The sequence below is a fragment of the Odocoileus virginianus genome, chromosome 12 (genome assembly GCF_023699985.2).
Source record: "Odocoileus virginianus isolate 20LAN1187 ecotype Illinois chromosome 12, Ovbor_1.2, whole genome shotgun sequence".
NCBI lineage: Eukaryota > Metazoa > Chordata > Mammalia > Artiodactyla > Cervidae > Odocoileus > Odocoileus virginianus.
Genome location: NC_069685.1, coordinates 61,703,188 through 61,917,319, shown reverse-complemented (window position 1 = coordinate 61,917,319; position 214,132 = coordinate 61,703,188). Strand labels below are relative to the sequence as shown.

The following is a 214,132-nucleotide window of genomic DNA, read 5'->3' as shown; positions in this document are numbered from 1 at the left end:
GTGCAAAAGGAAGGAAGACCCAGCACAGCCAAAAATAAAAATAAAAAAAAATTTAACTGTGGAAAGTTAAAATGTCTCAGATTGCTGGCCATCTCAGCCTCCCTAGAGAAGAGCTGTCTGAAGAGTTGGGCAGTGTTTTCTGGGGAGAATTGTTTAATTCACCATGTCAGCTTTCCTCGTCTTTAGTGATTGGGAGACATGAACTGGGAGGATGCTGGCTGCGGTTCTGGATGCTCAGAGAACCTATTCAGTCTCCCCCAACATTTGCAGAAAATGCCCTGTACTCCCTTACCCATCTTCCCTAATGACCAGGGTCTCTTGGGGCCCCAAATATTCAGAGACTTCATGGACTCCATTTTGATGGTGGCAGGGGTGGGGGTGGGAGGGGAGGAGGCAGCATTAGAAGCAGCTACACAGTTCCCAAAGGCGGTCTATGATGGATAAGACATTCCCTTGGGGACCACGGGTGGTTGGTCAGGGCACTGGTAGGGAGGTCCCAGGAGCCACCATACCCCCAGAGCTCTCCAGACACTAGAGAAGCCAGAAATCAGAATGTTTGAAGGGTGACCACTCAGCTGTGTGATACTGGGCAAGTTACCCAGCCTCTCTGAGCCTCGGCTTCCTTATCTATACTGGTTTGCCACTTACAGGGTTGCTGCGAGGCTTGATCACAAATCCAGGCAGACTGTGAGTGCTTACAGCTGTGACAGCTTACTGCTTGTTAGCTATCGCTCTGCCCAAGGTCATCCAGACCTTAGGGCTCGGCCAGTCTTGAACCCAGGGAGGTCTGGCTCTCCTGCTGTCTTCTTAACACCTCGCCAGGATCCTTTCGAAGCCTAGTTCTCCTCTCCCTTCTCCCCTAACTCTTGTCACTACCTTAAACTCACAGCAAAATTGTGACAAAAGAAGATTTTGTGGCAAATGGCTCAGCAAGATTTAGAAGCAACTTCTGGGACCTGCGGCACGTGTTGACAGACTCCAGAGGACAAAACTGGAATCAACTCAGCTCACCACCGAGACTTACAGTGGTGGTGGGAGGAGGAGGGATGGGGGGCCTGGGTGTTGGGTAACACCCCCTGGGACCTCCAGGGCCCTCCCAGACCCTCCAGTAGCATGTCTTTCAAAATCCCGAAGCTTAGGATTGAGGTTTTTGTCCAGGCTCTTTTTGTTGGAATCTCAAAGGTCAACAAAAGATATTTTAATGGAGGTGGACACAGGAAAAATCCAGCGATGGATGTGTGAGGCAGGTTTCTAGGCAGCCGGAGAAATGCGCACTGCCTGACAATCGGTCCGTGGGAGAGGGAGCTGGTGCTGGGGTGATGTGGTGGATGGGGGCGGGGGCGGGATACAGGCAGACATCAAGAGAGAAATGGGGACAGAGGGAGAAAGAGAGAGAGACGGAGGGAAACAGAGACACAGAGAAACAGAGAAGAGACAGACACAATAAGAGAGAAACACAGAGAAGGGCAGAGAGAGAAGCAGAGACGGAGAGACAGAGAGAGACAGGATCAGGAGAGAGGACAGGAAGGAGAGGAAGATAGTAACTTCAAGAGAAAGAAGAGAGAGCAGAAAAAAAAGGGGCGGAAAAAAGGGAAGGGGGGAACTTGAGGCGAGAGAGAGACAAAGATTAGGGAGAAAAAGGACACAGAGGAGAGAAAAGCTGAGGGGAGGGGAGACAGGAGGTGGGAGGGATCCGATTTGCCAGAGAGGCCCTTCCCCATATCTGCCTCCCGTGTTTTCCCTCCAGCAGGAGGGCTAACTTAGCAGCGATACTCTCAGGCTTGTGGAAGCCCCGTACTCCAGTCTAGTATCCAGGCTGTGTTAGAGGTTCAGGGACCCGCGTCCATACAAGCTTTTTTGCCCACCACTTTCTGCCCCGAGGTAGATCCCTCTCCCAGGCGCTCAGTGGTCTATCACAGGGCATGACTTTGGGAAGACCCTGCGGAGCATCGATAGCTGGAACTGGGCATATGTTGAAAACACGGGCCCCTTGTTCAAAAATTAAGACTTTCACGACATTGGCAGCTGAGCAGTAAAGCAAGCAGGGGGTTCTTCCAAGCACAGGATGCCCACCACCCCCATTTATGTACTGCAAGTGAGCGGGACAGGAAGGAGCCCAGGGCCTCGGGGACGGCGAGAGGCATCGACTCCACCGCGGGCTTCTCTGTGGATTTCATTCGTTCAGGAAACAGGTATGTAAGACTGCTAGCCTGCAGCTACAGTCTTAACTATGGCAATAAACATCTTCATTTCTCAACTCTTTTCATGTGCTAAGCACTTTACTTGCATTATTTCATTTCATTCTCATTCATAGCCAGCCAGTGCGCGGCTGTCATTACTTCCAGCCCCACTTTATGAATGAGGAAACTGAGGCCACTGGTTGAAGTCCCAGGGAAAGTGGTAAAGTCACACTCTTTACTGTCAAGGCCAGTCTGTCTCCTCTTCCAAACATGGCAGGAGACGGAAAGTGAGGCTCAGGAAAAAGGAGCGTCAGCTTCAGGATTTCTGGTGAGCAGGGGCACTGAGTGAAGTTGCTCAGTCGTGTCTGACTCTTGGAGACCCCATGGACTGTAGCCCACCAGGCTCCTCAGTCCATGGGATTTTCCAGGCAAGAGTACTGGAGTGGGTTGCCATTTCCTTCTCCAGGGGGTCTTCCCAACCCAGGGATTGAACCTGGGTCTCCCGCACGGCAGGCAGACGCTTTACCATCTGAGCCACTAGGGAAGCCTAGGTGGAGGAAAATAGGAATATTTGAATTAGGAGGAAGGCTGTTTCACAAACATGGGCATTTTCACACCCCGGGGCGCGGGCAGGATTGACAGGAAGCAACAAATCATGCCCCCCGAAGCACAGCCCAAGGAGCACAGGAGTGAGCACGGTTCATAGATTCAGCATTTGATGCGCAGTGAAACCACCAGGTGCGAGGAGCTGCAGTTTCGTAGGTCTGGTTGTTTTTTGAAGTCGCTAACACACCATATCAGGTTGCCCTGCCGTGGGCACCATTTGATGGATATCCTCCAGAACGGGGTTCTAAGCCTGGGGGTAGGAAGGGCTCTGGTTCTCCTGTGTTTGGATGTAGCTTTCCTGGTGGGTACTCTCCCCAAGCAGATCCCAAGTCAAGACCTTTTTGTCCTTCCCTCCCCCTCCCCACCCCAGCCCCCAGCCACGTCCTCAGTCTGTCTTTTGTCTTTGGGAAAAACTTTAGCTAAAGAATAAGCTTAATCAGAGGAATGAGAAAATGCAAGAGCAAATTAAAAGCAGTCAGACAGGACAAAACAGTAACTGTTTAGTCATCAAGCACAATCAAGGACCCTCAGATCCCCCCCAAGGGCTGCGACAATATTGTGAGCCAGATCCTGTGAGCTGTATGTGATGCTGAAACCCACACCTGGTGGAAGAAGTTAACCACAAGATGACCAGGCTGTAGCCAGGACGCAAGCTGCCACAATTCCAAGACTTGGTCTCAAGGAAATAGGAGCAAACCAATCAATCCTAGACGTGAAGATTAACTGTACTTAAAACAGTCAAGATGATGCAGGCCAGACCACTATCTGACCAATTTCAAGAAGGCTGTCAGAGCTGACAGTGCTGTTTCTGCATGTAACCCCCTCCCTCAGCCTATAAAAGCCGGTGCCAGCTGACTGTCAGTGGAGGGCAGTCTGCCTTTGGATAGGCATCCACCCTCCCCATTGGATGCCAGCATGCAAAGTAAAGCAAACTTTCCTTTCCACCAACCTGGTCCCTTCAATGGCTTCTGAGCTGTGAGCAGCTGGACGCTGACTTTCAGTTACCAAAAATGACACTAAAAGGGGTTGTTTGGGAGGTGATTCCAGGAAGCAGCTGAAGGACAATAGGCAAGTAATCCTCAGAGGGGAAGGAAGACCATAAAGACTGTATTCTGAGCACTGGGCCACCTGATGCACTCATTGTAAAAGACCCTGGTGCTGGGAAAGAGTTCGGGCAAGAGGAGAAAAAGGCAGCAGAGGGTGAGATGGTTGGATAACATCACTGACTCAATGGACACGAGTTTGAGCAAACTCCAGGAGACAGTGAAGGACAGGGAAGCCTGGCCTGCTGCAGTCCATGGGGTCACAATGAGTCAGATGCAACTTAGTCATTGAACAACAACTGAGCACTGGGAACTCTGGGGACAGCATAGAACATACCTCAGTTATTTCTCCCAAGGGAAGTGAGAACTGTGATATTAATCCCTCAACTCCACCCCTCATTGGCTGAGAGCTGCTCCCAGCTGTATCTCTCTAGCACATCCAGATGCCCTGTAAGCCACATAGAGTGTGTGATTCTTATCTGTGGGTCTTGACATTGAGTATATGAGTTATTACTAAATATAAAATAGTACAAGTTTTCAGATATAGACAGACAGATAGATAGATGCTTTGTGACTATGACTGCCTGAGTGTGTTTGGGGGGAGATGCACAAACACAAGATATATTTTCTCAACTACTTGACATAAAAATAGTGTTCCATTTAGTACTATATCTTTTAGTTTCAAGGGACAGAAACCAACTCAAGTTGGCTTCATCCCAAAGAGAAGATTTGGTTCAAATGATTCCAAAGGCAAAAGGAAGTGGGTCTGACTTTCAGTCCAATTAGATCCCAGACCCTCAACCACCTCACCAGAAATCGCGTCTTTTTTCCACTTCTGGGCTTTGCCTTTCTTGTTCTTTTCATTGACAGCCAAGCTTGTCCCCTGTGGAAGCAAGATGGCTGCCAGCAGGTCTGGGCATCCCTCCGGCAGCCTGGCAACTCCCCAGGGAGATTGAGCCTGTTTCCCATTGGCCCACTTTGGGTCATGTGATCATCTCTGAGCTAATCCTGGAATCTCTGATTGGCCAGGCTGTGGTCTGCTCAGAGAGTCAGGCTGTAGGGTGGCTCCACCCAAGCACGTGCTCTGAGATCCTCTCTCTTCCAGTGGCTCCCCAAAGTAAGGAGGAGCTCTTAGGAAGAGAAGGGAGCCTGCGTTTCCATTACAACCAGCCTGTGGGGTGCTTGCAATGAGAAAGAGACTTTCCTTTTGGAAAATGCTGGGATATAGACCAAAAGGTACCAGCATCTTCCTAAGAGATAAACAGTTGGTCACCCATGATTGGGGGATAAAATTGTGGTTCTTGCCTCCTAATCTGATGAAATAATTTTGATTATATAAACCTCCCAGAGGATCCTCCAGTAGAAAATAGTTGAAAGTCAGGAAGCAGGGACTCTGGGGGAGGGAAACTGAGGCAGATTGAGTACATCTCCACTGTAGAGAAGAGGTTCAGATGGAAGAGTCTCCTTCCAGGAGTCTTCCAGGAGTCTCCTTCCAGTACCGCGGGTTAGAGTCCGACTGATAAGAAAAACAGACTCTGGAACTGCTGGCAGAGTCTTTCAGATAAATAAGCACAGCGGTTCCCTACTGATTGTCCTTCACATTCTTCTTAGCTTGTGACACGACATTCTGCTGCAATAAACAACCTTGTACAAAAAATCCTCCACCCCTGGTGCCTTGTATTTCTGTGGGATAAGTGGAATAAATTATGATGTTGCACACCATGAGCTATAACTCAGCTTTAGAAAGAGTGAGCTGGAGCTTTGTGTAATGACTTGGTGAGACGCTCAGGACAGCTATGTCCTCTTGCTATCAAGGGGGATTTTTAAAAAGCAAGGTGCAGAATTTTTTCTCTTTTTTGAGGAAAATGAAAGCTCTCCTTTGTGTTTTTAGGAGCAAAGGAAATGATGTGGAAGGATATCCATCACACAGTGAATATTACTGTTTTAAGGGTGTGGGACTAGACTTGAGAAGGTTTTTAGCTCACTTGCTAGTCTGGTGGGTTGTGTGAATTGTTTTAATCTGCTTGGGCTAGTGTTAAATATGTATATATTTCACATGCAAGCAAAAATGTAAAGAGGGAAATAAATACGTGGCATTTATGAATGACCTCAAAGTAACAAACTCTACCTTTTCTGCTGACCCCCACTTCTGAAACAGTTGAGGAAGGAGGTCCAGGTTGGGGGTTTGGGAAATGAAAAGGCATATCTTGCTTTTGCAGAAGAGGGTGGTAGGGTTGGTAGATAAAATATCCAGTTAAATGTGAATTTCACATAAAGGATGAATACATTTTAGTATAAGTATATCCCTAACTGCACTTTCCCACTGGCTCAACTTGGATCATGTGACCATCTCGGAACTAATCAAGGAAACTGTGATTGCTCAGAGGCTAGCCAGGTGCTCACAGACTCAGAACTTACTTACACTGCAGATTTACATATATTTAAAAATCTGATTTTCAAATTTAACTGGTGTCCTAGAGTTTTATTTTCTAAATTTGGCGACCCTATGTGGAAGGAAGTAAGATGTCTGTTAGGGGGTGGGGGTGGTGAGCAGTGGGCCCCAGTTCTATGAGTGGGAGAGCACGCTGAAGTTCAGGGAGGGAAAGAGATGAGGACAGGAGACCAGGAATGTGAGACTCTTGGGGACAGAACTGGAGACAGATGATTTTAAACACGTTTCCTTGGCAGATATGCCTTACCCTCAGTTCCCTTGAGGGACTGTTAATAGAGTTCGATTCTCACCAGGCTCCCCTGGTGGCTCAGATGGCAAAGAATCTGCAATGCAGGAGACCTGGGTTCAATCCCTGGGTTGGGAAGATCCCCTGGAGAAGGGAATGGCTACCCACTCCAGTATTCTTGCCTGGAGAATCCCATGGACAGAAGAGCCTGGCAGGCTAAGTCCCTGGGGTCGCAAAGAGTCGGACCCAACTGAGTGACTGACACTCTGTGAACTTAGAGCCATTTAGGGTGAAACTACATGAGCCCTGGGTCCAAGGTGAGCTCATTTTTTAACCATAACACCTTCGGCCCGGGTCTGTTTCGTGGGCAAGGAGGAAGAACCAGTGACGTTTGTTTCTCTTTCTCTGTCGAGTCAAGGGCAGTGCATTCATCCTTCAAATTGAAAACCGTTCTATCAGAAACAATGCATCTCATCGGATGACTTTGTCCAAAAGGAATGACCCACAGGCAGTGAAGCGTGCCTGTTTCTTTAGGATTAGGTAGACCTTCAACTAAAGCCAGGCGGAGGTTGCCACCTGGTGGTTGAAAGCTACTCAGACCCTTGCAACCAGTCATATTTTGGTTGATATTCTTTCTTCACAAATATTTAAGAATGCCTGCATGTGTCAGGCAACAATGTTGCCAACAGTAGTATTAATAGCATTGTTTTAAAATGGGAATTTCTGGGACTTTCTGGTGGTCCAGTGGTTAAGAATCTGTACTCCCAATGCAGGGGGCCACGGGTTCAATCCCTGGTTGGGGAACTAAGACTCCGCCTGCCATAGGGTGTGGCAAAAATAAAAATAGATAAAGGACTTTTATTGTGTGTGTTTTTTAAGTTGTATGTTAAAAAATAAATAAAATGGGTATTTCTTAGTTGAATGTAAATAAAAACTTAGAAATGTGAGGAAATAAAAAATAGGTCTTTAAAACTTTTAAGTCATAAAATTCACATTAAAACTATTTTTTCTGTCCTGTGCCATCTTTTAGGTCAGAAGGTTAGTAAATCTTGGACAGGCTCATAACATGGAGAGAAAAAGATGGGGAGAAGAGGGAAGACAAGGGAGGGAGGCGAGAGACTCGAACAGGAGGTTGGCGGGGGCACAGGAGCTGAAACATTGATAGAACTTTCCAGAAAGTGGCATTCATACCTTATCTTTGCTTTTAGGTTCTGCTTGGGTGAAATATTTTCTCTGTTTATACAGTTTCTGAACATACAGAACCATCACCTGTGTTCATGGAGCTGGTTTCATGCATTATTATTCCTGGGACAGGTAGGTGGATGTTGGCGCCATCAGAGGCCCAGAGTTTTCTGTCACTTAGTGTCTGTCCATTCTTAGTGTCCTGCCTCTGTCCTCCTGCTGGAGTCTTCCATTGCAAGATGGACACTCAAGTCCTGAAGCATCATGACTGGGTTCAGAAAGGAGGAAATGGGGTGGGGGGGTGTTGGAGCTGTATTACCTGAGTCTGTCCCCTCTTCCTGGAAAGGCAAAGACTTTCTTAGACAACCATCCCCCCCCCAGCGATACACACACACACACACACACACACACACACACACACACACACAGCCAACTTCAGCTAATGCTTGTTGACCAGAAGGAGTCAGAAGATCAACCCTAACACCAAGGGAGGCTGGGGAAATGGGTAACAGGATTGTCATAACTGAAACCAACCATGACCTGTTATTGGAAGATGGGCTCATGGCAGCTGTGAGAAAAACGGAAGTTCTGTTAGCAGAGAACAGAGAAACAGACATTGGATAGGGTAACTTTCAGTGTCTGCCCCAACATTCTATCACTTTTAAGACAGTAACGCTTCCTCCCACATACAGGGATGTAGAAGCCCCATACCAGGAAGCTTCACAATGATGTAGAAAGACATCTCCTCCCTGTTGGGGTCCCTCACCCCAATACGCTGCTTATCATTGATCGAGTCAAGATTCAGACTCAGAGCTCCAGCTCCTCACCACTGCTGAGTCCAGCCAAACACCTCCTGGGACAGAGCCAAGTGAGGCTGACACTGCATTCAGGGTGTCCAGGGGATAAAAGCCTGCTTGGAGGCTTAAAAGCCCTCCAGGAGGGAGCATTACTGCTCAGGCTGGCCTGCAGACATTCCTAGCCTGGGCGTGGACCAGGAGCCGACCTCCTGCGTCCCCTTCCCTCATGGACGAGCTGTGTGGACCTGGGCAAGTGACTTGACCTCTCTGAGCCTCAGACGCCACATCTGTAAGAGGAGAATGACAATAATTTTACTAAGAGTAGAGCCCAAATGAGAGATTAAAGGGAATCAAATAACTAGGAAACCCAAAAGAGACAGGGCTTTCCTGGTGGCTCAGTGGTAAAGAATCTGCCTGTCAATGCAGGAGATGTGGGTTCGATTCCTGGGTCGGGAAGATCCCCTGCAGAAGAAAATGGCAACCCACTACAGTATTCTTGCCTGGGAAATCCCATGGACAGAGGAGTCTGTGGGCTATGGCCCATGGGATCCCAAAAGAGTTGGACAGGACTGAGCGATGAAACAACAAGAAATTTAAAATGTAGAGAAAAAAAAAAAAAAAGAAACAGCACGCAGTCAACAAACGCTAGTGACTATAGTCACCACAGTCACTGCGTGCTATTTCCTTTTCGTTACTGTTTCTAGCTATCCTGGCAGGGGTCTCACTGGTCACTGCCTCAGGGTTGTCTTGCTCCTGGCCCAAGGCAGCCCATCCTGCTTAGCCTGTCTGGAGCGCATTTACTAGTGCGGGTGGGTTCCAGTATCGGGGAGTTCTTGTCTCGCCACTATTGTTCTACACCTGCAGGCAGTCGGGCCTGGGAAACAGACTCTCGGTTTCCGAAAGTATCCTAGGCACATTACCTTTATCTTGTCTGTCCTTCCTCCGCATCTCTGTTCCACGACTGCTTGACTGACAGGCCTATGAGAGGAGTCAGCCCCACCCTGGTCCAGCCAGCGGCCCCGCCCCCTAGGAGGAGCCTCTCCCCAGAGGATGTATCAGAAGCCCCGCCCCTTCGCTTCATCGCGGAAGATGATTGGACAGCTGTGAGGAAGGAGCACGCCCCCACCACCACAGGGGATGCTGCCACTCGCGCCTCCCCAGCCCTTTCTCCGTGTGTCGTGAGTTGTCCCTGAGATCTAGAGCGACCCTGGAGACCCTGTTCCCCTAATCCTTGAGAATTACTTAAACTTTGGATTCGATTCCCCACGTGGCCGCCAGAGAGAATATTAAACATAAGAGTCCAGTCCTGTCTCCCTGCTTGGGGGTCTGCCCCCTCCCACCTCTCCATCCCGCTCCCGCCAAGCAACCCTCTCGCTCCACCTTCCAGCCACACTGGCTTTGTCCTTCAAAGAGGATGAACTCTCATCGGCCTCCCTCTGCGCCGAGGATTCCCCAACAGCCCAGTATGGCTCTTCTCCTCTAAAACCACCGGCTTGATCGCTCACCTCCAACCCCACACCGCACCTGGCTTCTCCCGGCACTTGTCATTCTTGGCACGAATCGTGGCTTGCGGTCATCTATCAGGATTTCTCTACTTTCTTCTGGGTACCACCTGGAGCATCGCTTTGTCAAATGGAGACAGGCTAGTGATGGTAAATTGTATGTGTCAACTTGACTGGGTTAAGGGATGCTCAGATAGCTGGCCGGACTTCATTTTTAGGTGAGTCTGTAAGGGTGTCTCCCCTAGAGATTAGCATTTGAATTGGGAAACTGAGTTACGAAGATCACCCCCACCTAGGCAGGTGGGCATCTTCCAATCCAGAGAGAACAAAAGGTGGAGGATGGTGAATTTGCTGGGCTTGAGCTGGACCATCTCTGTTCTCCTGCTGTTAGACATGGATGCTATTGGTGCGTCCTGGATGGTGGTGTGTCTGATGATGGCAGTGGACACACTGTTCTGCACCTTCCCAGAACCGTTCCCGAGTTGGCAGTCCTGCCTTGGCATCAAAGTGTCAGTATGTGTCACCCCAATCAAATCCCCAGAAGCAGGAAACAGTTGCCTCGGTGCCATCCTGGAGTGTTTATAACAAAACCCCTGTAACTTTGACTCTTTTTCATTTGTTTTATTAGCATCAATATATACAAAGTGGAAAATGACTTCATTATTTTAGCTTAGAAAGTTTGTTTTGCGTTTAATTTGGGCAAAAAAAAAACGGAAATGAAAACTCCCCAGGAGAAAGCCCACCTACAATAAAACCTTACCTCAAATGACCCAGTGACCTCAAAAAGCATAGGAAAGTCAGACCCTTTGGGTCGACCCCAAAGAAAAGGTCATTTTTACCCAAGGCTCACGCTTAGCCTCAATCTACCCATGTGTTTGCCAAATCCCGTCCACCTATACAACCATTTGGGTCACGCAGCCACTTCGTTTCCTGCTGGGCTGTTTGGCAGTTTCCAAAGCTATCAGCCTGAGGTTCTGCAGGCTCTCCAAGGAGCTGGCTTCAAAAGATAATTTTTTAAAGCATGTCTGTGGAACTAAGTAAGGATGGCCATCAAGTAGCGACCGGAATACTTATGTTGGCTAAATAATTCTACCCTCTACCCCTGAAAAAAGCAGAAGGATGAGTTCCAAGCTGAAGAGAGTTGAGTGTGTGCCTTTTTAAAGCACAAGGTGGTAGCTGGCAGATACAGCTTATACGAATTAGCATGTAATACACACCATCACATGCATTCTTTGAAGCTCGAAATCTCTGTAAACGTATTTCCCCAATGTTTTACAAAGGGTAGCTTGTAGGAAGGTTCAGTCCATTCTCGAGTTTCTCAGGATTGTAGCCTATTCAAAAATATTTAATCCCAGCGGATTTTGACATTGATCTTAGAAAAACAGACATGACAGGAGCTGAAGTGAGATGCCTGGTAGATTTTTGGCATGGCTATCATGATTTGTTTCACCTTGACATATTACAAAGACACATTCAGATATTTGAAGAAGAAAAATAGACGCCAACCTGTCCTTCAATCACAGTATACCTTGTCAAGCTTGCATGATCCAACTTTTGGCTTAAACTTGTAAAACATGGTTACAGGAGCTGTACTACTAAGACAGAACTGATACATTGGAATCCTGAAAAAAAAACCAAAAACAAAAGAAAACAAAACTCCACCTCTCTACTCCTTCCAACAGCCAATAAGAACGCCTAGGCCATGGCTTGGCCAGTTTTAGGGAACGGGGTTAGAATAAAGATTTTATTTTTTGTCAGTCTTTATGAAAGGCAAATGTTTAGTGTTCACATAACCATAGTCTGTTCTAATATTTAATATCATTAATAGACTTCTTCATTCTGGATGACCCAAGGTTAGGAGGGCTAAATCAGCCACAAATAGATATCAAAGCAATGATTGGATCCTGCCTTTTTTAAAAATTTTTTTTAAGGGTTTGCATTATTTGCATTGCTGCTGTTTCTCCAGACATGACATTGCTCACCAATGGTCTGGAACATTTCTCCTCTGGTTCTTTCATAGAATGGGTGGACTCTGGGCCGCTGGAAGGCAGCCTTTTATGACCTCTTGCTGTGCACCACAAGTGCATGCTGGAAGGAACAAGTGTGCAGGATCCTTTTCTGGCAAAAGGAAAATATAGTGGGCCTCAGACCCCCCGAGACTGAGGTCAACGGTCCTGCTGGGAGGAGGGTGTATATGTCTGTGTGTCTGCAAAGCCAACTGCTGTATTCTGTTTCAGAGGCTTTCTAAGCAAGCTTCCAAGACACGGACTCCAGGCCATTGCCCCAAAGGCAGGGCAGCCTGAAAAGCCTTTTCATGTTTGAAAACTGGCTGATTTAAAACAATTCTAGAGAGCATGAGAAGGTGCCAAAGAGGGCCCCCAGGGCGACCAGGCCGGTGCGCCTCTCTGAGCCATCGGCCATCACTTGGGAGATGAACCAGACTCACGCGGGCTATTACTTCTGAGCATCCTTACCCCTCACCTTCTCTGTACACCTATATTTAGGAAAAAAAAATCTTCCCGATAACCACACACTCACCAGTCCTACTGAGGTGGGGCAAAGGACCCTGATAAAATGCCAGGATGCTCACAGGATTAGTGAACTGCTGAGAATCCCTTTCTGGCCTGAAACTTCTCCCCTTCTCACTGGAGTTTGAATCATGTGATGAGGATGCTGTGGGGGATTTTAAATCCATGTTCCTCTTCCTAAGCATCTCCATGGTCAAGCATTCACACCACCATTCAACATCTGGGCAGAGCTTCGGAGAAAAGAAAAGCAGTTTCTTTCTATGGGACCCTCCCTCCAAAATACTTAAATGTAAGGGTCTTCTGAAGGTGCCACCTTACTTGAATCTCCACTATTTTAAGGGCTCTGGCACTCCAGCATCCTGGGGGGGGGGAATCAGGGCTCACCCCTGGATTCTTCCCCTGCAGCCCCACGCCCTTGTGGCAACATTCCTCATGCCTCCAAAGCACGCGGATCAATCATCACAGCTTGAGGGTGGCCTCGCTGAACACGGTGATCGATTCTGGCCCTGGGGGCATAAATTACCTGCTGTTTCATCACTGGAAGAGTGTCACGGAAAAGAACATTTTATCCACTCCATTCCCTTACCCAGTGATCCCCCTCATCCAGTTCTTCACTGGAACTCAAATCGCTCATCTTCTCTGAAAACTTTCCTTTGTCATCTGTCACCTTTATAGAAAGAAAACATTTTCTTAGTTTGACAGCAGCCAGGGAGGCTGGGGTGGAGAATGTTCATGGAACAACCTTGCTGCCCTCAGAGGGGTCGTGGGAGGGAAGGGTTGGGGTGAGTCCTTTGAGAAGCCGGGAAATTGGAAGGAAAGACGCAGACTGATTTTGGAGCAAAGCTGTGTAAGTCTCTATGCCAAATTCCAACCCCAGTTAACCCAGCAAGAAATACCCCTTTTCAACCTAACCTTGGGACTTAGATTTGTACGAAAACACCATGGGCATGGATCCTGAAGATGCATGCAATTTGATGCAGCCATAGTTGCTTATGGGAGACAGCCTGTTGTGTTCTGTTTATTTCCCCCCCTCTTCCCTCAGTTGCTGCATTTGCCATTTTACAGGTCCTCTACCCGCCTTCACGACTGAGGCCGTGCCACGAATTTGGCTGCAGCTGCAATACATCCGACCACACACCTAAACTCGATTTTAAATATAATAAATACAGCGAAGAAAACAGTAAGTCTCCAGTAAAGAGTCTAAAGAAAAGCCAGCCGACACTCCGGGTTTTCCATCAAATGCCACATGGTCTCTGGATGAGTCTCTCGAGGAGGCTGTAGTTGAGTTCGTATTTCTAAGTTCCCGTCTCATGTGGAGCTCTCTCTAGATGGAAACTTCATACTCTCTGGTTTCCTGCGCGAGAGAGAAGCACAGATCTGGTGACCCCTTCTGTGGCAGAGTGATTCATGGTGTGGTTCTGGATCTTCACTCCTCTCTGTATCTGACACTGGGCAGAGGACTTCGCAGTGCTCTTGACTCTGAACTTGACCTGCTTTTGCCAGTGGGTTATGGTAAAGTGGGGCTTGAAGAGGGCATGTGTGTTTCTGCCTGTGTCTGCCCTTCTGCCATCAACATAAGCGGAGCATGCCTTGATGGCCTCTAGCACCATCAAGATGCTGATAAGATGAGAGTTCTGGACAGCAGAGTTGGGTCACTGGCCAACAAGCCAGTCCCAGATGTGTACCTGAGGGCTGCTGAACCAGAACTATTGCCCAGCTGAAACTAGCCAAAAACATTGTCCCATGGACTGATGAGCAAATTAACGGTTTTTCCTTTGAGCAATTGACTTTAGGGGGTGTTCGTTACTCAGCATTATCATAGTTCTAGACGACTGATACACATAAGTCTAATACATATAATGATACACATAAGTCTTAATAAGGTCTACTTTCTAAAGTACTATTTTTCATCAGCTTGACCTTCTTTGAGGATTCAGAAACAAGCTACATATGTGTAAAATAACATATGACTTTGTCTTACTAGCGCCAAATCTAAAATGACTACAACATCTAGGCAGCAATCAGTTCCTTTTTTCCAATATTCATTGAGTGTATGTGATATACTCCAGGCTCCCAGGGCAGAGAAGGGAGATACCGGAAGTCAGAGGCTTGGACCCGGAAGGGGTTTCTGTCATATGCTTTAATGGAGGTCTGTATTTCCCACTGGGTCAACACAGATAAGCAATTCTGTCTGTGTTTCATGGTAGATGAGACTGTGGTCAGCAGACTCCAGGGTGGTCCTTATGATCCCCACCCTCCTGGTTTTCACATTCTTGTAATGATCCCTTCCCCTTAACTGTGGACAGAACCTATGATTTGCTTCTAAGCAACAGAATACAGAAAAGGTGCTAGGATGTCACTTCTGTATTTTATATTATATAGGACTGTGCCTTCCTCTTACAAGGTGACTCTCTCTCTCCGATTTTGAAAAACCAAGCTTCTATGTTGTGAGTCGTTCTATGAGAGGGACACATGGAGAGGAAGTGAGGTTGACAGCCTACAAGAAACTGAGCCCCTCGGTCCAACAACCTGCAAGGAACTAGATGCTATTAGCAATCATGTGAGCTTGGATGTGATCCTTCCACAGTCGAGCCTCAGATGAGAACATAGCCTTGACTGACATCTTGACTGTAACCTGTGAATCCTGGTGGAGAGGACCTGAATAAGCTGTTTCTGGACTCCTTACCTATGCAATCTATGGGATAATAAATGGGTGCCTTTTCAGGTTCCTAAATTTGCAATAATATTGCCACACATCAATCAATAACCAGCGCAGGAGCTCAGAGTAAGTGGGAGTGCGAGAAGGTTAGCAGGGACAAGGAACAAGTCAAGTTCATGCCCCGCAAACACTAGGAGACAATTGTACACCATCACACAGTGAATTTGAAGGGCTGAGATTCTACAGAATCATGAGTATCTTCTGGTTCTTCATACATGCCTCTGGACCTTTGCATGTGCTCTCCCGTCTTCTTAGTGTCTTCTCCAACCATCGGCTAAGTCCTACCCTCCTTATATGTCTCAGCTTTACATCACTTTCTCAGACATGCCTTCTCCCACCTCCTCCAGGTGCCCCCCCAATCATATACTCAGAGCACCCCATCCAGTTTCTTTCATGGCCCTTAAAAATGATCGTTTGTTGCAGTTAATGTATTTACTGGGATATTTGACTGTTTGACATTCAAGGGGAGAAGGGGGAGTATAATGATGAATGGAATCAAACAGAGTTTGCATCCTGGCTGCAGGTTCTGTGTTCTGACTGCGGACAACCTCGACCAAATCATTTTTCCTCTCCCTGAACCACAGTGTCCTCACCAGTCGATGAGGAATAACAGGAGACTCTAACACACAGAGTTACAAGGATTCAAGGAGATTATACATCTAAGGTGCCTGGCCCATAACACTCCTATGGCTATTACTATTTTGATATCTGTCTCCTTTGTGAGATTATAAGCTCATTAATGGAAGGACTGTGTCTGTTTGGTTCAGCTGTGTCCTTAATTCCAACACAAGACCTGCCACTAAGATATGTAGGTACGTGCATACTGCCACTCAGTAAGGAATGGAGTTTAATAAGATGTCTGGGAATGCTGCCCACTGCCACCAGGCCACTGCTGGGTTCTGATCTGTCTCAGCCATCCCTCCGTGGACCTCTGGTACAGCCCCTTCTTTCTGTGACCCTTCTGCTGAGAATTAACAGACTTGTAGGCTTGTCATTAGCTCCCCAAAGGGCAGCAGTTACCTTAATAGGGGTCCTGGTGGGGGTGAGCCACTGGCCATGCCTTTCTGTCAGCGGCATGGTGAGCAAAAGGAAATTAGACGTCTTGTTTTGATGTCTGTGAGTTCAGAGCAAAGAGGGAGATCCCGGGGAGGGAAGGGAGACTGACTCACCCCCGTCTCGTAGATGGGGTTGTCGAACTCGGTCTCCACGGTGATCTGGCTGTAGGGGTGGGAATACATCAGAGGCAGGCGGAGGCTGGAGTAGTAGCGGCATCTGGAGAGAGGCAGTCAAGGGGAGAGAACTGACTCTTCCTGGACGGGGAGACCTCAGCTTGCCACTCGTGGAGGGGGCTGAGAGCCCCCACGCCCACCTGGAGCCCCGCCGTACCTGGTGATGTAAATGTAGGCTCCTCCCAGCAGTAAGGAGATGATGAGGACAGGGATGAAGATAGCCAGAGCCATGCTTCCTCCTTCCAGAGACGTCTCTGCCGCCGCTTCTGCTGCTGAACACACAGCCGGTGAGGGCACCTGGCGCCCAGCGCGGGCCCCCCTCCCAGCCCTGCACCCCCCCAGGAGCTGATGCTGCAGTGGGTGAAAGCCCTCCTCACTGGAGAGCTGGCTCCAGAAGGGAGAAGAGGCAGAGACCGGAGGAAACGGGGCTGGTCCTTTGCAACAGAGCCCAGACTCCACGCTGGATGGGGTGGTCAGAGACACCACCGAGGGCCACATGCTTTTCACTCAGCTCAGCTGGTAAAGAATCCGCCTGTAATACAGGAGGCCCTGGTTTGATTCCTGGGTCGGGAAGACCCCCTGGAGAAGGGATATACCACCCACTCCAGTATTCTTGGGTTTCCCTCGTGGCTCAGCTGGTAAAGAATCTGCCTGCAATGCGGGAGACCTGAGTTCAATCCCTGGGTTGGGAAGGTCCCCTGGAGAAGGGAAAGGCTACCCACTCCAGTATTCTGACCTGGAGAATCCATGGACTGTACAGTCTATGGGGTCGCAAAGAGTTGGACATCACCGAGCGTCTGTCACTCTTTCACCTCATTTTCTTCGGGGGGGGGGGGGGGCGAGGCGATTAAAAGTTAAAATGTGGTTAAAACCCAATCCAAGGGAAGACTTGGAGAAAACTCGCAACGTGCTAACTGGAAAGGCAGATTTGCTCGACTTCAGTGGAGAAGACAGGGTCGTGTCTAGAATGGCAGGTCCCTCCCAACCTGCTTAATCAGACCCACCAGCAGAGGGCGCTGGGCAGCCAGGCCAGCGCTCGGTACCCACACGCCCCACGCTTGACACCCCAACTGGGACAACTCACGGCTGCACACTCCCAGGTAACCCTCTCGGCCTCACCTGGAGCCTCCCGCTACCTCCCAGCAGTCTGCAGAAATCACAAGAACCGTCATAACTGACGGAGGATGAGCTGGTTGGATGGCACCATCCACTCAATGGACAGGAGTTTGAGCAAACTCGGGGAGAAAGTGAAGGAAGGGGGCCCTGGCGTGCGGCAGTCCATGGGGTCACAAACAGCTGGCCACGACTGAGCGACTGAACAACGACAAAGTCATAATTCAGGGTGGGGGCGAAGGGGGATGGGGATGTTTTCCCAGCAAAGCCCCACATCCCTTTTGGACACTTGACCTCCGTTTTCCTCTGCCATTCTCTGTGGCCAAGTCTGACAGAGCTCGGCTGCATGCCAATCTATAATCCATTAACTGCCACAGTTTGGGCCTGAAAAATCAATTTTAATACCTACGATAAATGCGTGAGCAGAGAACATCGCAATGGCATCATGCCCTCTGAGCAACCCAGGCCTTCGAGACGTTCTTCTGGCTCACTGGTTGGTGGAAGACACCAAAGGAAGGGCCTGAGTCGAGACTAACAGCATAAATGCCCTCTTTTTCCAGTGGACTGGCTAATACAGGCTCTGTTCCTATACACACCGGAGCCCCAGTTCCATCTGCTTGGATTAAAATGTCATCTGTTGCAAGAGAGTGCAACTCATGACATCTAATTCCCACCGCCCCAGATTCTACGTGGACTGTGTGTTGTCAGAAAGACAAGCGGCTCCAACAATAATTTAGAAAGCATCCAACTGGTTAAACTTAGAAAGACAGTTCACTTGTCTTGGCTGTGCTGGGTCTCTGTCGCTGCCAGGCTTTTCTCGAGTTGCAGCGCGTGGGTTTCTCATAGTGTGGCTTCTCCTGCTGTGGAGCACAGGCCCTAGGGAGCACCGTCTTCAGTAGTCGGGAGCACAGGCTGACTTGCTCCGGAGCACATGGGGTCTTCCTGCATCAGGAAGCGAACCCGTGTCTCCTGCACTGGCAGGCTGAGTCTTTACCACGGAGCCACCAGTGAAGCCCTGAAACTTTTTTCTTTCTTTTTTCTTTCTTTTAAACAAAACAGTGTTATTTTTTTCTGACTTGACAGCCCAGTGAGTGGTTTTGGACCAAACCAGATAAAGGTTATATAGAACAGAACATTTTACATATGAGAGGGGTTGAAAAGGGAAAAGAAGACAAAATCCTGCATCTCTTTTAGCATCTGTTCCCCATTAGTAAATCTCGCTTGGTAATTTCTAACAAAAGAATAGAAAACAGGGACTTCCCCAGCAGCCCCTTGGTTAAGAATCTGCCTGCCAACGCAGGGGCCAGGGCTTGCTCTTGGGTTTGGGAAGATCCCACATGCCGTGGGGCAGCTAAGCCCATGTGTCACGACTGTAAAACCAAGCCTGCACGCCCTAGAGCCTGTGCCCACAGCCAGAGAGCAGCCTCCACTCACGGGAACTAGAGAAAGCCCGCGGGCAGCAACAGACAGCACAGACCAAAAACCAGAAACACACACACACACAAAACAAGGGGTCGGGGCGGGGGGCGGGGGCCCAGGGATAGTTATGCTTGGGGGAAGAAAAAGATGGAGGGAAAAGCAGATCACAGAGCATCACCCAGGGAAGAGGTTTCCCTCCTGAAACCAGGAGCCTGCTCAGCGTGAAAGGTGAGGTGTCCCTGGATTTCGTTCCTCAAATAGCACCACATGGTTGAAAAGTCTGACAAGAGGAGCGTGTCGTTCTCAGGCATGTGGACCCCTGGATGTTTTCCGCTCGTCATCATGAACAGAACTGGCATCTAATCTTTTTCGGGTCATAGTTAGGACCGTAAGTTGCAAACACAATGATTTTTTTTTTCTTTACAATATCATTTGTTTTCAGATTACCTTCAGCAATGTGAAGGCAGAATTTTTGCTTTTTTTTTTTTTAAAGCACGTGGATAAGGATCTCCAAGGGCTTTCCCTTGGTTTCTGCTATTAACTTGGTTAATGGGGTGTTCTTCTTCGTGGGACTCACCTTCTAAGGCATGTTCAAAGCTGTCTTGATTAACTGAAAGAGAAAATTGGAGCACTGGTCGGTGTCAAGTGAATTCACTCTGCTTGTATGAAACGAAGGTGCACCACCCCCCTCCCCGTTCCCCGACCCCCCGATCAAGTGCATAAGTCCATGCCCTGCTTTGCTGAAGTTAGTGCTAGTTTGTTTGAAATCTTGGGCTACTGGAATTAGTGGGAATGCCTGGCCTCATTCCCTCCCTATGTTCCTTAGAGAAGATGAGACACATGAAAGAAACAGGGCAGAAATCACTGAATACTCACCACGTGTCAGATACTGGGCGTCAAGACCTTTATATATATTTGCACTTAACACGACAATCCCATTAGGTACTTACTATTATCACCTCCATTTAACAGATGAGCAAACAGAGGTTCAGAGAAGGGAAGTGATTTCTCTGACACCACACAGCTTCTAAGTGACGGAGGCAGGATTTCCTCCATTCTGTTTGGCTTCCTCGGGCCTCTGCCTCTAACTACATAGTTGTGATCTCTTCAGTGTTTTTGTGTTGGACAAAGGCTGATGGATGGTGAGGTGTGAGACAAAAGTCTCCAGTCCTCAGCCCAGCTGGAGGAGGAAATATGCATTTATGTGAACCTTTCTAATTTCACTATTATTTCATATTGATTTGGAATACAGGATTTATATTCCATATTTTCATTCATTCATTGCCTTACACTGGAATTCTCTGGACTTTGTTCAATCACTGTGCAACTTCTCTGGAGGCTGAGGATGCTGGAGGCTGGCATCTTCACGCTTTGGCATCTAAGTCATCATGATAACTGAGCACAGAAATATACCCACACAGGGACTTCCCTGGTGGTCCAGTGGTTAAAACTCCATCTTCCAATGTAGGGGTTGCAGGTTTGATCCCTGGCCGGGGGGCTAAGATCCCACGAGCCCCGTGGCCCAAAAGCGAAAACATAAAACAGAAACAAGATTGTAATAAATTCAATAAAGATTTTAAAAATGGTCCACATCAAAAAACTCTTTTAAAAATATACCCACTTAGGTGGGGTTCAAGGATGCAAACCCCCAGAGTGAAGGGCTTTGATGAAAAGATTGTATGATAAGGTAATGAGAAGCGGTGACCCCCCAAAGGCTCAGCGATCCTCACGTCCTACCTGATACCAAGGCTTCCTAATTAGAGTTTTGGTCAAAGTGACTCTGATTTCCATCATTACCAAGTGATGATAACAAAACCAGCTGAAAAAATAGTGTACTAACTCACTCACTGACTCCATCCATCTCTGGAGCCAGGGCTTTAGGAAAATGGAACGATTAAGGCAGATGTTTTCCACCCAAGACATGAATGGGGCCTTGACTGCGTGTCTGGTGGGGGCGTGAGCTTCCATGAAACCTTAGAAATGGAAGGAGATGTGGAGCCAAGTGTGATCAGTGGCCTTGGCGGGGGTGGGGGCACATGCTAAAAGGCAGTTTCCTGGGCCCTTTTCTGGATTTGCCAGGGTGGCGTCTTTGGGGATGGATGTCTGAAACTCTCGCCAGTTCCCCAGGATTCTGATGCTGCTGACCCAGCCACTGACTCTCCCTTAGAAGCCCTGACCTCAGTTCAGTTCAGTTCAGTCGCTCAGTCGTGTCCAACTCTTCATGACCCCATGGACCACAGCATGCCAGGCCTCCCAGTCCATCACCAACTCCCAGAGTCTACTCAAACTCATCTCCATTGAGTTGGTGATGCCATCCAACCATCTCATCCTCTGTTGTCCCCTTCTCCTCCCGCCTTCAATCTTTTCCAGCATCAGGGTCTTTTCAGATGAGTCAGCTCTTTGCATCAGGTGGCAAAAGTATTGGAGCTTCAGCTTCAGCATCATTCCTTCCAATGAACACTCAGGACTGACCTCCGTTAGAAGCCCTGACCTGGGCTCACCCAGTTATCTCACACAAAGGGAAACCAAAGTCAGAGGTGGGGAGGGGGCGGGGCTCACCCAAGGTCATACAGATGGTCTAGGGCAGAACCAGGCTGGAGCCTGGGGTCCCTGAGTCCCAGGGGGTAGCTTTATATAGGTGCTCAGTCATTTCTCCAACTCCAGACCACAAGCAATGAACCTCACTTATTTGGGGAAGAGGAAGTGATTTATTATTCCCTTATTGAGTTGGTGGGGTAGGTCTCAAGAGTGGAAATGGAGCAGAGAGACAAAGGCAATAATCTCCCAAGGCAGTGTCTTTCCTGGTGAGCAGTCTGTCCTACCTGAGGGGCCAGGACCAACTCAAACCTGTGGGGTTTCAAAGGCAAGGAATTCACCATTAGCAGAAGTGGGTGCAAATCCTAGATTTATTTTGTTACCAGCTGTGTGGTTTAGGGAAAGTCACTTAACCTCTCTGAGCCTCTCGGTCCCCATCTGTGAAATGGCTCACCTATCTCAGAGTAGAGTCATGGGGCCTCCATGAGGTGATTCAGGGACAATCTTTTTTACGTGGGTAAAATCCACATAACATAAAAGTAACCGTTTGAATTCTGTGTCCAATTCAGGGACACTGAGCACACTCACAGTGTTGCACAACCATCACCTCTATTTAGTTCCAAAACCTTTTCATCATCTCAAACAGAAACTCAGCATCAATTACACAGTTACCGCTCCCTACCCCCAGTCCCTGGGACGTTCAGTTCAGTCCCAACTCTGTGGATTGACTTATTCTGGGTGTTTCCCCCGACTTGAATCATACAATACGTAAACTTCTGTGTCTGGCTTCTTTCACTGAGCATAACCTCTTGAGGGTTTCCGCACTGTAGCACAGATTTGTATTTCATTCCTTTTTATGACTGAACATGAATATGCCACATTCCGCTTATTCATTCACCAGCAGATGGACACTTGGGTTGTTTTCATCTTTTGTGAATAACACTGCTCTGGTCATTTGTACCAGTGTTGGTCTGAATACCTGTTTTCACTTATTCTGTGCCTATACCAAGAAGTGGAAATTCTGGCCAGGAAAGTATTTTTAAGCCCTAACGCTGAACTTCATGAACAGGCATTTGGGGATATGCCCAAGTTATGGGTTCCCAAGGAGAAATGTAGAACTGTAGGTTTCTCTTCCCCTGGGGACAGAATTCAGAGCTTTCTGCCTGATTCTCAAAAAGGGCATTAATATCTTAAAAGGTTAAATCCACTTGCCTACAGCACTGAATGTATTTAGGATACGATTGAGAATGTCACACCTCAAAGATGGAATAAGTGGATCCAAATCTCGCTAGGTACGTCATAACTTAAGGTACGTCATAACTTAATTTCAATGATTAGGAAGAGTTCACTGATTCTAAAATAATTTCCCCTCTTAACCATCTCGGAGATGGGGGTGTCTTACGATCACCGGGGTGTTACAATCGGTGCCACCAGGCGGCGCTCACGATGCCTGTGCCTGCGCAGCCATCAGTCCAGGACCAGCAGCCTTCGGAGATAGGGGTGAGCATCTCGGGAGAACACCCCAGAGATGACAGGGGAATGCCCATCACCCTCGGGAAACAGGTGGTTGTGAGAAGGGGCTGCAGGAGGCGGGAAATGTTTAAGCCACGCTGTCCACGCAGGACTCAAAAACAGGCTGCCTCTCCTTTATGATAAAAATCGAAGCTCATTTAGGAAGCAGAAACAAAAATGTAAGCACAGAGAAGCACAGTGTCATAGTCTAATTGGTAACCATTTCCTTTCTCAGCGGTGCAGAAAATAACAGTGGTGTCTTAGATGTAGCGAAACACAGTAGCTCGGCCTTTTAAAGCAAATTTAGTCACTGCAAGTCAGTCCCGGCATCTCTGGACCCCTCGGTCCCCAGGACTCTGGGAGGGGGCGGGTCTCTTTACCTTTGCAGACGGGCAGCGGCCCGTTCCAGTGGGATGGCTGTCCCAGGATGCAGCGAATGGTCACTTCGCCCATCAGCTCGAAGCCCTCGTAGCACATGAAGGTGAGGGACTCTCCAGGCAGGTAGAGTCGTTTGTAGAGGATCTGGTACCCGTTCTCCGGTAAGCCTGGGTTGTCACAGGCCAGGGACTCCTCCGCTGAAGGGCAAGCCGAAAGGAGCTCTGATGAGATGATGCGGACCTTCGGGGCTTCCCGTTCAGGGCATGGGTGATCTGAGGCCAGGCTCTGCAGCACCGTTTCTGTGCAACCCTGCCTCGCACTGAACTGTCTCAAATTCACCTCTCCCTCTCCCACCTCTGGGCCTGGGTTACACGTGGGCACAGTAGAATGTACTAAGCTGTGGATCTGGGTTAAAAATCTCGGTTATGCTACTCGCTAGCTGTGTGACCTCCAGCAAGGGCCACAACCTCTCTGAGCCTCAGTTCTCTCAATGGTAAAATAGTAGCAGTACTTATCTCATGGGGATTTGGGAGATTCAATAAGATAATGTGCATAAGTGCTTAGCATGCCCTTGAAATGTAGGTACTCAGTAAATGATGGACTCAGTAAATTATGAACTGTTCCTCCTGCTTCTTAACTTGCACCTCACCTGCTCAACCAGTCTGGGTAAGTCTTGTCTTTCAACATCAGTCCTCATGTCTCCTCCTCCAGGAAGCCTCCCCTGATGTCCCCTACCCCTAATTGAGTCACTAGTCTCTTGGGTGCTTCTTCTACCACAACACTGCCTACACTGTACTGTATTTAATAACAGTCTCTCTCACTTGAGAAGAGCCTGTCAAGGCATGCTTGAACGCTGTTAAGGCATACTTGAAGCTCAGGGCCTGGTATACAGTAGGAGCAGCATAAGTGACCTCAAGATGTACAGAAGGAGCATCGTAAATGACGCCTGCTAGCTTAAGAATTACAGGAGGGTTGAACTGCTGGTTTAACCCACTCCAGGGCCCGCGTGAGACACAGTTCCTTTACAGCACCTGGATGGAATGCACACCCAGTGAAAACTGCTTTGCACACAAGACTACAAATCCTGAAACACTAAAACGCATTTATTATTTGAAAAATTAAACTGTGGTCAAATCTATAATATAAAATGGACCATCTTAACGATTTTAAGTGTACAGTTGAGTAGTGTCAAATACGTTCCCACTGTTGTGCAACGTCCAGAACTCTTCATCTTCCCAAACGGAAACTGTCCCCATCAAACAATGACGCCCCATCGCCGTTCCCAACCAGCCCTTGGCAACCACCATTCTACTTCCTGTCTCCATGACTGTGACTATTCTAGGAACATTACGTAACTGGGATCACAGTATTTGCCTTTTTGTGACTAGTTTACTGCACTTAGCATGATGTCATCCATGCTGTAGCATGGGTCAGAATCTTCTTTCTTTCTAAGGCTGAGTCATATTCCATGGAATATGATGCTTAAATGATGCTTACTCCTTGGAAGGAAAGTTATGACCAACCTAGACAGCACATTAAAAAACAGAGACACTACTTTGCCAACAAAGGTCTGTCTAGTCAAGGCTATGGTTTTTCCAGTGGTCATGTATGGATGTGAGTTGGCCTATAAAGAAAGCTGAGCACAGAAGAATTGATGCTTTTGAACTGTGTTGGAGAAGGCTCTTGAGAGTCCCTTGGACGGCAAGCAGATCCAACCCGTCCATCCTAAAGGAAATCAGTCCTCAATATTCATTGGAAGAACTGATGCTGAAGCTGAAACTCCAATACTTTGGCCACCTGATGCGAAGAACTGACTCATTGGAAAAGACCCTGATGCTGGGAAAGATTGAAGGCAGGAGGAGAAGGAGATAACAGAGGATGAGATGGTTGGATGGCATCACCAACTCAACGGACATGAGTTTGAATAGACTGCGGGAGTTGGTGATGGACAGGGATGCCTTGCATGCTGCAGTCCATGGGGTCACAAAGAGTCGGACATGACTGAACAACTGAACTGAACTGAACTGAATATTCCATTGTATAGAGAGACCACATCTTTCCTATTCATTCACCCATCAATGGACACTTGAATGGCTTCCACTTTGGGCTACTGTGAGATAATGCTGTTATACAAACACGGGTGTACAAACCCTCTTTGAGACACTGCCTTCAATTCTGTGGGTATATGCCCAGAAGTGGGATTTCTAGACCGTATAGTAATTCCAGCTTTAACTTTCTGAGGAGCCTCCATCCCATTTTCGATAGGAGCAGTACTCCTTTGCATTTGCACAGAGAACAAAGGTTTCAGTTTCTCCACGCCAAATCCTAAAACATTTTTTTCCTTCTGGATCTTGCTTTGCTGTACAAAGACCCAGGTCTTTACACATCACAGCTGCACCTGCCATCCGTGTTTCAGAGAAACAGCTTCTGTCAACAGCTTTCGGGGCTCATTTGATTAGCGAAACTTCTTGGAAGAGATGACATGCTGTCTCTTTTACCTGAAGGATTCCTGTAATATCTGAGTGATTTCTACAACTTAGTGGTATTATTCTCCAGCTTGTCATCAACCTGACTCTTCAGGCCGTCAGCTTAGAACATGGAGTAGGCGGGTCTCTTATTTCATAGCTGGTGATTCTGCTCCACTGGGGGAAGAGCAGGTGCTCCTGGCTGGGCTGTTAGGGCTTTGTCCATCGGCTTCTTGCCCTCCTCTTGGCTGGTTCCTGGCTTTATGTCGAATTAGTCACATTGTGCCAGGTGGGTTACACTATTTCATCCATTTGTGCTTTGTCGATGCCGTTCTCTCTGCCCGAAATGCACTTCCCCTTCCTGTCTAAAGGAGAGTGCAGTGGAAAGGCTAGGACAGACCTTAATAATTTTCACCTGCTTCATTAATGCTCTTTGTAGCAGGACCTGTGACTCACTTCCAACCAATAAAATCACAACCAAGAAGAAACACTGTCACTTCTGTGAGGATGTTACCGAAGACTGTAGTTTTGTCTTGCTAGCAGACTCTAGTCTTCGGAGCAACAACCGGCCATGTTGCAAGGCATTGAGGGTGACGGCGGTAAGGAACTGAGTCCTTCCATCAACCATGCAAGCTGGGAAGTGGCTTCTTCCTGTGCTGAGCCTTCAGACGAGACCCTAGCCCCAGGGTCTCTCTTCAGAGACGAGATCCTGAACCGGGGAATGCAATGAAGCTGCTCCCCCGACTCCTGAGCGTCATCTGCAGTGCAGCAGAGTGGCCAGCAGGGGGCAGTGGCAACTCAGAAGACTCCCCGCCCACAAACTTCCCTTGGAACTTTCCATCATAAATGGACAGATTAATGACTGTAACAAAATAATTCACTGAGCACCTTCTGTGTGCCCGTCACTGTTCCTGGCCCTGGGGAGATAGAAAGTGACAAAGGACAAATTCTAAGACCTGGAGGCAAAGGACGATACGGCCAGCAGGAAGAGGGGTAGGTGTCCAGCTGTTCTCGCCTGGCTGCACACGAGAATCACCCTGGGTTATTCAGTGAGCTGGCTCTGCCCCCTAAGGTATTTTAATCAGTCCCCCAGAGTATTCTTCTTAAAGTTCCGCAGGTGATTCTAAAATCCAGCCAGCAGAGACTTACTGATGGCCAAGAGGTGCAGGAAAAGATGCTTCACATCGCTAATTATTAGAGAAACGCAAATCAAAACTATAAGGGACCACCTCACACCAGTCAGAATGACTATCGTCAACAAGGCTACCAACAATAAATGCTGGAGAGGGGGTGGAGAAAAGGAAGCCCTCCCACCCTGTTGGTGGGAATGTCAACTGGTGCAGCCGCCATGGAGAACAGTATGGGGGTTCCTTAAAACCTAAACACGGAGTTACCACAGGACGCAGCAATCCCACTCCCTGAGCATACGTCTGGAGAAACTCTAGTTCAAAAAGATACATGCAGCACTATTTACAATAGCTAAGACATGGAAGCAATCTGCGTGTCCATCAGCAGAAGAATGGATAGGGAAGATGTGATATCTTCAGGGCTTCCCAGGTGGCGCAGTGGTGAAGAATCGGCCTGCCAATGTAGGAGACACAGGTTCAATCCCTGGGTGGGGAAGATCCCCTGGAGAAGGAAATGGCAACCCACTCCAGTATTCTCACCTGGAAAATTCCATGGACAGAGGAGCCTGGAAGGCTTCAGTCCAGGGGGTTGCAAAGAGTCAGAAGTAACAGAGTGACTGACCACACATGTATACATACATGCCATGGGATTTTGTGCAGAGTCACTTCAGTCGCGTCCAACTCTGTGACCCCGTGGACTGTAGCCTTTCAGACTCCTCTGTCCATGGATTTTCCAGGCGAGAATACTGGAGTGGATTGCCATTTCCTCCTCCAACCGTGGAATATTACTCAGCCACAAAAAAATGAAATAATGCCATTTGTAGCAACATGGATGGACCTAGAGATTATTATACAAAGTGAAGTCAATCAGACAAAGATGAACATCATATGACATCACTTATATGTGGAATTTTTTTTTTTAATGAGGCAAATAAATGTTTTTACAAAATAGAAATAGACTCTTAACATCCAGCCAGAACTTTAGGGTTGAAGGGTTTGGACTCAGAGCTGCTGCTTTGGTGTCTTGGAGTGGTTAAGAAATTAACCATTTAATCCGTTAATTTCCAAAATAGTCAAACACCCATTCTGTACCAGATGATTTGCAAACATTACTTCTAATTTCCCCCAAATCCTTAAAGATGACAACAGTACTGATCAGAACAGCCAACATGTACTGAGAGCATCCTATGAGTCAGGCACTGTTTGGAGTTTTCCTGTCTACACGCTTAGATGCTCAGTCGTGTCCAACTCCTTGTGACCCCGTGGACTGGAGCCCGCCAAGCTCCTCTGTCCATGGGATTTCCCAGGCAAGAATACTGGAGCGGGTTGCCATTTCCTTCTCCAGGGGATTTTCTTGACTCAGGGATCAAATCTGAGTCTCTTACGTCTCCTGCATTGGCAGGCAGATTCTTTACCATTAGCACCACCTCTTTTAATTATTACAACAACCCCAAGACACATCGTTATGGCTGTCCCCATTTGATATCTGTGCAAATGAAGAACTGTTGGGGTATCCCACTGGGTAACCTGTCAAGCCAGTTAGTGGGAGAGATAGGATTCAAATCCAAGTGGTCCAATTCCTCTGTTAATCATTGCACCAGAGAGCCCCTTTTACAGATGAGGAACCTGAGGCTCGGGCGAAGGTCTCTTGTGAAAGGTACACAAGAAGGGAGTGGCTGAGTTTGTGGTTTGATTCTCTGCTTGCAGTCAGTCCGATTCAATTTTGACCCAATCATCAGTAAGAGTGAGAAGAATTCCACATGGAATTACATCCCTGGTAGAAACCAACCATCTTTGAAGGCATCTGTATTTATCTTCAGTTCCCAGAAGATGGCAGGAAAGTGACATGGGAAGTGACCTGAATTTGAAACTGGAGGCCAGGCTCTGCTGCTCGCTTCACGCCTCTGGACTTCATTTTTCTCCTGCCTGTTAAGTAAACGGACTGGACCAAGACCTCATCTGTAAGCTGAGATGTGGCTGGACTATGGCATTCCCACTGTGAGGATGTACTCACACTTTGAAATAAGATTGTTTAAGGCAGGTATTTTTCAACCTAGGTGCTACTGACATTTTGGGCTGGGGAATTCTTTGTGGGAGGGGGGTGGTCCTGAGCCTTGCAGGATGTTGGACAGCATCCCTGGCCTCTGCCCACTAGATGCAAGCATAACCTCTCCCAGTGACAACCAAAGATGCCTCTAGGAACTGTCACTGACAACTGTCCCCTGGGGAGCAAATTCAGCCTGGTTGAGAATCACTTGTCTAAGGTCTAAACAATTCTGATGGTAATCCGTGTGATGTCATCCTGACCTCTCCCAGGAATTCAAGTGAGTTGGACTCATGGCTTATAGACATAATCCACCAAGCTACCCTCATTCCCTCCCAGCCACTCTCCCTCTCTTTAGGTACAGGAAAAAATGTACATTTGTGGAGCACATGTGAGCAAAATGCTCAAAATCAGGTTGCTTGGTTATTGCTATGAATGGTTTATAACATACTCTACAGTAGTGGAGCATTGAAACTGAGTGGTAATTAGCAACCAGTGTTAACTGAGCATTTATTATATGCTAGACACATGGTTATGAGCCTCTATATCTATGGTTGTCATGGTCAATTTTTCCGATGAGGACACCAGCTTTGGCTTGTTTAAAGTTACCCAGCTGACAAATGGCAGGGAAAACTTGACCTGCTGGATTTGAAGTCCTGTGCACTTAATGGTTTTGCTATAATGAAGGTTTGTTCCGGTTGGAGCTAGTGGTAAAGAACCTACCTGCCAATGCAGGAGATGTCAGAGATGCAGATTCGATCCCTGGGTTGGGAAGATTCCCTGTAGCAAGGAATGGCAACGTGCCCCAGTATTCTTGCCTGGAAAATCCCATGGACAGAGCCTGGCAGGCTACAGTCCATTGGGTCACAAAGATTTGGACCTGACTGTAGTGACTCAGCACAGCACACATTGCTTTCTCAGGGACAGAATTTCTAAATGAAGACAGGCATGCTGCTCGAGCCTGGCACGCTGGCTGAGGTGAGGCAGCTGGGGATAGTTCATCAGTGGAAACTTTTACTAAGGCCACTGTCTGGCCATGTGGGTTCGGTCCAGGTCGGGGACTCTCCAGGTCTCCTATTTGTGGGTTCTGGGCTGTGAAGGGCCAGGGCCTCTTGGGCGAGCCCTACAAGCCTCCCTGGAGATTCCATCCAGAAAACCCTCACTGACTGTGTCAGATCCTTATGACTTTTCGTGGTGTGGTTTATGTCTTCTGGATGGGATTCCCAGGAGCCATCTACCACTCTGCCTCCAAAGAAGGGAGGTTGCAACGAAGCCACAAAGCGCAATAAAGACCACGGTAGTATTGCTAACAATGACCAACACAGTAACTGCAACAAATACTGTCATTTTTTGAGTCTGCTGAGACCGAGGGATACAACGACCAAATGGATACATTCCTAGTAAGTGTGTGACTCTCTGAACATAAAAACAGATCATTTCAATAAGCGGCAGCAAGTGCTGTGTAGCTATAGGAGCCATGGGAGCACTGATGAGAGAAACATGACCTAGCCTAGGCAGGCAGGGAGGCCTTCCTGGAGGAGGTGATGCTGAAGATTCACTGTTATTCCTTTTATCGACTTGTTTCTCCTCCCACGTCTTCAATAGATCCCAGGCTTCCTGACTATGCAGACTGTGTCTGTTTATATATCGCTGTGTTTTTGCTGTATTTTCAGGACTTACCACCACTGTTCCCAAACTATGTACCATGGTGCCCCGGGGTGCCACCATGAACTCATGAGGCTGCTGTGAGGTTTTTTAAAAATGTGGAGGAGACACAGTGACACCTTCCAGCCCCATGTGAACTCCTAGTTTGAGGAAGCTCACAATTTTAACATCAGAGTGAGCTATGTTCTTTTCGATGATGCTAGGTTTTCTCTGGTTGCTCTGCTAAAAAGCAAGGACTGTGACAAAGTCAAGGTGGAACAGGAGATGCAGGTGGCAAAGCCCAGCCTGATGCTAAAAGGCTGAGAAATTTGGGAGAACCCAAAAGGCACACACATCCCCACAGAAGTAACTGTGTTATTAATTATAGATAAGTATTATTTAAGAATGAAATAAAAATACAATCCTTTCTCTGAATTCATGGGCATTACTTTTTCAAGCAGCTACTGAGTTGTCAGGATATAGCTACTTATTAAGTGGTTTGGACCTAACTGGTTAATAAGTGTAACTGCTAAGTGTTCTAGCCTGAGGAATCTACGAAACAATCTTGGCATTCTAGAGATTCTGTGAGTTGAGAAAGTTTGGGGGCCTCTGTGTCAGCATCTGCTTGCATGTAAGAGGACTTGTTAAATGACTGAGCTACATGCAATAACCCTGCCTGGTAGGAAGTAGTAATCCCCTTTTCACAGACAAGGGACCTGGGCCTAGAGAGGGCAAGCTACTTGCCCAAGGTCGCCCAGCAGAGCCGAGGGTGGGTCTGATGGCAAACCCCAGACTCTTCCTTCTACCCACTCCTGATCTGTCTCTTCTTCAAGTGGCCTGGGGTAAAGGAACCAAGAGTGAGAAGACACGGCTTTGAGTCCCAGCCTGGCCAAATTACGGCCGTTGGCAAGTGACTGTGAACAGGGGCTGTGGACATCCTGAGCTTATACAATTTGCCGTCTGCTTCCTGATTCTCTTGGTGGAAGACCTTGGTCCACAGCAGAGCCCCAGAGCTCTGCCCAGGAGCTATGATTGCAGAGAGGTGAGGCGGGAAGATGATGCTTTGGGGGGTTAATCAGGCTTGGGCTGGAATCCCGAGTGCTTCCCTTGCCTGCTGTGTGACTTCAGGAAAGGTGCTCACCCTCTCTGGGCCTTCTTGGCCTGCTTTCAAATGGATGCATGCACACGGCTCATGCAGTTTTGTGAGGGTAAAACGTTTGAATGTTGGGGAAGGGCTGGGCACAGCCACAGTGCCTGTCAAACTGGGGCTGCTTCCTTGGCTCAGCAGAGGAAACATCTTAGAGCCACTTTAGGTCCAATGACGTCGTCCTCATCACGGCATCTGGATGCAACCTCCCCCTCACTCTGAGCACCTCGTTGCTAGACTCTGACTGTCCTCCTGTCTCATGTGTCATCTCCCGTCGGCCTCGCTGGGCCTGGAACGATGCTGGAACCCCACTCTGGGTTCTCCTGGCATCTAGGAGGAAGACGGCGTGTCTCCTGACACCCGGCTTGACTCGGGAACTCATTAGCACAGGGGTCCAGGACACCTTCTCACCAGAGCGCTGCGGATCCAGGAAAGGCAGTGGCTCCAAGGCTGCTTTCTGGGAAGCCCAGCAGCTGCTGCAGACTGGAGGGTCTTTGAAAACTGTGCTTGACGAGTGAGGTGCCTTTCCTTTCTTTTAAAAAATATCAGTATTTTTTAAAATCAGTATTTTTAAATACTGATTTCAGTATTTCACCCTTGAGTATTTTTAAATCAGCTTCTATTTTTTAGCTTTTCATCTCTGGGGCTCAGCAGCTTGAGTGACTCAAGGTGCGTCTGACCACCCCCTCCCACATGGGATGCAGTTCACCCTCGGGGCTTCCCTGGTGGCTTGGCGGTAAAGAATCCGCCTGCTAATGCCAGAGATCCGGGTTCGGTTTCTGAGGAATGGCAACACACTCCAGTATCCTTGCCTGGAGAGAATCCCACGGACAGAGGAAGGAGCCTGGTGGCTACAGTCCATGAGGTCGAAAAGAGTCAGACACGACTGAGCATCTCTCACTCACTCACAGTCACTGGGGGCAGGAGAGCTGCATTCGCTTCCTGGGCTGTAACGAAGGTCACTAACCAGGGGGCTTAGGACAGAAGTCACTCTTTGTCTCCTAGCTCTGGAGGTGAGAAGCCTGAAGTCAAGAAGGCAGCAGGGTCCTGCTTCCTCCAAAACCTCCAAAGGTGGGTGCTTCCCTGCCTCTCCCCAGATTCTGGGGGCTGTTGGCCATTCCCGGCACCCTCGACTTGCAGGTGCAAAACTCCCATCTCTGCCTCTGTCATCACAGGATGCTCTCCCAGTGTCTGTGTCTCCATCTCAGACCAAAATCTCTGCTTTACTACATTTGTTATCGTGGTTGTCTGGACCCGAACCCACAGTAATCTCCAAGGTCTGCCTGTATCTATTTATCCAACGGAAGAGGACAAGGATTTTCTGGCTTTCCAATTGTCCTCTGACAGCGACGGCTTTTACCCATCTGAATGGCAGGACTGCTTGTTTGTGTGGCCATGAAAAAGTCCGTGCAGCCTCTTCGGAAGACTCGTGAGAAGTGATAAGACATAGCCGCTGGAGCGGAAAGCCATGTCCTAAGCTCATTACATCAGATGGAGACAAAGTGAAGTGAAAGTCGCTCAGTTGTGTCCGACTGTTTGCGATCCCATGGACTATAAAGTCATGGAATTCTCCAGGCCAGAACACTGGGGTGAGTAGCCTTTCCCTCCTCCAGGGGATCTTCCCAACCCAGGTATTGAACTCAGGTCTCCCGCATTGCAGGCGGATTCTTTACTAACTGAGTCACAAGGGAAGCCCCCAGATGTAGATGAGTTTACAATAAACATAAACGATCAACATCTACCTTCTTGTTGTTTAAATTCTTGATTCTCCAATACTATCGGAGGCCTCAATGCGGCTCTGGGAGCTTGGGCTGGCTGTGGATCTGTTTGAAACACACTCATGGAAGACAGCACACAAAACAGCAGCGTCGCCAGCGCCTCTGAGCCCCGGACAGTGTGTGAGGCTTTGTGCCCTGTGCGGGGCCTCAGGCTTTCCTTAAGCAATGGGTCCCATCCCTCTCAGCACATCAGGATCCCTGGGGAGCTTCTGAAACCCAGGCTACACCCCAGACCTATGGCATCCAGATCTCCAGGGAGTTTTCAGACATTCTAGACGATTCCCGTGCGCTCCTGAGGCTGAGACCTCCAGACCCCTGCTTTCCACCTCTTTTGCCTGGTGAGAATATGGTCTTACCCTTCCATTCTCAGAGTGACCTCAGGAGCCTTTTTGGAGTTTTTATGGTAGAGAAATCCCCAAAGAGTTTTTTTTTTTAAAGTCAAACGTTTGTTTTGATGGCTCCATAGAGGAGGCCAAAGCGTTTAAATCTACTCTGTTTACTGCTCTGTGGACTGCCTGATTTTAAGCACGCAGGGTCAGGCAGGCCTGGGCTTGCCTCTGGCCTCCTTCATAACTAACTAGGCTGCATGAGCTGGGGCAACGATTTCACCTCTCTGAGCCTCAGCATCCTCTTCAGAAGATGGAGACAGTACTGCCGTGCTCAAGGCTACTAGAGGAGGAAGAGAGGGAATTCTGGTAAAGGACTCAACCAGTGTGTGTGTACGTGTGTATGCATGTGCGCACACACGTGTGTGCGCATGCATGTGTGCGTGCGTGCGTGTGTGCATGTGTGTGTGCGTCGCTCAGTCGTGTCTGACTCTTTGGGACTCCATGGACTGTAGCCCGCCAGGCTCCTCTGTCCATGGAATTCTCCAGGTAAGAATACTGGAGTGGGTTGCCATTCCTTTCTCAGGGGATCCTCCAGAACCAGGGTCTCCTGCATTGCAGGCAGACTCAGCACAGTGCCTGATAAACTCACTGTAAGTCTTAACCGTATGATAACGTTTACCATAAATGTTGGAGTAGCAGCAGCCTCAATCCCTGTGAGCTGTGGTCATAGGACGGTAATCACAGCAAATGCTCCCGACAGTGGGTGCTGCCTCCTGACAGCCCGGCCCTCCACCAGTAAGAAAAGGAAGCCCACCCTCCCGGCGCAGTCCCCCGGGGGGCTCAAGGCAGCACGGAGGACTCACAGACACAGTGGGGCAGGCGAGAGGTCCAGATGGGGGTGCCGGTCTCGCGGCTGTAGCAGGTCAGAAGCGAGCTCCCCTCCAGCACGAAGCCCGGGCTGCAGCTGTACTGGATGGTGGTGCCCACCAGCATCGCGGGGTCAGAGACCAGGCGGGTCGAGTGCTCCACCTCCCCGGGGTCGCCGCAGTACATGACTGTGCGGGGCAGACAGGACCAGGCGGGGTTAGGGCCGCGTGAGCGCGCTCGCTGAGAACTACGGGACGGTCCAGGACCCTCCCCCACTCAGTTCTTCCCTTCACTGAAAGACAGCGCTTGTGGCTGGAGAATAGGCCAGGACAAGAGACTTGAGTTCAATTTCGCTTTTAAGAATTGGCGCCCCCAATAAATGTTTGCGTCGGGGTCTGAGGACCCGTATACAAGGTTGTACACTGCACCTAACGGTATTTGTAATGGAGGGATTTATGGTCTGATGACTTAAAAGGAAAAAAGAAAGACGGCTCTTACTTTTCTCGCAGAATGGGGGGTCGCTGCTCCAGCTGAGGTCCCACTGGCAGGTGAGGGTGTCGCTCCCCACGATGTCATAGCCGGGGTCACACTGGTAGGTGATTCGGGCCCCCCTCACGAGCTCCGTATGAGAAGTGGTTTTCCAGCCGTTCTGGATCTCGGGCAAATCGGAGCAGGAGTCGTTCCTTGACACCTCTTTAAAACAAAAATGTCATCCTTAGATGGGAAGGTGGCCTCTCTGTTGGGGGTTTGTTTTATGAAAGTCAGAGGGAATAGCAAATAGAAGATGAGGATGCCTCTGGATATAAGCAACACAACTTCTGAAATCCGGCAGGAACTCTTAACCTGCAGGAACTCTTCTCCAGGGGGGATCTTACAATGATTTCTTCCCACTGTGGATGTGGGACCTCCGGCCCCAGTCAAGCCGTCGGATGCCAGCGACTCCAGTTGACATCCTGACCACAACCTCATGAGAGATCCCACCTCAAGGCCACTCAGTGTGAACTCCTGAACTTTTGACTCACAGGAACGGTGAGACAGTAAAGGTTTACTGCTAATTTGGGCATGGGGGTCATCTGTTACATAGCAGTAGGCTGCTACTGTCCTCAGCCTTGGGGGTGAGTGGTAAAGAATCCGTCTGCCAACACAGGAGACCCAGGCTCCATCCCTGGGTTGGGAAGATCCCCTGGAGAAGGAATTGGCAACCCACTCCAGTATTCTTGCCTGGAAAATCCCATGGACAGAGGAGCTTGGCGGGCTACAGTTCACAGGATCACAACAGTCAGATGTGGCTAAGCATGGATACATGCACATGGCCTCAACCTTGTCCTAAGAAATGTCCATAGATCTATGGGCTTGATGGATTAGTCATATACATGTTTTGTACTGCAGATTGAGACAAACACATAACTGTTAAGACAGAAATAACTATTGGTTGCATTCTTCAAACCCCATTGCCTGCCATCAGTGAACATTAACCACACTCCAGAAAATGCTACACACAGCTTATCATCACAGAGTCTTCCTCCAGAGAAACTGTTTTCCTCCTGCTAACCTTTGTTACTAAGGTAGCAATCCAAAGCCCACTACTACCACTCTCCCTTCAGAGTGCCCACTGCACAGATTTTGAGACAAGAGCTAATTACACCGGATAATTAATTTGCGGCTCTTCTGTGCTTCTGGGGGAAGCAAAGCACCTCCTCTGTCTGCGGGAAAGTCATTCTGAGAAACAAGCAATGGTTTTTCCCCGGGATTTCATCATGATTTTATTTGAGGGAAGGAGATCTCCTGGGTGTCTGCGAGAAGGAGGGGAGCGGGAAACGGCTTCTAGAATTGCCTGGTGGGGAGCAGAAGCCTCTATTTTTAGGCCTTTGAAAAATCAGCCAAGCCCTGGATTTGGGACACAGCTGCAAAAGCTCAGACTCTGGATGAAAGAGGAGAAATGGGGGCAAATACTCTGTGGTCTGCCTGGTGCCAAGAGTTTTGAGACAGAACGGTTTGCTTGCCTGACTTATTTTTTGCATCTTCTTTTTTTAAAATATTTATACTTTAATTAGAGTGCAATTGCTTGACAATGTCATGTTAGTTTCTGCTGTACAACAGTGTGAATCAGCTACACGTACACACATATCCCTTCCCTCGAGAGCCTCCCTCCCCGCTCCCCCACCCCTCTAGGCCATCAGTGAGCGTGGAGCAGAGCTCCCCACGCTAGGCAGCGGCTTCCCACAGCTATCTGCTTTACCCATGATGGTGCAGATCTCTCAGTGCCACTCTCTCCACGCGTCCCAGCCTCCCCTTCCCCAGCACGTCCACACGTCCGTTCTCTATGTCTGCATGTCTATTCCTGCCTTGTGAATAGTTTCATCAGTATCATCCTTCTAGATTCCATATATATGTGTGTGACTTTTCAATGAGCCGACACGACTACACATTTCCATAGGACCTCCCGTCTCCTCCGGGGCATTCATCACGCTTGTCATTACTCAGCGCTGCCACCATGCAGCAGAGCCTTGGTTCAAAGTGTGGCCCCGCAGTCTGCCAACTGGGTGGCTTTGGCCCGGTCGCTTAACCTTCTGTTCTTCAGTTTCTGATTCAGGAGATCCCCCTGGAGACCCTGATTCAGGAATCTACATGTTCACCAAACATCCCAGGTGAAGGTTCTGGAATGATCTGTTCCTATGAAACTTTGTTAACTTTGCTAAACTTGCTTAGGAGTCAGATAATGTCCCTTCTAATCCTATGTTGTTATTGTTGTTTTTTAAAAGCTGTGTGACGCCTGTCATGTCAATAAGTATCTCTGAGCCTCACTGTCCTCAATCATAGAGTACAGGCAAGAATCATGACCCTGAGTATCCCTTGAGGCAAGGTGGAAACTAATTAATGTGCAGGATATGAGAATAACACTAATATGAGTCATATGGATTCAATGATTTATTTTGACTAAGACATGAGTGCCTACCATGTGGAAGGTGCCAGGATTTAGGGATCTGAAGTCATGGTTCCATTTTCATGGTCAAGATCAGCATGGTGGTCCAATTTTTGGCAAAAGGAATACCCAAATATACTGAGTACATGCCACCACTTCCTGGTCTTATGCTTATAGCAGACATCACTAATCAATCACAGCAACTTCTTTCTTTGAGTCAAGCTGAAACCTCCCAATCTTTTTCCACACAACACTCCAGAGAGCCACTGTCATTGATTGGAGCTGACCCACAATATGGAGCTTATTTATTATCCTGGGATTAGAGGAATAAACACACAAGTGACCAATATCTCTTTGCAAAACACTGCTTACTCATCTCTGCTTTTTAATTCCCTTCCCTCCCATACGCTTGGCCACAGACAACAGCAAAACAAAAAAACTATGAGGAGAATGGGTCTTTGCTTCTGTCTGTGCAGAAAATAATTATGGAAAGTCAGAACCATGTAGGCTCAGGGTTCCCATAGACGGTTCTGACAACATCCAGTGCAGATAAGCCTTGGCCACCTCGCAGAGCTGGGGTCAGGCCTTGAGATCAGTCTAGGAGCTTCAGAATTCTCTAGATGACAAGAGAAACCCCCAACCCACCCATTGGACCCCTCTACTGGATGGGAGTTGCATCTACGTCTGGTTAAATCTGGACTCAGGGTAGCAAACAGCTCCCCCGTGCCCATGACAGACATCACTAATCAATCATGGCACCCTTTTCCACTGACTTCAGACCTGGCCTCCTCTGAAATCAACATGGTCTTCCGCCCAGGTAGGGATGAGCAATTGATTGACATCAAAATTAGATACAAGGCTTCCTCGGTGGTCCAGTGGTTGAGAATCCACCTTGTAATGCAGGGGGCCCCAGTTCGATCCCTGGTCTGGGAAGATCCCACATGTCATTGAGCAGCTGAGCCTGTATGCCACAACTCCTGACGTGGTACAGTTAGAGCCCGTGCTCTGCAATGAGAGGAGAGGCCCCAGCGAGAAGCCCGCACCCTGCAATCACAGAGTAGCCTCTCTGCTAGCTACACCCAGAGAAAAGCCCTCATGTAGCAACGAAGACCCAGCACAGCCGGAAAAAAAAAAAAAAACTGTTAAAAAAATTAAATACAGAAATTAGCTATGTGTTTCTTTAACAGAAATAAGAAAAAACAGAACTGTTTTCTATTTTTGTGTTACCTATATGAGCCAGGCTGTGCATCCGGGGAAGCACTTGCTGGAATCCTATGCTCATCAGGATATGGTCCTGCTATTGTCTGCTAATGGGACTCTCTCTCCCATTTTTACTAACTGGCTCAAGGGCAGGGAGAGAATTCTATTTGTTCCTGTAATTCTGATGCCTCGCACAGGGCCTGGCATGAAAGTTTGTGAACCAAGCTCTCTGGAAACAGAGACAATGCATTTGAAGATGAAATAAAATAATACACACAGTAGTGCTGGTCAATTTCAAATGGTCACATGAATCTGAGTTTTTCGGCATCAATTAACAAGAATATCTCCTCTTTAAGATACTGCCAAACTGAACACCATCCAGGCCTTCTGGTCAACCTTGGGCAGCCTTGGAGAGAGTCAGATTTCCGTCATCAAGCTGAATGCAATTTTGGAAGATTGACTTGGGTACCAGAGGAGACAAATGAGCAAAAACTATGACCTCATCTTCCAGGAGGGAGGGAGGTGGGGAAGAAAGGTCTAAGGAGATGGATTGAAGCTGAGTCACCAGAAACTCTCCCTCCAAAGGCAGCTGACTCCGGAGGGCACCTGGCCTGGAAAGCCTCTGCCCAGGGCATTGGCCGGTAAAGAATGCATGGAAAGTGGCAGCAATAACACTCTGAAATACTCAGCACTGCAATCAAGGGTAAAAAGGCCCCTGAGATGCATAAAAAAGAAGACAGACACTTGTGATTGCTTTTCTGAGAGATGCATGCAGAGCAGGGAAGGGATGGGGAGTGTCCACCAGCTGGAAATAAAAAGCAGGGGACCAAGAGGGCTATTTTGAGACATTATTCTGCCATCTACTCTGCTAGCTTCCCAAATAAAGTCATACTGCATGCCTCAACAACAACAACAAGCAAACAAAACAAAACAAATGCAAGGGACTTATTTTCAGATGCATGAAGCTCCTTAAGACAGACAATGGTTAGGAAAGTAGCTTGTATTCTGGAGGCCAGAGAAGGTACAAAGAGAACACTTTGCATCGCTGGAGATGGGCAAATCTTCAAGCCAATGGGAAGAACCACAGACAGGGAATCTTGTTCAGGCAAGATTACTGACTGGAGATGCATTATGGCCACAGGAGGAGTTAAGTTCCTGAAAAAATCTCCAGGTCAATAATGTGTTAAAGTCATAATCTACTAAGTCCTGGTGTCAACCTTGTGGAAGAGGTATCACTATTTCCATTTTACAGATGACAAAAAGGAGGCTCAGAGAGGTTAAGTGACTTGCCCAAGGTCACACAGCCATTGATGACAGTACTAGGATTTGAACCCTGGTCCTTCCGACTAGAGAGCCCACCTCTTAAAAATATGAAAAAACAATGTGTATTTCCTGTGCCAATATATTAAAAAAACTCACATAGTACAGCACTCTCCAAAAGACACACCTAGAGGAAATGGTCTTGGCTTGCATCTAAACACAAAGACAAACAGTAACTGGCTAGAACACTTACCGATGTAGTTCATGATGAATCCCTGGCCCTTCCCAAAGATGAGGCCGGCGGGGTCCGAGTGGAATTGGATGGTTAGGTCTGGTGTGGACGAGTACAGCTTCTGGGGGCCGCTGTTTCCCAGGTACTGTCCCAAGATGTGGGGCATTACCTCGTCACCGTCGTAGATGGTCAGGATGTCACTGTTGCTGAGGTTCAGGCTTGGGGGGCAGAGAGAAGAGGAGGGGTCTTGAGAAGCCAAGTTATGGGCATTCATAAACTATTATTTTTTTTCAGGCAGCACTCATTTTCTTGAGATATACTATGTGGTCAGGGCCCAAGATAAGAAGTGGGGGGTGAGGGAGCCACAGGCTGAACCTGTAAATGGCACGTGCTGGTCCTTCCTGCAAGCAGGACTGGATCTGTGGATGGACTGGGCTTCTGAAGACTCATTCATGAAATGACCGTTCCTGCAGAGAGGTCACGGCAGAGCCGAGTACTGCACTGCCGGGAGGATGGCCTTCAATACCCCCGTCATTAAGAGCCCTTTCTGGGGTGAAACAAGTGCTGGGCGCTGGCCACCTGCTGGGGGTGTGACATGGGTCTTCCATTTTCCTCTGATGCAGAGCAAGCTGACTGCTTGCTAATTATAACTTGCATCCTCATATAAAGTGAAATGATCTTTCCACTTATTATGCAGCAAATGCCTCAAAATCAGCCAGGTTACCTATTATGTTTAGAGGATGGGACCGCGGGTGGGCTGGAGAAAGATGAAAGATTCATGGAAGATGCTCCAATCTGCCATCACTATTCATAGCATCACGGGATGATACACCTCTAAGACCCAAACACGACAGTACACTGACGATGCACAGTTAGAAATCCAGGAAGCCTTCAATAAGGCACAGAAACCAGTGCTGTGGGAGGTGTGCTGGGTAAAATTGATTTCTGATTGTAGGGATGCCAGGTAACTCAGCTTTGGCTGCATCAATCAAGGCAGACTTGATCGTGTCCCCTCCTTTCCTTGGGTCCCCTCCCTAATATTTCCAAGCATTCACTATGTGCTAGGGCTTCCCAGGTGGCACTAGTGGTAAAGAACCTGCCTGCCAACGCAGGAGATGTAAAGACACAGGTTTGATCCCTGGAGGAGGGCATGGCAACCCACTCCAGTATTCTTGCCTGGAGGATTCCACGGACAGAGGAGCCTGGTGGGCTACAGTCCATGGGGGTCACACAGAGTCAGACACAACTGAAGCGACTTGGCCTGCATGCAGTATGTGCCAGGCACTGTGCTCTGCTCAGAAGACATGAGTCACAGAGCAGTGGTCTGTTTAGACTAGAAAGCCAGGGATTGTGTTAGGAATTATAATCATAAGTGCAGAGAAGGGAGGCTAACTCAGATGGGGGGCATCATGGAAGCCTCCCTGGAGGAGGTGATACTCGCTCAGGACCCTCAAGAAAGGGAAGGGGACCACAAGGCGGACAGACAGGAGTGGGAGAGAGGGCAGTGCCTGAGGCAGAGGGAGGGAGGGAGAGGGGTCACGACTTCTGAAGGAAGACACCGGGTGGGCCCTGGGCCCAGCTTTGGGGATAGACGTGGGAGTGGAGACTAGACCATGAAGGGTTTAGAGAGCCAAGTGTAGGTCACCTGGGGGTCACCTTGCAGGGGACGGGAGACACTAAAGGATATTAAACAGGAGCATCCTGACGGACCGATTCACTGCCAGAGGACAGGCAGCGTTTCCAGGAAACGTTCCAGGAAACGGGCTTCAGTGAAGTTCTGGGAACTGATGCGGATGATAACAGCATCAGCACCCCCGGCCCCAGCCTCATCCAATGCCCAAGGGCAGTGTTTGCCGCCACTCTGGGAGCAGGGAGGAGATGAGGAAACCGCCCATGTTGGTGCTTCAGGCAGGAAGAACAAAGCAACACAAACAGAAGGCCCCCTGCTGAAGGTCTGCTTCCAGCAAGCGGGGGATGCGCTTTACCCGCCACAATTCCTCACGTCTAGCTGTGCCAACAAGTGGCTCAGGGAGACTCTGATTACCCCACGCCCTCCATCAGCTTCCCCTGCTCCACTCCCCAGAACATCCTCTCCTGAGAAACAGTTGTGTGCTTGCGTTGCACCCAGGGCTTTAAGACCAAGCTCCCAGACTCTGCCTACCCCCTGCCAGTTTCCAACTAGACGACAACCTCTAAACCCCTATTACACTGACATTCTGGAGTCACTACCTTCATCTGCATACCATAGGTGCTCAGCAGATGCGATGCTATCAAAGAGCCTGCCAGACAGTCTATTTGGCAACAGAAATAGTAGGCTTACTGTCAGTTTTTGAACTATGGAAGAGCCTCTTAACTCTAAGTACCATGAAAACATCAATAGCTCATGAAAGCGCTGGATCAGGCCAGTATGAAGCACAGCAGAGTGGAGATGTTTATTCTATAAGCCGACTTCATAGCCAATCCACTGGTAACAGTGGTTTGCAGACAGTGCATGACTTCGCTTTATTCTATCATTCATTTCAATGATCTCAGGGCAGCAGAAGCATCTTCAAGGGTGCAAACACCTTTCATTTGAAAACCCAAGAACAACTGTCTGTTCCTTGTAAAATAGGAAGGAGCAGTGCTCTGGGGAGAGCACACAGCCTTGGGAATCAGAAAGGTCTGGTTTGATTCCTGGTTCGACACTTTGATGGAGGGCGTGTGGTTTTTTCTGAAATTCCTTGCCTGTGAATTGGGCTTACTATTTCCAGTCTATGTCATGGGCTTTCAGAGCGAGGTAAGGGATGCAGGAGATCTGGGATCAGATTCTAGGTTCACTGATAGCACCTGAGCAAAGTCTGTTCATTTGAATGTTATGTCATGTTGTAATGTTATTATGGGCATCATCACCATCCCCATGATCACCACCACCACCATCCAACACCACCACAACCATTATCATCACCATCATCAACACCACCACCATCAACACCACCACAACCACTATCATCACCATTAACATCAACACAACCATCATCATCACTGTCATCAACACCACCACAATCATCATCGTCCCCATCATCACCATCCCTATCATCAACACCACCACCATCACCACCACCACAACCATTATCACCATCACCATCAACACAACCATCATCATCACCATCAATATCAACACAATCATCACCACCACCACAACCATTATCACCATCACCATCAACACAACCATCATCATCACCATCAATATCAACACAATCATCACCATCCCCATCATCACCACCACCACCACCACCACCACAACCATTATCATCACCATCACCATCAACACAACCATCATCACCATCAATATCAACACAATCATCACCATCCCTATCATCACCACCACCACCACCACCATCAACACCATCACAACCATTATCATCACCATCAATATCAACACAACCATCATCATCACCACCATCAACACCACCACAACCACTATTATCACCATTAACATCAACACAACCATCATCATCCCCATCAACACCACTACAACCATCATCATCCCCATCATTATCACCATCATCAACACCACCACCATCCCCACCACCACACCATCATCATCATCATCATCCCCATCATCAACATCACCACCACCATCACCACCACCATCACCACCACCACCATCATCAACAGCACCACCATCACAATCCCCCCTTTGATGCTTACCAAGAAAAGAGTAATGACAAAAAACAGCCAGGAGCTGCCTGCCTCCCTGGGGGCAGAACAGAGGAAGAAAGGGGAGGTACTGGGAGTGAGCTGCCCATCACTGGCGAGAACAGAGATGTTTCCCAGGTCTGGATGTGAACCCTGATGAAGGCAGCCACCATGCATCTCCTTAAAAATGGTCCCACCCTGAAAGGGCAGTAGAATCCAGCAGAGGGTAAGGTCCAGACCATCCAGGCTCTGCCAATATCACATACACCCCATAGGAGTGAGGGAAAAAGATTAGCACTCTATCCCTTCCATAATGTAACAGGGTGGTGACATTGGGCTGTCCTGTGAGAAAGCAGCAGCCCCGAGCCCCTTCCTCATTGCAGAATTCCCAGCCCAAGGAGCCCAGCTGAGGGAGGGGTGAGCTTTTACAACAAATAATGTAAATGTTTAGAGCTGTATGATTATTAGACTCCACTACACTTGTTGTGACCAGAAGACCCATGAAAACAAAGCTTTCACCCAGAGAAGCAAAACAGTGGAGAAGGTGCATGAAGGACAGTGGGAGAAAGAGCAAAGGTGCTCTCTCCTGTATCCTTTCTGCTGTTGATCAGTCACTCAGTCCTGTCTGATGCTGTGACCCCGTGGGCTGCAGCATGCCAGGCTTCCCTGTCCTCCTGGATTCAGCTTTTTGAGAGGCTGGTTCCAATGATACACACAAATGCTGGTAATTGATTTTCCCTCCTGATCCAGAGACGAGCCTGTGTTTTTGCTTGCCTGTCCAGCTGTGTTTGATACATTGAGTTCATCCAGGGTCCCTGCCGCTGGGTCATCCCCCAGCAATCGAGAGGAAAACGCAGAGACTTAACGGCAGGCAGATTGGCCACAGGGCAGAGCAGGGCTTTCAGCAGAGGATAGAAGAGAGATGTCAGCCAGATACAATCTGAGGAGGCACCGAGAAATCAGGATGTCAGTTTGACTCCAGCGCTAACAGGAGATGGAGAGGTGCTGGCAGGCAGGTGGGTTTGATCTGACTGGAATTGGGTGTAGCAGGTCCCCCGCAGGGAGGATTCCACAGGAAGCCAGAGCTCCCCACGGCCAGCCCCCCTTAGCTGTCAGAGGGAAAGGCTTTCCTTGGGCACAGGGGTCGTGAACTCCTGCCAGAAGATCGCAGCCTCTGTGTCTCCTTCGACACGACAAGCCATCTCTTTCTCCTTGGTCTCTGCCACTGGCTTTTCTCCACCTTTCAGCAGGATTGTGGGGCGGTCTGAAGGCTTACTGACTCCCTCCTTCCCTGGCTCCCACCCCTCTCCCAGCAGCAGTCAGGTAGATCCTTCCAAACACAAACCTGGACGCCTTCCCTCGACAGTTCAATAGAGGAGCAGACGAGGTCTACTCACCCAATGGAATCTTAGTCAACCATGAAAAGGGTTTGGGGACAAGACCTCACTTAGCATTTAAGTAACACTAACGGCTCTGTATTATCCACTCAGACAGCAACCCCACAAGCTGAGATGCATTACCATTTCCTCACAGAGAAGCAAACTGAAGCTCAGCTAGGAGAAGCCATCTGCCCAAGGTCACATATGAATCAGACCCTGGATCAAACCTATGTCTGTCAGAGCGAAAGCCCAAGATAGGAACCACTATTTCATACAACATCCCATGAAAGTCCCACACAGTTGTGCCCCAAAAGTGTACACAGACAAGGACCTATTGCATGGCATGGGGAGCTATATTCAATATTTTGTGATAATCTATAAAGGAAAAGAATCTGAAAAAATACATCTAACTGAATCAACTTGCTGTATGCCTGAAACAAATACAACACTGTAAATCAACAACACGTCAATAAAAAAAAAGAAAAAAAAGTATGCTCAGGTTCAGTCTTATCTCAGAAAATGCAAATTAAAAATTACAAATAAAACCTGCAGGATGAGGAAGCCTTGTTTCACTGTTCCCTTATATCCCAACATGCCTTTGGTTCACATGATGTCATCGCTAGAGTTCATTTGAATATTTCTTCTTTCTACAGACTCCCCATGTAAAAAATATTTTGTCTCCTAAACATCTTACATTTCTTGTTAACAAATTTGTTTTATCTTGTTGCTGATCGTGTATAACAGAGTATATGATACAAGTCAGTGTTAAACTGATTACTTGGTCTGGGTGGCTTTATTTAGTAGAACGAGATTTGCTACAGTTTTGCAAATATTTTAAGAGTCTGGAAAAGATGCTTAAGAAGTGGATATAGCGTTTGCCTCGATGGAGGGGGCTGTTTTCTGGGGAAGGGTGGGAAACTTGACTTTCATAGTAGACCCTTCTGTACCTTTGGGTTTTGAATCATGTGGGTATTTTACCTCTTCACAAAGGATAAAAACAGCCCGAGGGACCCTCATCATAGCTTCCACAAGGGTCTAGAGAGCCAAAGAGGTGAGGATAGAATGTAAACTTGAATCGGACATATATTAGCAAGTGTACTTTCTCTTGACCAGCAGAGGGCACTGTGCACTTAAGCAAGACAGAGGCATCCATTTCCCCTGCAGGCTAACCCCATCTCCCCATCCTTACTCCAACAAACCGGTTCCCTGCAAGTGGGGAGAAGGTGGTAGGTGAGCTTTGTAACTGCTGAGCTGTAGTTAATATTCCATAGAAGGAGCAGAAAGAAATGATGAGCAAATGATGAGCACCTTGCTTTTCTTATTCCTTTCTTAACAAACATCTGACCTTTGCTTAGCAACCTCGCCTTTAAAAGTCTCTCCTGAGAAGTATTCACAAGACGATTTGCGGTAGATAAACATCTTTGGAAACGTCTAATGGTTATGTATTTATTTAAATGTGAATTAGAAAAATATATAAATATATGGTTTGCACATCAAACTTCTCATTTCACGGACATTATCTTGCTTAGGGGAAGCCAAGTGAAAACGGCAAGCCAATTTAAGGAGGAAAATAAAAATCAGCTGGTAATAGAATTGGACTGTGGAAATAGCAAAAATTAGCCCACAGAATTCCACTCAGTTTCTCAGCCTGCCAAGACTTCCGTGGGGGTCCACGGGGCGGGGGAGGGGCGGGCAGCCCACCACTGCTGTCTCAAATATCTTTGGATACCAGATCCTTTGCAACCTAGAGACCTGCCTTAGCCAGGCTGGTCCTCTAGTCTGGAATGTCTCTCCTCTCCTCTCTGCCTGACGTCATTTTATAGGTCCCTCTGCGCTTTCTACACCCTCCTGCCTCTATGGCCGTATGATAGCTGGCCAAGACTTTCAGAAGGCTTCCTCAGAGGCAGGAGCTGTTCTCAGCACTTCACACACACCCATCCGTTTCATCCTCAGACGAATCCTCCAAGAAGCACCACTCTCACCCATTTCACAGGTAAGCAAACTGAGGCACCCAGAAGTGAAAAGACACGCTGAAGCTCACACAGCTGGTCATACGGGAGAGCCATGTGGTTAGAAGCCATGATTCTAGCGCTGAACCGTGGGACTCTACCTGCCTATGTCAGCTCTCATACCGGGCTGCAGGCTCCCCGAAGGGACACGCCCAAGCCCAGGGCTTCGCAAAGGTGAAATAACTCTCATGTACACAGATGGATGGTGGTGAGTTTATTTCTGCTTTTTCCAGGTGAGCAAATGAGGCTCAGAGGGGTTCAATGACTGTCTTAAGAAAACACCATCTTGCAATCAAGATAGGACCTCCAGTGGACCGCAGAGATGGGTGATTAAATACACCGTTGAATTTAAATAAGGGAAAGAAGAGAAGCAGAGCCCAGAAGTGCCGTTGTAAGTGCAATAAAACTTTTATAAAACACTTATATATATTTTTTGAAGGCCTTAAGAAAAAGGCTTGTTTAGAATTCTTTTGTATCCATTCTCTCTTCATATCCCCTCAGCCACATGGTGAGGAGACCCGAGAAAATGAAATCCCATTTCACAGAGGAGTAAACTGAGCCCATAAGAGCCCAGATCCCAAGGCCTTGGCTCCTCCATGAAGCCACACAGCCAATGCCAGCTGCTCCCTGGCACCGTGGAATTGCTGAGGGACCCTTTGGCCCAGGGCTAATTTGGTTTCAATTTAATTTGATAAAATAGCAGGTGAGACAAGAAACCATGTCACCTCCGGGGAGGGCAGAGAAAACCAATCTCTCTGGCTCCCTAAAAAGACCCATTAAAGCATAAAAAATGAACAGTTTTCTCATTTCCTTCTCTGTCTTTCCCTATTTCTCTGCGTTCTTTCCTTCCTTTCTCCTCCAGATACTCACCAAGTGCGTGCCTGTGTAGGGCTCAGACCCAGCCTTCACCCAGTCCCGGCTACACAAGAGAATCTCTGGGGAGCTTTAAGAACTCCCAGTGCTGTCCAGGCCGCACCCCAGGTCGACGGGGCCCTCAGCATCTCGGGGCGCAGGTCGCAGACATCAGTGGCACTGAAGTTCCCCAGGAGGCTGTGCCGGCAGCCGGGACTGAAAGCCACTGCCCTGGAGGTTTCAATGTGGGTGAGACCCCATCTCTGTTCTGCCTTTCTCTTCTCCTTTTCCTCCACTTTTCTCCCTGTCTTGACCAATTCTCTCTTGGATCTCCAATGAGAAAGAGAAGAAAGATAGCCCCTACCCCCCACTGGATGTGCCTTTCCTCTGGCACCACCCCACGGGCTGACCAGCCACCTCCCTGGGCTGAGCCGATTCACAGCACGGCGGGCAAGGCTTCGGCAAGATCAACAACAAGGCACATCACTCCCAGCGCTGCGGACCAGCGGCAAACCCAGCACTTCTCAGCTGCTTTGCTGGGAAAGCAGAAAGAAACCAGTCCCTAGCCACCCTGGTGTTTTTCACTCCATCTTCAGAGGCCGTCCAAAGAGGATGGACTCTGGGTTCAAACCCTCAGTGTGCTGGTTTCTAGCTAGGTGACCTTGAGAAAGTGACTTAACTCACTGATCCTCAGTGTCCTCACCTGTAAAATGGGGATAATACTGTTGAAAGCGGTAAGCATCGTAATCAGTGCCAGGAATTCAATTAACAGAGCATTTTTTTTCTGTCTGTGAAAAAATATATTCATAATGAATTACACAGCCTGCTAAGGGGAGAGGGTTGTGGTGTTGGGAGATATCACTGAGAGCCCCCCCACCCCCCACCCCTGTTGCTTCTTTGCTTTGTGACTATGGACAAGTCACTTGTCCAGCCTGGGCCTCAGTTTCTCTAGATGAAAATCTCAGAAAGCACCAATTGTAAAAAAGAACAGAAAGAAAGAAAGTGTGGCTGCTGTGAAGTAGTCACAGTTTCCTTCTGCTTCATACTTTCCTTCTCCCCAGGAGGTCGGGCCCCCATCTTCCCTCCCCTCTCCATCACCAGCCGCTAAAGGATGGGGTTGACAATTCAGGGATTCAGATACAGGCTGGTGAAGCTTGGGTTTCCCACACCCAAGGGTGGCCAGAGGCGGTCTCGTGGCCTTTCCCAGACTTTCCTGTGTGTGGATGCCCACATCACTCCCTCTTTCTGGACAGGAATTTCTCCAAATTTATAGTTAGACGGTGGGACCAGAGGCCTTCTTCATTTTAGGGCCTCTGAGTCAGGGTAAAAGAGCTGAACTTGAGAGAGTATAATTAAAGCATAAATTAGAGTTTAATTAAGGGTGTGTTGGGACTTGGGGTGTGTGTGGGGTATGTGTGGTATGTGTGGTGCGCACGTTGTGATCTGTATGTGGTGTGTGATGTGTGGGCTGTGTATGATGTGTGTGGGGTGTGCATGCGTGTGTGTGGTATGTGAGCGCACATGTGCGTGCACGCACACACATGCCCGTGCAGAGGGGCGTGGCCCTGGCCCCGCTCGCTGCAGGAAGCAGTCCGGGCTGTCACCGCTGGAGCGGACAGCTGCCGGGTCTGTTCGCTGGCGCTCTGAGTCCCCATCATGACGCACCCTCTTGAAGACATCCCCTCCCACAGCCTGGTGTGGCTCATCTCAGCTGCCAAAACACATCCCGTGCGACCCAGCGCAGGCTCCGGGAGGGCAGGAACGGTCCTCCAGGAAAAAACCAACGGTTGGGAACCTCGAGGGCCCCCCGGGCTCCCCCGGAGGTGTGATTTAGCTGCACGGGGGCCCCCAGGCCATCACAGGACCACGCTTGGAGCCTCTGCCCCGCCTGGCTGCCAGACCCCACCATGTGAACTCACGGACGGTTTAGAGAACTAACTAAGCAGACAGAGGTGATGCGCTCTGAAGAGTTTGGCGTACAGTAAATTGGTGTTTTCTCCAAGCCTCTGATAACATAACGCAATGCCAGGCACATGGTGGGTCCTCACCAAGCACTGGATGGAGAGCAGCACCAGGGTCACTGCACATCAGACAAGCGGCGCGGCTCGCGGGATGTCAGATCTAATTGCATCTGAACGCCGTGGGCTCCTAGGCGTGCACCAGCTAGGCAGGGGCCGGGCTGGAGGTGGGGGGTGGAGGGGGGGCAGTCCCTCCCACGGCTGCAGACGCCAAGGCTGTGAAGAACTGGCACAGCCGGAAAAGGGCACGTGCTGGGGCGGACCTGTCCTGGGGCTGTGCTTCCCAGTTACCACTCACACCAACAATGGGGGGAACGGGAGTAATCAGTCAGGTAGGACGTCGGGGGAGTGCCTTAGGATGAAGCTTCTTCATCCCTCAGTGCCCGAAGTTGGGGGCAACATTTGTGTGTGTGCGTGTATAGTTGTGTAATAGGCCTCAGTCTGTACACATGTCATGGAAGGAGTTAATTGTCACCATCATCACAGCTGCCAAGGAAACTACTGAGTGCGCACTGTGTCAGGCCCTTGCCAAGAGGTCCATCTTCCCAGGAACCCTAATGTGGGTGGGGGACTCTCTTATTAACATCTTCCTTTTAAAGACAGGGAACTGAAGCTCAGAGAAGTAAAGTGATTTATCCAAGGCCACAGTCAATGACGTGGAGAGTTAGGATCTGAACTCAAAACTTCCTTTGTTGTTGTTGTTCGGTTGCTAAGTTGTGTCCCACCCTTTTCGATCCCATGGTCTGCAGCATACCAGGCTTCCCTGTCCTTCACTATCTCCTGGACTTTGCTCAAACTCATGTCCATTGAGTTGGTGATGCCATCCAACCAACTCATCCTCTGTTATCCCCTTCTCCTGCCTTCAATCTTTCCCAGCATCAGGATCTTTTCCAGTGAGTTGGCTCTCTGCATCAGATGGCCAAAGTATTGGAGCTTCAGCTTCAGCATCAGTCTTTCCAATGAATATTCAGGGTTGATTCCCTTTAGGATTGACTGGTTTGATCTCCTTGCAGTTCAAGGAACTCTCAAGAGTGTTCTCCAGCATCATAGTTCAAAAGCATCATCTCTTCAGTGCTCAGACTTTTTTATGGTCCCAGCTCTCACATCCGTACATGACTATTGGAAAAACCATAGCTTTGACTATATAGATCTTTGTCAGCAAAGTGATATCTCTGCTTTTTAATATGCTATCTAGATTTGTCATAGCTTTTCTTCCAAGCAGCAAGTGTATTTTTAAATTTCATGGCTTCAGTCACCATCCTCTATGACAGGCAAAAAGAAAGCCTTTTCCTGAAAAAATCTCAGGATCTTTTGAGAGTGCCTTCCACATGTTAAGAAGCATCAGGTGGAGAAAGAAACATTTTCTGATTCTTTATGCTAGGCACTGAGACCTGGGTAGAATTCATAGCTGTGGGATCATAGGCAAGTTACCTCACTTCTCTGGGCCTCAGTTTCTTCATCTGTAAAATGGGGACAATGATAGTCTCCCTAGGGACAGTTGTGCACAGGGATGTCATTTGGAGTTTCAGACTGGGACCAGGAGACCTGAGTTCTCACCCCTACTCTTCGTTGGGTGTGGTAGCTTGAGTGCAGAAATGATTTCAAAGCTCTGGGGCCCCCTCTATGTCCAGACCCTTTGTAGGGAGGCTCCCAAACACCTGCCAGCAAGAGATGGAGTACACTTCTCCATCCCTCGAATCTGGTCTGGCCCTTGCTTTGTGATTTGCCATAGGATACCAATGATGTCATGGCAATTCCTGGTCTAGGCTCACTCAAGAGGCCATGAATGCTCTTGAGTGGAATGCTCATGGCTGTGGAATGCTGGCCAGTCGCCATAGGAAGGAGCCCAAGCCAGCTGTTGGATGATGAGAGACCCATGGAGCAGAGGTGAACCATCCCAGGCTAGGGCTGCCTAGACTGACAGCCAGCCTGCCCCAAATACGTAAGAAAGGCCAGCCATGGACCCATGGGGCCTCCTACCTAGCCCATAGTTGCCCACAGACACAGGCCCACAGACACAGCTCAGACCAGGAGAACCCCCCTTAGCTGACCTGCAGACTCATGAGCCATGACACAAGCTTGCTGTTTTTCTATCACTGAATTTGGGGTGGTTTGTTATATGGTGATAGCCGACTGAGAGGGCAATCTTGGGACAGTCTTTCCCCATCTCTGGGCCACAGTTTCCTTGTGTGAAACAGGATGGAATTTGGCCTCTATGAACTGTGCTGCTCCAGATTCCCTAGAGTATTTGGCTCTGGAAAAAAATCCCTTCTCTCCCCACTAATGGACTGGAGGGCTTTCTTTCTATTGTGGCCATTTCTCTTCATGATTTATGCTGCCGTCTGGACATGCTTTCCCTGGTGGCTAGATGGTAAAGAATCTTCCTGCAATGCAGGAGACCCGAGTTCGGTCTCTGGGTTGGAAAGATGCCCTGGAGAAGGGAATGGCAACCCAGTCCAATCTTCCTGCCTGGAGAATTCCATGGACAGAGGAGCCTGGTGGGCTACAGTCCATGGGGTCGCAAGAGTCGGACACAAATGAGCAACTAACACACTGAGTGTCTGTGCTTCTGAGGGCTGCCGTCAACTCTTTAAAAATATAGATGTTTACTTGGCTGCACGGGTCTTAGTTGTGGCATGCAGGGTCTTCGTTTCACCACACAGGATATTTCACTGCAGCATAGGGACTCTGTGGTTGTGGCTCTGGGCTCTCCAGTTGTGGCTCTGGGCTCTCTAGTTTGGAGCATGGACTCACTAGCTGTGCTGAGCAGGCTCCAGAGTGCTTGGGCTCAGTAGTGGTGGCACATGGGATCTTAGTTCCCCGACCAGAGATCGAACCCTTGTCCCTCATCTCGCAGTGTGGATTCTTACTCACTGGACCACCAGGGAAGTGCCTGCCCTCAACTCTTGGCTCTCCCTTCTTGCCTGGTTCTTGGGCTGAGTTCTCCCCACCCAAAGAAGCTATATCTGTTTGATGGACAGGGTGCCTCTGGACAGGCACTTAATTTTTAGGGCTTGGAATTAACTTAGCGCAGAATGGGTTGGCAGCAGCTGAAGAGACATATTCCACAGCTATCAATCATACGGTTACCGGGGTTTGTTATTAGGTTCTTTTATTTCCTGGCTGATGGATTATGCTGGGGTCCATAAACAGGGAGAGATTTGGGGCTGTGCTCCACAGTGGACCCAAGAAAAGCAAACTGGAGCTTGGCTGAAATTTCATTTTTCCAGAAATACACACACACACACACACACACACACACACACACATATGTGTATATATATATATAGGAAGTAGGTGTCCAGGAAAAGGGAGGAGGCCCTCCCTTTTCTTTCAGCCTCAATTTTTCCTTCTGTAAAATGGGTCAAGAGATTTCTCCTTTGCTGAACACCTCATTACCATTTATTGTGCGGTTATAATATTGGATTTTGGCCCCAGAGACCTGGGTTCAAATTCCACTTGGTTTCTTTCTAGCTGTGTGACTTTGGGCAAGTGACTTCACCTCTCGAGTCTTCCCATCTGTAAAATGGGGGCAATCATAATGTGATCACACAGGTTTCTCAAGTGAGAGTTAAATGACTTGACACGGAAAAAACACTTAGTGACTGGCAAATAGGAAGCATTCAATGAATTCAGATATTTATTATGATGCCAATGATAACTGCCATCATCATCCATGAAATAATTCCTGCCATGTGTTTACCCTAAAGTCTGGCATATACTAGGGACAATTATTTGCCAATTTGGTGCCAGAATCCTTACTGAGAACTTTACATATTTTTAAATAAACATACACACTCAAGATCTCTCTCTCTTTTGTTCAACAGATATTTATTGAGCACTTACTGCTTGCCAGGCCCTGGGGATATAAACAAAATATCCCACTGCAAGGCAGTCACCTTCTGTCACCTGCCTGAAAATGCAGAGCCTGTAAGCAGCAGAGTCAGCCTTCAAAGGAACTCTCTCTGACCCTAAAAGAGGTGAAACCCACTTTAAAGGCGGAAAGTGAAGAGGAACTAAGAACTAAGAACCTCTTGATGAGAGTGAAAAATCTGGCTTCAAACTCAAAATTCAAAAAACGAAGATCCTGGTAACCAGTTCCATCACTTCATGGAAAACAGATGGGGAAAAGTAAGAGCAGTGACAGATTTTATTTTCTTGGGCTCCAAAATCACTTCAGATGCTGCCTACAGCCACAAAATTAAAAGATGTTTGCTCCTTGGAAGAAAAGCTGTGACAAACCTAGACAGAGTATTAAAAAGCAGAGACATCACTTTGCCGACAAAGATCCATATAGTATAAGCTATGGTTTTTCCAATAGTCATATATGGATGTGAGAGTTGGACCATAAAGAAGGCTGAGCACCAAAGAATTGATGCTTTCAAATTGTGGTGTTGGAGAAGACTCTTGAGAGTCTCTTGGACAGCAAGGTGATCAAACCAGTCAATCCTAAAGGAAATCAACCCTCAACATTCACTGGAAGGACTGATGCTGAAGCCCCAATACTTTGGCCACCCGACGCAAAGAGCCAACTAATTGGGAAAGACTCTGATGCTGGGAAAGATTGAAGGCAGGAGGAGAAGGGAAAGACAGAGGATGAAATGGTTGGATGGCATCACCAACTCAATGGACATGAGTTTGAGCAAACTCCAGGAGATAGCAAAGGACAGGGAAGCCTAGTGTGCTGCAGACCATGGGGTCATGAAGAGTCAGACATGACTTAGCAACTGAACAACTGTTTGACTCTAGAAACTTCGTGTCTGGCATGCAGCATCTCTGAGGTTGTGGCCCTGGGGCTCAGCTCTTGCAGCCACACCCAGGCTGTCTTTCAGGCCCTAACTCTGACTTGCTGTGCGATGCTGGGCAAGTCGCCTCCCCTCTCTGGGCCTCCGGCAAGGTACTCCATTCTTGAGCCTCTTCTCCAACCATTCCTTACATTTTTTTTATTCTCCTGTCTATGATTTACATTTTGAGAGAGCAAGAGTGAGAAAGAAGAGAGATTAAAGAAATTCAGAAGGATTCAGGGACTTCCATGGTGGTTCAGTCACTGAGACTGTCTGCTCCCAATGCAGGGGGCCCGGGTCCAATCCCCGATCAGAAAACTAAATCTTTTCACTGTGGTAAGACCCTATGTGTTGCAAAGATGATCAAAGATCCCGTGTACTGCAACTAAGACCCTGGCACAGCCAGATAAATAATACATTCTGAAGGACTTAAAAGATTCACATCCAGATGCACTTTAGGGTAAGCAGCAGACTCCTGATGGAACTGGGAAGTACAAGGTGGGTCAGGGACTAGGCATTTTGGGTGTGAAGGAGGTAAAATCTGGGGGCTCTGGACTCATCCTACTCACCTTCTTACCTATGATACTGACAGTGCAGTTTGAGGGTTCTAATTACTGCTTCTCCTTGGAAGAAAAACTATGACCAACCTAGATGCATATTAAAAAGCAGAGACACTACTCTACTGACAAAGGTCCAAACAGTCAAAGTTATGGTTTTTCCAGTGGTCATGTGTGGATGTGAGAGTTGGACCATAAAGAAAGCTGAGCACTGAAGAATTGATGCTTTTGAACTGTGGTGTTGGAGGAGACTCTTGAGAGTCCCTTGGACTGCAAGGAGATCCAACCAGTCCATCCTAAAGGAAATCAGTCCTGAATGTGCATTGGAAGGACTGATGCTGAAGCCGAAGCTCCAATACTTTGGCTACCTGATGTGAAGAGCTGACTCACTGGAAAAGACCCTGAGGCTGGGGAAGATTGAAGGCAGGAGGAGGAGGGGATGATAGAGGATGAGATGGTTGGACGGCATCACCGACTCAATGGACACGAGTTTGAGCAAGCTCTGGGAGTTGGTGATGGACGGGAAGCCTGGCGTGCTGCAGTCCATGGGGTCACAGAGTCGGACAGGGCTGAGCCACTGAACTGAACTGAACAGGATGGCTGCTGCAGTTCAGGGCATCCTCCTGGGTGCCTGCAACACTGCTGGAGTCCTTTGTTCACAGGGGCCCCTCCCATTACAGTTTGAGCAAAGGACACCCCTCAGAATCCTTCCTGGAGGCCACCCTCTCTGTGACATTTCCATATCCCCAGGGCCCCAACCCAACCCCTCCAGCCACAGCACTGTGCCTGCACCCCGCGGGGTTGCCTGTTTATGGTCCTACTTCCCTTCCTGACCTGTGAGTTGCTGGAGGCCTGGGAGCCTTCCTGCTTCATCACTGAGACATATAGCTAATGCCGCCAGAGGCTGTTCAAGTCAGTGCCAGTGGAGGCTACGGCGTGCACACAAACCCTCGCCCCGTCCTTCCCCGGCTGTGTGACGTGAGGCAGCCGCTTCACCTCTCTGTGCTGTCATTTCCAAATCCACAAAGCGGTGGGGATCAAGACGGACTCACGAGGATTCCTGGCACCTGTAGCCCTCATTTACGAAGCGCCAACTACATGTCGGGCCCCACGTGATGGGCTGTGCGTACGTTATCTCTAAATTTGGGTAATTACCCCTCTGCAATTATCTCTGCTCACATTAGTGCTAATTTATGTAATTATTATCTCCATGTAATAATGTTCACATTCATTATTGCTCTCGGGGATGAATGATGCAGCTCAGCCCGGCACGCAGTAGGTCCTTCATAAATGATGACTAATTACAGCCGTTATCCTAATGCCCACAGCATCAAGAGACGGGCCCAGAAGACAAGGGGGAGAAGAGTCCCCTCTCGCGGGCCACAGGTGGCTGAGGTCCTCATGACTCAGCAAAGATTCCAGCACCTACTACAGGCCACCTGCCCAGCTGGTCCAGCAGCACAAACTCCTTCCCCTTCCCCGATGTGATAAATAACAATTGCAAACACTTAGGCCACGTGAGGAGCCCCGAGGACGGAATTATTTTCACTATCAAAGCCAAATTGGTTTACTAAAACTGTCAGCGGAAACCAAGCAAGATAAATTAAAGCCAGCAGCTCCTGGGCTGCGTGGCTTCCTCGCTAGTGAGATGCTATTTTCTCTCCCTCTGTGGGAGGAAGCGGGCGTCAGGCCCAGATCCTGCTCTGCCAAGTGTGTGCTGGGGGTTGCCGTAGAGAGACCCAGGCTGGTGACCCCGAGGGCTCAGCTCCCTCCTGCAACGCTTTAATCCTGTTAGCCGCCGGAGCCCCTTCCCCTGCTGCCCGGTTTGGGCACGTCCAGACTCCCTGATGTGGCCTTCAAGGCCCTGCCTGATCCCACAGCTTCCTCACTGGCACCGCGCCTCCTGTATCTCTGAGCTCCAGACACACAGAGGTTCCTCCAGGTCCTCTCACGGGCTGGCGACGACCCCAGACCCTGGAGACATTCAAGCAGAGTTTGAATCGCAGCCACGCGATCACAGTCACCGCTCCACTTCTATGCACATGTGTGGGCACAGTTGCTCAGTCGTGTCTGACTCTTTGTGACCCCCCTGGACTGTAGTCTGCCAGGCTCCTCTGTCCATGGGATTTGCCAGGCAAGAATACTAGAGTGGGTTGCCACTGCCTTCTCTAGGAGATCTTCCCAATCCAGGGACTGAACCCATGTCTCCTGCATCGGCAGGAGGATTCTTTACCACTAAGCCACCTGGGAAGCCCTCTACTTCTATGAGTTTATTCATCTGTAAAGTGGAGATAACAACCAGACTCGCTGCCCGTGCTTGTTCACAAGGGATGTGAATGCCTGGGATGCAGTAAATGCTCAGCATATATTCCATGTTATGGACGAATAATAAGAGTCATGCTTCCTGCTTCTGGACCTTAGCGCATGCTGTTCCTTCTGGCTGGAACACTGTTCCCTCCATCTTTGCCCATCTTCTGTCTGTTCCAGTTCATAGGCAGTGTGCTGGAACCAGTGGCTCCTTCTGGGTCATATGAGCTGATTGTTAAGGGTCCAGGCATTTGGTGAGCCTGCTGATGTTGTATTGATTGCTTGAGATTGGTTTCACAGTGTAAGTATTTACACTGAGGAAATTGGCAAATGCTGCAAATCAGGGAGTTGCTCCCCAGTCCACCAGCCAAGAAAAGCCATTGTGGAACCTTGACCAGCATTCTCCTGCTCTAGAATAACCCCATGTCTTTCGGGTCTGAGCAGCTGGCAGGATGGACAACTCCTTTCTGAGATGGGAAGATGAGTTGAAACAGGTTTGGAAAAAGAATCAAGGGGTTTAAGTCCAGGGACTTCACTAGAGATGCCTCTTAGACATCAAAGTGAAGAGGTGAGAAAGCAGGTGGAAATAAGGTGGGCATAATAGCTGTATATTCCTCCTAGGATTACTTGGAGGAGCAAATCAATTAACACTTGGGAAGAACTTTGCAGACAGTAAGTACTCAATGATGAAAATGGCTTTCCTCACCACTTCCATGAGAAATGACCTTAACCACTGCTTAGACTTGTAGATCCTCCAGTTCAAATCTGGTTGGGAGATACTTCTTGTAAAGAGGGGGAATTATTTCTAAAAACTAAATTTATATTAGAGAAATGCAAATCAGAACTACCATGAGGTATTATGTCACACTGGTCAGAAGGGCTTCATTAAAATGTCTACAAATAACAAATGCTGGAGAGGATGTGGAGAAAAGGGGATGCTCCTACACTGTTGGTGGCAATCTAAATTGGTGTAGCACCTATGGAGAACAGTATGGAGGTTTCTCACGGAACTAAAAATAGAGGTGCCATATGATCCAGCAATCTTACTTCTGGGCATGTATCTTAACAAAACCATCAATATAATTTGAAAAGATAAGTGCACCCCAATGTTCACTGCGGCCTATTCACAATAGCCAAGACATGGAAGCAACGTAAATGTCTATCAACAGATGAATGGATAAAGATGTACATATACACACTGGAATACTACTCAGCCATAAAAAAGAATGACATAATGCCACTTGCAGTGACACAAATAGACCTAGAGATGATCACATTAAGTGAAGTAAGTCAAAGACAAATATCATATGCTGTCACTTATATGTGGGATCTAAAATATGACACAAATGAACTTATCAATGATACAAAAACATGCACAGAGAACAGACTCCTGGTTCCTGAGGGGGGATGGCGGGGGGAAGGATTGGGAGTTTGGGATTATCAGATGCAAACTGTTATATATAGGATGGATAAACAACAAGGTCTCATTGCAGAGCACAGGGAACTATATTCAATACCCTGTAATAAACCACAATGGAAAAGCATATGAAAAATACATGTAACCCCTACCCAACTTCCACACTCCAGCCACATCAAACTCCCGTTAAGCCACTAAGTGGGCCACTTTCTCTCTCATTTCCAGACTTTGCACATGCTGTGCTCACTGCCTGGACCCTCTTCATTCCTCTTCATCACTTGTGTACCCTCTTTCACCCCATCCCAGAAGTCACTACCTCCTGGAGGCCCTCCATGATTTCACACAGACTCCCTCAGCAGCCTGCTCTCCCCATCACTGCTCTTATCACACTGCACATAGTTTCGTGTCCTCATTCACTAGACAGCGAGGGCGGAGACTGTCCCACCTTTCTCACAACTGTCTCCAGTGGCTAGCCGAGTGCTCCCACACAGTAGGTGCACAGCATATTTTTCAGAGTTTATAGAGACCAGTCAACCCGCTCTTTTCCAATAAAAGCTTTACTGCCGAGTTGGCAACTATCAGAGCCTTTTCAGTGCTTGGCTCATAGCAGATACTCAGAACACATGTCTTGAATGAATGAGCACTTTATTCCAGGCTCTAGAAGTCAGAGAGCTAAGAATGGGAGAAAGGGGGTGACTTCTCACTGAGGAGGGAGGGAGGGAGGCAGTGGGCAAGGGAGGCTTAACACTTGCCTCCAGTAGCCACGAAACACCCATGTTCCAGGAGTCTCATTACAGACGAGAAAAGCCAAAGCCCAGGGAGAAGTCCAAAGTCACTCAGCTGTAGGTGGAGGAGACGAGAAATTCTGACTCAGGTTGGCCTGAACCCAAGGCCACAAGAGGCAGCTGTGTACTGACGGTAAATCTATGACTCAGGGCAGCCTCTGAGGACTCTCAGAACCTCTGCCTCCAAGGGACTGCTCCAAAGACAGTCACTCATAGTCTTGCAAATCATCTTCCTGGTGCCAGGCTCCCCTGCAAAGCCAGGCAGCCCCAGGGTCCTGCTTCCCAGTCAAACGAGTTCTACTTCAGGCTTGTGGGGAGAGCTGACCCCGAGAGGTCCTGTCTGCATCCAGAAAGGCCCTCCCGAACTTGGCACCCAGCCACGTGTCTGAGTCTGCTGGCAAGCCCTTTCTTCTGCTTTTCTAGACACACTGTCTGTCTCTGTACCCTTCTCCTGATCCCTGCGGACTCAGGGAAAGTTCGGATGGAGCATAGGTACCCTCACTGAGTACTGGAAAACAGACACACAGCCAGGGAAAGGCCACGCATTATAACACGTCTCTGGTTCGGCAGTCACTGCCTGAGCATCTGCTGTGTGTCAGACTCTGTGTAAGACGCTGGAAGAGAGAGAAATCGGATCAGGTCCTGACTGCAAGGACCTTCTGGGCTAGTTGAGTGAGACAGATGGGAAACAAACTACTGTGTGTGTTAGACTTTCTTCCTCCTTCCGACCATACTGGCCATTCGGTCCTCTGAAAATGCTGCCCTTGCTCTTGGCACAGGACCTTAAGGGGATTCTGTTCCTTTTGAATATGTTCACTCCAATTCACCTTTACGTTCTGAGCCTTCTCAGATCCTCCAGGAAAGGCTTCTCTGACCTTCGTCTTGACATCAGATCCCCATTATAGAATCGCATGGCATCAGGCACCTTTCCTTACATGGCTTAACAAAGTTAGATTGATGCATCTCCTCATTTAGTGCACGCTTCCTGAGCAGACTGGGTTTCCTGAGGACAGGGGCTCTTTCTGGGTGTGTACGATGTTGCTTCCCCACCATCGGGACCCCGGTTCTTTGCACAGCCCCTGACAGACAGGAGGTGCTTAATTAATAGTGGTCGAAACAATTAAGCAGGAGCAATTTCTTCCCCTACTGGCTAGACCTGGGGGTCCACCCATCAGAAACACTCACAACTGGATGTCTAAGAAGATCCGCTTCTCCTCGCCTACGTGGATCTTCCAGACACAGTCTTCACCTTCCACGTAGGGCTCTGGCCAGTTTGGCGACAGCACCACCCCGGCCACGGCAGAGAGCTCCCCACCACACATGGCTGTAAAAGACACAGACAGACAGACATGATGCATAAGGAAACAGATCCGGCAGAACAGTTAGGAGTGTGGGCTATGAAACCAGACAGTCCATACGTGTGTGGAAGGATTAAATTCAGACCGGCCACCTGTCTCCTCCAGCTGAAGGCTGGCAAAGGCGGGATAAGGATGTACTGGGGGTTCTGCAACCCTGGGATTCAACCGACTGAGAAGCAAAAGTCTTTGAAAAAATTCCAGAAAGTTTCAGAAACCAAACCTTGAATTTGCCACTCACCAACAACTGTTCACATAGCATTTACATTGCATTTAGGACATTCCTATATCATTTACATTGTGTTTGCAATTGTTTATGTAGTATTTACTTTGTATTATAAGTAATCTAGAAGTGATTTAAAGTATATGAGAGGATGTGCCCTTTTATATAAGGGACTTGAGTATCCATAAATTTTTGTATGGAGGGAGTGTGTAGTGATGGTTCTGGAACCAATCCCTTGCGGATACCAAGGGATGGCTGTTGCTCTTTCAGTACCAAGGACAGAGCCCAACGTTTCAAGGACCTCTTCAACAGGCTTCCCCTTGAGCAGGGGGCGTAGTGACCGAGAGATGGTGCATTTGACTCAGGTGGACCTGAGTCTGAATCTTGTCTCGGCCACCAAAGGCTCTGTTGACAAGGCATGTAAGTTCTTGGAGCCTCAGCTGTTCCCTCTGTACAGCAGGGGAAACATCAGTGTGGACCTCACTGGGTAATTCTGAGGCCTAAGTGAGCTCATGGATGTCAGACACGACACAGTGCCAGGCACACGGTAAGTATTCAGTAATTCTTAGTTAATGTTACTGTGGAGGGCCCTGGCTCTGAACTGGAAGTGGAGATGCGTGGCTGCACCTGGCCCTTTAAATTTCACTCTGTGTTTGGCGCTTTGGAAAGTTCTCAGTGTGGCAGAGGCCAAAGCACCAATAAATTCCGCTCTGTTAAACCAGCACATTTAATACAGGGATCAATCCCTCACCACGGCAAGGCTATGACTTCATGCCAACCGCCATCTGGGCGGTGGCTGCCAGAAGCCAGGACTCTGTTCATTACTTCACATTCCCCACGTGAGTCCAGGCTCGGAGCGGCTCAGTGGTCTTAAACATGGAGAAGCGGGGAGGGCAGGGTGCTGGGCACCCACGTAGATGAGGGTTCCACAGAGCCGACACTGTCCAAAGGGGCAAAGAGCACAGCTCTCGGAGGACAGAGAGACCAGAGCTCCATGCCCGCTTCTGCCAATCACCCTCAGTGTGTTATGCGGCATGTCACACCCCAGCTGCTATTTCTCTGTCTCTACATGGGGTCAATAACAAGATGCACCTCAGGTGGTGAACTTCTTTGGTGGCTCAGCGGTAAAGGATCCTCCTGCCAATGCAGGAGATTTGAGTTCAATCCTTGGGTTGGGAAGATCCTCTGGAAGAGGAAAGGGCAAACCACTCCAGTATTCTTGCCTGGGAAATCCCATGGATGGAGGAGCCTGGTGGGTAACAAACAGGCCATGGGGTCACAAAGAATCAGACACGACTTAGCAACTGAACAAGACAGGCTTGTGGCGAGGATTAAATCATATAATGCACAGAGTGCCTGCAACACAGTTTCTCTGCACTCCCATTAACAAGTTATTATCATCATTATCATTAATTAGACTCAGGGTTGCCATGTGCTGTTGGGTGGGTTGTGCACTGCGCAAGTCTGCATAGCATATATAGGAGCTGAAGTCCATGCAGAGATCTTCTCACCAAGCTACACAAGATGGGGCCTTGTATCTGGAGGAAGGGGCCCCTTTTCAATTTTATCCATTTTGTAGTTTTCTCAAGGATCAGCAGCAAACCTGACCCAAAGGAAGGTGAGCCCTGGAAAGCGTTCTAATCCTAAAATCAGTACATAAGCTGGATCTCTTCATCTGAAGCAGTGGAGGGCCCTGGGACATCCTGGAGGGAGGATTGTGACCCACTCACCTCTGCACAGGGGCTCTGTGTCATTCCAGTATGGGTCTCGCACGTTGATGCACTCAATGATGGCCGGGCCCTGCTCCAGAGAGTGGCCGGGGTCGCAGGTAAACTCCACTATGGTCCCGATGTTATAGGTTGGGTCGGACGTGGTGAAGTTCCCGTTCTGAATGTAGGGCTCGTAGCAGTGGCCTTTCTCAAAGGCTGGGGCCAGAATACAAAAGAGGGCAGCCGCTCACATGAGTCAGGGGAGGCTCACAGGGCTGTGTCACAAAAGCAGGCTCCCCGCTTGCTGCTCAGGGAAGCCCCATGGAAAACGTGTACCAGACCCCCCACTCCAGCTCCTGCTGACCTGCTGAGGGCCCTTGGCCATTCGCCTGGCCTCTCTACCTCTTTATTTTCATGTCTGAAATGGGAACAAGGACCGTTGCCTCTCCAACCTCAAAGAGGCAGTTGGAAGTCCAAGGGTCGGTCTAGCCATGACCTCTTCTCCAGTCTTAGCAGGTCACATTTCTACCTCCCAAGACCCAGCCCTGCCACGCTTCCCTCCATCCCACAGTGACAACCCAGCAGAGGGGGCGGCCCCCTGGGACCCTCACCCTCGAACCGGATGTTGAAGGCTGAGGCCGCCGCCGGCTGGTTGGACGTGAACTCGATGCGGATGGTATGGCCATCGCTCAGCAGGCCCTCGAAGGGGACATTCTCAGTTTGGAAGGAGTCGTAGAGAAGAGTGGACTTGTTGGTCAGCCCACTGTAGACCATCATCCTGGCAGTGCAGAAGGAGATGGGGTCAATGAGAGGTCTTCAGGGGTCACTGACATGCCGCAGTGGGAGGCGTGTGCTGTGAGCACCCCTTCTGGGACCTCATTCTCAGACTCACACCCCGACTTCACCCCATACTCACCACGATGCTCTGCGTCATCTCACCAAATTTGTCTCCCTTTCTGTACAGTGCTTATCCTAGACTCATGGATGGATTCTGAGCTTGTAAGGAAAGTGCTGTGTATATGTAACGACCAACAGAATTAATTGATACCAATTATTTATTACTAATATGGGCTTCCCTGGTGGCTCAGCAGTAAAGAATCTACCTGCAATACAGGAGTTGAGGGAGATGTGAGTTCAATCCCTGGGTTGGGAAGACCCTCTGGAGGAGGACGTGGCAACCTACCCCACTCTTCTTGCCCGGAGAATACCATGGACAGAGAAGCTTGGCGGGCTATAGTCCATGGGGGTCACAAAGAGTTGGACATGGCTCAAGCAACTTAGCAGCTGCAGTATTTATTACTAATTAAGAAGTTGGGGTGATGAGGTTAACAACATTCTTGAAACACTGTATACACATATACACACACGCGCGTGTAATGAGACAGAGTCCCGACTTCAAATTCTGAGCTGTGGGACTTTGGACAAAAACATTTTACCCCACTGAGGCTCAGGTTCTTCATCTGTAAAATGGGTACAAGAGTGTGGGGATTAGAGGCCAAGGGTATGGTGTGCAGGACAGAGCAGGTATGCAGGTCAGACGGCCAATCATTGGCCGCCACCAGGCTCTGTCACTGACCCTTGCCTCCCGAGGACACTGTGCGTGCAGTTGGAGGAGTCCCAGTTTCCAGTCCCCAGTTCCCCATTCACTGAAGCTACACAAGTCGCAACACATCTCGGGCCTCACTTTCCACAATCCTGCAAGGAGGGATCACAAAGTCTTTCCGACCTATCTTAGAGGGGGCTTTGAAAAGATGAAGCACCCTGAAAACTGAAAGGTGTCAGACAAAATGTTGGTATTCATTCTTAGTGTTATTAAAAACCTCTGGCGCTTGACTCTTTGCTAGCCTTGGCAGTTTTAAAGAAGTTATGCAAAAATGTGGAAGGAACCAGTATACAAATCGGATCACTTACTTTGATGGATGGGATCATAAATAGGCATTTTTAATTTTTCAAGTTTTTTTTTTAACCATGACCCATAAAAAGGGTTTATCATATAGATTTCTAATGTCATCAAACTGGAGAAATGCTGGAGTCTCAGTCTGTTTATTCTGCCTTGTGTCCACTGTGATTTAGACAAGGAGGGGGCTGGGGTAGAGGCCAAGGGCCATTCCGAGAGTGCAGGGCCTCTTCACAATCTTTGAACCCCTGCTGACTTTGTTGTCTCTTTGGGGCCATGCCCAGGACTCTTCTTTCAGAGAACTGAAGCCTTTGGCAACAAGGGTTGCTCCAGGGCACACCCCCAGGACCTCAAAATCTCTACAGTCAATGGCTCTACCCCAAAATAGCAGCTTTCTAGCTATGTTCTCTAGAATGTCTGAAATAGTAAAGAGTTTTATCTCAAATCTATGTATAGTCTATGGTCAAATGGGCTTGGAAAATTTAAATGAAAATTAAACATTTTTTTCCCTTGCAGGACTTGTCAGTGCCTTTGCCAGTGAATATGCCTTGAAGCCAAGATAGAGACTGGGTATAGTGTCTCCCAAACATATTTGACCAGAGAACCCACTTTCTATGCTGCATATTATGGGACTGCAGTTTAGAAAGCTGTCATTTGGGGGGGGGGTGGAAATCATCTTTAACATTTCATTTCACTCCTCTACTCAAAATCCTTCCATGGCTCTCTAGAGCTTATAGAAGCATCTGGCAGCCAAAGCCCTTCAGAAGGTGGCCCACGTTTACCTCCTCATCTTTGTCCATCTCCACTCCTGTTCTCCCTGCTTGGGCCAGCTACTCCATCCACTCACCGTATTTTGGGTTCCCTGACTGAATCTCTGAGGTTTAGATCCAGGTCCCATATCTTACATGGAGCCTTCTCTAGCTCTAAGCTCTTGCAACTGTGGTATTTAAGTTGTTTTTCCTCAATAAAGTCCATGGACAGACAAAGCTCCCCTTTCTTCTTAGCACAGTGGGTATCTTCATTCTGTGTGTGTGTGTGCATGCAGACGCGCACACCCTGACCTTCGATCTTAATGAACAACTCCAAACTTCTTTCCCTACAGATACTTGAGCACTGGTTTTCCCTGGTGGTTGTAAACATGTCCCTTTCATAAACCTTTGCAGGGCTCCACAGAAACTCCTAGTGAAACTACAGTGTCCACGTGTCTGTCGGCTCATTTATCAGGATTTCATAAACTTTCAGAAAATACTCATTTTGGTTAATTTTTCTTTCTCTCTGCTTCTCACTGTCTGGTCTAAATGTACACTTGGTTTATTCCCAGCACTGTTCAGAAGAGGCAAACCAGAGGTCTGAACGGTAAAAAGCATTCATCACTGAGGGCTCCCAGGTCCTGCTTCTCCAGGGGGAAGAGACTGGGCACCCGTTTTTCTGAAAGGTTCCTGAGGTCATCCTGATGCTACAGAGAATACAGGCTCTGAAGCCCTTATTCGACACCTTGTACTTTAAGGCAGTGATTTATTGATACGAAGTTGTTCAGGATAAAGCTGGATGGTTTGGAGGGAAGTGGACTCCAGAGTTAGGTAAATTATTCAGTTGTCTTGTATTTTCTCAGCATCTTTTCCCAGAGGTTAATGGTTTAGGTCTGAAGCTTCAAAGAGGCCAGGACACTGTAATTCTAAGTTGAAAGCTGGACAGAATCCAGGACCCCAAGGTGCTGGCGTTCTATCGGTGCCCTGCCCGTACCCCTGCACACTCACTGCCCCCCCAGTTTGGGCTGGTTTCCGGAGGCTCTGAGAATCAGCCAGTTCAGCCAGCTCAAGGGGTGAGAGCAATGCTGAGCAGTCAGTGAGTTTCCTCCAACAGGGGATGAGCGAGCAGATAAATACCCTAGCTCCCTTGCCCTCTGACAGGAACTCTCTGAGCCGTGCTAAATACAGCTTCCTGGGGGACCCCTGTAGATAAGACACCTGACTATTAACACACACTGTATCTACTCCCTTTCCTTCTCTGCTCATTTTCTTGGTGCTTTCTAGGATCAGCTTCTAAATAAACCACTTTGTTTCATACCATTGTCATCCCGTCTGTTTCCAAGGGAACCCACTGTAACACAGCAATTCTAAGTAGCCAAGATCCTAATTTTCTAGAATATTCCAGAATATTCTGGAATAAGGTCTCAGCTTATCAAAGTTTTCAGATTCTGGCTTCTGTGCCTATTACTTAGCATTGACAGATGTGCTCTTGGCCAAATGCTGTCTTGTTATCCAAAGTTCCCTCGTGTGTATACATCTGGTTTTTGAATCTCAATTTCCTGTCACACCAGGAATGAATGTTCTTCTCTCCCATTCTCCATCGAGGCTAATACCTGATGTGGGCAGAGAGCAGGAGTTCAGTGAATTCTCTCTCCTTGCTCCACTGCAAAAAGGGATGTGCAGGAGAAGGGGTGAGGCCGTGCAAGGCAGGGGGGACGCCCTTCCTGCCTCTCCCCCTACCCTGCTGCGTGACTGGGCCAAGCCTCTTCCCCGCTGCATGCCCTGGTTCCCTTATCTGTAAAAGGAGATCAAAACTGACGGTTTCTAACATCCTCGCCTCCCTCCTCAACTCTTCCTTCCTTGACCTCCATGAGCCAACAGTTTAGCCTTTTCAAGACTCCAAACCCCAAGCACACCCTAACGTCCCGGGAAGGCATGAGGCCGGCTGGGCACCGTCAGGGGTTTACCTGTCCTCCTCACGCAGCGCCAGCCTCTCAAAGTGCAGATGCAGCCTCTGGCCCTCCGGAGCTTCGATCGTCCACACGCAGGACTGGCTCCCCTTGGCGTCTGCAGAGTGACTTGGGGACAGGACGCGGCCGATGGTGGCGTTGCGCACAGCCCCTCCACAAGGGGCTGGAGCCAGACGGTGGAGGTGCGTGGGCAGCGAAGGGATTGCAGAGAGAGAGAGGTCGGGGGCGGGGGGGAAGGATGAGTGAGTGTTTTATCCTCCTCCGACCCCAGCCCCTCAGTGAGAGGAAATATGCTGGGAAGAGGAACACCATGGGAAAGTTGCTTCCTCCCGAGACGGGTCCATCCTGTGTGACAGGAGATCTAGTCCCACTGGATCTGGAACTGCCGTGTGCGCGCCACGGTAGGGAAGGGACGACTGATTTAACGCACTGGCTGTGCCCTGGTTCTCGGTTACAAAATGGTAATCAAGAAGGACATAAATAGGCAGTTCTCCAAAGAAGAAGTCTACTTTCAGTACTTAGTTAAGCACTCAAAAAAAAATTCAGCCTCACTAACAGTAAAAGAAATGCAAATCTAAACTATATTCTATCCCCTCCACCTAATTGGTCCAGATAAAGAGCAGCAATAAACGGGAAGCGCCATCTCCGGTGATGAGAAATGGTTGCTCTCATTCAGGTCTGGTTGGAATGCAAATTGCTATGACCTTTCAGGAGGGAAATTTGATAAAAAAATCTGGAAAATGTGTTTAAGCACTTTGACCTGGTAATTAAGGTTCTGGGAACTTAGGTCAAAAAAAGTTTTAGAGAGTTTCACAAAAATGCATGCATGATGATGTTCACTGTTTGATTGCTTCTAAGAACAAAACACTGCGAAACAACATGAGTGTCCGCTTACAGATGCTCGCTGAGATGCATGCCATTCATTCAGCTTTTAAAAACCCTGTTATCAAAGAGTACTTCAAAATATAGGAAAATACTCACTATATTTTAAGCGGCGGGAAAAAAAGTTAGGAAATGTTCTGCCATACCTATTTCAATGAGCTATATGCAAAGAGCAATTGAGACCAGGAGTACAAAAGTGATGTTAGACCCTTCGCCACTTTTGTTATCTCTTGGAAATATTTTTTTTTCCAGAGTCATATATTACTTTTATCATAAAAATCTAACATACGTGAAAAAATGACCTGTGAACTGAGAAGAGTTCTGCAAATGTTGGGAGGTAGTGTTATTCTTAGAAGATATCTGGCTCTCATTAAATGTTTGTTGAATGACTTCATGACTAACAAAGAATTGCAGAGATGAGAAACGCAGAGAGCTCCCTTGCCTGCTCTGGACTCTGCTATACCTACAGCAAAGATGCTCCTGGGGAGGCTTGCAGTTATTTTCAGGACCACAGACAGACTACCGGGTCACCCACATCTCCACTCTGCCTCCTGTCCCAAAGTGGAGGTTCAAATCTGCCCGGTGTCACTTATCCACTGTTTATCTAGGACAAGTCACTGAAGCTCTCTGAGCCTCTAGTTAAGCGGTAATAATAACTCCACCCTCGTTATGGACGGTGGTGAGAAACGAAACACTGCGTGGACAGGGCTTGGCGCCATCCCTGGCACAGAGTAGGTGCTCACGACGCAGCCAGCCTTACTGCCCTACAGCTTAGGGGCCGAGGAGATGGACGAGCTGTCCCTGGCGGGGGGCGCCAGCCATCTGTCCTCTCTGAGCGGCTGCTCATTTGCTGCCTCTCTGCTCCCCTTCCTTGCCTTATTAAGCCGACTGATGACTCTGTTTGGCTTCAATTTGCCAGCCGTGGCTCCCCATCCATCTTTCTTAGCACAAATTGAGGCTTAATTCCTCTCTGATTTTATACATAGATAAAAATTAACTTGAGGGAGGCATGGAGACCAACTGCCCTATGGTTTGGATTTTTCTTTTCTTTGTTTTAAAAACACACACACACACACAAAGTTCTGAACAGTCTTGAGAGAACAATAGTGCAATAATTAAATCTCAGAATTTATCATCAGCTCTCATTTGCATCTTGAATTCTAGTGACTACAAATGCCTGGAGGGCAGGAATGACGTTTTTCTTATTCCCGGTATTCTGTTGGTACATGGCTCATGGCCTGGCACATAGTAGATGCTCAGTTAATGTGAGCAGCCTATACTCTCCTGGCCATGGTCAGGATCTTTGAGAATTTAATAGGGTTTTACTCTCTCGATAACTGAGGATGGTCAAGGTTATAGCCGCAGGTGCAGAGAGAGTGTCGTATAGATTACTTCTCAATCTGTGACACGTAGCACATTAACTCCAGAAAGAGCAGGCTAAATGCAGATTTTTGATTAGCTTGGTTTTGTATGGGGCCCAGGATTATGTATTTCTAATAGTCTCACTGGTCTGCAGATTGCACTTTAAATAGTGAATGTGTAAGGGAAACAGCTCAAGAGAGAAGGGCTCTAGATCCAGTTCAATTTCTATCTGGTGACTCTGAGGAAGAAACTTCACCTCCACGAGCTTCAGTTTCCTCATCTGTGAAATGGGGAGAATGGTTCACACCATGTAGGATTACTGTGAGGATTTATCATAGCCCTGGCATATGGACTGGTCTCAAAATATGGCAGCTGTCACATCAAAAGCTCAAGCAACAACAACCAAAAAAAAAAAAAAAACACCCCATAAATTAAGGACACTAAGGGGGCGATAGAGGATGAGATGGTTGGATGGCATCACCGACTCAAGGGACAAGAGTTTGAGCAAACTCTGGGAGATAGCAAAGGACAGGGAAGCCTGGTATACTGCAGTCCGTGGGGTCACAAGGAGCTGGACATGACTTAGTGACTGAACAACAAAAAGCACACTATTGAGAAGTGAAAAGACAACCCAGAGGGTGGGAGAAAATATTTGCAAATCATACATCTAGTAAGAGTCTAGTACCCAGAATCCATAAAGAATTCTTACAACTCAAGAAAAAGACAACTACATTTAAAAAATGGGCAAAGGACTTGAACAGACTTTTCTCCCGGAAGATACACAAATGGCCAACAAGCATATGAAAAGATGCTCACTGTCATCAGCCACTGGGAAAATGCAAATCAGAATCATACTAGGATACCTTCACATCCACTAGGATGGCTGTCATGATAAAAAGAAGACATGGAAAGTAAGCGCTGGTGAGGATGTGGAGAAACTGGTACTCTCATACATGGCGGGGGGGTGGGGTGGGGTGGGGTGGAAAGGAACATGGGGCAGCCAGTGGAGAACAGTTTGATGGCTCCTCCAAAACTGAAACATGGAATGACCACATGACCCAGCAACTCCACTTATAGGTATCTACTCAAGAGAAGTGGCCACATGCGTCCACATCAAAACCTGCACACAAATGTTCGTAGCAGCACTATTCGTAACACCTCCAAAGTCCAAAACAACCTGAATGTCCCCCAATAAGTGAACAGGTAAAGTGTGGTCTAAATAATGGAATATTGTTCAGCCATCAAAAGGAACGAAGTTCTGATACAAGCTACCATATGGATGAACCTTGAGAACACCATGCTGAGTGAATGAAGCTGGATTCGAAATATCACATAATGTATGATCCCATGCATATGAAGTGTCCAGAACTGGCTAATCTGTAGAGACAGGAAGCAGGGGCTGGGGACAGGGGAAAATGGTGAGTGACTGTGAATGGGTCTAGAGTGTTCTTTAGGGGTTGATGAAAGAAGTGGTGATGGCTGCACAGTACTGTGAGTCTACTAAATGTCACTAACGGTCACTTTTATGTCACGTGTATTTCTATCATGTAACAAACTGGCAGTCACCACGTTTTTGGATCAGCCTCTTTCCTAAGGTCAGTCTTAACACCATGGGCTTCCCTTGTGTCTCAGACAGTAAAGCCTCTGCCTGCAATGCATGAGATCCAGGTTGGGAAGATCCCCTGGAGGAGGGCATGGCAACCCACTCCAGTATGCTTGCCTGGAGAATTCCAAGGACAGAAAAGCCTGGCAGACTACAGCCTGTGGGGTCGCAGAGAGTCGGACACGACTGAGCGACTAACACTTCCCCTTTAACCCCCTGGGGGCTGGTCCCTCCTCTCTTGGGAGACCGTCCCTGGTGGGTCCGGCTGAGGCTGGCGTGTACCTGAGCAGATGGGCTCCCGGCTGCTCCAGTGGGGCTTGGAGGCATTGATGCACGTCAGCGTCTTGGCGCCCTGGAGCTCGTAGCCCAGGTGGCAGTGGAAGTGGGCCACCCCGCCCGAGTGCAGGTCCAGCACCGTGACGTCCCCGAAGTCAGGCCGGCGGGGGAAGTTGCAACTCAGCATGAAAGCTGGGGAGAGATGCCGGGGCAGCAGTCATCTCTCAGACCGGGAGGCGGAGAGCGTGACCCACACCCCGGGAGCTGGCTTGTGCCGAGGAGGAAAGATGAGGCCCCCGGGGACTCCGGAGTGCTGGAGGAATGTATTTTTGTGACTCGAGTTGATCACGTGTGCTGCTGAGCCTGCTGGATGAGCACTTTCTCTAGGCTCAAAGCTCACCACCACCCCCTCCCCTGCCTAACCGGAGACAGCAGGTTTGGGGTGAAGGGTGCATCCCCACCCTTCCCTGGAGCCTCTCTCCATGTGGAGACAGAACTACCTTCTCCTTGAGCACAGAAGGGGCGGGATCACCCAGGTAGGTTAGTCCCACCCGTGTGAGCAGCTTAAGTGTTTGTTAAAAATGCAGGCTCTTGGACCAGGGTTAGGAGAATCAGTTCTTTAGGAAATGCCAAGGATGTGAGAGCTGGAACCAAGTCCTGGGAGGTCAGGGCTTGGGCTGTGGAAGAGACAGACGTGAATTTACATTCTCTTACTCCATCACTTAGAAACCGGGTGACCTTGGGGACGTGACACAGTGCCCTGAACTTCACTCTCCTCCCCTAGGACTGTCCCTATCGCATGGTGGCGGTAAGGATTAAATGGGAAATGCCAAAGGAGAGTCTCCTTAGGCCAGCGTGCAGTGGACAGAGCTTGCTGGATGGAGTGGCAGAAGGGTGCACGTGGCCACGCTGAGCTCCTCAAGTTTTATTCTCATAAAAGAATGTGGAGTCCCTCCCTGGACTGTGGTCTGATCTCTCCTGCAGTTGAGGATTTCCGCATTCCCAGTACTCACAAGGAGGACTGAATTCAAGTTCATGGCTCAATGAGCTATTTTTTTCCCCCATTTTTTAATTAACAAAGACAACAGACGCTCGTCTGCATACTGAGAAGGTGCAAGGGAACGGATACTCCTGAATACAGTCATCCATCTGTTTCAGAAACATCCAAGGGGAAATTTTTAAATGAAGTGTTTTTCCAGACATTTGGTCAATGTGACGTACACGTGGATGGCTGTGGATTTCCCGAGATGTGGGGAAGGGTGCCCCCTCCCTGGCAGATACTTGGCAGGTATCCAGGGAGAGCTCCCAGGAAGGGAAGGGCCCAGGAGATGGGGGGAAATGGGGTGACACTGAAGGAGAGAGACTGAGAAAGAAGGGGGCGGTGGGAATGAAGAAAAGGGAGAGGAGCAAAGAAAGAAATGAAGGAAGCTGGGACTTCCTGCGTAGTCCAGTGGTTAAGACTCCACATTTCCAATGCGGGAGGCTGTGGGTTCAAGCCCTGGGTGGGGAACTAAGAACCCATATGCTGTGCGGTGCAACCAAAAGAAATGAAAAGAAAGAAAACAGGGAGGAGAAGAGAGGGAAAAGGTAAATAGAAAACAAAAGGAGGCCAGAAGCAGACAAATACAGAAGAAAGTGGAGAAGAAGGGGAAAAAAGCAACGGACCCTGGCGGCAGAGGCTCCCTCCCGGAAGCCCGTGGGTCTTCATGGGATTGGGGTCAGATTCAGGGGCCGTGAATCTGAATGGGAAAGGGGGCTTGCTCATTCTTCACCAAACAGGTTCAAAGTTAATTGCAAAGGTGGACAACAAACTGTTACACAGTCACAGTACCTGTGGCTTTGTCACCAAGGGAATCACAGATATGTTCACATCAAAATGAGTATCTTGACATATTTCAAGTATTTCTCCTTTGAAATTACAATAATTATCAGAGCCACTGGGAAATATGATTTAATGTGTTAATAAAGAAGCACATAGATTATGATATCATAGATTAGAACAATGTTTTGACAACTGCTATTCAATATGAACGGCTTCCTTTTGAATTGCATATATTTTACTTTATGCTCTTAAAAACACGAATCTAAGGGACTTCCCTGCTGGTCCAGTGGTTAAGAATCCACCCTGCAATGCAGGGGAGCTGAGTCTGATCTCAGGTCAGGGAACTAAGACCCCATATGTCTCAGGACAACCAGACCCGCGCGCAGCAACTAGAGAGTCTATGTGCCACAATGAATGAGCCAGCACGTCACAATGAAGATCCCGCGTGCTGCAGCTAAGACGAAATGCAGCCACATGAATCAATTACAAAAGGAACTGTGAATCTAAGAAGGGGTCCACGGTGTTACCAAACTGGTGCAAAGAGGGTGACAGTCCTTAGCGCTGGAGGGGAACGGAGGCCAAAGGAGCATCTCAACAGCCCTGGCCCAACCTTACCCTGGTAGTGCAGTTGGAAGTTCCCGAGGCCGTCGTCCTGGAAGGTGCGGAAGTACACGGAGATGGCGTTGGTGGGGCTGCGGATCACCTGGCCTTCAACCAGGAGCGTGTGGTTGGCCAGGACGGTCAGGGAGGAGCCATCCACCCCTCGGATGGAGAGCAGTTCCCCCTCGGACAGGTTCACGCTCTTCACCTGGGGACGGCAGGGCAGACCGGGTCTGAGACAGGGGGTCCTCCCAGGCAGCAACCCCTCGGAGCCCTGGGAACCTCTGGGCCCTCTGCCATCTCCCAAAGGCCGAGGGGACAGAGTGAAGTTGGAAGGGGAGGCTCTGTGAGGATCATCAGCCCCTTCGCTGGGTCCCACAGGAGAGGCTTTCTGGAGGCTGGCAGCTGAGATAGATTTTTCTGGAGCTGGCAGGTAGGGGTAGGGCTTTGATCAGCTTGAGCCTGAGGTCCCATCTCCAGGGAGTCAGGAGAGGCATTTCACCTGAAGGTCAGCTCCAGGGAAGACGGAAAATTTTTGTGCTGCTCAGGGACCCCGGGGCCTAAAATAGTGCCTGGCACATAGTAGGTGCTTGACTATGTGCTCGACTTTGCAGACTGACTGCATACATTCTTGCCCTTCTGCACAAACTGGTGAGGGAGTGCAAGGGGCAGGGAGGGGGGTCATCTAGGGCTTTTTCTCAGGCCCACTTTCTTTTCCTCCCCAATGCTGGCTTCAGTGGCAGAACTGCCTCAAAGGACTGTGTGCCTGGCTTGCCGAGTCCACTTTCCAGGCTTGGGAGAGGAAGAAGGGAGATACTTTACTTACAAGGATGGCGAACAAATGGAGGAGGGGGTGGGGTGGGGTGGGTGCCCAGTTTGAATATTTCCACCCGCCCTAGTGGGGCCAGGGACTCCAGATCCTCTGCCTCTTGTGTAAACAAGGCAAGAGTTACTCACGAGCCCTTCCCCTGTCAGCCCATGCTCATCAAAGAGAGCTCCTACTCATCTGCCAAAGCCCCACTAATATTGCCCTCCTCTCTGACACCTTCCCTGACTGCCAGGGAGGATGCCTGTCCCTCCACTGTGATTCCACATCCACTGTGAACATCTATTAGAGGTCATTTCAAATGGCAGCCCAATGTCTTCTATGCTTCGATCATAAAACAGTGAACTCCCTTAGGGCAAGCCCTCATCAGCTTTGCACACCACCATGTTCCCCGTTGCTATGACTGGTACATCATAGATGCTCGATGAAGGAATTCTGCCGCCCCTGACAAAAAGCGCCATTCAGTATTAGACAGAGTGGGTCTATTCAAGTGGAGGGAAGTGTTTGTTAAGTGTCAGCATCAGATGAACTGCAACTTTTCTCCAGTTTAATTTCGGGAACATTTATAAAGTACCGACCACATGCCACATGCTGTGCCAAGCTCTGGGCACACGTTCTGCTGAGAGGCTTATCTTTTATTCTCCCCATAAATCAGAAAATCTTCCTAAAGTGGAGTTCTGCTTAGGTCACGCAGCTGACTCTGCTTAAAATCTTTTGGGGAATCTTTCTTGCCCATGAGAACAAAGCACATGTCCAGCCTTCTACACTTGGCCTGGAAGGGTCTGTGCCCACGTGGTGCTGGCCTCCGTTTCTGGCTTCAGGGTCATCCTTTCCTCTTTCGGACCGTGAGCGGGACAGCTCACCACTGTCGGCATGCTACCTCAGTGCACATCAGAAAGCACTTCTAAAGACGGGCCGATGGGCTGGCAATGGCCTGGAACTAGGGTGGGGATAATGGATAAGAGGCATTGAGCGCCCTCTCTGTCTCCCCTAGACTCTGGCTGAATGCTCTTTGCGCACTGTCATATTTATTCCTCCCTGGAACCTGGTAAAGTAGCAACATTTTCATCACTGTTTCACTGATGGGGAAACAGAGAGGTGGAGTCCCTTGCCCAAAGTCATGCAGCCTTAGCCGGTAGAGCTGGGACTTAAAACCCAGGTGTTTGAGCATGATGCTACCCTGCTTTTCCCTTCTTAGTTTGCAGCCAAAAGTTTATGAATCAAATGAACCATGTGGGGCTTCCATGAGTATGTATGTGTTTGACAAGCAGGATATCACAGGACTTTCCCTCTGGGTATAACGGCTTTCAATTTATCAGTACACCCCCTCCCTCCATGTGGGCCAAGCTAGTTCCTCTGAGTTGGGAACTCCTATTCAACTGCCAAAGCCCAGCTCAATTTGCCCCAGTTAGGGCAAAGAGAGAACTAAACGGGTTAAGATGATGAAAGTAAGTCTGACTCAGACAACCCTTCAGAGGAGACTTTCTGCTGGAAGAGGCAGCCAAGGCAGGGCAACTTTGTGGGGTTACCTGGAGCTCCACCCCATAGCCAGTGTAGACCGTCACGTTGTACGTGCACTCCAGGAAGTTGTTGAGGGGTAGCGGCGGGTAATCACTGGAGTCGATGTACCCTTCTGGATCAGAGAAGCTCACGCTGCAGAGAGCTGGAGGAAAGGCACTGTCATCAGGACTCAGAGAAGAGCTTAGACGTCATCTTCCAGGTGGGCTGTGGGCTAGAACAGGGCCTCTGGGGACACTGGTGCTCCCATCCCCACTCCTTCCCCTGCTGTTCCTTCTCCTTCAGCTCCACACTCAACACGATAATCAAATAGCAAGAGCTGACATGTGACTGATGTGTCACTCTTATCTTAGAGACAAGGAAAGCAAATCTCAGAGAGGGAGCACATTTGGGCCAAGGTCACACAACGAGCAGGGGTCCAAAACCCAGAGCTCCCAGTCCTTCTGGAGCAGCCACACTGCATCTGTCCCAGATCAATGTGTAATTGACAGCCGATGCCCCTGTGATGTGCTTGAAGATGGGATAAAAGACAGAAGAAAAGACTGGAATGCAGAAGTGTATTCTATCAAGTTCACGCAGGGGTGAAAACAAAAGCACCTTGGTAAGGCTAGGGCCTTCTAGGCAGGTGAAAGGACTCTGTCCCAGGAGGAGAGGTTTTGAATCCTGCTCTTCAGCTGTAAGACCTTGGGCAGGTTGTCTGATGTCTCAGGGTCTCAGGGGTCTCATCTCTGAAATGGGGATGCTAGTTTTGAACCCGAGGGTCAAGTCCATAGCTAGGGCTGCATAGATGGTAACCAATGGCAGGGCACGAACCTTCCCAGGGCCCCCTCCTACCAAGCCCTCCGATCACGGAGGGTGCCTCCTCACAGCTGCTGCAGGGCCGGAGGGGCTGGGGGCTGCCTACCTGGGGCCTGCTCCGTGGTGATGACCGTGGTGGTGATGATGGTGGACGTGGTGGTCTCCTGGCTCTCCTCTGAGGCTGACCCGGTCAGCTCGGTCTCCCCTTTGTCCATCAGTGTCACGGGGCTTGCATCCTCGGGGGGAGCCTCGGGGGCCTCCTCGGGCATGGCGGGCGCCCCAGGGTCGGGGCTCTGGGGGAGCGTGTGGGCCACCAGCGGCTGCGAGGTGAAGGGGGCGATCTGCAGGGGCGCGGGGGTCGTGGGGACCGTGCCTTCCTTCCGCTCCAGCCAGAGGGGCTCCTCGGAGGACAGAGGCAGTGGGCGGGTCTCCTCCCCTGCGGAGGCCACGGGGTCCTGGTCACCGGGTGGGCGGGGCTTCCCCGGGGCGGAGGACCGGAGACCTGGGCCCGGGGATGCCGGCTGGGACGCGGCCCTCTGCGTGGCCGCTGTGGGGGTGGCCTTCGGCCTCAGCTGCTTCCTGGCCGAGTTCACCTGCTTGAGCGAAGGCGGCTTCTTCCTGGCGGGGAAGGCGTGCGCAGTGCCCGGCTCCGCTGGAAGCGGAAGCAGTGTTGACACGGCTGCGGGGTCTTGTGGCGCGAAGGGGACGGTCCCTTCCAACTCCGGCTCGCGAAGCTCATCCCCAGACTGTACTGGATTCAGAGGGGCCGTGGTCACGCTCTCTTCGGGGTTCTCCTTGCTCAGACTGCTGCTCCCCAGGATTTCGGAGGGCAGAAGGTAAGTATCTGATTGGCCGGCATCTCCCTCCGGGGTCTCATCTTAGAAAGAGAACAGAGGCCAGTTAGCTTGGGGCCGGGGACTTTAAGTCCTCTACCTGGCCCACGCTGAGGGTGGCCCCTTTAAGGTGGGAGCCAAGGCTTGCCAGGACGCTGGCACATTTTGATCCATAGATGTGGGGCTGCCACCTTTCTTTCCTTCCTTTTGCTGACTGTGGAGACTTGGAGTGATCTGGGCCAGCCCCAGTTAAGCATTAGAGCTACAGAAATCTAGGGCACAAGAATCTCATGGTCCTAATAAGAAAGCAGAAACAATCATATTCAATGTGATAAATGCTTAGGAAGAGAGAAGCTCTGTGTGCCAAGAGGACAGAGAGGACAGGCCTCTAACCCAGTCTCTGGGCAGGACCACCTTGTACAGTTGGGCAGGTTGCTCACTGCACAAGGTCATCCCACTAAGAGGATGAAAGGGGCTGTAACCAACCCACAGTCTCTTCCCCAAGCTGTGTGCCCTGACTCAGGACTATGTTGTCCTGGGACTGGGGAAGTTTGGATGTTTTTTGTTTGTGTTTTGCTTATTTTTAACTAAATACTGTACAAGTGACCTTGTAGGAGATGCAGGAAGATTTGAGGATCCAGAGTTATGAGGCAGAACAGAGGGGTGTGGGAAGACCTTGAGGCTTGGCTGAGGTGGGTTGAAAAGAGGAATAAAGGAGAACAGGGGACAGAGGTGGGGGCTGTTTAGAGAGAAGGCTGGGGAGCAAGGAGGTCAGGGTCAGGCTCTGGTGGGCCTTGTACGTCCTGCTGGTTCCTTGAGATTTATTTCTGTCTTGAAAGTAAAACCACCTATAACTTTAAATAAGGGCTGGCCCAGGCCACTGTTTGGCAGAATCATGTCTGAAAGCAGCTTCATCATCTACTTCTTTGACACTCAGTTCTGCCAAATGGAAGCTGGCCAATGGCTTTACTTCTCTGAGCCTCAGTTTCCTGAGCTGCAAAATGGGGCTGTTGTCCCCTGTCTCCTAGGGTGGTCATCGTTCAAGAGGGTGATGTAGGGGAAGGAAACATACACATACGCACAAGTGGGTCCCTCACGCACAGTGAGTGCCTGGGGTCTGCTTCTGTCATTGTAATCACCCCTCAGCAGGGGACCTGAGCAGTCAGAACTTTCCAGATGAGGATCTCGAGATAGAGGAGTTATGTCCTGGGGGACAAAGGACTGATCTCTGTCCTTGTCAGTTCCCCTGCAGAAAGACTCGCTCAGCCACACAGTCTTGGGCCCTTCAGCACTGTCATTCAAATTGATCTCCCTCAGAAGGGCTCATTTGCTTTCATGGAGTCCGCACTGGCAGTGGCTCAGTCTATCTAGACTGCAACAGTGTGCAACTGACCTCAACAGATATTCCTGTGGTATAACACTGATCACCAGCTGGTGGGCATTCCAGGCCTCTGGGGACACTGGGGCGGAAGCAGACATGGGCTGGGGGGAGAGGGTGTGTGGATGACCCGAGCACAGATCCAGGTCACTTATGCCAAGCAACTTGTCTTGGTCCAAGGTGGGATGCGTTGAGGCTTTGGGGTTAGACCTAGGTTCAGATCCCGCCTTTGACAGTTGCTAGCTGCGTGGACCTGGGAAAGTCCATTAAGCCTGTTCTGTGTAACAGATCATGGGATCAGATCAGACATGGGGCTGCTGGAAAGCTGTGGCTTTTACACTCACAGTTGCTTTTATTAGATGATTGGTACTGACCATCTCTGTAGACTGTCGAGTGAGAAGGCGATGGGACAGAAAGAAGAGAGGATGAGCGTTCGAGACATCTGGCTCCCAAGACCCAGCTGTGGTTCAATGCACAGAGCTTGGATGCAACCACGGGCTTGGGGGACCCGCATGGTGGTCCTCTCCTGGCCACCACCCCCATCATAACTGGCTGGGTTTCTTCTTCTCTTGGTGTGTCAAATGGACAGCTAGACTGGATGAAGTCTAAGGGTCCCTCCAGCTCTGACAGCGTTGATTTTTCACACAGTCAGGTGACTGACAAGTATGCTTAGGGCCTGTTGGTAATCTTGCTGAAAAGGGCAAAGTGACAACTTCAGTCCTGACATGGGCTTGTGAGTTTTGTGGGGCCCTGTGGCTACATTAGTTTCAGCCAGTCTTTCCACAAAAATGTCCCCTTGATTACAAGGGGCTGGAGGAGAGACAGGAAGAGGAGGAGAGAGAGAGAGAGATGTTAGGAAAACAAGCTGTGTCAAAGGTGATAAAAGATTACAGATGGCATAAAGCACGTTGATGTGCCTTGGCCATAATTACAGTAATATTTATAACATTGCTTTCTCATTGCTTTATTGAGTGCCAAATATGTGCCAATATTTAGGTGAATATGTGTTAAATGCTTTCTATCTGTTACTTCATTTAAGTCTTTCTCGGCCTTATTAATTAGAAACCATTATTCCTGTTTTATGGATGGGCAGATGGAGGTTTGGGATATTAAATAACTTTCCAAGATCATAGAACAAAGCTGGGTTTCAAGCCTTGGTTTTCCTGATGGCACAGACCATGCTGCTGCCTTTTAAGAAAGATGGGGTCCTGTCACCTGCAGCCTCCTTGTCTGCCTGAATCGGCGTCTCCCCACTTCAACACCCTTCTCTCTAAACCCTTGTGCTATGTTCTGCTAAGTGGGCTGCAGCGTATTCCAACACCCCTTAGATGATACCCCCATCCCTCAGGGCATTCCTTGTTACAGTACAGATTGCTGGTCTCCCCTGCCAGACCCATCACATCTGGATCTTCTCTGAGCCCAGAGAGACCCAACACCGCCAGGAAAAGCAGAAGGAAACAGGAGAGAAATGATCCTATAATCAATTTTGACCCCCAATCACTGCTCCCACCTCCGAGTCCCCAGGAAAAAACTGGTGCCAATCTCAGCAGTGATAAAGCATCTTAGGAAGCAAACCCATGGGAATGAGTCAGTCTTTCCCCACTGACCACCTGCCTCCCAGGAAGAGTTGCACATTTGCTGTGTAAATTCACCTCCCTGCCCCCAGTGCCCCATACCCCTCCGAGCTCACACATGCTGGGGTCTGGCTGGCCGGCTGGCTCCAAACTGAAGGCCACGTTCAAGAGGGATGAGTACAAATCTGGGATCTGAGTGTATGCAGCCCTGGAGATGCAGCGTTTGTTCTCGACTGGGACACTGGCCAGATGAGTGCCACGTGAAACCACCTCCCAGTGGGAATTAGTCAAATTGGATTCCACGGCCTCAGAGATCCAGAGACTTCACTTGCTCAAATAGGCTGGCTTTTCCTGGGGCCCCAGTGACCACCGAGTTACATTAACTCCTCTTCCCCAAAGCACTTAACTTTTTCAATCATTGTAGTCACGTTTGACTGCTTTCTCCCTTTAATGCGGGCGTTCAGCGCCCCACTGGGCTGCTGTCAATCAACTAATGCGTGAAGGTGCTGGGTGCTGACTCCCCCTGAAGGTTGACCTTCAGCATGAGAGAGTCAGCACTCTAGGACACGGTCCCTGCATTTAAGAACTTGTGGAGGCATAGCAACAGGTCCTACTGTATAGCACAGGGAGCTATATTCAATAACCTGGGATAAACCATCAAGGGAAAGAATATGAGAAAGAATACGGATAACTGAATTGCTTTTCTGTACAGCAGAAATTAACACAATGTTGTGAATCAACTCTACTTTGATTAAAAAAAAAAAGTGAGGAAGGCAGACAAACAATGAAAACTCAACATGGGTACCAAACAGAAGAGATGGAGTTTTAATTACATCCTTATGCTGTTTTCCTCTCTCGAGATAGCATGGAGCAACATTGAAGGCAACTGAGCGTTTGTTCTGCCTTCCAAGTTGGGAGAAACACCTCTCTCTCTTTACTAACGTTGATGGGGAGATGGAAGATTAGACTTGGAAGCATGCCATTAAAGTCGAAAAAGCACATGTTCGGAAGCTCTGAAGCTGACAATTTTTTGTCTTAAGTGCCCAGCAGCAGTGGAATGGCCAAGAACGGCCTGGAATCTGAGCAACAGCGCATCATCACACAGGCACGAAAGGACAGACCGAGAAGTAGAGGAAACAGAAGCCTGATGATGCTTCTGCTATAATGTTCCATGAAAACAGCAAGATGTAAAGTTCTATGGTGTGGATGCAAACGACTAGACACAACCAACTCAAGCAAATGGCGATGCAGAGTCTTTTTTTGACTTGGAAGAATGGCCTCCAAGCGTGATCCTGACTGCCTCTGGGTGGTGGGACTTCTGGAGATGTGTTTGCTTCCTTCTACTTGTGGACATTTTCCAAAATGTGCATAAGAAATATTCAAAACTTTCTTAAGAGAAAAAGAATTATGAAAAGAGGGTTTAAATGCTGCCTTTAGTGCCTTGTGATGGAGAGGAGGAGGGAAATCGACACACATTTGTAATCAGGGATGCGCTTTGTTCACTGAATCATTGAACCCCTTGGGATGCGGTCCCCTGGTGGGGATGTCATTGAACTATTCACAGTGAGTACTTTTAGGAGGAGGGGATGGCAGGTGAATCGATGGAATCTGTTTGCTAAGTGGCGGTACAAAAATGCTAGTCACTGTTCTCTTCGACATTACTCATATCTGATTCAGTGGTGCGGTCTTGTATATTCACTCTCCACAATGAGGATTTGTTTAGCTCACGCTGGTGGGTTTGCCTGGCCTCATCAAGGGACAAAACCCCAAACTAAATGTCACCTCTTATAGATGGAAAGTTTCCCAGAGATTCTGGTCACAAGGTATCCAGAGGAAGGACTGGAAGTCTAGAGAGGGACAATGGACCGCCCAGGGTCACACAGCCTGTTTGTATCCATAACAAGACAATAAGCCCGCACCTGTAACTAGAGAGTAGCCCCTGCTTGCCACAGCTAGAGAAAGCATGGGTGTGACACCGAAGACCCAGCACAGCCGAAAAGAAAGAAAGACTATTTGAGACTTGGAAAAAGCCACACCCCAGCACATCAGGCAAAATCAGAAACAAGCCCAGGAACATCTGACTGCCCTGAAGAATGTCGGTTGATTCCATGCTTCCTACATCTGGGCTGGATACATCTTTTCTGGGCAGCAAGGGGCCATCCCGTGCATTGCAGGATGTTGAGCATTATCCCTGGCCTCCACTCGCTACAGGACAGTAGCACCCTTCCCCCACCCCCTTGTGAAAATCAGAAATGACCCCAGACATTGCCAAATGTCACCTGGGTGGGTGAGAGCCAAAGATCCTCTAGTTGGTGACCACCGCTACTGCCCCCAGAAGTGAAAAGACCTTCCCTCCCATTCCTGGAGTTGATCTGTTTTGTTTCGCTTACGTCATTGAATTTTAGGGCAGAGAAGGTCTGAGGCTGATCCCTACTTTACAGATAAGGACACTGACATGAGTGAGGGCGGTGTTTCTTCCTCTCACTCACATTTGATCATTCATTCAGTGGGCGTCTGCTGTGGTCCAGACAGAGGCAGCAGGGGCTGGCATGCAGAGGTCCACCCCGGAGAGCAAAGAGCCGGAGCTGATGGATACAACCCGTTCCTTTCAGCCGGAGAGGACCTGGCCTTTCAGCTGGAGAGGACCCGGCTCACCCAGCCCACTCAGGCCTGCGAGAACGAGGCCCCTGGGGTGGATTCATGGTGCCAATCACACCTGGACTTGGAGAGGACTTTCTGGGACAGAACACACCTGGACTTGGAGAGGACTTTCTGGGACAGAAGGGGCAGAGATAGAGGGGGTGGGCTTGGGGTTTCATCTAGTGCTTTACTGGCCGCCCTCTACCTACACCCGGGCTGACAGTACTGATGTTCAGATGGTGATTAACACTCTGCAAAGTACCTTCCCAGCTGTGATCTCATTCCAGCCTCCAGACAACTCTGTGAGTTTGGTGTTTTGTTTTTTCCATTTTATAGATGAAAAAAAAAAGTCAAGGCTCAGAAAGAGGAAGTGACCTGTCCAAGATCATTAGAGCAAATTGAGGATAGGATTAGATACCTTCTGATCTTGTTTCTGGTGTCCTTTCCTCTATCCCACACCTGCAAATATTTTTTTTTCCCCTATAAAATAGTTTAAAAATGCAGGAATACTTGAAAGGTATGAAGTCAGAAATGTCAGCCTTGTACCACCCTGACTTGTCCACCAGTCCTGCCTTTCAGTGGGAACCTCTGTTAATGGGATCTTGTTTAACCTCCAAATAAAATGTACTGGTGTAAAAATAAAAAGTATGTGGGACACCCCACCTTAAAATGTGGGGCGGCACACAGGAGTGTGGGCTTGGGGTCAGAATCACTGAGGTTCCAGACTTAGCCTGTGGCTGGCTAACTGCCCACGAGACCCTGGACAGCCCCTCCCTTCTCTGGGCCTCCCCTTTCTCATCTGTAAGATGGGCTCACACAGCCTCATCTCTTAGGGTCGTGAGAGTGCGATGAAGCCACGAGTGTACAGGACAGCGCACACGGCAGCCATCAGCTCTCATGAGCTCTTCTGTTGCTTCCTGTTGATCCGAATATTCACAGGAATATGACATTGTGTATACTGCTCTGTCACTAAGAAATGCATTTTGAAATATTTCAGTCATTCAGAAAGAGTTCAAGACTAAGCCAGCAAATACCCATGTGTGTGTACGTTTAGCTTAAGAAACAGAATGCCAGCCAGTGCAGTCAGGGCTTCTGTTTGCTCCTCCCTACCATCTTCTTCTTCTCTCCACCTCCTGGGAGTAACTACTGTCCTGAATTCGGCCTTCAGCGTTCTCATTTATTATGTGCATTACCTATGTTTAATATTAGTAGTTATTGGGTGCATTTATTATACATGTCAATACCTCTGAACACTACCTGGCATTGTGCAGACTTTCTACATGACCCCGCCTGAAGCTTGCTCCTTTCTTCTCCTTTCTTTCCTTGCCCTTTCTCCTTTTCAACACTTTGAGATTCATCTCCATTGATAAGTGTGGCTTGGACTGATTCATTTTCACTGCTGTATACTACTCCATTACATTACTGTTCCACCATTTTTTTCGCTTAACGTCCATCATGTCTGTATTTTTGTCAGCACCTGTGCAGCCACTTCGTTCCTTTTTTAATGGATACATTAAAATATGGGCTTCCCTGGTAGTATAAACATATACATGGTTGAACCAGGCTCTTGATTAACAGGTTGTTGCCATTCTCTACCCTGTTATCCAAATAACACTGCAATAGAGATGTATCTTTGGTGAACGCGTCCAGGTAATTTGTCAGGAGAGTGTCCCTGAGGTTGCACTGCTCGGTCAAAAGATTTACGTATGTAAAATGTTGATTGATGCTGGAAAGGTACCTTCCAAAAAAACATGAATCTGTATGTTTACCCTGCCGCCAACTCTGCACAAGACGGCTACTGCCCTCCAGGCTCTGTCTATGCGTAACTTCCAATGACTTTTAAAAAAAATTAAATTTATTTATTTATAGTTGGCTGTGCCGGGTCTTTCTTCATTGCTGTGCACAGACTTTACCTAGTTGTGGTGAACAGGGGCTACTCTTTAGTTGCGGTGTGTGGACTTCAAATTGTGGTGGCTTCTCCTGTTGTGGAGCACAGGCTGTAGGCATGGGGGCTTCTGTATTGTGGTACTCAGGCTTAGTACCCTGAGTACTAAGTTGCCCCTTGGCACGTGGAATCTCCCCAGACCAGAGATCAAACCAGTGTCCCCTGCATTGGCAGATGGATCCTTAACCACTGGACCCCCAGGGAAGTCCTTGCAGTTGACTTTTGACTCAACCATCTGAGTTGGAATCTGGGGCAGATGGATCCAGGCACAGTGGGCTTCTAGAATGCCACCTTCCAAGGTGATTCTGAGCTGCTGTCTCACTTTCTCTAGTTGGTGCTGAAGCTGTGTCCAGGATTGGTCCTGACATGTTGCCTGCATCATCAGACTTTTACTCCAGAACATCCAGGAAGCCCACCTTCTGAGGGTGCTTTGGAAGCCTGCCCTACCACAGCCCGACTCCATGTCACAGATCAGGCTGGGGATCAGTGGCTCAGGAAGGCTAGGGATACTGTGGATGCCGGGGCATGAGAGCAACAGATGTCCCATCTGAATAGCAGTAGATTTCCAGGTAGATGAGGTGCTTAGTCAGGTCCCAAAATAGAAGGACAGTTATGGTCATGACACCCACGGGGATGGTACAAAGTCTTCACAGTACAAAGTATTATTTCTACTAGCAAAAATGTGGAAACAATTGACCTGTCTGTCTCTAGGGGGTGAGTTAAATGATTATAGAAACACACAGTGGAATACAGGCAAGGTTCAAAGAGATGAGATGATGTCATTGGTGAATTATATGGCGAGTAACCTGGCAAGAACATTCAGAATTACATCTCCCCTTTGACTCAGCGAGCCCACTTCTGGGAATTTATCCTGCAGACACAGGTCTGCCCACATGCAAAATGACGCACACACAAGGTTAAGCAACGCAGCACTGTCTGTAGTAGCAAGAGACTTGGAGACACACCAAGCATCCGTCCATAAGGTTAAATCAATGACAGAATATCCAGACAGAATGCTGCACAGCTGCGAGAAAAGGCTGGTGAAACTGTCTATGGACCACAGAGGAGGCAAGGCCAAAGTTTGTGCTAGGTTAAAAAACATAAAGTGCAGAACGGTGTGCAGAGTCTGTTGCTTTTTGTGTAAAAAAAAAAAGTGGGGAGAGAAAATAAAGCTAGATATGTTGACATTGGTTAACATGTGCATAAAGAAGCTTGAGGGGGTGGGAAGGACGCTCACGAAGGAGGAGATATTTGTGTATTTATAGCTGGTTCACGTTGTACAGCAGAAACAATACAATATTGTAAAGCGATTATCCTCCAGTTTAAAAAATGAAATAATAGTAAAAAGAAACTTTGAAAGTGGTTATGGGGAGGTGGGGCATTGGAAATTGGGAGGATGGCCAGTAAGAGTGGGACAGAGACTTTTCACTGTATACCTTTACATTGATACATATATATGTATCTGTGCATATGTATATATACATTTATAGCTGTATGTCCTACTCAACAACTATGTAACTAATTCAAAAATAGCATGAAGAATGGCAGAGCTATGTGCCAAGGCAATTCAGTGTGAGGTGAAAAAAATCAAGGTATAGTAGTGGGTATACTGTGGGAGTAGTGGGAATGCATTTGAGCAAAGAAATGGGAACTGCCTTAGCAGAGCAGGAGTGAGGCTTGCAGTGAAAAGGGAAACACTTTTTACTGCACCTTTTAGGTAGTTTGATTAATTTGTAATGTGCGTGCTATTTTTACAGCAATAATAATTAATAATAGTAGTGAACTCCCTGAGGCTTGCCAGCCCAGTTTCAAAGGAGAGCAGAGAACAAACCCCAGGCTTTCTTCAGGTTTCAGACAGTTCTCACCTTCCCACAGGCAGTGGGGAAATGCGCATCACTCCAGCAGGGAGTGATCCACTTCTCCACCCCCAACCCCCTTAGAGTGGAGGGACCATCTGAATGGAGGTGTAAGGGAGGGAGGTACTCGGGATGTCTGATATCCACAGCATCCCGTATCCAGGGCAACGTCACTGGACCAAAAAGCCAGCAGTGTGGCTCCCCCTCTTTCCCTCTCTCTTTCCAGACTTCTCTCCTTGGGTCTGGGTACCTGAATCTAAGGGCAGGGGGTAGGCACCCACCTGTGGTCTGCAGCCCAGCTTCACTGGTCATCAGACTGGTCCCATCTGGCTCCTGGTGCCTGCTCTCCCCCACTTGGTTAAAACCAGAGGAGAGGACCACTGAAGGGAGTGCAACCATCCCTGCCCTCTGCACCGACTAATCATAGAGTCCGAGTCTCAGGAGAAACTTCTCCTGGTCTCATGACTTGCTTATTATATCTTCACCTAGCACTTCACACTCTTCAAGGGAGTATGGAATTTGCAGTTTTATCACGTGGATTGTGGAGGGCTTATACTTTTGTCAAGACAGATGGGAATCTTCATATAGATAGAGCTTTGTGAGGCATTTAGCAGGTGCTTAGGAGATAATGTTTAGCATTCCCTGGTAGCTCAGATGATAAAGCGTCTGCTTACAATGCGGGAGACCCGGGTTCAATCCCTGGGTCGGGAAGATCCCCTGGAGAAGGAAATGGCAACCCACTCCAGTATTCTTGCCTGGAAAATCCCATGGACTGAGGATCCTGGTAGGCTACAGTCCATGGAGTCGCAAAGAGTTGGACATGACTGAGCGACTTCACTTCATATCACTTCACTTAGGAGATAATGAAGTCCCCTTCCAATCCAGAAATTCTAGAATTCTGAATGTGGTCATGCCTGGGTGGTGGGGAGCAGGGTGTGGACATCACTAACACAGGATCAAGTGCCCAGACCTCATTGTGGTACAAGCTACTCTGGTCCAGTTCTCAGCTCTCACAGATCCATTGGTCTGACTTCCTTTTAAAACATCTCTATTTGTTTCTTCTCTGATCTTTATTATTTCCTTCCTTCTGCTGGGTTTGGGTTTTGTTCATTCTTCTTTTTGTAGTCTGTTTAGGTGGCAGGTTAGGGTGTTCACTTGAGATTTTTCTTTTCTTTCTTTTTTTGGAGGAAGGTCTGTGTCACTATGAATTTCCCTCCAACAACTGCTTTTCTGCATCCGGTAGGTCTTGTATGGTTGCATTTCCAATGTCATTTGTCTCAAGGCATTTTAAAATTTCCTTTTCAATTTTCTCATTGACTCGTTGGTATTTTTAGTAACTTCCTTCCCTTTCAACCAATTTTCTCTTCAAGATTGAAATGGACAGACTTCTATTCCACGTCCTCTTTCCACCTGTAGATGAGCTAACTGACAGGGAAATGAATGCCAGGAAAAAGCAAGCAGGCTGGGATCATGGATTGACCATTCGTGATTCAACACTTCTATTATACGGGCACAGGAAAGGCCCAGGACCCCCAGAAGAGCAGAGGCAGGAAAACCCCTCAGCATGGGGTTGGCTGGCGCAACCCAGATCATCTGCCCATCCTCTCCACCAGGCTCAGGCATTCATCACTCTGAAAAAAAATCATCTAAGGAGATTATTTCTGGGAGCACCACGTCGTCGCGGACAGAGTATGGGAGACATCCAGGGCAGACCAGACCCCGTGGGCAGTCAAGGCACCCGGGTTCCTTTCTACACAGTCCAGTGGGGGAGCTGGATAAACTCAGCTTTCCACTTCTACAAAGCCCCGAAGAACCCGAGTGCCACCGTGACAGAAGAAGAGACAGTAAGTTGTATCTTACAGAGGTATTTTTAGCTATCCTGTTATTCCTACAACATGGTTATAAAAATCCCGTTTCTCTCCTGGACTTGACCTCATAAGTCCAGCCCATTCCACCCACGGCAGGTCAGGGAGATCTTTCCAAACCATCCCCTCGCAGTGGCAGGTGTCTGTCCTGGATTTTTCTGTCATTCCGTTAACTCCTAACAGCACCAAAGAGATGCTCTTCGATTTTCTCACCTTATCTTGATTCCTTCCTAAAAGATAAGCCACCACATAAATCAGGCTCTCCTATTTGGCTGGCATCGTCCCCGTTCTTCCTCTCTAGGAGCAAGTTTCCCGAGGACAGCAATCAGGTCTGCCCCATTCATCACTGTCACCCAGGAACCTCTTCCATGACCCTGAGCCTGATACACAGGCGGCCCCTCATCAAAAGCTAGTTAATGAATCATGGTCACGCCTGCACTACCGTTGAGAATAAGACTTGGGATCTTAGATCAAGTCCACCTCTTTAAGTGAGGGATTACAGACCAGCAGACTGTTAACACTACTGGCTCCTATGAAGGGAAATCCTGAGGGCCTCGCAGGTGGCTCAGTGGTAGAGAATCCACGTGCCAGGGCAGAGGGTGTGGATCCTTGGGTCGGGAAGATCCCCTGGAGGAAGAAATGGAAACCCACTCCAGTATTCTTGTCTGGAAAATCCCGTGGACAGAGGAGCCTGGCAGGCTACTGTCCATGGGGTTGCAAAGAGTTGGATGCACCTGAGCACACACACAAATGAAAGTCCTTAGTAGACAAAGATGCTTTGGTTTAAGGTTTTGAGGGTGGGAAGCTATTCTCGATGAATGTACATACCTACTCATTCTGATTACAAAGCAGAATTTCATCACGGTACAAGCAGGGAGCAGGAAGGCAGCCCATTCCCATTTAGCAGTGGGAGGGCAAATAGAAACCCAAATCATGAATTTGTTTGACAGTGTCTTCATTTCCCTGGCACTGCTCAATATGCCATAGTCTTATGGCTGGAGGGGAGATTTTGGTGTGGTATATATATCACCCGAAAGAAAAAAAATCAACCCTGAATATTCACTGGCAGGACTGATGCTGAAGCTGAAGCTCCAATACTTTGGCCACCTAAAGTGAAGAGCCAACTCATTGGAAAAGACCCTGATGCTGGGAAAGCTTGAAGGCAGGAGAAGGGGATGACAGAAGATGATGGCTGGATGGCATCACTGACTCAATGGACATGAGTTTGCGCAAACGCCGGGAGATGGTGAAAGACAGGGAAGCCTGGCGTGCTGCAGTCCATGGGGGGACGAAGAGTCGGACACAACTGAGCTACTGAACAACAACAAACGTATCACCGCAAAAAGCACACCAGCTGTCCCTGTGAGCAGACCCCCTGACTCACCTCCACTCCCCACCGCCTGCACACCGCACCCCCCCGCCCCCCGCCAAGTCTGCAGCAGAAATTCAGGGGGCTACAGGGGACTTGGAGCAGGTGTTAAAAGGACAAGCTTGTACAGGCAAGAAAAGACTCAGTGTTTCCGCTATAAGAGTAATTATTCAGTAATTGTCCTCTGTGATCTGGCATCTCCCCCCACGAATGGGCCTCCTTTGTAATTCGTGTTGGGTTCAGAAAGCCTTGGACATTCTTTTATGTCCAGTTACGTCTCATCAGAGCAGTGCCGGGGTGCATCCATCTTCTTGGCACGGGGGTGTGAGCCTGCCTTTGTGTCTTCAACAATCTGATTAACTGTGGCTGACATCAGTGCCAAGTGATTAGCATTTAAACGCTCCTCTCCCTTCCCACCTCCATCACCATCCCCCCACCCCCAACCCCGACTCCATTCACATCTCATGGGGCTGCGACGTTGTATTTCTGATTTCTTGCTGGTAGCGAGGGGGAGAGGAACTCAGTGTGATTTATTTGTGTGCAGGAAACTCAGTGAGTCACTGAGAGAGGGTTGGGAGACAGACACGCAAGACAGCTCCGAGAGGAAACCCACGGTGGGACATCTGTCTAGATTCAATTACCTGTACAGTCGCGTAGACAGATATCAGACTTGGGAATGGACCCAGATGGTCCTGAGTGAGTTCGAGAGACATCATAAGGAAGCTTCCAATTTCCCTTCACCTGTTTGCTCAGGTTCACAGACAAGAATAAAGAGCAGGTGGCCATCCGGGCTGCTTCTCTGCCAGGCTCAGAAAAGAGAAGACCCGGGGACTCAGGAGACCTGGGTCCGGGCCCTGGTTTTACCACCAATTTCCAATCTGCTTTAGGCAAATTCTACCTCTCAAAACCTAGCTTCTTGCTCTGTAAAGTCAAGACAGTCATCTTTGCCTGGTCAACCTCAGAGAAACAAAACTGGGACAATGGCAGGGGTGGGGAGTGATGTGTAAGATTAATTTTATAACTGTGAGGCTTAATTTGTTTCATTAAAAAGCTGAAGGCCGGCTTTTCTTCAGATGGAATGTGAACAGCAGTGACTTTACTGGCTGGGGAGAAACAGCATTTCTAGGCTTTACTTGCAGCACTGAAATGCTCCCCACCCCCCATCCCCAGCCCCACCGCCCGTTTCCTGAAATGTAGCTATTGTTATCTTCACGTTAATGATGAGGAGACACAAGTAAGTGGCAAAGAGCTAGGATCTGAACTGGGGCCATCTGACCCTCAAACCTGTATTTGTTCTGTCTCTCCTCCAGTTGATCCCTGACCCTGGCCTGGCAGCTTCCAGAGCAAATGTCAAGTGCTACCCGCTGCTGACAAATTTCAGAAGATCTGCTCCAGCTGAGAGGTCCCCAGAGATGGTGGAGGACTCTGATTGTGCCCCATGGGTAGCAGAACACTGGTTGCGCCTCCAAGGCCCAAACTACAGAGAAAAGTGGAAGAATAGCTTCTACAAAGGTAAAACCTGAAGAGGTGGGGGAGGCGGCCCCAAATCCCCATTTTACAGGCAGGTAAACTGATGTTCATAGAATCTGGTCCCATCATTTCATGGCAAATAGATGGGGAAACAATGGAAACAGTGAGAGACTTTATTTGGGGTGGTTCCAAAATCACTGCAGATGGTGACTGCAGCCATGAAATTAAAAGATGCTTGCTCCTTGGAAGAAAAGTTATGACCAACATAGACAGTATATTAAAAAGCAGAGACATTACTTTGCCAACAAAGGTTTGTCTAGTCAAAGCTATGGTTTTTCCAGTAGTCATGTATGGATGTGAGTTGGACTATAAAGAAAGCTGAACGCCAGAGAATTGATGCTTTTGAACTGTGGTGTTGGAGAAGCCTCTTGAAGAGTCCCTTGGACTGCAAGGAGATCCAACCAGTCCATCCTAAAGGAAATCAGTCCTGAATATTCACTGGAAGGACTGAGGCTGAAGCTGAAACTCCAATACTTTGGTCACCTGATGCAAAGAACTGACTCATTGGATAAGACCCTGATGCTGGGAAAGATTGAGGGCAGGAGGAGAAGGGGATGACAGAGAATGAGATGGTTAGATGGCATCACCGACTCAATGGACATGAGTTTGAGTAAACTCTGGGAGTTGGTGATGGACAGGGACGCCTGGTGTGCTGCAGTCCATGGGGTTGCAAAGAGTCGGACATTACTGAGCGACTGAACTGAACTGAACTGAAACTGAGGCTTATGGTACAAAGGAAAAGGCAGATTAGGAAGGTGAGGGTGCTTTGTTAACTCACCCTGCTGCCTTTGGTAAGCCCACTCTCATCTCTGGGCCTCAATTTTATCCTCTGTTTAATGGAGTCATCTCTTCAAATAAAACCTTAAGACAAATGACAGTGTATGATGTCATACAGTTAATAAAGAATTAACTCAGCCAGCCTGGGTCATCCTTACCCTGCACAACCCTTGCCCCTGGCTCCTTTAAGCCTGGATGAAGAAACAGTTTCTGCTTACCTCACATTTCTCCCCTGTTCTCTTTCAAATGACTTTGTCCATGCCAGGTCCACACCTGCTAACTTCTAGGCCCATTTCTACAGGGACTTAGGCCAGGAATTAAAAAGCAGAGATGTCTCTTTGCCAACAAAAGTCTGTATAGTCAAAGCGATGGTTTTTCCAGCAGTCATGTATGGATGCGAGAGTTGGACCATAATGAAGGCTGAGCCCCGAAAAATTGATGCTTTTGAACTGTGGTGCTGGAGAAGACTCTGGCAAGTCCCTTGGACTTCAAGGAGATCAAACCAGTCCATCCTACAGGAAATCAACCTTGACCTTCCAATGAATTCATTGGAAGGGCTGATGCTGAAGCTGAAGCTCCAATACTTTGGCCACCTGATGCGAAAGCCGACCCCTGATGCTGGGAAAGATGGAGGGCAGGAGAAGGGGGTGGCAGAGGATAAGATGGTTGGATGGCATCACTGACTCAATGGACATGAATTTGAGCAAACTCCAGGAGACAGTGAAGGACAGGGAAGCCTGGTGCACTGCAGCCCATGGGGTCACCAAGAGTTGGACATGACTTAGCCACTGAACAACAATCACAATTCCATTCCATTCTATCTGGTCCTGTCTCATTCCATCCCCTCCCAGCTCACTCATCCCCTCCCACTCCACCCCCTCCCATCCCATTCCATTCTATCCCATGTGTTGAGCACACATTGTAGGTTAGAGGAGCACAGGAATGCATGACACATCATTTCTACCCCTAGCCTCACTCAGGTCAAAGTTCTCACCAGGCATAGATGAGCTCAGCTCATCCAGGGAGAGGGGTTGGCACCATCTGATGCCAGGCCCCAGGCTCCTCCATTCTCTAACCCCTGGGCCTTGATGTCTGCCTCCTGGAGTCTGGCCAGCCTCTGCCCAGAGCCTAATGAGCTCTTGCAGCCAACAAGAACAGTGCCTCGGGTGTGCAGGGGCCCAGGGCCGAGGCAGCACACAGAGCCGCCCTTCACTCCCAGGCCCGCCCGCTGGGCAAGGTGGTGGCGCGGGGCTCCGGGAAAGCGCCAGGGTGGGGGGGTGGATTTGATGGTCCTCAGAGTGGCTGTTGTCGGCCCCCGAGGCTGGCAGGGACTACACAGAGGGCCTCAGTGCCCTGGCGCCCACCTGGCCCCCTTCATGGGCACTGTGCCTGCCCACACTGGTGCCAGGCCATCTCCCTGGGCTGGGGGTGGGCTGGTGGGGTGGGGAGGATGTCTTCTATTCACTTAGCAGCTGACTCTGCCAAGGTTGGCTCAGCACATGTGGACTTGTGACACAGAGAAAGAGAGATGGCTGAAGGAGGAAAGGTGCTAGGCTCTCTTGTTCAGGGACAATAACAGCAGCTTCATTCATTTTTACAACAGCCACTACTTCTGGAACCTTAGGAGGTACAGCATTTTACGTGCACTGTGTGATTTAATCCTCACCACTGGTCTGCAGTAGAGGGACTGTTAGTCTCCCCATTTTGCTGACGGGAAAACTGAGGCTCAGAGAGGGAAATTCACTCACCCATGAACACACTGGGAGAGGGTGGTAGAGCAGGGACTCAAAACCAGGTGTGTTTGACCTGTCCACCTGTTAACTTCTAGCTCTCCTCCATTTGGGGACCTATTTAAAACATTCTAGGTCCATGATCTGACTTAATTTTCACAGTAGCAATTTGTTCCTTCATCCATACCCTCATTCAGTCCTTCCACAAACTCACCAAGAACCCACTGGGTGCCAGGCACTGTGCTCAGAGATGTAGAAGGAGGAATATAAGACAAAAGAAGTCTCTGTTCTCAGAGTGGGTGGAAATGAAAGGGAAGGTACCTAACTCCAGACTCCCTGCTTTTCCTCCAAGTCACCCACACCCTTACTTCTGCCTGGACAGTGTAGGTTTTCCACTTGTCATAAAATAACCAGGTGGAGCCTTGCCAAGGAATAAGAGCATTGGGCGAGAACTCAACATGAGGATGGTCATGCAGACTGTACTCAGAGTCTCTTGGTCCCAAACATACATTTTCATCCTTTTCATAAACCTTACTTGCAGTGTAACCTATGTAGAGAAAAGTCTACTCAAGCCTTTCTCAAAAGTCTACTCAAAAGTTGTTCCCAAGCTGGATACACCTGCACAGCTAGCAAACAGATCAGGAAGCAAAATGCTGCCAGCACACACTGGATCTGCTGGTAACAGCTCGCTCCAAGGGAACCCCAGTTTTGCCTTTTGTTGTGGAAGATTTGTTTTGGCTATTTATGAAGTCATTGGGTAATTAGGCACCATGATCTCTTTGGTATCCAACTTCTTTCACGTTCTTTTCTGTATACGACTTCTCTCCCTCATTATATTTGTGAGATTTATGCATGTGATTGCATGTAATGATAGTTCATTCCTTTTATATTGCTGCATAGTATTCCATTTGTGACTATATCATATATTATCCATTCTGGACATCTGAGTTGCTTCCAGCATTTGGCTATTATGAGTAGTATAACCATGAACATTGTATTACGTGTTTGTTTGTTTGCTTGTTTTTGGTGCACACATGTGTTCATTACTGCCGGGTATATTCCCAATGGAATGCTGGTAGCACAGAGTGGCATGTGCATCTATAGTAGACACTGCCAAGGGTTTAGTCCAGATCTTCCAACTTTGATGAAAAAATTATCCAGCTGCTTTCCTATGATGCAGTAAACTAGCAGACCAACAGAAACCTAATGTTGTTTATAGAAATACTAATAATGACTATTTTTATTGCTGTTCTGTTGTTCCTATCTTTCAAGGACTTGGGAACAAAAGCCCATGCTAAGCACCAAATGAATGGTTTGGATATAAACCCTACCCAAGCTCACATTCAAAGAGGCTAATCGCACATTATTCCAATACCAATTTCTAGTTTCCAAGGGTCGGCTGGCCACGCTCCCTCCTCATTTTGGTGTCTGGATCGTTAGTGGACATCTCATTACATCCTCGAATGGGAATTGTTTCCCACAGCCCCTTACTTAACTAAGTGTAAAATGAATCCAGGGATGGAGGGAGGCTGGGCTTGCCTGTAATGAGGCTTCAAGATGGCTGTGCACAACGAGGCGCAGGAAGGTGGAGTTGGGGGGCGGGGGTCCAGGCACGGGGGGAGCCGCAAGCAGCCAGGAGACACCAGGAGGGCTTCCCCATGAGAGCCAGCCTTGGGGAAGCAGGCTTTAAGCCGGAGGCAATGCACCCCTGCTGTGTCCCAACTGGACCTCCTTTTGAATGAAGCAATGGACTCGGACAACTACTGTGGTCCAAAATCTAAGTCTCCCCTCTTCAAGGCACTGGAGACATCTGTTCTCTCCAGCATGTGTGTGCCTGCTCAGTCGCTGCAGTCGTGTTCGACCCTAAGGACTGTAGCCTGCCAGGCTCCTCTGTCCATGGGATTCTCCAGGCGAGAATATTGGAGTGTGTCACCACGCCCTCCTGCAGGGATCTTCCCAACCCAGGGAGCGAACACACGTCTCCTGCACTGCCGGCAGACTCTTTACTGCTGAGCCATCAAGGAAGCCCTCTAATCAGCATTCTTGCCTCTTCCTATTTTGCTGCCATGTCTTTGCTGGTGTTCTTACTTCCACATGGAATTTTTAACTTCCTGACACACAGAAGCTCACATATCACAGCCATCCACACCAACATCTCTGTTTCCAAAATCTCTGCTGCGCCTGCTATTGCAACTTAAGCCTCTTGCTTTGCTACTATTGCGTGGTTTTTCTTAGAGAGGCAAAGGAATCCTTATTTTTTTAGTTGGAGAAACTGAGCTCATGGAGGGAAAGTGACTTATCCAGTGTTACCCAGGAAGTAATGAAGATGACAACATAATAGTAACATCTCAATAATAATAATTGAGTCTTTACTATGTGCCTAGAGCTGGCTTCAACATGCCACCACACATCATCTGATTTAATCCTTCTGTGTCAGGCCCTGTGTTTGCTCCATTTTATAGATAAGGAAGAAAAGTTATGACCAACCTAGACAGCATGTTTAAAAGCAGAGACATTACTTTGTCAACAAAGGTCCATCTAGTAAAAGCTACGGTTTCTCCAGTAGTCAGGTATGGATGTGAGAATTGGACTATAAAGAAAGCTGAGCACTGAAGAATGGATGCTTTTGAACTGTGGTGTTGGAGAAGACTCTTGAGAGTCCCTTGAACTGCAAGGAGATCCAACCAGTCCATCCTAAAGGAAATCAGTCCTGGGTGTTCATTGGAAGGACTGATGCTGAAGCTGAAACTCCAATACGTTGGCCACCTGAGACGAAGAACTGACTCATTTGAAAAGACCCTGATGCTGGGAAAGATTGAAGGTGGGAGGAGAAGGGGATGACAGAGGATGAGACGGTTGGATGGCATCACCAACTCAATGGACATGAGTTTGGGTAAACTCCAGGAGTTGGTGATGGACAGGGAGGCCTGGCATGTTGCAGTCCATGGGGTCACAAAGAGTTGGACATGACTGAGTGACTGACCTGAACTGATAGATAAGGAAACTGAGGTTCAGAAAAATGAAATTACTATACAGAAGCTTCTGAACTCAAACTCAGCACTGTCCCCAGGTTTGCCAACTCTGGGGTAAGTTTTTTTTTTTTTTTAAATTTATTGGCTGTGCAGGGATTTAGTTGCAGCATGAGAATTCTTTTAATTGCAGCATGCAGGATCCAGTTCCTTGACCAGCGATCGAACTTGGGCCCCCTGCATTGGGAGCATGGAGTTCTAGCCACAGGGAAGTCCTGGGCAATATTTTTAAGCACTTCTTGTATTTCCTGGCTCTTTGACACTTTCCCAGGGCTCTCCTTTCTGATAGCATCCTTCTCTTTGGATGCCCTCTCCTCCATCTCTTCCCGGTCCTCACCCTTTGTGCACTAGGAATGACAACTCACTGGCCACCATGGGAACGACTCTGGTGGGCGAGATAATGCAATATTGATCTTCCCATGGTAGATTTGGTTCCTTGCAACTGAGTGGAAGGGAGATTAATGCAGGGCCCCAGCGAATAGCAAACAGCATCTGTAAGGCAGCTTCTGCGACAAGCAGGATAACATGCTTTATTAGCCTCACGACAAGACAGTGTTTTACCATAATTTTTGATCAGAGACTGGGTGATGTTAGTATCAAAATGGGTTTGGGAGGTGGTCACGCTGGGTAAGTAGCAAATGAAAAATGAAGTTGGTGGTGGGGACTGGCAGGTCGGGGGTAGAAGTTAAACTCTGTTTTCCAAAGGGACACAGAAAATGCAGTGTGAATGCTCAGGTCCCCAAAGTAGGAGGCTGGGGTTTCAATGCTGACTCTGGGGCACTGACTCTGGGACTTTTATGCCTCCATTAAAGTCCCTGATTTTCTGCTAGAAAGCCTTGGGCATCGATCTCTCTGAGACCAGTGTTTCTCAAGAGACCATCTGCACCAGAATCTTCTGGATTGATTTTTTTTAAAATGCAGATTCCTAGGTTCATCTCAGACCCTGTAAATTAGCATTTGGGTGGAGGGGTGGGGCCAAAAGGAGTCTGCGATTTTATCAAGTAGCCTCAATGAGCCATATGCTGTTTAAGCATGATGTTTAAGAGTCATTGCCTTGGACTTCCTGGTGGTGCAGTGGCTGAGAATCTGCCTGCCAATGCAGGGGACACAGGCAGGTTCGATCCCTCATCCTGGGAGATCCTACATGCCGAGGAGCAACAAAGCCCATGTGCCTCAGCTACTGAGCGTGAGTGCCCTAGAGCCTGGACACAGGCTGGAACAAGAGAAGCCACCGCAATGAGACGCCTGCATACCACAACCAGAGAGCAGCCCCCGCTTGCCACAGCTGGAGAAAGCCTGCATGCAGCAACGAAGAGCTGGTGCACCCCCAAATCCATGAAACACTGTAAAAAAGAATCACGGCTTTCGGGAACTCTGGGCATGGAGAAACTTACATCCCGTCACATCCCCACAGCCGTGCTGTCACACCAGAGAAGCTGAGCTGAGCGCCCTGCAGTTAATCCTGTGATCCTCGTGTAGCACTTTGCCGAGTACACCGCACAGTCGCATTCACGGTCCAATTTGGTTCTGGAAGAATCTTGTGGAGAGAAATAATCCTTCCCATTTTACAGAAGGGGAAACTGAGGCTTGGAGATGCAAAGGGCTGTGCCAAAGGCTTCATTTCCACTACACAAAGCAGCCAGTGCTGATTCCCTTCCTTTCCTTCCAACACATCCTGCTCTCTGGCATTTGCCAAAGGCTGGTGGTTCTCAGGGCTTCAGCTGGGGGTGATTATGTCCCCACCCCCGCAAGGGGACAGTTAGCAATGTCTGGAGACATTTTTGGTTGCCATGATTGGCGTGGCATCTAGTGGGTAGAGGCCAGCTCCCTCTCCAAGAACCATCTAGCCTATATGTCAGTAGTGCCGAGGTGAAGAACTGGGACCTACAGGCCCTATTTTATCCCACCCTGATTTTATCCTAGGTTCACTGAGATGCTTCTGGTGAGTTTAGACTCTGGATCCCTCTAGCTGCTGAAGGGAGTGTGGACTTTAATGAAGAAAAGGTGAATTCTGGGAGACCAGGTTAGGAAGCTGATTCAATTGTTGCGTGATCTTGACCATGACAGCCCTCCCCACTGAGCCTCAGTTTTCACTTAAGTGGGACAGGGGTGAAGGGACGAGGCTAAATGAGACTCCTTTCTTGCTTTCAACCTGTCCTGTGATCTAATTATGTCTAATCTTCCGTTAATGCTGGGTAACCTCTTTCGGAAGGCGAGACGAGCTGAGAGGCTGGCGTTTGTGAAAGGCAAAGTTATAGTGCATTTTGGCTGATACATCTTCCCACCTCATCAGCCAGATTGGCTCCATGTTCAAAAAGGAACTCCCAAAGCACAGAATGCTTTGGAAGGAAGTGGGATTGGAATTTAATTGATGGCCCGGGCGGTATGCCATGGCCGTTAAATTACCCTGAAAAGCCAGTCCATTGTTCTATACAGAAGCCGCACGGCTTTGTTTGGATAATGCCGTGTGTTTGAATTCAGCTTCTTTCCCGCTGGACCCACTTTGAGTTAAAGCCTCTCTCTGATGATGCCAGTGGGCCAGATGCGGGCCAGGGTCCCGACGGCCTTCACTCACATCCTGGTTGGGAGGGTCCTGATTTCAGCAGAGCCTCCTCATCCCACGCCTGTGCTGTGTTCTCTCCAGGCGTCTTCACCACAGTCCCGGTGATCCTCTTTGATCTGACCACACCGTCCCCTGCCTTAAACCCACCCGCAAGGGTCTCTGTCACCTATGCCAGCCGCCCCCAGGTTCTGGGGGCTGGGAGGTGTGCCGCAGGAGTAAGTCTGGAGATACACTCTCCTCCGCTTGGACAATGCCCACTTTCACGGTCGGGCTCTGGCAAATCCTGCTGCAAAGAGAAAATGCGTCCAGCTTGATTTGAACCATGTTTCCCAAATCATTTGCATGTGAATCCTCCTCCCACTGTTCTTTTTATCCGCATCTCACTATTTGTGTCTTATAAAGTAGGCTTCCACAGAACTCCAGTCTGAGAAATACTGATCTGTAGAGAAGCGCCAAAGGCTCTTCATGGAAGGGTTCTTGGCTACCTGGCCGGCCTCATGTCCTGTCTTCCCTGCACTCACCCTACGGCCATTTCCAAATCCCTGACATTTCCCGCAAACCCACGTTTTGGAGGGGCATGCAGTAAAGCACAGTGATTACAGCCAAGCCTGGAGTCAGTGAGTCACTGAATCATGTTTTTGACATTTTGACATTTCCTAGCGCTCTGAGCTGAGAGCGTTAACCTCCATGACCTCAGTCTCTTTACCTGTGAAATGGGTATAAGAGCACCACCTCATGGGTAGCTGTGAGAGTTAAATGAGCAGATTATAGAAAGAGCTTAGGACATAGTGTGGTCAGTCGCTTCAGTCGTGCCCACCTCTGCCACATCATGCACTGTAGCCCGCCAGGCTTCTTTGTCCGTGGGATTTTTCAGGCAAGAATACTAGAGTGGGTTTCCATGCCCTCCTCCGAGTAGGACATAGTAGACCCTCAACAAATGTTAGCTTTGATTTCATTATGGATGGTCCCAGCTTATGATGGCTTGACTTACAATTTTTGTACTTTATGACAGTGCAAGACTGATAAACATTCGTGGACACCATACCTAGAAGGTTGAATGTGGGTCTTTCCCCAGGTTAGCGATAATGTGGTCCGATCCTCCCTCCTGCCCAGTGGGGCAGTGGCAGCAAGCTGCAGCTCCCAGTCAGCCACGCAGTCACAACCAATACACTTAAACCATTTGGTACCCATGCAACCATCTGGTTTTCACTTTTACAGTATTCAGTAAACTTAATCAATAATTGTAAAATAGGTTTTGTGTTACATGATTTCGCCCAACTCGAGGTAAATGTTAAGTGTTCCGAGCACATTCAAGGGAGGCCAAGCTATGATATTCAGTCAAGTGGGGTATAGATGCATTTAAACTTATGATATTTTCAAAGTAGGATGGGTATACTAGGATATAACCCCATTGTAAGTTGAGAAAGATTGTATACTGCTCTGACTTCTAACACATTGTTCCCTCTGTCAGAAATACCATCCTGCCTCTTGGCCATCTGGTAAACCTCTTCTCAGCTTCAATATCCCAGCCCTGATGTCATCTCTCTGTAGATACGTATTCTCATCTCTGGAAGAGACAGGTGTTCCCTGCCCTGTTCTCCTGCAGGATCTTGCCGGCCTGCCTTCCTTCCTTCCTTCCTTTATTCATTTAGTTTAACCGAGCCCCTGCTCTATGCCTGCCATCCTCGGCATTGGGGACGCAGTGGAGGCAGCACTGATCTGGCCTCTGACCTCCTGGCGCTGAAAGTATAGGAGGAAGGACAGATGTGAAAGAAAGAAAGACACAGAAGATTAACTGCCACCGGGATGGGAGCTACGGGAACACCTACCAGGGCTCTGGTTTCTATCCCTGCTTTTAGCATGCTGCATTTTAATGATTTGTTTTCAGGCGCATCTCTCCCATCAGACAGGGAGCCCCTTCAGGGAGTCTGACTGAATGCCTGGAACACAGAACATGCTCCTGAAATGTTTACTGAATGGGGGGAGGGCCTGGGAGCAGGAGCAGTTGGGGATGGCCCTCATCCCTCTGTCCCCTTTAGCCAAACATACCTGCCAGCTCCTATGACATTTACCGCCGGTTACATCATAAACCCAAGCCCTGAAGGGGGAGAAGAGAGAGTGACCTGGTTTATTCTGTTTGAAGAACTCAGAGTTCCCAGTGCCCTGGGTACCTCTCAGAGCTCCATTTTTATTTCTTAAAGAAAAATAATAAACCAGGTTAGCACTAAAGAAGATGAATAGGAACAGAAGCTGGCGAACCGGCGGTCTGCTACTCTCCGAGGCGCCACCCTTGTCAGTTCCAGGGAGAGGGAGAGAGGAAAGGCAGGATTCTTCAAATAGCTCTTCTCTTTCTGAGGTGGGGAATAGGTAATTGTCGCTATTAAAATAGAGACTAGAATATTTAATGGCACGGAAATTGATTTTGATGCGGTTTAAATAAATTCCCCCTAGGGGAAATGGGTATTACTTGGCCTAATTTGGTGGAAGTGTTCATTTCCTTCCCAGCTCAGAGCTCGAGTGCGTGAGGTTCTGTTCACACAAACGCAGACCTGAATTTGTGTCTGGGTCAGAGGACTCTTCCAGGGGATGAGCTGAGGGAGGAGCCCAATCACAGGTCAAGCAGAGCAGAGAGCTTGCCCCAACTACACCACCCTCGGCTCCTCCGAGTGCATTTCCACGGGGAGGATCTTCTGGAGGGTGGGTCTCGTGGTCCGGCAGCACTGTCTATGACGTCACTAGGAGTGGGAGCTAAGTGGAGGAGGGGCCAGTGATGCATGGCCCTGTATGATTTCCCCAACCCTAACAAAGCATCTAGTCCAATACGAGCACACCACACCCTGTGGGAAATTCACGCGTCGGTTCTAAATTGCCTTTCTTGGAAAGAGGGTGTGAGGAGATGAACCTGCATTTGCTGCTCACCAGGCACTGCTGGGCTTCCCTGGTGGCTCAGGGGTTAAAGAATCTGCCTGCTAATGCAGGAGACCTGGGTTCGATCCCTGGGTGGGGAAGATCCCCTGGAGAAGGGAATAGCTGCTCACTCCAGTATTCTTGCCTGGGAAATCCCATGGAGAGAGGAGCCTGGTGGGCTACAGTCTGTGGGGTCACAAAGAGTCGGACATGACTGAGTAACTAAACAGCAATAATAAGACACTCTGCTAGGCCCTCACAGCTCCTCCGTGCAAATCCCACATCGGACATCATCACTGGCAAGGGGAAACTTCTGGGTTCAAAGCAGAGGTGGGCAAACCACAGCCCATGAGCCAAATCTGGCTCGCCATCTGTTACGGTAAATAGTTTTATTGAAGCAAAGCCATGTTTTCCCGCTTACATAGAGCCTATGGCTGTTTTTTCTGCCGCTACGGCAGAGCTGAATAACTGTCTCAGAGACTGAATGGCCAGCAAAACCTAAAATATTTACTATCTGGCTCTTCGAAGGAAAAGTTTGCCAACCTCTGGTTTGAAGTATGAATACGTGAAATTACCATTTTAGCCATGCAAAGAAGAAAAGGGTAAAATAGAGGCAATTTCACGTGGTTTGATTGAACGCCCCATTTTGGTGTTAAACCCCATAGGTTGCGCAGCATGTCTCATTCGTCCTCCTCACTTGTCTTTATATCGTAAATGGAACTAAAGGTCAGAGAGGTTAAGTGACTTGCCCAAGGTCACACAGCTGGAAGGTGACACGATCAGGACGTACACTCAGGAGCCCAGGTCCAAGATAACTGCCCTTCCTGCTCCCCGGGCCTCCTCCCAGGGAGCCCTGACAAGGTCTGTGCTGTCGTCAGCCTCTGCCCTGGGAGTCACCAGACATTAACATCCTCCCCCGCAGTGCTTGTTCTAGCAAGTGAAGCCTCAGCATCTGCCAAGAATCCAGAAATGAGATGACCCTGAGTTGATTCTTTGTGTTGCTAGCAGTAAAATTTGTGATTGGAATCCTTGATCTGCGAGAACAGCCAGAAGTCATCTCATCTGTCCAGGTCGAAGGTTTCAGAGTCATCTCGAGCAACGAGGGTTTTAAACATGGGGTCGGGGGAGGGGGCGGCGGGGGAGCGTAGAGGTGACACAACTGGCTGTGCAAAGACAGCTCACCTTCCTGGCTGCACCGGGAGGGGGCAGGGGTGAGAGCACAGAGACCCAGACAGCTGAAAGGTGACGAGACTGGGGCAGCAGTGCAACCGCAGAGGGGAATTAAATCTCAGACAGATCTGCTCAGAGTCAAGAGGTCTTGGGGTTGGCGGGGTGGGGCGGGGTGGGGGGCACGTGGATTGAAAGAGGGACACATGGCAATAATGGTGCCAGGCTTGTACCTGAGCAATCAAGTGGAGACCGAGGACTTCCCTAAGAAGGAAAATCCTGAGTGAGGACTAGTGTTGGGAGAAAGGTTGCGTTTGTTATGTAGGTCACTGAAGAAAGGGGAAATTATCTCCGTTGGTTGTTGGAAGAATAACTGAGATAATGTTTGTGCAGAGCTGAACCTGTAGTTGGTATTCTATACATGCAGAGTTTGAGATCGTGAAAGGATTGCAGCAAAGGCAGGTGGCAGAGTGAAGAGAATGTGGCTTCTGCAGACAGACTGGGGTTTGAATCCCAGGTCTGCTGCTTTCTCACCATGTGACGCTGGATGCTCTATTTCATTCATCTGAGACTTGGTCCCTCTTCTGGAGGCCTAGAAGGGTAGACAGTGTGCTAAGTGACTGACACATCTGTCCACATTAACTCTCACACCTGCCCTGATAGGTAGAGGCGGCTACTGCCAGCCTTGTGTTAGAGATGAAGACAGTAGGGCTCAGAAAGGAGAAGGCACCCGCCCCAGGTGCCACCACAAGCGGCGGAGCTGGACTTGGCACCCAGGCCTGAGGGCTCTGCAGTGAGTCTAGTTTCCAGGTCATGATGTCCCCGCTCCCCCCTGCAGTGGTGCACTGGGAAGACCCAGAGGGATCAGGTGGAGAGGGAGGTGGGAGGGGGGACTGGGATGGGGAATACATGTAAATCCATGGCTAATTCATTTCAATGTATAACAAAAACTACTGTAATGATGTAAAGTAATTAGCTTCCAACTAATAAAAAAAAAAAAAAGAAAAAAAAAAAAATAAAATGTATATAATGGGAAAAAAAAAATAAAAAAATAAATCTTAAATGTTATCACACAAAGCAAAATGGAAATTATATGAGGGGATAGAAGTATTAATTATCCCTATTGTGGTAATTTTTTCATCACATTTGATACAGATGTCAGATTATCATGTTGTACATCTTAAACTTACATATGTTATATATCATAATATCTAAATAAGGTTGGAAAATTTTTAAATAGGATTATAATTTTTAAAGATAAAATAAATGGGTATAAAAGGGCACAACCTGAAAAAAAGCAATACAATACTGTTAAGCAATTATCCTTCAATTAAAAATGCATATTTTTTTAATGGAAAGAAAAATAAAGGAAGGCCAAAAAATGAGATCAAGGGAAGGGCTAGCATGGTGTCTGGCACCTAGTATAGACCTCAGGCCACACGGCAGTGCTGAGCGATCTCAAGTCTTCCCATAAGAGTTTAGGGGAACAAAGGGTAGGTGCTCTGGGAGGCTTCCTGGAGGAGGTGGTGTTAGATCTGAGACAAAATGGTAGTCATTCGAGGAGGGCAACTCTTTGGGAAGAGGAGAAGATGCTCTAAAATACAAAATCAGTCATTTTGTAGATTGAAAGGGAAGCAAAGTTCTTTGTGCTCAAACCATCCCCTCTTCCTTCTGATTTAGCAGTCTCAAGCTGGTCTCTCTTTAGGGACTGAGCTTTGTCAACATAGGTAAGTTGGGCTTCACACTTTGGGCTCCTGGCACCACCACCCTCCATCAAACTCTGCGCACGTTCGTCCTCTGTCTCCACTGGAGACCTTTCTCACTCAGATTTCAGGCTCTTTGCTTAAACATCACCTCTGCAGCTTTTTAGACTAGGTCAGTCCCCATTTCATGCTCCCTCAGCTCCTGTGCTTCTAATTACTTGCTCAACATCTGTCTCTCCCCTCGGAAAGAAGCCTGAGAGTGGAAACAATATCTATTTTTACAAAACTAGCCCTCGCAGCAGCTCTGAGTCGGTCGCACACAGGAGGCTAAATAAATGCTTGAATAAACGAATGGATGGGTGAGTTTGTATACCTCATCTTGGTTCCTTGCCACACCTGGATTAATATCTCTCCCTTCCTTCCTTCCAGGGATTTCTATAAATTGCCAGGAGATGATATGTGGCTGAGTCTCATGTCTACCACAGTGATCCAGAAGGCTCATATTTACCTTCCAACTTAGAAGAGTCACAGATTCCTTAAAAAAAAAAAAAAAAAAAATACCCACCAGCCTAGCCCTGGTCACTCTGGAACTCCTCTCTCATCCTAGGATAACCCAGTTCCCTGCTCCCTGGAGATGAATTCAAATACTCACTCTAGCCTTTTTAGACTCTCCAGTGCTGGACCAAACAAGAAACTGAAAGTGAAAGTCACTCAGTCGTGTTCAACTCTGCGACCCCATGGACTTTACAGTCCATGGAATTCTCCTGGCCTGGAGACGGTAACCTTTCTTTTCTCCAGGGAATCTTCCCAAGCCAGGGATCGAACCCAGGTCTCCTGCACTGCAGGCAGATTCTTTACCAGCTGAGTCACAAGAGAAGCCCGAGAATACTAGAGTGGGTAGCCTATCCCTTCTCCAGAGGATCTTGCCAACCCAGGAATCGAACCGGGGTCTCCTGCATTGTAGGCAGATTCTTTACCAGCTGAGAACACTCCCCAACATTACCTCCTTCTGACTCCTGATCATCTAGGCTCTCTCGCCCATACCCCTGGAACCCTCACATGATTGAAATCCTGTGGTCCCCTTTGCTGTCCCCCCTCCGATCAACCCATCTCCTCCTCAAAGCCATCCCCAATCACCCCAGTCCAAACTGACTGCTCTGAAATACCTGTTTCCATTCTGTCCAAACCCTTCCTTTCTGTCATTTGATCTGTGTCTACTCCAACACCCAACTATATTCTCTGAGAGAAGAGGAGGCCTTGTCTTGGCCAACCCTGTTTTCTTAGAGCAACTAGTGCCTTATGCTGAGCGAGTACATGCTACTTATAGGCTTCCTCTCTGTATCACACACATCCCACCTGTAGCTACTCTTTCAGTGTAGATTTCTGACTTCCCTATTAGACTATGCCTTTTACGAGGGCAGGGACCTGGTTCATCTTCACATCTCCTGCTTTCTGACCCACTGCAGTGGAGTAAGTGCTCAGTAAGTGTTTGTTGGATGAATACACCGAATACCTGTCTCACCCTGATGTTTCTCTCTGCACTGTGTGTCTTTCATCTCCTAATTTGATCCCTAAAGATGACAAATCAGCATTTGGTGTTGGGGGGGGGGGATAATTTCCCTCCCCAGATTCTCAGGAGGAAATCATTTTTGCAATTGTTCAAGGCATAATCAAACCTTCATAGAATTACACACCTGCAGAGCCACACGTAAGTCATAGGTTTGTTTTTTTTTTCCTTCAATAGGACAGAGATCACAAACTTTTTTTTTTTTTTTTAATTTTTCAAGAAGTTGAGAGAAACTGAGTTCTGGGAGAGGGATGACAGACATGATCTGTACTCTTGGGTTACAAGGCATGCTTAAGATCCTCTGGAGAATGGAATAGCAACCCACTCCCAATATTCCTGCCTGGAGAATTCCATGGACAGAGGAGCCTGGTGGACTACAGTCCATGGGGTCACAAAGAGTCAGACACGACTGAGTGACTAACACTTTCACTTTTCCTACAGAAGACAGTGATTTGAAGGACTGTGCTCTTAAGAGCTCCTGCCCCTTAAGACACTTTAAGGTGTCTCTCCAAGTCCAGTCTCCTCTTAACTTTCCTGACCCCTTTCCTGCCAGGCTCTCTCCTGCTATCCCATTCCTTACACTCAGTTTTTTTTCCTCTTCCCATGGATCTGTGAATTTTGTCCTTTCTCTGCCAGCTGAGCTAAGAAGGAAAGCCAGTGAGAGCAGAGGGGTCTTGCAGCTGTGAACTCATGGGTCCCTCACCTCTATCTGCACTCCCAGCGGCCTTTTAAGATTAAACTCTGTTTTGAAACTCATTGCTGTATACACAGATTCCTCCGTCCCCCCACTCTCCAAGTCTGTCCAGGACAGAGGGAAATAGTAATCATTATCCTGCCTTTGATGCTGGGAAAGATTGAAGGCGGGAGAAGGGGACGACAGAGGATGAGATGGTTGGATGGCATCACCGATGCGATGGACATGAGTGTGGGTAAACTCTGGGAGTTGGCGATGGACAGGGAGGCCTGGCGTGCTGCAGTCCACGGGGTCGCAAAGAGTCGGACACGACTGAGCGACTGAACGGAACTGAACTAATCCTGCCTCTCTTGGCGCCAGCCAATTTCACCTTTGTGGTCTAACCCAAATCTTAACCAGTGCTCTTTCATTTCTCTCACGGGGGGTGAAAATATGACTCCCTGCTCACTTCAGCGACTGTGGGAGTCTGCTGGAAGCTGTGACTCTAGCAGTCCTCCGTTTCTGCTCCCTCGACATCCACTCAACCCCAGGGTCTTGTAATTGTTCGTGCTTTCAGCTTCACCATGCCCTCTCCCCCCGCACCCGGCCATGCCCACTGGCCCAAGCTACCCTCATCTTGTGCCTGGATGATTATTGTATCCTTCTCACTGGATGCCCTCAGTCCGGCCTCTCCCTCCTAAAGATCCTCCTTTCATGATGATTTTTCTACAATTCAAATACAACCATAGTACTCCTCTGCCTAACAACTTATCGATCAGAGACGTATTAAAACATCTTATGTTACCTCAATGTTATTGACCAGAGTGTCTCAGTATTCACTTAACATAACAAATCGCTGGCCACAGGCATTAGTTTCTGCAAAAATCCCCAACAATGTGTTAAAATCCATCAGATTTTACCTTCAAAATATGGTTTGACTCCTCCGAACACTGTGTGCAAGGCCTTTCAATTCCCATCCAAGCCTACATTTAGAGCCTCAACTCCCCTTGGTTCCCTACCTCATATCCTTTATGATTTATTATCCAATGAGACACAATTAAACACACATTTCTTGATATGTGCAGTATAAGCATAGTGGTTAGGAATATATGTCCAACTGTCAGACTGCCTGGGCTTGGATCCAGTTCTGTAGTTTGCTAGCTGTATGTCATGTCCTTGTACTCGTTTTCTCATTTAAAAATAGAAAAAGAAAAAAAAAACATGTAGTAGCGCCTACTTCAGAAGGCTGCTGTAGCATAAATGAGATAATTTACACAGAGGTCTTAACACAGTACACACCTTTTAAGAATGTTACTGCACATGCTGCATTACCTGTGGCTTAGTCCACGCTGGTGCTTTTGCCCTCTCTTTGCCTGGTTAATTGCTAACTCTTCTTCTTTTTAAAAAAATTATTTATTTTGGCTATACTAGGTCTTAGTTGCAGAATGTGGGATCTAGTTCCTTGACCCAGGATCGAACTCAGGTCCCCTGCACCAGGAGTGTGGAGTCTTAGCCACTGAACCACCAGGGGAAGTCCCTAACTATTCTTTGTCTTTTTTTTTTTTTTAATTTATTTTTTTATTGAAGGATAACTGCTTTACAGAATTTTGTTGTTTTCTGTCAAACATGAATCAGCCATAACTATTCTTAAAATCTCAGTTCAGGAAGCACCTCTTCCAGGAAGACTGTTTGGACTCTTGGGCTGGGTTAACGACTCCCTGATCCCTGTTCACATCTCACAATGTCCTGTGACGACACGTCATGTGAGTTGGGGGTCGCGACATCTCTTTCTCCATCCTCAGTGCCTGGCCTCCACTTGGGGAGCATCTGTCGAACGAATGGACATGTGAGAATCTTACTTTCCTATGAGCCTGTGTGTATTTCAAGGGTAGAGGCTGCTTATGCTCTCCCCGCTCCCCCTCCGGCAGCTCTCCACCCAGACCTGGGCAGAGTGGATGATCACAAAAGACTTTAGTTCGACTGAATTGGAAATGACAGACTCATTCCAGGAGTCCTCGCGTGGCCATCTTGATGCGGGGAGAGGGCAGCTGGTTGGCAGGAGCATGCCGATAAAGCGGGCCAGAGTTGGTATAAGCCATTTATTCTGAAAGAACGAAAGCTAATCTTTCACAAGCAGTCTGGTCGGATCCTCGTTTCTAATACAGATGCTATCAGGGTCTTAGATGTGATAAGCTCTCCAGGGTTTCTGTAAGACTCTGAATGCTGGCTGGAGTTAAATGCCTGCTCTCGTCTGAGTCCCAGCTACTCCCTCTAGACCAGTGCGCTGCGGATTCGCTTGACGGCGGGGACAAAACCAGATTCTCCTTGCAGGCTGGGGTCACGGAAATGGGGGGCCCTTGGCACCCCCTGCTCCCTCTCCCCGTGGCTGCCCCTCTTCAGCCTTCAAATCCCATCATAAACAATATCTTCTCAGAAGGATCTTCTTCATTCGCCTTAAATTAAGAAGTCTTTGTAATTTTACTGATGACCCATTTACCGTGAGTCCATGAGGGCAGGAGTCATTTCTGTTTGGTTTCCCATTATATCCTTTGTGCCAACACAGTACTTAGCACATAGTAAATCCTCAGTAAATATTTATGGGGACAGATTAATGGATAGGAATTAGGAGTGCTGGGAGACCCTAGGGGACCATTTCAATTCTCTGGCTTCTTTCCCCTGTAAAGCGAGAGAGTTGAATGGGATTTTGTCGGGTCCCTTCTGAGTCCGTTGTCTGTGAGCTTCCAGGAATGAGATCAGGGAGAAAAGCATCTCACATTGGACATCTCTCTTCTATAGCTAGAGCCTTGCTAGGAGCATTCACCTAGACTGGGATTTCTCAACATCAGTATCGACGTTTGGGCTGGAAAGTTCCTTGTGGCGGTGGTGATGATGGCGGGGGTCGCTGCACGGTTCACTGGAAGGTGACGAGCAAGATCTCCGGCTTCATCCCAGAGATGCCAGCTTTAGCCCCCCAGACAAGGTGTAACACCCCCAGGTCTCCCCAGACATTGCCATACGTCCAGTAAGGGTGAGTTGCTCCCCACCCGCATTGAGAACTCCTGCTGGGGCCACGGAGGCCTGCCCTGATCTGAGGCCATGCTGAGGCATCCGGACTCTTTCCTTCACCAGGAGCACGTCTCCCCGTGAAGGACTTTCAGCAGGTGGCAAGCTCCCTCCCTGGCAGTGGCCCTCAGACGTGAGCGGGTATCAGGATTCCCTGGCAGGACCCGTTAAGAGCCAGACTGCCGGTTCCCACCTGCCCCCCACCCCCGAGCTTCTGAGGCAGCAGGTCTGGGGAGGGGTTGCAGATTCTGCGTTTCTAATCAGCTCCCAGGTGATGCTGCCGCTGCTGCTGGTCCGGGGACCAGACTTGGAGAACCAGCGCTCTAGGGCAGTGGTCCCCTAACCTGGCAGGACACGAGAGCCACCTGAAGAGATTCTGCCAGCCCAGGGCACAGCCCAGCCCACTGCATCAGTATCTTTAGGGTGGCGCCGAGGCAGCTGTGCTTCCCAAAGCTCCCACTGTTGCACACAAGCCTAGGATCTCTGTCCTTATGGCACAGGGTGAGCCGTGAGCACCTTCTCTACGCCTTCTACATTCTCTTCATTCATAAGGAGCCCTTGGACCATATTGGCCATGCAGAAATACTGCGAGGGAAGAAACCTGCTTTCCATTCGTGTGTCAGTCCCCTCTCCACTCCACTGGCCTCTTATCCACTTTGCTGATTCACTTGCTGGCTCATCTCCCTGTCCCCATGTGTCTTTGTTAGTTCTTTTCCACACATGCCCCTTTCATCCTTAATACTGCACTGCTTATCTGCTGCTCACTCCTTACCTAGCCTCTTATTCATTGCCCTTCTCCCCACCCATTGGTCATTCTCCTCCCCCGTTTTAAAAATTCGCTCATTTATTTTCCTGTCTTGCTTTGCGAGCAGGGAGGCAGGAGCTGGATGACTAAGACGGCAGACCTTTGCACAAGGAACTCTCTCCCCTGTCCCCCTTCCCCCCGATCCCCCTTGAGGCTTCAGAGTCATCGTCACTTCCTTAGTCTCCCAGACAGGCCCAAATCCCTCACCTGTCCTCTTACACCCCTACAGCTCCCGCAGATGTCATTTTACAATGACTTTTAAATTACATGATCACTGTTGGCCGTCTGACTTCATGAGGGCAGGGGACCTGTCTATTTTTACTCTCACTGGACTCCAGCGTCCAGCCCAGTGCCCGCTCTCTTGTTGAATGGATGCTGCGGGGATGCTTGGCCACCTGCCGCGGGGCAGCCTCCCCTGCCTGCCTTGTCAAGGTCCTTGGTCCTCACAACTAGTGGTCATGGAAGTGACAGCCCCAGGACTCTTTCCCCGGCAACTGTGGGCCCAGGTGGATTATGAAATCACCTGGAAAAGACAGAGGCAAACCTAATTTCCTGTCTTGGCAAAAATTATCCTTGGTGGTCAAGAGCGAGTTCTCAGGTTGGTCTCAACTGCTGCATTTCAACCCAGGATGTTGAAATGGCATGCCATCTGACATTTACCCTTCAGAGTAACTGATTTTAGGTTTTTCTCTAGGCCTTACAGGCTCCCCTGGTGGCTTCCAGACCCCACCTACCAATGCAGGAGATGTGGGTTTGATTCCTGGGTTGGGAAGATCCCTGGGAGAAGGAAATGGCAACCTACTCCAGTATCCTTGCCTGAGAAGCACCATGGACAGAGGCGCTTGTCGGGCAACAGTCCACGGGGTCAAGAAAGGGTTGGATACAACGTAGTGACTATACAGCAAGAACCAGGCCTTCCAGGCCTCTCTAGGTGGGAAAGCTGTAGGGGACTAGCATAGACTTCCTGAAGCGTTCACCAGACTCCTGGGAGAAGCACAGGGCAAGTTTGTAAACGCAGACGCCCGGGTCTAAGATGAGTAAAGCCTCATGATGCCTACATATCCCTAGGCCAAAGGGAAACGGGCCATGGGGGAGAATTCCAAAGTGTTCTCTAGAACTGGTCTGCACAGCACAGCCCAGCCTGGCTCCTTAACCCTAGTTAACCAATGCAAGTTAACTTTAGGAACCGGAAGCTCCTGACTTTCCCACCAGCAACGAGCTGGGGGACCAGGTAACAGAATTCTGAGGACAGGAAATGAGGGGTGAGTGGATCGAGAAGATGAGGCAACACATGTAGACAATGGAATGCTACTCAGACATAGAAAAGAATGAAATAATGCCATTTGCAGTAACATAGATGGGTCTAGACATTATCGCAGTAAGTGAAGGAAGCCTGTCAGAAAGAGACAAATCCCACCTGCCGTCACTTACACGTGGGATCTGAAACAGGACACAAATGAACCTGTAAAATAGAAACAGAGTCATGGATATAGAGGAAAACTGGTGGTTGCGAGCAAAGAGAGAGCTGTGGGAGGGAAGGATTGGGAGCTTGGGGTTAGTGGATGCAAACTTTATACACAGGATGTGTAAACAACAAGGTCCCACTGTAGCTCACAGGGAACTACATTCGATATCCTGCAATAAACCGCAATGGAAAAGCACGTGAAACATGCATGCACGCCCTGCCCAACCTCCGCAGGAAGGGCTGCGAGGTTGGGGTTAGCAGATAGAATGTTTTCTATATAGAATGGATAAACAGTAAGGTCTTACTACATAGCATGGAAGATGGTATTCAATATCCAATGATAAACGATAATGGAAAAGAATAGAAACAGAATGTATGTGTGTGTATATACACAAACACACACACATATATATAAAACTGAATCACTTTACTGTGCAGTAGAAATTAACACAACATTATAAACCAATTCTACTTCAACTGAGAAAGAAAAAAAGAATTCCGAGGACAGGAAACAGACACCTCCTGACTGACAAAAAGCTATGTAGGATGTCCCCCTGCCTGGGCAGCTGTCTAAGGCCCCAGCTTTGCTGGGATTGTATCAGTATTCCAGACCTTCCTCCCTATGACCCCTGACACTGACCCTCTTTCCCAAAGTCCCCCCTCCACGTGGGCCAGGTGCTCAGCTCCTCCGAGTTGGGAGGGCCGGTCCAGGGAAGCCACTGCCTTGGGGGTGTTTATCCCGTGCTCGGTACTCACGTAAGGGCTTCATCTCATGTGTTGGTTCTGGGGGGTCATGTCTCCCTCCTTCCCTCCTTCCATCTCCAGTGCTGGCTTTGACTAATGAGCATCTTTGTGCATAAAACTTCTGCTCCCATCAGATCCACTTCTAAGTACAAATTCCCCAGGATGAAATTCTTTGGTCAAAGGGCATGCAGATTTTTCCAGCTCTAGCTGAACATCACTGCCACGCTGCTTTCCTAAGGGTCTTTCAAATTACAGACATCCCCACTTACCAATGATACAGTAACCTTGCCAGCACCCAGTGTTATTGGTTTAAACGTTTGAAGCTAATTCAGTCAGTGTGCTGCGATCCCTCAAGGATACCATCAGGTGCATTTACCTGACCCCTGTGAAGGATGAACCTTTCCCGTGAGCTTTCCACTCGTGGCTTATGGTAGTGAATTATTTAATTATGCACTCTATTTGTGTTTTCTGGTCTAGATTTTCAAAAGGATAACTGAATAAATTATACTATAAGCCTGTGTTTATCAAATCTTTTCTTTTTCATTATCACCCATCCCAGCAGGCTTTTAAGATAATTTTTTTTCCATGAAAATTTAATCCGGCAGCTAGACTATGTATCTCTTTATGTACAGTATGTCGATCTGTGCTTTACACAAACACAGGAACTCAAGGACTAATTTTTGTCCCACTGGGGGCAATATTGCCGTTATTAAGAATGGATGCAACAAACTAAATTCAACTAAATAATTCAGTGAAGCATAGTAATGAACTAATGATCCTGAACTAAACAATAATTCAGCTAAAGACATAAATTCCACAAACACTTCCTGGGACTTCCTTGGCAGTCCAGTGGTTAAGACGCCACGCTTCCAAGGCAGGAGGTGCGGGTTCGATCGTTGGTTGGGGAATTAGATTCCACATGATGCGTGGCCAATAAGTAAATGAATTAATTACAAAAAATAAACACTTCCTGGGAGGCTGATATGTACCAGCAATGAGTTAGTCACTGTGGATTCAAAAATGAAGATGGCAAGGGCTCTGATATCTTTTCTTCTTTTGTTTTTAATGCAAATAGACGAGGCTGTTGAGAAAGGGCATTGCAAGGGGGAGGCAGAATGGACAGTCTGAAGAAAGGTCTGCGAACAATCAAAGCAAAACAAACAAGCAAACAACCATAGGAGCAGCAGTGACAATAAAGCAGGTGAGAGGTTTGTGGGCAGAAGCATTTCAAGCAGGAGCAGAAGCGCGGTCACGGATTACACAGGGGACATCCTCCTGTTGCCTGAGGACAGGCAGCCTGCTGGGCGCAGGGGGCCTGGCGGCAGGAGGACCTGGTTCCAAGCCCAGTTTGTGGCTCTGAACCCGCCACGTCGCTTTGGATTCCAACTCTGCACAATCAGGGAGTCTAATAAGACCCACCCCGCCAGGTAGGTCTGAGGGCTGAGAAAGATAATGCCGCCTAAACTCTCAGCACGGCGCCTGGCTCAGAGTTAGGGCTCGAAGACAGTGTGCTGTTAGTACCACTGCGTTCATTTTAAGAATGTTGCCTGGAGGCTGTCAGACACTTGCGGGTGAGGAATGACCCTGCCCAGAATGGTCAAGAGTCCCAGGTAGAGTGTGACCTTCTGATGTGGCACTGTAAGTATATAAAGTGGGCTTCCCAGGCGGCACTAGAGGTGAAGAATCCACCTGTCAATGCAGGAGCTGCAGGTTCGATCCCTGGGTGGGGAAGATCCCCCAGAGAAGGAAACGGCAGCCCACTCCAGCATTCTTGCCTGGGAAATCCCATGGACAGGGTAGTCTGGCGGGCTATCGTCCATGGGGTTGCAGAGTCAGACATGACTGAGTAACACTTTCACATTTTCCTAATCCAACATGACTTCATCTCAACCAAGTACATCTCCAAAGACCCAAACATTGAAGTCGTATCCAGGAAAGGTCAATGCTCTGAGATTCCAGGTTGGCATGAAGTTGGAGCAGTAGTGATTAACCCAGGAGAGAGGGTGACCCGTCTGAAGAAGCAGCAGGGCTCAGGCTCAAACCCAGATTCTGTGAAGCCCACGTCTGCGCTCTCAGCTATTCACTATCGACACAATATATACAGCATTTAATTTCGACACAAGTAGGACCTCTCCACCTTCCTATGTCCCTCGTCTACTTGGGTGTTGGGTGCACCTGAGCCAGAAACAAAAAAGCTCTGGGCAAAAAACGGGAAAGCCAGACACATCATGGGATGAAACTCCAGGCTCCTTTGACCGCTATGATGGAGCTCTCTCTGCCTCTCCACTCAGACCATACAAAACAACACAGGCTCGATGCCTGTAAATCCCTCCAGTGTTTATACAGTGCATTCACACGTGTAGCACCCCAGAGTGACTGGCCTTCTGACAACTTCACGAGGTCTGAGCAGTCACCCCCATTTGTCTGATAGGAAAATGGAGACCCAGATGGTGCCTTCAGGAAATGCATTGGAAAAAATGGGCTCAACGTCCCAAAGTGCTGTGCTTACAAAGAGGTTTATTAATAACTAATTAAGAGCTGCAACAATGCTGCTAATAGTGGCTGCCCGTAACCAACGCAATTCTGTGCAATAAACATTTCCAGGCACGGTGCTAAGTACTCAACCAATATTATCTCATTTAATTCGATTAACGACAACAACCCAGGAGAAATGTGGTGAGTTAATTGACTATGTTGTGAGGAGGAGGACTGGCAGGTCTACATTGTGAGGAGGAGGACTAGCAGGTCTACAAGGAGGATGCTCTTGCATCCTGGAAATGTTTTGTTTTCTTCCTTTGCATGTTGGTGAGTAAAAGGGAAGAGGAACAGACTGGGTCGGGGTGGGGGGAATAATGGACTTTTCCACTGAGAGACATATGAGAGGATCTGTTTCTATTTCCTTCTCCAGATTAACTGTCTCAGAAAGCAACATGCCCCCTCCTCCCCTCCCTTCCACTTCCCTCCCTCCCTCCCTTCTAAAAACACCTATGCGCCATTGGGGGAGGGTTAGGAATACAGCAGTGAACCAGACCTGGTCTATGAACGTGACTTTCTCCTACAGGAGGCTGGAGGGAGGGGAGGGGTGTGTCTCATAAGTGTCTGAACTTGGGATTCTCAATGAAATTTAGCATCACCTAGTTTGGAACTGGATGTACAACCCAGACCCAGCCTGGGAACTCAGGGACAGGGAGAGTTGGGTCAATTATTAAGACTCAGACAAGTGAACGCTTGAGGATTAACCTGCCTAATTACTCTCAGTACCCACAAGCAATCCTGTCTTGATGTGTCGATGATATAGTATTTAATTTCCTTGAGCTCTCTCCTATAATTATGTCTCAAAAAGAGAAGATGAAAGGGTACTGCGTTGTCTGCCTTGGTCTGACGATCTCACATTCTCCACTAAGTGGACGGTTTACAGGATTCATGATCTCTGCCCTCTGCAGCGGAGGCCAACAGAGTACGGGGTTATCATAAGAAGTTCTAATACTAGCGGTAATACAGTAAAAATAATAACAACAACAGCAGCAGTAATAATCCAGTTTAAGAGCTTGCAGCACACAGGAAAGAGGTAAGAGCTCCATGTGGCAGAAGGACAGGGAGATCCGCAAGAAGGAAAGCGCTCCTTCGAGGTCACACTCCAGGCCGTGGCCGGCCTGAGCAGAAGACCTGATGTCCCGATACCAAGGCCAGCACTCTTCACGGACAGTGCCCAAGAAAGCAATAACTGCCAGCATTTGGTGCCATTCCCCTGGGCCAGGCATTGGGTAGGCAGCTTGGCAAAGAGTATCGCAAGTCATCACAAGAACCTTGAAAGGAGGCACCGTCAGCCCATTTTCTAGATTGTCCTCAGCCCCCAGGTTATAGGATACAAACTGAGGGGCAAGGGCAGGCTTGGGAGAATCCCTGCCTGGAGGAGGGAGGAGGAAGGGGTATGGGGGCATCTCAAGGGCTGCCTGGGAGCCTGTATCCCAATTCCAGCTGAACAGTTTTGCCTCGATTCTCCCTACCTCTCCTCCTTCAATCCTACCGCATCCCTGTCTTTCTAAAGTCAAGCTTTCGGCTGCCAGGGATGCTGGCTTAAAGGTCCACAGGAATGATGCCTGGGGAACTGCAGAGCTATCTTCGCTATGGGCAAGGAAAGGTTGCCATGGAAACCCTCATCCCTTTGCAGACCTGCAGCCTGTTCTCCCTCCCCTGATGCTCCGTTCCTCGTTTCCCCACCACACAGGGGCTGGGTTGACCAGAAAGCCCAGATAAAAGCCGGGCACAATTGTGAGTCTTCCTTCGATGCATCTTTGCCTCCCTGCCTCTGGCCTCCTTCCAATTCATCTTCTACGTGCTGCCCAAATGATTATCTCCTGTCCAGTTCAAGTCATGTCACCCCCTGCTTAAAACCTGCCATGGTGCCCCAAAGCCAGAAGGAGCAAGCACAAACTCTTTGTCCTGATATTAAAATGTCCCCCTCCTTCATAATAGAGATATACACAGGAGCATTAAGACCCCACCAGTGTGTGGGCTCCAAGAGGGACTAGGTCTCTCTTGCTCATTATTGCTTCCCTGGCACCTAGCTCTAGGCTCACAGCAGATACTCAGGAAGGATAGAAAAAGGAAGAAAGTGAAAAATGCTGACTTCTTCTACCCTTAGCAGACCCTCTGCTTCAGTTGTCCATGAGACAAATTCAAGTCTGACATACTTCCTCAAAGTTCTTCCTCCAAGACCAGGCAGGTCTCTTTCACAACTCTCTGCCAAAATCCCACTGATCCTTAGAAGGCTCAGCTCAGCTGCCACCTCCTCCAGGAAGACTTCCCAGGTGCCCCCTTTAGAACCGATGTCTCTATTCTAGAGCTCACTGGGGTGAGCTATGCATGTGCAAAGCACCTTTGCCTCTCCTCTGTAAGTACGTTGAGTTTCTTCATCCCTGCCCGCCCCACCCGTCCCCCCTCCCCCACTAGTGACTAGAGTTGAACACCATGAGGTCTCAGGAAACAAATATATTTTGGACTTATTTGCATCAAAGGCCATTGTGACTCTCCCTCATTCCAGGGCTTCTTAGTTCATGGAAGGGCAAGGTTCTCAACTTCCACCAGCACTTCACTTGGGTGATGGCCCACTCTGCTGATTTTTCTTCTCTGGTGAGTTTAGTGGGTTAAACAAAACCACCAGACCAAGTCCTTTGATGATCCACAGTGCTCTCTCTCTTCTTTTAGTTGCCATATTACTATCCTTGACTTCTTTGCAATTTGTTCTCCATGCATCAGCTAGAGTGAGGCTTATAAAACCCCACCCTCAACAATGTCACTCCATGGCTCAAAGCCCTCCAATGGCTTCCCTCTTGTTCTAAGTAACAGCTGAAGCCCTTGGTCTCTAGGATGACAGGCTGTGAACTGAGACACAAGGGGGAAATGGGGCATGGTGGTCCTGGCAGCTCATCTGGGCAGTGAGTCTGAGTGCCAGCTTCAGGGATAGCTGTGTGCGTCAGGCAACCGACTCCCCCTCTCTGAGCCCCAGGGACACCAATGAAGGCATCTGAACCCCCCTATTATTCCCCCCCCCCCCACCCTGCCAAAGTCAATTTTCCTGAGCTTCTTGGATATGATGGTTGTCACTGACGTGTATCAATCCCTTAACACCCAGTTAATCATAGCATCTCACTCTTTTTAAAAAGTCTTTCTTGAATTTGTTACAATATTGCTTCTGCTTTACGATGTTTTTTTGACTGCAAGGCATGTGGGATCATACCTCCCCCACCAGCATCCTGCAGATTGAACCTGCACCCTCCAAGTTGGAAGGCAAAATCTTAACCACTGGACCACCAGGAAAGTCCCAGCATCTCACTTTTAATAACCCCGAGGAAGCCAGGCTCAAACCCTGGGGCTCCTTTGTTCCTTGTGCCTAAGACACGTATGACTTCCAAGCCCGTGACGCTGACAGAGAGAATGCCAGCTCGTGGCATGAGGCAAAGAACCTCCACTTAAAATAAGACAGAAGCCTGAAAGCCCCAAAAGCTATTTTTAACGGAGTCTAGAAGTGTTTGTTTTTAAAATATCATGAAATGGTTATTACCGACCATTTTTTCCTCTCCTCCTGCCTTCTTCCCAAACAGGTGCAGTAAGATTAGTGGTAATTTAAAAAAGCAGGATTGCCTCTGTGTCAATTTCTTGCTAATGAGCAAAACACGCCATGTAATTGCTACGTATTGAAGGAGGCAACAATACATCCTCAGCGGCTGTTTAATACACTGGGGCTCGGCAGAGCAGATGTTCCAAGACTTGCTCTCCAAGACAGAGGAGGCAAGCCCAGAACAAGAAGGTGATGCTTCTCTTTCTGCTTGATCCAGCTCTGGGCCCCTTGGAGGACGTCAAAGCCATGTGCGTGCGACGTACCATGATAGATTCCTGGAGGCAGAGTGGATGGAGCTGGAAAAAGAGTTGGGCAGTATGCAAGGAGAGTGAGAGTGCCCTGCAACCTCTGGATCATAACAAGGTCTTGTATTTTGAGTTGCAACAAGCCAGGGATGTCCCCTGCTAGCTCCGTGATCTTCGGCCTCTCTGAGCAGCAGTCTCATCAACTCACGAATGGGGTTCGTAAGATCCTAGTGCATCTGGGGGGGATGAAATGAATGAATGACTCGGCGGGGATGCCTGTCTCTAAGGTGCCCATGTGGACTTCCCTGGTGACTCAGTTTGAAGAATCGGCCTGCCAATGCAGGAGACATGGGTTTGATCCCTGGCCCAGGAAGATCCCAGTTAATGGCCAAGGAGCAACTAAACCTGTGTGCCACAACTACTGAGCCTGTGCTCTGAAGCCTCGGAGCCACAAATACTGAACCCTCGCACCGCAACTGCTGAAGCCCGAGCAGCTGCAGCCCGTGATCTGCAACAAGAGAAGCCACCGCAATGAGGAGCCCCGCGCACCGCAGCTAGAGGGTAGCCACCTACTGGCCTACTGGCCGCAACTAGAGAAAGCCCGGGCAGCCACGAAGACCCAGCACAGCCAGGAAATAAACAAACTGTTCACGTGACTCACTCCCCCACTGGGTGCATGGATGCCTGCAGAAGTCACCTTCCTCCGTCTGCGTGTGGCAAGGTCCTTGGTGCTGGGGAATTTCTGGACGTGGACATCAAATATCACATCTTCACGAGGCCTTCCCTGACCACCTCCTGGCTCGAAGAGGGCTCGAAGATTTATCATCTGTATTTTTCTTTTGCTGATGAATTCCAAGCGCATGAAATGGTGCCTGGCATATAGTAAGCTCCCGATTCCTCTTGACTAAATGATGCCTTTGGAATACCGACCCTAGGGCCCACGACACAGCAGTAGCTCTGTAAGTGGCAGCACATAAGTTATTATTTAAATTGCTCTGGGCTTCCCTGGTGGTCCAGTGATAAGAGTCCACTTTGAAATGCAGGGGAGACTGGTTGCGAAACTAAGATCTCACATGCTGCAGGGCAACTAAGCCCGTGCCGCAACTACTGAGCCTGCGAACTGCAAAGAAAGATCCCGCAGGATGCAACGAAGACCCGACTCAGCCAAGTAAATAAATAAATAATGTTTTTAAAAGAACTGCTTGGAGCGAAGCATTTTCATATTGCATTAAGTGTCTGCTGTCTGCCAGGCCCAGGAGCAGATGCTATTACATGAATTATCTTCCCAGTGCTCCCAACAGCCAAGTAAGGCAGGTACTATTATAACCCCATTTGACGGAGCTCAGGGAGGGGAGGCAAGGCGCCCACACTCACACACTGTCAAGAGGCAGAGGCTGATTGCACATCGCTCTGTCCTGAGTTCCAGGTCCCCTCTTCAGGGCCAGCCCCATCCACGGAACAGATGGTCATGAAGGTGCCTGATGAATGCCTCTTCCCTTCCACCAAGGAGGAGGGCTTGTCTGTTGAGAGGGCACACGAGGCACAGGGAACAGCGTGAACAAAGGAAACAGTGGGAGCAAAGGTGTGGGGGGGTCAAACCGGATGCGTTTCTCATGCTTCCACTCTGGGTCCCATCCCTGGGGAAGAGGCAGTGATGGGTACCCAAGGAGACGCACCTCCGCTGGGAGAGAAACAACACCTGGGAGATGCCAGTGGATGATAAGGAAGAAGAGAATAATCCCACGATTCAGTGTTTGCAGCTCCAGAAGCCCCAGCTCCAGGCTGGTGGAGGGAACCTGCTCTCCCTAGGTTAAACCAAGGCTGAGGGTGTGTGTGTGTGTGTGTGTGTGTGTGTGTGTGTGTGTGTGTCGGGGGGCGGGCAGCCCGAGGAGGTGCTGTTGGAGGTTGGAGAGGGAAGAAGAGGACATTGACATGAACGGCTTCCTGCCTGGTCTGCATGCAGCAGCCCAAGCTCACGCCGGCAGGTTTCAGACGCACTTCTCCAAGGTGGAAAGTGACACGAGAGAGCGTTTTACAGACCCGGGTGGCTCAGGGTGGCAGAAGAGCGCAGTGGTTTCATGTTGATAAGGTAACCAAATGGGATCTGTTGCCCCTTGGGCCTGAGGAAGAGGCAGCAGGCAGAGCTGGAAGGATCTGGGGGCCGGGGTCTCATCTTGCGTCCCTCCCCCTGGGGGATGCAAAGCCAGAGAACCTGGGCCGTGGACTCCTGGGGGCTGAGCGCCAGTCTGCGCCCCACTTCTCGCTTCCCCGTCCCCTCCTCTGCAAAGTGAGGCTTTGCACAGCCCCTCCTCACAGACCAGAGAGATGAAATGATGCCTTGAGATCACTGCAGAAATAGGGGGCAGGGACTTCCCTGCAGGCCAGTGGCTAAGGCGCCACTGTCCTGATGCAGAGGGCCTGGGTTCGATCCCTGGACAGGGAACTAGAGCCCACACGCTGCAACTAAGAGTTCACAATGAAGACCCGAGGCAGCCAAACAAATATTTTTTGAAAAAATGAAATAAATAGGGGGCAGAGGCTTGCCTGATGGTGCTCAGAAAGGCTTTGAATCAGCAAGTTCCTGCCGACCACCTACTATGTGCAAGACATTAAGACGCGTGCTGGGGGGTGGTTGTGAAACCCACCGCCAAGGGCTCCCCCCAGCCTGCCCTTCAGCTGGGTGTCTACTTTCTGTAGTTGCTACTCAGCCGTTAAAACAATGTGTTCTAAAAACAAAAACAGCACCATGTGCTCCAGTTATTTTGAGAGGTTGGCTAGCCTAGTGGTTGGCGGCAGGAGGGTTTGGGGTCAGATGGGGCTGCTCTCACTCGTGATTCCATCCCGCCTGCCTGGGCCTTCACCCAGAGACTCACCCTTCTCAGAGCTCCGGGCTCACCATCTGCACAGCCGGGGTAAAAATAGGCCCTATCACGGAGCTATTGTGAGAGTAAATGAAGTACCGTGTGCGGAGCCTGGCTTACTGTCAGCACCCGATCCACGGCCACTGTTTCTGTACTGATCATTGTGTTGTGTGTGCACTTTCACGATCTCGCCTCTTACGTGGCTGCCTCCCTGGGAAGCAGGGCCTGCGTTTTACTCCCCGCTGGAGTCTACAAGTCATCAGAACCATTCCTACATCGTCCTAAGGTGCTAAGTTTCTAAGTAAATGAAGGGCGATTGAATGAAGGCCATCTTGTCCCAGGGCCTACCTTTATCAACACAGTTCCCTGACTTCTCCACTCTTTCAGACGGAGCTGGTATTTTCAGCTCTTATGCTCATGCCCGGGTTTCCTGGGATTCCTCTCGTGGGTGCTTCGCCCAGTGGAAACTCAGAGTAGGTGCTTATGAAACACCAGCCTATGTGCCTGGGCATTACCTTGGGCTACACTGTGTCACAGATACAACCTTGACAGTGAGCATGGGGCTCTGAGCCACAGCTAAGCCCCCTGAGTTAGCTCCCCTAGCCCTCTGACCAGTGCCTGCCCCTTAATTAATAACAGGGACATGGTTTGCTCAAGACCCCACCTCTGCCCATCTACCTATCATCCTGGGTCATTGGGAAAACCCTAACCCCTGGGGAAGACCCCCTCCCCCCTGGGAAGACCTTCTCCCAGCCCTTGGGCCTGGCTGCTCCTCCGTCAAGAATAATCTAGGCTGCCAGCCTGAAGTGGAAAATGAATATTCTGGCCGCTTTTCAGTTTCCAGATTGATTGGGGACAAACGGGAACTCGGCCCCCCTCAGCCAATCATCCAAGGCGGTCAGCTGTAACTAGGTATACACTTAAACAGGCGGCGTGTGAAATAGCACACCCACACTCTGCTGATTAAAGAAAAAATAACCCAAATCCTTATTTCCTGCAGTGGCTGGCTTGGAGGCCGGGCTGTGGGTGGGATGGGTTGGGGAGAGATGGGGACACCTCAGTAGCCCCAAATATTTCATCATTAATGCCCTCTACCCCCCTGTATACTATAAAGTATGTTTTGCCATCCACAGTGCTTTGGTGAATTAATAAGTCATTGGGTTCCCTGGTTTCATCAATCAAATAATGAGTGACATGTAAACAGTGTTCACTTTGTGCAAAGCACTTTACATGCATTAACTAAGTTTATCCTCCCAGCAACCCCACAAGGCAGGTACTATCATAATACCCATTTTACAAATGAGGAAACTGAGGCACAGAGTGGGGAAATAACCTGCCCAGGTTCACCCAGCTGGTAAGCAGTTCCAGTTCCCTCTCTGATGTCTTGGGACATCTGCATGCAAATGTGTACTGGGAGTCTCCTATTCCTGAGGTGTTGCACCAGAAACTGAGGATAAGGGGCCCAAGGCTGGTCCCAGTCCCCCTAGAGATGCTGCAGGGAAAGCAGACCTGTAAATGAAGACAGGGAGCCACCGCTGACCCGAAGAAGGCCATCTCAGAGGCAAGGCAGCACTGAGAGCCTTGGCAATTCCGTTTAATCCTCGTGACAACCCTGCAAGGTAGGAACGCAGGGACAGTGTCCGTGTTGGACACGCGGGGAAAGAGGCTCAGAGACGCGCATTCATGCCTCTGGGAAGTGGCTGAGCTGGGATGTGAAGCCAGGTCTGTGTAACTCGATTCCACTCCCTAGAGGGTCCCTGGGACACAGGTCTAGGTGGCCAGGAGACGCTTCTGGGAGGCAGGATGGTGAGCCAAGGACTGGGTGAGGCAGACGGGGGAGGCGAGCAGGGAGGGGTCTCCGGCAGAGTCTGGAGGTGAGAGAGGCTGGTGTTTATGGGCTTCTGCGTGGCAGAGAAGACAGCACTTGAACTCAGCCAGAAGGCCAAGGAGCGATGAGAAGAGAACAGAGGGAGGCTGTGGGGGACGTGGTGACAGTGGGGTCCTAGCGGTTGGCAGTGCTCGTGCCAAGCTGAGCCGCAGAGGTCACAGTTAGGGGGTCATCCCGCAGACAGTGTCCATGAATTTTAAACTCAAATAACCTGACCTCTGAGCTAGCAGATTCAGCCTTGGTTTTGTTAAGTAGAGAATCCCCAGCGGGATTTTCAGAACGCTTACCCTAGTTCTCAAGCCCTCCCCCATCACCCTTTTCAAAGACCATTAGGGTCTGGGGACTCCAAACCGAGAACTGGCACTTTAGTTGATAAACTACCTTTTTGAAATAAATGTCATGACTGGAATTAATCAAGTCCACAGGCTCAAAACGTTTGACCCCTCCCTCCCCCTCCCAATTCCATTCCCATTCCTTATTATTTAAAGTTTCCCTTCCTGGACAGATCAACCAAATGCAAAAATGAACAGTCTAAAAGAGCTGCTGGAAATGTGGGGGCCACACTGGGAAGAAGTTCAGACACAAAGAAGTTTCCACACCAAAGTTCTCAAGCAATTAAAGGGTCAAGACTCTGTTCAGCTCTGGAGACCTAACGGGCTGGCAGCTGTGACTCTGCAGAGATGTCCCCAGTCTGTCTTCAAACTCTAAGCGTAATCAGGGACTGGATGACAGGTCTAAAGGCAGGAGCTGAGAACTTTCCCCTCACATCAGCCTAGAGGGACTGTGATCACTGAGAAGCCATTGGACAGGAAGATGGCCTTTGTGGAAGGTGGCGGGGAGGAGATGGACTGAGCCAGTGGGCACTGCATGGAGACCCACAGGTCTCCTCTGCCAAGGGGACCTCGACGCAGGGCAGGCCTATGCCCCAGGATCGCAGAACCGCCACACTCCCCTAAAAGGGCCAGGTCTGCCCACCCTCCAGAACTTTGCTTATCCCAGGTTCTTGGTTTAGATTGCATTCTTTCCCTTTCACCTGGCTAATTTCTATTTATTTTTAATATTCAGGATAGGTGTTGCCTCTTTCAGGGAGCCTTCCTGGAATACACTCTCCCACTCATACTCCCACAGCCTCTGTGCTCCCCCATCAGAATTATTAGCTTGCCCCTCTTCCTGTCTGGCCTGGTGACTCCCCGAGGATAGTGGCCATGGCTGTGTCCTACACATCTCTGTGTTCCTAATGCCTACCGTGGTTAAGTATTCAGTAAATGTCTGTTGAACGCATGAATGAAAAATTAAATGAATGAAAGACTACATGGAGATTCCATGATCATGGTTCTCCAAGTGTGATTTTCGCCTCCAGGGGACACTTGGCAATGTCTGGAGACATTTTCTGTTTGTCATGACTGTAGGGAGGAGAGGAAGAGGGGCCAGGGATGCTATTAAATATCTTACAAAGCACAGCACAGGACATGCCCCCAGTCCAATTCTTGGTCCAAATAATTACCCAGCCCCAAATGCCAGGAGTTCTGACGTTGAGAAATTCTGCTCTGTGGGTCAGGTCCACTGTGTCCTGTGTCCACTGCTGTAGGAAATTGGAAGGAAGCGGGGAAGCACAATCCCCGCCCCTAGTGAGTTTATAATCTGGCAAAGCACGTAAGAGAAACATCTGAGAAAGCACTAGAAAAGAGAACAGGACAGAAACGTACTGAACACCCCCTACTGTCAGGCACTATGGGTACATCTATCCCATTGAACTCATACTCATCCTTCAAAACCCAGCTGAAATATCGCCACCTCCAGGCAGCCTTCCCTGATGCCCCAACCCAGGCTCCGTATGCCCCTTTTCTCTGCTGCTGCAGTTTCCATTGCATCATCCCGTAGTTATTCATATATGTGATCATCACCCCTTCAGCCTGAGGACAGGGGCTGTGTCCTGATTACCTTTATTTCTCTGGTTCCTGGAGAACAGTGAATAGTTTACTAAACGTTAGAGACATGAACATAAGAAACAGGACTACTGCAGCCATCAAGCCAACGGTGGGGTTTTGCACCTTCTGGAACCTGGGGGAGCACTGTGTGAGGGCCACCACCACTGAGATGCCCAAGAATGCTGGTGAGGTCCATCACCACTCACGACCTGCCTTGGAGGAGGAGGCTGTTCTGGGCTGTCAGTGCTTTGTCATTGACTCGGCTGCCAAGCCAGAGACAAGACGTCCTCCCAATGAGCCTGTCAACTAACAAGCTATAAATTAAAAAGGAGGAAAAAAAAAAAAGGTCTGCTAATTCCGACCCACTCTATTTTTTACTCGCAGCTGCTTGGGAGGGAATGCACTGTGACTTTCAGATGGAACATTTCTTTGGCTGAAGTTCCCCCTCTCTCTGCCTGCCCTGGCATTTCCCTCCTCCAGGGTCCAGGCTGGATGGAGTCGAGGGAGTGTAGGTTTTGGGGTTTGAATTCTGGCCCTGCCACTTCTTCACCATGTCTCTCTGCACCTTCCTTTTCTCGCCTGTAGAATCCCAGTATCTCAGCAGTTCCAGGAAGCACTTAGGGGTGAAAGGTTGCCCATCCACTGCCCTCCATGCCAACATCTCCCAGGTGCCCTCAGGGGATCTGAAACTACCTGCAAGATGGTCTTAGTTCAGAAGGGAGGCTGGACTTCTGATCCTTGGAAGGAAGCCTCCCCATCCCAGCTCCCAATCCCCAACACTACCCCCTCAATATCCCTTTCTAGCCTTTAGAGAATATTAACACTCTGTCTATGATAACAGGCTCTCAAATATCACTGAGTCATGCAACCCCCTCACTGCACACACGGGGAAACTGAGGCTCAGAGAGGGGAAAGAGCTTAGCTGGGCCACACAGAGAGGGGTGCAGAGGTGTTGGTCCCCCAGGCCTCTCTCAGGGTACTGCACTTTCCCTTTCAAAGTTATAACAAGGGCATCTGCCATTTACTAAGTACTTGTTAATGTGCCAGGCACTGAATTATCTTAATAGCTTGTAAGGGGGAAAAAAAATACCCATAAAAGGAAAATTGATAAATTGAACCTCATTAAATTTAAGAACTTCTGCTCTTTGATGGACACTATTAAGATAATGTAGTCAAGCCACAGATGGGGAGAAACTATCTGCAGATTTCACATCTGATAAAGAATTGTTTCCCAGAATACATATATGATTTTCAAAACTCGATAGTAATAAACTAAGCAATCCCCCAAAGAGGGCAAAATATTTGGCCAGGCACTGTGGCACCCCAAAGCTATGTGGACATCAAGTAAACTCATGAAATGAAGTTCAACACGTTAATCATTAGGGAAATGCAAATTCAAATCACAGTCAGACTGACACACCTATTAGAGTGGCTAAAATAAAGACAGATAGTTGCAAGTGTTGGCAGAGACCAGAAGTACCTGGAACATGCAGATATATGTGGTGGGACGTAAAATGGCACCACGTTGGTAAACAGAAAGTTTCTTAAATGTATACCTACCAAATGATTAAGAAACTCTACTCTTGGGTATTTACCTGAGAAAAATGAAAACCTATATCCACATAAAGACCTGTATACATGTCTACAGCACCACTACTTATAAATAGCCTCAAACTAGAAATAACCAAATATCTATCAGTAGGTGAATGTATAAACAAACTGTGGGTCATTCATTGAATGGGATTCTGCTTAGCATAAAAATGAATGATCTTTGTATAACCATGAGAACACACATGAATCTCAAAAAACCACTATACTGAGGAAAAGAAACCAGATTAAAAAATCAGAGTACATATTACATGATTTTATCTATAGAAAACTCTGGGAAAATTCAAACTAATATATAGTATGATAGTAGCATGGAGAAGATGAGAGGAGTAGGGAGGGGTAAGAGGCAGGAATTTTCTTCTAAGAGTGCATGAAGACTTTTTAGGTGGATGGATGTGTTCATTGTCTTGATCGTGGGAATGGTTTCACGGGGGTATATGTATCTCAAAACGGATTGACTTGTACATTTTAAACATGTGCAATTTATTGGGTGCCAGTTATACTTCAAGAAAGCTGGAGTAAAAAAAAAACCCTGTGATGAGTAAAACAATTTTCCTCCTATTTTATAAGATAAACTGAGGCTCAGAGAGGTTATATCACCTGCACAGGGTCACCCAGCTGGTCAGTGGTGGAGCTGGGACTCAAAACCAGGAGGGGGTGAGTAACAAGTCCTACTTCTCCATCGCTAGTCCAATCTGCCACTAGCTCCCAGTGAGTGGTGTTATCTGTCATATCTCCCACAAGGCGAGAGAGAGAAAGAGGCAGAGAGAGACAGAGATGGGAAAGAGAGACCGAGATGGGAAAGAGAGACCGAGAAGCAGAGAGAGATCGTTTGGAATTCCTCCCTCTCATCCCTCTCCACCCCACCAGCTTCCCCCACACGCTCACGGATCTGCTTGCTGTCACTATGCATTAGTTTGCACGCTCTACCCCATTTTATATAAATGGAATCGTGTGTGTGTAGTCTGGTTTTTTTTGGGTCTGGCTTCTTTCACTCAGTATAATGTTCTTTTTTGAGATTCATCCATGCTCTTGACAGAGATGGGGGAGGGAGAGAAAGGGGAAGAGAAATAAAGACTCCCCCTCCCCCAGGAGAAGAGGGGAGCTGCCTGAGGCGCCCCCACACCTCTCCTGGATGATTAGTAACTGGGGGGCTGTGCTCTCTAGCGTCTGGACCTACCAGCATCAAAGCCCGTCGCCCAGAGAAGCTTCTCCCCAGGGCACCTAGCTGTACACACCAGCGCCTCCAGGGGCGCGTGTCCCTGGAGGACTGGGCTCCCCTCGGGTCCTGCCTCTGCCTCTCCACCTCAGGGTCCTGCCTCTCCACCTCCACTCCGGCACCGCGCTCTAGCTAGTCTGCCTTCCCCCGATGTCTCCCAGGCTGGGGGAGCTTCCCTGCCCTGGGCCCTGACACAGTCTCCCCAAGTGGCGTGTGTACTCAGTCATGTCTGAATCTTTGTGACCCCATAGACTGTAGCCCACCAGGTTCCTCTGTCCCTGGAATTCTCCAGGCAAGAATACTGGAGTGGGTTGCCATTTCCTGCTCCAGGGGATCTTCCTGAACCAGGAATTGAACCCACATCTCTTGTGTCTCCTGCATTGGCAGGCGGGTTCTTTACCCGCTGAGCCACTGGGGAAACCAAGGCGGTCAGAGGGGTCCTTAACGTGGCAAAGGATGGCCTCAGCCTCTTCCGTGGCCTCCAGCTGCGCTAAGACCAGACTCTTTCACTGGCCTCAGAGCCCCACGTGGATTTCTCCTCCCAGCTCCCCAGCCCCGCCTCCTGCAGTCCCATCCTCACTCCCAAGCCTGCTCTTCCTTCCCGGAACCCTCCTCCCCCAGATCCCTGAGCAGCCTGTTGCCCCTCACTGCCCCTGTCTCAGCTCAAAGACCACCTTCCATGAGGGGCTCCAGATCATCTTTGTAAGACATCACGTGTATACAACGCTCCCCACCCCGCCCCGCCCCGTGCTCATGGTTACAACCCCTTTGCATTGTATGGTCACAGTCAGAAACCATCCTGCTTATTTGCGGGTTTACTCGCTTGTCATCTGTATCCTGTGTTTAGATCAGAGAATTGTATGTACTAAGCACCCAAGAGATACAGCTACAGGGACTTTCCAGGGGCTAAGACTCCATGCTCCCGATGCAGGGGTCTTGGGTTTGATCCCTGGTCAGGCAGCTAGATCCCACGTGCCGCAACCAGAAAATCTCACATACTGCAACAAAGATCGAAGATCCTGCCTTCTGCAAATAAGAACTGGCACAGCCAAATAAATAAATAGTAAAAAAGAGAGAGAGGAATACAGGTACAGTGAGGAAGGGGTGTCTAATCTGGCACATTCACCCCAACCTTGGAGAACAGCTGTGTGACACTGGTCCGAGTCCTTAACATCTCTGAGTCTCAGCTGCCTCACCTGTAAAATGGGTATAATAGACTTTCCTTCCTCACGGTGGTGTTGGAAGGGACGGAGCCAGGCACAAAGAGTTCTATTAACACATGATAGCCCTTTATAAGTAGTAGTATTTCCTCTTTGGGTGTGAGGAGTTGATAGCTGGACTTGGGAAATGACTGCAGGACCTTCCGGGGCCCTAGTCCAGGACAAGCATCCACTTTCCATCTGTAAGACTGTTCTGGGGAGAATCACTCCACGCACGACAGGATGGGGCAGACCCCAGCAGACGCTACCTCTGAAGAGGGTGAGGGAGACAGCCCTGATGAAGAGGCTCCACGAGAGACAAGGGGAGATTTCAGACAATCTCTCATTTGTATTCTCCGCACAACGCGCAAGGACACTGCATCTCTAAAAAGGGAACAATCAGAGATTAGGGAAGATTGCTATGAGAGAAAACCTTGTTTAAATCTATTACTGAACAAAAATGGTCTGTAGGTTTTGAATGGAAAATTTGTGTTTCTGTTCCCATCTTAGATTAACCCGTGGCAGAGCGCCGCTGAATCCAGGAGGGGGTGTGGAGGGTGTGTGTGGAGGGTGTGGGGGTGTGGGGGGGTGGGGTGGACAGAGTCTAATGGCTGATATTCAGACAATATTTCTAAACCCCCTGTGCTGATAAGGAACCTGCAGGATCTCTTGGAAGCCCCAGACCATCACCTGACACAGTCATCCCCATTTTACAGATGGGGAGACTGAGGCTCGCTGGGAGGAAGTAGCTTGGACAAGGTGATACATTTAGGGCAGAGAAGGCTGAGATTTGAATTCATGTCTGTTTTAAGTGTCTCAGCTCCTAGCATATGCACAAATGTGTGTGCGTGTGCATGTGTATGTGTACACGTGTGTGACTTACTGACTTTTAGGGCAGGAGGGACCGCAGAGGTCAGCTCATAGGGCCACTTCCCTTCACAGATGGGGAAACTGAAGCTTGGCTGGGGAAGGAATTTTCTGGGAACCTGCCCAGCTGATGCTAGGAGGATTTCAGGAATTCCCGATCAAACGAGCGCTTATTAGGTACCAGACACCATGCTAAGGCTTCCTGTTGATCTCATCCACTCCAGGAGGAGGAAGGCACCACATACCCATTTTGACAGCCGAGGAGGCAGGGAGAGGTTAAATGGCCATGCAGCCATCAACAATGGGGCAGAAATCAGAACCTAGATCTGCTGGACTCCAAGGACAGTGCTCCTTTCATTCAACAGATGTTCACTGAGTGTATGTACCAGGCTCCATACCAGGAACGTGCAGAGAGCAAATATATTCACAGTTCATGTCATCATGGAGCTTTCATCAGTTAGTCTTACGGGAACTTCCCAGGCGGTCCTGTGGTTAAGAATTTGCCTTGCAATGCAGGGGGTACAGGTTCCATTCCTGGTGGGGGAAATAAGATCCCACATGCAATATTGTAACAAATTCAATGAAGACTTTAAAAATGGTCCACATAAGAAGGAATCTTTAAAAAAAAAAAAGAGAGAATCTTATAGAACAAGGTGCAAGTTCTATGGAATTAACTCAGCTATTGCTAGTTACACAGAGCCCCAGCCCGTAGCGACAAGAGGTCAGTGGTAAGTGGACCAAGGCTGACCCAGCCACCCCACCGTGCCAGAAGCACCCCAGCTTCTTCTCTTTCTGCTCCCTCATCCTTGGAAGGCTCTTCTCTTCCTGGCTGAAAGGTGACCGCTGCACCAGTCTTCACTGGGTTGGTAATCCAGCCAAAGATAAAGGGAAGAGGCGAGAGGGCAAAGACCATCCAAGCTGAGTCTGTCCTCTTTTGAGAATCTTTCCCAAAAGTCTCAACAGCACCTTCTGCTTGCATCTCATTGGCCAGACAGTGTCACATGGCCATTCTCACCTGCAAGGAATTCTGGGAATTCAACCACAGTAGCGGAAGGCTAGCGAGCACGGGAGTGGGTCAAGTGTTGGGTAAATCCATCCGCAGTTTCAGCCACAGAGTTCACAAGGAGGCTGATTTTAACAGAATAATCGCAGAAAAATGAAGGTGCAATTACTAGCTGAGATAAGGACTCTGAAGGAACAGAATAAGATCCTCTGAGTATATATTTAAGTTTCTGGTCTCAAAGGCAAAGGGCACTGTTGCTTTGCAGAACTGATGCTTAAGCTGGCCTCTGAAGGATGACTATGTGAGCTTGGTGAAGGTAGGAGGGAAGTGTGTTCCAGGCGGACAGAACAGCTTGTGCAGCGGTGAGAGGTGGGCAGGGACTCAGACCCTGCTGGGAACAGTAAATTGTATTCATAATTTTGGTCTCTATTCTGAAAGCAATGGGGAGTCACCGAACAGTTTTTAAAAAGGGAGGTGGTGTTGGCAGACACGTGTTTTGCAAAGGTGGCTCTGGCAGCAGCATGGAGGGTGGATTGTGAGTTGGAAACCAGAAGACCAGCGAGGGGGCTGCTGCCATCGGCCTGGTGAAAGCTGATGGAGGCTATGACTTGGTTGATGGCAGCAGGAATGGAGGGAAAGTAAGCCGCTTAGAGGAATATTTAGTCAAAATGGACAGGACTTGGAAATGGATTGGATAAGGGGAGTGAGGGAGAGCGAGGTGTAAGGGATGGTTTCCAAGTTTTTGTCTTGCTCAAGCACACATATGGCAGCACCGTTCACTAAGCCAGCAAATTCTAGAGAGAGGGGGCCAGGTCTGTGGCCTGGGGGAACTGTGGGTGGAGGAACCCGGGCCAAGGGAAGGGTTGCTACTGTGTTCAAATTAGAAGCCAGCCTTTCTTTGCAAATCCTTCACCTTTCAGGCAGCCACACTTAGCCCTGTTTGTTCCCAAATGCAGCTGCTTCAGGGTTCTTGTTCAGTCCCATTTACTTACTTTCTGTCCAGATTGCAAATCGCCACTTGGGATGGCAACGATTTCCCTCAAGCACATCGTCCATCTCTCTTTCTCCACAGGAGACATCATGCATTACCCAGTATGGCGAAAAGCATCGTCCTGTTGGTTCTCTAACTTCCTGGAGTCATCTAAATCCTCAACCGTGGATGCTGGGCCTGGGTCAGTCTAGTTTTCCTTTTATATGTTCAGCTTGTCCTTGAAAAGACCCCCTATCCTCCTTTTCAAAATCAGCCAGCCCTGCTGTCTAATGGCTTCTGACAGGCTGAGTGATCCCACTGCTTGAAACCAGTAATGCAGGAGCAGGCACTGGCTGGCAGAGGTAAAGATTCTTAGTATTATGTGGATGGGATCGAGTAGGGGAAGCAGGCCAATCTCTCTGAGTCAGCTTCTTGACTAGTGACAGGCTTGTCCTGTGTTTGGCCTGACAAGCTACCTGCCCAACAAAGTTCCTACTAGCTGTGCAAAGCTAATCAGAAAATTGAACTTGCTTGAGTCTGGGTTAAACTGGAGCATCCTCTGATGTCCTGAGTTGCAGGATGGCTGGAGCAAATCTTCTGAAGTGTTTTTAGAATTATTCCACCACAGATGATTGCCGACCCATCTGGGTTGGGGCTGATTTGTTGTACAGCATTATCATGGCAATAGCTGACTGATATAGGTACTGGCATCCATTTAGCTAATTAATCCCTAATCGAGGGTAGGGACTCACTGCCAACCCTGATTGCCTCCTTTCTCCCTTACTCTGTTCATCCAATCCCTCAGCACCTCTTGCCAACTTGTCCTTCAAAATAGACCTTGCCTCTGTGTGCCTTCTCCATCACTCACCGTCACCACCCTAATCTTATGTCAAATGTCGCTAAACTCTTATCCGGACGACAGTGATAACCTCCTACTGGTCTCCCACTTGACACTTATTCAGTCTGTTCTCCAGCCAATGGCCAGAGTGAGTTTTAAACAATCATATTAAATCAGCCTCTGATCTAAACCCTACAGAGACTTCCCACTGCACTTAGAAAAAAACAATCTCTTTACCAGGGCTTTGAAGGCACGAGGTGATTTGTCCCTGCCCGCCTCTCTGGTATCTCCTATTTTTCTTCATCCGTCACTACCCCTGGTTACAGAGAGCAGCGCTGGGCAGGGCCCACCATCCTGGCTCCCAGTCCACCCCTCCTCCTGCTCCACAGAGTAACTGCGCCCTGGGGTAACAGGTGTCCTCAAACATCCCTGCATTGCAGAATCGCCAATTAGGAAACATCCAGACAGAAAGGATAAGTCAACTTCTTCCTCACTTCCCTCCCACCGTAGTTTCTGCCTCCAAAAGCTTCCTCACGATTTACAGGCTCCTTAAATTAATTGTCAGCAGCAGCCAGTGTTATTAGGGATTTTCCAATTGGATTCAGGATGGTGCGTTAATTCAGTTTTTTCTCCTTTCCCTTGAGACATTTTTCTCAATGATGATAACCCACTGGGTCTGCTACTGATCCCTCGGTGCTTAATAACAAGGCCACTTTAATAGTAATTAATTCCAATATTGAATATATTTTCACTAAAAGCAGAAATGACAGGTTAGATTTAGTGAGCCATGAATTATCAGACCTAGATGATACCAGCTTTGCTTTACAAATGCCGAGGATGCCCCAGAGTCTCAATTTCCCACCTTCTCCTAATCCTGGCGACTTAATTATAGTGACAATGATGATGATAGTAATAACTACTACTGTCAACATTTATTATTTTCAATGTACCAAACACTGTGCAAAGTACTTTACCTGCATTATCTGAATTAAAACTCACAATAATCTTTAATATTGTGGATCCTATTATCCCCATGTTACAGGTGAGAACACTGAGTCCCAGAGAAATGGAGTTTTCTCAAGATCACACAGCCAAGAATCCTCAGGGCCAGGATTCAAACTCAGGCTAAGCATAAAATCTACATTCTCCATTCCTAAGCAACACTTCTCTCCACTGAAGGGGAGGCCAAGGAGCAGATATTGTGTGTCAGAAGTTATGCTTGAAATTGGGCTTGAGAAACTCAAGGTACTGTACAATGTAACTAAAATGAATGGATAAAGAAGATATGGTACATATGTACAATGGAATATTTGTTGTTGTTGTTTAGTCTCTACGTCATGTCCAACTCTTTGCAACCACATGGACTATAGCCCACCAGGGCCATCTGTCCATGGGATTCTCCAGGCCAGAATACTGGAGTGAGTTGCCATTTCCTCTTCCAGGGGAATCTTCCCAACCCAGGGATCGAACCCACGTCTCCTGCATTGGCAGGTGGATTCTTTACCACTGGGCAACCAGGGAAGCCCACAATGGAATATTACTCAGCCACAGAAAGGAATGAAAGAGGATCATTTGTAGAGATGTGGATGGATCTAGAGTCTGTCATACAGAGTGAAGTAGGTCAGAAAGAGAAAAACAAATATCATATATTAACATGTATATGTGGAATCTAGAAAAATGGTGCAGATGAAAATATTTGCAGGGCAGGAATAGAGACACAGAGAGTGGACTTGTGGAGCTGGGGTTGGGGGACAGGGGAGAGTGACATGAATTGAGAGGCTAGGATGGACATATATACAGTACCATGTGTAAAACAGACATTAATAGCTAGTGGGAACCTGGGGTATGGTACAGGGAACTCAGCTCGGTGTTCTGTGATGACCTAGACGGGGGAGACGAGGCCCAAGAGGAGGCTCCAGAGGAAGAGGATAAATATATGCTTAGAGCTGATTCATTTCACTGTACAGCAGAAACTAATACAGCCGCAAAGCAACTATACTCCCGTAAAAAATAGACTGTGTTTGATACAAAGGAATTTCATGGCTAACATGGCAACATCTTGATCCACGGGTTTTCATCCATAGGGAGAGAGACAGTACTGGAAATGTCCTTTTACCTTTGGATTTAGGCAGACCTGGAGTTGACGTCTAACTTCTTAGCAGTTGTGGGATCCCTGCCCGGAGACTTCATTCAGATATAACCTTGTTTTCTCTCTTTTCCGCTCCACCTCATCTCATTCCCCACTAATAGACCCATTTTGTGCATAGCAGATGGAACGTCCCCGGGAAGGGTTGAGTGCCTCTCACGTCCGGGGTGAGCCATCAGGACCGGAGGTTATACTGCCTCCTAGTGGTGGCGTGTGTGTGCGGTCGCGTCCGACTCAGATCTCACGGACGGTAGCCCACCAGCCTCCTCTGTCCATGGGGATTCTCCTGGCTAGAATACTGGAGTGGGTTGCCATGCACTCCTCCAGGGGATCTTCCCAACCCAGGGATGGAACCCAGCTCCCTTTTGTCTCCTGCACTGACAGGCGGGTTCTTTATCACTAGCGCCACCTGGGAGACAACTATAAACGACATCACAACCGAACAAGAGTTTCAGGGTGCAGACCAGGGTTCCGCAGCCCTGGCACTATTGACATTTTGGACCAGGTAATTCTCTGTCCAGGGAGCAATCGTGGGTACCACAGGATGTTGAACAGCATCCCTGGCCTATACCCATGAGATGTCAGTGGTCCCCGAGCAGCTGTGACAACCCAAAATGTCTCTAGACATTGCCAGATGTTTCCCAGGGGGCCAAAACTGCCCGCCTAAGTTGAGAACCACTGCTACGGATAAAATTCTAACAGTCACAAGGTGTCATGGGCCAGTGTTATTAGGGATTCCCATTGGGTTCCAATATGTAGTATATTCTGTTTACATGAATGAAAAAATGGATTTTTTCATATTAAGCCATTTTAAAATCGTTTTCACCACATGGATGATGAAAGGGCTCCCTTCAATTTCTCCTGGAATATTGGAATTGTTCTCATATACCAGCAGGTTTTGTTTCTCTGCAAATATTGTTTCTCTCCGATTCACAGCTTCCTTCTCTAGAATGACAGGCGTGATGATACAGAGCCCTTAGGATTGCCGGAAGGTCCTGTGTCAAGTGCCTGGTGTACAGAAAAGGTTCAATAAATGCTAATTTACTTCCTCCCTTGAGCTGGCAAGGACTCCTTGCAGAGGAAGTGGTAAGTGGAGCAAAGGAGGGAAGTGAGTGGAACAGTGAGAACAGGACCCTTGGTCTGTGTCCTGGCCCTGTCACTGCCCTGCTGTGTGGCCTTGCATAGGTTGCTTGCCTTCTCTGGGCCTTACTTTCCCCAGTCTGTAAAGTGAGTAAGTTGGATTAGAAACTCTTAAGTCTGAGAAACTCTCAAAAGGCCCCCAAGCTCTGAACTCTAGGTTTCTACAAAGCTGCACAGGGCAGTAGTTCCCTATGCAAGCATGCATTAGAATCCTCCAAGGAACTGGTTAAAATGAAGATCCCCAGGCCCTGAGATTAAGAGTTTCTGGTCTAGGGAGTTCTGATGGAAGGGGTTCTGGGCCCGTGCTCTGGGAAATCCTATCCTCACCTACTGATTATCCAAGAGCACCAGAGGGCCCACAGGTTTGTTGACAATACACACTGATTTTTCTTTTTTTCCTGCAATAAACTCACTTCTGAAAAGTTGGCCTGGATAAAACAGCTGGCAAATCGAAACTCACTTAACACAGATCTTTTGAAATGAAACTTCCTGGACTTTGGGTCCAAGAAGACATCAACCAAAAAGTATTCTGGATTCTTAGCCCTGTGCTAGGGGTTGGTGGTGGGGGAGGGGTGGTTTTGTGTGTGTGTGTGTGGTGGGGTGGTGGTGGTGAGTGTGTGTGTATCCGGGGGAGGAGACGTGGGAGGAGTACTCATTTTTTAAAAGCTCACAGTGTTGTAGGGTAGAAAAGACGTTCACAGATCACAGTAACACTGGACGTCACTAACCCGAGTGAGGGCTTGTATGCCCCAAATCTCACGTAAGCTCGCTGCGTGCTTTTGCATGGGAAGTCTTCCTAAACACCTCTACAGGGCAGGGGCAGCGTCCCTACTGCACACACAGGACTGTGGAGCCTCCAGACACTGGACTAACTCGCTGTCATGTTGTTAGAAAGTGGAAGACCAGGATGCTCCCAGCCAATCTTCCTCCCACAGCCCAGTGATTTAACCACGGCCTGATGCTAACAAGCGCTCCGGTCAGTTCAATCATGGGAAGGGAGAGTTGTGTAACCAAGATGTTAACTGGCAATTAGAAAACGGGAACACACAGTGTGAGAAAAAAGACCCGTCTCTGTGGGCTGGGGCAGACAGCAGAGGGGAGATTTAATTGGGCCTTGAAGGCTGTGGGGAGAATCAGATGGACAAGGGCGGGGGGTAAGCTGTGGGAGTGAGAGAGGGGATCTGAGTTGCATTTCATTCTTTTTATTTGTTCAACGTTCATGGACACTTCCTCAGGAAGTTTGCCTATTCCTTTCTCTTTCCATTCCTCTTCCTTTTATCTTCCCCTTCTTTTCTTACCTCTCTTTCTTCTTTCATCCACCATTCACCCTACCTCCCATCCATCCATCCAGCCAGCCAGCCAGCCAGCCAGCCTCTCTTCCGCCCTTCTGTCCATTCATCCTGCCACCCCTCCATATATCCAAATATGTATCCATCTACCTATTCATCCATCCATCCATCCTGCTTCCCTTCCTCCCATCCATCCATCCACCCTGCCTTTCTTTTAGTCTAATACTTATTGTGTGATATAAACCAGAAATTCCTCTTCCCTCTTTTTTCCTTCTTCCCTTCCCTCTCTTCCTTCCTTCCTCTTTCATCCCTTCTTTCATTTCCACATACATTCCCCCAAGCATTTGCTGGCTGCCAGACTCCACACTAAGCCCTGGAGATACAAGAGCCCACGCCCTGGAAGAGCTCCAAACCTGATGGGGGAGAGAGAGACAGAGGATTGTGCGATGACAGTGACAGGTTCTGCACTTGCTACATAGGGTAGCATCCATCCCAGGGATGAATTCCAGGTTGAGGAAGAAGCCTGTCCCATGAACTCACCTGGCAGTAAGATCTGGCTCCCCCAAGACAGCTGGTAGAGTGGAAAGAGCCGGGAGGTCCACGCCTAAGGCCTGGGGTGCTCCTGGGTGCTCACTTTCCTCGTCTCTACAGTGGAGATGCAACAGCTGCTCTATCTACCTCCAAGGGATGCAGGGGGATTGAGGAGCTCGGAGTCAATGAAGGTTCGTTATTAATACTGCCTCTGACTCAGGATTCTATGCCAATATCAGCTCCACTGGTGGGGCTTGCTGGTCTTCATCAGCACTGCAGCCCCTGTATTGTAGAACATACCTGGCACAGAGCAGGCGATCAGTAAATATTTGTTGAGTGACGAATGAATGGATGAAGATTTCCCCTTGGCAGATATGGCATCTGTGGCCCAGAAAGCTGGAGCCACCTGCCCGCAGTCCCACAGCGAGTAGGTTGGTGGGCCCGGGGCTCTTGCTAGAGCTGTTAGACGCCGGCATTTGCGCACTTCCCACTTGCTGCGAGGCTTCATTCTACCATCAGAGCTCACTGGCATCACCGCCACAGCCTCCTCGTCACCTGCCTGGTACCCTGGTGATCGGACACCATTCTCGTTATTATCATTGTTGTCACTGGGCACTGCACGGCCCTCTTCACTGCCAAGGCCAAATCTGCCCTATTCCCGCAGCCAGAAGCTTTAATGAGTCCCTCTTGGGCTTCTGCTTCATTCTTTCTGCTGGTTTTTCTCACGGCATGCGATTAAGAAAAAACGCTTTTAGAAAGCGGCAGATTTCCTGGCTTATGTAGGTTCCCTGAGCTCAGAAGATGGATTCACGAGAGAACGGTCCTTGACACAGGAGACAAGAGTTCATACGGAAAGCAAAGCAGCATGTCATCTGCTCGATGATGAGTTCTAATTGCTTAATTCTTTCAAACAAGCCATATATAGAACAGACTGCAAAAAAACACAACAACGCACAGAGGACTCTGTCTTGCTTGCATTTCCATTATGTTTCCATTCTATTTGCATCCTACCTACTTTCCTGCTGATGTTTGCCAGGAACGAGGAAAACCTGTATTTTTTCAGCATCTTCTATGAAGAAGAACTGGGAGCATTTACAAGATTTGCTTCACTGAAACATTCACACCACCCTGAGAGGAAGGTGATGGGATCCCCACTCTGTCAGCGGAGGGAAGTGGGGCCGAGAAAAGTCATGTGCTTGTTGGTGCCAGAACCAGGGCTTGAACCCGGGACTTTCCAATACTACAGCGTGCTGCCTCCATCAAGACGTGTGAGACGTCTGGCTGCAGCCAGGGGGTCATCTTCGCAAAGAAACAGAGCAAAGCTCACTGTTCTTCGCGGGGCCTGGACACTTACTTCAGCACTTTGAGTCTCAGTTGCTGCGTCTGTGAAATGGGGATATGACTAGCACTTCAGAGGGCTTTGGTTGGCGCTGAAAAGGGACAATGAAATGAAATTTACAAAGTGCTTAGCACTGCCTGAAACATACAACCCCTCCACAAAGGGGAGACCTCAGTTTCCTCTCCTACTTGATGATTGTTTATATCTTTGCATCCGTTTCCTTCCTCAACTGTGTGTTCATAAAAGGCAAGGAACATGTCTAAGTGACCTCTGTGCCCAAGCACCCAGGAGACTGACTGGTCTCCAAGAACTGTTTGCTGAAGGTGCAATGAAATGAACATCGGTGTTCACTTTTTGTCCTCACTGGTCTCAGAACGCCTCCCGAGTTCGGGATTCCACTCACCTCTTATGAGAAAAAGCCAGGCTCCTCACTTCCCATTGCAGCAGGTGGCAAAGGGATTTTAGAAGCTGTTCTATGGGAAGCATAAGTGGAAACTCCTTGAAGAAGGGACTTCCATGAAAGCACACTTGCCTGGCCCACTTGGGGCCCCAGGAGCTCATCTCAGACCAGCCCTGGAGGCTTGTCACCCATTTTACAGATGAGGAGAGTGAGGCCCAGAAAGGCAAGAGGACAAGGTCAGGTCCATACAGATAGGGACTGTATGGGTGGGGACTTAACTAATTCCATAATCAAATAATAATGTCATTCAAGTGGAATCACAAAAGGAGGGATACCCCAGAGGAGGAAGAGAGAGCGTGGGACTTTCCTGGCGGTCCATTGAAAGGTTAAGTCTTAGCCTTTCAATGCAGGGGGTGCAGGTTAGATCCCTGGTCACGGAGTTAAGATCCCACATGGCTCACAGCCAAAAAACCAAAACATAAGCCAGAAGCAATACTGTAACAAATTCAGTAGACTTTAAAAAAGAGAGAAAGAGAGTGCTCTGTGGAAATGACAGGCTGGGGGCTGAAGGAGAAGTTAACAAGGTCCAGAGGCAGGGAGGAGCATATGAAGGGAATGTGGAGGAAGCGAAGACAGCAGGTGCAAAGGCCCTGTGGTGGGAGGAGCCAGTGTGAAGGGAGGATGTTAGCAATGCAGGTGGAGACGTGAGCAGGGGTGGGATCCTGCATGCTTTGAAGTCCCAGGGGAGTTTGGGTTAGGTTTCAAGGAGGGTTGTGAGCAGAGGGTTGACACAATCAGGTTAGGTTTTAAAACATCCCCGTAGTAGCTGGGGAGGCAAGAATGGAGAGATTCTGAGTTCCAGCCTGCTGTTGCCTAGTGGTGTGACCCTCGGTGATGCAGGTTGTGACATCAGTTCACGAGACTGTTGACTAGAGTAAGTGAGATAATAATGAATGAGCTACTAGAATCCTCATCAAGGCTTTCCGGTGGCTCAGCGGTAAACAGTTTGCCTGCCAAGGCAGAAGACACAAATTCAATCCCTAGGTTGGGAAGACCCCCTGGAGAAGGAAATGGCAACCCACTGTAGTATTCTTGCCTGGAGAATCCCATGGACAGAGGAGCCTGGAGGGCTACAGTCCACAGGGTTGCAAAGAGTCAGACACAACCTAGCAACTAAACAACAATAACAACAACATAGTCCTCATTAGTCAAAAGGGCCAAGAGCCAGGAGCCCTGGGTTCAAATTTTGATTCCACCCCACTACCCCTCTGGGCAGGCAGGAGAGTCCAGTGGTTAAGAGCTCTGGCTCTGACACCAGATACCTGGGGTCCAGGACAAAGTCTGTCACTCACCTCCTAGTTGCATGCCCTTGAGCAAGAAACCTTTCCTCTTGAAGCCTCAGTTTTCTCATTTGCACACTGGGGACAGTGATGGGAACCGCCTCACGGGGTGGTTGTGTGAATTTCAGGAAAATGAGTAGCACAGTGTCTGGTAAGTTATGGCAACCACTATTATTATTATTATTATTATTATTATTGTGGTCAGTTTCCATTTGCATTAAGGACAATGCGTCTACCTCCCGGATCCTTTTTCAGAACAATAAAGGAAATGGCCAGCAGCTTGGGGATGGGACAGAGGTCAAAATCCTGAGAGTGCTTTCTCGGGATAAATTCTAAGATGACTCCAGGGACAGACTGCTGTGGCCAAAAGCACTGGGTTCCATCCCGGCCCCTCCACCAGCGGATCCCGCGGCCCAGGCCCCGGCTCGCCCTGGCTCTCTGTTTCCTGCTCCCCAGGCATTGCTCCTGAAAGGAAGTGTGTGCCTTTAACTCGCTGCCGGATCAGAGTGCTCCAGGCCGGGCGGAGGGAGAAAGGAAGATGGGAATCACTCAAGTCCAATTTCCGTGGCTTCACCAAGGGCTCCTGTCACTTGATAAGCAGAAGCCAGGACCTCAGCTTTGCTGATGTCAGGGAGAAGTTGGGATGGTTCGGCACCTAGCAAAGCTCACTCGCGTCGTGGTATCAGGCTCTGCAGATAAGGTCCAGCTAATCAGACAAGATGCCCTCCACCCTTGCTCAGATCCTCGCTCACTGCCAGCTGCCAGATGACCCTTCTTTCTAGAGGCCAGCGCGTTGAAGGTGATCCGTGATGAGGCCCTGGGATTGAAAATTTATCCCAAAGCCCAATACGGCTCCTGGGCCTAAACTTCAGGCTGTGAAATGTACAAGGAATTCCTTTTTATCCATTCATTTCTCCCTGCCTCTTACAGCTTTGCTCTCTGATTCCCTTTTGGATGGACTCTCTCCTTCTCTTCCTTCCTTTCATCTCTTTCTGTGTCTCCATCGGGGACCAGTGTGCCTTTTTGGTTCACCAAAGCAAGACGGTGGGAGTAGTCCGTCAAGAAAGGCTTCCAGGTGAAGGAACAGAAAACCAAGGCCTTACCAAGAAAACGCGAAACTGTGTCCTCGGCCAAAATCCAACCATACAATGATCTCATTTAACTTTCCAATTTGAAATCATTTAAAATTGAGCCATACAAATGATCTCACATTCCAATTTAATTAAAAAAAAATTACAACAGCTATTTACATATGTGAAATTCAGTTCTCACCAAATACCACGCATGTAGAAATTGATGGAAGTTCAGTTCTGAGAAATGTTTCTTTTGAAATATTTTGCTCTCCTCCTTTAGAGTAACCATTTCTTTAGCTCAATAAACATGTACTGAGGGCCTGCCTAGTTTATACCTAGTCACTCACTTGCAGCACTTGTATGTCAGATTCTCTAAACATGTCATCTCATTTATCACCCATGCAACCCCATGAAGTGGGAATTTACCACATTTCACTGATTCTCAGGTCCACATTACTTGACATTTTAACATCTCTGATATGAAACACATTTCTGAAATAGACACACAGCATGTCATAGTCCCATTGATGATGTTTTAAAATTCCTGAGTGGCCCATAAAATATCAGGTATCTTGGGAGTCAATTTGGGCTTCCCTGGTAGCTCAGTTGATAAAGAATCCACCTGCAGTGCAGGAGACCCAGGAAGGTCCCCTGGAGAAGGGAATGGCAACCCATTCCAGTATTCTTGCCTGGAGAATCCCATGACAGAGGAGCCTAGTGGGCTACAGTCCATGGGGTCTCAAAGGGTTGGACACGGCGATTCCTGGGTTGGGAAGATCCCCTGGAGAAGCGATAGGCCACCCCCTGCAGTATTCTTGGGCTTCCCTGGTGCCTCAGGCGGTAAAGAATCCGCCTGCAATGCTGGAGACCTGGATTCCATCCCTGCGTTGGGAAGATCCCCTGGAGCAGGAAATGGCAACCCACTCCAGTGTTCTTGCCTGGAGAATCCCATGACAGAGGAGCCTGGCGGGCTACAGTCCATGGGGTCACAGAGTCGGACACGACTGAGTGACTAAGCACAGTCACAGATGTAGAAAACTCACTTGTGTTACCCGGGGCTGACGGGGAGGTGGGATGAACTGACTGGGAGATTGGGAGATATGAACTGGGAGATACACACCTACCTCCTCCTCCAGAGGATTTCCTGGCTCAGGGACTGAACCCGTGCCTCTTGTGTCTCCTGTGTTGCAGGCCAGTTCTTTACTCAGTGAGCCATCACCTGAGATACTATATATAGATAGATAGCTAATGTGTACTGTCTAGCACACGGAACTCTACTCAATCCTCTGTAATGACCTATACGGGAAAAGCATCTAAAACAGAGTGTGTGTGTGTGTGTATTCATATATACATGTGTGTGTGCACATACAGATTTATACATCAGTTACTTTGCTATACTGCAGAAACTAACACAATATTGTAAAGCAACTATATTTCAATAAAGATTAATTTTAAAAATGTCGTCTGCGAGCCGATGAAATACTTCACAGTGGAGGAAACTGGGGTTCCGACAGTGAAGCCACATGGCTGGCCGGCGACAGAGTCGGGATCCAAGCCCACACCCTCCTCCTGCACAGCCCCGGGCCCTCAGCTGTCTGCATCTCATCCCAACTCTGCATCCACCATCCCTGGGAGCCTGAGGTCCACAGATCCTGCCTCGATCCTGCCGAGACTGTCAGAATTAGTCCTGGATGGCTAGATTTGGGAAACTCTAGCAAAATAACCTTGTGGATGACCTACTTCAAACACTTCCTCTTCCAGATGACCGGCCAATGGGTTTATAGCAAAATACTGAGAGAGCAGTGGGACCAGGGTGGAGACTCGTGACCTCTGGGCAAATGATTTTGTTCATCAATGTTAAGAGTTCGATTTCCAACCAACCCCTATCTTTCTCCCCCGAATCATGATTCTGTATTCTACTTTTACCTCGCCTCTGTCTCTTTCTGTCTGTAAGCTGCCCACTCTCCTTTCCCTCTGCTCCAAATCTGGGCCTTTGGCTCCCGGCTCCCTTTGTTGAGGATTTTTATAAAAACAAGGTGCTGCTGTCTGTTCACACTTCTCCTCTGGGCAAGCTGCTTCCTCCCTGAAATTCCCTGTGAGCTCCAGCCAGCAAATTCTCATCTGTCATCTTCCCACGATATTCCTGCTTTTTGTATGGTTCCACATTTTACCTCCCTCTTCTCTTCCACCACGGAATCCATAACCTTGAATCCTGCAGAGTATCTGGGCAAACGGGTCTCCATGTGCATAGCTAAGAATAGCCAACAATTACTGTCTCTTTCCTGAGTGCCAGGCCCTGTACTGAGTACTTCGTGTGCATCAGCACATTTCATCCTCAAAACAGCTCTATCACTGCTTCTGTTTTTCAGATGGCCTCAGAGAGGTGAAGTGACCTGCCCAAGGACACACAGCTAAGTTGCAAATAAAGTTGATTCCAAAGCCTCTTTCTCAACCTCCAGATTTTACAACTTCCTCCTCCTTCAGTGCTTCAGGAGGTTACTGACCGCTGCCCTCCACCCCCAAGAACCCCAAAGTTAGCAATTTCTCTTGCAGTTTTTTTTTGGTTCTGACAATAATACTGTGAATACAACTGAATTCCAAGCAACTTGTGGGCGGAGAACAGCACTGGGTAGCCCCTGTCTTGCCTCTGGGCTTTTGCACCACTTTGGACTTGTCACATGGGTCCAATCCCAGCTATTGTCCCAATTATTCAATCCTTTCTAATTTAGAAACTTTGAGTCCAGCTGTGTGCTGGGTGCTAGGGAAAGAAAAGAAAGTTGAAGTTCCGTTCTCAGGGAAGAAAATAAAGAAAAAGTAAATAGGAGTTCTTAACCTGGGATGCAGGGATAGGATTTGGGGGAACGTGGTCTGTGAACCAACTAAATTATATGCCCCACGGTGTACAGTGCGTGCATTTTGGGGCGCTGGTGTCCGTCCCTTTCGGTTGGTTGTGGTCTTGTTTTGTTGTTTAGTTGCTAAGTCGTGTCTAACTCTTTCCCGACCCCAGGGACTATAGTGTCTCCAGGTTCCTCTGTCCATGGGATTTCTCAGGCAAGAATACTGGAGTATTCTTGGGCTGCTATTCCCTTCTCCAGGGGATTTTCCTGACCCAGGGATCGAACCTGGGTCTCCTGCATTGGCAGGTGGGTTGTTTATTGCCTGAGCCAGCAGGGAAGCCCCAGATCCTCTAAACAGATACAGACCACCTGTGTTATTGAAGAAGGAATTCATGGGGCCTGGACTCCATCTCAGGCCTGTCTGTGCTGATCATGCTCGGCCACCTCTCCAGTGGACTCTGAACTCTCTGCTTAGTGCCTGTGGGAACGACAATGGAAGGATAAGACCCCCCTCCAGACAGGGGAATCTTGAAGATCACATCCAGGTTACTCATCGCCTAAGAGGAAACATACTGTAATCACCCCTGTCTCCGGACAGGTCATAAACATTTTCCGTATCTATCAGGATGTAATCACAGGCTTATCGATTATTAACTGGTTGGAACGTGACCACAAGCTTATTGATTATTAACTGTTTGGAATGTAACTGCAGGCTTATTGATTATTGACTGTTTGAACACATAACACGTGAATGATGGGGTTATTGTAGTTGTATTTACCCTACCTTTGTTTATGTAAGTCTCAAGGGAATTGGGGTGGTGGGTTTGGACACGTACACATGGGGTATAAAAGATTTTCACAAATGCTGGTCGGGGGTCCTTGGCTAAGAGGAGACTCTGCCTAGGACCTGCCGGTGTAATAAACTGCACTCCACTGTCTGCATTGTCCTTCTGAGTGAGTTTGTTTCCCGGAAAGCATGGCTATAACATTATGACATTGGCCATGAAGGTCAAGATAAAGTGGAAAGCATTGCTGTTTCCACTCCACAGATGGGAAAGCTGATGTCCAGCAAGGTAAAGAGACATGCCCAGGGCCATCCAGCCCATGCCTGCAGCCAGGAACTCAGTCCATTTCCTAGCTTCCTCGTATCAGGTTTCTGCTGTTCTCATCCAATGATAAGTGAAAGACAATTACCCCGTGATGAAACAGCTATTTTGCTTTAAAAACAAACTGAGAATCAAGGAGAGGGTTGTGTGGATAAATTGAGCCTCATCGCAGCCACACGGTTTACTGCAAGTCATTCTGACCACTGGTAGGAGGGGCTTACAGACCCTCAGCCGGCCCCCACTCTGGGACTGAGGACACACCTGGATGCCCAAGTAACCGACACTGGGCTTTGGTTCTGGTTAGAGGGTTTCTGCCTCCCCTCCAGTCTCAGCCCAGGGCTTGTCAGTTCTGCTGAGTCTTGCCAGTCCATGGCCTAAGGACCAGAGTGCTGACTCCAAGACTGGGTTCCAGCTTTCTGCTCTAATCTCACCCTGATATTTGACCACAGTGGGCAGTCTTACTCTCCAGGGATTGTATTCTGCCTTTCCTCACATCTCTAGTTGCTACTGCAGCACCCTTCCTGCCACCTCCCTCTCTCCTTCCAGGGGTACCGTCTGCTTTGAAGCCCCCTATATTCTCAGGCTGTGCCGAACTGGATCCCATTCTAAGCCCCAGTTTCCTCATCTCTAAAAGCGGTGGCTAGAAAGATTGCTACTGTTGTTGTATAGTCACTGAGTCCTGTCTGACTCTTTGTGACCCCATGGACTGCAGCCTGCCAGGCTCCTCTGTCCACGGGATTTCCCAGGCAAGAATACGGGAGTGGCTTGGCATCTCTTCTCCAGTGGCAGGGGATCTTCCCAACCTGGGGATCAAACGTACGTCTCCTACACTGGCATGCAAGTTCTCTACTGCTGAGCCACCAGGAATCCACCTGAAAAGATACATCCATTCCAGTGCTCACTGCAGCACTATTTACAATAGCGAGGACATGGAGCAACCTAAATGTCCATCAACAGAAGAGTGAATAAAGAAGATGTAGTGTGTGTGTGTGTGTGTGTGTGTGTGTACACATACATACATACATATATATATATATATATATATTCAAGGGAATATTATTCAGCCATAAAAAGGAATGGCACTGGGTCATTTACAGAGACATGGATGGACCTAGAGGGTACCCTACAGAGTGAAATAAGTCAGAAAAAGACAAATGAATATCATATATTGATGCATATATATGGGATCTAAAAATGCTACAAATGATATTTGCAAAGCAGAAATAGAGAAACAGATATAGAGAACAAATACATGGATGCCAAGGGGGAAGGAGGGTGAGAGGAACTGGGAAATTGGGACTGACATATATACACTATCGACACTATATATAAAAGAGACAACTAATGAGGACCTACTGCAGGGAACTCTGCTCAATGCATTGCACTGACCTGAATGGCAAGGAAACCCAAGGGAGGGGATATGTGTATATGAAGGGCTGATTCACTTTGCTGTTCAGTAGAAACTAACACCATGTTATAAAGCAACTGTACTCCAATAAAAATTAATTACAGAAATAAAAGCAGTGGCTGAAGCAGTGATTTTTCCAACTGTTTTTAACTATAGATCTGTTATTTCAGTGAGAATGTATCATGAAAGATGACATAAATAGGCTTTTCTGGCTGACTCCATGGGGCTATGAAACCTTTCACTTTTTCTTAGGGTAAGCCCCAGGGCCCATACAATGATACAAAAAGTCCTGCATGGCCTGAAACCTTCCCATTTCTCTATTTTATCTCAGCTACTGACCTGCTTCTAATTCCTGACACCGCACACGTTCCCTCCATCCTGGGCTGTGGAATGCATGCATCGTCCTCTTTCTCTGAAGCTCCTCTCTCCTTCACCTCGTTAGTTTCCATCTTTCCTTTGGATGTGATCACTTAACCAGGAAAGCACCAAGCCCAGGCTGGAATCTCTGGCTCACGAAGTCGCGGCCCCAAGCCCTTCCCCTCTCTCGTCCATGTCTGACTTTCTCTCTGAGGACACTGCTTCTGTCCACTTTTGCTCCCCTCTGTCTGTCTGTCAAAAGTAGTTTTTGATGAATATTTGATGAATGCCTGAATGTGATGCAAAGCTCAGAAGCCCCCTGGGCTGACCATCGCCTTCTCCAATATCCACTGGATCTTGATGGGGAAAGAAAAAAAACCCTGGTCTGAATCACTTGAATTTTTTTGAGGCTAAAGTTTTCTAGAACTATGGCTGCAGCACTAGAGAGGACTTCCCTGGTGGTTCAGCGGTAAAGACTCCGCCTGCAATGCAGGAGACACAGAAGATGCAGGTTTGATCCCTGGGTCAGGACGATCCCCCGGAGGAGGAAGTGGCAACCCACTCCAGTATTCTTGCCTGGAGAATCCCAAAGACAGTGGAGCCTGGTGGGCTACAGTCCGTGGGGTCGCAAAGAGTCAGACAGGACTGAAGCAGCTGAACACAGGTGGCCGCAGTACTAGTGAGGACCCAGCAACACATCAGGATGGGTAAGTAGGCAGAGTGGGTCTTCCTTCCTTCAGACTTTATCTTCTGAGGACTCCCCTGGTGGTCCAGCGGTTAAGACTTTGCCTCCCGATACAGGGGGTGTGGGTTCGATCCCTGGTTGAGGAGGTAAGATCCCATATGCCTTGTGGCCAAAAAAACCAAAACATAAAACACAAGCAACACTGTAACAAATTCAATAAAGACTTTAAAAAATGGTCCAAATTAAAAAAAAACACCTAAATTTTTAAAAATTAGACTTTAGCTTCTGGGCCCAGGATCTAGAGCAGGAGTGGGGTTGGGTTACGTTCTCGTCCACAGCTTTGTTTCCGGATGGCATTGCTCTTCAGGGAAACAGCAAAGGATTTGGCCAAGGCAACTCACAGCACAATCTCATTCCAACAGACTCCATCAATGAAATGCCTTGGCAGGACTGAAAGTTGACTGTAGAGAAACCTCTTGAATGGAAAAAAAAAAATCAATCTTTGAACTAGCGTTTCCTTTCATGGGGTGGAAATTTCCATCACAACAGTACAGATCCTGTTGGCCTCTGTGGTTCTTTTCTCCAAGAAATGGAGAAAGAAAAGTGAAAGTGTTAGTCGTTCAGTTGTGTCCGACTTTTTGCAACCTCATGGACTGAAGCCGGCCAGGCTCCTCTGTCCATGGGATTCTCCAGGCAAGAACACTGGAGTGGGTTGCCATTCCCTTCTCCAAGAGATCTTCCTGACCTAGGGATGGAACTTGGGTCTCCTGCATTGCAGGAAGATTCTTTACCGTCTGAACCACCAAGGAAGCCCAAGAAATGGAGAAACCCAGGCAAATCTATGGGGGGAGACCAGAGCTTGGGAGACAATAAAGCTTAAGGGCAGGATTCATAAGGTCAGACGCCTATGAAAACAGAGAGAAACTGAGAATGAGTGGACAGCAGGGACCGTGTTATCTTATGGGACAACCCATGCCAAACTAAGGGGCATGATCAGCTATTCACAATTTGGTAATGTGGGCCCTGGATTGTCAAATCTTCTGATTTCTCTAGGGATCCCTGAACTTAGGATCTTTCCTACAAATGTCTTCCCTGTTAAATGTTGGACTAATTCATTGAAAATGTAAAATATTTCCAGGCTGAAGCTAAAAATGCGTGTGGGTTAGTTTTGGCTTGTAGATTTCTCCCTTCTGATTAGACGCTTGGAAAAAAGTCCAACTTCCTTTGCTTCCCCAGTAGTCCTTTGGACTGGAGTCAGAAAACCATGGTGAGAAAGGGGTTGGGGAGAGAGGAAATGTGGGGGAGGGCGCAGGGCTGGTGTAGGAGGGTGCGGGTACCCACTCTCCCAGGCAAGACAAAAGAAACCGCCCCCAACTAGAAGCTGACTAGTCCATCACGGCGTGTCACTGACATTGGAATTACATTAAATTATCACCACACGAGCGCCTTCTGCTGTTGTTGTTTGTGTTCCAAAATGTCCCAATGAATTCTAAAAGGAGCGCTATGTTCTCTTAAAGGGGGGGAAAAAAACCCCTAATGTTCTGTCCTTGATTGGAACCCACTCAGGAAAATGAGTGTATTTGAATGAGAGCCTTCCCTCCTCCTCCCTGGGGGAGAGAAGGAAGCAGCGAGAATCAACTAAGGCTTTGGACTAGTTCAAGGGAAAGGTTTTTTTTTTTTTTCTTTTATTATTGCTTTGTTGTTCCACCAAGAGAAAGTGACCTGATAGATCTCAGAGGAGAACCGATGGAAAGAAGCAGTGTGCGCCCTGGGGTGGAGGGTGGGGTAAGTGTGGTCTGTTGCTTGAGTTGCTATGTCGTGTCTGACTCCTTGAGACCCCAGGGACTGTGGCCCACCAGACCGCCCTGCCCATGGGATTTTCCAGGCAAGAATACTGGAGTGGGTTGCCATTTCCTTCTCCAGGGGATCTTCCTGAGGCAGGGATTAAACCTGCATCTCCTGCATCGGCAGGTGGATTCTTTACCGCTGAGCCACTAGAGAAGCCCAGGGGAAGGGTATATATTCACTGAGAAGCTTTCCAGATGGTGGGACTGGGTTATACTCCCACCTTGGTTCACAAATGAATGACACCTTTGCTGAATAGGTGTTCGGTACCTACAGCTTCCCAGGACATATTTTCCACTGACTGACCTTCCTTTTCTTCCTTCCTTCCTTCTCCTTCCTCCTCCTCTTTCTCCATCCACACCTTTACTCAGTAAACACATTCTGAGCATTCTCTCCCTCTCTGGCACCATGCTAGGCAGAATGGATAAGACGCATCTAATCAAGTCACATCAACTGCACAGTTAACTGCTTATTGAGCTAAGGTGTATTAATACATCATTTGTTCCCCAACACATATAACTGACTGGAGACATATCAATATTCACTTACATAACAAATTGCTGGCCACAGGCATTAGTTTTCTGCAAAAATCCCCGGGTCCATAATGTGTTAAGTGACATGAGTCCATCTCCATGAGCTCAGATAAAAAAGGTAAAGTTAAATAATTTGGGCAACTTGCTTTCATGTCCTACGAGATGAGTATTGACCAAGGTCATGGATATCTGCCACTCTTAGTCTCTGTCCTCTCATGCCTCTCAAAGTGTTGAACATCTTGCAAAAAAGTAAGTGGTCTTGGATCATAATGTAAGAAGCATGGTGGAGAATGTTGGGTTTTCACTAAAACTCACTTCCTGTTTCTCCTGGGCACAAAGCTAGACCCCACAGGCCAGCCTCCTTTATGGTGAGTGTGACTGAGCCCTGTCTGCTTGGGTCATGTCCAGACCCAAGCCATTAAAAGCCCCTCTGTCACTCTTCGAGAGCCCACCAAAGAGCTCAAGACCCAAGGTTCTTGGCCAGACCCCCAAGAGAGAAGGAATTTACATGCTTGAATGTCCAAGAGCAATGTTGCCTGTTAACTTGGAATGTCCTCAGTAGTTCTAAGTCTATCATTTTACTTGTCATTTACTTGTTAAAGCATCTTGCGTTACTTACCCTAATTAGTGCGACACCTCTTTCACCCAATGAAGAACTGACCACCTGCTGCAAGACTGGATTAAAATCTGGCCAATGGCATGGATAGGGAAGAGGCGTGTGGTTCTCCTCTGTGGTTGCAAGCTATGTGATTCTTTTCTTTTTACCTTACGACCCAACTTCAGTGCCTCGACTATGGATCTAAAGGTGTGACTTCTCTACCTGGAGCATCATCTGGGATAGTTCACAGACAAGGCAATTCAAACTGAGGCAATGATTGGGTCAACTGAAGAAGTAAAACCTCAACTCCCATCCTCCCAACACACATGACCCACAGTGATTTCAATTACCTGGGCCGTTTCTGCACTAGTAGATGTTTTATCTAGGCTTCACTGACGAAGTGATTCTAGCAAGGTATGCCCAGGCATGCTTTCAGAAACTGACTCAGTCCTGTCCTGGGTCAGGCTAGAGCTCAATTCACCCAAACTTCCAGTCCATGTGGTTTTATCACTCATCTTGAAATAGAGACAAAAATAACAAGTTTCAAAGGTTGTGGATTACACACACACACACACACACACACGCACACACACACAGACACTGCTACTGTGGCTGGTACACAGTACCCTTCCTTTAATCAGATCCCAAGAATGACTCTTCGGAGATCAAAGACGAGAACCTTTACAAAATGTTATAATATTATGGCGATGGTTACGATTCTGGGTAACTGACTCTCCCTCAGATAATAGCTATAAACGCTAGAGCCATTGGAAGGTAAACAGAAGTAGGCAGACTTGTAAGGGAGTCAAAACGTGAAACAAGTAAAATAAACAACATGGGTTCAATTGCTTGTTTTTGTGGCTTTTAGCTTTAGAGCAGGCTGAAGACAGTGCTGCTGGGGAGAGCCAAGACTCCAGAAAAAACTTATGGCCGAAGGAGGAACAGAGGAAGGAAACAAAGAGGAGAAAACCAAACAAATAAAAATATTCCAAAAGAGAAGATTCAAGTTCATCTGCATCAACATGTACCTTAAATGTTCATGTGGGGACTTCCCTGGTGGTCCAGGGGCTAAGACATCATGCTTCCAGTGCAGGGGGACCAGGTTCGTTCCCTGGTCAGGGAACTAGATCTCACACACTACAGCTGAGAGTTTGCATGCCACAACTAAAGACCAAAGATAGCACGTGCTGCAGCTAAGACTTGGCACAGACAGATCGGACACAACTGAGTGTCTGAGTACAACAACATAAGGATAGATGCTGTGTGCTGCGGGCCTACTGTGTGCCTCATCACTTCGCTGCACTATTTAATCCAGTCCCAACAACAACTTTCTGAGAGAAATATTCAGCTTCATGGTGATGAAGAAATCAAGGGTCAGAGAGATTAAATGTACCGCCTAAGGTGATGACATTAATAATTGATAGAACCAAGACTTCAGGTTTGACTACACAGCTTATGAGAATCCTATAGCACTCTGCCTCTAGGGCGGTTATCAGTACTGTGGTGCCGGAGCAAGAAAAATGGAGAACTGCATTGCCTCTTCATTCTCACTATCTCATGGCAATTACAGTGGGTTTAAGTCATGTGAGACAACAGGAAAAGAGCAGCAGAACAGAAATACCTTTCCCAACGTCTTCCTTTAGCGAGTGACCTCATATGCCAACCCCTCGTGGAGCCGACATTAGAGTTTATGCTTTTCGCTTTAAACAAAATTTTAGATGCATTAAGAAGGAAATAAGGGTTGTCAGGGTTCAAGAGACACTGGATTCATTCCATAGATACCTTTTAGAAATAGGTAGACCCCAAATTCTTCAAAATAAATTACTGTCACTTCACCAGGCATAGGAGATTAGCTCTAAATCCAACGCATCAATGCCATTTTCAATTTTCTATTCACGAGATGGCTCAGTTTCTCTGGGTTCTTCTACCTTTCTCTGAGAGTTTAGCTTAAAATAAGTTTCTCTAGGTTATGTGACAGCACCTCAGATGGGTGCTGCTTCCTACTTCCTGGAATATTTGATTATCTTCATTCACCATCAAAACAACACAATGTGGATGGCTGGGCCATCTCGCTGTCTTGACACAGACAGTGTTCAGTCTGTCCTTTCTGGACTTTTGAATTTTTGGAGTTATTGGTGGATGCTTAGTGTTAGTCTGATGGCAGGAGTTCTGAATCTTGGCTCTTCATCCTTTTAGCTGTCTAACCTTGAACAAGTCACTTTACCTCTCTAGGTCCCCCCCTTCCCCATTTTCAAAGTGTAGAAAGAAAGAATACAGGAGACATAAGAGATGCAGTTTTGATCCCTGGGTCGGGAAGATCCCCTGGAGAAGGAAACGGCAACCCACTCCAGTATTCTTGCCTGGGAAATGCCATGGACAGAGAAGCCTGGTGGGCTACAGTCCATGGGGGTCGCAAAGAGTTGGACACAACTGAAGTGACTTAGCACACACAGACGATAATAACAGTACCTGCTACCTCTGACCTTAGGGAGGTTAGGTGAGATAATGTGTGTAAAAAAGGGAGTGGGTGGCATATAGGACAGACTTAATTAAAAGTCCAAAAAATGATACGGTAGGCAGAGCTCTTGGCCCATAGAGAGAAGAGCTAGTATCTCCGTCCTGGGGTAGAATGGGGAATTGAGAGAAAAGGTCACGGTTCTGTAAATTTTCTCAGGGGAGGGGCAATTTGGGTTGAGTTCTGAAGGGTGAAGAGTAGTTTTCTAAGTGGGTTGAGTGGAGTAATTATTCCAGATACTAGTAGCAGCATTTTCAAAGGTTTGTGTGGATATTGGCTGGAGTGGTGGGAATAAAGCTGGAAACTTAGGCCATGATGAAGCTGTGAGGGGTCCCGTCTGTGCAGTGAAGGATCTGGGCATTCAATCTACAGGAGATGTGCCAAAGGTAGAGACTGGCACTTCACAGGCTCTAAGGGAGGAAATCACTCCAGCAGGAAGGTGGAACATGCATTCCAGGGGCATGAAGTGCAGGCTTGAAGAGTCTGACTTGTCTGGCGTGGGCCCCGTGAGAAGGTGGGGACCTGAGCTGAGTCACACAAGTTCACTGAATGGACAAGAAAGGGTGGAGTCTCAGGTCGCTTCAGAGATGACGAACCAGATATCCAAAAATGCCTGAAAAGAAATTAAGACTTGATTCACTTGGAGAGGAAGATTCTGCTAAATTGATTTTTGAAAGGACTCTCAGGAGAATTAAAATTAATTCAAGAAGAAAGCAATTTGGTTCAAGCCATGGTTCTTAAATGGCAACGTGATTGGTTTGGAGGAGCTGTTAAAACACTAATTCTGGGTCCCCTCTCCCAAAGGTTCTGGTGCAGAAAGGCTGGGGTGGGGACCCAGAAACCACATTTTTAGTAGGTGCCCAGGGGATTCTGAGGAAGGGCATGCCAAAACTCCCACATTGAGAAACAAGGGCTTAGGGAAAGAACAGTGATAACAGGATGCACTTAGAAAGCCATGCAAGGGACTCCCCTGGTGGTCCAGTAGCTAAGAGGCCAAGGTCCCAATGTAGGGGGCCCAAGTCTGATCCCTGGTCGGGGAACTCGATACCACATGCTGTAACTAAGAGTTCACATGCTGAAGATCCAGCATGCAGCAACAAAGATCAAAGATCCCACATGCCTTCTACTAAGACCTGGCACAGCCAGACAAAAACATAAATAAGTAAACATTTTTTTAAAAAGCCAGGCAAGACTAAATTGAAGCAAGGGCTTTGTGGGATAAGCAATCAGGGAACACTTGAGGAAGAAATTCCCCTGTGAGTTGAACCTTAAACACATCCAGTGGGGAACACATCCAGGTAAGGGGTTCGGCACAGCTAACAGCTGGTGCCTAGTTACCAACAATGAAAAGACCATCCTGGCAGATGGTAATTCGTTGAAGACAACCTCGAAGGGCAAAAAGAAATCAGACTGGAAGGAACCTTGACTGGTGGGGAAGCAGTGGTGGCGGTTGACCGGAGGTGCCAGGAATAGCCATATGCTCTTGAACAAGGAGAGGCAGTGAGATCCACCAAATAAATGGAGCTCCACCTCTTGTAAGATCTGACACTGAGATTATCTCTGCCAATTCTATCAATGGGGGGAAATGAGGAGGAGGCAGACAAGGGCAGGAGGGAGTCAGGGCTGGTGGTTCAGAGGCCTCTTGGTTACGGGATGAGTCTGTTCACACGGGAAGCCCAGTGGGTTGCTGGTTGCCACAAGCCACACTGGTGTGAAGTGGCATCTTTCATCAGAAAGAGAGAGAGAGCGTGAGCTGGGCGGGAGCAGGACACAGAACCACGACACAGATTTCTGTGGAACTTCTAAGGAGGCTATTAGAAGGTCCAGAACTTCCCTGGTGGTCTAGTGGTTGAGAATCTGTCTAAGCCACAATGCAGAGGATGCTCATTCGAGCATATGTGCTTCTGTCTCTGGCGAACTCGATGAGCTTCAATCTGCCTGGAGCCTTCTCATATACTGTTTCCTTCAGAAGAACACTCTTCCATGCTCCACCTAGTAAATTGCTTCATATCCTTCCACTCTCAGCAGAGAGATACTTCCTCAAGGAAGCCTTTCCCAGCCCCCAGACTGGACTAGATGTCTGCTTCAGATGCCCTCCAAGCAATAGAGCCAGGTGGTTAAGAACCTGGGTTCTGGAACCAGATTGCCCAGGTGATGCCATTTAGCAGCTGCATGACCTTGGGAAAATGCCTGAAGCTCCCAGAGCCTGAGTTTCCTCGTCTATACATTGAAGATGATATTAATAGCATACACTTCATAACTGAGTGTGATTGTTACTGAGTTAGTGCATCTAACTAATCTGCTAAGAACAATGAGTGTCATTTCGCTCAGTCATGTCCCACTCTTTTGTGACCTCATGGACTAAAGCCACCAGGCTCCTCTGTCCATGGGATTTTCCAGGCAAAAACACTGGAGTGGGTTGCCATTTCCTTCTCCAGGAGATCTTCCCAGCCCAGGGATGGAATGCGTCTCCTGCCTTGGCAGGAGGATTCTTTACCACTGAGCCACAATTACTAGCACACACTGGTGGCACAGCTATTGAGAGCCCTCCGTACTGGACTTTTTCCCCCTAAGCAGTTTGTTCTTGTTACAGCAGTAGTGATGATTATATGTGTGATCATCTGTGTCACGGCTGACTTCCCAAGTAGATTAAAGACCCTAAGAGGGATTATGTCTGTATTGTGTCCTGCTGTGACTTCAATTCTGCCATATAGCTGATACTAATATATGTTGGGTGAGTGTATCTAATCAAACTGAGAGCTAGGGATGATTAGTACTTCTCCAAGGCTACAGAGGGCATGGGTGCTAGCATTGCAGAGGAGGTTCTAGAATTAAAGTGTCTTAAAATTCAAGACCCTTGGGGAAGCACTTTGGAAATTTTTAGAGTGCTCCACTCAAATTCTGGCATTAACATCCTTCTTGCCTCACAGTCACAATGCCCTCCTTGTCAAGAATGAGAAAGAGAACTTGAAATATTTAATGCTCTCTCTTTCTACGTCTGTTTCTCCTCAGCTCCTGGGATCTCCGTCATGCAGAGAGCCCACCCAGCCTCACCTGGAGGCAGGGCAGGCAGGAGGCTGTGATGGTTTAGGTCTTTAGTTAAACATACCAGGTTCCACAGGCTTCCCTGATAGCTCAGTTGGTAAATAAACCTGCCTGCAATGTGGGTAGACCTGGGTTCAACCCCTGGGTTGGGAAGATCCCCTGGAGAAGGGAAAGGCTACCCACTCCAGTATTCTGGCCTGGAGAATTCCATGGACTGTGTATAGTCCATGGGGTTGCAAAGAGTCAGACATGCCTAAATGACCTTTCATTTTCACCAGTTCCAATCCTGGCTAGTTGTGGGACCCTGGTTGGATCCTCATACCTCTTGGACCTCAGTCCCCACATCATAGCGTGGAGGTGATAGAGTGTAAACATCCTTGAGTTTTGTTGAGAGGTTTAGATGATAAAATGCTGCCTGGCACATAGTATGTGCTTAGTAAGTGTTTCTGTGGTTATGATTAATTCATCCTTATTTTACACTGGGAGACTAATCCCAGGGAGGGAAAGGGTGTGACAAAGGACAAAAATGAGTGGTTTGATGCATCCATTCAAGAGGCCTGTACCATGCCTTCTACTTGCCCACTGCTTATCAAGGAGGTAAACAAGAAACAACCCCCCACCTCAGGGGCTCAGAAACTCCTGGGAGAGAGACAGAAGCTAACAGTCACAAGTGCTATCCACAAAGGGACATATCTGGGACGAAGGGAGCACAAAGGTTGCATCTAAGTGAATCTGGAGGGTTCCGGGGAAGGATACACGGAGGTGTAAGGACAGGCCACCTAGGTGAAGGTGAGAGATGAGAGAGGGCATTCTAGGAGACAGAAAGCAGAGTTGTGGCTGTCAGCTTCGTTTATTCCTCAACAAACGTCTGTGGGACATGCTTTTGTATACAGTGCTCTAGGGCCTACAGAGATGATCTAGACACTGACACCTTGACTGTTCATAAACCGATCACAAGGGCAGAGGCTCTGAGCTGCAGGCACGATTCACAGCCAGGCTGCTTCTCGCCAGGGCAACTCTAGGAATTGCTCCACTAGGGGGAGCTGCAGTGACGGCTTGTCCTTAGCCATTTGATCAGAAAAACAGAAGTAAATAAAGAAACTTTCCGTATGTGAAACAGATCGCCAGTCCAGGTTTGATGACAGGGCGCTCAGGGCTGGTGCACTGGGACGACCCTGAGGGATGGGATGGGGATGGAGTGGGGAGGGGGCTTCAGGATGGGGAACACATGTACACCCATGGCTGATTCATGTCAATGGATGGCAAAACCACTACAATATTGTAAAGTAATTAGCCTCCAATTAAAATAAAATAATTAAAAAAAAGAAACTTGACAAAAATTTAAACATTAAATAGTGCTGTATAACAATTAACGAAAATTATTGCAGCCCACTTAAGTTTTGAATTATTTCTGGTTAACACTAGTGCATGATGATTAATGATTCCTCGCATGCAAACTCTAACACACGGTGCGTAGGGTGAGTGTTCTAAATCACCCAGGGGCTGATTGTTCTCACAAAGGTCCACTCTACCTTTGTGTGATTGTGATTGAAGAACAGATCTGCCCTTCCGCCCACATCATCATGAAACTCCCCTCTCGTCTGCCACTAACCTCATCAGAAAAAAAAGGAAGACATAAAATTGATGAATTGTTTACTGGGAGAAGAATATCAGAGTTAACCCCCGTCACCTCCCTGTCCCTCTCACTCAGGATTCTGTGTCTGACGATGGCCTTGAGGAAGTGTTTTGGGGAGGAGATGGGCAGGCCTTCTCATCCATCAATCTTAAAGGTTAGGAACATCCCTGAGACAGCCCATGACTCCTTCAATGTCTATTAGAGAATGTGCTAGCCTGAATTTATGGAAACCCACGAGGACCTTTGTGCCTGCCACACCTGTGGCTGAGGAAGTTGGGGGAAGGACTTTTCCATTTGCTTAGTGGGGTCATCAGACAATAGGTTCTGCTTTCACGTGAATCAGAAATGTAACCACTTGTTTAAAGGGATCCAGGAGGATATGGACATAGATATGAGGGAGACAGAAAATGGACTCTTCAGGTGTGGAGACAAAGGAAGCCTCCTAAACTCTTGGGGGGAATGTAAATTGGTGCAGCCACTATGGAGAACAGGATGGAGGTTCTTTAAACTAAAAATGGAACTACCATATGATCCTGTATAGTCCCACTCCTGGGCATATATCCGGAGAAAACCGTAATTCAAAAAGAAACATGCACTCATAGCAGCACTGTTCACAAGAGCCAAGACATAGAAGCAACCAAAATGTCCATCAACAAATTAATGGATAAAGAAGATGTGGTCCATATATACAATGGAGTATTACTCAGCTATATAAACACACATACATTCAAAGTTTTAATATTAGAGAAAGGAAAAGAGCTAAAGGAATGTATGCCCGTTAGGAGGAGGAGATGGTCTGAGGCAGGGAGAAGGAAGAAGAGGGATTCAGGAAGTCTGGGGAACCAGCGACATTTCAGTCTCACCCCACGATTTACCATCAGTGTGATCTCGGCTACGGAACTTAACCACGGGGTCTCAGTTCCTCATCCATGACATGAAAATAACAGTAATAGCACCAAGTTCAGAGGGCCATTTTAAGATTTGAAGGACTCCATCCAGATGAAGTGCATGGCCCAGGACCAGGCTCACAATAAGCACAGATTAAAGGTGGTGACAGCGACCTCTCTGGTGGTCTAGTGGTTAAGAGTCCACCTGCCAATGCAAGCGACACAGGTTCGATCCCTGGTCCGGGAAGATTCCACCTGCCACAGGACAAGCAAGCACTTGCACCACAACTACTGAAGCCTGCGCAGCCTAGACAGAGCCCGTTCTCTGAAACAAGAGAAGCCACTGCAATGAGGAGCCGCGCAGCCTAGATAGAGCCCGTGCTCTGAAACAAGAGAAGCCACTGCAATGAGGAGCCCGCGCAGCCCAGAGCCCGTGCTCCGCAGCAAGAGAAGCCACTGCAATGAGGAGCCCATGCCCCACAGCTAGTGAGCAGCACCCCCTGCTCGCTGCAGCTAGAAAAAGCCCGATAGCCACAACAAAGGCCAGTGCAGGCCAAAAATGAATGAATAAATAAATATTAAAAAATAATAAAGGCGGTAACGCACAAAAACGGTCAGGCTCACAGGTTTGTAGGACGTGCCCTGTGGACACCAGCTCCCTTTCCTCCTCTTCAAGTGTTTATTTACGTCTGAAGACCCATGGGGGCTGAAGCTACAACAACAACATTTCTTGCCCCCTGGTAAGAAGACTCTACCCATTTGCTGAGTACAAATTAGCAGAAGGGGATTCACCAAGCTGCTAAAACCTGCCCTGATGGTTATCCTTGCCTTGGGCCCTGGATGTACCTCTTTTTGCTGAAGTTTTGCCATATAAATGTATCTTGGAAACATTCAGAGGTAATGGGACTGCAGGTAAGAGTATCAGTTAAATTAACCTTTTCCCAACAGCATCAGGTAGAGAAACAAGCCAAGGTAATTAAAGTGATTGCTTTCGCCTCTCTCTTAAGTTACCATTTTGTACAAAGTAGCTCCTAACGTCATCACACTGTGGATTTCCTCTCGGATGAATAGACACAAGTTAAATTAGTTCCCAGATATACTCTTCCCCCAGGCCTGGCTGTTCTGCAAAGAGTAGGTTTGAGATTAGCCCAGAGGGTGAACACTACACACAGCCCCAGCTCTGCATCAGGCCCTTAGCAACTTGACACCTGGGTATGGTTCTCCATCTCTCCCCTGCCTTTTTTTTTTTTTTTTTTTTAAATCACAGGCTCTAACACAGTGATGGTGAAAAGGTTGGTCAGAGAATGACAAAGGGCTGGTTTTCTCCATCACTAATTTGCAAGTGACTTGTTCCAGTTTTTTCCATTCTCTAGGAATCCTTTTTTTTTTTTTTTTTTCATTTACCAATGAGCAGACAACTCTGATTTTAAGGACCTGTCCAGAGCTGATAATCTCTAAATGTCTTCAGTAGTCTAGGCTTGCTATGAAATTTCCAATGACTCTCTGATCACCCCCATTGTCTTTCCAAACTGTTGAGCATAACTCTCCTAGAACTTTGCTGAGACGGCTGGTATCCCCCATTAGATTTTTCCTTCCTCTTTTGTTTAATTGTAAAAATCGCCTCATTTTAGCTGGAGACACAGCCATCTAGGATATACTAATGTTCTCAACCTATCTTGTAGCTGGGCGTAGCCATGGGGCTATGTTATGGCCATCAGGAAGTGAGAGGTGTGACTCCCACCGAAAACGCTCCGAAAGAAGCGTCCACCACTCCCTACTGACCCTTTCCCATTGGCTGGAAGGCGGGTATAAGGACATGAGCTGGAATGGCTGCCTTGGATGATGTGAAGGAGGGTCCTTGTTGAGGATGCTCTGCCTCCTCTAAGTGGGAAGGAGCCTGGGGTCCCTGGGGATTCCAGATTCGTCTTGTTAGCTCTGGACCATCTGTATTGATTGAGAAACCAGCCTCTGTCTTAGCTAATCAATTTTGATCTCTCTGGCATAAGAATTGACCCAATATTTTTAATAACTTAGCCTGTAGAGGTGAGTTTTGCTTTACCCAGTAATAAGATTCTGGAAAATGTACGAGTAAATGGAATTATTGTGTCTTCAATCACACTCTCCTTGTGCCTGGAGAAGCTGTATGTTGGGGCAGTTAAGAGTAGGATTTTGGAGCCAGAACTGAGGTTTAACTCTATTGCTATCTGTGTGGCCTTGGACAAATGACTGAGCATCCCTATGCCTCCCTCTGTTTTCTTTTTTTTCCATTTCCAAGGTGATTGTGTTCATCTCACAGGTTTCTTGTGAAGATTGACTGAGATGCTGATTTTAAAGTCCTTAGCATGGGAACTCATGAGAGGAGTTGTAGAGAAGCACTCTGTAAATAATAGTCTACTGAATTATCTGGGAATGATAAAAACAAATGTCCCAGAATCCACCAGCACAGATTCTGGTTCCACTGGTCTCGAGTGGGGTCTTGGTAACTATGCATTTTAAAGCTTTTCCAGGGACGTCCCCGGCAGCCCAGTGGTTGGACCCCTGCACTTCCACTGTGGACGGGGCACAGGTTTGATCCCTGCCCAGGGAACTAGGATTCAGCAAGCCACATGGCATGTCCAAAAAAGTGAAATAAGCTTTCTAGTTCCTTGAGTAGTGGGAACCACTGAATTAAAGGAATCTAGGGGAAGAAGTTCCCAGAAATCAATTCCTGATTTGTGCTTGCTCCTTGAAAGGAAAGCTATGACAAACCTAGACAGCATATTAAAAAGCAAAGACATCCCTTTGCCAACAAAGGTCCACATAGTCAAAGCTATGGTTTTTCCAGAAGTCAGGTATGGATGTGAGAGTTGGACCATAAAGAAGGTTGAGTGCCAAAGAACTGATGCTTTTAAATTGCACTGGAGGAGACTCTTGAGAGTCCCTTGGACTGCAAGGAGATCAAGCCAGTTAATCCTAAAGGAAGTCAACCCTGAATATTCACTGGAAGGACTGATGCTGAAGCGGAAGTTCCAATACTTTGACCACCTGATGTGAAGAGCTGACTCATTGGAAAAGACCCTGATGCTGGGAAAGATTGAGGGGAGGGAGAAAAGGAGACGACAGAGATAGTGAAGGGCAGGGAAGCCTGGCACACTGCAACCTGTGGGGACGCAAAGCGTCTGAGACGCCTTAGCAACTGAACGACAACAGCGAGGGAGAGGGCTTTCTATGAATCATTCCTGAGCTGCCCATCATGCAAATGCAGCCACACCTTCAGGGGGAGTGGTCCTTGCAGCCCCTTTCTGTTTCTGTTTTGTTTTTCCCCATCATCTCTGGATACACGTGTGTTCCTGCCATCACTGTCCACAGCATAAGCTTCCAGAGGAATTCCTGAGTCTAAGGTGCAGCCTTGGCCTGATTCCAGTGATAACGAGTATCTGCATAGCTTATGGGCTTTCTGGAGTACTTTCATATATATCATCCCACTAGATCTTGGCCAAAGCCCTGTAAAGCATTTAAAACTGTTTTTTACCATCATCATCACCATCACCTCTATTTTAAAGATGAGAAAACTGAGGAGGCTCAGAGTGGTTAAATTATTTCTCCAATGGGAGCCCAGATTTGAACTAAGTTCTATCTGATTTCAAAGCGTGTGATTCATTTCTGAACCCCTCTGCTTGTCTAATATTGCATTGTGATTACTGAATGAGTCATTTCTTTATTTATTCAATACACGTTTGTAGTCTCAAAGACCAAAGAGATGGATAATTCTAGGAGCTGATGAAACCCTGGGTAGACCAGCAGTTTCTCCCTATTTGCTCAAATCCAGCTGTGAGTTTGGCAAAAGCGTCAAGGAGATCCGTTGCCACTAAAGCCCTCTGGAGAATCCACAGGGGGATACCGGACCATGCCAGATTTGCCCAGGAATTCCATGTGAGGAAAGAAAGACTGCACAGATGGCCTTTTTATCCTTTTCTCCAAATCCATCCCTTATCGGATGAAGCCATTCTCTTTGGCCAGAGTAGCTTGAAAGGAGCTGTGGGGCCACTCTCACGTCTAACTTCCCCCAAGCCAACTGCAGATCAAAAACATCAAGGTGAAAAGCCTCTGTCACCCAGAAAGCCTGTGTTCCATTTGCCAAAAAAAAAAAAAAAATGTTTCTCTTACATATTATATAACTCCAGGGAGGCAGTTGCTTAGCAACCAAGCCCAGTTGGCTGGGCTGGGAGGAGTTATTAACTCTTCCTGCAGTCAATCGGCATTGTTGAGTCTTCCTGGAAGGCCACCAGCTACCCTATTTTCATAACAGAAAGCTCATGACATTCATCTGTCCCTACACCAGCACCCCTCCTGGCTTCCTTTTCACCAGAATTGCATAAGTGACAGCATGCAGCTCACCTAGCAAGACCAGCCTCAGGCTTTCCTCAGCCCATGGAGAGAATCTATTGAGAATCCATTTGGTCATTTGAGTTACATGAAATGAAACACCCAGCAAGCAAGAGAAGTTAAGTGCCCACGTTGCCACATCGACATGTATAATTACATTTTCAATAGGAATTTATAGAGCACCTATGATGTGCCAGACCCTGTGTTAGGTACTGGGGATCAGCAGTAAAAAAAGATTGTCAGTGCTCCATCCTGATGAACCTACATTCTAGTCGGGGACATAGATGTTGCCTATGAAAAGAGAGAAGTAAGAACTCCCTCTCCACGTAGCAGCCTAAGTGAGACTTCGGCAGTGGAACTCAGGCCCCATCACCCCCTCCTCCGCTGGATGCCTCTCAGTACCTTGCCTCCCACTGTTCTCAGGCTGCCTGCAAGGCCCGGTGTGTGCCACAGCCTAGCTGCTTCTCTTGACCAGATTCTGACCACTCCCGCCCTCATCCACCAGCCACCATGGCCTTGGTTCTGGCTCAAGCAGGGTTCACTCATTCTTTTCTCAGGGCCTTTGCGCATGCTGATGCCTTTGCTCTGGGCCTGACAAACCCTTACTGCTCCATCAGATCATAGTTCAAAGGTTGCCCCCTCAGGGAGGCCCTCCCTGACCACCTGATCCCCGCGCCCCGGTTGACGCATTTGCAGCACTTTGACCCCTATTTGTAACTGTGTTGTAAGCAGCCTTGGGCAGGAAAGCGCTCTCCCCAGGGAGCCCCCTTTCATCCTCTCACTAACCTTAGACAAGTCACCCTCCTGCTCTGCCCATCTCAGGCCCTAGCACACCTTTCAAATCTATTGATCACACAACACCTTGCCTAATCAGTTGGTTCTTTTCATAGATCTCAGAAGTAGAAACAAAGTAATGAACAGTTGATCAGATCTATCCCCTTGCTTCCCTATCAGTAATCTCATGAATAAACTATAAACAAAATACTCCCCAACGTTCATTGCTGCACTATTTACAATAGCCAGGACAAGGAAGTAACCTAAATGTCCATCAACACATGAATGGATAGAGAAGATATGGTACATACATACACTGGAACGTTACTTTAGTCATAAGAAGGAATGAAACTGGGTCATTTGTAGAGACGTGGATGGACAAGAGTCTGTCATACAGTGAAGTAAGTCAGAAAAAGTAAGACAAATACCATATATTAACACATATATGCAGAATCCAGGAAAAAATGGTACAGATGAACTTTTTTCCAGGGCAGGAATAGAGACAAAGATGTAGAGAATGGAAGTATGAACTGGAGCTGGGGAAGCTGGGGTGAGATGGACTGGAAGATTAGGATTGAAATATGTACCCCGTCATGTGTAAAACAGAAAGCTAGTAGGAGGCTGCTGTGTGGCGCAGGGAGCTCAGCTCGGGGCTCTGTGATGACCGAGAGGGTGGGATGGGGGTGCGGGGGGGGAAGGAAGCCCAGGAAGGAGGGGATGTACATCTACAGGCAGCTGATTCACACTGCTGTACAGCGAAGCTAACGCAGCGTCATAGAGCTACATGCCTCCCCCACCTCCCACAGCAAAGACAGCATCCAAGGAAAAATCACAAGAAGTCAACAGACCTGCAAACAGTGGGGAATGGTGATGCCTCTGACCCTCCATCTCTATGACTAACTGAGATTACTTCCCTTTTTCTCTTAAAAAACTCACGTGGCTGAGCAGACTCTTTGGAGGTAGGTTTTGGGGGACACTCAGTTCACCATCTCCCCAGATGGCCGGCATTCTGATCAAAAGCAATCTTCCTTTCTACCCGCATGTCTGTCTATGTTCTCTCTCCCTCTCTAGCATTGATTTTTGAGTGGTGAACAGGTGGACCTGATTCAGTGACAGTGTTTCTGTATGGATAAGTATATATCTTTAACTGTTTGTTGTTTTTCTCCTCTCATAGACTGAGCTTCATGAGGGCAGAGACCACATCTATTTGTTTGCAATTATTTCTCCAGCATCTGTCCTGGAGCCATGGCATATAGAGACACTGTTTAGATATTTCTATTTTCCAAATGAATGAATACAACATAATAAAAAAGCTAGTATTTACTGAGAGTGTACTACTTCCCAAGAACAGTCCCAAACACTTAACACTCAACATAATTAAATTAAATCTCATTTAATTTTCATGATAACCCAAAGAGGTAAGTGTTACTATCCCCATTTTACTCATTTATTAATTTTTAAATTAATTTTTCACATTAAAAAATATTTTCAAAGTCTTTACTGAATTTGTTACAACATTGTTTCTGGTTTTTTCATTCATGTTTCTTTTTTTTTTTTGGCCATAAGACATGTGGAATTTTAGCTCCCTGACCAGGGATAAAACCCACACCCCCTGCATTGGAAGGCAGAGTCTCAACCACTGGACCACCAGGGGAGTCCCTACTATCCTCATTTTAGAAATGAGTCAACTAAGGCTCAGAGATAGGAGCCGATAAGACCAAGGTCACACAGCCAGGCAATAGCTAGGATGAAAACAGAACAAAGCTTACTTTGACTCCCAAAGCTGGGTTTTTCAATCACTGTCGAATTCTTAGTTACCTGGAGAAGTTTTATGACACTTTTTTTTTTAACCACACCCCCCCCGATTTACTGTATGAGGAATATTTCACCCAAAGGCAGCAGGCTTATCAAAGGCAGCTTGAGAGTCTGAGATGGCGTTGCAGGTGAGCGTAGTCAGGCCAGTCTTGCAAAGTCAGGCAGAGTCCAGTTATCTGGACAACCAGAGCAGAGCAGACAAAGGATGAACCAAAATAACTCTCCACATGGAGTCTTTCCCAACTGTGCCTGGGAGGCTTTGCAGAACACCTGAGATGCTCTGTAGCACGGGGCATCTCCCTGCTGCTTTGTGCCCAGCACAGATCTGGATTGTTAAAAAGAATGTGTCAGTGGAAGTAGCTGGAGCTCAACAGTTCTGGAGGTGGAGGGAACTTGGTTAGGATTAAAATAAGGTGATGCAAATGGCTACCCCTTGTTGGGTGTTCTGAGCCCTCAGGCAGGATCCTTACATGCCTCTGGACCCACTCCAAGTCCTTCCAGGTGGGCACTCTTCCTGTCCTCATTTTATAGGCGAGAAGATGGAAAGATAAACTGGTCCACTCCAAGTTGCACAGATGGTAAGTAGTGGATCTGGGGTTCCGACTGAGGTAGGTGAAGATCCAGAGTTCTCTTTCCTATGCCATCAGGAATACTCCCATCCCGTGACCTCCCAACCCCTCTCTAAGGATCTACTGCATTGCCCAGTGGTTGATTCATATACAGATTCCTAAATATCATGAGATGGCCAGGAGGAAACTGTTATTGTGGGTCACAGACAGTTAATGTGCAATCCAAGCTTGCCAACTAGGGAGCGTAAGGTCAGGCTTTCTGAATTCAGGGGTGGGATTAGATAGTCATGTACACATTTAATTCACACCACCTTTGCTTCAGGGTGTAATCAGTTCGGTTCAGTTGCTCAGTCATGTCCGATTCCTTGTGACCCCATGGACTGCAGCACGCCAGGCTTCCGTGTCCATCACCAACTCCTGGAGCTTGCTCAACCATTGAGTCAGAGATGCCATCCAACCATCTCATCCTCTGTCATCCCCTTCTCCTCTTGCCTTCAATCTTTCCCAGCATCAGGGTCTTTTCAAATGAGTTGGTTCTTCACATCAGGTAGCCAAAGTATTGAAGTTTCAGCTTCAGCACCAGTCCTTCCAATGAATATTCAGGACTGAGTTCCTTTAGGATGGACTGGTTGGATCTCTTTGCAGTCCAAGGGTCTCTCAAGAGTCTTCTCCAATACCACAGTTCAAAAGCATCAATTCTTTGGCGCTCAGCTATCTTTATTGTCCAACTCTCACATCCATACATGACTACTGGAAAAACCATAGCTTTGACTATATGGACCTTTGTTAGTAATGTCTCTGCTTTTTAATATGCTGTCATCATCTTCTAAAGGCCAGGAAGGTCAACAGAATGAGCTAGCCTGTACAGTAGCACCCTACCCTCAAAAACCCCTTGCTTTTCCCATCTGTGAGATAGGTATTTTGGGAGTAGGCTCTAGTTGCATCTAAGGTTGTTTTTAGTCCCAAAGCTCTCGCCTCCAATCTTTGCGTTTGCTCTTCTCTGCGCCTGCAATGCCCCTCTCTTTTTCATCTTTGGGATAAGTTTTACTCATCCTCTGGGATCCAGCTCGGGGATCACCTCCCCCAGGAAGCCTTCCTTAGAACCCTAGTCTGGGTCAGGTGCATCCTGGAGTTCTGTGGCTGATTTCTCCATCCCAGGACACATTGCTGTTTGTCAAAATTGTCTGCTTATCCATTCAGCCTCCCCATTGTCCTCTGACTCTCTTGGGAGCAAGGATTCTGTCCTAGACAGCTTTTTTCCTTCAACAACCAGCATGGTTCCTGGCATTCAAGAAACACCCAGCATGGATTCTCTGTATATGCAGCACCATGATCTCCGACGTGGTTATTATTCCTGGGAGAACTGAACCCAAGCAGCCACAGGGAGGAAAATTGAGTGCTATGACAAGTCTAAACATCACAGAGACTCAAGAAGCATATAGAAACATAAAGAGAAAATGGCTTTTCAAAGTTGAAAAGAAGGAGAGAAATTTCGCATTGGCTGTGAATTCACATAGGCTTTATTGGTGTGCTGGGGTAGGGATGGGATAACTAATTTTCTCCACTCATCTCCCCATTGTTCAAAAATGTCCAATGAGAGGGGAAAAAAATCAAACTGGAAAAATAGTATCTTTTTAAAATTCACACTATTTTAGGACAATGTAACACAATAAGATTGAAGAAGAGCATCAAGCCAAGGTCAGCTCTTGGCCTAGAGGCACACTTGCTCTGTGATCTCGCATGAGTTACCTCCCCTCTCTGAGATCTATATGCTGCATCTTTAAAAAGGGGAGATGGTGTTCTGATGCATATATATTCCTCAGCACCGAGCCATGTTCTTCTCACATGGATTTTCAGGTGACACATTAAGGGTTTTTTTTTTCCCTTTCCTTAGGGAATTTTCTCATTTTTCCATGTTCAAAGACACACAAATGGCTCACAATTCGCTGCTGTTGTAAGAGCAATTTGCCTTCATTACCCTAAAGCTTTCAGCATTTCTTGAAACCACTTTTTATATGGAAAAAAATTGTTCGTGATGTGATCACAGGAGGTAAATCTGCTATTTCATGTTTCAAAAAGTAATCAAAATGCTTCCTACTAGAGCAGGTACTCATTACAATTTATGACAAGGGCTGAAAACTGCCTTTATCGTCTTCTTTCATCTGCCCAGAATTACCGTTTCTGTTTAGGGCAGGAAAGCCTAAAGGGGTGGAGGGTGGATGAGCTCTTTGGCATGATGTTCATGGTTCATGTTGTGTTTCTTTCACGAAGCACAATACCTCGGGTTGACCAGATAGCTTATTTGCATGACCTCCTTCCCTTCATTCAACTGGGAATAAAAAAAAAAAAAAAAAATAGAGGGAGGGATAAGACAGAACTCGGGAAATAGACCTATTTTACTCATTAAGGCCTGAGGCCTACAAGCTTTTTAAGAGCCCATGAAAATGTCTGGGAGCTAAAAACAATATATTGGCTCCAAAATAATAAAACTGCACAAGCAAAATTAATAAAGGCTCAACTTAAATGGCTCCATAACATACCATTATGTCAACCTTAGTATTTCTGAAATTTAGTGTTCATAAAGTTTTATTATATTTGAAAAGAACTGATGGGTTAAAGTCTCATTTCACAAGGATTCTGAGTTATGCTTGATGATTTTTTCAAGAAATTACAGATAAACGTAAATTGAGAGAGTTACTGTGGTAACAAAATAATTCCAAAAGCATAACTTTAATATTTCCTGTAAAGTGTTACAATAAAAATGTATTTAATTTCTATGATACAATGTGAGTTTGGGGCACCAAAGGAAGAATGTTTAGGGCAAACCCGGGTCTTAAAGTGGCCTTGCATAGGATGTGCTGATGAGCACATCGATAGATGAAAGGAGGAATGGATGGATGGATGGATGGATGGGTAGAGAGAGAGATGAGTGAATGGATTCATCAACAGGTGAATGGATGAAAAGATGGTTGGATGGATGAACAGATGTATATAAGGGCATCACTCCAGCCCCAGTGACTGGTCCAAAGATGAAGACATAAATCAAGTCTGACTCTATAGTACATATATTAGCCTACTTAATCCTTCCTACCACCCTGTGAAAATAGGTCTCCTTATAAATCTCTTAAAGATGAGGAAACTGAGGCATAGTGATGATCAATAACTTGCCTGAGACTGTAGAGCTGATAAATGGCAGAGATGCAACTTGAACCCAGGTGGCTTAATTTCAAGCTAGCATGCCTAATAGTACAATATCCTGCCTTTTAATATTTGGTACATAGCATGTCCTCCGGAAATAGCCAATTGATGGGTTTTATCATAGATGCTGAAAAATACATACATTTGCTCTCATTAAGTGCTTAGTTTACAATTTTAAAGTGACTGAATCCCTAGGCGAATTTGACAGAATGACCTCATGTATTTTTCTACATATGACATTTTCATTTTTCTGGAACTTTACTTTCTGGTAGCCTTTAGTAAGTGGAAGCTGCTAAGAACTAAGAACGAGTGAAAAATGAAAGCTTGTAGTAAAAAAAATGCTGCAAAGGGTGGGCTCTAAGGCTAACAGATACTTTCTTTGGAAGAATCCCTCACTCTAATTCTGCACACTACTTTCACATGAATGTTACCTCTCTTTATAGCTCAAGGTAATTTGGCGATCTGGGAAGAAATCAGTGTAACATTGTGGAAACAGTCATTGGCTCATGAATCAGACTGATCTAGAAGCAAATCCCAGCCATGAAACTAACAGGTGAAGGTGTTTATCTCTCTGAGCCTCAGTTTCCTCACTGATAAAATAGTGGCAACAATAGAAATATCTGCCTCACACCATTGCTACGAGAAAGAAAGTAAATGGTTGGTATAAAGTGCCCAGCACACAGCAGGTCCTTCATAAATCACACACATTATGATTGACCAGTGTTAAGTTCTTCATCCTTTCTCTCAGTTTCCTCACTTATAAACTATGGATTATAAGAAAAGTCCTTCTGGGGTATTTCCCAAGGTTGTTGGATAGAGTATTAAGATAACAGAAATAAAAATGTCTTTTAAGTGGCCAAATGCTGCTTAAGTGTAAGGCAGTATTAGTTATTACTTCTAGAGCAGTAGGAATTATACTTTTGCTAATACCTTCTACAGTGAATCATTATGACTACCACCATCATTATTACTGCTGCTACTAAAGAAGAATATGATATTAGTCCTTAGGTTCCTGTAATATTTCATGATAATCTCCTGGGTTAAGAGTGGCCACCCTTGGAATGAACACCCAGAGTTATGGGCTCTCTACTGAACCTGAACCAATAGCCCCTCCTTGGTACCCGGGATGAATTTAACAAGGGTCCCTTGGCACAAGGAGATACAGACATAAACTCAGTATAGAGAGGTGAGTAGTACCTATCATAGCAACTGTCAAGCACATGGTAATTGCACAATAAATTCTCTATCATGAATAAGTACGAGAGGCAGCTTAAAGATGGCTGCCAAGACTCTGCCATCAAGAGTCTAATTCCTCTCCTCTTGAATCTGAGCTGGCTGTGTGACTTGTTTTGACTAACAGAGCAGTGTGCAACTTCTAAAGCTGGCCCCCGTGAGATCCTAAGCTTTTGCCTCTGTTCTTGCAACACTCCCTCTTAGAGCCTAGCTGTCATGCTGGGAGAAGCCCAAGGCACGTGAAGAAGCTGCGTGAGGGAAAGACAGATACTCTGCTGACAAGAAGCTCAAGTTGTCCAACATGTGGTTGGGCCCCTTGGATCTTCCAGACCACGTCAAGCTGCCTGATGTCTGTGGCTCCATCCAACACTACATGGACCAGAAGAATCTCCAAGCTGAGTCCTGTCAAACCACGAATCACTGGGGATAATGGATGGTTGCTATTTTAAGCCACTAAGGTTTAAGGGCGGTTTGTTATGCAGCAATAGCTAACTGAAACAAAGTGGGTGTTGGTGTTCCAGTGAGATATTCCCAACCCAGTTAGGAACATTCAAGGGGCTTGGATGGCTCCCCGAAAGAGACAGCATGTAGAAGGCATACGGGATTTCTGGATGACGCAGGCATGAAAGGGTTCCGGCTCTCACACATGAGTCAACCCACTTCTTTAAATGATGCTTTTGAGTCCAAGGCAGATAAGTGACAAGAACCAGAATTTTAAATTCTTTTCTCACCCGAATAATTGTTTCTCCTCTTTAGGGATCAGCCCCACTCCCCCGGCTCTAAATCAAAATGACACAGTCTCCAAATTGGTTCAGGTGCTCATGCATTTATAAAAATGTCTTTTGCTGGAAAAGTCTTGGTATGTCTAATTTCTGCCCCAAGCACATTTTTATAGTTAAGCTATGTTATAAATGTTGCTTAATTTACCCTGCAATGTCGGGCCGCCATTAAACCAAGAGCCAGTGATAATACGTATAAGATCTTTTTGGAGGGTCTGATCAGGGTTTGGGAGGAGGGGATGGGGGGCATTTAATCATCATTTGTCCACATTTGTATTCTTCTCCTCTCCTCTCTGCTGCCTTTTCTGTATTCCAGCTGCTGCCAGAAGGACAAAGAAAGCCTTTCAAAGCACCCGACCAGGTTTGAGGGGGCAAGTCTGTGCATTGGTTGGAGGTTTGAAACACAGCTGAAGGGTCAAGGGCTGAGAATCCTGTGGACTTCTGAGCAGGCTCAGAGCATCGGTCTCCCTTCCATGGTGCTTGGAGAGACTGTGCTGGGAGGGGTGGGTTGCACTGGATGGAACTCAAATGGTTCCAGACCTTACGTAGGAGGCAGGAAACAGGTGAGCCTGTCTCGTGGTGGGGAGAGAGGAAGGGGGATGAATCGCCCCCTCTCTCCAGTCTTGTCTACAAGGGCTTCCTAAACAACCCTTCACTTTATCAACAGCTTTGCAAACCAGATCAGCCATCCCCCAGCTCACAGTGGCTTCCAGGCACGGGAGAGGAAACCCCCAGCACCTCTTGGCCGCCTCCCTGCCTGTGGGTTCCGGCCCCACCACCTCCTAACACTCCATGCCCACTTTCTTCTCTTATTCTCAATACTCCGGCCACTAAGGCTTTTTGTTCGCTCTCCAAATGCCCCCAAACCCTGGAGACTTACCCTGGCCGAGCCCAGAGCTGTATCCTAACAAATCCATGGATCAGCCTGAGGCCTGCAAGAGCAGAAGGGGGTGAGAGGGCTGATGGCAGAGATAATTCATGCCAGCGAGGTCGGCCCGGTGCACAGCAAACCCGGGTCTGGTGCACAGGAGGCTGGGTGTGACCAATCCCCTGCTCCACGAGGCACATTTATCTGGCTCATTAGAGGAGTTAACTAGATTTCCAGGAAGAGAGGAGCTGGGAGGCCAGGACTGCCCCTGGGGAGGGAACACAGGAGGGTCCCACCTCTACGCATACATCAGAGAGACGCAGGGGATTCGTTTAAAAGTCCTTCAGACACAAACAGAAATCCCGGGTCTGGGTCTTTCAAGAGCTGTGTGTCCCCTTGAGCAAGTCCCTGACCCCCTCCAGGCCTCGTGGCAACTGCTGTGAAGTGGGCACAATAGTCTGTAAACCGCGGGTCTCCGATGGGGCTTTAAATGAGAAGGCGAGTAGAGGTCATAGCGTGTGCCTGGCAGGAAAGTGGTAAGCATAATTATCAGGAACAAAGGTGTCATTAAAGGTCATGGTTTGGGGTCAAATAACCGGAGCACAGTTTCCTGATGCATCGGAAGTCTGTGGGTGTGGTGGGGCAGAGCTTCCGGGGCACTAACTGCGGTGTAGGCCAAGTGTTCGTGTCTTTAAAAGCTCCCCCCGGGATTTTGACTCCCGTTTTAAGTCCATTTTGGAAACAACTGATTGAGCCCAGGCCACTAAACTTAGAGGTGCAGAAACTGAGGTCCAGAGAGGGAACACAATGGGCCCAAGATCACACAGCACATCTCCACACACACACACTCAGCTCCAGAATGCGGCTCTCCGACTCCTGGCTGGCTGGTCTTTCTGCTAGTCCACGCCAAGAAGTTATGTTAGGTTTAGGGTGCCTGGTTGTGGCTAAGCCCCCAAGGGCAGTGTGAGGGATCCTCTCTTGGTTTATCCTCTCTTTAGAGGTTAGACCTGCTCTCAGAGTTCTCAGTTCCTATTTTAAGTATACAGCAGCCCCGCAGAACATCTCAAGTTCTTTGGAAACTCTTTATCTTGTTTATCGTCACGCACAGACAAGCTGAAACTTTCCTCCCCCATGGCTGGGCTGGGCCGTCACTTTCACCCCCTTGTGCAAATAATAAGTGATAACTACAGGGGAGGCATCCCACCCAGTGCACGGGCCATTTGTGGATGCCTGATGGAGCAATGAATGAATGAATGAGTGTGCTGAATCCGGGAAGAAATGAAAGATCACCGAGAGTAAGTTCCTTGAGGGCTGGCATTGTTGGTTTTTGTTCCACGGCTTGGAGCAGAGCCTACCCAGTAGATACTCATTAAATATTTGCTGTCATGGTTGGATCAAGTGAATTTCCAGCACCCCAGTGGGAAAGACAGATGCCTAAACAAAAACCAAGAATAGTACAGGCTTGTTCCTATAGCAGGGGTGCCAGCCTGAGGCCTTGGCACTGGCAGAGAGAGAGAGGCGGCAGGGAGGAGGCATCAGGGAAGGGACCCCAGAAGTGGGTACGGGGTGTCAGAGAGTGGGGAGGGAACCAGCGGGAGACAGTCTGTCTTGGATTAATTCTGGGCCTTGTTTCAATTACAGTAAAGAGACCCGAGAAGTAGAAAAGCAAGTTGCACACCAACATGGGAAGCATGGTGCCATGCTGTAAGAATTTAAATTGTTTACGCTGGGACTTCCCTGGTGGTCCAGGAGTTAGACTCTGTGCTTCCGCTGCAGGCAGTGGGGGTTCGATCCCTGGTCTGCAGGCAGTGGGGGTTCGATCCCTGGTCGGGGAGCTAAGATCCTGCAAGGTACACAGTGTAGCAAAAATAAACAAAAACAGTGAATATGCTTAAATTGAAAGCAACGGGCCAGTCGTCTGCCAAAATGTCAGTGTCAGGAAAAACCAAGGCTGAAGAACCATTTCTTATATGAAAAATAGGACTCATTTTCAATATCACTAGCCCCTCAAAGTTGTTTGCGGCCATCTAATACAATAATGGGTACTCTCTGCCACATGTGCACAAGTAAATGACTATTTTTATTACTACTTAAAATAAAACTACTCCAGAACCTGAAAGGGGTAATTTGTTTGCGGCCAAACCTCATTAACTGATTGTCCCAGTTTCTGCTTTATGGAAATAGTGGGCATAAAATTCATGTATGTACACACTGTCAGGTACGGCTGTGTAATTCTCTGCAATTCAGGATGTATTTTTCCACATGCAAAAGAGAATGTGCTGCCCACATAATTGCCATAAGTGAAATCAGTGATGTTGCTCTCAGTCCGTCCTGATGGAGCTCTCTTGTCTGTATCTATGAAGTCCAGGATGGTTCTTGAAAGTTCTCTTCAAGTGTCACAGTTATGTGTTCCATGAAAAAGCACCCACTAATTTTTTTTTTCTAGAAATGAGGGTAGGTGAGACCAAGGCATTTTGCTTTGTGCAGATACTAGACAGGAACGAGAGGCAGTGGCTCTGGGAATTCACGGCTCCCAGGCCTGGTCCCTTGGGGAGAACCTCCTGCTTGCCTGGAAATCATCAGGTCAGCATGAGAGAGGATGGAGGAAAGAAGAAAAAACTTGCATTTTTCTGTTACACCTGAGTTTGAAGAATGGTTAGCAGTTAAGCTCTATGAAGGCAAGATTATGTTATATTCATCTATCTCTAGTCTGTGCCAAGTACCTGGTACAGAGCAGAAGGTCTTGCAGGATGAGAAAGTAGGTCTTGAATGAATGGATAAATCCTAAGTCACCACCATTTAGCCAACTGAGCCTGTCAGCTTCCTTATCTATAATCAAATGCCTGCAATATGAAGTTCTGCTAATAATTAAGCAAAATCCTACAAATGAAGCCACAGCAGGGATTCCCTGTTAGGGCATTAGAGGAGATTGTTTCCTTCTCAGACTTTCCAGAGATCTACTTTAGAAACAGGGAAGAGGCATAGTGGAGAGACAGACAGAAAAGACCCAGACTGTGCCCTCTGTAAGCCCCTGATGGCAAGAGGGTTCATGGAGTACCAGGTCATGCCCACCTGGTTCCTCATCTGGGGTTCTGTGGCTGATCTGAAGTGAACCTTGCTCATAAAACACTAGCCAGGGAATGATGGCTTCACCCACCTGGATCCCTGCATTCTTCTTAGAACCTCAATTTTATGAAATAAGATGATAAAATACCTTACATCGGGGAGCAGCATTTAGATACAGCTATTGTAAAGTCAATACACCTCTGTGAATGAATTCCCCTAGAACGCTTTATCTGTGGGGTTCAGGCAATTGTGAATTCTGTTCCTGCTGGTAATTATATACAAGTCCCTCTTCCTCTGTTGAGACTCTTGGGAAAGGTCATTCATTCATTTATTCATAGCCATATCTAAATCGAGTACATAATTTGCGTCAGGCACTGTGCTACTTCTTGATGGACAATTCTTTATTTCAAATAGATGAAAAGTTTTTTCCACAAAGCACAAACAACCTCCCATGGTTATGCATCTAGAAGTGATGAAACTGGGTTTCAGGCTCTAGTCTCTCTGACCCTAAACTCTGAGCTCTTGGCCACTGCCCTACAGCCAGCAAGCACCAACTGACAGCCTGATGTGCCATGCTCAGATGTCGGTGACACAGACTTTAGGAGTTCTTAGTCTGGGAGGCAGACAACCGTGCCTTAGCAGGCATGCTGATACTAAGCATTTCCTGCACGCTAATTAAGAAGGATTGCACTTCAGCAGTCATTCAACCAATAACTTTGCATTTACTGAGCTTCTATTTATTGGAGATGGACGGTTGAGTGAGGGGACTGAGAAAGAAATATGATCTATTCCCTGCCTTGGAGGACCTCATTGTCCAGAAGAGGAGAAAGGCTTCCCAACGCTTGCATCTGTGGGGAAGCAACTGATGATGGCCCATTTATGTATCCCATAATCAGACACCTGCTGTGTCCTGACACAAGTCTAGGTCCTGAGCTCGAAATCACTCCCTGTGGGTACACACTGTAGTGCATCCTTTTGACTTTTCTGTGGTATCAACTGTAGGTCTAATGCAAGAGATGTAAGAGATGCTGGTTTGATCCCTGAACCAGGAAGATCCCCTGGAGGAGGGCATGGCAATCCCCTCCAGTGTTCCTGCCTGGAGAATCCCATGGACAGAGGAGCCTGGCGGGCTACAGTCCATGGGATCGCAAAGAGTCAGACACGACTGAAGCGACTCAGCACACATGCGCTGTAGGTGTAGACGCATGTTTAATTAATAAGGATGATGATACATGTTACATATACTATACGTGTTCCTACATTACTGAGCTCCTACCATGGGTGCTGACCACTATTCTGCAAGTTTTTCAGAATTAACTCATGGCTCCTCACTGCAGTCCTACAGTCCTATGTGGGTCCTACAGACCCACACATGGGTCCTCCTGCTATGCTAACCTCACAGATGAGGAAACTGAGACCTAGAGAGGTTAAATTCTTTGCTTGAAACTTACACAACTGGCTGAACGAGAGGCCTGAGGCTTTCTTTAAAAAACGAGCACAACAAAAAGCTATTTCTAACTCCAATGCAAGTGAAAGTATGCAAATTAGCCCCAGCACATCATCTTTTATTTATGCCATAAATTAGGCAAATTTCCCTTCCAAAGCCCTGGAAAATGAGGCCTGATTCCACATATTTTGCATTCATTTCCAAGGTGGCTGGCCCCCAATTAGCTTTACAATTTGGAAAACCTGCTTTAAAGAGGGGCACAAAGGTGGAGGCCTGACCAGCAGTCCAGGGAATGAGAGGTAGGAGGAGCACTGGTCCTCTCCCTGGGCAAACCACTTCATAGTTTGGGGTGCACTTCCACTTCCAGGGCTGCCATGTACAGGTGCACAGGCTGTGCACTGCTTCACTTCAGCGGAGGTTTCACGTACACTGCAGTATGAATAGCTCCTCCTGCAGTTGTCTAGCTCAGTGGTTCTTTGCATTGCATTCTCACAATCCACCCTGTGGAGGGAGGCAGAGGAAGCACTGTGCTCTCATTTGGCAGATGGAAACCGAAGCTCAAGCTGATGAGAGCACTTCCTTCAGCAACCCATGATGACACACAAATGGCAGAGTTGGGACCCACATTCAGGCCTCAGTCCTAACACAGGGCTGAGCTCACCAGTCTCAGAAAGTTCACCCTGAAAACAGTTCTTTTAAACACTTCCTTCCATTTCCATAATATTAAAGCTTTGGAGAGAACACAACCTTATAGAATAGCTGTGTTATTGAAACCACACTTAGAACCACATGTTTGAGAAAGGACATCTTGTTTTCCCACTGGCCTCCAACATTGCTTTGCTTCTAAAGGCTCCGTTGTCATTCCGGAGATGAACTTTCATAGGAATAGGCAGGGCTCCTGGGGCCCTAGATCTTGGGTGAAGATCTTGAAGCTTCTCTTCACTTGCTACCTTAGCCTGATTTCCAAAGACAATGAGGATCACGTTAGATACCTGAAAGTGTTAGTCACTCAGTTCGTGAACCACTCTTTGTGACCCCACCAGGCTCCTCTGCCCATGGGGTGCTCCAGGCAAGAATACTGGAGTGGGTTGCCACTTCCTTCTCCAGGGGATCTTCCTGACCCAGGGATCAAACCCGAGTCTCCTGCATTGCAGGTGGATTCTTTACCCTCTGAGTTACCAATATACCCGTTTATGAGAATCCGTCTCGTGGACTTCTTCCTTAGATCGTTCTTTCCTAAGTTTACCCAAATGTGAAGATCGTGCATTTCCTACAGATGCTCTTCCTGTGCCCCCCGAATCTGAGCCATTCATGGCCAAAGAAGGCCTTTCTTTCTCTCTTTCTTCATTTCTTTCTTCCTCCCTCCCCTCCAGTCTTCCTCTCACTCATCTGTTCAGCAGAACAGCTGAGAATAGAGAGACAAGCCCTGGCCCCAAGGGTCTCACTGTGCAGTGAGGGGGCGGAGACAGACCTCCGACGCTCAGGACACAGTGTGGTTCTCTTGAGCTCCCTGGGAAGTGTTTGTCAGTGAGGCCTCAGCTTGATGAATATGGATGTGCGGCAAACGCGTTCCAGAGCCACATCTTCGCAATTAGGAGGGCTGAAGAAGCAGCTATCGAGGCCAGCGGAGCAAGTGTGTGAAGTGTCATTAGCGACGATTGCTCAACCCCAAGTGAAGACCTGAACGACCCAGGGTTATGCCTCATGCAAGCTTATCACCCCAGCGTGCACAACTGGATCAAATACAAACAGCCAAACCTACTGCCCGAGCAGGACAGCCACGTTCCCCTTAGGAACCTGAACTGGGAAAGGCTGGAAGCCAGCGGTATGTCTAGGCTGCCCGGACCCAGCATCATCCAGCAGAGCTTCCGGTCAAGACGGAAACATTCTTTCTCCGTGCTGTCCAATCAGGGCAGCCGCTGGCCACACACGGCTACTGAGTGCCTGAGATGAGGCTACCGGGACTGAGGCAGTCACATGCTAATCTGATTTATTTTAATGAATTCAAATCTAAAATTAGATAGCCACACATGACTAATAGCCTCCACAGGAGGCAATGCCAACTATAGAGTTTGAGCTGGAAGAAAGGTGGGCATGGGCTGCTGTATCCGCCCACCTCGCTCTCACCTCCAGCCCCAGGCATGATCCCTGGGGTCCTACTTGCCCAAAGCCGGCCCTGACCACATCAGCTCTGCCTCCTGTGACCCCTCCCTGGCTAGCTCTTGCTTGCCTGACTCCAGCCGTCTGCTTGCATGGTTCCACTGTGAAGCCACGATGGTCCGCATGTCCGTGGAGGTGATGAGGGAGATGGACGGTGTGTGAGCAGAAGGGGACACAGTAAGTGGAGGGGCAATAGATGCACAGAGGGTGGCAGATGCCATGAAAGAGAAACGGACAGAGGAGCCAGGCCCCGGAGCATCCCTGGTCCATTTGAGGTATCTTTTGAGCAAGTCTTCTTGTTCTCAGGCTATCCTGAGCAAGTCCTTGATCTGTACAGCCCAAAGAAATCGTGGTTCCTCTCCTGGAAGCCAGCGTGGATCTGGGAATTTGAGAATCAGCTCAGAGCAACAGCAGCAGCGAAGCATCGGCGTCATCTCAGAGCGACGTGACTTGTCTGAGATCACACAGGTGGGAAGGGACACTTCACTCCAGAGCCCGTGCTCTCTATTTCGCTCCACTGCCTTGCCCAGTGGGGCTCCTGATCTTGGGCCAGTGCCTCATTTCAGCTGAATTCACCAATTTATGAGAGAAGCTTTGGCACGTGCCTACCCCCAAGCTGGGAACGGGTGAGACCAGACGAGGAAACTGTCACCCAAGAGCTCAAACCCACTCTTCTTCCTGCTACAACCTGTCACAAGCTCCAACTCCCAGGTATTAGACTGTATCCACCCACCTCGCTCTCATCTCCAGCCCCTGGATCATCTCTGGGACCCTACTTGCCCAAGGCTGGCCCTGGCCACATCAGCTCTGCCTTCTGTGACCCTGCCCTGGCTCTCTCCACCCCACACCCCTGCTGGGTTTCTCAACCAGCCAGTCTCTACGACCCGTGGTGAGAGCAAGGAAGCCCAGGAGGGGCGCCCGGCCTGGGACCTGCGTCTCTGAGCCGCCCTGGCTTGCTCTTCCTTGCTTGACTCGAGCCATCTGCTTGGATGGCACCCTTCCCAGGTGCAAGCTGGTCCACCGGTGCCTCAAGAATCAGGTGCCAAGTCAGCAGAGGAGGAGGAAGCTACAGCTTGATTTTAGCTTCTGCCGAAGCTGCAGACAGTCATTCCGCCATGGCCACATGAGATAAATATCCAACGTGGGTAACGGATGCTATTGTTTTGATAGACAGATGCCTTCATTGACATCTCTCTGGGTCTCAGAACATACACTTGAGGAGAGCTGGGATTCTGTGGTTCTTAAAAGAGGGAGAGAGTTGAGTTAGAATGGGAGTAAGGGGCTTACCTGATGACTCAGGGGTAAAGAATCTGCCTGCCAATGCAGGAGACAGGGGTTCAGTCCCTGGTCTGGGAAGATCCTACACGATGCAGAGCAACTAAACCTGTGACGTTCAAGTCTGTCAGTTGTATTTGACTCTTTGTGACCCCATGGACTGTATAGTCCATGGCGTTCTCCAGGCCAGAATACTGGAGTGGGTAGCCTTTCCCTTCTCCAGGGGATCTTCCCAACCCAGGGATCGAACCTAGGTCTCCCGCACTGCAGGCAGATTCTTTACCAGCTGAGCCACAAGGGAAAGCTAACTAAACCTGAGTCCTACAACTATTGAGCCTGTCCTCCAGAGCCTGGGAGCTGCAGCTACTGAAGCCTGCATGCTCTAGAGCCCGTGCTCCACAAGAGAAGCCACCGCAATGAGAAGCCCACACACACAACTAGAGAGTGGCCCCTGCTCGCCGCAACCAGAAGAAGTCTGCACAGCAAAGAAGACCCAGCACCGCCAAACCTAAATAATTTTTTAAAAAAAGAATGGGAGTGAGAAGACAGGAGTCAGAGGTTCCAGTTCCATCCCTGCCACTCACGTGCAGTGGGACCTTGAGTAAGTCAGTCCCTTTTTGAGTCTCTTTCCTCAATAAAATGAAAACATCAGGAAGAGGACTAAAGCAGGTGGGGGAGCTTTAAGAACTGCTTCGATCTAAAGAATATTACAGACCCCAGGAAGCATAGCTTATTAACTTATTTTGCAGAGCTTCTCTGTACCAAGCCCCACCCCACCCCCCGATCCTGGAGAAGATAGACTATCACCCTCAAGAAAGGCCCAGTGCTGGCTCAGAGTGACAAAGCAGTTTGTTCAAGGTCACACATCTAATGAAAAGCAACAGAGTCAAACCCAGGTTGTTCTGACTCTGGAGTCTGGGTTTTCATTCACTTTGCTACTTTTTCTATTTTCAGCCAGGCATTTGCTGTTTTTACAGCTGCCGGGGATCCGAGAGAAGGCAGATTCTACAACAACCCGTGTGGTGTCCAGGAAGTTAATAATTTGAAATGAGCTAAGGCACAGGGTAAATCATTGCATCTGATAGTCCCTTTGGAAAGAAAGATGCCCTCGATAAGCACTCAATGAATGGTCCATCTTGTGGCCCTGTGTCTGCACAAAGGCTGTTTTCTCCTCTTTACAGAATTTCTCTCCTTCCTCATCTTCTAATTTTTCTTCCTCCTTTCCCTCTTTGTAGAATTCTTCAGTGAGTTCACATCTATTATCTCATTGATTTTCCTCATGGCAATCCTATGAGGTAGACACTATTTTCAGCCTCACTTTTCAGAGGAGGAACCAGGTCTCATACCTTTGATGCCAAAGACCACACCGAAGTAGGATAAAGAGTTGGGAGTTAAATTCAGATCTCAAGATTCTACCACCTCATCACTAAGATTAAGACGAAAGGTAATTTAACAGAGTAAATGCACTTGTATTTGCACTGGGTTAGATGCAGACTATGAGAGATATGGATGAATACCATTCAGCTGAGGTTTTTGAAAAGTGGCTCAGACAGTGAAGAATCTGCCTGCAATGCAGGAGACCCAGGTTCGATCCTTGGTCAGGAAGATCCTCTGTAGAAGGCGATGGCTCCCCGACTCCAGTATTCTTGCCTGAAGAATTCCATGGACAGAGGAGCCTGGTGGGCCACAGTCCATGGGGTCACAAAGAATTTGGCATGATTGAGTGATACACTTTCACTTCAAGAGAGATACGGATGAGTATGATTCAGCTGAGGTTTTTGAAAAGGTTCTTGTATAGTGGGAGGGAGGTGTGTAAATTGGTGACTCACTGGTGCATGAGTTGCCAGGAATAGGGGAACAGAATATGTTGATGGGGGAGACAGAAGATCATTCATAACTGGTATAAAGAGGAGAGAGACGGGGATGGTCTTATAGAAAAAGGTAATAGGATAATTTTGAAGGATGAATAGAAGTTCACCAAGTGACCAATACTAGCAGTAATGGCAGCTTTTTATTGTGTGCTTGCTCAGTATACATATCTACATATGTGCATTCTTAAGCTTGCAGGAGAGACAGGATCCTCCCACTCTGCGTATCAGGCCAGAGTAAGCTCAGAACACTAAAGCAAATAGCTTAAGACCATGCTGCTACATCAGCCAGCTGGGGATCTTATCTGGTCCTCTCTGAACTCCTTCAAACTCCTAGGATGACAGCACAGGTTGAAGGAAAAGCATGAGCAAAAAAAAAAAAGGGTGGCTTTACCTAGAAGCCATCAGAGTGGGTAGAGATGGTTAGGATGAACTGTTTCTCCTCTCTGTGATCTGCCGTGAGATACCTGCCACCTGCCCCTGGTTGAGAAAACTTCTCTCCTCCTGGAGGCCAAACTGGTTGATTTCTGGGTTTGCATCAGCTCTTGATGTAGCTGTTACTAGGGGATATCTATATGCTAGCATCCTAACATTTAGAACAAACCTGTGCTTTGGAATAAACCAGTCTTGGGTTTGAATCCTGACTGCATCGTTCATTTGCATGACACCTTGAGCAAGGCCATCATTTGTTGCCATGGCACCTGTACCTTTCTAAGAATCAGTTTCCTCATCGGTAACATCTAGTTAGCAATATCATCTGATAGGGTTGGGAGAGGATCAAATGAGTGAATAAAGAGTAGGCACATGGATGATCCTTTGGCACAGAGTAGTCCCCACTCAGTGGCAAACAAAACTGTTGTAGTTAGTAATTCTCTTATAAAAAGCCCAGGAAGAAACACACGGGGGTGTTTGGAGTCTTTCGTGCCAGCACCCACCTCCCTGAAGCTTTGATTTTCTGCCATGCATGAAGCATCTTGCCTCCCGTGTCTCATCCAGCCCCAAGAGGACAGCGTTGTGTATGGGGTAGTGGTTATTGTGATCCATTTTACAGATGGGAAAATTGAGGCTCATGGCCAAGAGATGCCTGAGCCCAGATCCTGAACTCAGGGGCTTACAGAAGCCAGTTTTCTACGCTTGAGTTCTCCATGACTCGTTGAGTGGCCTGTGAGCATGAGAAATTACAAACAGCCAAAATTTCAAAACCAACCAATGAACCAGCTGTATCACTCACCTTCTTTCATGAAGTCTCCTTCCCCTTCCTGGGAAGGAATAACCCTTATGCTTTTTTTTCTTTTTTTTAAGAACCGTTAAGAGCTCGAGAAAGCTCTAGTTGATTTTGACTTCTGTCATGTCAGTCTTTGGAGTTGGGTAAGGTGGGGTTTGGGTCCATGCAGCCTGGCTGCACAATGATGGTGAAGGAATCTGTTCACATTTCACATGGAAATATAGCAGGACCTAGCTTGGAAGGTGCTATGCCCCACAGTCAAGCTCACAAACTCAGCAGTTGGGTACCTCTAGGACTTCCTTTGTGGTCCAGTGGTCAAGACTCCATGCTTCCACCTCAGGGGGCATGGGTTTGATCCCTGGTCAGGGAACTAAGATCCCACATGCTGCATGGCACAGCCAGAAAAAATAAAAATAAAAAAGAACCCCACACCACAGCAAACCCTGCGTCTGCACCTTCCTAGCTGACAACCGTGAGCTTCCAGAATGGATCACAGCTTCTCTAAGCTTTGGTTTCCTCATCTACAAAATGCAGAGAAATGCTGATGATTAAATAAAATAACCCATGTAAGGTCTGAACATATTTTAAGTACTCATTAGGTATGACAGCAATGAATTAATTGCCTACACATTCATTGCAGCCTACTTCACTTTACCACTCACTTCAATTTGACCAGTTTAACTCGCATGCTTACAACATGCCAGAAACTATAGCCAGAGGATAGACACCCCCCCACACACCTGATAAGTATGTACCAGCCTTTCCCAGGAGTCCGCAGAACCAGCATGTTAGCTGGGAGAATAGCAGCAAGTGAGAGGCAGTCGTGCCGGATGGGGTTCGAAAGGCTTCTGGCTCAGGCCTGGGTCTGATGTCAGATTACAACCACTTCTTGGCTTTGTGACTTTCGACGCATTGCTTAACCTCTCTGTGCCTCTATCGCCTTGGTCAGAAAGTAAGGATAATGACGGCATCTACCGCTCGGGGCTGTTGTGAGCATGCTCAGAACAAACCTCCGTAAACCTTTATCACAAGGCTCTGAAGGAAATCAACACTCCGTAAATGCTGTGTTCATCACTGACACAGACCCAGTAAATTGCGTCACGCGGGTCCACTGACCTCACCCCAACACGTCAGCCTTTGACCCTCTCCTGAAAGCAGCCGGTCCTCTCCCGACCCCCACCATCACCACCAAAGGGCTTCCGAGGAAGGACAGTAACCAGAGGATTCTATGAATATGCAGTCCCCCCCACCCCCCGGAAAGCAGTGTTTACCCAGGGCTGTGCGTTGCTGCCTGTACCCAGCCTCTGGGCCTGGCTGTCTTCGGAGAGGAGTCCGTCGGTGTCATCACAGCCTCTAGTGGACAACAGCGGACGCTGTGGCTCACGGCCTCTTGTTCCAGCTCTCAGCCCCGTGGCAGTGGAGTCCAGGGGAGTGCAAAGAGGGTGGGCAGGCCCCAGGATCTTTCTGGGCTTCTCACGTGTGAGCGTGCGTGCATGTCTGCCTCCCTGCCCCACCCGTTTTCCCAGACTCCACAGGTGTGTGACGCCTTCCAAAAGCGAAGCCTTCTTTAGGATCGTCACTGCTCCATCGTAGAAATCTCATGTGCGGCTGCTGATGCCTCGGGCCAGCTCAGATCCTGCCAGCTCAGGGAAGACTTCACCAGCTACCTCTGGCCAGAATGAAACACGCCCACCAGTGATATCTCTGCACTCAAGATTTACCCCCCACCCCCGACTCCCAAGCACACATCACGTGGCAAGGACACTGGTGATTTACCTGCAGGTCTTTCTTGCTAGGCTGCCATTACTGGGATAGGGACCTCATCACACTATTCTGTGTCTCCAGCACCCCACGCAGGGCCTGCTACATGCCCAGAGTGCACGCGTGTCTGTGGCTCAGTCACTCAGTCATGTCTGATTCTTTGCGACCCCATAGACGGTAGCCCGCCAGGCTCCTCTGTCCATGGAATTTTTCAGGCCAGGATACGGGTGTGGGCTGCCATTTCCTTCTCCAGGGGATCTTCCAGACCCAGGGATCCAACCCATGTCTCCTGCATTGGCAGGTGGATTCTTTACCACTGAGCCACCTGGGAAACCCACATAGAAAGTGCTTAGTAGATGTTGAATGAACGGATGGATTACTGAATTTTCCAGAAGACTCTCTCCTTAGGTCTTCTTTCCAACCACTCTCCTGCCATCCTATATCTTTGGAATAATGAACTCTGCTTCCTGGTGGTAATATTGAGGTTCAAAGAGCTATGGAAGAGAGTTTGAAAAGTCTGCACCAGGTGATGACAATCTCTCATCTGGGACTGCTCCTTACCCTACCTTCAACCGTCTACTTGGGACTAAATTATCCAGGTGTTTATGTCAACATTTCCTTCACACCAGCTTCAAGCATCTGCTTTGGAGGGGCAGTGTGGTCTTTGAGAAGGACGGGAGAGAAGAGAGTAAACGTTAATTGAGTACCTATCATGTGCCAAGTGCTTATAAGTGTTATGAAATAACAGCAACCATCCTTCTAGGCTGGGAACATTAACCCCACGCCACCCCCATCCCACAGATGGTAGAGTGGAGGCAGGCTTCACCTGTTGAAGATTACACAGGAACAATGAAGCTGGGCCTGACCCAGGTCACTCCGACCGCAAAGCCATGCACTTCTTTTCAGAACTGTTGAAATCTAATTGCAGGGTCCAGTCCAGTCAAACTCCTCAGAGGAGCCATGCCATGGCCTCTTTGATGTTTTGCAACTTGGCTCCATGAAAGAAGCTGCAAACTGGTATAAGAAAGGCAGCTGGACTCTATTCTAACGATGCCTTCCTCGGCGCTTTCTCCCTCCTTATCTTCACCTTTCTTTCCTCTTGATCCACTGCATATGTCAAGCGCCATCAAATAACTCCTCTCATAGAAACAGGAGAGCTCCGTTCTACCGACCTGTGGCATTGCACAGGCCCGGTGGTTGCAAAGGTTAGAATTCGCCTTGTCTGCCCTCAGTCACCAACTGTAGCTTTGAGTGCCCCCAGTGGAAGTCTGTGCCAATAGCATGTCGCAGAAATTGTGGACCAGACGTGTGGACCAAGAAATTGAGCCCTTTGGAATCACTTTTTGAGTAACAGGAATGAACTTGTGAGCAAAACTAGAAAACAAGCCATTCTAATCAGGAAAATCCTTTTGCTTTTGAAAGAGGAAAGAGAGGAATGTAACATTATTTTCCTAACATCCAGCTGAGCCATGCGAACACAAGAATACGTCAGCCTTTGAGGAGGTGGCCCCAGGAAGGGGCCGTTAACACTCCACAGGCCAAAAAAAAAAAAAAAAAACAAAAAACCTCATTCCATCATAAAAATAGTCTTTTAAGTGAATCTAACAACAGTGTACATTAGAGACTGGAGGAAGCAGCAATTTTGAGTCTTACTAAGCAATACAGAATTTACATTATTAATTCAAGGAAAATGAAAAGAAATTACACTCGGGCTCTGCAGTCTTAGCACGTAGTTACAATTATTCCCCATGTGCATATCTTAGACAATAAGAAGCCTCTTCAAAAACAAGTTACACTTTATACTTATTCATGCCTCACAGCAAAATGGCCCAGAGAATCACGTGACCTGCATAAGAATTTAGCAACAAGTTTCTTTCAAGTACTGTATTTACAAATCTCCTCACTGCACCAAAAACAGAAGGACTGGCTTGCAACACTGAGTTAGATGAATGGTTCTCCAGCTGACATTAGTGGAAGTTGGGCTCCACGTTAAAAACAGAATGTATTGGGGGAGGTCAGTTGTTTCCAAATTCTAATTGGCTACCCTCCCTCCTTTCTTATGACCCAGTCTTGGAGTCAGAACCACACCGTTATTAATGAGCCTTCTGAAGTAGTACACCGGTTGACTTTAATTTGGCAATGACCTGAAGTTAATGAAAAATATACGCCGGCTAGCTATAGAGTTGAGCAGTTGGAAAAATAATATAAAATGTCTTAAAAATTAAAACACACACACACACATTTTGTGTGTGAAGCCAGGGGAGGAGGCAGGATATAAAACCTTTGCCTTGGATGACGATTCAATATGTGCCATTAAGACATTTTTTCCCCCCCCCCCCCCGGAGGGGGATATGTTTTAGAGTGCCATCCTCAGAGGTAGAATGACTTTAGAAAAGCCAGCCAGCAAGCTTCCCATTCTTTTTTGTGTGTGTTAGTCACAACACAGATTCAAAAAGGGGGATGAGGGAGAGAGATCTGGACTCCATTCAAGGCCACCAAGCCATTGTTGGAAAAGACAGCTAATTAAGGAAGGGCATGCGGTGGTGGAAACGATTTATTTAAGCCAGTTCTCTTCCCTCCTCCTTCCCAAAGAAACTGTCCAGAACTGGTGTAAATTGTGAATATTACTGCCTCATAAAAGGGGGGGTTCTTTAATGATATGCTTTGTTAAACAAAAGGTGATGAATTATTTCCTTCGCTCTGCGCTCTGGGCTCCACGTTTACAGAGAAGGGGGTGGGGGTAAAACGCCTGATTTATGCCGAGGAGGGCACTCCAGGCTGTGGGGAAGAGCTGAAGAGGAGACCCGGAAACAGTGCCCGGGAACGCAGAGCTGTCCGCGGCCTTTGGTGCTGAAAGCAGGTGTGTGCGCAGGGGGTGTTCAGAACGCCCCAGGGAGAAAGGGCAGCGTCTGCCCTCTGGTTCAGGTTCTAGACGGCCCAAACCAGACAAGGGGATTGAGATGGACAGAGTGTGCGCCCTCCGGCTTGTCTTCAGCCTGGGCAGACCCTGCAGACTGCCTGCTCTTCCCTGCCCGAGGGGCGAGTTACTGGGAACGGGGGAGTTGGACCTTTCAAAGGGGGAGTTCTACCAAGGCTCCCCTCCCCTCTGGGGTCTCCGAGTGGCCTGATCAAACCCACGAACGCTCCTGGGGTTGGCTTTGAATGAGTTAGGCGCTGTACTCGTCTCGATCTCAGCTCCCCCTCCCCAACCACCCGCTACAACTTTCCCTGTGGGCGCTCAGCCGGGTGGAGGAGAGGCTGCTCCAGGTCTGGGAAGGAGGAGCGACCATCCTCCCCTTTCCAACCTGCAAGCACGTGCGGGGTGAACCTAGCGAGCCCTCCCCCTCCCCCCTCCCCCAACCCCCAACTGATAGTAGTGTTCGGAGACACCGGGCTGTTAAAGGGAGAAAAGGACGGGGGTGGGGGGAGTCGCTCAGGTTCCCGCCTGTGATCTAAGATCTCCTCTCCCTCCCTCGATAAGTTCGGAGAGCCCGGAGCCCCCCTCCACCGGCCTCCAGGCGAAAGCCACACCCAAGTTCTGCTTCCAGACACTTGGTTGAGATCTGTCCAGGGACCCGGTCCCCCGGGGGCAGCCTGAACCGAAAAGAAGCACGGGGTCCCTCAGTGGGAGGCCCGGGGACGACCCCCAGGCGCACTGTTTAAATCCATCCCTCAGTTGCACGGCGGGTCAGCTGCCCGCCTCCTCGTCCTCTCCCCGAAAGGGTGAGAATTATCTGGCACCCGGCCCCGGGGGTGCGGTTTGCAGAGACCTCCGGGAATGTGGGGGATTGCAGGCGACCCCACTCCAAGGAGACTCTCTGGGACTGCAAAAGGGAGTGAGCCCGGGAGCCAGCGAGGCAGCCGGGGAGCCCGCGGCCGAGGCAGGAGAGCGCCCCAGTCCTTCAGACACATCCCCGCCTCCACACTCCCAGCAACACGGCCCAAGGGGACGCGGTGCCCAGCCCCGAATGTGGGCAGCCGCCCCCTGCTCCGCAGCCCAGCCGCTGAGGGGCGATTCGTCCGGATCAGCCAGGACCCCCCCGCCCCCCCACCTCCAGCCGCCCCGCACTCGCTGCAACTTTGCCCCCTCCCCCGCCCCGCCCCTCCGGGCGCTTACCTCCCGCCGGAGCCGCCGCGGGGCTGCCCAGGAGCAGGGCGAGGAGCAGCGCGATCCCGCCGGGTCCCGCGGCGGCCGGCCGGGCCGCGGGCATCGTGGCTGCGGGGCGCGCGGAGCCGCGGGCTGCGGGGCGGCGGACGGCGCGGGAGCCGGGGAAGGAGGGAGGCGGCGAGCGAGGAAGGGAAGGAGGCGGCAGCCGCGGGGAGGGGGCCGCGGGCCGGGGCAGCCGCCGGAGCCCCCCGGAGCGGACGCGCGCTCAGCCCCGCGATCACTCCGGCCGAGCTGCGCCGGGCGCGGGCGGGCGAGTGAGGAGGAGCCGGCGAGCGAGCGAGCGAACGAGCGAGGAGCGGGCGGGAGGAGGGAGGGGGGCTGGAGCCGAGTCGGTGCCGAGCGAGCGCGGGCAGGAAGGGAGGGGGCGGGCGGGCCCCGGGTGCCAGCCTCCTCCCCTGGCCGCCGGCCCGCCGGCCCTGCAAAGTTTGACGCCGGTTCCCCTGGCGTCCTGGGGGCCGAGCGTTTCCTCTCGTTGGACGCTCCGGCAGCCCTGCGCGGGCGCGGCCAGGCTGAGGAGCATCCGGACCATTTCCCAGACGGTGAGATGGAGGCCTCCGGGCTGAGCGCAGCCCTCAGCCTGCGCTGCAGCCTAGAGTCTTTTCCATGGCTCACTCTTTAGGACCCATCCCAGTTTCAGCTCTCTCGGCTCCAGCCAACTCTGTTCCCTGAACGCCCTGCGTGTTTCCAAGTAAAGTCCCCATAACCTAGAAAGTCTCCGACTCTGGGGACCTGATGGGAGCTGTGAATATCCCAGCACGGTGCAAAGGACCGCAAAACCGTGCATGCCCGACCCGAGGGCTTTCCACACCTCGGAAGCCCAAGCTGGGACTGCAAGTTACAATGTATGTACACTCTCATCGGGGCACCTCGCTCACGTTCCCCTGGCTAAGGGGGCTCCGAAGCCGCCGAAGCTTCCTCAGCTCTGTCCCTTCCCCGCGGAGCTGGCGTCCAAGGCCTTCCCTCAGCCCTGTGCTCTTGACCAGCCCTGATTCTCACAACTTGTCTTTTCTCCGCAAATTGAGGTGAGGAAGGGAGCCGGGCAGAGGCTTGGCTGCACCGGGGCGGGGGACAGGCTTGCACCCACTCCTGGAAACTGTGCAGACCACGTTTGCATACCGCCAGCCAGCCTCCCAGCGCCTTGCACCTCAGTTTAGAGACGCTCCCTTTCCCGCCCCCATCCACCTTGCCACACTGTGGCCGCTGTTGCAGCCTGAGCAGGCAGAGGGAGACAGATGGAGAGAAGGTTGCAGGCAGCCGTGGGGAGGGATGTGTCTTCAGCGGAGTGGAGGAGACGGGAGTCCCTGTAAGGAAAGAGTGGGGGAGGACAGCAGGGGAGAGAGGAGCACTCTGGTCTGGGTTCCCCAAAGACCCTCCTCATCCAAAGCTTCCCCCGCCATGCACGTCTTCCGTCCTCTTGTACCGGGTCCTTACTAGGGGTCCAGGTCTGCATCAGGTTGGGGGGGGGGAGTGTAGAGAGATCCCCAATAAAACCCAATCCTTGGCTACACGAAGTTTCCATTCCTGGCAGTAAAGCCAAGTGGTTTTGATAAAAGAGGGAGGCTGAAGCACATGGTGCCCAGGAGCTGATTTCTCCTCTGGGGAGGATGCAGAAGCCTTTTGCCAGACTGGGGGCTCTGGGAGGTGTGACCTTGCCTGTCCTGCCCATCACCATCCACTCAGCGCCCACACAGCTCTAGCAAACAGCAGGCACACCACAATGCTTGTTGAAGGGAAATGTAAGTAAGCACGGAAGATGGAGGAAAAGGGAGAAAGCAACGGGGGGAAAACAAAGAGACAGACCCGCTCTATACCTGGAAGCAAGGAAACTGCTGTTTAGAAGCAGCTCCTGTTTGCCAGGTGTTCCAATGATATAATTTCATAATGATCCTGACAGTGAGGTGTGACTGTCTCCATCCGACAGGTACGTTCCTGAGTCCTAGAGAGCACCACAATCGATGCTGAGGTCACTTGGCCAGGTTTCAATGCCAAGTCAGAGGCCAGAGATCAGAACACGCTGCATCTCAACAGGCTGTTCCTCAGGCCTTTGATGGCTGGCTCTATGCTGTGAGTCCATGGATGTTCCCCTGGGCTTATTTCCCCCCGAGCTGTGCGGCATGTGGGACCTTAGTTCCCTAATCGGGGATTGAACCTGTGGCCCCTGCAGTGGAAATGCAGAATCCTAATCTCTAGACTGCCAGGGAATTCCCTTCAACACTTCCTTGTTACCAGGAGACCATAGTGAATAAAAGTCCACCATCAGAGACACTCCTTTTGGTAAAGTCATGGGGCCTCTAGAAGATTAATTGCTTGCATGCAGGTGTTTTATGTGGCAGAAGTGACATCGTAAACTCTTAACTCATTAAACACATGGGCAGGGATTTACAAAGTCCTGAGAGAAAGAGACAAAGACCCACTAATCTGAAATTGTGATGGTGGGAATATAAGGAGATTCTCTAAGAGCAATATCAACCTTTTCCCCCTACCCCCAAGAAGTAATACCATGATAGAAAAAGAATTCTGCAAGGAACCAGAGCAACTCGCAGAAGAAAATCTTCCCTAGCACAACTTCAATACCCATTTCACAGATGAGGAAACTGAAGTTCAGGAAGGCAAAGTGACTTCCTCAATATCATGTACTTGGTCTACCTCTCTTCAGGCTTCTGCTCTGTTGCCCTAGGGTACTTCTGGACTGGATTCTCTGGTGGACTTCCCGCTCCCCACTGCTGCTGAGGGAGAGAATCCCAGGTTTTCTGCAGACCAGATGATATGTGCTCACAACTCAGGCTATTTTATATGTTGCCACTTGATAAATCAGCTCTGACACAGCTAAAATTGGTCTAGTGGAAACAAAGGGTTAGATTCTAGCCTCATCTCGTCCTGCTGGGTAAAAAGGGCAAGTTATTTCACCTCTCTGAGCCTTACTTTCCTCTTCTGAGGAGTGGGGATAAAAATAACACTTAACCATCTGGGGTGATTGACACAAATGGACAATAACGTCAGTGTGACATGAGAGGACACAAAAGCATGTACCTTAAAAGGGTTCCAGGGAGCATCCCTCGAACCGTGAACTAGCACAAACCATAAGGGAAACACTCAGGTTCATTCTCACATGTTTGGTGCTGTGAGCCAGAAGAGTACTGGGATAGGAGTCTTCAGTTCTGGTCTCTTTTCTGCTGACATGCTGTGTGATCTTAGGTGAGTCACCAGCCTCTCTGGGACTCTGTTTCCTTACCCACACATCCTATCTGTTCATCTATCCAGCCACTCACTTACCTGCCGGCTCATCCATCTATCTATCCCATCTATCTGAGCATCTACATTTACTTAGTGGTCATGCTAAGTCACTTCAGTCGTGTCCGACTCTTTGCAACCCCATGGACTGCAGCCCGTCGTCAGGTTCCTCTGTCCATGGGATTCTCCAGGCAAGAACACTGGAGTGGGTTGCCATGCCCTCCTCCAGGAGATCTTCTCAACTCAGGGATTGAACCCATGTCTCTTGCATCTCCTGCATTGGCAGGTGGGTTCTTTACCACTAGTGCTATCTGGGAAGCCCATCAGTTCACTAACTGCCAAATACTATGCAAGGTGCTGTGGCTACAGCAGACTCTATCTCTTGTTCTCTAGAGCCGATAGTTGTGACGTCAGGCATCCTGAGTGCCCCAGTTCTTTCCAAGGTTAACGTTCTATACCAGGGGAAGTAGAGTGGTTAAAAATGGGCTTTGAAACCTGTCAGACCTGAACTTGAATTTGAATTATTTCTCACCTTCTAACAGCTGTGTCAGAGAAGGCAATGTCACCCCACTCCAGTACTCTTGCCTGGAAAATCCCGTGGATGGAGGAGCCTGGTGGGCTGCAGTCCATGGGGTCGTGAAGAGTCGGACATGACTGAGCGACTTCACTTTCACTTTTCACTTTCACGCGCTGGAGAAGGAAATGGCAACCCACTCCAGTGTTCTTGCCTGGAGAATCCCAGGGATGGCAGAGCCTGGTGGGCTGCCGTCTATGGGGTCACACAGAGTCGGACACGACTGAAGCGACTTAGCAGCAGCAGCAACAGCTGTGTGCCCTTGAACAACTGTCTTAACTTCTCTGAAACTGTTTCAACGAAAGGTTGTCATTTAAGATGAAATGAGATAATCATTATCAAACCCTTAGGATAATGCACGTAGCATGTAGTCAACTCTTCATCCATCTGTCCTTCTATCCATCCATCTATCCATTGTTTCAACAAATATTTTTTGAGCACCTCCTGTGTGCCAGATACTGCTTTAGACCCTGGGGATGCACAGAACTAAGTCCTGATCTTTGGAGCTTACCTTGTCAGGTGAGGGATAGACGGTAAAACCTGAATAAGAATTTCAGAAAGTCTAAGTTCTGTGAGGAAGAGAAAACAGCAGGAGTTGAGAGTAAAGGAGGCACATTCCTTTCCAGGGATCGGGAGATGTTTAAGCAGAGGAGTGGCTGTTGTGGGAAAGGTAACCAGTGACGATTTGGGGAAGAGCATGTTCTGAGTAGAGGACACAGCAAGTGCAAGGCTCTGAGATGGAAAGGGGGCTGTTGTAATGCATGCTAGCCATTGTAATAAATGCTAGACATTGTCGTCATAATTCTCTGATGCCGTTTTTCTGTCTACGGGGATCATAATTAACCAGGGGATGGACTCAGAGTGCTACAGGAAGTCTATACTCAGCAATTACTCTCGCCGTCAACATACAACATAGGAAGTGTCAATTTTTATTCACAGTCCCGCCCTGCCCAAACCCAGCATCAGTTTCTCCCCCAGGAACATCTGGTATTGAAAAAGTCTTTATCACTGGGGGGAGAAAAAAGAGAAAAAAAAAAACCCCTGTTGTTTTGGAGTCAAAATAGGACATAAAGGAGACATCTTGAAAAAGATGGAGTGAGTAAAAAGGATAAAAAGAAGTCCCAGAAAGAGTCTAGTCCAGGAGACAAGTCCAGCCTGGGTCACTGATGGGCAGGCAGAGCATCGAACCAGCATCTCATGTGTTTTCAACCCGGCTGCTGAAGCTATGCAGCCCACATGCAGGGAGCCCCGTGGCTATCACATCACTGGTCAGATGCTGACAGGGGAACGATGACCAACTGCGATGCAGGCACCCCCACCCAGTGCATCCACGTAGTGGAAATAGGCAATTATGCCCCTTTGGTTTCCGTGGAAATGCTCCATCTCTGTTTCCTGCCCTGGCTCTTGAGAAATGCCGGCTGCGCGGCAGAGATTCGACCGCGAGACAATGCCTTTGTTTTCAAACTGAAAGTTTACAGACTACAAAGCGAGCCTGCAAGATGGATTTGTGTTCTCCAGAGGCTTGTCTGGCCAGACAAGAAGGGAAACCAAAGCACTGTCAGAAACAGGAAAGAGGCTGAAGGAGGGGACAGGCGTATAGGGTCTGCAGGGACCGCCACAGTCCAGCTCCTACAAGCCCAGCTGGGAGGTTTCCCCGGGTTTAGGGTTTTGAGTCGCAAAGGTGAGGGAAGTCAGTTAAAGATGCTGTGGATATTTATACTCTGTTGGCACTATGAATTGTGACACATAACATTTTTCAGACCGTGAAGAACAGCTTATACCTGCGTACGAGGACAGACCTGGGGGCTATTCTAAAGACGTTCATATATGGTGACCCTAGGAGCACTTCTGTCCCTTGGAGTCAGTTGATGTGTAATGCCTGAGTTTGAGGGAGTTGGTATTTCCGCCTATATGTGTCACCTCTGAACTTCAAGCTCCTCGTCTATACAAAGCGAGGGATTTTAGTAATGACTTCCTAGGAGGACTTTTGTAATGGGAAGAGACAGGGTCTGTGTTCAGTGCTGAATCAAGTACCCATGGTGTAGCAGGTGTTCATGAATCAGGAGGAATTATAATAATGTATTATGCAAATTGTAGTAAGATCCCCCTGGAGAAAGAAGTGGCAATCCCCTCCAGTATTCTTGCCTGGAGAATCCCTTGGACAGAGGAGCCTGGCAGGCTACAGTCCATGGATTTGCAAAGAGTCAGACATGACTGAGTGACTAACACTTTTTTTTCCCCATACAGATTGTAAGTGAAAAGACAGCCCAGATGCCATAAAAAGCTCTTTTCTAGTAGGGTTTATTAAGTGTATTTATGTATGCCTAAAACCAGAGGAAAGTCCAGCTGGGGTTAAGGGTCTAGAATCAGTAACACTCCCAAGCCCGTCGGGGACTTAGCCAATCTAATTCATGTTCCATGTGACTTGTCTCACTTGGAATTAACCAAGGCAGTGCTGCTCTGTTCATTTTATTTTTTAACTTCGGTTTTTTGGTTGTGGTGCACACACACAGGATCTTAGGTCCCTGACCGGGGATTGAACCCTCGCTTCCTGCAGTGGAAGTGCAGACCCCTAACTGCTGGACTGCAGGGAAACATCTTCCAGCCCTCCGCCTTATTCTCCCACCTTGCCGCTCTCTTCAGGATGGAGTATTGAAATACCAGGCTGTGTCAGGTCCCACCTGACCCATATCCTGACCTATCTTCCAGTTCCCCAGCCAAAGCCCCGCCTCTGTTCCCAGCAGGACAGAAGGGTGGGGAGAAGAGGACTAGGGTCTGGTGACCCTCTGAGACTCTGTCTTTCCATTGCCCTACACTGCTCCCCAGGAGGAGGTACCACTCAGCATCAACAAGGACAGAGATCAAGGAATTTCTCTCCACAGGTCATGGATGGACTTGAGTCCAGGAGCCCAGGGAGAGCAGGAGGAAGCTGCAGAGCCTGGAGACTGCCCCCTGACTCCTGTGTGATGTCTGCAAGTTCCATGCCCTCTCTGATCCTTCATTCACCCATAGGAAAAAGGAGAATAATTAGGGATCTCTTACAGCCCTCCAAGATCCAGAGTGCCATCAGCCTATGGAAATAACTTCCACATCCAAGAGATGATGGGCCACAGATATCCCAGAGAGAATAAAAGAGGATGTTTTAAGGCACTCGCTTTAGCATTTACCATTCAATATCTCATTTAATCCTTATACTCACATTAGGAGGTTGAATCATTCTAACCAAACTCTTGATGGTGCTGGTGTTTTAGTTGCTCAGTTCAGTTCAGTCACTCAGTCGTGTCCGACTCTTTGCGACCCCATAGACTTCAGCAAGCCAGGCCTCCCTGTCCATCACCAACTCCCGGAGCTTACCCAAACTCATGGCCATTGAGTCAGTGATGCCAGCCTCCTCTGTCGTCCCCTTCTCCTCCCACCCTCAATCTTTCCCAGTATCAGGGTCTTTTCAAATGAGTCAGTTCTTCACATCAGGTGGCCAAAGTACTGGAGTTTCAGCTTCAACCTCAGTCCTTCCAATGAACACTCAGGACTGATTTCCTTTAGGATGGACTGGTTGGATCTCCTTGGAGTTCAAGGGACTCTCAAGAGTCTTCTCCAACACCACAGTTCAAAAACATCCATTCTTTGGCCCTCAGCCTTCTTTATAGTCCAACCCTCACATCCATACCTGACTACTGAAAAATGATAGCTTTGACTAGACAGACCTTTGTTGGCAAAGTAGTGTCTCTGCTTTTTAATATGCTATCTAAGTTACTCATAACTTTTCTCCCAAGGGGTAAGTGTCTTTTAATTTCATGGCTGCAGTCACCGTCTGCAGTGATTTTAGAGCCCCCCAAAATAAAGTCTGCTACTGTTTCCACTGTTCCTCATCTATTTGCCATGAAGTGATGGACCCAGATGCCATAATCTTTGTTTTCTGAATGTTGAGCTTTAAGCCAATTTTCTCACTCTCCTCTTTCACTTTCAAGAGGCTCTTTGGTTCTCCTTCACTTTCTGCCATAAGGGTGGTGTCATCTGCATATCTGAGGTTATTGATATTTCTCCCGACAATCTTGATTCCAGTTTGTGCTTCATCCAGCCCAGCGTTTCTCATGATGTACTCTGCATATAAGTTAAATAGTCAGGGTGACAATATACAGCCTTGACGTACTCCTTTTTAGCTGCTCAGTCGTGTCCAACACTGCGACCCCATGAACTGTATAGACCACCATGCTCCGCTGTCCATGGAATTCTCCAGGCAAAAATATTGGCGCAGGTAGCCATTTCCTTTTCCAGGGGATATTCCTGACCAGGGATCAGACCAATGCAGGACCAAATCCTGCATTGGCAGGCGGATTCTTTACCACTGAGCCAGCAGGAAAGTCCAGCCCAAACTCCTACCCTGGCCTGGATGGTCCAGATCTGGCCCCTTGACCTTCTCTGACCTTTTATTTCTTTAAAAAAAAAAAAAGACATTTGTTTGATTATTTGGCTGCACCAGGTCTTAGCTGCTGCATGTGGGGTCTGAGTTACCTGACCAGGGACTGAACCCGGCCCGCTGCATCGGGAGCGTGGAGTCTTAGTCACTGGTCTCTCTGACCTTTCCCTCTGCTCCCCTTTATGAAGGTCCAGCTGCCAACAGTAGAAGCCTAGGTCTGTCTCCTGCTCTTCCCTGCGTGGAAGTCCTGACGGGCACACAGGTGGCTCACCCTCACCCTGCAGGCAGCTAGCATGGCGTCTCCTCACAGAGAATGTCTTTGGCTTTAAATCCTTTTTAGCAGTATCACTTTCCAAAGTCATGGTTCTTATTTCCAGAAGTGTTTCTAGGTGTACTATCTATGTTCTGCTCTGAGATTCTAAGCTCCATGAATGCAAGAATTCTTTATAGCATAAAGCACAGAAGAGGTTTTCAATGAAGTCTTGTTCAGTACTGATTGATTGACAGACTGAATGAATTTCCACATTGCAGATGAGTAAACAGTGGCAAGGCGATCAAACTCGTCCATCCTAAAGGAAATCAACCCTGAATATTCATTGGAAGAACTGATGCTGAAGCTGAAGTTCCAACACTTTGGCCACCTGATGCGAAGAGCTGACTCATTGGAAAAGACCCTGATGCTGGGGAAAAATTGAAGGCAGGATGAGAAGGAGACAACAAAGGATGAGATTGTTGGCTGGCATCACTGACTCAATGGACCTGAATTTGAGCCAACTCTGGGAACTAGCGGAGGACAGGGAAGCCTGGCATGCTGCAGTCCATGGGGTCACAAAGAGTCTGACACAACTGAGAGACTGAACAGGAACAAACAGAGCCTCAGACAGGTGATGACATTTGCCAACAGCCGCCGATCAGTGACAGAACGGGGACTCGAACCCAGGGCTGTCTGACCTCTGGCTGGAGTTTCTAACCACTTGACCGCACTGCCTAGGAACAGGGTGTACCTCCCGGCAGGAAGAGTCTAAACCAGCAGGGGTTCCCAGCCAGAGACATGATCTAAGTGCCACTGTCTGAGTGTCTGTGAGCATTTCAAGTTGTTTCAAGAAAAGGCGACGTCGGTGGCACCATTAAAGCCTGCTGTTCCCCATCCCACGTATTAAAATAATGGCGTGAGAAATAAACAGCCCTTATGGACAATTTTATACAAATGGCATGCACTGTTTGTTTCTCTTACCGTTACCATGGCAGTGATGGTCTCTGGATAACTTCCTGTTTCTACATGATGGAAGGGAATGGAAGAAAATTGCTTGGGGAAAATTTGCCAAACAAAGGCTTTTTCCTTTTTCTCATGCCCCACCCCCTGACACTCCATGGCAGCCACACTCTGAATACCTGTGCCCAGGATCAAAGCTGCCTCTTAACCTACAGCCTGCCGTGGCTCCCTAGTGCCCATAAGGTGAAGGCCAGGAGTCTTGGCTTGGCTGTAAGGTGTCTACTGTCTGGCTTCCTCTCCTGCGCTTTGTCTTCCTGTCTGTAGGCAGCCCCCTCCTCCCCTTGACGCTTCACACCCCATGCTGTTCCGGCCACCTGGGCGACCTGTCTGACTTCCACACTTCTGCCGGCCCAGGGCTACTTGGTTTTTCAAGTCTCAGTTTATGTGTGACCCCGTAACCTCTCTTCTCTCCTCCCCTGCCCCCATCTGGGTGAGATATTTTTCCTTCCAGCTTTTCCCACGATCCCCTCAAGCATGCAGGATATGGTCACCCAGACATCAGCCTATTGGCGGGCAGGAATAGTGCCTGATCCTAACAGTGTGCCAGGAACACAGTAGGTGCTCAATAAATGTTTGTCGATTCAACTCAGAAAGAGAAAAATCAGCCTGTCTGAGAGGCTGCCTACAGGCGTGTTGTCTGAGTGTACTTCATTCTTTGGGAATAAATGTGTGTCGGGGGTGGGAGTTTAAATCAACACCTTGAGACAAAGCGGTGCTTCTCAACCTCGGCTGCAACTTGGAAGCACCTGGGAGCTTTTGAGGAATTCTGATGCCCAGGCTGCCTCCTAAGTGAATCACAGAGGCTCTCTCTGGGAGAGAACCCGGGGCATCTGTGTTCTTTAAGGCTCCCCAGGTGACCCTAGTGGGCAGTCCGGGTGAGAGCCACCAGGCTCGAGGTTCCCATTCAGAGTCCCCAAAGTGGTTCTGTGTGAGAGTGCGGGACCAGGGTCTCCTGCAGGCTGAGTGCAAGGACCCGCAGCCCGGACTGAGCTGAGAGCCCCATGCTGGGTGCACGGCAGCCAGCCAAGTGCCTTCCACGTGGCACATCAGAACACTCTCTCTAACCTGAGACTCAGACACCTGTGAGATTGCCCACGTCCCCACGTCCAGGCGATGGCAGAGAAAGGCTCTGCATCCAGTGTCCAGAACCTATGCCCTTGAGCACTTTTCTAATGCAGGCGGGGTGGGGCAGCGGGGAGGAACTGCAGATGTCAGAGGTGCCCTGGCCACCCAGGCCCTGCCCGCTGCAGAGGAGTGCCCTCTGCCTCCTGCTGGCTCAGGCCGTGCCTTCCCCTCCCTGTCCGTGCCCTGTTTTCTGTTCTCCGCCTTCTCGCTCCCTCTCTCTTTCTCTGTGTGCCTGTGTCTGTCTGTGTCTCTCTCCCTCCCTGCTTCCTTCCTTCGGTCTCTCTCCCTTTCTTCCCCACCCCCAGTTCTTCTGGAGCGGTGGCTGGGAGCAGCAAACAGCCAGCCTCTGGGGCTGCCGCGAGGTCCCTAATTAGAGCATCCCGGGAGCTGGGGCGGAGGTGGGGATGGTGGGGGTGGGGTGGACTGGGGATGGAGGGGTCTGGTGATTGCAAACCACCCTGTGAGGCCACAGCCTCAGCAGTTTCTGGGGCACTTCTGGGATGCGGCATCCCCAGGGCGATGATTTAGGATTGGAGGAGGAGTGCAGGGCTCCCCACACACTCAGCGCTGACTTGGCATCTACCTGGCTTCTTTGCGCTTGTTTTCCAGCTGATGTTTATTGTGTGCTTTTTAAGTGTCAAGTCCTGTCCCCACAGCCGCCCTGTAAACCTTGTCACCTGCACAGTGGAATTTGGAAACAAGAGCAAGAGAACACACATTTCTGTTTTCCCGGCGTTGCTCAAATTGCAGCAAAGCAATTTGTTCCTTGAACAAAGGGGTTTTAAGTTGCGGCCACTCTTTATCCCACCTCTGACACCGCATGCTACCCCACCTCCCGTCCTGCTTCATCTCTCCAAATACTACTTCTGAGCATCTGACTACTCTATATTTTTATTGTGTGTGTTATTTACATCTGCCTCCTCCAACCAGAATATCAGCCTCACAAAGGAGAGTTGGGAAAGAATGTCTGAGGACAGCATCTCAGCAGTTCTAGGGACGTAGGAAGCTGGAACCCTCCTGAGCCCTTTAAAGAGGCTGCACTTGGCATGGAATCACTCTCCATGGCAGGTCATGTGCCTGCCTCTTGGACAGAAGAGGGTAAAGCCTTCTGATTGACAAGCCCACCAGGCCTGCATCTGATGAATGGTTCTCAGAACAAAATAGAATTTTGGTCTGTTTTTTTTTCTTTCTTCACATTATATCCCCCGCACCTAAATGTGCATTTGCCCATAACTGGAAACCATGTGCATTTGTGGAATGAATAAATACATTTGCATTTTACTTAACCTCAGAGTTTTGCTTTCTTAGTCCATCAATCATAAATGTCACTCCAAACTTAGAGTAATAGCACCCAGCATGGTACCCAGCACATGATGGGGGCTTTGTCAACACTGGATGAAATTCATTGCTATGTGTGATACCTAAGGGCCTTCCTAGGTGGTGTTATTGGTAAAGAAGCTGTCTGCCAATGCAGGAGATATAAGAGACTTGGGTTCGATGCCTGGGTCAGAAAGATCCCCTGGAGGAGGGAATGGTAACCCACTCCAGTATTCTTGCCTGGAGAATCCCATGGGCAGAGAAGCCTGGCGGGCTATAGTCCACGGAGTTGCATAGTCACACACTACTGAAGCAACTTAGAACTCATGCATACTTAAGACACTTAAAAGGAAGAGTCTTGAAAGGAAGCTGATTCTGGCTAAATTCAGCCAGAAACAGGTGGGTGAGCTTTGTCAGAAGGTTAGGAGTATCTCACAGACCAAAGAAGAGTTGGGGAAGCAGGTCTGAAGGCAGCGTCACCAGGAAGTTAGGACCCTCCCAGATTCTTTAAAGAGGCTGTACTTTGTATGAATCTCTACCCAGGTTGGCCCACTTCTCTGACAGAAGACGGAGTAAAACCTTTTGATTGACAAGCTCACCAATCGTGCACCAAATAAGTGGTCCTCAAAACAAAACTAAGTGTCGATGTCAAAATGAAGATGAGTCCTGTGGCTTCCCTGGTGGCTCAGTAGTTCCCTGGTGCAGGGAACATGAGTTCTCTCCCTGATCCGGGAAGATCCCACATGCTGTGGAGCAACTAGTCTCAGGTGCCACAACTACTGAGACTTTGCGCCCCAGCTACTGAAGCCCACACAGCCTACTGCCCAGGCTCCACGACAAGTCACTGAGCACTGCCGCTAGAGAGTAGCTCCCACCCTCCGCAGCTAGAGAAAAGCCCGCACAGCAACGGAGAGCCAGCACAGCCCTTCCACCTTGCCAAATAAATAAATTTAAAAATAGAGATGAGTGTGAGTGCTGGTTGGGGGAAAGCAGTGCATGCCATGATAACTGACCTACCGGATCCATTGGGTACCTCAGTAGCAGTCTACATGGCTGTGAATGACCGTGTGAGGATGCCGATGTTTTGAGTTTTCCGTGTTTCTTTGTCCCAGCCACCTGAACTATCCAAACAGCAAGGGACCAGCTGCAGGTGGCACAGATGGGCTTAAGCATTACGGCAAATCTCTGAACTTAGAAGACCCAGATCCCCTCCAGTCTGCTTAAAATCGGTTCTGGAAAAAAGGCCCACCAGTCAGTCTGGAAATGGCCAATGGCCAACCAGCCATTAGTGCCTTCAGAGCAAGAAGCACAAACAAAAAAGTGGACTTGATAGCAGAGACCAATCACTGTATTAATCAGCATAAGCTAGGTTACATTGCTGTTTAACAAAGAAGCCTCAAACTTCCAGTAACTTAATGCAATGGTGATTCATCTTTCACTCACAAAGGTCTTATGGGGAGTCCACTGTTCCCTAGGACAGCTGTCCTCCCTGCAGTGATGAGCTAAGTAACTTCCATCTTGCAGTTTTGTTATCTCTACATGTGGTTTTCCAGCCGCCACTCTTTAGTTGCCTCTAAACAGAAGTGACATATTTCTGCTCATAGTCTATTGGTCAGAAGGAATCACATGACCTCACCCCAACTGCAAGGGAGCCTGGGAAATGCAGAGGACCACATGGAATATTTCATGGGCTCTATTATCTCTTCCATATATACAGATGGCAGAAAAAAACTTCCTGGCAACTAAAGCCATGACGGTGGGACATGAACCTTGCAGGAGGCAGCACAGAAAAGCCTCTGTGTGAAGGCTGTGATTTGAAACCTGGAGATTCTTGATTTTATATTCTAGACATGCCTGAGCCATATCACCACCACAGCAATCTGTTGAGTGGATGGAACTAGATTCTCAAGTTGGAGAATCAACATGGTTCAAATGGCTAGCTCCATGCCAGGCACAGTCCACATCCCTTGTCACATTACCAACATTCCCTTGAAATTTTCACTCATTTTACAAATAAGGAAAGAAATGCAATGACTTGCCTGTGACTGAATATCCTATAAGTGGCACAGATTAGAGGGTTACCTGAAGCAAAATTCATAGACTTTCCCAACACCATGAAGCTCACCAGAGACCTGGCAGGCATTGCAAGAGCCCTCTCTTCACTGGATGAAAATGACAAAAATTATGCTAATGGTGATAAAGATGATGGCGGTGATGCTGCTACTGCTGATAACAACTCCTAATTATTAGTGTGTGACTTCACTTGAAAAATGTGTAATCTCATTAATCCTTTCAGTCACCATGTGAGATGGGTTCTACCATTATTCCTGTTTTGCAGATGAGGAAACTGAGGCTCAGAGAGGCAAAACAAAACTGCTAAGTGTCACATGGTTAGTAAATAGTAGAGTTAAGATGTGGATGCATAGCTCACCAAGTTCAAAGCCACTCCGTCCTACAGAAAAGACAATTCAGTTGGTCAGTTTTGTCCACATACCTCCAATCACCAAGTTTAACTGTTTTTCTTTAAACCATCCACTTCCTGTTTAGGCATTTCTTAGATGTCTACACAACTTTCACCCTCTTTTGAAACAGTTCTTAAAAAGGAATGAGAACAGCGTGGCCTGCCCCACTTAGGATCCAGAAAAGAAACGCAAACACCCTGATTATGTTCCCCGTAAATATATACATCCCCACTTCTTTGTCCTTAACAAAAACAGATGCTAATTAAAATCTTCACTAGCATTTACAGGCTCCGTTTTTAATTGTACCAGATCTATCTGAATTTACTGTAGCCCTCCGACTAACAGGGGAAGAAAATCAATAAGCATACCGAAAAATTTGGATGTGTTATACGACTAATTTCAATTTTATGTTATAATCATGTTTTAATGTGGCTCCTAATTACCATAATTAAACTGCCTGTGACAGCGCTGGCTGGGACAGAAGCTGTTACTATTCTAAGATGACTTGTCGAAGGTTTTTCCCAGATTCCGGGTGCAATTTGCCATTTGGCTGGTTTGGGGTGCGATGGGGGTGCAAACAGTGTGTGTGCGTGTGTGTGTGTGTGTGTGAGAGAGAGAGAGAGAGATAGTTCTTGGAGCCCTAACTCTTCCCAGGAAAGCTTTGGTTCTAAGGTTAAAGCTGAACCAGGTATCATGCCCACGTCATTTACCGAATATTGACTGAACACTTACTATGTGCTAAGTCTTATTCCCTTTTCTCCAAAAGTTAATTTGGGTTTTCCATAAATTGTTATGGGAAAACTTGAACAAACTTCTTGGCCCGCCCAATACCAGGACCCAGACTGTTCTCTTGACTACTTCAGATGGTGCAGCGCTGGCAGGGCAGGTGAGGACCACACTGGCAAGCCGGGTTAACACCTCCCTGCCTGAGAAAGAACACAGAGGAGCTTGGAGACCAACTGCCGGGCTATTCAACCACAGGGATCGCTCGTTCCCAACCTTTAACAGCCCGTGGGATCCAACTGTGAGACTCAACGAACACGCAGGCTCCTGGGCCCTTTCCCATGAAGGCTGTGGTTCAGTGGGAAACTTCATTTTAAGTGGTATGATGGCGATTCTGAAGCAGGTGGTCCACAGGGTTCTCTGAGAGGAATGATGCTGAGGCTTAATAACCATCCTTTACAGATGCAACAAGTGAGGCTCGGGGGACGTTTAGACCACAGTAACCTGTATGACCGGAGCCCAGCCGTCCACCTCGCCGGCCAGAGCTGCCCTCCGCTAGAAGAGAGGAGTCACGCGCTCCCAGGTACTTTGTATTTCAGGCACACCCTCTGTTACCGACAGGCACTCACGACGGTAACAGACTAAGGTGACCCGAGTTCACCCGATAATCGCAGGTGGGGCTAAAGAGTAAATATAATCCTCATTAACATAAAGCAAACTTTACTATAGAGATCTTAGACGAATTTTAAGCACTGGCACAGACAAACCACATCCTTTATTTATTCATTTAGCTTACAGGAAAAAATATTTCAGAATGCTTGTGAAGTACATGCAGTAAGAGACACAAAAGCTATATCAAGCTCCCCAAATTCAATGTATGTAACTATGTATTTGAATTATATGCATGTGGACACAGGCATATACCCAGCTAGCCAGCTTAGATGGTCACCTGGACAGAGAAGCAAGAGGTGAGGAAGAGAAGGCATGAGGAAAAAAATGTAGCAGGATGAAATAATACAGATGGCATAATGTTAATTAGATGCAGGGTACAAAATTCTATATATACATTCCCACAGAGGTATAAAATTTAAAAATGCATCTATACAAGTTCTGAGAAGAACAAAATAAGAAGAAAAAAGAATTTCCAGGTAATTAAGTTTGGTGGTTTTGTTTTTTTGAACATTACTCCCTGTCCCTCCCAACGAAAGAAAAGAAATTGGTGAGACAAAGATATAAGAATGTAACAGAAAGAGAGAGTGGAAAAGGACTTTCTATTCTCTAGGCAGGGATTCTCCAATTTTCTCAGAATAATAATTTTCTGGAAGGTTTGTTAAAATGCAGAGTCTCAGGCTCATCCGTCAGAGATGCTGATTTTAAGGAGATTCTCGTGTAGCTCTAATGTATGTTGTGATTAGGACACAATCTGGTCCCAGACATTAAAGCCTTCCCTCAGTCTCCTTCCACCTGCACCATTTGATCAGGCCTGAAATCCTGGTTAGAATCTGCTTCCTAAAATAAACCTGTGTTAAAATGCAATCCCTACCTGGAGGATCATCTATTAAAACTGATCTTTATAAGACAGTGTGGTAAGGTGAATCAGACCTTTAAAACTTTTCCTGATACGGGGTTCGTGTGCTAAGAAAAGCAAATATTTATCGACTGCTTACGTGCCCAGTGCTAAGAGCTTTCTATGCTCTCAACAGCTCCAGGAGCTAATACTCTGATGAGCACCATTTTCCAAATAAGAAAACTGAAGCACAGAGAGGCTAAGTAATCCATGCAAGGTCACACAGCTAGTAAGTGGAAGAGCCAGGTTTTGAACCCACTTTATCAAATTAATATGTGATCAAACCCAGATCTCTTGCATCACGGGCAGATACTTCGCTATCTGGGCCACCAGGAAAGCCCCATATTAATATGTGACCTCTCTCCAAAGGAGACAAAAGGAGGAGATGATATTATGACTCTGGGAATCCAAAATGAGGAAAAAGACACACCAGAAGAAGGTAAAGTAGGGATCAAATTAAGTCTGATAACCGTATTTCCCAACTCAATATTACTATGTGTGCTTAGCAAAAAAAAAAAAAAATCAAAAACAACCTTTTTTTTCCCTTTTAGCAAAGGTTGGAAGATGTAATCATGCTTACCTATCTTCTTAAGGGATAAGATATATTGAAATGAATAAAACGACCTGACCGCACCTCACAGAGAATGGACATGTGAACACAGCGGGGGAAGGGGAGATGGGATGAATTGGGAGATTAAGACTGACATATGCAACTACCATCTGTAGAACAGAAAGCTAGTGGGAACCCGTATAAAGCACAGGAAGCTCTGTGATAGCCTGGATGGGTGGGAGGGAGGTCCAAGAGAAGGGGGTATGTGTATACACACCGCCGATTCACTTCCTGTCTGGTGGAAACTAACGCAACTTTGTAAGGCAATTATATCCCAGAAAGAAGCAAATGAAAAACCCACCTGACTATGGAAATGTGACTGCATCCCTCAAGCAGGATAGAGATATGGGTCCTGGGTGTGGAGGGCGCAAAGGCCTGGGGTGGGAGAGTTTTATTTTAAATCCTCTGACATCAAGGAGACTTGCCCTGTAATCTGATGCTTCAAGGAAAGTGCTGAAATATACTAGATGAATGAGAAGTATCAAGAGACCGGTAGTACTGCACGGGTATGGACAAATCGGTTTTTCTTCATGGATATACCTGTGTGATGGGCATTCGGGTCGTTTACTTTTCGGCTATTACAAATAAAGCTGCTTCAAGAATTTGTTTACAAGTGTTGGCGAGGCATGTTTTCATTTCTCTTAAATAAATCCTTAGGAGCAGAATGGCTGTTATCAGACAGTAGGTGTGTGTTTAACTAATTAGGAACAACATGATGGCTTTCCAAAGTGGTTGCATCATTCTGCATATCCTCCAGGAGCTTGTAAGAGTCCCAGTTGCTTAACATCCATGCCAACACTTGGTATAATTCAATTTTCTCATTGAAGCCATACAGTGGGTGTGTGGTGGTTTTAATTTTCATTTCCTTAATGACTAATGGTGATGTGTATCCTTTCACATGTTTATTTGCCATCCAAATATCTTCTTTGATGTATTCTTAGTTCTTTTGCCTATTTAAAGTTTGTTTTGTATTTTTAAATTATTGTGTCGTAAGAGCCCTTCATATATTCCAGAGAAAAAACTTTGGCTGGCTCTGTGTTCTCTAAACATTTCCGCTCAGTTTGTGATGTGGCTTTTCATTTTCATCAGTTCAGTTGCCCAGTTGTGTCTGACTCTTTGTGACCCCATGGACTGCAGCACACTAGGCTTCCCTGTCCATCACTGTCTCCTGGAGTTTGCTCAAACTCATGTTCATTGAGTCGGTGACGCCATCCAACCATCTCAACCTCTGTCGTCCCTTTCTCCTCCTGCCTTCAATCTTTCCCAGCATCAGGGTCTTTTCAAATGAGTCAGTTCTTCGCATCAGGTGGCCAAACTATTGGAGTATCAGCTGCAGCATCAGTCCTTGCAATAAATATTCAGGACTGATTTCCTTTAGGATGGACTGATTTGATCTGCTTTTGGTTCAAGGGACTCTCAAGAGTCTTCTCCAACACCACAGTTCAAAAGCATCAATTCTTTGACACTCAGCTTTCTTTATAGTCCAACTCTCACATCCATATATGACTACTGGAAAAACCATAGGTTTGACTCGACAGATCTTTGTTGGCAAAGTAATGTCTCTGCTTTTTAATATGCTGTCTAGGTTGAGCATAGCTTTTTTTCCAAGGAAGAAGATAGATACACTTAAGCATATCTTAAGTGTATCTTAAAGAACAGAGTATTCAAATTTCAATGTTATCCAACTAATTGATATGATCTTTTACAGATTGTTATTTTTTATATCATATTTTTCAAACTTTTGTGAAATTCAAGCCAACAGAGATTTTTTTCTAATTTTTCTCCTGAACATTTTATAATTTCAGCTCTTGCCTTTAGGTCTATGATCTCTTTTGAGTAATTTTTAAATCTGGTTTGCACTGAGTCAAGTTTCTTTCATTTATTTATTTTGCATGTAGCCATCCAGTTGTTTTAGCACTATTTAATGAAAAGATTGTCCATTCCCCCGTGGAACTGCCTTGGAAATGCCACTGGAAATCAATTAGTCATACATATGTGTGTCTATTTCTCAACCCTCTATTCTGTTCCATTGATCTAAATGTCTATCTTTATGTCAATACCAAACTGATACTGTCTTGATTACTGTAACCTTATAATGCATGTTAACAATCAAGCAATATAGGTCTTCAACTTTGGTCTTTTTCAAAATGATTTTTGCTCTTCTACATATTTGCTTTTCCATATGAATTATATACTCGTCTTGTAAATTTCAGCAAAAAAGTCCTTCTGAGGTTTTAATTGGGATTGAACTGAATCTATAGATCAATGTGGACAGTGCTGACATCTTAATATTAAATGCTCTGACTCATAAATGTGGTTTATCTTCCTGTTTATTTGTGCCTTCTTTAATTTCTTTCAGCAATATTTTATAGTTCTCAGAGGTCTTAAATACTTTTGCTAAATTTATCATGAAGCATTTCACATTTTTGATGCTATAGTGGTGGCATTAATTAACTTCAGCTTCCAAAGAGTTGTTCCTAGTTTTTTTGTTTGTTATTTTTCAGTTGCTTAGTCATGTCAGACTGTTTGTCACCCCATGGACTGCAGTATGGCAGGCTTCCTTGTCCTTAACTGTCTCCTGGAGTCTGCTCACGTTCATGTCTATTGAGTTGGTAATGTTATCGAACCATCTCCTCTCTGCCTCCCCCTTCTCTTCCCACCTTCAATCTTTTCCAGCATCAGGGTCTTTTCCAATGAGTTGGCTCTTTGCATCACGTGGCCAAAGTATTGGAGTTTCAGCCTCAGCGGCAGTCCTTCCAATGAGTATTCAGAACTGATTTCCTTTAGGATGGACTGGTTTGATCTGCTTGCAGTCCAAGGGACTCTTAAGAGTCTTCTCCAGCACCACAATTTGAAAGCATCAATTCTTTGGCACATAGCCTTCTTTATGGTCCAACACTCACATCCATACATGACTCCTGGAAAAACCTAGTTTATAGAGATGCAATTCATTTTTTGTATATGAACCTTGTTAATCTCACTTATTACTTCTAGTAGCTTCTTTGAGGATTCCTAAGGATTCCTTTGTAAGATCTTTAGGATTTTCTGTTGAGACCATCATGCCTTCAGCAAATAATGTTGGTTTTACTTCCTCCTTTCCAAACTATATGCCTTTAATTTTTTCCCCTTCTTTATTGCCTTGAGTAGAACTTCAGGCAAAATGTTGCATGGCATGATGAGTGTGGACACCTTGCTTCATTCCCCATCTAAAAAGAGAAGCACTCAGTCTGTCACCATTAAGGGTGCTGTTAGCTATAGGTTTTTTTAGTAGATACCCTTTATCAGGTTAAAGAAATGTCTCTATTCCTGATTTGTTAAGGATTTTTTGTTAGGAATGGATATTGAATTTTGTCAGATGCTTTTCTGTATCAACTGAGAAATTAATTTAATTATCTTTTTTAGAAACAGTATTTATTTATTTGACTGTGTCCATCTTAGTTGCGGCACATGGGATCTTCATTGCATCATGTGGATCTTTCATGTGATGAGAGTGTCTCTTTCAGGGAGTCCATATAACACACGGACTCTCTAATTGTGGTGTGAGGGCTCTCCAATTGTGACCCGGGGGGGTGTGGGATGTAGGCTTAAGTTGCTTTCAGCTCGTGGGATCTTAGTTCCCTGGCCAGGGCTGGGACCAGCATCTCCTGCATCATAAGGTGGATTCTTAACTACTGGGCCACCATGGAAATCCTCTCAATTTTCCTTTTTTTAATTCCTTAATATGGAAAATTCCATTTATTGACTTTTGAAATCTTAAATCAGTCCTGAATATCTAGCACACACCACACTTAGTCACATGCATTATTCTT

At 48.2% G+C, this 214,132-nt stretch overlaps 1 protein-coding gene, 1 long non-coding RNA gene and 1 other non-coding gene across 5 annotated transcripts; 1 reads left to right on the top strand and 2 right to left on the bottom strand.

Moving 5' to 3' along the window:
- Nucleotides 1–2,652: 2,652 nt before the first annotated feature.
- On the bottom strand, nt 2,653–2,724 carry TRNAG-GCC (transfer RNA glycine (anticodon GCC)). Its single transcript has one exon. It is a non-coding gene; the product is annotated as a tRNA-Gly (tRNA).
- A 7,870-nt stretch (nt 2,725–10,594) lies between these two features.
- Nucleotides 10,595–193,406, bottom strand: SEZ6L (seizure related 6 homolog like). 3 transcript variants are annotated; one of them, XM_070475480.1, is made up of 17 exons: nt 192,974–193,406; nt 77,920–78,690; nt 77,027–77,160; nt 74,687–74,879; nt 72,256–72,441; nt 68,124–68,289; nt 64,122–64,288; nt 63,532–63,726; nt 61,409–61,547; nt 40,459–40,655; nt 35,321–35,515; nt 34,819–35,010; nt 23,424–23,618; nt 19,574–19,606; nt 16,622–16,736; nt 16,405–16,507; nt 10,595–13,870 (listed from the first exon to the last, which is right to left on the bottom strand). In XM_070475480.1, exons 1-17 carry the CDS (start codon nt 193,065–193,067, stop codon nt 13,841–13,843), a joined length of 3,105 nt encoding a protein of 1,034 aa, XP_070331581.1. In that variant the 5' UTR covers nt 193,068–193,406; the 3' UTR covers nt 10,595–13,840. The 3 variants fall into 3 exon arrangements, with proteins under 3 accessions (XP_070331581.1, XP_070331582.1, XP_070331583.1); XM_070475481.1 differs by having other exon boundaries at nt 16,622–16,733; XM_070475482.1 differs by having other exon boundaries at nt 16,622–16,730.
- LOC139037816 (uncharacterized) lies at nt 193,394–203,442 on the top strand. The gene is made up of 3 exons (XR_011490732.1): nt 193,394–194,046; nt 194,946–195,088; nt 201,778–203,442. It is a non-coding gene; the product is annotated as an uncharacterized lncRNA (long non-coding RNA).
- The last annotated feature ends 10,690 nt before the right edge of the window (nt 203,443–214,132 follow it).

Excerpts from the sequence above, each read along its gene's own strand:
- SEZ6L (XM_070475480.1), bottom strand. The coding sequence starts at position 193,067 with ATGCCCGCGGCCCGGCCGGCCGCCGCGGGACCCGGCGGGATCGCGCTG. Across the intron at positions 72,442-74,686 it reads CTTCCAACTGCACTACCAGG|CTTTCATGCTGAGTTGCAAC; the intron begins GTAAGGTTGGGC and ends ATCTCTCCCCAG. Across the intron at positions 35,516-40,458 it reads ATTCATCATGAACTACATCG|AGGTGTCAAGGAACGACTCC; the intron begins GTAAGTGTTCTA and ends TTTGTTTTAAAG.